A 215,302-nucleotide genomic window follows, 5' to 3' on the forward strand; every position below is an offset into this window, starting at 1 on the left:
GGCAACATGCACGAGCAATTTTTAATTTTATGATATTTATTTATAAGCCGTAAGCAGTCCAATGGAATGTATGGTAATACCTAGGTAACACTGAAAATGTTTAGAAAATGAAAAACGGCTTAATGAAGAAAGGTACCAATACTATTTTCGGTTCGTTTTGGTTTAGGTTGATTGGTCCTTATTTGGTTAAAATAAAACTTCCTAATAATTCGTTGAGAAGAGGTGAAGATGGAATGTGGAATGTGTTTATTTATATACAAAAATTATCCTACACTAGCCACTAGTGGTAACATGTGGTACCAAGATGCGAAAGGTGCGTAGACGATAAAATCGAGGCGCGGCAAAAAGTTGTCCTTTTCTGCGCGCAACCGTCGAAGGGTACGAACGCGCTTCGCTTCCGACCGCCGACCCGTGCGGACGTCTGCTCCAGTGCTCCCTCCGTGTGAGTCATCAGTGCTGTAGTGCCATCTCGCTCGCTCCGTGTGAGTCATCGCCGCTTGCCGCTGTACAGTGCGCACGCGCTGTCCGACCGCTGCCTTGCTGCCTGCTGCCCTCTTATTGGTCAGCCCGATCGCTGCCTTGCTGCCTGCCGCCCTCTCATTGGTCGCTTCGCGTCTTCGGTGTTTGGACATAGGGTTGAAGGCTGCATTTTATGAACGCGGGTTTACCTGCGGCCCTCAGATAGCCACCTAACGGTGCCAAACGGTTATCTGTCGGTTAACGCCTTGTGCGGGAGTGTTTATGTCCGGGGTGCATACACCGTGCCTTTTTCAAGGCGCGTAACAGCCCTTCCGCTTCCTCCAAGTCCTGTGCACGGCCGGGCCTCCTAGTAGGCACGTATTGGGGAGTAGGTACGCCAACTACTCTCTAGCAACCGGCTAAACACAGGTCCACTGTTGGACGGGTCCTGTCACATCCGTAGGGGCTCTTATACCCAATCTCCTACGGGCTGGTTAGGTCGGTGACAAACCACACCTCCGCTATCACCAGCGGAGACACACCACATTGTAGGGCAAAATCACTAGCTTAGGTACTCACCTCACTTAGGCAAACTAGGTACACACACCCGTCGTCAACCTGTTGGCTTCTCGCCTTCAGAATGGCGTCCGGGGATCCACCCCCTGACATAAGAAGAATTCTGCTCTTTCTCCAAGAGCGCTTCCCCGACGCATTGCGGGCTTTTAACGAGTCCGTAACCGCGGATTCACCGCGTTCGCCGTCGCCATCGCCGCGTAAGGCGAAGAAAAATGCCTCCGGGAAGGCATCTCGACCCGTTACCCGCTCTCGCTCGCGCTCGCGCTCACCACTCCCTGAAGTGGGAAGCGCCAGCGATGAGGAGACGGGACAAAATTCACATGTCGACCCAATCCGCTCCGGCGGTAACAGACGATGAAGCCGCATTAATCTCATCTTCCGAAAGCGACGGCTTTCAAACCGTCGGTCGGAAGAAAAAGCGTTCGGCCAACGGCGGTCCCCCCGCCAAAAGGCCCACTCAAGCCGCCAACCCTCCGAAGAGGGATCTTAGTTCCCTATTATCGGGAAAACCTGCGCCCCCCGCCCCCGCGGACCGCATCAAAACCCCCCCGCCCGTGTACGTTAGGGACAAGGGCGCCTGGCCGGCGCTATCAAAAATTCTCGACACTAAGTCGATAACTTACAAGGCCCGAACGTTAAGATAACCTTTGCGTTCAGGTCTTTTCATCTGATCACCACCGCTTTTTAACTTCATATCTTCGCTCTGAAGGTATCGGTGGCCACACCTTCCCCCTACCCGAGGAGCGCGTCCTAAGGGTAGTTATTAAGGGCATTCCCAAGGAGATAGACTCCGGGATTGTCCAATCGGACCTCATTGAGCAGGGATACCCCGTAAGGGATGTATTCCGCATGCTCAAGAGAACAACCAAAGAAGAGTACGACATGGTACTCGTTGTCCTCGATCCCACCCCGAGTGGGAAAAAGACATTTAGCCTGAGAGAGTGTTGCAAGCTCTCGGGGCTGAGGGTTGAAACCCCCCTCAAACATTCCTTCACACGACAGTGCTACCGCTGTCAACTCTACGGGCACGCGGCCCGTAACTGTTTCGCTAGGGCACGGTGCGTAAAGTGCCTAGGCGACCACGGCACGGCGGACTGCAAAAGAACGCTTCCGTGCGCTGAGCCGCCGGCGTGCGTGCTTTGCGGGCAACAGGGCCACCCAGCGAATTATCGCGGGTGCCCTCGTGCCCCCAAGGCGCATAAGCCGGCGTCTGGGCGCACCGCGGGGCGCGATGCGGTCCGTCGTGGCGCGGGAGCAAAGCCCACGTACGCGCCGGCCCCACCTCCTAAGAATAGTGCCTGGACCAAGCCCCCCGTTACGGAGGGCCCTCCCCAGCTCACGTCAGAGGCCTTCCCGCCTCTGCCAACAAAATCGGCAGCCGTAAAGCCTTCCCAGGCGCCGGCGCCGACCCCCGTCATAACGGAGAGGCCCACACGCAAGGTGAGCCCTCCGGCTAAAGCCCTCAGCCACACGGCGGAGGCCGCTGCGGAATCAGAAAAGGTCCGCGACGCCTTAAATCTCGCGTTTAGCATCGTAGACGCGTTAGACATAGACGCTCTTGTCGCCTTCTCCGAGGCTTTCAAATCCGCCAATAACGCGGAAGACAAGAAGCAACTTGTAATCGAGCACGTCCAGCTCCTTAAGTCCGTGCGACAATTTGCAGACTCCACCACACCGCAATAGCTACGACCACGTCTAGGATCAAGGCTCGATCACTGTCCGTAGTGACTTTCAATGCAAACGGTTTCAAGCCGCAGGCAGATTTGGTTCGAGATTTCCTCGTTCACCACTAAATAGATATTTTCCTAGTACAGGAATCTTTCCTCAAGCCCAGCGTTCGCGCTCCCAGATTCGCAAATTACAACGTAGTGCGAAACGACCGACCTACGGTGAAAGGCGGTACGCTCATTTACGAGCGCTTCACTGCTCGCCGTTAGACCCGCCCTCCCTTACCAACATAGAGTGCTCTGTGCTGCGCGTAGCCATGACCGGCCATCAGCCGATTATTATCGCGTCGGTGTACCTCCCTCCCGCCAAGGACATACTAGAGAGCGATCTCAGAACCCTGTTTGCGATGGGCCCCTCGGTCTTATTAGTCGGGGATCTCAATAGCAAACACGGGGACTGGAATAGTTCAAAACAAAACCCTAATGGGTTAGCCCTCAATAGGCTTATAGACGTGCTCAATTTCAACGTCATTGCCCCCATACAACCGACTCGCCGTGGCATAACAGGCAACGGCCTTCTCTCAACGGACGTCATAGACGTAGCGGTTTTACGTAACGTGGCACTACAGCCGCGAAGCGTAGAGACGTTACACGAGTTAGACTCGGATCACTTCCCGGTTCACTTTGAATTCGGCCCTCCTAACACTCGAGAGAAGAGGTTCAAGTCCATTGTCGACTGGCAGAAGTTAGACGAGGCCCTCAAGCCAAGCCCGCCGACACCTCTGCCCTCCCAAATGTCCCCGACAATTTAGTCTCGTCCGCTCACGCGTTAGACGCGATCTCCTCGGTCACTAATCACATTCAGACCAAGGTCGCCGAGTCGTCCCGGAAGGTCCCAGATGAGTTCGCTCAACGCTGGGAGCTTCTATTGACCGAGAAGAACGCGGCGACTCGCGCCTTCGCCAGTGCACCGACCGACGAAAACCGCAGAGCACTCCGCGCCTCGCAGCGCCGAGTGAAAGAGCGCATGCGGGAAATTAGAAACGAACGCTGGGACCGTCTTACCAGCGAATTGTCACCTTCGCACACGGCCTATTGGTCTCTCGCGCGTTCCCTTAAAACCGACACGGTGGCGTCCATGCCCCCTCTCAAGCGTCCAAATCTGCCTGACGCATTCGACGACGACGAAAAAGCCGAGTGCTTAGCCGTCAACCTAGTGGAGCAGTGCACCCCGTATCTCGATCATAGCGACCCGGCGCACGTCGAACACGTGAACCGCGAGGTCGAACGCATCGTAGCACTGCCCCTCCCTCCCGAGCCGCTCCCTCCTACGTCGATCGCCGAGGTCAAAACTCTAATAAAGAGTTCACTGCCTCGTAAATCTCCAGGTCTCGACGCCATCTCGAACAAGGTCCTCCGGTGCCTCCCGCCCCATCTGATATGCCTACTAGTGTCCATTTTCAATTGCCTCCTTGAAAACTGCACCTTCCCGGCGCAGTGGAAAGAGGCCATTGTCATTGGTATTCACAAACCAGGCAAACCCCGTAACAACCCCACCAGTTACCGCCCTATCAGCCTTCTCAATACGCTTAGCAAGCTTTACGAGAAGGTTCTTAAAAAGCGCCTCCTAGACTTTGCCCTAGATAAGGGGCTCATTCCCGATGAGCAGTTTGGCTTCAGGCCGGCCCACTCGTGCGTTCATCAAGTCCATCGAATCACGGAGCACATCCTCTCCGGGATGAATAACTCCCTGAAACCGAGAGCCACGGGTGCGCTCTTCTTCGACATAGCGAAAGCTTTCGACAAGGTCTGGCACAACGGCTTGGTTTACAAGCTCTACCACCTTAATGTGCCACTAAGACTCGTGCGTATCGTACACGACTTCTTGTCCGACCGCTCAATGCGCTATCGCGTAGAAGGAACGTTATCGTCTCCTCGCCCCATCATGGCCGGAGTCCCTCAGGGCTCGGTCCTCTCGCCCCTTCTGTTCACGCTGTATACCGGCGACATCCCTAGGGCTCCCAATGTGGAGCTAGCCCTCTATGCCGATGACACCGCTCTCTATACCACCCACAAAGATAGAGGTGTCATCGTGGACAGACACCAGACCGCTACCACGTCGTTAGGCGAATGGTTTCGGAAATGGGGCTTCCAAATAAATCCCGAGAAAAGCGTAGCAGTTCTCTTTGCCAGGGGCAACCCCGGTGCTAACGCTAGGGATAAATTTCACCTCAAGACAGAGGTAACCCTATACGGGCAAGCCATCCCTTGGCAAAAGTCCGTCAAATATCTAGGAGTCACGCTCGATAGCGGCATGTCTTTCCGTAAGCACATAGCCGCCGTTCGCAAGAAGGCCTATTTTGTCCTCTCTCGCCTCCATTTCCTCCTAAATAAAAGGAGTCAAATGTCTCTCAGACACAAGGTGACCCTGTACAAGGCCTGCATCCGTCCGTGCATGACATACGCTAGCGTAGTCTTTGCGCATTGTGCCCCTTCCTATATTCACCGGCTACAGGTGCTTCAGTCGCGATTCATGAGAATCGCGACCGGTGCGCCCTTCTATGTGAGAAACGTCGATCTCCACCACGACCTGGAGCTCCCTACCATAGCCCAATGGATGAAGTTGGCGTCCACACGCCACTTTGACAAGGCTAAACACCATCCCAATCCACTGGTGCGTAATAGCATCAACTATTACCCCTTCCCGACAAAAAAGGCTCGTAGGAGGCCCCGACACATACTAACGGATCCGGATGATCCAATTACCGTAGCAAACGATAAATTAAAAGCCGCCCGTGCGGCCAAAAATAATAAAAATAGCCAATCACAGATTAGGGTAAAAAACCGCCTTCACCGGGGAAGGCGAGGACCTTAACTTCGCACTTCGCTCACTCCAGTCCTAGAGCTTCCGTCCTGCCCTTCAGGCGATTGACCGCCCCGCGACGGCCCAAGCCGAGGTTCGAGTCTCACAGGAGACGCCCTTGCGCTAGCCGCGGGATAAAACGCCATTCTGGCCGAGCTACGCTCGCCAAAACAGCCCGAGCTGAGCTGTAAAGGCACTTAAGGCCAACAGCGAGAAAAAAAAAAAAAAAAAAAAGTACGAACGTGTTCTTCTCAGAACAGTTCGATATCGTGGTCTAACGATAACGCCAATTAACTGTTCTTTTCAGAACAAATTATTGTTTCATGACGATAACGTTTACAACTGTCCTTGTCAGGACACATCACTGTTTCATTACGACATGTACTGATCACCTACAGGATTCCCCCTCTAGCGAAGCGTACCGGCAGGCGTATAACGCGGCCTCGGCGAGTTGTTCTTGTAGGTATTGAGGTGTTCCCAGTGTCTTGTTGTTTCAGGTTGTTGTCATTTTGATGTTTCAGGCTGTTGTCATTTTGATGTTTCAGGCTATTTGATGGTTCATGTAGTTCGCTCGCACTTGATGTGATTTGCTTGTTGCAGGTACTCGTTGTTGTATCAGTAGGCACATCTTGCTCGGTGATAGTGTAGGCAGGTTTGAGTCTGTCGATAGAGATATTCATTTCGCGGTTAGGTAACTGCAGTGTGAATATCTTGCTGTCTCGTTTCAGCACGCGATAGGGTCCGTCGTAAGGTGCTTGTAATGGCTTCTTTACGGCGTCTATGCGTACAAATACGAATTCACATGTTTGCAGGTCGCGGTGTACGAATATGGGTTTTGTGTTGCTGTGTGGTTGACTCGGCATTGGTTGCAGGTTACGTATTGCGTCGCGCAGCTGATCGATGTAGCCAGAGTCCATGATGACGTCATTGTGGGTCGTTGATAAGAAATCACCGGGTAAGCGTATGTTGCATCCGTAGGTAAGTTGGGCGGCGCTTACGCCGGTGTCACTTCGCATAGCGGCGCGTAATCCGAGTAGGACGGTTGGTAGCTCGTTGATCCAGCTTCTTGCGGTCTGTAGTCTTGCTTTTAATGCGGCTTTAAGGACACGGTGCCATCGTTCGATGATACCGTTACACTGTGCGTGGTATGAAGTTGTACGCGTTTTTTCGATCCCTAGTAAGCGAGAAAGAGATGCAAATACTCTGCTTTCAAATTGGCGTCCTTGGTCCGTTGTTATTGTTACAGGACAACCGAAACGGGAAATCTAACCTTTTTATTGTTATTTCGCATAGTGGGTATGCTTCGGTCCATCTTGTTGCCCTGTCGATCATTGTCACGAGGTATCGATGTCCGCTGGCCGCGGTAGGTAGCGGACCAACGATATCGATGTAAACGTGTTCGAATCGTTCGGTTGGTGAAAAAATTGATAATCGACTTGATGTGTGGCGTTGTATTTTGGGGCGCTGACACTGTAGGCATACTTTTGCCCACTTGCCGACGTCTGCGTTCCTTGAGGGCCAGAAGTAACGTTGCGTAATTAATTTTCTCGTAGTCTTGATTCCAGGGTGGCTAACGTTATGTACTGCGTTGAATGCGGTACGTCGGTATTCTTCTGGTAGGTACGGACGTAACTGTGAGGTTGAAGTTTCGCAGTGTAATTTGATGTTTGAGACGGGCAGGTTGACTTTCTTGAAACATAAGTTGCTCTGTAAACTGAGTGCTTTAATGGTATCGCTGTCGCGTTCTTGAGCTTCTGCAAGTAGATTGTAGTCAATTGGCGATGGACAGGTGATTGCTTCGACACGTGATAATGCATCTGCGGCTGCATTTTGAGATCCACTGACGTGTCGTATATCAGTGGTAAATTCGCTGATATAAAGTAGCTGTCGGGTGCGTCTCGGTGATTCGCTGTTTGTATTTGTTTTTGTGTAAGCGAAGGTTAGCGGCTCGTGGTCGGTGAATATTATTATTTCTCGTCCCTCGAACATTTTGCGGAAATGTTTGACAGTCATGTAGATGGCGAGTAGCTCTCGATCGTAGGTACTGTAGCGAGTCTGTGCGTCGGTGAATTTCTTCGAGAAATAGCCGAGTGGTTGCCATGACATAAGTTGCTCTGTAAACTGAGTGCTTTAATGGTATCGCTGTCGCGTTCTTGAGCTTCTGCAAGTAGATTGTAGTCAATTGGCGATGGACAGGTGATTGCTTCGACACGTGATAATGCATCTGCGGCTGCATTTTGAGATCCACTGACGTGTCGTATATCAGTGGTAAATTCGCTGATATAAAGTAGCTGTCGGGTGCGTCTCCGTGATTCGCTGTTTGTATTTGTTTTTGTGTAAGCGAAGGTTAGCGGCTTGTGGTCGGTGAATATTATTATTTCTCGTCCCTCGAACATTTTGCGGAAATGTTTGACAGCCATGTAGATGGCGAGTAGCTCTCGATCGTAGGTACTGTAGCGAGTCTGTGCGTCGGTGAATTTCTTCGAGAAATAGCCGAGTGGTTGCCATGACTTGTTGATAAATTGATTGAGTGCGGCACCAGCTGTTTTATCGCTAGCGTCGCTGAATATAGCAAGTGTCGCCTGGTGAGACGGATGAGCAAGTAAAGCGGCGTTTTTTATGCTCTCTTTACATGCTTCATAGGCTTGCGTTGATTCAGTGTGGTCCAGTCGATCTTAGTTTTGTCACGCTTCTTGACGTTGTGCAGGTAGGTATTTAACGGCGCTTGTATGGTGGCGGCATTTTTGATATTGTTACGAAGACGGGTCGACTGCATGTTTCTAGATTTTTCCACTAGTTAGAGAACTTTTCAGCAGGCTGTAATATGATTTCTGACCGTTTCAGGAGAGGGTCAATCACATATTAGAAAATTGTAATTTTCATAATGTTACCCTAGTTTTCAGGAAGCTGAAACCTTTTTTCAGTCGGTTTCAGAACATGTGTAGTCGAGTGGTGCAGTTTTCAGGAGACCCGTTTTCAGGCGTTTTCAGGCCTAGTTATACCCCTTTGATGAAGGAATATTCTATAATTATAGAATATAGAAGAATATTATATCCCTTTGATGGAGGAAGAGAGAGAGAAGATCAGAACTTTCTCGAAACTAGACGAGCACTCTAGAACGCCGTACGACAAGGACGGAGCAACGTGCGAAAGAGACAAAGAGTTCGAACGTTCTAGAATTGTGCAATCGCTACTCAGTAGCAAGCCCGCCTAGAAAGTTCTCGAATATTGTTTAGAATTATTCCCAGGGATATATATAAGCGAGCCGAAACGCGACTAGCCTTTAGTTTTGAATGCGATAACAAGAGCGAAACACCGAAGCGATAAAGTGCGAATAAAGTGAATATAAGTGATAAAGTACTGTGTGAAGTGTGCATAAGTGAAGTAATTAGTGACTGTGTTTTTGCGTGCAATTAGTGCATCTCTGCAATTAATTTGTGCCCATAAATTCCTCATTGATTTTTCAAGAAATAAACCCTTGAAGAAATCTACGGCATTTTCTATCCGATCCCCTAGCTCGTAACAATATTTTCACGGTAAAAGTTTATCATACCGAGAAAACGTCGTAGTTCTTCTACGGTTTGTGGTTTTGGAAAGTCTGTAATAGCTTGTACCTTCTCTTGAGGTGGCTGTATTCCTTCCGCTGTGACTTGGTGACCGAGGAATTTCACAGTTGGCTGGCCGAAAACACATTTTGATGGGTTGATAGTGATGCCGTATTCTTCTAGTCGCTGTAATACGATGCGTAGATAATTTCGGTGCTCTTCCTCGTCGATTGATGCTATGAGTAGATCATCAACGAAAGGGAATACGAAGTCGAGTTCGCGCAGTACTTCGTGAATAAAGCGTTGGAAAGTCTGTCCGGCGTTCTTTAGACCAGGACACATGCGCGGGAACTCGAAAAGACCAAAAGGTGTGATGATGGCGGTTTTCTCCACATCTTGCTCGCTGACTGGCTGTTGTTGGTACGCGCGATTGAGGTCGAGTGTGGAGAAAATTTTCTTCCCTGCGAGTTGGTATGTGAAGTCACGTATGCGTGGTATGGGATAGCGATCGGGCTTGGTTATGGCGTTGAGTCTTCGGTAATCGCCACACACGCGTAGGTCTCCTTTCTTCTTTGGCACGACGTGAAGAGGTGATGCCCAAGGGCTTTTGCTTGGTCTGCATAACCCTTGATCGATCATGTTTTGGAATTCCTTCCTGACCATTTCGTAACGATGCGGTGCAATGGGGCGTGGCTTGCAGTGAAGGGGCGGTCCATTTGTTTCAATGAAGTGTTCGACGGAATGTTTGGGACTAAGCTTCATTGAAGTGATTCTGGTTGTGCCTGGGAAATCTGCTAGTATGCTGTGGTAATTTTGCTCAATGTCAATACTACGAACTGTAGGTATGTCTGCAGTACTGAGTTGAGCGTTTGTTACCAGCTTTGTTTTCCCGTCGATCAATCTTCGGTTTTTGACGTCGACAATGAGGTGGTGGTACTGCAAGAAATCTGCTCCCAGGATTGCCTTAGACACATCTGCTACGACGAATTTCCATGTGTATGGTCTTCGGAGGTTAAGATCAAGTTGGAGTGACTTCTCTCCGTATGTTGGGATGACCGTGTTGTTGGCGGCGTAGAGTTGAAATGGCAGTGGTTTTTCACGTGAGCCTTTAGTCTTTGGTAGCACGGAGATATTGGCTCCTGTGTCGACCAAAAAGGTAAGTTTCGTTACCCTGTCGGTAACGAAAAGGCGGTGTGATGATTCGGTAACGCCGGTTCCCGCGGCCAGCGTTACTTTTAGTTTTCCGACTGGTTTATGGGCTTACTTATGGAAACTGCATGGTGGTGTGCATTTCTTCGCGTCCATACCGTAGCGATGATGGTAATAGCAGTACGGCATTGGAGATTTTTTCCGGCTTCGATCTTCCATCTGCGACTCTCGTCGGTTTTCGTTTCGATTTGTTGATGCGTTCCGCGAGCGTGATTGCGAATGTCAATGGTTGCGAGAACGACTGTTGCGGTAGTTGTCGCGAGGTTGTGCTCGTAGCTCGGCGACTTCCAAAAACATCCTTCTTATTTCACCGATGAGGGTGTCGATGGTTGGTTGTTGTTCTGGAGGTGGCACACGGAGTTACAGTGAGATACCGGAGACTTCTTGGCTCGACGGATGTGATGAAACTTGACGCTCTGCACCGGAAATTTCTGTGTTCGACATCTTCAAATTTTTTGGTGTTCTTCTCGGGGTCACCACTTTAGGTTCGTTTTGGTTTATGTTGATTGGTCCTTATTTTGTTAAAATAAAACTTCCTAATAATTCGTTGTGAAGAGGTGAAGATGGAATGTGTTTATTTTTTAAAACTGTAGATTTATATACAAAAATTATCCTACACTAGCCACTAGTGGTAACATGTGGTACCAAGATGCGAAGGGTGCGTAGACGATAAAATCGAGGCGCGGCAAAAAGTTGTCCTTTTCTGCGCGCAACCGTCGAAGGGTACGAACGTTGCCGCCGTCTCTACAGGACTCCAGAGCCGAAGCGTCCCCTGCGTGACAGCAACGGCGCCATCACCTATGACGACACAGATCGGGCCGAAATATTCGCCGAACACCTCCAGCGTCATTTCTCGCCGAACCCCGCGACGTCCCCTACGCGCGTGGCAGAGGTGGTGAACGCTGTCGAGGCGTGGCTGACGTGCCCGATCTCTACCGACGAAGCCCAGATCTTCTTCTCGCCGTCACGACTGCGACCCAGGAAGGCGCCGGGACCGGACGGCATCACCCACGAGGCGCTGCGCCATCTGCCCATGAGGTGGATAGTCGCGCTATCGCGCCTCTTCATGGGTATCCTCCGGTATACGCACTTCCCCAGATCATGGAAAGAGGGCAAGGTGATCTTAATATCGAAGCCCGGGAAGGACTCTACCCGACCTGAGAGCTATCGACCCATCACCTTGCTCTCGACGCAGTCGAAACTGTTCGAGTGGCTGTTGCTGCAGAGGATCGAACAGTACCTGCAGCCGAGGCCCGAACAGTTCGGCTTCCGCGGCGAACACAGCACGACGCTGCAGCTGACGAAGGTGCTCTTCACTGCAGCCTCGGCCCTCAACAAAAAGGAGGGGGCCGCCGCCGTTATGCTGGACATGGCGAAGGCCTTTGACCGTGTCTGGCACTACGGCCTCGTGCTGAAGCTCATCGAGTCTCCACTGCCCCGCCGAATGGTCGCCGTGCTCCGCGCCTTTCTCACCGAGCGCACGTTTTTCGTTGCGACGGGAGAGGCTGCGTCGAGACCGCGACCCATCACGGCGGGCGTCCCGCAAGGCAGCGTGCTATCGCCCTTGCTCTACACCACGTACACCGACGGCGTTCCGTGCCCCGAGGGGTGCACACTCGCCCCCTACGCCGATGATACGGCGTACGTGGCGACATCGCTGGGGATCTCGCACGCTGCCCGAAAACTCTAACGCGCTCTGGACCTCCTGCCAGAGTGGCTGGACAAATGGAGACTCGCCGCCAACCCGGACAAGACACAGGCAATTGCCTTCGGCCGGGGTAGGTTGCCACCACCCCTACGCTTCCTGGATCGAGACGTGCCGTGGAAGACGCCGGTCACCTATTTAGGGGTCACCATAGACCGGAGTCTTACCATGAAGCACCACATCTCCAGGGCTGTAAGGAGAGCCAAGTGCGCGGCGCACACGCTTCGCCCACTGATCACAGGCAACCTACCTCTCCGCACCAAGCTCGCGCTACACAAGTTGTACGTGCGCCCTCACCTCACGTACGCGGCACCGGCGTGGTTCTCCTACGCCAGGGAGACCAACCGCCGAAGACTGCGCACCGTGCAAAACACCGTCTTACGGCGCGCAGTATAGGCACCACGCTACGTGAGGAACGCCACCATAGCGCGAGCCTTGCGGATGGAGTCGATCGACGAGTTCGTCGCACGGCTCGCGATGAGGATGTTTGATCGAGCGGACGCCTCTCAACATCCTCACCTCCAAAACATCGCGCCGTGGCACTCCAGGCCGCCCGACCGATACAAGTACCCGCGTGAGCTCTTCTCCGCGGGTCCCGACGACACCAGGGCAGCAGCCGCGGTTTCGACCGCTGGTCGCCTCGCGGGGCCACCGGGGGTCTCACCCGGCGGAGCTTGACCGCCGCGCTAGCTGCCCGATACCACCACTCATCGCGACACCAGGGTCAAGTCGAGACTACTCCTTGGCCCCCTCATCATCACCACCGGATTTGACACCCCGGACATGACCCCATCGGCTGCGCGCAGCGGGTAGAGACCGAGTCTCCCCGCGCGCCGCAGCCCTCACCAAGGGCTATATGCCCGCCCCCGTACCGCTGTATCAGCAGGGCGCGAACAAAGACACCACCTGAAGGGGGCATACGCCCGAACAGGACAAAACACCTCCCTCGCGAGGGAGGGTGTAGCATTAACCAAACGGAAGGGTATGAACGTGTTCTTCTCAGAACAGTTCGATATCGTGGTCTAACGATAACGCCAATTAACTGTTCTTTTCAGAACAAATTATTGTTTCATGACGATAACGTTTACAACTGTCCTTGTCAGGACACTGTTTCATTACGACATGTACTAATCACCTACACTATTATTACTTTTCAAAGTAATCCCGTTCCTCTCTATACATCGTCGCATTCTATGGTACCACTGAGGAAAGCAGTGGGCCCATTCTGCCTTAGGGGTCTCTTCTATAGCATTTTCGTACGTTTTTACCGCATTTTATCTTTAGTTCTTGGGTATGAGTCACAGGGCGCCAGGTCGGGACTGTATGGATGACTCATTATCTCGACACCTGCCATAGTGAAGGTGTTCGGTGTCTAGTCGTCGGTTAAAGTATGGGGAATTCATCTGGTACAAACCTTCCTGACGCCTAAATATTCGTGTAATATTCTATTATCTTTCTCTACAATGCGTCGCATAGCACTGATGTTATCTTTAGTAGTCGCTGTTAAAGGCCTTTAGTAGTCCAAGCTTAAACTCGTTAATCCAATTTTAAATATTGGCAATTATTAGCCTATCATAGCTTTGTTGTTGAGTAAGCCCACAATAAATCATTGACGAAAATTTTCTCGCGTTAGGTTAATTTTCGCGTTAGGTAATGTGTGATGTGTTTGTTACACATCACACATTACAGTTATAGATTTGCCGTCAATTCACAAATTCGTCAATGACAAATTAATGCATTAATGCTACATTAGGTTACCAAGGACTTCTAAAATTGAAATTTTCATTAGCAATGTTTCTAACTGGCCCGTTCTAAACACTTTCAGTGTTACCCACGTATTACCTCAATTTTTAGTGTAAAAAATATGCCGAGATGTATAAAAGTGCCTGTACTTAAATACAATACAAATGTGCAAATGTGGCTGGAGATTGCTAAATGGCCTTTATTTAATTATTCATTAGAAACACACGAAATAAATAATAATTAAACTCGTATATTATCATAAGGCTACAAATTTATCAAAATGAATGTGTCTTAAAATAATATCTAAAGGTCCATAAAATTTAAGTATAATACATAATAAAATTAATTTCTATAAAAATATAACTAGTTAATTACTTACAGTAAATAAACATTTATATAATTTTTGTAACATAATGATAATGAAATGGAATTTGATCTTTTAAATTACATTAAAATAATCATAACCAAAATCAGAATTAATAAGAAAGCAGTAGACCTAATTAAATATAGGCGATAAAGATTTATTACTTTGTATTAGTGTCCGTGGCACCAAGCAGTGTTATGTTAAAATTGTCAGAATGTTGAGAAGTATTTTCCTTGGGAGAATGAATATTTGCATTTTGTTGTTTGGACCTTGTCCTACTTGAAATGTTTAAACTATCACTTGTATTGAGTTAACTATTAAGAATAGGTTTTGTACTTGTAGATTTGATTAGTTTCCGTGGCCTTAAACTTTGCAGAGAAATATTAAAATTGTCAGAAAGTTGAGAAATATTTTCCTTTGGAGAATTAACATTTGCATTTTGTTGTTTTGACCTTGTTCTTCTTGAAATGATTAAACTATCACTAGTATTAAGTGAGTTATTTAGACTTGGTTTTGTCCTTGGAGATTTTTTATTTCCTTCTGTAATTAAATTACTTTGTTTTGTTCTACCATTTTTAGAGTAACTTTTTGAATGTTTTGTGTCATTTGTAATATTATCACATGCAGAGCAGTTTCTGTTAGAACGCTTTGATCTCCTACATTGATTTCTCTTCAATTCTGAAATTTTAGTGCCACCAGTTAGTTTCTTATTAAAAGCATTTTCTTTGACAGGACATAAAATTTCCTTCTTCTTTTTAGTTATTATACATTCTACTTTATTTTGTTCATTCTGTTTTTTATTTATATTTTCTTTATCATTTTGTGGAATTTCACTGCAGGCTTTTTTAATGTTCTCCTTCATTTTTTTTTCGTTGACATTTGAGACTTTTATTTTCATGTTCAATGTTTTCTTCTTAGCATTCCTTTTATTTATCAAATCTTGCACTTTAAAAATGTTTCCTACATTTTTTCTTATTTGATATTTTGTGTTATTAAGAGTTGATGAAGTGACATCTTTTAATTGACCTGCAAAAGTTCAGTGTTCAAATTTAATTCGTCATATGGCATTGCTTTGACCAACAAATTTAATTTACTAGACTGCTATATTCAATAAATATATGCAAAAGAAAGAAGTGATTTTTTTGTTTGTCTGCAGTATCTGGAAAACATAATTTTATTCTTAGTTTCAAAAAGACAGTACTTTTGGAATATACCTTTTATTTCGGGATTGAATATTTTGCAGGCAGGAACTGTTTCAGATTCTTTTTCACTTTCAATATCAGTATCCCAAAAAGTTTTCAAACATTTGGACCCTGTAAAAGAGATTTTATGTAGATATTGCAAAATAAATTTAAATTCTTTACACCTAATATAATTTTCAGTCTTTTGGCCTGCATTCATATGAAATTGTTTAACTTACTTTGAACCATATTTGTGGTTGCATGTTTGTTTACAATCACACTGCAATCTTTAAGTATAGAGCTGTCATTGTGCCATTGTTGCCAGCTGCTCTTTTGAATATTATCTTTTCTAGAATCTGTTTCAATAGCTGTGCTATTAAGTGTTTCATCTGTAAACGTATCACTGATATCACTGTTACATTTGTCATCACAAGCAGAGTTTGTTTTAATAATTTTACTAGATGTTGAATTAATATGTTCTGCAGGAATAATTTTTTTAATTAAACCCAATACATTGTCTTCCTCATCAGAAACATTTCTGTTCAGACAAGACTGTGTTGTCACAAGTTTTCTTGCTTTATTCTTTTCTTTATTACCAACATTAGCATGGGGACTTCCTTCAGCAACATTACTTCCTACTTTAACACTTAACAGATCAACATTTTGAATAAATAATTTTCTCTTTGAAAAACTAGATTTCATTGAAACTTCATTAATTTTTAAATCCTCCATTTGTTTTAATGATTTTTTTTTTACTTTCTGATTGGATCCACTTAAAGGTTGCATTCTAGATTTGGAAATCACAAATTCCTTTTTATTCACATGTTTTCCTGCAGCCTTTGTCATAATCATTACTGGTTTCTTAAATATGCCTTTTGTCAAATGTTCAAAGTGTGTTTTTGGGCTTGAAAGGGTTATTTCTTTTTCATTGTTGATTGATTGATCTTTTAGGGACCATTTTCTATTATCATTAGCTGAAAAAATACCATCATTTTCACTTTTGCAACAATTCTGTTCTTCTGTTTTTTTATGTCTCTCAATCAAATTATTCCTCTTAGCAGTTATGTTTTCTATAAATCTTTGTGATGGAAGTGGATATTCTTTAGTTGTTACATCTTTAAGTGTTCTTTCTTCATTGCCAACTAGAGTTGAGTCTGGTTTCATTACTTCCTCTAAATGGTTTTTGTGGGAATTCAATAACATGTTTTTTTTAACAGGATTTCTAAGATCTGTCAGCAGATGAATATTATTTTTTGTAGTATTCACTAAAGATTTATGAACTTGACTGATTTGTGGTCCTCTAAAGACTGTGGCAATTTTATTTGATTGTATTTCATCATCTTCATAGCTACTTATGGGAGAGTCACTAATTTCTCCACTAGAAGGAATTTTTCTTTGAATATTACTAATTCTGTTATAATTTGTGTTTAGTAACATAAACTTATTTCTATTTTTTTCATATCTTTTCCTTAATTGATGTTTTAGTTTTCGACAAACCACATCTTTAATCATTTGTAATTCATGTGTTTTAAATGATTCACACTTAAGGGCATTTGTTATGTCAATGGAACTCCTTACAATGTCTAAAACAAAAGGAAAGTCTTTAAATAACTTATTATACTGGATATATAATTATATATATCAGGTAATAAAAGAGCATGTTAACACTGTTAAAAGAAAATTAATTTATTCTTTAGATATAAAAATTTCAAGATAGATTTTAGTCAACATTAGGCCATAAGGCTTAGTCTAAAGTAGCTTTAGGCTAAAGTAGCTTTTATCCTAATGAAAAAGAACATAATATATAAAAGTAGTACTCACCCCCACTACGCAATGAAAGTGGAGATCTACTCCTGCAATCTAAAACAGACCTGTGTGAACTTGGATATTTGTTAGAACGAAATCTGTGGGCCTCAAAACCACATCTTAATGACATTGGAGATTGCTGTCTTTCACAATGATACAAACTCCTAGTATGTTGTGCGAGATCCTGTCTGAGGTGATTTAAATTGGAGTGAATATTGTTCATGGACATCATCATTTTTGAGTTACCACCATCACATATTTCCTAAAATGTTTTTTTTTAATAATACAATGTTTATTTAACGTCGTCACGAAACAATTAATTAAATAAGCATTAAATAAAAGTATAATATTTCCAATCACAACTTGTTTGCAATTGAACCAAAGTTTGAGCTGTGATTGCGCTGTGGCGTCAGTACTTTACAAGCGCTGATACATAAAATTACAATATATTACAAAAATAACATAAACAAACCCCAATTTCGGTGTGAAATGAAAGCATATTTTCTTCTTCAATGTCCACCATTCTATGTCTTTCATTTAATTCATTCATACTCTTTATTAAACAATTAAATTTCAAATTAATAAAACGTTAATATTTCACATTTGTTTGAACTTTAAATTCTAATTTCTCAATCATACGACACAGAATATAGATACATTTTCAATTATCCACAGACAAGAATTCTTCTTGCTCTTGTTTTTTGAAAGTTGATGCATATCTGCTGTCATGCGAATGGCCGTTAACTCAACACCACAGTGCACAGACTAACATACTACAAAAAATGTTTTACTCAATTTAAGACCTCTATAGGAGTAGTTATTACAATCAAATAGATTTCTAATTTTGTAGGAACTAGTATGTATTACTTAATTATTTGAGATTGTATTTTTATGTAGTTTTGAAAAGCTTTTTGATTGACTTTTTAAAAAAAACTAGATTGACGTTGCGCCGGCCAGCCTCTTCAATTTGTTTATCGTCATTAGTTCAGCCGTGAGAAATTAATTATACAATACTACATTATGATCTTTTATGTTAGGAATAAACTAATAAAAGACGAAACCTTATCTTCCAAGTCCTTTTTTTGTCAATGTAGTTAATAAATTAAACTAAAACCTACATACAGTTTGAAATATTGGAAAGTAATTACTTAAACAACATTAATTGCTTATTAATAAAATAGTAATAATTTGACAATAATTATTGCTCTAGTGTAAAGCGACGATTTGGATAAGTTTATAAATTGTTTGTCTATCAAAAGTTACTAATATGTTATATCAGTATCGTATAATCACTAATGTAATATAATTTCAGATGTCAATATAAGTTTAGTATGCTTTTACGCTATTAGCCGACACACATTTAGACGTGATCTCAGAGACAAAAGGGTTATTTTAAGTTTTGGTAACTTAGGTGCACGCCACCGAAGTCGCAGGCACTAGTTATTTACGGATTCAATAATAATCTACAAGTAGACACAAAAACTAATTAAACAATAAAAATAATACTAGATGTCCGTAAAACTATTTAAACATTTATTAAGAAAAAAATTATACGCACAACGAAATCTTATAGTTATAAAAATATCACAGAAATAAATTACAATATTATGACTTTAGATTCATTGGTTATAATAAGAAATGAGTTAAGTTTCTAATTTCACAACTGAAGAAAAATAGTAATTATGATAAACAAAACTCTTAAATAATTGAATAGTTAAAAAATTGCGAAGAGTATTTAGGTTTTTATATTGTTATAAAAAAATAAATAGTTAAATGATTTTAAATGCATTTACCCATAATTTTAACGAAAATATCATAAGAATTTAAGACATTAATGTCTTTAAAATAAGGGAACTTAAGTCCCTTTCAATTAATATTAAAAAGTTATGAATTTCAAATCAGGGTCAAAAATATTTGAAGACAACCTATTTCAAATATAGATAGCGATTAAAATACTTCGAATTGTACCTTTAGCACAAACTGCGATACTTTCGTATAAGTTGTTAAATTTATTTTATTTACATACAAGCGCACCCTATAGACGTTGTAGACACACATCTGATTGTAAATAATCTGAACTATTCATGAGTCCACCTTAAACACTCATCAGAATCGGTCCACCCATTTATTGCTTTATCGGGAAAGATTCGAACTTCTTGGTTAACAATGCCATTGTTAATGATAATATCGGCACGATACGCTAATAGAATCGAAATAAACACAAAAACCGATCAACTTGTAACTGTCAAATTCATTCAATCATACTTAACCACAGATAACATTAAGTTACCATTTTTATCAAATGAACGGCTAGACTGATAAATATTTCGTTGGCCACCTTTAATGCCACGGTCCCACAGAAACAGGATCAAAAATATCCTATTCTACCTCCTCACAAATATCCAAATCGGTTCAGCCCTTCTTGATTTATAAATAGTGTAACTATTACGCATTTCTTTTATATATACATATATAAAAAGACTTTACATTTTTTCAACTCTTTCAACTCAAATTTAAATGTAACCAGTAATAATAATTATTGTAGGTAGGCAACACCAAGATGGGGTTTTCCATACATTTAGTATGGAAATAAGAATACTACTTAAGTAAATATGTTTGCCCTCCTAATACTTTTAAATACGTCCACGGAGCATGCAAAGTTTTCACACATTTTCTACTATTCCTTAAACTTAGAAATTGTAAGTTTGTGCTAAGAGTACAGATCCTTATGTTGTAAATATACAAAAAGGCTATGTGATATGATATTGGCAAATTATACAGTGTTAAATAATGTAATGGTCAAACAATAAAAACATGAGTATATATTACCTATATACAAAGCGTCATAAAATAGCAAAATATATACAAATTGACTCGAATCACACTTTTGTGCCTTAACAGTTAACATTAAAGTGCAATATCGCGTAAATCAATTCAATTATAGTATAATTCAATAATACTACCATAATAATTAAACTAATAGATTTTTTTCGAAGCGTAACATTGCAGACGAAATATACATAATGTAATCGCCTATCCACTACACAAATTTAATTAAATAATTATATACATATTCCATAATTATTAAATGGCCTTATAAATCGTGAACTAAAGACTTCTTTACAAAGTTTAATATCTTTAGTCTTTGGTAATAATATTCTTTCTAGAATGGTAACATTTTATTTGTATGGCAAGCCAGAAATCATTGCAATCAATTCTTCGGAATCCGCTGATATACAACGCCTTCTTAAATTCAACATATACAAAAGGATGTATGGCAAGTTATTTACCCTTATATAATTATATATAAAATCGCAATGTGACCCCTATAAGTTTTACACTATATCACAGGACAACTGAGACGTTCGTGACACTAGGTAAAATATATATTATTTAAACATACCATGGTTATGAAAAAAAAAGTATTACGGTACGGTAAAGTTTTTTTCGTTCTGTAGATTATTCCGTATAAGCATAAAACTAAAGTATACAGCTTAAAAAACACTGAAACTTATCCTTTTGAGATCATACTTATAGCTGTCACATGATATTTTGGTACAATAAATTCATGTTGTATCTATTATTATTGCGGTACTTGCAGCTTTAAACGATCTTTTGCTCAGGACACGAGCTATGTGTGTCAAAATCTCAAATTATCCATAAACTTAGAAAAATTGTCCTGGGCGATTTGAATGTAAAAAAGCCAGTCAGTCAGGTCAGTCTCTAGGCTACACTCTTGTGTAGCCTAGAGACTGACCTGACCGTTCGACCAATCACAATCAAGCAAAACGAGATATAGACTTTCATTTTACATTCTAACCACCCAGATCAACGTTAAGTAATTAATTGTCTTGTTAAAAAGTTAATACTATAAATTTCATATATCTTCAAACGCGACAAAGTCACCAGGCCAATTCTCCCTTTTTGCGACTTTATCTGACCCAGTGCACGCGAAAAACGCGTCATTCTCAAACGGGTCGATCTCGCGTGTGAAAATATTGACGGAATCTGACTTTTTAATGTCTTTATGGGGGGGCGGTTTCGTTCTAAGAGGGGGTATGTCCCCTTCTTCCTCTTCAGCGATAGATGCAGTGCGAGGACGAATGTGGGGAACGTGGGGCAACGTAAAGTCGTCCTCAAACATGGAGCGAGGTGAGATCGAGTCGGAATCGAATCGGAAACGAGCAGCTGGTGAGTCACCGTCTCTGGCACGAGCCGAACTGCCGCTCATAGGGGACGCTGTTGCATCCTCTTCGAAGGCAAATCTAAAAAAATGTTTTAAAACTAAGAAACCTTTGTTTATATTATACTAGATAACCATGTGAACTTTGTCTCACCTACATATATTTGTATAAAAACTTTATACAATTGTTTTAGAACAGACCATAGAGATCGGACGGATATCATGTATCGGAAAATTCAATTGTCGTCTTTAATATTTTTTAACTTATTATTTATTTTCCCCCCTTCCCTGAACTTTTACAAATATTTCAAGATCATATTTAGCCAAATCGGTCCAGCCATTCTCGAGTTTTAACGAGACAAAGGAACACCAATTAATTTTTATATATAAATAGATACATGTTGGAGCAATAACGTTACTATCAGCTGCCATGAATTTTTAGATCAAATCACATTAGCAAATCGAATAAACCACGAGCATAAACGGTACTAAACTGATTTTACTTTGGCGTTGATAATCTATGACATATTATATGTCAATAACAATGGCAGCTGACAGTACAGCCATTGCTCCGACACATAGTCCGAGTACATATTATTTTCTCTAGTGACTTTAGCTAAATATTTATAAGACTTGTGTGTGTGTTTCTTAATATGTGTGTGTTGGATAATTAATGGTAATAAATCAAGTATAAAGGCTACTACTAGACAATTGTCAAATATCATAAAATCTCCTTGTATTTAAAGCGAATTTTCTAGAGTTTCTGGAGTTGTTTAATAATAATTTAATGTTAAATGAGCACGAACCTCGTTCCTTCCAAACTTGAATACGGCGCACGTTTCTTGACAACAACCGGTGATTCTTGATAGTCATTATCGAACGGCGAATGCTCCTTTTCTCGAGGCGAGAAATCATTGGAGAACCTATAGTTGGGGCGGACTCTGGCTTCTTCACGCCTCCTCCTCCGAGGATCGCGGGAATCTCGTATTGAGTCCCGATTTGAAGTCCCAGAGTCCCGTCCAGAATCTCTGGGGTCCCGGGATTCTCGACCCGATTCTCGTCCTGAATCTCGCGGGTCCCTTGAGTCGCGGCCAGAGTCCCGACCCGATTCTCGATGTTCTCGGGAGTCCCGTCCCGAATGCTCGCGTCCCGAGTCCCGCAGGTCTCTGTTAGAGTCGCGGTGGCTGCCAGGACGACGACCAGGCCAACCAAGGGTATACGTTGATGGCATTCTATGGCCAGAGAAAGAAATAGTGGAATAATATTCACTAAAAATAATAACGTGATTGAAATAAAAGTAGATTATCTTTTATTAAGAAAGAAAGAAAATTAAATAGAAGTGTTCTACATATTTAATTCATTTTGAAAAAAATATGTTGAATGCACTAATACAACTCACCTTCGTTCGCTAGAGTCTTCAGCTTGTCTTAACTCATGTCGACGCCTTGTTTCTCTCCAACCCAGAGATCCATAATGTCTTTCTGAAATAAGTTATATTACTAGTTATTACTCAATATGCCTAGCCATTGAATTTAGTTTACTTGCAAGAGTCAAATCGTACACATTTTTTCTTCTATCTTAAATCTTAATATAATTTAAACTTCATATATCTTAATCGTTACTTTAACAACTTTTAGCGTGACGAAGAATAGAAATCTTAACCAAATAATCTTTCTTTTATTTAAATAATTTAAGGAGCCACTAGGTTAAATTTTTAGATATATTGAATTGAAATGAAATTGAAGTTTATAAGTATTTATGGTAATATCATACCATCTCTTCTCCACCTCTGTTCTGGCCATCTATCTCTGGGCGACGATCTTCCTGATCCACAGCCGTCGCTGTAGCTGAAAGTTAAATTATAAAATAAAAAAATATTTCGTGGTCTTTATCCTTTTCATGTATTGCATCATCATTGATACGTTTATATAAAATACTTAGTGTCTTGCGACAAACAAGAGATTCTTTTGGACAAGATAAATTGCCTTACTTGCTCTACGCCCTTGACGTGCGATCTGGTAGTAAATGTAAATTTAGAATTAATATAACTTATTTTCTGACGTTCATAAGTGTACTTGTTTGCCTATATGAATAAATTTCTTTTGAATTTGTCTTATAAATATTGACGACGCAAAAAAGTTCGTATTGGACGCAATATTATTATTATTAAGTTTTGACAAGATGTCAGAACTTCAGTGTTGTGGACCTCTTAAATGGAAAATTTGAATTTTCTTACAAGAATGTTACCCCTTGGAATTTTAAAACTTTTCCGCAAGACTAAATATAGACTATAAATAAAAAAACTAAATATAGACTATATTTAGTTATAGATAATGGTTCCAATTGATGGATATAAATTATAATACTAACTCTTCATCATCATACGAGTGCCGTGTTTTCCTATGTCGCTCCATTTCCCTGTAATCTTTAGATCTTTCGCGGCTTCGTGAATCCCTGTAATCCCTTTCCCGGTATGGTCTATCTCTATCCCAATCATCGCGATCACGACTACGTCTATCTCTCTTTTCCCTACTGAGATCCCTTCGATCCCTCCCACTTCCCGAATCGCGTTGATCTCTACTCTCTCTTTTGTTTCTTATTTTCTCTTTCTCACGTCCACTGCCGGAGTCCAAGCATTCCCGCGAACCTGATGAGTTGTGGCTGTTAATTTGAACAAAATTAAAAATTATTTTTTATAATGAAATAAATTTTAGTTTTTCCTAATATTTTGCTTTACTAAAGAGTTTTTAAACACTACTGTAATGAGTCACTGTATTTATTTTATATAATTTTGGATAGACATACAACAGGTCTTTTTGGGAGCTCTGGAATTATATACATATAAAATTGACTGTGGCATATAAAGTTAAAAGTATAATAGAATACCGTGACTCTCTGTCGCGTCGTGTAGTGTGTCGAATTGACCTTTCCTCCTCCCAAGGGGATGCATCGCGGGAAGACGATGATGTTTGAACTGTTACATAAAAACATTTGCTTTCCAAAGGGAGTTCTATACTAATGCCAAGGGGAACGACTTCATTTATATTCTAGAACATTAGAACTACTTTCACAAGTAAATTTTTTTGTAAAAAAAAATACGCGCGTTACAACTTTTTTAACAGAATGACCATCTAATAGGCAAGAAGGTGATCAGCCTTCTGTACCTGACACATGCCGTGGACTTTTTAAATCTAAGGCAAACCGATACTATAAAGGTTTGATATTATTTAATCCGCCTAAATTTTATATAAAACTGACAGAGGCAGAATAGTAAAATATGACAAATTTACTTCAAATGGGGTCAAAATCAAAGACTAAAAGTCGTTCATCCTTTTAAAGTCTTAAAAGTTCGATATCTATTATAATTGTACAAGTATCGGCTGCACATAGTCAAATTGTTTTGAATTTACTACAGTGGTTCCGGGTCGGGAGTCAAGACCCTTATTTACCTTAAAAAAGATAAATAAAAAGACCAGAAATATGTATATAGGTTCCCAATAAAGTCCAGCAAATAAAATATCTCCGATAAATTTTATTGGCAGAAGGTCATTTAATACAAAAAAAGTCTGTTAAAGAGCTCCCAACGTCGGTAATGCGGTTATGTTGTACCTGTATGTCCCCTATGCGTCCTCCTTCTCCTCCGCGGCTCTGAATCCCTCGAGTCTGAAGACCAGCCCTCAGTCCAGGCCAGACGCCTCAGCCCACCGCTGCCCACACACCGCTCTGCGCATGCGACACACAAAACTAACATGTTAATTAATTTATCCATGGACATTTATCATTTTCAATATTGTCTTTTCGATTTTTTTATGTAAGAGGACGCAAACAGGCTTGCGGCTCATCTGATGTTAAGTGATACCACCGCCCATAGACACTCACATTGCCAGAAGGCTCGCAAGTGCGTTGCCGTTTTTTTAAGAATTAGCACGCTCTTTGCTTGAAGGATAGTCGAATTAGTTCAGAAAATCCTCAGTTTAAATATTAAGATCATTAATATTAAAAGTAGGTGAAAAGCTTAAGTACCTTTAGTATCAGGTGAAGATCCGCTAGCTACATCGCTGATAGAACCAGCAGAAAGCCTTTGAGGAGGCTGCAAACTAACCGGTAGAATTTCTATCGGCGTCTCACTTTTTTCAATTTTCTTCTCCTCTTCCCTTTCTTTTACTGCTGGACTCTTCCTAAAAGCATCTTCAACATGCGTAAACGATAACGAACTGTTGTCAATACAGTCGAAGAAATCAGAATTGTCGAAGCCATCTGATTTTTCATCAGACTTCTTTCGTTCTTTAGGAACTTCGGGTGGAATAGATTCGAAGTCATCGTGTGGCTCTGTTATTGTTATTTCCCGTAAAGCAGCATATTTATCGGTCTCGTCCAGTTTGTCTTCTCGCGGTGATACGCTACGTCTCGACTTTTCTAACTGTAAATTCATCATAACACTCTTAATATCTTCTATTTTAGCGTCAACTGCTTTCGGACTGACTGAATTTCTGAACATATTGAACGTATCGAGCGTCAACTCGTCTAATGATTTAAGAGGACTTTTGTCTTCAGTCTTTAGTAATTCTTGAATGTGTGTGAGTTCTTTGTCGTCTTCCTTGGTTGGGGGCTCTTTTGGATCAAGTATTGATTTGGCTTTTAATTCTTGCTCCTGTATTTCTCTAAACGCCGCATATCTGTCGTATGAAGTATTTGCCTTTTGGTCAAAGTCATCGAAGTTAGCAACAAATGTGTCTGCGGAGTCGGCCGGAGCAAAGTTGTCTTCGAACTGTGGTTTGAAGTCATTTGCAAGAGAGGGTAAGGGACTAGACTTTTCAGACATTCTTGCACTAGAGAGTATCGGTGTTAGATTTTCTTTCTCTTTGGCTTGTGATGGCTCAACGTGTATATGCTGTAAATGTTTAGTAATCAATAATAATAAAGAATATCAAACATAAGCAATTAATTGCTAGTAAGTCGGTTTTATTTACCGATTTAGAAAATTCAAACTATTGGACTGATTCTCGTATAATTTTGAAACTTCTGTGCAACAAATTAGTCAAAACAGTAATAACTTACCGCCCTTTCGACATCAGCCGCTAAATAAGAACGCAAGTACTCAGTCAATTGTGGCAACGTCATTGAAGATAGCGTCGTCGCCGGCACACGCAATCTGCAAAACAAAACATGTTTTAAATTAAATAAGGTCCTTTCAAAAACATTAGTCTAAAAATTATCAGGCTATAGTATTGTCTTTTTTTAACATAGCTTTTACACATTAAGAAGACACTTTTTAACGGCACTTTATTTACATAATTTAAAATTTTCCGACATTTCGCGTGCTTTACAGTGTGTAAATAAATAATTATAAGTTTATAATAATAATACATAGCTTCAATCCGTTTAAAAAGTGTTTTCTTAATTATCAGGCTATTTTTACTAAATCAACCAGCAAAGCTTGCAAAAACTAGAATTTTATTGTATTCAAATGCTTTGAACTAAAAATGATTTTACATAAGAGTGTTCACAATACATAATGCCTTTCACGCATGTGTCCCGAGTCCACAGTTTGAAAGGCAATGAGGTTGAGGTACCTTAAGAATGCAGAAACTTATTATTCAACCCATAAATAATTAAAAAGTTATACAATCGGTAAGATTACCTAATGGCCAATTCGTCCATAGTCAGCGTAAGTAATTGACAGAGTGTGATATCAAATCGCTTAGCGGCGGGCAAAGGCGGCGGCGCAGGCGCAAGATATTCGTCCTCGCTACTGTTGGTCGTTAGTGACGACATACGCGGTTTCATACTGCGGTCCGCCTGCAAAAAATTATATTAAAAACATAGTAATAAAGTTTTATAGACAGACTTCTTTTTTGTGTTTTAAAATCTGTAAATTTCAGAAAGGTTAATAATTTTTGTTTATAAACTCACCACAGGCTCTTTCTTCCGAACCGGTTTCGGTAAGGGCGGCCCGGTTTCCATATTTTCCACATCCGGCTCATACTCGTGCGGCGGTCTGGGCGGGGGCAAACCCGGATCTAAAACCTTCTTAGGGGGTAAGGGTGGAGGAGGTGACGCATTATCAGGCATCTTAGAACTGGGCTGTGGACGCTGGCGGATAGTAGTTGTGTCTGTCATCTGTTATAAACAAGTACACATTATGAATAAATGCTTTATAGTAAATGAGTCTCCGATGCCACCGCCTCAAAGGTATGGAGGAGAAGCTTATTTGTCCGTTGATGACTTAAATCTAAACAATGACTCGCGAGCCCTCTGGCATTGAGAGTGTCCATGGGCGGCGGTATCACTTAACATCAGGTGAGCCTCCTGCCCGTTTGCCCCCTATTTTATATAAAAAAAAAATCTTTTAATTAAATAGTTTATGGAATTAAAAAGAATAATTGCATAGAAGTCGTGTAGTTTTTTGTTCACATTATTTATTCCACATAATTATTCTATCTTAACAGTTACCACTAATTCAATAGAACGAATATTACGAAATATTACGCACACCGATTATTCTACATAAAAAAACATATATTTATATACCTAAATCTTGTAACTAACAATATAGCAAGCAACTCTTTGTGAACTCAGCCAGTGTACAAACAAATAGGTCTGCCTCAATAGAAATTTTGTTTATTATTTGTGTTACTCGCGTGAGTGGCGCTTCGTTAACCAAGTTGGAATGTGCGCGCGGTACCATAAGTAACTACTCTTTATTAATAATTAATTAATTAATTCAACAATTTATTGTTTTAGTCAAGACACAAATGTATATAGGGCCAAATAGACCGTCGTGTATTTGCTCCTACGAAGCCACGTGTTTTAGGTGTTAATGCCAACCAGCTCTGTAATCGAAAAATCTCACCTGTCTCTGTAGTCTCGGCGATTTAGGAACTGGTTCGGGAGGTAAGGACACTTGTAGCGGACCATTGAACACATTCCTTTCGTTTCGGTTTTCCAGGCCGATCTCCTTATCTAGAGGAGCTTTGCTCAATTTGCTCTTCGAGTCCTCGGCTCTCAAAAAACTCGACTTTGGAAACTCTTGCATACTCGTAAAGGGGTCTTCCTTGAACGTATCCGAGAACGGGTCGGTATTATCGAAAGGATCGGTTTCCTCGAACGGATCGCTCGAGAAGAAGCCCGTGTAACCCGTACTCTGATTGTTTTTCACTATCGACACCGTTCCGCCCGAGTGACGCGTGAGGGACGTCATGGTGGTAGTGGGACCGTAGGTGTCCGAGGGTTCTGTCACCGGTAATATATCGTTTAGTATGGAAGTCGTCGGGACGAGGTCTTTGAGTACTTTCTTTGGTGGGTTTTTGAGCTCCTGAAAGAAGAGTTTTTTGTCAACGTAAGGTTTACTCCGGCCGGTGCCGAGAGGGTCTAGTTCGGTGAATACGTCGTAGGGCGCCGGGCGGCTGCCGGCGACCGAGCCAACCTGCAACACCCATCACGATTCTATTGCGCTTCATTAGTACGGCGACGGCCACAATACATTTGTTCGCCTAGGACATGCAGCTACCGATACGGCTAAGTACAGGATGGCCGGAAAATCACTTTATGGCATGTTACGAAAATGTAAGCCTTTCCTAACGAAATTAATACGAAACTTGTATTTTCAAGTATTATGGCCAACCTGTACCTAGAGCACAAAGACAAATAAAATAAAAAGCTCCAGGGATAAAAACAGTGCAAGGTGTGCAGGTGTCTTCAATTTCGAGACGTTATTCACAAGCGTTGATTAATATACGCAAAACTTAAATAATTATATATTTACAATCGGATTTTGCAGACATTAAATTATGCCAGGTCCATACGCTTGTCAAACTCTGACCAGGCAAAGTTGGCACTTGTCTGATATTTTAAAGTAATTAAAGTTCATGCATTTGATTTAGAATTGTTTTGGTTTCGTAAAAAATTCTATGGTTCATGACAAGCGTGAAGACGGTACGTAAAATATTTTAAGTACATGAAGCATGCTCTTTTGAACTGTGATTACTATCGTCATAAATAATTTTATCCAAATAAGTCATATATTTAATACTCAAACAATATATATCCATAAAATTGCCTATGAAAATTTAAGTTTCTTTTTGTAGTAACTATCAAAATTTTCAAAGATATTTTACTATATAAGTAATTAATTGACAACTGTATAAATCTTAAATAACTTACCAATGGTTCAGGGACATTATCGACTAGCGAGGATTTTTCGAAGTCTGATCCAAAAGAGGCCACTTGTCCCCCAAGGCCTTGCACCGAAGGTCCCGAGAGTGCCACGGAGGACCCCGGTGTGCCCATGGAAGGCACCGGAGTTCCCATGGATGGCCCCGAAGCTCCCAAAGACGGGCTCTGTCCGGAAGGGGCGTCAAAAGACAAAGGTGGTTTGCTTGGACTTGCAGAACTTCTTCCAGGTGTGGTGCGACCCCGACCAGCGCCTGGTGGAGGCGGAAGTAATCCTTTCTGGAAATTTTAAGGTAAGGCACTGAATTAGATCAAGTTTAATTTGATGACTGGAGGATGGATTTAAATGGCGGTCAAATGATGTCTCATAAGAAACATTAACGACTCGTAGCAATTACGAATGGTATATTGGTTAGAGGAAACTGGCTTGAATGATATGAGGGCTTGCGAGATCTATGAATAACAGTATCGCATTGACAACTTCCTTCTAAAAATGTTTGTATCTGTTTTTATCACTACTTTAATACTAAACGAAATCGTGTGTATTTTATGACTGGATAAGCTGTTTTATGTCATAAGACATGTAATGTCATCTAGATTTGTAAAGGAACGCAATTTTGGTAACCACAGATAATGTTTGCGGACAAATACAAATAACCCAAAAAATACCTGTGGAGGTGTTATAAAAGAGTCTCCGAATGGATCACTAGATGGTGTCAGACCCTCCACTTGTGAGAGACCTCTTCGCAGAGAGCATAATTCCTGTTCCAAGTCAACCAATTCTGCCACACCCCCCTCCGCGCCCTCCACTGCCTTAGCTGGACTTTCGCCTGTCGAAGTCTGTAAACAGAATTCACATACTAATTACATAATAATTAGTGCAACAGTCTCAGACAACATCTACAAGAAAGTATATTCATTTGATGATATTGATTTTATACTGTAAACACTTTAAATTGCATACTGGAAAGTTAATCATAAAAATGGTAGTTAATGTACAGAGCAGGTAGAAAGTAACTTTATTTTCTACTTATTATGTACTACAAAAAATCTAATTGTCTCGTTTGATTGTAATTGGTACACCGCTTAGACACATCTAGTACTCGAAACTAAAGTTTTATAAATGCATTCTCTATTTTAATTTATGATAAATACCAAACTAAAAACTCACATCGCATTGCGCGCACGGGTTGCGTATACGCACGTAATTTTTCAAACAACACGGGATTTTTTGTATGAAGCGCGATAAAGCCGTTCTCTCACGCATCATCACAATACTGAATTGCGAGAATTCTATGAACAATATATTGTTTACGGCTGCTCATTGCTTCTCAATGCGGTATGTATAAACAACATTGTTCGCCGTATTAACCTATTTATTTTTATATGTTTCCAAATTATTTCCAGTTAACGATTCCAATTTATTATAATTTGCGTAATGTAGATTTATTATAAACTATTTATAATCGACGTCATGCATACATTCCTATATCTATATATGTGTGTGTATATATATATATTTAATATTCTGTACACTATACAGAATATTTAATGGTATACAGAAATATTGATTGTGGCAGAATTCAGCAAAGAACAACATTCAGTATGACATGACCTAAACATCATTGGAGTTACTTTTATTTTTATTAGTTGTTAGTTATTTTTATTCTTATGGGTATGTGATATAATAATAATAGTTCATTTGTTTCCAACACACAAATATACAATATTTGTAATATTCTTAACATAATAATAATTTAAAATTTATAAAAAGATAATTAAAACAAATTCAAAAAGTTTTAATCCCTGTGGCAGTGTACTTTTGCGCTGGCAGTATTGCGATACTCATTCTTTAAGCGAAAAACACCAGCTCTGGGGTCACTGGTATTATCTACCAATTGTGAAATTATACTATTTTTTATGGTTTCAATTCTCGTAATATAATGCCTACTTTTAAGTATTTCTTTGACGACATCTTATTCACGTAAATATAAAGTACCTTGGACTTATTCTCGAAAAGGTTTATTTGCTTTAACAAACTGCTGGGGTGTGTTTGTTTGTTGTCTTCAAGATGTTGTTTGGCCATCTCGATTTCTTTTTTCTTCAACTCGAACACAACTTGAAATAGGTCCCTCATTGCTATAACTACCTGTAAAGAAATTGAGTAAATGTAAGAAATATATATTATATTATTTGACAATATTAATAGATCTACATGTTAACAGACTTTTTGATAGTCTATAGTAATAATAATTTCAGTCATTATTATGAATGTTGGAGCAATGGCGTTAGTGTCAGCTTCTATTGTCATTACAATTTAAAAACGTCAAAGTCAAATTAGTTCAAAACCGTTATTTGGTTTATTTGATTTTCCAATATACAAATTAATAGACTTTTTGATACAGTATAGTAATAATAATTTAAGTCATTATTATGAATGTCGGAGCAATGGCGTAAGTGGCGTTTAATAAATAATTTTGAAATCTTATGATAATACGCAATAGGCTCCTGAAGTAAGTTGTTTACTTTAAATATAAAATATCTTTACAAAAACATTTAAAATAGATATTATACAAGATAATCAGTTAGTTTTTCGAAACGACCGTTTTAATTGGCAAAGTATTCACTCAATTGAGTGCATCCTTTTCGTGAACACGATGCGATCATTCCTGCAGTACTTAGCATTGATACTTATCTCGTATTTTTGGATATGCTAAGCGTAATTGAAACTAGCAGTAAATGTAATTTTAGATGGATTTTATAGTGTAACCGATAAAACAACTTATTTTACACAAGGAAACCAGGAACAATCCTATCACGTTATTTAAAAAAAACCGACAACGTATTAGCGAGCTTGTTTAAAAAAATATATTCCGTAAGAATGTTTACATTTTTTTTTATTACGAGGATACTAATCTAACCAATACATTATTAGTCGATTAAAATTCATATAATTTGTAAAAACTATTGTTATATTTACCAAGTACAGCTTGCCAGGGGCACAGGTATATTTTACTTATAATGCATTAACATATATATACATATAACATATAAATGATGAATAAAATTATTATTATTTTTTATTTTAACTAACCTGACTAGCAGCTTTATCAGTCTTAATACCAAAGAAACGATGACCGGTGTCTGGTGAGCCGTATATGTAACCAAATGCGCGGGAGTCGGTCATATCTTGCGCGATAAACGAGATCTTGTGAACTGGATGGTGGTAAAGAGAATCCTGTAAAAATCATACACTCCATTATATTGGCTTCTACTTTAGCCAATACTAAAATATATCTAGTTAAATTATATGAACTACGATTCCTGGTTCAGCGGGATACTATTTTCAATCTTTTATTACTAAAACTACATAATGCTTAATTAATAATATGCTATGCTTATAAAGCGGAAGAGTGTGCCTGGGCCTGGCTATACTAAGACGATTTAGATGATAGATACGCTTATAAAATCAAGAAAGCCTGAGTGAGAAAAATTGTCTTCCTCCATATCTTATTTAGCGTAACTTCCAAACTTTTCGAAGTAGTTGCAATTCCTTATAATATCCTTGTTAACCGTGGTGAAAGCCCAAGCCGGTGGTAACTAAGACATTGACAGATGACAAATGCAGATGATAAACTTTTTGCTTTTTATAATGGTTTTATTAAACTAATGTACTCAATTTACATATTAAGAATAAATCACATGTTCAACTAAATCCTACCTAATATATGTGTTACATGTCTCATTTTGGTTTTAGTACTCTTTCTTCCAATTCGTGTTTACGCTATAATAAGATATACATACATTAGCTAAAACGGCGATTAGAATACATTTTATAATTTAATTTACAAAATCCCTAACGCTCGGCATACATTGCTACATACAGGATTTGGACAACCGGTTGACAGCCCCGGGGCCTCCACAAATACACTAGAGATATCAAAAAAAATGTTTCAATTCCGACTAGTAAACCATAGTAAACAATTTTTTTATTTTTATATGTTTATTAAATACTAAAATAATCTACTTGGTTTCACAATATAATTGATTGAAACCGTCGACTGAAAAATATGGTTAATTTTGTTTGGAAAATAATTTGGGGCCAGAGGGCCAACAGACTTCTAAATCCAGTCCTGACTACATAAAGAAACATACAAGATGTAATGTAACTAGAAACTATAGGCAAACAAACTAGAAGAGATAATAAAAAAAAGAAAATCGATATCAATGGTTGAGATGATGATGATGAGATGGCTATATACATCCAGACCTAGCTCGTTTATTAGACTGCTCAATCTGGACATCGCTGAGCAAAACGTTCTGAAGAACCTCACAAATGGAATTAAGTATTGTATTAAAACAACTGTATTTTAGAAACGTTATTACGTCACTTCATTCGTTATTGTTCTGTGCATAAAATAATACAACATAAATCATTATGGTAAGTGAAATAATTGTCTTATCAACGTCTAATAGCACAGTTTAAGGACCTATCCGGTCGCCAAACTCAAAAAAAGTACATCGTTTCTTTCCATTTTTTGTCATCGTTTCTTGAAGTATGGCGAATGGAAAAAAATATACGGTGGAGTTGAGTTTATGTATCCATTTTGAAAGATACACGATTTAAATAACTTCGCTCGATAGAAAAAAAAACAAAACATAGCCAATTATATGAAGAAAATGTATATAGAACATGATTTTGAAATTTACACGATATCTTTTATCGCGAGCCAAGTAATCCGTTTCAGAAAAAAATATTGATAAAATTACATTAATTTAATGTATTACACAACTAATTGTTAGTACTTCGTGATACATCGAGATGTGCGTGCGAAGGATATTTAGGTTCATCTGCATAACAATGCGTTATTTAGCATTTGCTTGGTTTTATCTATACTTCAAGACTTTAAGACAATCAATAAGACCTCAACAAACTTATATAACCTTTTTAGGTCTGGCCCTCAGATTTCTGTTTCATGATCATTTGTAAATCTATTAGTAGGTGAACAGCTTCCTATTCGTAACACACGCTTGTACACTTTTTAGTTCTGGCATGGCAAGGCAAACTGGTTTCCTGACAATGTATTCCGTCACCATTTACTGTTCCAGCGAATATTAAATGCGCACATAGACAGAAAGACCATTGGTGATCGATATTCGTTATACACATTTTTTTGTCTCATTACTCGTTATCTTAAATTCCTTCAGTACCATGATCGGAACCCCTTCACAGGTAATAACCTCCTCCAGCTTATCTATCCATGGCTTTCTTTCTCCATTCCTGCTAACGATTCTATATCTTCTATCCACCTTTTGTCAGAGAGCCCAATTCTCCTTCTGCCCTTTGGTCCCTTCCATGTCGTTACGAAGACGGGTTGACTGAAATGTTTCTATTAGATTTTTCTACAAGTTAGAGACGTTTTCAGCAAGCTGAAATGTGATTTATGGCCGTTTCATGAGAGGCTCTATCACATGTCAGAAAATTTTAATTTCCTTAATGTTACCCCCGTTTTTAGGAGGCTGAAAGGACAGGCAGTTTCAGAACATGTGTAGTCGAGTGTTACAATTGTCAAGAAACCAGTTTTCACGCGTTTTCAGGACTAGAACCCTTTTGATGTAGGAATATTCTAGACCGAATTTTCTAAGTGTGGTAAAACGACGGAATGATACGGGAGAGAGAGAGGGAAGGTCGGAACCTTCTCGAAGCCAGACTAAACGGTCTAGAATGCCGTACGACAAGGACGGAGCAATGTACGAAAGAGATAAAGAGTACGTACGTTCTAGAATTGTAGAATCGCTAGTCAGTACCAACCCTGCCTAGAGAGTTCTCGAACATCGTCCAGGAATATACCCAAGTAAATATAAGCACGCCGAAATGCGACCAATTAACTCAGTTTCGAGAGCGATTCTGAGAAATTAACACCGAAGAGATAAAGTGCGAATACTGAAGACATGTGATAAAGTACTGTGTGAACTGCGCGTAATTAACGTCATTAGCGACTGTATTCTGTGTATCATAACTAGTGTATTGATGCGCGTAATTTACGTCTTTTTAGTGTAAACAAATTTCTCGTTGATTTATTAAAAAATAAATCCTTGAAGAGATCTACGGCGTTTTCTCGTAACAATCATAGCATCTTGCTATGTACCATATGCCCTGCCTTTTGCCACTTATGCTTCTTCGCATATGTCAGGAAGTTAGCACTTAAGCAAGTGCTGATTGGTGTCATTATATGGATTCAGAGAGTCAAACTCTCGATATGTAAACTCACAAGACGCATAAAAAAATATCCTACCCGAATTGATTTTCGATTCTACAGACCTTACTACATATTTTTGCATGATTCGGATGTTCCAAAAACTAACAGACACACTCTCAAATACAAAGTCAAATACGCACACACCCATTAACATACTCACATATTCACATTTACTTAACTGTATAAACGACTTTTAATGTACTAAGACTACTTTTTTTAGTGTTTTAAACATATATAACGTACCACAGAATTTATATCGAGTTACCCACAACATAGTCCCCAGTATAGGAGCGACAGATCAATTTTGTCACAACCATATTTCTGTCATGAATAAAGAAGATCAGATGTCATAGATTCATGATCCCGGACACTGTTGTACAGGTCAAGTGAACACAGTTTTTTTATGAGTGCTGCGATGATATAAATGGTTTATTCCGGTGCTAAACAAAATTATATAAATTTCAGTTAATTATTGCGCCAATCAAGGAGATCAGTTCCATAGAGGAGGACTTGATACGTCGGTATCACCTCGACGTCCGTCGTTCCACAAGTGAGCGTTTTCTAAGGCAGTTTTTGCCACGCATCACCACTATGTGGAACCAGCTGCCCACTGAAGTATTTCCGTACCAATTTAACTTAGGGTCCTTCAAGAAAAGAGCGTACCAATTCTTGAAAGGTAATGCACTTGCGAGCCTTCTGGCAATGTGATTTTTCATGGGCGGCGGTATCGGTGACATCAGATGAGCCTCTTGCCCGTTTGCCTGCTATTACTTAAAAAAAACCTACTTACCCCGGTCTTATCATCCCGCAACCGCAGTCCATCAATCGCTACATGCACCTGTATCCTCTGTTTGTGTTCGCCAGCAGCTCGTATTGCCATCTTGAGATCAGCAAGTGCCTCTTGACACATTCTGTCACCACGAGCCTCAGGTACCTCCAATACGCCTATTAATTTGGCGCGAAAAGGCACACCCTCCCCGAGAAATCGACCCGGCTCGTTCTTGTCTGTGAGAGGAGCATAAAAAACTATAGGTTATATTATATGAATGTCCTCATACTATAACATTCGATTGTTAATAGAAACGTGCATAGATAAAGAGAGCAATGCTAAGGAATAAGGTGGTCCTAGATTATATGAAGAATTTAGGATAGTTCTAGTGTTTATTCCTAAAAGGCCGGCAACCTCTGGCTCGGAGTGTCCATGGGCGGCGGTATCAGTTAAAAAGTGAGCCTCCTGGCCGTTTGCCCCTGTTATATAAAATCTTTACTTTTAATGTAATATTGTCGTGTGTATGAAATCGTTATGTCCCGAAAAAAGTATTTCGAAGTTTCTCGCGAAATAAAAATTTAGTCTATTAAATCTTCTATACATAATTAAAAGTTTTAAATAATAGGAAGCGACAAAGAACCATTTTGTTTTCTTTGGCACAAAAACGCGATAACAAGATTCTACTACTTGGCGACGAAATCGTTTCCATAACATTACATTTGTCTATAGTCTAGACAATTTAATACCCGAAAATGCTGTTATGGAAATAAGTAACTTCCTTTCATATCAAAATATATAATTTAAGAAACATTTTTATTGAGAGTTATGTATCAGTAATTATAATGTCTTTAAACTGACAACATTCGAAACATTGTTTTTTAAAAATGTTTCAGATTTTAGACCAACACTAAAATAAATTTTGACATTAGAATTTAGCGATAAATGCATTTATTATAAAATATATATCTGATTCATCAGTATAGATATAGATAAATTCGAGTAACAATTTCTATAAAGTTATAAGAACGTGTGATTCTACTTCGGTCCCTATGAGTATCGGAGCACTTGAATTAAATTTCCTGTTTTAAATTTAGGCCCACCTACTCAAATTACTTTGACACTATTATTCAACTTGTATACTGTTGTCACATGAACTTTTTGAGTCAGATAATTAATAAATTGGTTTCTTTAACGCGATGAAAACAGAGCTTGAGTATTTCGAAGGTGAAATTGTTTTAAGACGGAAATTAGACAGGACCTTTGTAATTATTATTCATTCATTCAAGCTTTCAGTGTAACAGATAAAAAATAATATTTAATAATATGCCCGTAGACAATAGATGTTGAGTTGATAAACATAGTCATTCTTATAAGATTAAAGTGGAAATTGAGATAACACGAAACAAACAAGCAAAAACGTTAAATATTTACAGTGCATTAAATATATTTTTATACTATTTCATATTCAAATTATAAATAAGATTATTTTCATATTATGTAACCAGTAGGTACACACAGAGCAGTGTCGGGCTTGAGCGCGAGGCTCTCAAAGCCCAGGTCAGGCTTTCCTAGTGGGAGTGCCATGCTGTTGCTTTCGGGCTTCAGCCAATCGGGCAGGCACGACCGGGGCAGTACCACTGTCTCACAGAAAACCGGCGTGAAGTGATGCAATAGGTTCATCTTATTGTACTCGCGTTTCGTGCGGTGAGTGAGACTCCCGGAGCCCATCAATTCCCCCCTCCCCCAGAGTATGAAGATGCAGTTTAAACAGAGATTACCCCAGGGGGGTACCACACGTTTCCGCTGTGGAGAATCCCCCTCTGAGCGTCCATCATCGGAACAATCAGTATTCGGTGGTGGATGCACAGGCTGCCCTTCGTATTCTGGGGTGGGCAAAAACTGCTCAAAAAACTATAAGTTTCGATCTCGGGGCAAACGGAAGAATTTACCGAAGGCATCCCCTTCCACGCTCTCAGTGGACTTTACCAATGTTAGGGGGCTCAACTCTAATCTTAACGCGGTTCACTTTCACCTCGAAACTGCGAAGCCGGCCTTATTCTTCCTTACTGAGACTCAGATATCCTTCCCGGCTGATACTTCCTACCTCTCCTACCCGGGGTACAAATTGGAACATTCATTTGTGCCGCGGGCGGGAGTTTGCGTGTACGTCAGAGAGGATATCTGTTCTCGTCGCCTCGGGTCGCTTGAAGGAAGGGACCTATCTAGCCTCTGGCTGCGCGTAGACTGCGATGACCATCCGCGATTCTACGCATGCCTGTATAGGTCCCATAGCGGAAATACCGAAACTGAGCGACTCATTGAGCACATCCAAATGGCTACAGATTCCCTGCTCGAAGGGGTTCCTACCGCTGAAATCGTGATACTTGGCGATTTTAACGCTCACCATGCCGATTGGCTCGGTTCGGAAACCACCGATCACGCGGGAAGATCCTTTCACGACTTTGCTTTAGCTTACAACCTGTCACAAATGGTCCCTGCGATTACGCGAATACCAGATGTGGATGGTCATAAACCCTCTTTGTTGGACCTTCTGCTGACCTCACATCCGGAGACCTATCAAGTCTCTGTTGACCCGCCATTGGGTTCATCGGATCATTGTGTGGTCCGGAGTACTGTGCCTACTACGCGCCCTCCTCGGCCCCGTTTTTCGGGTTGTCGTCGTATTTGGCACTATCGGTCAGCAGATTGGGATGGGATGCGGTCTTTCTTTGCGTCCTACCCTTGGGGGCCTATGTGCTTTTCGTCGGAAGCTCCAGATTCCGTCGCTGCCTCTGTCGCCGAAGTGGTTCTGCAGGGCATGGAACTTTTTATTCCATTCTCTGCGGTGCCGATCGGTGGCAGGTCACAGCCCTGGTTTAAGCGTTCTTGCAAGGCGGCATCGCGTCGAAAGCGAGAATGCTTTAATGCATGGGCGGAGGCGGCGATATCTCGTGATGCCAATACCAGCGAACATAAAAAAGCATATAACTCAGCCTCCAGGTCCTTCAAACGGGAAATCGCTAAGGCAAAGTCAGAGCACATCGCCAGATTTGGCGAGAGATTGGCCCAACTCCCTTCTGGGACCCGAGCCTTCTGGTCTCTCGCCAAAGCTGTACAAGGGAATTTTTGTCAGCCATCGATACCACCGCTGCACAGAGAGGATGACTCGCTCGCCCACACTGCGAAGGAGAAGGCCGACCTCTTGGGCTGTCTCTTTGCGTCCAACTCGACTTTGGATGACCGGGGGAGATCACCACCGGCGATTTCGCGGTGTGATAACTCAATGCCGGAAATCACATTCCAGCAACGTGCTGTTCGCAGAGCACTATCTTCCTTGGACATTCATAAGTCGAGCGGGTCGGATGGTATCCCTCCAATTGTGCTGCGTACATGTGCTCCTGAGTTGGCTCCGGTCCTGACGCGCCTTTTCCGGTACCTGTACTCGCTCGGCACTGTCCCGAAGTGCTGGAAGACCGCTTCGATACATCCGATCCCTAAAAAAGGCGATCGCACTGATCCATCCAACTATCGCCCAATCGCAATAACCTCCTTGTTCTCCAAAATAATGGAATCCATTATTAATGGCCAGCTCTTGAGTTATCTAGAGGGCCACCAGCTGATTACCGACTATCAGTACGGCTTTCGTCGTGGTCGTTCAGCTGGTGACCTTCTAGTATACCTTACTCATAGATGGGCAGAGGCAATTGAGTCCAAGGGGGAGGCACTAGCGGTTAGTTTGGACATAGCGAAAGCCTTCGATCGGGTGTGGCACAAAGCACTGCTCTCGAAGCTGGCTGGCAGGCTGGTACCTACGGGCTTCCTGAGAAATTATGCGACTGGATCTCCAGCTTTCTAGCCGATCGGAGCATCAAGGTCGTCGTCGACGGAGCATGTTCCGACCTTAAACCCGTGAATGCTGGGGTCCCACAAGGCTGTGTTCTGTCCCCGACCCTGTTTCTTCTGCATATCAATGACATGTTGCAACTTAGCAACATTCATTGCTATGCGGACGACAGCACTGGGGATACTCTTTACACTGGCCGGGCAGGTATTTCTCGGGCAGTTGTCGATGAGTACCGGAACAAACTTGTGTCTGAAGTCGAAACTCTTTTACGTGGAGTCTCGGACTGGGGTAGACTAAACCTAGTCCAATTTAACCCCAAGAAGACACAAGTTTGCGCGTTTTCCGCGAAAAAAATACCCTTTGTCGCTACTCCTCTTTTCGAAAACACTCTTCTTGAAGCCACAGCCAGCATCGGAATACTTGGCGTTGACATATCGAACGACGTTCAGTTTCGCGGTCATTTGGAGGGAAAGGCTAAATTAGCCTCCAAAAAGCTTGGTGTGCTCAGCAAGGCGAGACGGTACTTCACTCCGGGCCACCGCTTGCAACTCTATAAAGCGCAAATACGGCCCCACATGGAATACTGTTCTCACCTCTGGGCGGGGGCTCCCCAGTACCAGCTCCTTCCACTTGACCGTATCCAACGAAGAGCGGTTCGAATCGTCGATGACCAATCCCTCTCCGAGCGGCTCGATCCTTTGGCGTTGCGTAGAGATGTGGGGTCACTCTGCATCTTCTACCGCATTTACCATGGAGAGTGTTCAGAGGAGTTGTTCGGATTAATACCTGCAGCTGAGTTTCAGCATCGGACGTCGAGGCAAAATACAAAATTCCACCCGTATCACCTCGACGTCCGACGTTCCACGACTGAGCGTTTCTCAAGGCAATTTTTGCCGCGCACCACCGCTATGTGGAACCAGCTGCCCACTGAAGTATTTCCGAACCAATTCGACTTAGGGTCCTTCAAGAAAAGAGCGTACAAATTCTTAAAAGGCCGGCAACGCACTCGCGAGCCCTCTGGCATTGAGAGTGTCCATGGGCGGCGGTATCACTTAACATCAGGTGAGCCTCCTGCCCGTTTGCCCCCTATTTTATAAAAAAAAAAAAAAAAAAAAAAGGTCGAGCGTTCAAACCATGGCTGTGTACCAATAGACTGTGTGCACATTTAAGGTTGTTTTTTTCTAAATATTATAATACAATTTTCTTATGGTTGTAGCTGTACAACTTCCAACTTGATACATGAAAAATACTTGCAAATGTAATTTTATAACATTTAGTGTAATTCTTGTATTTTTTATTATAAGCGTAACATAACCCCGTCGCCATAAGTTAAGTATTAGTAAATGAAACCGGACCCATGGTTATTTATTGCCCTTACCACATTTTCAGTAGTATGCAATGAAACCTTAGAAATGTACATAATTAAACTTACGACGCAAGTTTAATGTCTTCATTAGTATAATGTATAGTGCCTGTTACTTAACACGAGGGTAAACTTGGAGCTGGTTCTATAAATAATTATTATCAACGCCTTGCGAGTGTGTTTTTAAACCTTGTGGGGACAAATAGATCTAGCAAACAAACGGACAATTTAAAAACGCTTCAAATGCGATTTTATTTAGTATCTTAAAAATAAATCCTCGCATCAAACTTCCCATTTTGATTCCTTTAACCTAACACAGAACGTGTTGCGACTAGCAACAGTGAAGTCATGGGTAGAGGTTTAAATCCAGCGTCCCGATTATTTTCTAAGCAAACCGGCATGTCTAACAGCCATTATAGAATAGACGGAAAAATGTCTGTCAAAAGATTTTAGAATCACCGTTATTAAAATTAATAACGAGAAACGGTGATAAAAAATGTAGATTTTTGACATATTCATGTTTTTTAACAGAACTTTGGATATAAAACTAAAATATGAGAAAAGCATGTTGTTTTAGGAAGGCCTCCAAAAATATAGTTTATGTAGGAGTTTGGATGTTGCTTCGTTTTGAGTCCTTGTGTGATGTGACTGACCAAGGAAGGACAAATTGATAAATATAATAAATTAATCATAAAAGCAAGACAATAATTAACGCTTTCAGGGTTTTTATGTCATAAAAAATAATTAATTTATAAAATGAAATTATTACGCAGATAGAGTTAAACTTTAACTTCCAATAAACTGTATAAATTTCTTACGGTTGAATAACTCGGTACTAAAGAGGCGCTAATCTAATTATGTTTATTTAAGATATGTATTCTAATTTAAAAGACAAAACAGTAACTGAAGTAGCAATAATAATATATTTGCGTTGTTCTTTGCCTAATATTGACATTATCAGATAAAGAGAATACTCTCTGTTCAAACATTACAAACCATATCGCTTCATCACTATTTATAAAGTATTAACTGAAGGGAAAAGGAAAAGACTAACTACTATAAGCGTGAAGTGCAAAATGTTCGCGATACTCACCGAATTGGCGTAAGAGGTGCTGGAAATGACACACCTGCATTATTCCGAAATTCTAAAGTAAGTTAGGTAGCTTGCTGCTGCTCTGCACCGCTGGGCCCAAACACACCCTCTGTTCAAAACCAGGGTTCACTAATTATGATATGGGTCTAGCAAACAGCACGAGTGACTTGACACGGTTAGTATGGTGAATGTCATAATCGAACCATGCAGTCGACATTAATAAATACGCAAAATATAAAAATCACAAAGCCGGGGATGCTTTAATGTACACAGCTCTATCTAAACACCGCAATCTTTAAAACCGGAAAAGCATTAACACAGCAAAGACTCACATTTGCAAGGGCTGGTTTTCTTACGGAGGGTTTGCATTGGAAAGTCAGTTGGTAACTTGTGATTAAACATCAGGATCCTTAGCCACCCTTGGGACCCACTGAAATGCAAGTACACTTGCGATCACTGCACGGCGTATGCATAAGCAACATTGACTGAAGACACTTAATGCAATACGCGAGCACTATATTGATTTTTGCGGTGCCATCGCGGCCGGCGGTACTTGTATCTTCCTACAAGTCACACAAATGATGTAGATTACGTTCCGTAACTACATTTAGACCGCGGTGAGAGAGATAAATACTATTACACGACTAAAAGGGCATTTATGTTCGTAATAGTAATGCGAGAACAATTTAGGTGTTCCGCACATGGACGGTGTCGGCACGCACATTGGCGCGCAACTCCATGTCGGTGAGAGGGGTGCGCGCACACAAGCGCAATACAACCCCTGATCAATATTCGCCCCCGATTACAATCGTACAATTTTATGTTACTCAATGAATATGTGATAAAATAAAAGTTCGTAGTTTTGTAATGTTTAGGGATTTTTACTTAAGAGATGAGTTTGATTATTACGAAATTATCATTGTTTATATACACTAATTAGTTTTTGAAAGTTTTCGTAATTTAAAAAAAATACTGGTGCGATTTCAAGGCGTTGTTTTGCTTATTATTGTAAAATTGATTTATTTTAATTATAATGGTTATTATATAACTCAAATAGCTCACACATAGGTCACATAATATTTAATAATTACCACCATAAATAGTGTATATAATTAATGAATAAATATGGATAACGCTATCTGATACAAGTATCATAGCTATAATGAAAGGTTTTCGTGTATTACTGGATTATCTACATTACTAATGTTCTTGGTTCCATATTTCTAGTGATACGTCACTGGGCTGTATAGCCTCAATGTAGTTTTCTTAATCTTGGTCAATTTTAAATACCAAGTTGATTGACATTTCAGTTAACTAAGTGGTACATTCATGATTTCTCGTGTATATCTTGTAGTGTATATATCTAACTAAAGATTACCTATTATGATATCCAAAATAAATATTGTACAAAAGTAGTGTACTCATTTTATTTTTTTAAGATGAAGAACAAGAATATATATCCTATATGAACAACATACATACAATACATACAAATGCCTTTTAATAAAATGTAAATTTGGATTATAAAGTAGATACAATTACTTGATGTTGAAAAAAAATTAAATAGTGGTGGATAAATTTGTTTAAAAATTATTTTTCATTTTAATTTAGGAAATTATAATTAGGAAAAATTTGCAAGGGTATAATTATAACATTTTAAGATTTAGATTTTTCAAGACTAGTAAAAGTCTTGCTTTTACATTACAATAGTAACACACAATTCCAAAAAATATTTACAATAAGCTACATGTATGTTTTATGGTAAAATAAAGAATTACAGGTTCTTTTTTAAAACAGCATATGAGTATTAAAATAATATGTTTAGGTATAAAAATAATGTTTTTATCCTACCAAATATAACAGCAAGGTTATTAGACACAAGCACCTAAATTGTTTGTTACACAATTAACAGTTTGCATGCAAAGTAAACATTCAAGGTAGCAAAAGGAATTAAAATTATACAACACTTTTTTAACTTAAAGCATGTTTAAAACAAAATGATTAAAAATTAAAGTATGTACTTACACATAATCGTAGTCATGATGACAAAATGCAGAACTACTGTTAGCCGGCTTTAGGTTAAATTTAGAGATCAAACTTTAAATTCATTTTTACATGATAATTTAAACATAATATTATTAAATTCACCCAACAATCTTGATACAATACTCATAATATTTCGTTTGCAACTATATATTACTACATCATCTCGTTAGTTTTCGTATTGAAACATTGAATAAAAATATAAATAACAAAATTCAAGATCTACAAGTAACAACAAAAATATATTCCTATATAACGTGAGTGAATCTTTCAGACTATTAAACCAAGTGACAAGTCTATACTCTATATTGACATTTGATTCTGACAAATAAAATCAAATCATGCTTTCGAACTGTGTTCAGTGATGCCAACCTAGGCGTTTTCTCCTTAAATTAGGAGGCATCTGGAAGATTTAAAATCTTTAGAGGGGGATCATTCTGTAAGAGTTGACGTCACTGAACACAGTCTAATAGTATGATTTGATTTGTTTGTAAGAATCAACTGAGTTCGCATATTAATTAGAATTTGGCCTTTATGAACAGAGTCTATGTGGAAAGAAATAGTAGTAGAAAGTAGAGGTTATGCGAACTATATTATAAGTATGTTTACTGTCGAACTATGACGTAACGGTGTGGTCAACATAACATAAAGTAATTTGGTTGGAAACTGTTGCTACCTCCAATCCCACGACGGTTTTCTTTCCGCACTTTATCTACAAATGCATAACTCATAATGAATATTAATTCTGGCCCAATTATTGAGCTATAAAATAATTAATATTCTTTCTTCTTAAAGGGGCAAGATTTTCCATTAAAATTACCATTTCTAGCACGACATTTACTCTTATGCGATAACTTATGAGATCTTTCCCCAACATTGCTAATACCGTCTTTCTTACTTTTATGATGATGACCATCATCGGAACGAACATTATCATTTTTTTCCTGAGAATTATGGTTGTTATTGCCATGATGATCTTGGATATTATGACTTTTGTCATTATTACTGTGATTATCTTTACTATTGGCTACAGAGTTGTCTTTTTCTTGACTTGATTTATCGTGTTCTCTATTGGATTTATCTTTTGATCCGTCATCGTAGAACTCGTCATATCCCAATATAATTGGAGGAAGTACAATAAGACTAGCTTCACGTTGTTGGGCAACTTGATTATTCGCCTAAATTAAATTTAAAGTCTTTAATGATAGTAAATAAAATAAAAAAATCGGTAGACTTGTTGTGTTGTGACTTACCAAACCATAAAGTATTTTCGATGAAAATAAAAAACATACTATTTCTCTTAGATAAAACATTTACAATATAAAGAAATATTCCATAACATAAACAGTGGAAACTGAATAAAAAAACTCTTGGTTTTATACACAATCCGTAGTGATTTAAAAAGGCAATGATTAAGTGATGCAATAGGTTCACGGTTGGCGTGTTATCGGTTTTTCTATATAAAGAATAGGCCTTGGAGATAGTGATGTACCAGTAGATACAAAGTGCTTTTGGTTGAAAACTTGTACACTACTTTGCTTATCTCTTACTCATGCCATAAAAATAAAATTCGATTACTTTTTACTATAAAATTTATATTTTAACTCATTTTAAAACGAAAAAGGACATTTACATTTCTTTATTTTACATTTTTTGTTGTGCTTTGCTTAAACTTCATCAGCCGCGAAATCTTCGTTATCTGGATGGCGGGTGGTAGGTGTATTGGAGTTTGGTGTGTTTTCGATAGCGTCCGTGGAAAGCTCAACTCCTGCTTCCCGAAGCAGTGACATCAGGAGAGCTAAGGATGCTGCCAACTAAAAAAAAAATCTAAGCTTATGAGCTGAGGCCGGTGCCTCGGTATACAGCGTCTTTTATTAGTTTTTACATGGTAATGAAATTTAACCCTTTGCTAAAGGATATTAAAGAATCAAATATTTTCGAATTTACACACAAAAATTTATTATTTTTGCACGCTATTCTTAATGGGCTGATAGATACTCCCTATTTCCTATCATTTATTTCTTTAAGAATTCGTCCGTATGCGACAAGATATTCACAATTGTTCCATGTGCCTCGTTCGAACACGAATTATATCTGGGTAATTCTTGGCGAATTGGCGTTTCGGGTTTTAGCTAACTACAATACAATTTATGAAGATGTTACCAAAGGGGCGTGAGGAATTATTTTAGCGGATTGACTTTATTTGGCAGTAGTACCAATTTATTTAAAGTTTATTTTCAGTTTTCTTTTTTTTATCAATTATGTTCTTAGTTTACATATGTTTTCTGTTTCGTATATTTTATTAAACAATGTGATCTGGTTTGACTTTGTATATTGTCTAAGTGTTTTCTTTTTTAATATGTATATTTAATATGTGTAGCTGAAAGATTACTTATAATAATTATTCTAAAGTTTGTAACAACGCAAGTATCGCTGTGACAGTATATACCTGAGCTGAACGAACTATGATATGATGATTTCGATTCAACTCAGAGACTTAGTAGTTAACGCAGGTGAAGTTTCTCACAGTTCTAGGTATTTCCGGAGGAAAATATGTAAAAATTGCACATGAAATGATGCAGAAATATGCCTACATCACGTTCTATGGGACGGCATTTTTCATACCTGTAGATTATTTTCTCGTCTTAATAATTGAGCCGTTAAAACTGCTTCTTGGGCAGCTTCAGTACATCGACCCGCCCGAGCGTGTCTTGCAGCGTAATTTATCCTAATGAGGGCATCTTCAGGGTCAAGGGATACTGCTTTGGAATAGGCAGCATCTGCTCTTGGATCTCCAAGACGCTCTAACGTTATAGCAATAAGGAGAACCTATAAACATTATTTTATTATTATTATTTGAACTTCACCAATTAACACTATTGTGGTAAAATATTCAAGCAAAATCAGATTACACGACTACGATAACACAATATAGTCTCCAAGATCTCCAAGAATTTGTTAGTGCAGAAATATATACAATAAAGGAAATATTTTTCGACGAAAGTAAAACGTCTTAAAGGTAAAATAATTTCGAGGCTTATTAAAACTAATTAATAATATTGATTACAGTGTATGGTTGTGATGGTTGAAAAGCAGCAGCGGCAGCAAGTCTATTAAATGCCGACGCTGGTCGCTTGCATATCAGAAGCACTAGTCCAAGATCGTGAGCAGCTCGAGCACTAAGCGGAGCTGCCCAAACTGCCCGTTGAAGGCACGTTAATGCCTGGAATTAGTATATTAGGTACAATTATCAATTAAATAAAGTTATTATATGGGAAGTAAAACATGAGAGGAATTAAAGACGCGCTGCGCTGACTATCCGTTTGACTAATCACAATCAGACAAAACGCGCCAACCGTACGGTTTGAATACCATTCTTCCCTGACAGCACAGAAACGTCTTTATTTAATTCAAACATATACACAAACCGCAATATATTTCTTTTTGGACAACAATGCTAGTCCCAGATCGGTGTGAGCTGCCACACATGTAGGATGAGCAGTTAGGGCAGCTTTTAATCTTGCTAAGGACGCATCGACATCCCTATGTTGCAACATCATAGCAGCCAATGCAAGAGCGGCTGCGTGCTGCGTTGGCTGTTGAGATAGTGCTTCACCAAGTAATTGAAACGCTCGTCGTGGATCCCCACAACGGAGTCGCAATGCTCCAGCTGCAGCGAGCGTATCAGCTCCGCATGCGTTTAACCTTCAAGATAGACGTGGAAAATAGTTCATTTGTTTATTGGTCACCTAATAGAAACGTAAAGGTAATCAACTATAACTTTTATTAAAAAAAATACAAATACAACATTTTAAATGAAAGATTTACAGATTAAATTGTTCAAGAAAAATAGATAAAAACATAAATTCACTGATAAAACCTAAGTGAATCACAGAAGACGTCCCGTAACTATTCACTAATAGTTCCCTTCATGTTCTAATTTTAAAATCTTAATATAAAAAATCAAATATATAATTGGAGGACAAAGATTAAGTGGGTAATTGTTAAATAAAAAATAGCCTAAACAAGACGAAACTGTCTCGTCGTATTTAACTTTTTCATGATCTTACGCTAATACGTCATCGTAGACAGTTAACGCATCATCTTCATCGCCATTTTCTTTAAGCAGCTTAGCCAGAAGAGCACCAGCTCGTTCTCCCCCTCCAGCCTGCACAGAGGCCTTCGCCCATTCTATACCATGACTTACGTCGTCGAGATTTTCTGCACACATCGCTGTAAAATATTATTTGTGCGATTTAGATAAATAATTAGTACCTATTCATAAAGAGTAATAAAAGTCCCCACATTTTCAGATTTCGTCGATCTTCGATTTCTGATGTAATAGGGATAAAAAAACTATAATTGCGAGTTAAGTTCGGTGGTGGTTGTTAGAGGAATGTTTAAAAAATGAAACAAGTGGTTTTTCTTTATATAACAGGGGGCAAACGGGCAAGAGGCTCACCTGATGTTAAGTGATACCGCCGCCCATGGACGCTCTGGCCTTTTAAGAATTGGTACGCTCTTTTCTTGAAGGAAGTTGTGGAAGCTAAGTGTTACGCTACGAACATAAGTGACGTTTACTTATTTTAGTGCTCCTTATAATTTATGGATGTTTAGAATCATATACAATTTACCCAGTGTATATTAATAACGTCATAGTGCAGTTCCCAAATTCAGCTAAGGACCAAGGTATGACGGTGGGTACTAAACTAGATGGAAGGTACATGTTAAAAAGAAGCGCGAAGAGTTGGATCTACGTTACAGTAAATTGTACTACATAGTTGCTCGGAAGGCATTTGACGTTATCAGTTCAAAATAAATTATGAATCGATAAAGTCCGGATGCTTGTATCAACTTATGATTGCCAGCTGGGGATGTACCAGTAAGAGCTACTTTACGATTTCAAAACAAAGTCCTCAGGGGAATAGTCATACTCCCAGGTACATTCGCAATGACGACCGACGAAGAAAAAATGCTGGAGCCCACGAACAAAGGCTCCACCAACACATGAATATCGATTTAACTTCTTGACACCACGGGCATGGTGCGAATATTGAAAAGGAAAAAACATAGTATTGTCTTTTGTTAACATAGCTTTTACACATAAGGTTACATAACTCGCGTGTGTATATTTTTTGTTAATACTTTATAAGACACGTAAAATGGATCAGATATGGAAAAACAATACAAAATAATCAAAATAGACAAAACGACATTCGGGTACGCCATTAAACTAAGCTGCGTGCAAAATTTAAGAAAAGAATATTATTACCTAAACCAGAATAAATTTCGGGGTCTGGATGTTTTGATAATTTATCAGCTTCCAAGAATGCATCACGAGCAAGCTGGTAGCGTCCTTGTCGATAACTGCAACAAAATATTTCACACTTATTTCTGAAACGTAGGTATTTAGGAGGAAGCTAAATAATCAAGTCTTTTGTAGGTATATAATTTTAAAAAAATATGTGTGCAATTCACATGCGGTTGAAGTGAAAGCTTCAAAAACTTTGGTTTCAAGATAATGAGACAAATGTAATTTTAATTTTAATATCAATTATTAATGTAGATAAAAACAATGATTGAAAAGTTTTATAATTAATAATATATTGTAGGTGATTAGTACGTGTCGTAATGAAACAGTGATGTGTCCTGACAAGGACAGTTGTAAACGTTATCGTCATGAAACAATAATTTGTTCTGAAAAGAACAGTTAATTGCGTTATCGTAAGACCACGATATCGAACTGTTCTGAGAAGAACACGTTCGTACGCTTCGACGGTTGCGCGCAGAAAAGGTCAACTTTTTGCCGCGCCTCGATTTTATCGTCTACGCACCCTTCGCATCTTGGTACCACATGTTACCAGTAGTAGCCAGTGTAGGATAACTTTTGTATATAAATCTACAGTATTTAAAGATTAAACACATTCCACATTACATCTTCACCTCTTCTCAACGAATTATTAGGAAGTTTTATTTTAACCAAATAAGGACCAATCAACTTAAACCCAAACGAACCTAAAGTAGTGACCCCGAGAAGAACACCAAGAAAATTGAAGATGACGAACACAGAAAATTCCGGTGCAGAGCGTCAAGTTTCATCACAACCGTCGAGCCAAGAAGTCTCCGGTATTTCACTGTCGCTCCGTGTGCCACCATTCTGGCGCGACCAGCCGCTCCTCTGGTTCTGCAGTTTCGAAGCAGCAACCGCCGATCTAAAACGAAGCCAGGCCCAACTCGCCCAGATGCTCATCGCACAGCTTGAAAAGCAAGATATCCAAAACATCGCTGATCTCATTTGCTCGCCGCCGGAAGCAGATTACTACAACGCCATTAAAGACCGTTTAATATCACTATACGAAGAATCTAACAGCGCACAAACGAAGAAGCTACTGTCGCAAGTTGAGCTTGGAGACCAGAAACCCAGTCAGCTGATGAGGCAAATGAAGCAGCTTAATAAGGTCAAATTTCCCGAGAGCACCATCAAAATGATGTGGCTCGAGCATCTGCCGCCACACATTCGTTCCGTGCTAGCCGTCAGCGAAGCGTTTAAAATCAAAACGACGCTTGACGACCTGACCTTGCTCGTGGGCAAGATGATGGAAGTCCACACGCCGTCGCAACACATCGCTGCCGTCGCAACGCCTTACGTACCTGTAGCATCGCCACCAACTCCAGAACAACCAACCATCGACACCCTTATCTGTGAAATAAGAAGGTTGTTTTTGGAAGTCGCTGAGCTACGAGCACAACCTCGCGACAACTACCGCAACAGTCGTTTTCGCCACCATTCACATTCACAATCACGCTCGCGGAACGCATCAACAAAGCGCAACGAAAACCGACGAGAGTCACAGATGGAAGATCGAAGCCGGAAAAAATCTCCAATGCCGTACTGCTATTACCATCATCGCTATGGTATGGACGCGAAGAAATGCACACCACCATGCCCATGTTTCAAGCCCATAAACCAGTCGGAAAACTAAAAGTAACGCTGGCCGCGGCGGGAACCGGCGTTACCGAATCATCACACCGCCTTTTCGTTACCGACAGGGTAACGAAACTTACATTTTTGGTCGACACAGGAGCCAATATCTCCGTGCTACCAAAGACAAAAGGCTCACGCGAAAAACCACTGCCATTTCAACTCTACGCCGCCAACAACACGGTCACTCCAACTCGATCTTAACCTCCGAAGACCATATCGAACTGTTCTCAGAAGAACACGTTCGTACGCTTCGACGGTTGCGCGCAGAAAAGGTCAACTTTTTGCCGCGCCTCGATTTTATCGTCTACGCACCCTTCGCATCTTGGTACCACATGTTACCACTAGTGGCCAGTGTAGGATAACTTTTGTATATAGATCTACAGTTTTTAAAAATTAAACACATTCCACATTCCATCTTCACCTCTTCTCAACGAATTATTAGGAAGTTTTATTTTAACCAAATAAGGACCAATCAACTTAAACCCAAACGAACCTAAAATATAATTCAACTTTTTACCATCTAAATGTAGTATTAGAGGTTTCTTTAAAAATATTTTTTATTTTTATTTTTAAGTTTAATATCAAACTTTACTTTTTATAAAAACTAAAATAATTAAAGTTTGAAAGTCGATGAAACATAAAAGCGACAGTGAAAAGAGACAGACAGATAAATTCATAAGATTTAACGTGGGAGAAATGATATAGAAAGCGTTTTACTGTGTAACTTTAAATTAGTGAGTATTTGATCATTTTCTGAATTAAAAAAAAACATACATAAGAGATGAATTTAATTCAATTATAGAATTAGATGAAATTGATCGATTTTATTTGCATATCACATAATTATAAAAACTTTTTGAAGTGAAAAACTTCTTATTACACTAATTTAAAGTAAAAACTATTAGAATTTATGCGGCTGTCTCTTTTTCGTTTCATCGAATTCAAATCAAACTCAAACTCAAAATAACTTTATTCATATAGGTAAACAAGTACACTTATGAACGCCAGAAAAGAAGTTAAATTAATTGCAATTTTTTTTTTTGAATGGAATATCGCTGTTGGCCTTAAGGGCCTTTACAGCTCAGCTCGGGCTGCTTTGGCGAGCGTAGCTCGGCCAGAATGGCGCTTTGTCCCGCGGCTAGCGCAAGGGCGTCTCCTGTGAGACTCGAACCTCGGCTTGGGCCGTCGCGGGGCGGTCAATCGCCTGAAGGGCAGGACGGAAGCTCACTGGAGTGAGCGAAGTGCGAAGTAAAGGTCCTCGCCTTCCTCGGTGAAGGTTCCTTCTACGCGATAGCGCATTGAGCGGTGGGACAAGAAGTCGTGTACGATACGCACGAGTCTTAGTGGCACATTAAGGTGGTAGAGCTTGTAAACCAAACCGTTGTGCCAGACCTTGTCGAAAGCTTTCGCTATGTCGAAGAAGAGCGCACCCGTGGCTCTCAGTTTCAGGGAGCTATTCATCCCGGAGAGGATGTGCTCCGTGATTCGATGGACTTGATGAACGCACGAGTGGGCCGGCCTGAAGCCAAACTGCTGATCGGGAATGAGCCCCTTATCTAGGGCAAAGTCTAGGAGGCGCTTTTTAAGTACCTTCTCGTAAAGCTTGCTAAGCGTATTGAGAAGGCTGATAGGGCGGTAACTGGTGGGGTTGTTACGGGGTTTGCCTGGTTTGTGAATACCAATGACAATGGCCTCTTTCCACTGCGCCGGGAAGGTGCAATTTTCAAGGAGGCAATTGAAAATGGACATGTACATGGACGGAATGGACACCGGAGGACCTGGCGTCGAGACCTGGAGATTTACGAGGCAGTGAACTCTTTATTAGAGTTTTGACCTCGGCGATCGACGTAGGAGGGAGCGGCTCGGGAGGGAGGGGCAGTGCTACGATGCGTTCGACCTCGCGGTTCACGTGTTCGACGTGCGCCGGGTCGCTATGATCGAGATACGGGGTGCACTGCTCCACTAGGTTGACGGCTAAGCACTCGGCTTTTTCGTCGTCGTCGAATGCGTCAGGCAGATTTGGACGCTTGAGAGGGGGCATGGACGCCACCGTGTCGGTTTTAAGGGAACGCGCGAGAGACCATCGGCCGTGTGCGAAGGTGACAATTCGCTGGTAAGACGGTCCCAGCGTTCGTTTCTAATTTCCCGCTCGCTCTCTCCGCGCCTCGCAGCGCCGAGTGCTCTGCGGTTTTCGTCGGTCGGTGCTCTGGCGAAGGCGCGAGTCGCCGCGTTCTTCTCGGTCAATAGACGCCTCGCGTCCGGGGGAAGCTCCCAACGTTGAGCGAACTCATCTGGGACCTTCCGGGACGACTCGGCGACCTTGGTCTGAATGTGATTAGTGACCGAGGAGATCGCGTCTAACGCGTGAGCGGACGAGACTAAATTGTCGGGGACATTTGGGAGGGCAGAGGTGTCGGCGGGCTTGAGGGCCTCGTCTAACTTCTGCCAGTCGACAATGGACTTGAACCTCTTCTCTCGAGTGTTAGGAGGGCCGAATTCAAAGTGAACCGGGAAGTGATCCGAGTCTAACTCGTGTAACGTCTCTACGCTTCGCGGCTGTAGCGCCACGTTACGTAGAACCGCTACGTCTATGACGTCCGTTGAGAGAAGGCCGTTGCCTGTTATGCCACGGCGAGTCGGTTGTATGGGGGCAATGACGTTGAAATTGAGCACGTCTATAAGCCTATTGAGGGCTAACCCATTAGGGTTTTGTTTTGAACGATGAAAATCGATGGTGGTCGGATGAAAAGACCTGAACGCAAAGGTTATCCCTTAGCGTTCGGGCCTTGTAATTTATCGACTTTGTGTCGAGAATTTTTGATAGGGCCGACCAGGCGCCCTTGTCCCTAACGTATACGGGCGGGGGGGTTTTAATGCGGTCCGCGGGGCGGGGGACGCAGGTTTTCCCGATAAGAGGGAACTAAGATCCCTCTTCGGAGGGATCGTGGCTTGGGTGGGCCTTTTAGCGGGAGGACCGCCGTTGGCCGAAAGCTTTTTCTTCTTCCGACCGACGGTTTGAAAGCCGTCGCTCTCGGAAGATGAGTTTATTGCGGCTTCGTCGGCCGCTACCGCCGGGGTGGATTGGGTCGACATGACCGAAGAGGGGCGTGAATTTTGACCCGTCTCCTCAACGCTGACGCTTCCCACTTCAGGGAGTGGTGAGCGCGAGCGCGAGCGAGAGCGGGTATCGGGTCGCGATGCGATGCGATTGCAGCCTTTAACCCGATGTCCAAACACCGAGGACGCGAAGCGACCAATGAGAGGGCGGCAGGCAGCAAGGCAGCGATCGGACTGACCAATGAGAGGGCAGCAGGCAGCAAGGCAGCGGTCGGACAGCGCGTGCGCACTGTACAGCGGCAAGCGGCGATGACTCACACGCGAGCGAGCGAGAGAGCACTAGAGCACTGATGACTCACACGGAGAGAGCACTGAACAGACGTCCGCACGGGTCGGCGGTCGGAAGTGAAGTGTTTTTTTCATTAATTGCAAATTTACATGTACAGATACCGGCAAACTTCTTGGGCATTAAACAAGGTAGTGGGGGAAAGTTTGCGCAGCGCGGGACAAGCATCTACTGATTTACCAATCACGCGATCGACACGTCACACTTTCACGATCATGTTATGATTCGTCAAATTTATAAGAAGCTTTATTGATTAATATACATTTAACGAGGGCTTTGAATTTATTTAGTGATAATTCTCTAATTTCGCTTGGGATTATTTTGTAAAAACAAATACAATTTCCATATAAGGAGTGGTTTATGTTCTGGAGCCTGGTTGGTCGTACGCTTAAATTAGTTCTGTTTCGAGTATTATACTGGTGGATGCCACCATTTGTTTTAAAATCGGTTTTATTTTTTGTACATACCTACAATAATTGCAGTATTTAAGGTAATAAATTCTTGCATTTTAAGAATTTGATTGCGATATCATCTCATATATTTGCTTTTTGATTATTAAAAAAATTCTACAAAATTACGATAATTTAGAGATAATCATTCAATTCAATTCATAAAGTATGCAATTTTTCATCAATGTTTTCTTATGACGTTATCACGTAAAATTAACGTCCGTTAACCGACTTTACACACAACCATTTCTTATTTATTTTACTTACAGACAGTTCCCAACTTCTTTTAAAGCTTCAAGGTCTTGAGGTTGTATCTTTATAGAAGTGTGAAATTTATCCAGAGCTTCTTGAAGTCGGCCCGTTTGGGAAAATATTAAAGCCTGCCATAAAAAATGCCTTAATCAAATAACTGACGTCTCAAAAGGTCACAGTGGGGCATGTCACATTTCTGTCTGTTCGTATCGGTTTTAAATAGCGATCTCTCGTATAAATGAAATATATACCTACTTGTTACAGTATGTGCATTTTAATCAGAAAAAAGTACGTGCTTGAATGTATTTCTAGAAAAAGTCTGATTTTGACACGAGAAAGGCGACAAAGGCGTGAAAAGTAAGAAATTATCTAGACACAAAATATAAATACCATAGATAATTAAATAGAATTGTTAATATTATAAATATATATATATATATGGTGCATTCATATATTATAATAATAATACAGTAATTATCTGCTATTCAGCAAGAATGGTTGACAAATATTTAGTAATGGTTAAACTATTTAGAAGATTTACCTTTACATAATGTGCAAATCTATGTGAATTAAATGCATATTTTTGCAAGTGGTCAGCCAGTTCCAAGCATTTATCGTATTCTCCTCTGACATACCGTGTATGCAAAAGCCAATTACGGGAACCCCGATTACAATCTAAAACTTTTTTTAATAGAAATTAAAATTAGAAAAAAAGTGATATTGAATCGTTCGAAAAGTATACTAAAACCCGATATTAGTTGCAATAAAACACTGGAACTCAAAAATTATGTATTTTTACACCATGACTAGACATATGTATATATGTTACTACTTAATACCTACCTTCATTAGTAAGAAAGTTTTCAGTAAATTTGTGTTTTTTCATGTTTATCAATTATATCGTAGCTATAACAGGCTTTATCACTAATATTTTAAACTGAAAATGTTACCATGGTTACCTTAATCTTAAACAAAATGATTTCTGAACTTCTTCTAAAGGTCACTTGTTAGTTTTATTACAGGAAATTAAAATTAGATGGTTATAATATATGTATAATTTAAAACTAAAAAAAAACTAAAGTTTTCAACAAAGAAGACCTTTAAGATCCTCTAATATTATTATTAGTGTTTCTAGTCTGTGCTCTGACTTGCCCCCCAGGGCACCAATGGTTGCGAATCCTAATATTATATTAGTATATTTCCTGTTTCTTGACGTTGTATAACGTTGGGTGTGATCGATATCAAACTTCATACAACAATAATGCAGTAATTATAATATGGTATATAAAACGTTTAAAACTTTGTTTGTGTATTATGTGCACACTTACAATGCAAATAGCTGCGTGAGAGTTTATTTACAAGCATGAGTTTTTCGTTTTATTTGTTTTCTTTCGCATTTTTAATTCAAGTTCTTGTTGTTTGTTGTGCTATGTGTCAAATAGTTTTATAATAATCAAAATTAAATATTGTATGTACTTAGTTGTTTTCTTTCCGAATTCCTTTTTAAAATTCTTCCCACAAGCTATACTTCATATAAAAAGTTTACCTGTCTATGAGAATAGTTTTTTTTGTATCACTTATATTTACTACAATTGTCATACATTTTAGATGGAAAATTTTGTAAATAATGCCGTAGATTTAGTGCTATGTATGATGTGGTAAACTTTAATAAATAAATAGATTTAAATTCATTAGTTCTCTCAATGAAATGTATATTGTAGTCTTTGGTAGAGCTATTTGGTCTGTGGGATGGGATTGCAGAGCGATGATATCGTCAAAATTGTGTTAACACTTAAACATTAAAAACAACCTGAGTTCAGGACTGAATTTTAAAACTATTTACTTAACTTAAAAAAAACATTCCGTAATTAAGGGGCAGCAATAATTAATAAAAATGGAAGATATGGCACGTTTAGCAGTTGTAGAGCAAAGTGTTAAAGATGTCAATAAATTTCGAAAAATCTTATACGAACTACTTCAAAATATTAATCATATTTTAGATGATCCTTATAACAGTAGGCATATACAATCAGAAGTAGAAAATATTCGTGTCATTGAAGAGTTATACGATTATCTTTTATATATTGGTTTCCGATGGGTAAGTTTTATAAAATAATCAAGTAAATGTACCGATCTTTTTCTTAATTTTTTATTTGTTATTACTATTAAAAGCCAATTTGAAAGAGTGTTATGGATATTTTAATAGATTGACTTATATGGTTTTCTCAATTACAGGAACAAAATAAATTTATCTACCCTATAGATAAAGCCATTGATAAACTGAGGATAGCTAAGTCAGCAATTGAAAGAAAACTGAGTTTGTGTACTGACTCAAAAACTTTATCAAAAATTGAAAAAGTTCCTATAAAAAAATATAAATTGACACCTATTAATGTTCTGGTATATACTTTGAATTAAATTTCATTAATGTCTTTCATATTAGCTTGCTAAGCGTAGATGTCCTATATAAAATATTTTTCACATGCTATGAATGCAGTGGTACCTCAACATACAAGTTTAATTTGTTCCGTAATGCTTGCTTGTATGTCAAATTTCTTGTATCTCAATGCAATTTTACCTATTGAAATTAATTGAAATACCATTATTCCATTCCAGCAGCACCCCAAACAACACTAGTTGTTTCGGATTTCATTCTTTAGTTCAATAGACATCATCTTCAGACCCATGGTTATAAAAATTATTGTGTTGTTTTGTAAATATATAAAAAGCAAAAAATGTGAACACAACTTATCAAAAATAGACTGATGTCTAGTCTGTGGTAAGAGAAATAGGGGTTCTACTGTATTTATAATGAGGAAAAATGTGAATTCCTTTTTTATTAAAAAATAGTTATTTCATGAGTGTGTACTACCTATTAGAATAAAATAAATATATACTCATATAGTTAAACTTAACAAATTATTCATGACTGGGGACATTAAATAACTTGAGGTTTCTTACTGGTTCGATGTGGGCGAAAACTATAACAAAAGTGTTACTTACAGATGACAACCAATAATCTATTACTAACAATACAGATATTATTCAATAGGGTTTTGGACTATGAGGATGAAGAATTACAACAAGCTGCAAGGAATGAGATACCAATGATTACATTAAAATTAAGAGCATTGAAAAGAATGAGAGAAGTTCAGAAAAAAATTAAGACAGGTTTTTAAATTTTTTAAATTAGACATTTAAATATCTCTTAAAAATTTACCTGGTGACCACTAGGCCACTAAATATATACTACATATATTGTTACATATAAAACATAGTATTACAATATAACAAACATACATGAAAACCTTAAACTTGGAAGTACAGAACAAAATGTGATAATATTTTCCATTTTAAGGAAAACAGGTTTGAAAGCTGAGGGTCCTACTTCCTCACCTTTTTTACAGGAAAATAATATCTATTTGCCTGTAAAAAAATGTGTGTGTGTGTCAGCTACGACGCACGATTGGAGTTTACTTCTTACGAACGATAATTATGATATATATCGAATAGAAAAAAAGGGTAAATGAATGCATCTGCTAAAATGATAAGAGAAACAAACATATATCTGTAATTATTCAGATTATTTATATTACTTCAATAAAGCGTATTACATAAAGTATGTTAAAAAACAATATAAATAATAATAATAACAATAATAATTGTGTTCAATTTATACAAATCCAATTTTATTTATTTATTTATTTACACATCGTTACACTACAAAATAAAAATAAAAATTAACATAATTAAAATTATTTTAGAGAGAGAATGAGATGGAATCATTCTTTTACACGTTCAATCCTACAGATATATATGTTTGTCTCTTTCTACGTAACGCCTCAACTTTTCGTGTTACACTTGATTTTACTCCTCATAAAATTTCCGTACCGGGCCTTATAACTCAAATCGTTTCTTAAGGAGTAAACTCCAAAAAGGTGAGGTGTCCTACTACTAAGCAAGTATGAGACCCATCATTCTGCATCTCTTTATATGATAACTTTTGTTTGAAACAATTATAGTTTGTCTGAAATTGAACCAAAAGGTTCAAGTAGTATTTATGTACAGGTAACCCTATTAGTAGATAAATTGCAGGTGATACCAAAGAAGAAGATTTATCATATGACATCGCTTTGTTAATGGAGCTAATGGGATGGTTCAAACACAAATACTTTTCATGGGTCGATGCACCACAATGTGAGACATGTGGAGGACCTACAAAATTTTATCACAGCACTACTTTGAGAACTGCGACAGAGACATGCAATGCTGAGGTAAAAAAAAAGGTCTCACTTTTAAACATAGTGCTAATTTTATTGAAAATATTTTTCAATAAATAAGATTACTTCATACCGACATGAAACAATTATTTATTAAAAGATAATTATACTCCTATGTTTGTTAATCACTAAGCCGCGGAGTTATTCAAAGTATGTATAATATTTTAGGTTTACAGTTGCGCGCATTGTGGAAATTATACAAAATTTCCGCGATATAATGATATACGCGCGTTAATGCGTACGCGCCGCGGTAGGTGCGGCGAATGGGCGAATTGTTTTGCTATGTTTTGCCGAGCACTTGGTTATGACACACGCTATATCTATGATTCTACTGATCACGTCTGGTGTGAGGTATGTTAAATATCGAATATTCTTTGTAAAAAAATAATTGTAAGAATTGAAAAGAAAGTCGTTTTTCAACGTTGCTAAGTCTATTATTGTAATTAATTTTATGATATAAATCTTTATACCTATGAATATTACTAGAGAAACTTTCCTTCTTCGCTCCCACTTAAACCCTTTGAAAATACTATCTGACTACATTGTATGAGTTGGATACTTTTTTACTTTTAAGGTATATGATTTTGTTTCAAACAACTGGTTGCATGTTGATCCTTGCGAGGGCGCATTGGACACTCCGCTGATGTATGACCATGGGTGGGGCAAAAAGCTCACTTATGTTATAGCCGTTTCCTGTAACGATGTCCAGGACGTCACTTGGCGTTATACAACTAAACATAAGGAGGTATGGGAAACTAAAAAAATAAAAAATTGTTACATCTTTTTATGGTACACTAAAACGTCAATAATTCGTTTAAAGGTCATTCAAATAAGCCCATAATTAAAAAAAAAACATCTATTGTATGTTAAAGGTTCTTTTGCGTCGAAATCAATGCACAGAACAAGAATTAATATCAACGTTGCTTACTCTACGTGAACATAGACTAGCTCAGGTTTCACCTGCAAGGCGGAAGTGGCTAACCGCTCGTACTATACATGAACTTGCACAGATGATGTTGGAGAGGTGATAAAATTACTTTTTTTTTTTTATTCATAGACATAGACATTACATTTATTACTAACGAAACACACACAGAAACACAAAATAATATAATTAAAAAAAGAATGTTAAATAAAAGTTAAGGAACAAGATACATTTTAAGTGTAACGTATGTGTGTATGTTCGGCTCGGCATTATGCTGTGGAGCAGACGTGTTCCACAGTGCTGATCATTCTGCCAGAGACCACAACAGTTAGTTTGCGCCTGAGACGCAAAAATGAAAGAGAATGTAATAATAGTAGAAAAAATAATTATAGTAAAAGTTTACATTAAGTAAAGAAGTTTTATATAAAGCATGTACAAATAAGAATAAAATTGTTAAGTGTAAAAACTACATTTCGTGTGATTTCAGTTTAAATCAAATTATCACCGAAGTTATAAGGAAAAAAAAACAAATAATGATGTTGTGATTGTATGCCTTTTTAAAAAAAATGAATTTAAGGATAGTGAAAACAAGTTACCTTAAAATAATATCTTGAAATTATTGTTTTTCGTTCGACCCATGCTTGTAGTCTACGAAAATGTTTATTGAATGATACTAATAACTTTTTTAGAAAACCAAGTGATTACGAATCCCGAGGACGAATATCCGGCTCTAAAGAATGGAAAACCCAACGCGGTGAAATAGGTTCCCAATTTGGGCATGGCTTTGAATTTGACGAGCCAGGGGAAGTCAGTATACAATATTACTGTAGCCCGGATAAGTACCAGATTAGTAGGTCTGGAAAAGAGCTAACAACGTTAGATGGATGGGCCTCAGGGGTGTATGAAGGAGAACATGTTTTCAGAAATGTGGAAAAAGATTGGCGGCAAGTGTATATAGCGAGAGAAGGTTATATTTTATTTATAAATTATCATTATTTTATCAAAAAATCCATAATTAAAAACCTTTTATCTGTCAGTCACGTGACAAAAGGATCACTTAATCGACGATGACGTAGAATTCTTGTAAATAAGTTTCTCCTGACTAATGCTAATACTGTTTTGGAGTTTAATTTTGTTGAAGACTTTTTGATCGAAATAATACTGATTGAAACATGTAAAACTTAACGATTGCTTACTTTTTACAAGCATGGTCCGTCATAGGGACTGGTCTTGCCTAGAAAAGCGTTTTAGCCGATTCTTGAAATTATGAACATTTAATTTAAATAATATCCTTAACAATTTGTAAAGTCTATAGCCAATTATAAATAATCGGAAATGGTATTTTACATTTGGTTAAATACTCCATTTTGTTTTCAGAAGGAGAAATGTCTGGAACGGTATCTTGGAAATTATCCGTTAAAGATGGTTTAATATTTACGTCACTTACTGTCCGAGTCATTTCCGCTATTTTCGAAAATGGCAACATCGAATGGCAGGTGCAATTTGATGACAACAATCCAACCGTTGTTGATTTCAATGGTTATTATTTTGTCTAATTTTTATATGCAACTGGCATTTCTGTTATATGTTGTAATATTTTTAGTATAAGTTTTAAGTTCTTTCTTAAGTGTATTATTCAATAAATTGTAGCTTTATGAATAGTCATTTTTTACCTTATAGGCAAAGCTTGTAGACTCTTATTACAGTTTTTTATTAATAATATTATAATAAGTTATTTTTCAGAAACAACTTCAAAATTGAGCAACCAATTTAAAAAGGTTATAATAACAGCACACCTTAGTGGCGGACAAGGGGATGTATCCTGGCAACATTCACAACTCTTCAGACAATCACTGGACTCAAAATCTCCTACCTTTGAAGTAAATGCAAACATAGAATCAAATTGAAATTAAACAATTCTGCTGCAGAACATATAATTTTTTTTGTATAATAATCAATATGTTGCTTAATAGTAAGGTAGATAAAATTTAGCTCCATACCATGTTTACATATTTTAATAAGAAGAATTTACGTTGTGAAAACAATAAAAGCCTATTGTACTATACATTTTTAACGTTCTAGTTTTACTTATAATACGTATTACTTAGATTGCCTTTAACGTGAATATGTGATTAAAATTCCATACAACATTTATGACTGTTATAGAAAACTTCATTACAAAAAATCATTAGATAAAGTACCTTTACACTGGTAGTGGTAAAACGTCGATTCATCAATGTGGTTAAGTAATTACTACCCTTATAATACCGTTTTAGGGAACAGTAAGACTTTCTACCTGTATTCCTAAAATATTTTTCGGAGTTGGTCACCCTTCAGTTATAGTAATTTATGTACCTAGTCTAACAGAGAGCATGGTGCTTAAAAGCAGTGCCATAAGACTTGACGTCTGACAGTTTGTATTTTGGAATTTCAAATTTGTAAAATAAACGTTAAAACAAAATCCACGCTAACTGAAAAATCAAAATATTGTGAATTGTGATAAATGCTACAATATGTCCGACATTGAAGAAGAGAATATGGTGACATTTCGTACTGGAATTGGGGTTTGTAGAGCATTTCTTATTTTTGCAGTAGTAAAATTATTACTTCTTAGCATAGTGCTTTAATTTGAACCAAATATAATATTTTGTAGTTTGTTTTGTAAACATATACTATTATTACATTTTAGGAAATATCTGTAGGTGGATTTAGCAGACACTCAAAAAATATGTCAATGAACAATGTTGACATCAATTCCAATCCCTACAAGCTGGATCTTCCACAACACGATGTCCGGAGCATGTATCGTGAACGAGCAATATCTCCATTTTCTTTAAGAAGTGATTTTGGACCTCCTAGGTTTCATCCTGGACAATATGCGAGTTCTCATAGATCTGTTATTAATGGCAGGAGTAGATCTCCAATGTCAATCCGTAGTGTGGGTTAGTAAAACATAACATAATTTTACACTTTTAAAATGTGATTAATTAATTGTTTAAATACCAGGCACCTACTATTTAAGAAATATTTTTTTTATTTCAGATTCAACAAGAAGTGTTATTGACATAACAAATGCTCTTAAGTTTGAATCTTTTAATACGCATGAATTACAGGTTATTAAAGAAATAGTTTGCCGTAAATTAAAACTTAAACTTAGAAGAAGGTATGAAAAAAATAGACATAAATCTATGGTATTGAAAAGTAACAGAAGTAATATGCTAAAACGCATTAGAAGTTTAAAATGTTCAGATAGAGATAGTAGTGAATCGCCTATAAGCAGCAATGAAGATGATGAACACGGGTTACATAAAAATATGACAGTTCTTACAAGACCACATATGAGTCAAGTAGACAAATCTTTACTGATGAATTCAATCAATAATGAAGATAAATACACAAACCATACTATTGCTCTTAAAAAAAATGTATTTTCAATTAAGCAAAAAGCGTCCAACAAGTTTTCTGAAGTAGCCAAGCCAGACTCCACTCAAACATGCAATGAAGGGCGAACTTTAAAGGATTATTTTCCAAGTGAATATATGTTTCCCTCTCAAAGGTTCAAGAATACCACAAAAAGTGAAAATAATTCTAATGATATACCAAGATTAGTAGTAAGTCAAGAAAGTCTTAGCAGTGAAAATGAAGATATATTTTCTGACAGTGAAAATAGGAAACGATCTTTTGATCATCAATTCAGTAACAATGCAAAGAGAATAAAACTTGCAAGTAATGTTACAAATTCTGAACTAATTTATTTAAAAGATACATTTAAAAAACCTTTAGTACCTAAACTTAAAGACAATAGTAATGCAAAAGAAATTCTTATTTCTAAGGCAGTACCACCTTCAAAACTGTTTAATAACATAAATGAAGATATACAAAATGAAAGTGAGGAATCAAAATTAGCTGAAGTGTCTATGAAATCTAGTTTTTCAAAGCGAAAGTTATTCACACAAAAAGTAGATTTTTTAAACTCTAAAGCATTATCTGATACTGCTGGAGCAAGTCCCCAAACTAAAGTTGACAATAAAGAACGGAATAAAACTAGAAAATTAGTAACAACACAGTCTTGTCTAAATAGAAATGTATCTGACGAGGAAGACAATGTTTTGGATTTAATTCACAAAATAGTACCTGCTGAACAAATATATGCAACATCTAGTAAAACAAATACTGTCCCAGATGACAAATATGATAGTGATGTTAGTGGTACATTCACTGATGAAACACTCAATGGCACAGTTTTTGAACAAACCAACATTGACATGGATAAAAATACTAAATTGGTGAGCTCATCGAAAGCAAAACATTGTAGAGTCACAAGACAGAATGTTCTTCCCCAGAATTCAGGATCTTCTAAGACTGTGTTTCAAAGTAAGTACTGCTTTATGCTTAAAATAAACTTATTTTATTTATATCATATTAATGGAGGTGTTTTTATTCTCCAATTAAAGATATTTATAGTAATTTACCATTGTCTTAACTATCAAAAAAAAAAACTTATTACATAATAACAATTCATGATTTTTATTTTGTCAGGCTAAAGAAATGAAAGAGTTTTCAATTGATTAACAGACTTTCTGCCTGTATGATAATTAAATTATTTTTGTTTTGGGTGACTCACGAACCAGATTGAGGAATATAATTATTCTGCCACTATCTAAGAATGAAAATTTTGCTCTAATGATGTAAACTTAACTGTAATTTGATACTTTGCCTAGACATTATCAAACACAGTTTGCCAGGTAGTGTTTCAGCTCTAAATTTTTGTATAATTTCAAATTTCAGGATCAAATTATATGAAAACCTTCTGGGAAACTGATATAGAAAGTGAAATGGAATCTGAAAATATACCTATCTGGAAAATATCACGACCCACTCGGAATAAAGGTAACTTTAAGTTAACAATTTTAAGAGCAACCACAGAGAGACCACATTTCTATAACATGTACTAGTGGATCGGCGTGGCGAAATGAAATAATATTTATAATAGCCTTTGGGTCTAAGGCAAGCCGGTTTCTTCGCGATGTTTTCCTTCACCGTTCGAGCTAATGTTAAATGCGCACGTAGAAAGAAAATCCATTGGTGCACAGCCGGGGATCGAACCTACGACCTCAGGGATGAGAGTCGCACGCTGAAGCCACTAGGCCAACACTGCTCTAAGGCACTACTACAAAAGGCATTGCTTGACCAAAAATATTAATTAAAAAGTAGTCTATCAGCCGAGTATCCATTCGGTTATCCGGTTTTAGCACTTAGGCATGCATTAAAATTATTTATTTACTCAGAATTGGTATTTTAAGTTAAATATATATTTTCCTTTGATAAAAATAATTTAGATCGTTTATAATTTAAAAAATTATTTCCAAATGACTCACATTGTAAAATAAGTGTTTCATCAAATATCTCTATGAATATATATACTCTATATATATACTCTATGAATAGTTCACGGCTGGATTCATTTCTCCATATTGATGGGGATTAATCCAAATCAGTTATTAAACTAGCATATTTAAAAAAAATATGGCTTGTAGTCTTATTCATAAAAAATTTAAAAATAATTAAATAATGTGTATATAACGAAGGCTGTCTCTTACAGATAACTTGAAAGATGTCACCTTATCAACTTTAAATACAACCCACCAAGTAGGTAAAAATAGAGCTAAAATATTAACTGTGCAAGATTTAAAAAACAAAATCGCCAATTCTAAAAAAAGATTGAATACTGCCACCGAAATTGAGCAGCTATATGACCAAGAACAAACTATAAAAAAACTGATTCCGAAAGTTGTAATTGAAAACATTAATAATCTAAGTCAGTTTGAACCTGACAAGCCTGGCAAAGAAAAGAAGAAAACTATTGCTTCAAGTAATAAAAATAAGAATCCGAATACTCAAGAAGTTTCAAACATTCAACAAAGTAAGAGGATAAGAAGGCCTACAAAAAAATATTATGAATGTGAAGATGCGACAACTAAAGCAAAAAAGAGTAAAACAAACGAAGGTAGCAAAAACTCAAAAGTTAATTCAAAAGCCTCGGTTACAAAGAGCTCACTCGATACTAGCGATTTAAATATTTCAAGTAGGACGAAACCCAAACGAAATAAAAGTGACGAAAGAAGAACATCAAAAGAAAATAGTATTCAACGTAGTGACGATATTCTCAATATTTCAATAAAAAGTTTAAGACCAAGAAAAAATAAAAACTGCACGTTTTGATATAGTTACTAAACTAAGCTATGCTATTGAAATCAACGCCGAGTTGTTAGATGAAATGCTCAATCTCAATACTCAATCGACGATATATGCTTCTTGCAAGGAGATTTGTAATCCCCGCATTTTTTAATTGTTCGAAGATAAGTATAAAAATAGAAATGCCAAACTATAGAATATGCCCAGGCCTCATTGTATGGCATTAAACTAAATAATACATAATGTTTTAGTTGAAGTAGTTTATTTATTACTATCTTTTTTATTGATCTTCTTGAAATTATGAAGCTAAATTAAAATAATAATTCAAGATAGGCCTTCTATAAGCGCCTAATACATCTTAAGTGAATTTTGTTCACACATAACAAGTATTTTTCTGTAGTACGCATTTGTGAATTGCACTGTAAAAATTAATTGAATTTTTGTTGAAAAAAGTAATGTTTCTTCTTTCTTTTTCTACGTTTTGTATTTTTCTCATTTAGTTTCATCGCGGAGAGTAGGTAATTAGTAGAGTATTAGATATATATAATATTTGGTAAAAATAATATATAAATTGCGAGTTTTTTTAATTTTACCTTTGGTCTACTTAATACCTGGACGACACCTATGTTTAATTAAAATAGTTAAGGGGTCTTAATATGAGTCCTGATTATTTATAATAGCTTCTAATTGTTGATTATTATAATTAAATATCTGTTTCCACTTAAAAAACGCAATGTTTCAGAAGTCTACCAAAGTTTGATAAAGTTTTTAAGGCCATCTGCGAATAATATATGTATGAAAACGACTTTTGCTCAAATGACGCAGTTTTTTATGTACACATGTACGTTTTCGTCTAACCTTATTTTTTTAGGAGACGCTTCAACTTAGGAAACAAACTTTCGCCTTTGGTAAAAGATGTACAGTAGATCCCAGTGTGGGATCCTAATGCACTTTCTCATTTATACATGGCATGTCATGGGCAGTTAGTTTTGTCCATTTCACATACTTATGGTTATAGTTACTTTGAAGTAATAAATACTGCTTGTATATTAATTTTATTCCCAAATTTCTTAACCCTTCATTAGAGTAGTTACAATATTCGCTTTCTTACGGGGTACTTGGATCTTATATTTTCTTGCAGAGTAGTATTTAATTATCATGATTTAATAAGGTCTTCCATATGTAGTAATTGACTTTTAGATAACGTACCTTACGGAGCATAATCCTGAGTATTTATAAACCAGTGTGTAGATAATGACCTCAATTGACCATCAATGGATTATCTAGGTAGACTGCTTTTATATAGATATGTTATCTTGTAGCAAAATTCAATTTATCTTACAAATAAAACAGATGTTATTTAAATGAAGTAATTTTATTTTAAAGGATTTCACAATGTCAAGTCCCAGTTGGCATACAGTAATACAAATTAATATTTTAAAAAGTTGTCATATGCAAAAAAAATCGCCAACAAGTCGTTTGGTACTTTATGTTATAAACATCACAACAAAATTATTTAGACGATTAAATTATAATTTTATCGTTAATCTTGGTGCAAACTTCAGACGTCTATATGATAAATAAGGCCCTAACTTTATAAACTAATTTCGATTATTAATTCCATCACAACGTTCTATTAATACGTTTATCTCAATTCTAATTATTCAGATCTAGATCAATTACTTTTTTTCATTAACCAATATCCAAATAAATTTACTTAATAAAATAGTTGCATTTAATTTCCGTTCTTATTTTAATGGGTAAACATATATAATTGTTTAATAAACATAGTTCTGTAGTATAAGCTTCCCATATAAGTTTATTTGAACAGGCAACCAATTAATAAATCCCAATAAAATACATATTAATTTATGAAGTTACCAAGTACATTCAGCCGAACCAATGTAACAATTAACATTAAATCTCTTCCATATCATAACAACCTATTAAATGCACGTTTTTACAGCCAGTGGCCCAAAAATGAATACCAGTCATCTGCACCATATCAGATCCTTTAGCAGCAGGTGGTTACTTTTAGTTCAAAATGAAGGTAGTGATAAAAAAAAACTCATTGCACTTACCAAATTGTCTTAATTATGACGAGTATTACGTTCGTCGTGTTATATGCAAAACTAGTAATTATGACACAACTTGTTCAGGTCTAAATTTGTCGAGCACACCTTATTAGTATTATGTAGGAAATGAGGGTACATGACAATTGCATTCAAAAATTAAATAGTAAATATGATTTAAAAAATAATTTCACTTCTCCATGATGAGTATTTACAAAGTTGTTTAAATACTGTAGACAATTTTCTATACCACAGCATCGGCATTAGATATCCGATTGTCACTTTATACGCGAAAGCTAAGACCTAGAGGGTGACGTCATTAAACCGAAAAGTCATTAAAAAATAGAGGCTCAATAAAATCCGCACTTAGTTACCACAGCCATAACAGTATTATAGATTATTGAATTTTCAACTATTTGTATTGAGTAGTAATATAAGGAATTGTGAATAGGAACTTTATTAGCCATTTTGGGCCACTGCTTTACCATTATTCTAATATAATATATTTCCTTGTGAGATGTTACATTTATATTATGTAATAATTAAAAACCAGTTAAAAGGAATAATTTATGTTAAGTCTTCAGTCCTAATTCTCACGTAGTACTGTTATCATGAAACGGTTATATATAATTAAAATTATACGAATATAATTAAACTGACGCCTAAATACGGTTCAAGAAACTGTAGTACTTAGATTAAGCTTCAAGGTCAAAAAAATTGGTAATGGTTTAGTTGACAGTTATTTTAATCAAACTATTTTGTTATTTACTATGCTTGATGATTCAGAATGGAAATTGCGCTAAGTATGACTCCTTTATGTCAATTAATTCTTTGTCTCTGGCAACTGGTAACATATAAAAACTAAATTTTCGCTGTTTAACTAAACATTTGTTCATTGTGAAATTGTGCTTAAGTTATTATGCAGAGGCTGATTGAGTTTAGTTAAAACAGAAATAAATCTAAGTTTCATGAATTAGGTTCTTAATTATTTAAATCCTTTACACATACATAAATGTAACACATCGATTCGCAAAGTCCTAAGGGTTACGACTTATTGGCTGTGAAATACTAAGCACAGAGTGCTGTCGATAGTGAAGCTATTAAATTTTGATATATTTAATGTACAGTGAGCACGGATGAACTCCTCCATCAATACTCATCCTCCTCTGGTGGGTGAGGGTTGTCACCATCCAAGTCCTCTGGTGGTGCAAATCCGTCCTGAAATATTTTGATAGATCAAATGCAAAATAATAAAATGTAAACTCTATACAGTGACGCCGAAGGAACTTCATATTTTCAAGCATTATAAATTGTTGTTATTCTATGTAAAGAAGCAATTGTATGGACAACAATGCAAACCGATAAAATGTAAGTTTACACAGTATATACTGGCATATGCAATGCTAAATTTGATGATCTCAAAAGGAAAATGTTGTAGTTGGTTGTTATTGTAAAATGCACTAAAGCTTGTCAATTGACAAGCTCCCATGAGAACTGCATAAAAAATTACAGGTGAAATTGATACCGCCATTGGTTGGTTTTAAAGTTGAACAATTAATAATGGAGGAGTGAGGAATTACCTTACTAAATATACATAATAGAAACATAAAAATAATCCAGTAACTCTGTAGAGGTTTGTAACCCTATGTGGGTCCTGGCTTTAGATTGCATCTGTTTCTTTGAAAATTTTTTTTCATAGACATATAGATGTTAAGTAAGTTTGAGACATGTTGGTTTCCATACAAGCAATTGTTAGGAAGTCACAGTAGTGTACAGCCCGGGTTTAAACCATTGATCTCAGGGATGTGAGTTGCATGTTGAAGGCACTAGATTAACACTGCTGGATATAGATACATATCTACAGTATTTTTTTAATCTATCAGTATTCATAATTCATTTTGGTGTAAATTATTAAAAAAAAACTTTTTATAATAATACTATTGAAAGAACACATTACAAAGGTGTTGCTAAAGTGTTTTTCACTTTTTGCCTCTATGTATCTCTTGCTGATCCGTAACAGTGCTTTGAGAGATTAAATTTGACTACATTTACTGGTTATGCTTACCTCAGTTGCATATAAAATATCCAAAATTTGCTTTACGAGATCAACATTTGGTTGTCCTGCCATTTCTTGACAAATTAATTCAACTTCCCTCAGCTTACCAAAGTAAAAATCTCTCTCTTTCTCAAGACCTTCCAATGATGCTTTCAACTCATTTACCTGGGAATATAAAAATAATCTTTTTGCCTTTTGGGAGTTTATTTTAACAGCATAAAACATTTATGAAATATGAAATGCGCTAAGACTACATACTGAAATATTTTCATTTACAAAAACCGCACATTTATTTTTGTATAAAATGTGATTTAATTACCTGAAGATTCAGTTCTTCAATAACCCTGGAGTCCCCCTTTGCATTTTGATTTAGCCTTAAATTGGATGGAGGCGATCGGATTGCAGTGTTGTTTGCTTTCACAACTGATGGAAATTTCTTGACTTTATTAACATTGAAAACAAAGTTTATTATAAAATAAGCTCAATACTTTAAAAAAAATTAGTCAGTGTTAGAGTAAAAAGCTACTAAATGAATACAAATCATATTAAAATATTATTTTCAGCTAATAAATAATATTATTGCAAGGTAAAATTATATATTGATTATAATAACTACAGTTACAAATAAACAATGTATAGGTTAAAGAGGATGTAGGAAAACAGAAATAAGGTAAATGAACTCATGACAATAAATAATAGTTTAACATAAATCAAACATACAACAAAACAAGGAATAGGTTTTTCATAACCGTATATGATATAAGTAAAATATTGATAAAATAAATAGATAAAAATCAATCCAAAAATATACTGTTATCAGCAATATGAAAAAATCAAAGTATAAAGAAAAGCAATAGTACTGGATTGGGGTCTAGCGGCGACTTTAGCAATGGGCGCAGCCGGCTTCTTTACAGACGGCATCTGTCGGGGCGCCGCGCCCGCCGATCCGTGCCCCATTGGCAGCCCTTCACGCTGCGCCATCGCGTCATATGGTGAGCCACTGTAGTTGGCATCATAAAATTTCTTGAACCATTGCAAGAACTCAAAGTTATCTTGGAATCGACCCTTCACCAGTCTGTCAATGGGTACTATCTACAAAATAAAAATTCTAAGTAAAAGGAATTGGACTTGAAATGTTGGGGACTTTGGTGGTCATGGATATGCATATGAAAAACCTAGATGCATTTATATTGACCAATGTTAAGAAGAATAATGTGGAGTTCAAAATGCATCTAAGCGAATAGTTGAAGAGAGCTATTGATGCGTACTGCCCGATTGGTGCGGAGGAGCCACTCTGCGAGTGCGCGGTGGTGGCGCAGCACTACAGAGTGGAAGGCCACTATCACATGCTCCTGACCCAATCGTTATCCCGCCACGAGCTTCAAACGCATCATATTCTCTTCCATCATAATTAGCATCAAAAAACTTTTTAAACCACTGTAAAAACTCAAAATTGTCTTGAAATCTCCCCTTAATCAGCTTATCCACTGGGATTACCTATAACATTTTATAATTTGCAGCTTATAAAATAACATATTCCTGGTGTCACAATTTTGACTCATGTTTCAATTCTCACCATTAAGAAATATTATTTATATTTTACTAATAATTTTAAATACAATTAAAACATTTTTTTTTTTCATTCAATATCAGTATTACCTGTAATAGATTTGTATCATCTATTAAAATGAACAGAAATATTAATATTTACCTTGTCAACAGACATTTTTTTGAAAGCTGCTTGCAATATTTTAAAGTTCTGTATATATTCATGTTCTAAGTTAGTCTTAAACTTAATGCGTTTCATAGGTACACTGCCAGGAAATAACATATCCATAAATTGGCAATATGCAGCCCCAGTACAAAGTTCCTCGATTTTGCAAAAATTCGACTGCAGAGCATCATTCACCCACGCCAACATATCATGACGCGATAAATTTTCCGATGTTACATTGGTTGAGTACACATTTACTGCCATGGTGCTAGTTACTTCTTTTCTAAAATCGCAAGAAACCATACTGTATCTATTTAACTAAAGATTATCTATGCCCGATGTTCTTAAACACCGGCTGCTTGCTTACAAAAAAGAAAGTCGGTCTATAAATAGGTCGTGTTAATTTTAAGGGCTGGATGACATTATATAAAACCATTTTATAAAATGTTTTAACTATACATAATATCTACACATAGAAAATGAGTGGCAAGGAGTTAATTTATTTTTTACAGAGTCATTTTATCTAACGGCGGATGTAATGACAGTAGGCGACTCATCAAAATTTCACTACTTTAACAAAAATTATTGATGCTTTTCTAATTCATAGTCAATATAACGCTTACCTGTATTGGTTTTATTTCGACAATGTTGTTCTAATAAGTATCATCAACAATTTTAGCAATTTATTAAAAACGTTTATCTTCTGCAATGTTTTAACCAAAAAGCTTTTTAATCCCGTTCTATGTCGCGTTCGCTACAGTAAGTACACAGACTAAAGACTTTCGAATAAAGATTAAATGTATTTTATGACTCCACAGTCTCAAGACATTACTTATACACTCCCATAAACGTAAATGATAGTCGATGTGGATTATGAAGTGTCCAAATATTAATTAAAGATTCACACGTCATGTGTATTATTTTAAATAACTATATTACAATATATTTAAACTATTTTAGGTGGCAGCTTTAATAAAATTATAAATATCAACAAAACATTTTCTATTTGAACTTTTGACATTGACATAAACCTAACGTGAAGAATGACATTAAGTCATTACTAGATATTGACATTTATTGTTTGTCATTGTGATTTGCGCTTTATGACCGCGGCAAAATTACTGATTAGGTATCTATATTTTATTTAATAAATATTTACATAAACAATGACGGCAAACTGTAATCTTGAAATGAATTATTTTAAGCCACAGGCCAAACGCAAGCGAGTGTGTCTCAGCTATCACGCGTATTTAAATGTTACGTCTATTACGCGAAATTATTCAGCAAAATGTCTTTTTAATTTTTGAAATTAATTTATCATCATTTAAATTATTTATTTCTGTGGTACTGTGATCCAGTTAATAAAAAGAAAATTTGTTATATTTTCAAAATGGTTCAAGAAAATGAAAATGTATCGGAAAGTAATCCAAATATAAATGATTTAAATGAAGTCACCAGCAAGCCTTATAGAGTGACAATGGAATTTCCTCTTTTTTTTACAATATTGTCTGTATCACTCTCTGGTAAGTCTTATATCTAAAATTAATTGCCTTTTGAGAAGTTTTTGTACCTCAATTAAGACAAAAATATTAATACAAAATGTAATTGACATGATTTATTTTATTTCTAATTGACACTTAAGTTCTGGTGTAGCCAAAACTAAACTATGAAATTGTTTTAGGTGCAGCAATAAGCAATATATTATTATATCGAACTTGTTTGCACTCATGTAGTCATAATGAAACTGTGTGTCAAGTATTTTTATCCCCGGTAAAGAACAATGGATCTCAGGAATTAGAGGAAGAAGTACAGAAGTATGCAGCCTTTGTATCTATGGTTAGAACAATAATAGAGTCCCTAGCTCCAGCTCTATTATCATTGTTCCTTGGGGTATGGTCTGACACATATGGGAGAAAACCATTAGTTGTTTGGCCTTTACTAGGTAGGTTTTTTACATTTGTTAATATTAAACCTGATTAAAAATTTATTAAAAATTATATAATATATAGTATGGTAAAATTAGTAAAAAGGAGAATGTTAAATATATGACATATATATATATATATATATATAATATATACTATATAATAATTGGTTTCTGTGGTGCTGATTACTGCATTATAATTCAAATGATTTTCAATGTATACATACATACAAATAATATAGCTTTATAATTTTCATAGTGTTGTTGTATTCTGTGCGATTTATATTGTTAACTTCATACTAAAAACAAACACACAACAAATTTTAACTTGCTAACAGGACCGCTGCCAACACGCAGCTATTCTGTTAGTAAGTCCACAATAGAAATCACGCAGAACTTGTAGCAACAAGGAATCAGAATTCAAAAACGATTGTCTTAATCTTCATAGAATAGGTTTATATTGTCTCATTCCATTTAATACTGTACTATGAGTTTAAATAAAACCACAAATTATATGATGTTTCATTGCTTTTCAATAATATTAGTCAGCGTGAGATTCCCTTTGATTCTATATAACTTAAAACTGGTTTCAGGTATGTCAATTAGTAGCGGATTAACTGTCATATACAGTATGATGGACAATCTCGGGCCATGGTGGTTTATAGCCACAGTTATTCCTATGTCACTATCTGGAGGATTCACATCGTTATTCACTGGCGCATTTTGCTATTTGAGCGATGTCACATCCAAAGAAAATCGATCACTTAGGTAATTAAGTTAGTACTAAAAAAATTTTTTTAATAATTTTGGAGTTGCGATTCTAATAAATATGAAGTGTTAAATTAATCTATCGCACTTGTAGTACATAGAACCTTCACACTGCGTAAATTTTATGTAGGTATTAGTTAATATAGTGTATACAACTTTTTTAGGATGACAATAGTAGAGGCATCGGTTTCCGCAGGCAGTGTTATTGGTTCCCTAGCGAGCTCATACTTACTAAGGGCAGTGGGAAATGTGTATTTACTATTAATTACGGCCTTCCTCTGCGCAATCGCCTATGTATTCACGAATTGCTGCCTCGACGAATCATTGCCGGGGGCTCAAAAGGTATAATTAAGACCGTATCTGGGATGCAACAGGGATAGATTTATAAAAAAATTATAGCAAATTAAGTCATATTGCTTTAGACACAAAGCACGGATATGTATGACGTATTGGGTTATACACACGAGAGTCATAATAATAAGATAATTTTTCGTTATAAAAAATGTTAATCGCATGATCTTGGTTCAGAACTACGTAGTAATTGCTATTTCTAGGCTATAAAATAATAAAGTGCCTAACACTGAATCACCTAGGTTGTCCCGATTAAAAAAAATAATCCTTTTCAGGGTGGCATTAAATCTATATTGGACTTTAAGTTAATAAAGGAAATGATAACTGAATGTTTTAAAAAGCGTCAAAATTACACCAGAGCACAAATATTGCTGCTCACTGTTGCAAATAGTTTGTCTATCTTTATAATGTATGGAACTATGAGCTTGGGCTATTTGTACACGCGACAGAAATTGCACTGGGCTATACAACAGTATACAATATATTCGGCGGCGCATACGACTATTGCCTTCTTTGGATCCTTCTTCGGTGTTGTTTTCATACAAAAGATATTCAAAGTTTCGGACTTGGCGTTTTCGATGATCGCTTTTATATCGTCAGCGGCTGAATATATTATCAAAGCTTTTGCATTCACGACGTGGCATATGTATTTAGGTAAGTGATTTTGTTTTTTAAACATAAAAACAATTCGAAAAAAGGTTGTTTTTAAGTTGAAGTGATAAAAATAAAAGCGAAAAATCTTAAACAAAATTATATGTTGATATTTAAAAAAATAATCCGATCTGATAAAACATTGTCTTTTGTTAAAATAGCTTTTACACATTAAGAAAAATATATGTTTAATTAATATAATTATATGTTTTAATAATAATAATACATAGCTTTAATCCGTTCAAAAAGTGTTTTTCTTAAAATTGTCTTTTGTTATTTTAAAAAAGACTGCGCTCGTCTTTCACAAAAATAGTTGTATGTAATATATTAAGCGATAATCGTAATATTAAGGTTTATCTATCGTATTATTTAAATTTTGTAGCTAACCACATCGAAATTCCCTTAAGTATATTTATTTCGTCTAATGATATTTTCCGAGGTCAGTCTAACACAATTCTATAAAACCAGTTTCCTCTCGGTTGAATCGAAAACGCGAATAATCTGTGGCATTTATAAATTGTAAATTATTTTATTGTACTTAGATTTCTTTTTTAAATTGTAGTTTGTCTGTGTCTGTTTTTCATGTCTAATCTTTATCAACTTTATAAGCGAATAAGTTCTCAATTCTAATAAGACTAAAGTCCTGGGAATTTTAGTTTTCTAGTCTACGTTATCAAAGTCGATGTTTTTAGCAATTTTCTCTTTACTCTCCCAGATAGTTTTGGTCCTCTCCCCTTAGAAACCTAGTGGGGAGAGGACGAAAATCTAGGACGAACGTTCAGTCAATAATATTCGCAATGCTATCTATATATTTGGATACAGTTCTTGTAAGTCGCGATCTTAGATACAATAAAAACTAATCCATTCTGATAAACAAAAAAGAAGGGTTTAAATTTGTTTAGTGCAACTCCTCGTCCAATCCAATAACTTTCCGTTATTTGGCGTATATGGTTTGGAAGTACCACTGCCCACACACGCCACGTTGTTTTCAGATAATGTATTATATGCATCAGTCTAGAAAAAACATTACATCTTGTAGTTTCCTTTCTAATCAAGTGTTGCTCTTGGCAATCTATTGTTTTTAATATGCAGCAATCAATCCATTAAAAGTAAAACTTTTAATGCGCCTTTCTATTCTCATGTGTTTGTAACACTTGAAACAAGTGATTTCAGTTGTTATATCCATCAGCACAGAGTATAATAACCAATATCGCTGAATTGTTTCATTGTTTGCAAGTTTTTTTGTGAAATGTGAATTAGAAAAATCGACCTGTATCAATCTTCGCATTGTTAATGTGAGTTTGAGAGAGTAAATGGAATAATAATTGGCCAGTGAATTATTATTCCATTTATAATTTTGCTAATGCGAGTGAGTGGCATAGGGGCTGGATCCAATATATTCGGGACGTATTAACGTCATCTAGATTTGTATTTGTTGTACATCATTAATGAAGTAGTCCTGATAACATAGCATCTTAACAGTAGTAAACTTGTTTACTCACTTTGGAAAACTTCATCCACAATCCTATCAACAGCTATCTGATTTGACTTATCAGACAGATGCTCCACTACCGTTGCATTCGTTCCAGATGTAAATGCCAAATTAGGATTTCATTATTTATATTCATAGATATGTATTTGTTTTTTGAAGCTCCAACAACGATTTTTAGCCCGAATTTGCCGACAATTAGAATATAAAAGTTGTAAAGCAAAAGTTGCAGTTAATTTTTTGCATTCGAATTAGGGTAGTAAATTTACGTTAAATTATAAACGAAGTTGTTTACAAATAGTCAAAGACGGATATACCCATAGACATTTGACGACAAATTCTAGGAAACTCTTGCTATGCAAACTGGGTTTTATTAGGGAAAGTAGGCCTTCCTCTAAGAGTAAAGTATTTCCAATAATTTATTTACGAAATAATTCTTCAAAAAACCTGCTAAAACCGTTATTTATTACGTAGGTCTTCGTCAATAGTTTGGCCTTACCAAATTGTTCTGAAAGCAAATGAGCGAACTTTTAAGAGGGTCTAGAAAATTTAAAGAATTCAACGTGGTGAGTGATGATCTGATGATTACGAACTACTTTTAAACAAAATGATTTTCCAGAGATTGTACCAACTCTTAAAAGGCTGTTTGCCTCGTGTTCTGTTCAGGTCAGTTTTCCGAGTTTACTTTTCTGAAATGCTTTAAAATTTTTATGTATTGCACAATAATTAATATATTTTGGATTACTTATAAAAAGCGACCTTGTTACAAATACACTCAGTTTTGATTCTATTTTAAGAACCATTCGTATTGGTTTCCTTAAAGTCAAGGATTTTTTTTTATTTATTAATTATTATTTAAGATGACAAAAAAACAAATTAAGAGAACAAATGTTTTTGAATTAAAATTATATAATTTATTTATCAATCCGAAACGAACAAATACATCGCATAGGTCTGTTCCAAAGAGGTCCCTGAGGTCGTGCATTCTTCTGTCTGTTCACCAATGGATTTTTTTTATCTACATGCGTAATTAATGCTCTTGGTCTTGAAATGTCGGTTTCTTTGGTCCCAAAAATCTATATGTTGTACGATATGTGAGAGACTAAGAAGAACACGTTGAAGCATATAACGTAGCGCCAGTATTATGATTATTCGAATCCTATGTCCTTACAAAATATCTATAATTTCTCGTAAATTATCTTGATTGATCTATTTTTACATAGACAGATAGATAACATAATATAGCCTTTTATATCTGAATACCGACTTAGGTACTCAGATAAACATAGAACATTTTAGTAAACTAAGTATTAGAAGGTTGAAAAATAATATAATTATTAGTTAGATAAATAATTTATTTATTTTAACACTTTGTTACATTACAATATAAATATGGAACATAATTAAATGAAAAGAAGGGCCTTATCGCTTTCTAGCGATCTCTTCCAGGTAACCACTGTGTGTAAAGAAAGAAAATGTATTAAATTACAATAAAGAAGAAACTAAACAGGAACAAAAAAAATATCCAACATTACTTCGATGGCTTGGCTTAATACTGTTAATAGAGACATGTTTTTAAGTACAGTCAAAACCGTTTACGACGACATCATTTAGAACAACATACCAGTTATATTGACCAAAATCAAAGGTCCCGGCTGAATTATATTGCATTAGGTTTATGTACTTAATATCAACATCATCGGCTGTTACGACTATCAGGTTTTACGACCAAATATGAGTATTCCCTTCGATGTCAATATAACAGGATTTGACTGTATTACCATTTACTATGAAATTGTTGGCAGATTTATTGGCAATAGACACCGCAGAATTCGTTTTGTAATCGCAAATGCAATGACCGTGTATCAACTTGGATTAAGATTATTATTTGTATATTTATACGTTAATTATTACTTAATTAGTAAAGTTCTGAAAAAGATTAATATTCTTGCTGTATGTGATGATTTCGGTAGGGAAGTCTCTAAAGCAATCAAGAGATAGATTTGGATATTTTACTCCCTGGAACCAATTCCTCGCAAAATAACATTTGCAAAGGCATTTTTTGTATCTCAAGCTGAGCTTAAAAGTTGTGCTAACTCGCGTCAAGCCTTGAGGTTCTTCGGCTACGCTTAAAGCATTATCCTTTAACGGCCTAAGTACTCCTAAGGCTGACATTCTGATGGCCGCAAGTTTCCTTCTATTTTTATTACTTTCTGACAAATCTTTTTCGTTAAATATGTTCATCATCAACTTAATATGTTTATCAATTAATACTTTAATTAATTTGATCTTGGCCGATTCAACTGGCTTTTGTGAAACTATTAAAAGTGCAAACGAGACAAGTACTTCTTACAGAACTTTAGAAATCAACTTTCTTTTTGTTTCAGCTGCCGGAATATCATTGTTCCGGGATTTATCATCGCCACTTATCCGTTCTATGATTACGAAGATACTGCCAGCCCAGGATATAGCTAAGGTGTTTGCGTTGATGTGCGCTATAGAGGGAGTGGCACCGCTGATATCACCAGCTGTGTATAATTCTTTATACGCATATACTATATCAACCTTCCCTGGAGCCTTTTATATATTGTGCACTGCTATTACTGGAATCTGTGTGACATTTTTGGGGTAAGTTTTTGTATGAATTGTGAATAGAGCAGTGTTGGCCTAGTGGTTTCAGCGTGCGACGCTCATCCCTGAGGTCCCCGAGGATCCCCGGCTGTGCACCAATGGATTTTGTTTCTATATGCGCATTTCACATTCGCTCGAACGGTGATGGAAAACATCGTGAGGAAACCGACTTGCCTTAGACCCAAAAAGTTGACGGCGTGCATAAGGCACAGAAGGCTACACCTACTTGCTAAAATAAATTAACAAATGATCATGAAACAGATACATAAATCTGATGCACAGACCTAAAAAGGTTGTAGCGACATTGATTTATTTTTTGTATGAATTATTATTTGGCTACGAAGGTCCCCGGCGTAGTATAATGTGGTAATAATAAAATTCGCACTGTCATATATTTCGTCACACAGCAAACAAATTAATTAATTAAATATAATTTTTATTTCGAAAAATATGTATATTCGAATAATATATACAGAACATAAGTACAAAGTTAATACAAATTTTAATAAACAACGCAATTTTACATAAAACCATGCTGACAGAATCATTCTAGATATAGTTTAAAATAAAATAATTTGTTAATGTTTGAAATCATTTAAATTAGACAAATTCAACTCACAACTGACCTTTCGTTCCTTTCAAACCGGAGAACTTAGATATTGCGAAACCTTTAGGCTATTTCAACACAGCGCAGTATATTACTCTATCTATATTTGTATTATAAAGTAGAATAATTTGTTTGTTTTAATGCGCAAATCTCCGGAACAACTAAGTCTTTTTTGTTGGATAGGGTAAATATCCATTTATTACAACCTCTTGGCTAGGCTGTTGATGGAACGGCTAAGCTTAAGCTGGCTGCGACAGATATAAAATAATTTCTACACCGAAAATAAAAATTAGATTTTCGCTCTGCAGAGACATCTCTAACGGGAACTTATTTCATTATTTAGATATTGATCGCGATCAGCAACTCTATATTTGTTTAAAGCAAAGATCCTGCTAACATTGCTTTTAAGCTCTTTGGAATTATGTACGTACGTTATCGTACGCGGTCCATAAAGTCGGTTGGCGAGCACGGGTTTAAAATTTCCGACATTATCATTCGATGATGTCTATTTTCATCTCGTCCTTTGTTTTATTTTTAACTGAGGTTGGCAACATTTCTTTTGAATTTGTGTATTTATAGATGGCAATCAGATTTTTAAGGTTGCCATGTTATTGCATTTCCTGTGTCATTACGTATTAAATTATTTGACCCCACTTTAAAAGGGCATTAATTATTACCCGGATATAGTAAAGGGCCGTTAGCAGAACTTAACTACTAGTTAAGTGAGCAATTTTTAAACCCTAAGGTCGTACTTTCTAAACACCGGGTTTGCACCATCTTTTTGTTAGTAATTGACAGACATCGACAAAGAATAATAATTATAAAAACTTTATTCATGACAAATAGGTTGTTACAAAATTCATCTATCGAGTCCTCATAGTCCCTGTGGTGTGGGTAACTAGACAACAATTATTCCGTACACGGTACAAGTTTATGGCGTTTGGAGTTAGTTTTAGTGGTACAACTAATCAAAGTAAATACAAGTCTTATAAGACATTAAGTATACGTGAGTGTGTGAATGTGTATGCGCATGTATTTGAGAGTGTAGGTGAGTTGTTAAAAGCTTGCGCTGTGTCTGTATTAGTTTTTGGAACCAGTCATGCCAATATAAAAAACCAAAGAAATATGGTATAGATTTCGCTACGATATTAGTATGTAATAGTAAGGGTATAGTTTGTTTATTCTAGAATACGAGTCAGAACTAAACACAATTATAAGTTATTCGTAAAGTAATTGTCAAATTTTTAATGTATTTCCGCTGTTCCGCTACTGTGAATTGTTATAATATCAGTTTTGACATATTATTCATGCATAATTGTGCAGACAGCATGACTAAGAATATATCTACCCATAATCATCACATATATAATAACTAGCTGACCCAGAAAACGTTAATTTGCCATGTAGATTAATTCTGGGATTTTTTATTTTTATTATAGTAAATATGTATAATATAATAAAAAAATTCATCATTTCATTCATGATAGAGTGGTAAAAGTTAAGGGGTTGTATGTATTTTTGTATGCTGTATCATCAAAAAATAAAAACAAATATAGTGTATAACATATTTTAAAAAATTAAGGGGGTGAAAATTAGATGTGAGATTCGCAGACCTAACCGATATGCACACAAACTTTCATAAAAATCGGTCGAGCCATTTCAGAGGAGTTTAATTACAAACGCCGTGACACGAGAATTTTATACATTGGATTCCGTTTAAACTGTTGTAAGCACGTTACATAATACTTCTAGAGATGTTCAATGAAATAAAATAACTAACTATGTAAGGCCTCTGCCATTTCTAGTGATTAAATCAGAAGTAAGAATTCTTCAAGAACAATGTACGTAATACGATAAGCTTACTGGAATGGTCATAACTGTGACTAATCTAACCTTTTAAACCAGTTTTCTGTGTAGTTACGTATTCATATAATGCCAAGATATCACAAATATATAGTTTAAATTCTTTTGACTTTCTTGATAGTGGCTTGAACGTGCGTTTATCATCCATGTGGACGTAGGTTTGAATCAATGTAGTACTGGACTTTTCTGCGTATGTGCGTTTAACAATCGCTGAAGGCGGTGAAGGAGAATCGAAGTGTGTCAGGCACGCAGGCTGATCGTCAGAAAGACTAACAGTAGCGCCACTCATTATTTACTAAATAATTCCATATATGTTGTTGTTGCATACATATTTTTCAAGTGAAATTTTTTCATCGGCGTTGGAATAAAGTTACCGTCACATTTTTCGGTTACGCGTCACATCTTACAGTTACGCGCCATCTTTTTCTTGTCCCTTCTACGGTTGATTCGAAAAGATTCGAAGCCATATTTCGAATAGTAATAATTATATTACAATTAATGATTCTGTAATAATCTTAGTAGTAATAAGGTAAAATGAAATAATTGTATTATTTGTATTCATGTCTATGATAATAAAAGCCTTTTGTTGAACTTTATCTAATTTAACTTTATTTAAGCAATTTCTGTAAAGTTGCATATAGTAGATCATTTTTCGAAAAATAAGGTTATAAAGAAGTTTCACTGCTTACGTGTGTATACTAGTACACGCAAACATTTTTATTTAATAAAACTAGTCTTTGAGATAAGCCCGATCAAGTAAAAAGTCTTCTTCATCAGCTTTAGTAGACGGTAAATTAATTGACGACTCACAGTTGCTATTAATAAAATTAAAAGGGTACATAGTTAACTGTTAGTAATGAAAAGTGAAGCGCAGTTGTAACAATGAATATTCGAACGATTTGTGAAGTACTGATTCAAGGTAACATAGGACTGACTGATATTGCCCATTGATCTATCAATTTATAACGTTATTGAACGTGTAAAAATATTATAAAACAATTGTCTGATTTATCTTAAAGCGGACATAGGTCATTGATAATATAATCATAATTATTTTGTACGTACATATTTTAGACTTTTAAATAGTTTTGTGATCTTATTTGTTCAATATATTATTGTCAGTAATATGTACCAGCATTTTCAAAATGCAAGTGGTGGTAACTAGTAGTAGTAAGCAGATTCATTATTTATCCAAGGACTTTAGGTAACAAGTATGCCGTTGAATCTCCAGTAGAACGCGAGAGTAACCCCGGAGCCTCTCTAACGCAGCCTTGTAGGAATTACATGACGTGGTTTTAGTAGGTATTGCTCACCCATTCTCTGAATAGTAGAGATTCTGGTGTGGGTCGCGTCCTATAGACTTCTGAAACTTTCGAGCGTATACGCAAATGTATTTTCATCTTGAATAAAAAAAATGCAGGCTTCTGGCCAATTTCTTTACTTTTTTTCTGTTCCTTCAGATCGGGAACTGATACCGAAAGCACACTGAGTGTCTGTCCGCTTTATGCTCGTTACTCTTAATATTGGTCATACGACCTCTAATAGTTGAATTAACTAACAATTTGTATACATTTTTGTTTCAGAATCGTGCAATACTTACGGTGGAAGTCGACGAATATAACGTATCAAAACTTGACAAACGAGTAATTTTAATTGACCTAAAATTACTTGATTTAATTTAAATTTTGATTAAAGCGAAATTATGGTAATACAATTTTTACTAATATGATGAAATCGATTTTTGTTTATAACGTAAAAAATATATATTTCGACAACGCATATATATTTAAATAAGATCTCAATTTATGTAATGTTTGTAACGTTAGGTTCGCCTTTAACCGTATTACAGTTAGTATAGTTTTCATGTTAACAATGAGTACAGTTAATTCATATAAATCGTGTTTAGTTTCGGTTGTAAATACGTATTAAAAACTACTTGCGATGTTAGATATTGCATCAAACAGTAAATGCGACAAATATCACAAATCAATAGAAATGTACGATTTAAATTTTGTTATTCACTTTGGCAGCTATAGTAGCGACTTTAAATGCGTAATTAACACTAATTAATGCGATTTTATTAGCACAAGGTCTGACTTATAGCATTTGCGTATTTTCTACGAGAATTTTATTAATGAAGACACATTGGTGTCTGATACAACCGATGTTGTCCGATGATAAAACTGTCATGTAGTAACATCGCATAGTGACGTATAATCCCAACCTGAGCCGTTACTCTGAAAGTTCCAATAGGGATACAAATGATACGACGTCATCGCTATGGATATTGAGAGAACTACTTGCGGCGGGATCGGTAAAGCGGTTGCTGTTGTGCTTCATTTGAAGAGTATAATTATATTCTGATGTTAAGTTACACCGCCACATGGATACTCACATTGGCAGAAGGCTCGCAGTGCGTTGGCGTTTAAGAATTGGTATGCTCTTTTCTTGAAGGACCCTAAGTCGATTTCGTTCGGAAATATTTCAGTGGGCAGCTGGTTCCACATAGTGGTGGAGCGCGGTAAAAAACGCTCTGATGTGGAACGACGAACGTAAAGGTGATACGGGTGAAAATTCGTATTCTGGCTCGACGTCCGATGATGACACATTAATTGTAAATTTACCTAAGTACTTAACATTGTTCTTTGTCCCAATATGTCAATTGTTAATTTATATATAAAATGTAAAGCAGTTTAAAAGTTTTTGGTGGAATGAACTTTGTGTGGTTTCAGGTTATTTAGAATTTTATATTTACGTTACGATAGCGTAACATTGCAAGGTCAATGTCCGATTAATTAATGTTTTAAGCAAAATGTCTCAAAGTTACCAATGTTCTAGTTATGATGTTTAACATATATTTTAGTACGAATGATTGTAATTTGAAATGCCTTAAAACGTATAAAATAAAATAATAAAATTGGTTTCAAGATATTTGTCAAGAAACATGGAAATTTTATGAAATTCGTAACACGTGCTTCGTAAGAAAAAAAACATATAATAAAGCGTACTCAAATATCCAATTTCAACCATATCACATATAACTTTGTATAACCTCCTCACTTGAAGTTGGATAAAAACAGTAAATGAGTTTTAATATATATATATTTTATGGCCGTATAGTTTTACAGAAAAATGTTCAATAATTTTTACCTAGACTAGATTTTGTATAAGAATATCGGTGCTCTTATTATTTGTGATTTTTTACTAATAAATGATTATTTTATCTATTCGCTTTTTATTTCATACGATTGCCTATTTAGCTTAGTGGATTGGGCGTTCGATTTAGCCCTGACATGGCGATTTTTCCTTAATTGAAAGCCAACGGTAGCTTGCGTTGCAGGCCTATGGCTTTTATTAATATACCTAATATTTGCATATTTTTTACGTTTATTTTTACATCGCATCCTTTGCGACCTATAAACAGCATCAAATACTTATAAATCATATTATACTTTACTTATCAGTGAACCGATAAATAAAAATACAACGCAAAATATGTAGCTAAGCGCAAAGCTCGAACATGGCTGGACCAAAGACAAATAATTTATTTTTATTTATACCTTGAACTCTGAAAGTTTTTATGGAGAGAAAAAAAAAATGTACTTAGGTTTTATTCCGGAAAACAGAAGTCTCTATGGTGTAGCTTCAGGGATTGAAGACCGGTTCAAATTTAGGTTCGGGTTCTCAATAAGGGTTCCAATATATCGGTTCTGTAGTGTGCAGTTAAGATGTTTTTAAAGTGGGTATATTCTCTCTGAGCTATTGTTAAGTATTGTGAATTTTATCACCATAGAATTCTGCAGTAGCAGTGACAATATAGAAAAACTAAAAGTATGTATTGAAGAGTTTTAAAGTTTATAATAATTATGTTTTTAATAGGTTGGTACTGTTCAGATTGTTGTTTACAATTTTGTGAATAACACATAATATTTCCTCTTAACTGCGAATAGCGAAAGAATAAAATATTATATGTTTGTGTTGTATAAAACAAGGCTGATACAGAAAGTATACTTTTTATAATATATTTTCCACTCAGTAGTAGTAAAATTATAATAAGAAAATTAAACTATATCAACCAAAAAGTAGTTTGTTTTTACATTGTTAAAGGTACATAATTACAGTAGTTACATAGAGTACATAGAGGCTATGGTGGAACGTCTAAATTGGACCTTAAAGAAGGTTTCTGATTGGGGCGATGCGAAACTAGTCCAATTTAACACAAATAAAACCCAGGTCTGCCCTGTAATGTGTTGCAAAAAGGGTGCTTTTGGATTTAGTTCAACCATCCGGGGTGCTTCTTTAAAAATTGCTGACTATCATGAGTTGCTTGGCGTTACCTTGTTGGGTGATCTCAACTTTGGGAGTTTTTTTTAACTCTTAGGCCCAGGTGGCAGGCAAAATTTGGTAAGTTGGCAAATGTGTCGAGTACTACAGTCATCTTCGGGCCGGTTCTGCCATATGTCACCCGTCACCGGTGCCTTGGATGCTATTGAGAGGGAATTATAGACCACGATTCACTCGTTTTTTATTAGCTCTTGATTCTTAACCATCACTGTTCAGTTGCCTGTCTTTCAGTCTACCATAGATTGCACTCCTTCATCCCCTTTCAATCGCTTATCTAGAAGCACGGGGTTTCACCCCTTCGTTGTCGACAGCTCCATGTGCCGCACTGCACGATTTCGTTGGTCATTCCTTGTAGAAACAGCAAAGGAGTGGAACACCTTGACCACTTCCATCTTCCCTACTCAGTATGATATGGGTTCATTTAAGCGGTGGTAGAACAGGCATCTTCTGGGTAGAATTGTAAATTGTAAAATGATCTCTCATAACTGGTTAAGAAGGAAGCGAGGAAGGGTTTATATGATCGTACATTAAAATGCCGGCTGAGCACCGTTCGCTTTTTCCGTGTGCATAACACTTGCTCGTGATCTTCAATCATCCTGTGGGAACTGGAAGGTCTGTGACATCGACATGTACCAGGCACAGAAGGCTGATTATCAATATAATATATAAACTTCTCGTGTACTTTGAAAAAGCTATTTATTTTTTCGTGATTTGCCATTAAACCATTAATTTTCAACAAAACACATCACGTAACATTTTTTACACATTTTTAGTAAGGATATTAGTACTGTAATCTTTATGTGGCCAACCAACGTTTTAGAAAGTTCTGATAATGTATATTAGGTAAACTTAATATGTATCATTCATTTAGTTTATACCTAATGTTTGAGAGAATCTCAAACCTAATGGCTAATTAAAGACCCGCGCTACCTAACCGGCCTTGATATTTCGAACCCTTTTTAATGTCAGAATAATGAAATCAGTTTTAATCGAAATAAAATCACGAACTTGTATAATTACGTAGCACGGCACGGGACACATTTAGGACAGATTCGACAAGAACGAACGTTTAATATCGTGAAGTGGTTCCCTATACTTTAACAGTTATGACTGTAAAACAATACCCAAACTTATTTAAAACATCTACCAAGGGATAACTAAGGAAAACTAGCACTTCCCATTGGTTACAGAACTCTACGGAATAATGATTTCAAGGTGTTAAAGGCTATATTATATGTCAGGGGACTTTTAGATTAGTTTTGAGATACTAAAATAGAATATGACATAATAAATAATTATATTGCTTTTAATTATATTTAGATACATATTTGCATTCTAGTTTAATACGACTGATTGTGGTTTTTTTAATTCATCCATCATATTGATTGTGTTTTTTTAATTCATCCATCTGTTTGGTAATACCAAATAGCAAATAAAAGACTTGGTCATAATTCTAAGAATATTATAAATCTAGAAAAAAACCTGTTTGTCTTTATGCTTAATTAATTTATGATTGAATCGTGTGGATATCACCGAATAACTTCTTATGAAGTCAAAGTCAAAAATAATTTATTCATATAGGTAACACGATGTACACTTATGAACGTATATGAACGTATACGAATATTTTTTAGGCAAATGGAACATTTGGTCGCCTTTGATTTTCAAAGATACAGACGCTGCGGTTGCAATCTCGTTATCCTTGTTAATCGTACGAGATATCGTCATCTTAAGTTTCGGGATTGGTCTCGAAAAATAGCACGTGATTGCATTCCCTACCTACCAGTAAAGATAGAGATACGTTTCATAATATCAAAAAATGAAACTTGTTTTTGAAAGAAATGCTAGCCCGGAAGATGTAGAAAGGCTTAGTTTAAACGGCTTAAATAAATCTGTTCTAAGCGTTACGTTAAGATCCGGAAGGTTTTTCTTTTCTAAACCTCTTTACCTAACTAATGACCTATCTTAATACATCTTAGTTCACCAAGGTAAATGCAAATTCCAAGTCAGTTTTATTGTTATCTGTACGTAATCTCGAACGAACGTATTTTTCTAAGTAATACATAAATCGTTTAAAATGTTTTTCTTGTTTAACCGGTAGTGTATTATATTCGTAATAATAATAATAATCGTTAAAAAGGTATGTTTAAATATTGTTTGTTATTACATTTTGGATTTCGGAATTTTTATTCAATTAATAAAGTTATCTCCACTTAATGGTCGATATTGTTTTTTAAAATATACGAATCCGTATCAGTTTAAAATTTATAACTTCCGTCGGAGGATATAAAAACAAAAATATATCGTGAACAGTCCTTTTATTATGTTTAAGTGTTTATCCTTTTTTATCGGACGAACCAACGCATTAAACCTGCCAAAAGAGTACATAATTATTGTCATTTATGATGCGGGTATAATTAATTGTTTTGTATTGGATGTTTGGTATTTACGATTAACACCGATGTTGAAAAATCAGTGTTTGATTCGTACCCGCCATATGTCACAAACTATGTGTTAGCAAAGTATAAATTGTAATTTAAAATCGTTACAATAATTGTTACTTAAACTAGACATGTTGGTTGAATATAATGAATGAACATTATTAAATTTAAATAAACGTACTAAAAGGCATATCATAAAAACGATATAGTCTTATTGCACTTTTTTCTACTATTTCGTCTCTTTCTGTGAAATAGTTTTTATGCTGTGATGTAATGATACAAATGAGTACTTAAAGTATAATTGGACTGTACCCCGAGTGCGCATTTGTCAGAGATGCACTACTCGTAATTACGCGTGCATAGCACTTAATCATATTGCGGTAAAGACTGACATATTCAGTTTAAAATGTAAGAATTTGCCAGTTGCAGTAAACCATTATTTCTTATGAAAAGGTTAAATTATTATTATTCTTTTTCACCGAGTTGTAAAGTGTAAATTGCTGTAATGGTAGAAAATAAGGTTAAAACAAAATGCATGAAATGAAAGCGGCTGGATATCCCCGACAAGGTCAAGGCCTCAATAATGATAATGACGGCGTAACTTCACATTTTACGTGGTAGCAGGATGTTCGTGCATGTACTTGTGGCAGGAAAAAACCTTAAAATTAACGTTGCACATTGCAAATGTTATGGTACTATTCGATCTTCACAATTTGATTAGCTTTAACATACAAATTAATGTGCAATGGTTTAGGTTGCACTTAAAAACCGATATCGTGAATTGCGTTGTTTGATTTTGATTAACAGCGTTGTGCGAAGACCTACAATAAAGCTACTCAATCATTCGTTGCGTCTTTGAACACGTTTTATTATCGCAACCTGAGGCGTTTTTTTTAATTTTGCAGAGTACGATCGCAAATAACCCGCATGAGCCTGCTACACAGTTCCTAGTACAGCGCCATTAATGAATCATTGACGGATTTAAAAATGAATTCGTCACGAAATTATCACGTAATCTATAGCCCCATCTAACGGATAATATTCTCTGCGATAATAACTGCCAACCTACTTGTATTTTAATACAATCATACTCGACCAATGATTGTTAAATTACTCACAGGCCGCATCTGTATAGATTAGACTGTAACAATATAACACTGTCCGCAATTCAATTTTATTTATATAAGTGATTTACAATGTGTTAGGTTTCGGCGATGTTTGTATGTGATTCATGTTACTTGTAATTTGTAGTACGAAAAAACAAAAATGTCAAGTGAATATGGAGCATTAGATGTGAATGTGAATTTGCCGAAGAGAGCAGTAAGTAACACTATAGAGTTGCCACTGTTTTTGAATATGGTCGCAGTATCATTAAGCGGTAAGATTCTTTGTTTAGTTTACTCTTTGTTTCAGGACACATCTGTTGCCTTTTGTTATTGTTCTATGTTTGCTAGTGTGCGTTTTATGGTCATGTGTGCGCGCGCACTTGCGTGTTAAAACAAAACTTATAAGCAACAAAAACATAATCAGTTTTGTCATTGAAAAAACCTTTATTTGAATGCTTATAAATATGTTCTCTCAGGTACGGGCAGGTACAGGATACGGGCGTTATAAAAATGGTTGTAAAACCGTATTTTTTAATTCAAATTTGAAATGATTATACATATTTCAAAGCAATAAGTTAGAATTGTAAAACACAACGAATTTGTATAAAATATATTACATTCTTTTATCTTAAATAAATAAAGAACTGCAGATAAACAGCCGCTGAAGACAAATGGCTAAAGTTACACAAATTCCTTTCTTATTATTAAAGCCTTATTAATTAATCCATACAATTGTTTAGTTTATACCTTAATATACCTGAGTATTCGTTGTCATTCTATATTGTATTTATACTTACTTACTGAACTCGTTATTCTTTCAGGTGCTGCATTAGGAAATGTAATTTTATATCGATCGTGCGTCCACGCGCTGAATTTTCCGGAAGAGGAATGCCGGCCATTTCTTTCACCGGTAAAAAATAATGAGACCAATCATTTAGAGGCCGATGTTCAAAGATATGCCACATTTGTATCAACTGTTAAAATGGTGTTGGAAGCCGTTGTACCGGCCTTCCTCTCGTTCTTCCTTGGTGCGTGGTCGGACACGTATGGCAGGAAGCCTCTTATGGTCTGGTCACTATTAGGTCTGAATATATTTATTTCTAGAGTAGTGTTATTGGCTTCAGCGTGCGTCTCTCATCCTAGAGGTCGTCGGTTTGATCTCCGACTATGCACCAATGCACTTTCTGTCTATTTGCGCATTTAATAGTCGCTCTTACGGTGAAGGATAACATCGTGAGGAAAGTGGCTTGCCCTAGACCCATAAAGTTGAAGGCGTGTGTCAATCCCAAGAAGCTACTTGCCTATTAGATTGAAAAATGATCATGAGATCATGAGATACAGATATCTGAGGTCCAAACCTAAAATAGTTGTAGCGTTACTGGCTTTTTCTTATCCAAAGAAAAGGTACATACTAAAAACAAGATTTTAGTATGTAGAACAGCTGCCTTGTTTCTTATTTGATCTAAATTTTTTGCCAAAAATTTATGAGTGTTAGAGTCTTAGAGTCATGTTCGTCAATCATCAGTGAAGTTGAAATGGAAAATGGTACAGTGGTGTGTTTCGTCTTTAGAAGCTTTTCCGAGTAACATACGTTTTTGCTGAGTCTCCGTGAAAACCGTGTCCGATAATTGCTAACATTTGGTTTACGCCTCTTGAAAACTTAAATATATCGGGTATATAAGTAACTTAACTAATCTTAGGTTACATAACTCACGCCATAATTATTTTTATTATTCTTATATATAGTATTTACAATTCTATAATCTTAACCTACCTTTTTGTTTTAATTATTATAACTATAATAATTAAAACAAAAAATTATTAAATAAAAACCGTACAACAAATTTATTATTAATTTATTCTTATTAGTTTTTAACATGTAGGCATTTCAATCGACTTCAAACACTATAGAATTCTATAGAGTCGGCCTGAATTTTTGTAAGTTTCTCACTTATATTTTTGTAAATATTATGTACTCAAAATGCATAATATTTATTTTACTGTTCGGATTCTGTCAAAATCGATTTTTAATAACCCATTTTCAAGATACCACAAATGGACCAAGTTTGAACCTTGGGTTACAATATGTCACGGTTGAATGAAACACTTTTTTGTGAGTTATTTATCAAAATATTAAAAAAAAAGTCTATTTCGTATTATTAAAAGTAAAAATACACCAATTCCACTCGATCTAGTCGACCTTGAATTTCTTAAATTGTCTGGCTTAGATATCTCTCTTTATAGGTTCGCGATGCTCAAAAAAAACCCTTTTTCTACATAATTACTTTATGGTCAATTAAATGAGTACATCAGTTACTCTGCGATACAGTAATAGTGGTATATACCTGTCTATTAATTATTCGTCAAAGTAGGCGATCAGACTCTGTGAAAAAAAACATAAATCTACCGATGTCGTAGATTTATGGTTTTAAGCCATAATTTCCTTCATGGTAACAGATTACAAAAAGTGTTCATTGTAGGTATTTAAGCCAGGCCGCAGCGCTGAATTTACAAATTAAAATAATTTTATTTGATAGTGAATAAATACTTTTATATTTTTAGGTTCAGCAATAACGAGTATGCTACTTGTTATATTTGGCTTGATGGATAACCTCGGTCCTTGGTGGTATATTGCGACAGTAATACCATTTTCTTTGACCGGTGGTTATGTGGTTCTTTTCACGGGTGCGTATTGTTACGTCAGTGATACCAGTACCAGGGAGAACACATCTTTAAGGTGACACCGAAATTAAATTTAAATTGCGTATTCTCACAATTTTGTAATTACATATTTATTTCGAAAGGGTCCCAGCGATGTTGCTGCGAACTCATTTCGACATCTTTCAGTAATTATATGTATTTTAAACGAAATTCTCCGAGTTAGGGCAATAATGGGCTATTAACAAACTAATAACTTTTATTTTAGAATGACAATGGTGGACGCGACTGCATCATCGGGCAGCGTGATTGGTTCCCTTTTAAGTTCTTATTTGATACTATCTATTGGAAACGTGTACCTTCTACTTTTGACGTCTACTTTGAACGTATTCTCATACGCATTTACTAACATCTATATAAAGGAGTCCTTAAATGGTGCCTTACAGGTATTGTTAACATTAGTATATAACCAACTAGCAGCCTGACCAGCTTTCAAACGGCCTTATCAAACTCAAACACCATTAAACCTATATTTTAAATATTTTAGAATTAAATATACCATTTGTTGGTGTTATCTATTTAGTTATAGTTCTCTTATCTATGTATAATAATATAGACAAGGAATGGTTTAAATGGTTCCAGTAGTTTTTGAAGTTTTTCCCTACAAACATACAACAAACAATTATTTCCTCTGTATAATATTAGTATAGAACGGAGATAACTGTTCTTCAAACATTAGGGCAGTTATATACCATACCATATTGAATATCTGTTTCATATTTCAGGGCGGATCGTGGAGAGTGTTTGACCTGCTATTAGTTAAGGACATGTTTAGAGAATGCTTTAAACGTCGTCCTGATCACAAGAGAACGCAAATTATTTTAATTTCAATAACGAAATTCCTCCTAATAATCGTGTTGTATGGTACAAGCTCTTTAGAATATTTATTTACAAGAACCCAATTGCATTGGTCATTACAAGACTTTACTAAATACTCAGCTCTAAGTACGTCGTTATCTTTCGTCGGAGGATTCTTCGGGATAATGGTTGTTCAGAAAATTTTAGGAATAGGAGATATTTCCTTCGCTATATTTGCGATTCTTAGCACTATAGCGGAATATGTCTTAAAGATTTGTGCTATATCGTGGTGGTATATGTATTTGGGTGTGTATTCATTATTAATATATTATATTGTTAATTTTTTTTGACTTAAATAGTCTTTTTTATGGGAATACAGTAGACGTACGTACATGTGTACCGTCGTCTACCACATTTTAGCAGAACGTTTAGTTTTTTTTTAATTTAATAGCAGTAATGCAGAACACAATTTAATTGATCTAAATTTAATATAATTATTGATACCTATTTTATGTTTTAGGTGCTCTAATATCCTTATTTAAAGGACTGTCAAGCGCATTAACACGTTCTTACATAAGTAAAATCCTGCCATCAGAAGATGTAGCAAAAATATTCGCACTGGTGTGTGGATTTGAAGGTTTCGCACCACTTTTAGCGCCATTGATCTATAACTCTTTATATGCAGCGACTCTGGCAACACTGCCCGGCGCCATTTATATACTAAGCAGTATATTTTCGTTGGTCTGTGTCGTAATGTTGGGGTAAGTTTTTGAAAGATGTAGGGTTTAAGTTAGATATCGTACATTCCATTAATCATGAACTGTTTAGGAATCAATTTAGCAATAAGTATTTCTGTAGTAACAAATTTACCAACGATATGTCTCGTATTAAAAAGAACAGATTTAATTTGTTAACAGTTAACGTGTTGCTACTAGAATTTTACAATTATTTTTTTCAGTGCATGTTTCAGTCTATGGAGCCTTTATTAACTTTTCATTAAAGAATAAAAATTGTTATAAATACACGTGTTTTAATCTCGTAAACGTGTATTTGTATTCTTGCAGAAATTTAAAACAATATTGGATCTTGCTTTAAATAGTTATTTCTTAATATTTCAGATTCGTACAATACTATTACTGGAGAGGATCGGGAGCGAATTATCAACGTATTAATTCTGGTATGATACATAAACTACAAAATCTAGCGACGCATCGGCGACTATTTAGTCGCGGGTGCGTTGTAGCCTAGTTGGCTTCCTACCTTTAGTTAAAAATAAATAAATAATAAATACAAGTTTTAAAATTATCCAGGAGCTAATATTATTCTAGTATCTGTGCCGAAAGTCCTTTCTTATTATGTTGATAATTAGTATGAAGAAATTGTTTAATTAATAAATAATAAAAAGATGCGTAGAAAATAAGACATATTAGTTCGAAAACTGGTATGCCGGTTCTCTTTTCGAACAGTTTCTTACTTGTCCAGTTGATACGCATTTTTTGAACGCAACATGTTTTTTTTTTCAAAACGATACATTTTTGTTTCAGATTAAATGCTGAAGATGACATCATAACGGTTTTGATAAATGAACAACAAATAAAGTACTTCGCATAATTAGGATAGGTAGGATAAGGATAAATGCAATTATGTGTATATATCAATTAACAATATGATGAGTGTTCATGTTAGTACAAAATGTGTCTTTATAATCAGAAACTGTGAAGTAAATAAAGACATTAATAGTTTTAGGCTTGTATATGTATTTAGAAATAAAACAATCTATTATTTGTACTTTTATTAAGTTCCAATCAGAAAAGTTTTAGAACAATTACTTACACTTACTGTATATCTTAATGTACAGAATCTTTGTACCTATCTTTCTATGGGAATTATGACTTTACTCGGGTTGAATAGCCATGGGGAAGTTAACCCTGTTTTTGGTAGTATTTGTCAAAATACACCTTCGGTGCTCGACTATTCTACTTAAAATAATCATCACAGTCTAATGTAAACCTATGATTTGTTACATTTGTACAAATGTTAGAATTAACAGGCATTCCCTGAGATTCACGTAAATGTAATGAAAGTAATAACATAAGAAGTTTCACTTAGTTTTTCATAAACATCTATTTGAAAAAAAAAATTAACAATAACTCACTAGGGTTACTAAAGGCCACTCATATGTAAACAGCTCCGAATTATAACAATTTGGATAAATATATTTTTTTCAATAAAAATAACAAAATTATTTATGTACACAACTGCCATTACTTTTATATAACTAACTATGAGTGGTCTTTGAGTATTAAATCTTTCAAACTCTAAATTTTGAGCATCAAGCTCGTGTATAAACATCAAATGAGCAACATAACATCACATAAAGTTACTGTAATGTAGTAAGAAAAACTTAAATATTGTAAAGAAATTATAAGTACAACAAAAAGGTTCAAAAGAATTACACCATTAGGTTGGTGAACTTAACAATAGCTTAAACTAACAATACTTGTCACAATTTGTTGCAGTCTTTAATAGAAAGTTCCGCTTAATGCACTTATTTTAGTGACCAGTTGATCTTGGATGAAAACACTGAGAATTCAAAATTGCTAAATACTACTGTAATGTTATTTCAGTTTTACGAAAAAAAGAACACTTGAAAATTTCACTGGGCTAACAAGAGACACCAGTTTTTTTACGTTAATCGGTGTACTCAAGCACCAATGACACAATCACTAATTACCATTCTTCTTCTGGCTCCTGGCCAGGTTCAGTTGAAACAGCATTGTTGAAGTTCTGAAAATATAAATAATGTTAACTATTTATTATGCAGATAACACAATGTAAATTTATGATTACATTTGTATAACTTACGAATAAAGATATGTAAGATAATTAAATGTTAATTTTAGACTTTATTTATCATTTACGAAACAATTGTCTTTGTTCTTTCATTCTAATTATAATAAAGTGTAAAATTTCATTTTTTTTAGTTCCTTATAGGTATATATATACTTATAAAGGGTGATGACTGTCTTTTTTGCTGTATGTATATATAGATATTATAATTAAATTTGATATTTTGATTATTATATAAGCCCCTAATTTATTATGGGAATTAAGTTAATAGTGAAATGTAAAAAATACTAATCATGCTGCAAATTATATGACACAACCGGTAAAATTAAAATAAGTTTAAACTAAAGGATTTTGTAGTTATTCATATGTACCTCCTCCCGATCAACTGTCCTCTGTCGTTGGCAAAGGAAAGTAAGATAAGTATTACAAATATGTTTACAATTATTTCTAAATGATCCAAAATAACAAAATAAACACTTACTCTGATATCACTGCCACCATACTTGTTACTCCTGTATGTGCCAGTGCCGCGTCCTTGAAGGAAATCTGGCACCATTTGGTCCGCCTGACGAAGAATTTTGGCTAAATCAGCAGCCAGAGCCGAGTCCTGTAAAACAATGTTAATGTATACAACTTAAATATAAAATGTTTCTTAAACCTATGAAGTATCTTATTTAAATTGTTTTTATGTTTAAGGTAATCTTGGTGTTTATTGAGATAAAATGAATAAGTAATACCTGTTCAGAGTCATAGAAGGAGACAGCCTTCCCTCGATTTCCAACTCGTCCAGTTCGGCCGATACGGTGAACATACTCGTCAATACTCTTAGGCAGGTCATAGTTAACAACTATATCAACGTTCTTTATATCTGAAAAAAGAAAAATAATTTATTTAAATATGTTAATCAGAATAGGTAAGTGCCGCCGCAGGGTTATTCATTTGTACAGTGGGTCTTTTTAAATGTCATTGCTATTTTAACTATATTTTTAATTTACAAAGAAAAACATTGGTAAATTATAGTATTTAAATAATTGAAGCTTGATACTTGAAATAAATAAATTAGACATTTTAGAAATATGGTTCCTTGGAAATATTATTAGAGCATACCTAGTCCCCTAGCCGCGACAGCAGTAGCAACAAGTATGACGTGCCGCCCACTCTTGAAGTTATGAAGAGCTTCTTCTCTTTCGCGTTGAAGACGGTCTCCATGAATAGAAGTAGTTAGCATCTGCTGCTCAGATAACAACGAAGCTATGAAGTCTGCGTTACGTTTGGTCTCCACGAATACTAACACGCGTTTGTTAACTGAAAAAAAAAATGTTTTTTTTTTAAATTAGAGTGCTGAATATCTATCGATGGCCGGTTAAAACTACAACACGGTTTCTACATTCTAAGAAATAATTGACTTATACCAAGATGAGAAAATAATATAATTAAGATGGAGAACTTATGATTCTAAAATCCTAACATAAACAGTTATAAGTATGGCTGTATATATACTAAGATAACCTCTGAAACTACTCAAGGAACAAACAAAAATATTTAAGTATGAAAATGCCACGGTGTCAAAGGCGTTACGTGTACTTAATAATATAGTAATATTAGTAATGGATTTTATACTTCTTAATTAACTTATAGAATCAGTGTTGAGCATCGTACAATACGCATTATGTTATATACATACAAATTTATATACATATGCAGAATAAAAATGATATAACACAATTTTGTTTTCATACCATTGTCTGAAACAAGTTCTTGCAATTTAGTCTTTTTCTCATATTTGGAGACCTCATAGAAGATTTGTTCGACATCCGAGCTGGCCCCGCCCACAATACCGACCGCCACGAATAGATAGTTGTTGAGGAAACGGCCGGCCAAATGCTGGATATCTTCAGGGAACGTTGCCGAAAACATCAGAGTTTGACGGTCAGTCTGAAAAAGATATCACTATTTTTAATACATTTGATAATATCTTAATAATAATAAGTACGTATTGTTTTTCAAAGGCGGCCAAAATCTTATAGAAACCAATTAAATGGTATATAAGGTTACAAATGTAACAATTTGGAAATATTTCTTTTTACATTTAGTCAAGAAACCTTATCAGAAAAACAAAATATACACATAATACAAGAATAAAAAAAGTAAATATTACGATTAATGTAGTAACAGTTTTAGAAGAAACATAATTGTTCAGAATAAATAAATATGCTTAATTACTTGCATTCATATTAGATTTGGTATACAAATTTCCATGTTTTTACACATAATAATTGATAATGAATCACTTACGCCTTGCACCATAGTGGGATGCTGCATCATTTTCTCGATAGAAGGTATAAAACCCATGTCAAGCATTCGGTCGGCCTCATCCAGCACAATGAAGCGTATACTCTCGAACGAGATGCGATTTCGGTCTACAAAATCGTGTAATCGTCCCGGAGTGGCTACCAGAATATGACAACCTCTCTGCAAGGTAAAATTTTTCAAGGTTATACTTTTAGAAAACCCTTTGTACCACCAATTTATTTATTTATAGCCTTATATCAGAAATACAAAATATATAAATTATAGATATTGTTTGTCTTAATCTATGATAACCGATTCTATATGCCTACAGGCAAAAGCCTCCCCCATTGGCCTAAATTTTTCCAGGTCCTAGTCTTTCCAGCTATTTCAATTATTTCATCGGCGCACCTTTAAAGGTAGGAGGTAGGCAACCTGTTTCTTTCATGGACTCTTGGTTGCCATAGTGTTACAATTTTACTCCATTTGTCTGTTACTCGAGCGTATTTAAAAGAAAGCCGGAATATTGTTTGTTTCACTTGCATTTGTGAAGTAAATGATATCGATATTGTAGTAGATAGTACATATTTATAATGAGTTTAAGCTGTTAGATACTGACTATAACAACAATATGAAGTAGTTTACAAAAGTACCCAAATGGTAAAAATTACTGTTTTGGCATTGACTGACGAATCATAATGTAAATAATTTTTGATATGCAATAACACAGAAAAAAATCACAATGTGATTGACTAAAGTTCAATAAGATGATTTCAAGTTTCAACTTTGAATCTCTTATTTCCTAATTATTAAAGTAAGAGTTAATAAGTTAATTATTAATAACAAACATATTCTTAAATTAATTAATTTTAAAATACTTACCGAGATTTGGTCGCTCTGATGGCGTACAGCGGTGCCGCCGTACGCAGTAGCCACTTTCAGTACGGTCCCGAACGCAAACTTTCTCGCCTCGTTAAATATTTGTAAGGTCAACTCTCGTGTGGGCGAAACTATGATCACCTGCAAAATTACATAAAAGTCATATTTTTACTTCTGTGCACACATGTGACTCAATAGGGATAAGGTCAAAATATTCAATAGCTTTTTAATTTGTTCCCTAAATGCTTATAACATATTTATACAAATGACTAGTGTGTGTAATTTCATGAAATTAAACGAAAAATGTTTTATTATTTATAGTTATATATTTTTTTACTCAAGCACGAGTTATATCCACATAACGAGTAGTAAATAATTTTATTTTTCTAATGTTACTTAATCATTGTATAAAAAAGAAATAATAACAAACCTGTGGCTGAGCGCAACCATGTTCTCCTACAATTAGTTCCCGACTGTCTTGTAGCAATGTGTTGATGATGGGGACGAGAAACGCCGCCTGAAAGACATACCATATGAGTTACTTTTTCCATTATCAATAATAGTCCTGTGATAGGTATTTTTATCCCATAACCTTTGTTACATAATGCTTACTAATTTGCGTAAAACATATATCATTTGAGAGAAAAAAATAATTTTTATTTATGAAATTAAATTAAAAATAAAGTATATAATTTTTATTCCGCGAGATATGTAACCTAACATTAGTTAAGTAAGTGGTAGTAGTAATTAAGCGTAAACAAAATGTAAACAATCATCGCACACTTGAAGCCAATATGAGCCCTTTACTTTTTACAACACTCATAAATTGTAATTTAATACAATCGTTTCCGATAATGTCCAATAACATAAGTGTCGCTTAGATTTACGAACTTTTCAATATGTTATAATGATTCCAGTAGTTTATTTAACTTTTGACAGGTCACGCACATGAAGTTTCACAATAATATTCTGTAGAATGTACTACAGAGAATACCGTACTTCATAGACGGTCACCGCCCACTTAGTGATGTGCCATTCGTAAGGAATGGCCATAGACTATAAAAATCGTACCTAGTGATGGAATCAAAGTTTTTCGCTGTTTATAAATCTAAAATAATGGTTTAAACTTACAGAAGTTGGTTCAGTTGAAGCCTTTATACTACAGGGTGCCTTTGACTTCATTCTCAATCATTTGAGGGTAAATAAAACATGAACTAATGAACACATCCACATGAATTTTAAGGGTAATATAATACTACAAAACTGAAATAATTAAAACAACTAAAATAGGTACTGTGCTCACAATTTATTTTTTAAACATCGTCTGATTCTTCTCCATCTGAACTCGAATCATCATCGCTCGAGTTCTCAGTGACATTAATGACTAATTCCCGTATAGTTGCGTAGAAAGCAACAGCATGGCACTTCCTAGTGGGAGTGCCATGCTGTTGCTTTCGGGCTTCAGCCAATCGGGCAGGCACGACCGGGGCAGTACCACTGTCTCACAGAAAACCGGCGTGAAGTGATGCAATAGGTTCATCTTATTGTACTCGCGTTTCGTGCGGTGAGTGAGACTCCCGGAGCCCATCAATTCCCCCCTCCCCCAGAATATGAAGATGCAGTTTAAACAGAGATTACCCCAGGGGGGTACCACACGTTTCCGCTGTGGAGAATCCCCCTCTGAGCGTCCATCATCGGAACAATCAGTATTCGGTGGTGGATGCACGGGCTGCCCTTCGTATTCTGGGGTGGGCAAAAACTGCTCAAAAAACTATAAGTTTCGATCTCGGGGCAAACGGAAGAATTTACCGAAGGCATCCCCTTCCACGCTCTCAGTGGACTTTACCAATGTTAGGGGGCTCAACTCTAATCTTAACGCGCTTCACTTTCACCTCGAAACTGCGAAGCCGGCCTTATTCTTCCTTACTGAGACTCAAATATCCTTCCCGGCTGATACTTCCTACCTCTCCTACCCGGGGTACAAATTGGAACATTCATTTGTGCCGCGGGCGGGAGTTTGCGTGTACGTCAGAGAGGATATCTGTTCTCGTCGCCTCGGGTCGCTTGAAGGAAGGGACCTATCTAGCCTCTGGCTGCGCGTAGACTGCGATGACCATCCGCGATTCTACGCATGCCTGTATAGGTCCCATAGCGGAAATACCGAAACTGAGCGACTCATTGAGCACATCCAAATGGCTACAGATTCCCTGCTCGAAGGGGTTCCTACCGCTGAAATCGTGATACTTGGCGATTTTAACGCTCACCATGCCGATTGGCTCAGTTCGGAAACCACCGATCACGCGGGAAGATCCTTTCACGACTTTGCTTTAGCTTACGACCTGTCACAAATGGTCCCTGCGATTACGCGAATACCAGATGTGGATGGTCATAAACCCTCTTTGTTGGACCTTCTGCTGACCTCACATCCGGAGACCTATCAAGTCTCTGTTGACCCGCCATTGGGTTCATCGGATCATTGTGTGGTCCGGAGTACTGTGCCTACTACGCGCCCTCCTCGGCCCTGTTTTTCGGGTTGTCGTCGTATTTGGCACTATCGGTCAGCAGATTGGGATGGGATGCGGTCTTTCTTTGCGTCCTACCCTTGGGGGCCTATGTGCTTTTTGTCGGAAGCTCCAGATTCCGTCGCTGCCTCTGTCGCCGAAGTGGTTCTGCAGGGCATGGAACTTTTTATTCCATTCTCTGCGGTGCCGATCGGTGGCAGGTCACAGCCCTGGTTTAAGCGTTCTTGCAAGGCGGCATCGCGTCGAAAGCGAGAATGCTTTAATGCATGGGCGGAGGCGGCGATATCTCGTGATGCCAATACCAGCGAACATAAAAAAGCATATAACTCAGCCTCCAGGTCCTTCAAACGGGAAATCGCTAAGGCAAAGTCAGAGCACATCGCCAGATTTGGCGAGAGATTGGCCCAACTCCCTTCTGGGACCCGAGCCTTCTGGTCTCTCGCCAAAGCTGTACAAGGGAATTTTTGTCAGCCATCGATACCACCGCTGCACAGAGAGGATGACTCGCTCGCCCACACTGCGAAGGAGAAGGCCGACCTCTTGGGCTGTCTCTTTGCGTCCAACTCGACTTTGGATGACCGGGGGAGATGTCCACCGGCGATTTCGCGGTGTGATAACTCAATGCCGGAAATCACATTCCAGCAACGTGCTGTTCGCAGAGCACTATCTTCCTTGGACATTCATAAGTCGAGCGGGCCGGATGGTATCCCTCCAATTGTGCTGCGTACATGTGCTCCTGAGTTGGCTCCGGTCCTGACGCGCCTTTTCCGGTACCTGTACTCGCTCGGCACTGTCCCGAAGTGCTGGAAGACCGCTTCGATACATCCGATCCCTAAAAAAGGCGATCGCACTGATCCATCCAACTATCGCCCAATCGCAATAACCTCCTTGTTCTCCAAAATAATGGAATCCATTATTAATGGCCAGCTCTTGAGTTATCTAGAGGGCCACCAGCTGATTAGCGATTATCAGTACGGCTTTCGTCGTGGTCGTTCAGCTGGTGACCTTCTAGTATACCTTACTCATAGATGGGCAGAGGCAATTGAGTCCAAGGGGGAGGCACTAGCGGTTAGTTTGGACATAGCGAAAGCCTTCGATCGGGTGTGGCACAAAGCACTGCTCTCGAAGCTACCAGCCTACGGGCTTCCTGAGAAATTATGCGACTGGATCTCCAGCTTTCTAGCCGATCGGAGCATCAAGGTCGTCGTCGACGGAGCATGTTCCGACCTTAAACCCGTGAATGCTGGGGTCCCACAAAGCTGTGTTCTGTCCCCGACCCTGTTTCTTCTGCATATCAATGACATGTTGCAACTTAGCAACATTCATTGCTATGCGGACGACAGCACTGGGGATACTCTTTACACTGGCCGGGCAGGTATTTCTCGGGCAGTTGTCGATGAGTACCGGAACAAACTTGTGTCTGAAGTCGAAACTCTTTTACGTGGAGTCTCGGACTGGGGTAGACTAAACCTAGTCCAATTTAACCCCAAGAAGACACAAGTTTGCGCGTTTTCCGCGAAAAAAATACCCTTTTTCGCTACTCCTCTTTTCGAAAACACCCTTCTTGAAGCCACAGCCAGCATCGGAATACTTGGCGTTGACATATCGAACGACGTTCAGTTTCGCGGTCATTTGGAGGGAAAGGCTAAATTAGCCTCCAAAAAGCTTGGTGTGCTCAGCAAGGCGAGACGGTACTTCACTCCGGGCCACCGCTTGCAACTCTATAAAGCGCAAATACGGCCCCACATGGAATACTGTTCTCACCTCTGGGCGGGGGCTCCCCAGTACCAGCTCCTTCCACTTGACCGTATCCAACGAAGAGCGGTTCGAATCGTCGATGACCAATCCCTCTCCGAGCGGCTCGATCCTTTGGCGTTGCGTAGAGATGTGGGGTCACTCTGCATCTTCTACCGCATTTACCATGGAGAGTGTTCAGAGGAGTTGTTCGGATTAATACCTGCAGCTGAGTTTCAGCATCGGACGTCGAGGCAAAATACAAAATTCCACCCGTATCACCTCGACGTCCGACGTTCCACGACTGAGCGTTTCTCAAGGCAATTTTTGCCGCGCACCACCGCTATGTGGAACCAGCTGCCCACTGAAGTATTTCCGAACCAATTCGACTTAGGGTCCTTCAAGAAAAGAGCGTACAAATTCTTAAAAGGCCGGCAACGCACTCGCGAGCCCTCTGGCATTGAGAGTGTCCATGGGCGGCGGTATCACTTAACATCAGGTGAGCCTCCTGCCCGTTTGCCCCCTATTTTATAAAAAAAAAAAAAAAAGTTATATTGTCAAATGCAACATCTCGATCCCAATCCGACATTATCAGATTTTTTGTTTTCTCCACTACACTCGCCCAGTTTTCAGGCGTCACACTTTCGCACGCTTTTATTAAAAAATCCAGCATTTTTGTTGCGGTGAAAGGGGGACTTGTGTTGTTCCTCGCAGCATGTCCTTTAACTTGTGCCCAGATGAGTTCTACTGCATTACATTGGCAGTGATATGGGGGAATTCTGACAACGGTATGCCCATGCTCTGCAGCCATTTCGTCTATTACGTATCGTTTTGGCTGCTTCTTTCTTTTTAATATTTTTAGTAACTCTACTTTTAGTAGTGACTCGTCCACCTCTTCGCCATTGTCACGGAGCCAGTTTATTATTTCGTGTTTTCTGTTAGCCTGCGTTGTCATTTTATTAATTTGACGAGAGTGATAAGGTGCATTGTCAATAAATATTATTGATGGCTCTTCGAGTGATGTAAGCATTTCTCTGAACCACTTTTGGTACACTTCTGAATTCATCTCCTCGTGGTAGTCTTCTGTTTTCTGGGATTTGAAAGCTAAAAGAGCATCTGGCACAAATCCTTTTACGGTTCCTGCATGGCAAATAATGAGTCGTTCGCCTTTTCCTATTGGCACTGCGGAAGTGGAGCCAGCAGTGTCGTCAGTCCAAGTTTTTGTCACCGTATGATTCGCATTGAGCCAAGTTTCATCAGTAAAAACAACATTCGACCAGTCTTCAATTTTTTTCGCTTTTCTTAAAAAGCCGCATCGATTCAAAGCAATATCATTGCGTTCCATTAAAATTTTTCTTTTGTCACATTGTTTGTATAAGAATCCAATCTTTTTCAATAGCTTTGCCAAAGAAGATTTTTGACCACGGAACAAACCACTGTTTCGTAAAGACTGTACTAGTTTTTTCAAAGTTGTAATCTCTTTTCTGTGGTAATAGTCGTAAATATGACGACGAATAGCATCAGCGTCAAAACTGTCAACTGCTGTCACTTTAAAAGGCTGACGTTTTTTCTTAGGTGTAGACGGCTTGTTCTGTTCCAAGCCACTGCTGCCGAAGGCTTCTTTTCTTATTTTTGCCACTGTTGGAGCAATAATACCCAATGCTGCTGCAACGCGGTCTCGAACTTGAGTCACTGGTAAAAGAGGTCCGCCATTACGACTCTCCTTTTCAAAGTAACCACGGAGTCGCAACACAAACTCTCTCAAACTCCTTTAAGCACCTTTCCTTTTGGCATTTTTACAGTAATGAAGGGAGGAATGAAAAGCTCAACTCAACCAAACTTAGGAATTCACAAGTAAATCAATACTAAGGAATATAAATACTATAAGCGAACGAAAAATGCAGTGATTAACACGGGCGTCTTGTTGCGATGACAACAAATCGGCGTGCGAAACTGCATGTAGCAAGCAAGATTTGAACTAAAACTTCAACTTTTATGATTATGGTAAGTATTCTTTTTTCTATGGTTGTTATCGTAATCGGCCAATCTCAATATCAATATTAGTTTATTTAATTTACTTGAATTACTATTAAATTTTAAAAATAACTTTTTTGTGAGAAAAAAATAATTAAATAAGTTTCAATATCAATCAATATCCAAAATAAATATTTTTGCGAAACGTCAAAGACTGACGGTGAGTAGGTATTATGTTTTCTATGATTCACTTATGTTTACCAAAGATGGCGACAGCGGTTTGTTTGTGTTTGTCTTGTCAGTGCCACAGGTCAGGGAATTTAACGAAATTCTCCATAATTCGAATTTTGCGGATATATGTTGTCGACTCAAAACCAATATTTTTTTATGCTTTGTTATTCATATAAGGTTTCAATCGAGTCTACCGTACCCCTGGACGAAATTATTAATATAGAATCCACATCATACATAATAAATAAAAGAGCCCAAAAATAAATCGATAAAATCGATTTCAAAAAGAATCGAATCAGTAAAACTATAGGGTATAACTATTTTCACTAGTACTCGAACTGTCAAAAGTTAAATAAACGAATGAAATCATGATAAGTTAGTTTTTTCCAGCGTTCAATCCAGCGTCGCAACCCTACCCTTAATGTTATCTTAGTAAAAAGCTCATATTTTAATCAATTAAAGCCAGTTGTTATCCAGTTCCAAACAAAGTGTTTTATTTAACATACATCTGAACATATCCATGCAACAACCGAAACCGAACTTAACTCGCGTTTTATTAAAAATACTATAAAATAAAATTATCTGTTAACAATGAAAATATAATAACACGTGTTTATTTTAAACAGTTTTATTGAAAATGTAGTCGCGTAAAACAAAGACACAAACAAAATATTACATTACAGATGTTACTTACTGTTTTTCCTGATCCCGTTTGTGCGCATCCCATCAAGTCCCGGCCATTCATGATGATTGGTATGGCGTGTTTCTGTATCGGCGTGGGCTTTTTATAGCCAGATTTTAATACATTGTCCACAACAAATTTCCTAAGGTTAGCTCTTTCGAAGCTATCGATTGCTTGGGGCGGATTCTCGCCGGTAACCTGAAAAAAAATATATTAAATTAAAATAATTGATACTAAGACTTTTTATCAGAACAAATATATAATTTATTGATAATCAAAAGCTACATAATGTATATTAACTATATTTTAGTTTATAAATTAAATTAGTGCTTTTTTTTAAATAGAATATGGGAAATATGTTATTGCATAAAAAATCATCAATCAAATCATATTATGGAACCGTCAAAATGTTAAGTTTTTCAAAAATTTAACATACCTTTACAACAATATGATCGAATTTGTCAAAATTTATTCCTGAACTAATCGAACTGCCGAACATTTCGTCTACATTCTCTGTGGGGTCTGGTGGTATGTAGGTTACAGGCTCAGGCTTCTTGACTTCTCCATCACCTTCAGTTGGAGAATCACCTCCGCCCATCCGTCCACCGCCGCGATTTCCACCTCTGCCCCTGCCACGCCCACGACCTCTTTCACCTCTCTCCCCTCTGTCTTCTCTATCACTGTTGTAATTGCCTGCTGAATGAATATTATAAGTTAAAGTATCGAAAACCACCAAAACGAAATGTGGCAATAAATAGTGAAAGTTGAGTACATTTGCCATGTGCATAAGACGATAAAACATATCAGCACTCAGAAGCCCCTTGAACTCTGTTAGCCTTTGTTAGACAAGGAATACATATAATCATTTATAAGCGATACAAATATGATAAAAGCGAAAATTCAACTTCGCGCCAAATCTTTAGCTGTGAGATTAATTGTTTTAATTTATATAATAATTACTTATTGAAAAAAACGACTTTAAAGCATTGAACATTATAGACTGTAAGGGCCGATTTCATACGGTTTCGTATTTTACACAAATAGTCACATTGTGATAATTCTAATACGTCAAAGGGGCCTCCCACTTACTTCAAGAGCGATAAATAAAATATTTATCAATAAGTTTGAAAGTTATCACACACTTAACATATAACCCTTATCTGAATTTTCTCACGGATCACTTAAAAAATAACTTTTAAAAACACGTCCTTAAACATGACCCTGTATAGTTTGTATTTCTTTAATGGTTGAGTTGAAAAACTCTAGCGTCGAAATACAAACCCTAAACAATGATTCAAGTGCAGGGCTGACTTCTATAAGTGTTTACATGTGAGTAAATAAATCTCAAACATATAGTTTTTTGTCTTTGGAATTTTTAATATTAATATTTGTTTTTAATTAATGATATCCCTTAACAATTATAAGAAAAAACAAATTTACTAGGACTTTTTTATGAGAGCTTCTAGCTCTCATAAAAAGCTTAAAGTTTAATAACTCAGATATTACAAATATTACTTTTTTATATATAAACCAACCAATGGTAAAACAAAAAACATTCGTTTTTGTTTTAGGTTAAAGTACAAAATTTTAAAATGTCATTGTGAGGCGTGAAGGAAATACATTTTAGACGTCAGTTGTGTATGTCTAAACTCACAATGCATTTATGATTTTTATTACAGGTCATAGAGTATTATATTATGGCAATTAAGTAGAAAATTAAAATAATTACCGTCGCCATTTTCATAGTCGCCTCGATCTCTGTTCCCGCCTCGTCCGCCACGCCCCCCGCGTCCTCCCCGCCCGCCGCGTCCACGCCGATCACCAAAGCCATTACTGTCTTTGGTAAAATCTAGTGAAACGAAATTAAAATGTTTACTTTAGAGTAGTACCTTTGATTATTATTATTAATGTTTACTTTATATATATAAAATCCTGCCAAAGAAAGTAAGTGCTGTACAAAAAAGTTAGTTAAAAGACATACATGTGGAAAATTGATTTACTTTTTAAGATGAAATAAGACTCACATCCTCCGTCTTGTTCATCTATAAAAGTTGTGAAGCCCCTGCCCATGGCCGACACACTATGGCCTTCATCCACATCATTGTAGTGGTCATATGCTGGTACAACTGGAGCTACCACCTAAAGCAAAAACATCTTATTTACCGATAACTCATTGGTAGTAATGCATCATCACAAAGTCTGAATAATCTGTAGGTATGATTTGATATTATAGATGAACATAGTCTTAATAAAATATTTACCAGTAACTTACATTTAATATGGTCATGTAATCAAGTCAGGTCAAAAATCTGAATAATAACTTATGTTTTTCCTATTGTATTTCAAGTGTGAATATGTTACTTTTCATAGTTTCAATAATTTGAGGCGATACAGGCAAAAAAATATTTTGAAACTTGTGGTAGGATTCTAGTATTCATTGGTTTTAATAACAAATCTTGAAACATTTAAATCTTAAAATTGGAATCCATATCAAGATATGGAGTGGAGCACAAGTGCTATTTTAGTAATAGTACATACATTTTTGAAATCATATGGTAGTTAGTTTATTTATCAACATTAATATCACAATCTTTCTACACTATTAAAATAACATAAATTTGAAACGAAATTATATTAAAATATTAATGTAACAATGGTTTTGCATAAAATAATAAAACTTTGTGCAAAGGTGAAGGTACCCCTCATACTGATAGCATACCTAATATTTGTAAGTTTAAGCATATTTCAAGTTATAATTACTCACCATATCACAAGAATCATCCCATTCATCATCCATTATCTGTAATGGAAATAATTCCAATAAGTAAATATGATTTAGAGTGTACTCATATCACTGTTCGAATTATATTTATTATACAAGTAAATGATGTATAACAAAACTTAAATAGAAAGTCGAAGATATAAAGATTAGTTATAAAATAAGATAATAATAATATTAATTAAACGGAGCTTTAACTTGTTGAAAAGATATCAAACAATGTCACTGAAATAATCGCTGGTAGACATAATTAATTAATAATAACTTGAAAAACTGATAAAAGTTCGAAAGACCCGGCTTCTAATACACGTGCAGTTCTGACATAACTATCTCTCAATTATCCGAAAACCATGTATAATCTTATTGTAATACTTACATTGAGGGTTTCAAAAATGTAACTACAAATACTAGGTTTAATAAAAAACAATATGTTGTACTAGCGTGCAATATTTGAAAAATAATGGCGACAGAAAAAAATTGATGTTCACAAATCGCAACTCGGAAGACAAAGGTAGTGTTACCATAAATTCTCTTTCACACTTTCCAATAATTGTGTTATGATAATAATCCACAATCTTACAAAATTTAAAAAAAATATTTTACTGTACTATGCCGTAAAATAGATACAGTATTTGAAGGATAATAATTTAATTATTACCTAATTAGTAAACAAAACCGTTAAAAAATCTTATCAATATTTGGAGCCTCTGCATTATTTTGTAAAAATAATCGTCAACTACATTTACTTTGGATAATAAAGTACCCGAATTTATGCAAAATACCATTATGTATACCAACAATAGAACAAATTACTTGTTATGTGAAATTTTTAAGTAGAGTCGAATTGGTCGGAACCGTTATTATTTTATAATTAATTAATGGCCGTTTTAGGTGAATCGTTTACCCAATATCGGGTAAATATATTGATATGATCTCCTTCATACTTCGTTGTGACATTACAAATTTGTAAGACACAGATATACAAAGTGTGGAAAATATCACGGTGGCACAGAGGACCTTTGTATATATTGCAGATCTCCGTAATCCGTAGTCTGTGTATTGGTGGCAGTGGCAAGTGGTGACCTTACTTGGTTTATAAATAAACATTTTAGTTATTTCATTGATTTATACATTACGTGCATAACTTGTTATGCTTATTACCAAGATGATTATCATTTGGACGAGATATTATAATATCATAGATATGGTGTACACATTTTTAATTTGAGCCTTATCAGTGGTGGCGTCTAAATTTTTTGTTGTTCAAGTTAACAAAATAAACCATGGCTTCACACGAGACAGTCAAAGTTGCCGTAGTTGTCGATCCCGTGCCTAATATAGTGCCATGTTCAAATACTCTAACAGCTGAGGAACTTTGTATACTATTGTGCAAGAAATATGGAATACCTCCATTAACTCGTACCCTATTTGCATTACGGATTAAAGGCACGGACTATTTCCTCAAAGATAACAGCAAAGTTCTCTCCGGTTCAAGAGATTACGAACTTAGAATTAGGTTCAAGGTAGTGTGACATTGCTTAGATTATATTATGTACTTTAAAAACCTTTTCGGTTATTTTATTTGAAGAGTATTTTGAATTTATGTATATAATCTATATTCTCATAATTGATGAAAATAATAAAATAAATGTAATCAGTATTTTTCTTTTTTAAGGTTCCCCAACTGAGCCTTCTGATAACTATTGATATGACAACATATGATTATTATTTCCAACAAGCAAGAAATGATGTTAATGAGAATAAAATACCAGAGATTAAATATCCTGAACATAAACGGGAACTTCTTGGACTAGGTATAGCAGATATGTAAGTTGCAATGTTTAATTTATCATATATTTAAATAATTGTAAAAAGATAAACTTAGATTTAAAGATAAGTTAACTAATGTCAAAATTATAACTATATTTGCCATTTAATATTAGTTTGAATTAACAGGTTTAACAATTCTTCAAATTTAGAATAGTATGTATCATACCCACAACAATAAACAATGATTTATTAGAAAGTAGATAAAAAAATACAAGCTTATATAAAACAATATACTGTACAATACATAACATATACTGTTTTTTTTTTTATAAAATTTCAAAGTGATATTTCTTTATTTTACTTCTAATTCAGGATGCGGGTCATATTAGAAGACAACCTACAATTAAACGAAGTTGTTAGAAATTATAAGAAGTACATACCTAAAGTTGTTGTAAAGAGTCATGGGCCATTCCTAAAGAAGCATGCATATGATTGCTTACCGAAGTTGTGCTCTGCTGGTCATAGTGTGAAGTTAGTATATTATTTAATATAGATAATTGTTTGAGGAGAACATAGATGATAATACCAATTGATTACATGTAATTTGATAAAGATTGAGTCAAATGCCATGCCATAATACAGTCATCTCTTGTTACTTATATTATTTTATTCTAAACCATTAAAATTATGTTTCTGGGGAATAGTTTTAATTTCTCCTAGTTATAAGTTACCACCAAAGTATGAATTTATCTATCAAATACTATAGATATCAGTCATCCAGTCATCCTATTATACATACAAACACCTTTTGGGACTAATGTGGTTAAACTTTTTCAGCTATGTGAAAAATTTATATCTACAACAGTTATATGGACTAGCACCAAACTATTTAGCAGAGGAATATAAAGATGTAGTATGGCAAAATGGAGCAGAAAGCACACCTGTAAAAGTTGTGGTTGCCCCATTTCATCCACATCAACCTGGAATTCGGATCTACAATACACTGAAGCGAGATGTATGTAGCTGCCAGCTAACATAACAGAATAATATTTATGGTGCTTCTTATTTGCCTGCTTAAATTACAGGCAATTCTGCTCAGGAGGTTCTACACTTCATATAAACTCTTCGAAAAAAAAAACTGACACCTAATTAAAATAAGTAAAAAAAAACTTATCTTTATTACCGAACTCTTCTTATTGTTCAGCTGTGTACGTCGGTTTTAAAATGCTAATTAATTTACACGACTATAAGTATACAGACTATTAAATGTCTTTTAACTGAAATCGAACCTTGAACTTAAATTTCCTTAGGTTTTATTGTTGCAAAAGAGTTTATTTCTTATATAAATATTATGTATTAAAGAGCAGTGTTGACCTAGTGGCTTCAGCGTGCGACTCTCATACCTGAGGTTTGATCCCCGGCTGTGCACGAATGAACTTTCTATCTATGTGCGCTCGGACGACGAAGAACAACATTGTGAAGAAATCCGCTTGACTGTGTACGGCGTGTCAGACACAGGAGGCTGATCAGCAGCTTGCCCATTATATTAATAAATGATCATGATACATAAATTTATTGATTTTAGTTTGTATTTAATTATATTAAGTATTGTTAATGTTCGTTAAATTAAATGTTTATAGTATCCAGAAATTTGTCCAGTTTTTTATGTTCCTTTTTATATGAGATTAATACTAGTCCTGTTAACGAGCTTATTATTTTGACGATTTTATGTGAATTTCATTTGAATTAAAATTGCAGTGGTTCCACGCATGCGCGATTGAAGAGTTGATATATCTGACGAGAAATGGTGACTATAGCTTGGAAGTGTCTCGACGAGGAACACCACTTTTCCTTAAGTTCAAGTCTGAAGAACAATTATCTTCGTTTATATCGATCTGTGATGGGTACTATAGGTAAGTACAATTTCTTACATCTATTTTATTAATTATATTTCATGCTGTTTCAAGTATTTCTGGTACATAGATAATTCTGATATTGCACAACCTCGAACGAGATGTGCATTCTGAACCATTCTGCTAGTGCTGCATATACTGCTATAGTAATCTATATAGAGATAACAAAACTGGTATTAACCAGTTTTGTTTTTCTTATTACTTTAGAACCAAACTTTTTAAATTTATCTTTTTCTATTTATCTTTTTTTAAATTATTATTACAGTCAAAACCGTTTACGACGAATTTGTTTAGAATAACATACCGATTATATTGACCAAAATCAAAGGTCACGGCTGAATTCCATGTATTAGGTACCTAATAACAAAGTCATCGGCTGTTACGATTATCGGTTTTTACGACCAAATATGACTAGTCCCTTCGATGTCATTATAACAGATTTTAACTGAACTTTATGTCTTGAATGTTTTATAGAGATTTCATATAATTTATTGTATTTAAGACTGTACACATATCTTGAAATGAAATGTATCTAATTGTAAATCTAAATCATTCTCGAATCCACATGAACTCACTCAAAATATGTCCAGCCGTTTAGAAGTTTAATTAGAAACACAGAAGATTTATATTTATAAAGATTAGGACAGAAATGTGTAAAATAGTAATTTATGTTTAACTTAAAAATGTTGTGTAAGTTTTAAAGTGCCTCAATAATTTGATTTTAACCTTGTTGTAGGTTAATGGTGAAATGGACTTTTAATCTCTCAAAAGATGACGAAACACCATCTCTGAAGGAGTTGCATAGGATAAAGTGCCATGGACCTGTTGGGTAAGAAAATTCATTCCTAATAGAATCGAAATGTTAGACATGCAAAAGACTGCGTCTTTTTTCTCTAGCGTATGTTTGTTCGCCGGGAATCGAACCTAGGACTTCTGACCGCAACAAACTATTCTTCTTAAAGGCCGGCAACGCTCTCGTAGGTATTCAGTTGCAGAAGTTATCGATAGGTTTAGAATTGAGATAGAAGTTAGGATAGTCCATGTTCAGTGTCATTTGTCTTTTCGTTATTTTTACTCGTGATTTATACATACAGTTGCGCTGAAACCCTTATAAAACAAAATATTTTAACACTAAGGATAATATTCACGACCAAGACGATCGAATCTTTCCCGAAAAAACCGTAATGCAATAATAATAATAATGCAAATAGGTGGACCGATTTTATGAGTGTTTAAGTGGATTTGAAAATAGTTCACAATATTTACAATTAGATGTTTTTCGTTTGTTTTTTTAAGTTTGAAATTTTGTATTTTAGATCTGTGTTCAAGACACCGTCTGTCGGGTCCGCTATTTTCTTTATAAAGGGTGGGCATGATTCAGAAACGAGACATAGCGCTGTGTCTCTCTATCTATGTCAAAAGCGTATTTGACATTTGGAAGTCATAGTTCGCGCTACCGAATCCTAGCGCTAAGTATATCTCCAATAACTTTTTGCTGTACAGGAGTCTTAATTCGTGCTCAGAACCGGTTCTGAATCCTTATCCGTAGCACGAGCTATCAGTCATACTTAACCATTAATAAGATTACGTTTAACTGTCTAGACTGATATTTTGATTGATACATTTTTCGTATATCTATTTGTTGCGTTTTGTTGTTGTCGTTTTTCTATTTCCCACGGAAACAGGATAAAAAGTCAATGTCCCGGTTCTAAGCTACCTCCCCCACCAATTTTCAGTCAAATCGGATCAGCCGTTCTTGAGCTATAAATAGTGTAACTAACACGACACCTAACCAATGGGCTTATCATTTTATTTGTTACAGAGGTGCATTTTCGTATCGGAAATTAGAGGAGAAGCGAAGTAAGAAATACGGTTGTTTTATACTTCGACAATGTCAGGATGACTACAATATATATTATCTGGATGTCTGTACAAAAAATAGGTAATTATCTGGATAGTTTTTGTTTTTCATTAATTGAGTTTTTCAGGAATAAAGCGACTTTGTATTGAAATAGTTTCCAAAACTCCAATAGATCCTGGGTATTCAAGTCATTATATAGTCTGGATATTAATACCAGAAAACTCACATTATTAATATTTCAGTGTATAATTCTAATTCCTAGTATTTGAATTTCAAAGTTGCCATACTAAAGGACTATTAAAAAAAATCTTTATATAATAAATTATGGGACTGCCCAGTTTGTGTACTTTTCTAAACGTTGAGCTATTTTTTTCTATGTGGTATGATAGCCACGCTTGGTGTTTATTTTAATCTACCCCCTTAAAAACCCCCTGGACATTTGATTCCTAGATTTGGAGGGAAACCTCAAGTTGGCATCACTGAACACAGAATGTTTACTATTTTACGCGAATTGGGCTACGACGCTGCGTAAGTGGGTTGTTATCAAACAGCTTTCTGGCTAATCGGAGTTTCTCTTTAAATAATTATATGTATATAACCCTTTTTTTAATTCCCGTATCACTCAGATGTATTCTATGTCCAGAGTATGCCCATTTAAAATGCACGAGTATACTTTTGATTATTTATTAAATTCTAAAGTATTTATTATCTGTATTTTTGATGGAATACATGCAGCAAGACAGATTATTACGCACATGCAAACTTTTTTTGTATACAAAAAAGGTTTTATAAATTTTTAAAGTGTGCTGTTCTGTGCCCCATCAAACAACATCAAGCCAAAATCGGGTGGTACTGTGGTAAAACTCAGAAATATAATAAAAAATTCTATGTCAAGTATTGATTTTTTAAATTGCCTTTAATCGTAAATAAAGTTGTTCAATTTTACGCACCCCATCATATTCTTTGATCCAACTCCGACCTTGTTGAAAAAAAAATACTATGCATTGTTGGCAAATAGCATATAAAGTGGCATATTTAGCCTAAAAATCAAAGAAACTTCAAATATAAACTAAAATATTCTGGAGTTAATCACTATCTCCCTATGACATCGCTTGACGTTGATTTATGAGAGACCTGTATTAGAAGACCAGACAATTAAAAAGCTGTTTTCATTACCTTTCAGCACAACAGAAACATATTTGCTTGACTTCAAAGGCGACGGCTACGTGTTTAATCAGGAAAAATATTTTAGTATCGAAAGGCTGATCAGTTGCCATCAGAACCCTGAAGGAAGGATATTTCTCAACGAATGTATACCACCTTCGGAATATGGTATTTAATTTATTATGTAAAGACGAGTTGCTTTGTTTGAACATAAAAAGTATCTGTCAAAACTGATGAATTTATCTATTTTAAGTGTATTTTTTTAATGTTATAAAAATGTGTTAAGTATTCACTTTCGTATACAGAGGTTTGTTTATGATCGTGAATTCGAGACTCGGAAAAACAATAGTCGCAAATTAAGAATCACTCAAAAATGCCTCATTTAAGGATTATTAGAAGTTATTTAAAAAAATATTTTTCAGATAAGTCACAATTACTGCTGTGTGGAGAGCCTGTTAAGAAAGGAGTGAGGATCGATCAAGCCGAGTTACAAGATATTCTAAAGGATAACAAAAGTCCTAGATGCTTGCCAAACAAGGATATTTTATTATATACAGGTTTGTGTTAAACTTTATATTAAAAAAGCCATGTGAATAATAATAGTCGAAATAGTATTGTCTTTTGTTAACATAGTTTTTACACATTGAAAGAAAACACTTTTTTTACCGGATTGAAGCTATGTATGTATATTATAAACTTATAATTATTTTTCACGGTGACTGAAGACAAAAGGTGTTGAATGTCAAAAGTATCACAGCTGTAGAGAATGTTGTGTGAATTTAAAATTATGTAAAATAATTATAAGTGTATAACATAGCTTCAATCCCGTAAAAAATTGTTTTCTGTCAACAGTTGAAATGTTGAGCAAAATTTTACAATGTCAAAAAAAAACGAAAAATGATTTCTGTATTTATTTTAAATATCATTTAAAGAAATGGTTGTTCTAAGTATCGGAATGTCTATTCCAACATACACATACACACACAACAAACATAAGCAATAAATAGTAGAATAAAAAATCCACAGGCTACACCTGGTCTTGGCCTTCTGTGCCTAAAACAGGTCGACTTTTTCGGTCGAAGGCACATTTCTTCACAATGTTATTCTTTACTATACGAGTGTTAAATGCGAACATAGAAAGAATGGAATGGACGACCTCAAATTTGTTAATAATGATAAATAAAAAAATAATAATTTCAGGATCCGAGAAAGTTGGCTCCGAAAATATAACCGCTACATACAAAGCTCTCTGGAGACTCGACGAAACGAAAAAACTACAAGTCGCCTTCAAAACATTGCAAAGAGATAGAGCCAATGATTATTTGAAGGTAAATTCAGTAATGCAATAGGTTGAAATTTTATTTCGGTTAAAAAAAGCAGCAGTTTTGAAGTGATACTTTGTAATTGTCATAAACTAACGCTCTTTTGGTAGTTTCTTTTTTTAAAACAAGAATGTGTTCTAATTTATACCCTGTACCAAGTAATAAACATCTGTTCGGTAAGAGCACCACCTCATCTCGAGTCAGCAGTATAACACAAGGCCACTTGTAGAACAATTATCGTACGTAGAAATTCTTTCCATCGCGCGGGATGGGACGTGTTAATAAGTCTAGTGGCTTTACAATCCTGTGTTGCCGAAACTATTTCTGATTAATGTTATTAAATATTATTTACAGGATTTTGTCGAGTTGGCAAGTAAATGGGCGTGTGTACAGTCGAGCTCAATAGTTCGATTGTACGGTGTCACCTTGAGCTCTCCCACAGCGCTAGTTCTCGAGTACCTGCCCTTTGGACCTTTTGACGTCTATTTAAGGTATATACTGGATAACTTGGTTTCCACTAAAAGATGCTGTAAAATATAACCATAGGTTGTCATAATTACATACAAGCCCATTTTCCATGAGGTAGGAGGCATAAGATTACATCATGAGATTTGCTATTGTGCTGCCGGCTTGTAAGGTGGGACGTTCTTCTCTTGAAGGCCTCTAAGTCGTAACGGTTCGGAATTACCTGTAATGGCAGGTAGTTAAAATGGTGGTGTGGAGAAAGAAGTCCAGAGGTCATGGGAGGAATTTTACGGGCCGAAACCAGAAGTCTGATTTAGAAAGGACTGAAACCTTACATCCTGACGAACGTAAAATGGTTCGTCTGTAGAGTATACGTTCACGTATACTACTTTCACTATGGCGTATTTTTTTTGTGGAAAAAAACTAAATAAAACTGTTTAAGACTATAATAAGACAGTACCATTAAAAGGAACCCAAGTGGAACGTTTGATAAACTTAATGTTATATAATTAAAAAAAAAAAATATATATATATATATATATATATATATATATACACAAATTAGTAAAGTTTTTTACTAAAGCTCACGTAAACGAAGCCAGCTTTATGAAACGATATAATATAACAAATATCATTGCTATGCATGTAGCTGTGCTGATCATGAGACGTTATTAAACATCTAAAAAGTTTCTACGAAAACTTTTGTTTTCTCCAATTTTCCCTACGAAAATTTTATATTCATATAGTTAGTTATATAGATTTCGGTAATAACAACGTTTAAGGGAGACCACCCTTTCGTCGGTATATCCGAACGTCGTTACACACAAAGTTGAAGTGATACAGACACATTCTGTGTTGAAACACATTTGTTACCCATAATATCACTTTATAACTGAACGATAAATTTAACAGCCAAACGTATTTTTATTATTGTAAATATTTAGCTTTTAGGTTTCGAACTTGCTCTTAGCAATAACATCTTTTTTTTCTATCGTCTATTATTATATAAGGGAGTGTTAAACTATTACGTCACGCAATTTTTGGAGATTTTTGACCCCCCCATGAAACGCCGCTGTAACGTTTACTGTATCCAATAGTAAAACGTTTCGTGACCACCCCCAGTGACTCTTTATACCTAAAACTTATTTATGTGATGTAAAGTACTGGAAAGTGGTAAATAATATTAACAATAACGCGAAATTCAATCCCCGCCCCGCATCGTAACGGTTTACAAGAGGACCCACCCCACAAATTTGTTACGTACTACTTTAACGATCGCTAAATCAATGGTTAATTACAGGGAAAACGAAGAAAGAGTTAAGCCGCTCCATCTCAAGAAGGTAGCGGCCGGACTGGCGAGGGCTCTATGGGATTTATCGGAAGCTGGAGTCGTCCATGGTGATATAAGATGCAGACGATTGTTGCTTGCATCTCATCAGGCTGACAGGATGCTTGTGAAGCTGTCTGGACCAACGCTGAGGCAGTATACGCCACAAGAGTTAGTATTTTATAAAATGTAATTTACTCACATGCAAGAAAGGAGTCGGCTGTTTTTTGACTAAGTTCACAGAAATGTTAAAAAGAATAACGAACGCGAACCCCGGCAAGAAAGGCTGCTTTTCTAGGAAAAACAAATGATCACGAAACAGATCCCGAAATTAGAGACCCAGACTTGACCAAAAAGATTGTAGTACAGCCATTGCATTATATTTTTGACTGACTACAGAAGCAGGAGATTATCTATTTGACCTATTGTTGGAACTGGAAAATACACTGAAAACTCCATGTAACGTCCCTCGATTAAACGACGAACTTCCTAAAGCGTCGAAATCAATTGGCTTTGGTTGGTTTGACTTGTCTCTACATAGTTTTACACCTACTCTCAATAACGACAACACTTGAGTAATAAAATACTTTTTAAGTTGCTAAAATGAGTAAAAACTACGCAGCTGTGTACATTCTTTTATCGCTGTATTATCCTAGTCCGTAATAAACTCGACTCGGCATCATACATACGAACTTTCTAAGAAATTCGTTCTTTTGTTTACAAATTGGGATTGTTTGCACGTGTAGACTGTTGTTGACCGTGACTAATAAGTAGGAGTCATGGATTATCTATACGTTTTTCTTCTCTGTATATAACGTCATAGTCCCTTAAGTGTCGTTATATACAGTTTACACTGTATTTGAATATTATCTGTTTAGGCTTTCATGTGTGCTATTCTTAAATGTATTTTATTATGTACGTTCACAAATATCGCAGAAATGTCTTCGTCAAAACCGGTTCAGTAGTTTTACAGTTACGGATACGCGTTCTTGGACGGTACATGTATAATGTAATACAGGCATTTTAAGTAGATTAATTTCAGTTCCGTTCAGTATTTCTTTCCATCTATAAGATGGCATGACACTTTACCCAAGTTATTTTTCTTAACACTTTTAGACAGTAATATGACTTTTAAACCCTAAATTTAAAATGGCGTGTTTACTCATATAGTGCTGAGTTTGAAAATGGTGATTTTAGTGTACATTGGATTCCTGTGGACTTCTTTGTTGATATGGCCCTGGCAAAGAGGTCGGTTGTAGGCGATATTTGGGCCTTTGCGACCACTCTTTGGGAAGTGTTTTCATATGGACAATCGCCAACTCACACTAACCCTGTTTTAACTTCAAGGGTGAGTTGTTTTCAAATAACTATTATAATAAGGAAATGTGGTAAAAATATTAGCCTGTTACGGCAGAATTTGGGCTTGTATTCTAAGTGGGAAAACCTGATTTGATTGACTCCTGCGCACCTAATGAGTCCAGCCAACTTATTCCCGGGTTTTATAAATTCTTGGGCCCGTATTTTAGTGTTTGAAGTCCACTCACTAGTGTTTTAAAAACATAAATCTTTGTTGGTTGTGCTAAAGGATAAATCTTTTAAGAAAAAAGCGTATCAAAATTAAAAGCCGGCAAAGCACTCGCGACCACTGTGGCATTGAGTGTGTCCATAAACGGTGGTATCAGGTGAGCCAGCCTCCTGCCCGTTTGCGTCCTGTTTTATAAAAATTGCCAAAACATTGAGATATTTTGAAAAATAACTTTATACAGTAGCTCGTACGATAAAGGAAAATATGGTGAGCGGCCCTACATAAAATAGACGACAGCGTACGTGCGGTACAGAAGGCTGATCACCTACTTGTCTATTACAAAAACACATGACCGCGAAATCTGAGCCCGAAATCATGTGTAGTCCTAACATTTTTTTATGACTAAGGAGACTTAACATTGAAATAAATCTTCTTTAAAATATATATAAAAGCAAATTTATTTCATTATGTTGAATATTTTATATCAGCAATGGGACGCTTGTGATCTTTTACCACAGGAATTCTATAGTTTTATTATATATCAGATTCGCTCAAACATAGTAATTATGTAAAATTATGAAGTTGCAAAACTGTGACGAAATAAATAAACGTTATTACTTTTTTTATAATAAAGCTTTATTTTCCTTTGTATTTACGGATGTAGTATACAACCGGAAACATGAATTTTGGACGCTGTAAATATACGGCCTAATTATTGGACTACACTTGGCATTTGTTACCATGGTTACCATTCTTATTATACAAACTATGATCCGCACTGCATAATAATTCAGTTTGAGTTCACTTTGCACTTGTTGCCGAAACTACGTCGAAAAGTTCGTGCAACAGAGTTTTAATAAAAGAAATTTCCTTAAGATTTAGACGTTTACTGAATTTTAGAGTTACGAAATGGGCGATCGGTTACTCCGTCCGGCGAAGTGTCCCAGCGAAGTGTGGGCATTGATGAGGCAATGTTGGCAAAGTGAGCCTCTGAGGCCCCAAGAGATCATGCGAGATATGAATCATATGCTGCACAGAGGTAAATGAATTGATTTACAGCGTATTAGTTAAAAGATGCTTTATCTGTAAAACGTGAAATGGAAAGTGTTATTTTGTAATTTTGTTTCTTTGTCTAATAGTAAACTTCATTGGAAGTTAAAAGGGATTTTGATATACAATATTTTAACTAAAATATAAATACGAAAAATATACAGAAATCTGGAGCCCAGACCTAAAAGGTTGTAGCGTTTTTTTATCATATTTGATTAAAACCACGCTTTTATTAAAACTAACGTGAGAGTCGTCAATTACTCGCATTAAATATTAGTTTTTGATCATATCCCAGACATACATAGTGTACACAGCACTGGTCTCAAATGATACGAAGTAGGAAGGAATGGCTTAATTTCAAAACATTTTAAAAATAATCTTAAGGAAAATTGCAAGCTATCATTAATCTGAATGAAAATAACAACAAAAACCTGAACTAAAAATTTAAAATTGATCACACGAAAGCGAATTATTAATGTTCGTACCCTTTTTAGTTCCGGCTTCGGCCACGAAGCGCTGCACAAGTTTTCCATGTAAAAATTCGTATTACTTTACCTTTTTGAATATATTGTAACATTTTTTGCAGAATACGTACCTATACACGAATATGAAGAACCAAAGATATCACTCGACCATCTAGAACATCACGATACGGTTTCAAGTAAGTTAACCGACCATAGACAAACGCACATGGTGTTGTATTTTAATAAATTAAAATATAAATCTTTTTGTAGTTAACATTTTTTTTAAAAATAAAATAGGGGGCAAACGGGCAGGAGGCTCACCTGATGTTAAGTGATACCGCCGCCCATGGACACTCTCAATGCCAGAGGGCTCGCGAGTGCGTTGCCGGCCTTTTAAGAAGTTGTACGCTCTTTTCTTGAAGGACCCTAAGTATACTAAAATACTTCAGTGGGCAGCTGGTTCCACATAGCGGTGGTGCGCGGCAAAAATTGCCTTGAAAAACGCTCAGTCGTGGAACGGCGGACGTCGAGGTGATACGGGTGGAATTTTGTATTCTGCCTCGACGTCCGATGATGAAACAACTCCTCTGAACACTCTCCATGGTAAATGTGGTAGAAGATGCAGAGTGACCCCACATCTCTACGCAACGCCAAAGGATCGAGCCGCTCGGAGAGGGATTGGTCATCGACGATTCGAACCGCTCTTCGTTGGATACGGTCAAGTGGAAGGAGCTGGTACTGGGGAGCCCCCGCCCAGATGTGAGAACAGTATTCCATGTGGGGCCGTATTTGCGCTTTATAGAGTTGCAAGCGGTGGCCCGGAGTGAAGTACCGTCTCGCCTTGCTGAGCACACCAAGCTTTTTGGAGGCTAATTTAGCCTTTCCCTCCAAATGACCGCGAAACTGAACGTTGTTCGATATGTCAATGCCAAGTATTCCGATGCTGGCTGTGGCTTCAAGAAGAGTGTTTTCGAAAAGAGGAGTAGCGACAAAGGGTATTTTTTTCGCGGAAAACGCGCAAACTTGTGTCTTCTTGGGGTTAAATTGGACTAGGTTTAGTCTACCCCAGTCCGAGACTCCACGTAGTAGAGTTTCGACTTCAGACACAAGTTTGTTCCGGTACTCATCGACAACTGCCCGAGAAATACCTGCCCGGCCAGTGTAAAGAGTATCCCCAGTGCTGTCGTCCGCATAGCAATGAATGTTGCTAAGTTGCAACATGTCATTGATATGCAGAAGAAACAGGGTCGGGGATAGAACACAGCCTTGTGGGACCCCAGCATTCACGGGTTTAAGGTCGGATCATGCTCCGTCGACGACGACCTTGATGCTTCGATCGGCCAGAAAGCTGGAGATCCAGTCGCATAATTTCTCGGGAAGCCCGTAGGCTGGAAGCTTCGAGAGCAGTGCTTTGTGCCACACCCGATCGAAGGCTTTCGCTATGTCCAAACTAGCCGCTAGCGCCTCCCCCTTGGACTCAATTGCCTCTGCCCATCTATGTGTAAGGTATACTAGAAGGTCACTAGCCGAACGACCACGACGAAAGCCGTACTGATAATCGCTAATCAGCTCTAGATACCTCAAGAGCTGGCCATTAATAATGGATTCCATTATTTTGGAGAATAAGGAGGTTATAGCTATTGGACGATAGTTGGACGGATCAGAGCGATCGCCTTTTTTAGGGATCGGATGTATCGAAGCGGTCTTCCAGCACTTCGGGACAGTGCCGCAGTGCGAGTACAGGTACCGGAATAGGCGCGTCAGGACCGGAGCCAACTCAGGAGCACAAGTACGCAGCACAATTGGAGGGATACCATCCGGCCCGCTCGACTTATGAATGTCTAAGGAAGATAGTGCCTTGCGAACAGCACGTTGCCGGAATGTGATTTCCGGCATTGAATAATCACACCGCGAAATCGTCGGTGGCGATCCCCCTCGGTCATCCAAAGTCGAGTTGGACGCGAAGAGACAGCCCAAGAGGTCGGCCTTCTCCTTCGCAGTGTGGGCGAGCGAGTCATCCTCCCTGTGCAGCGGTGGAATGGTGGCTGACAAAAATTCCCTTGTACAGCTTTGGCGAGAGACCAGAAGGCTCGAGTCCCCGAAGGGAGTTGGGCCAATCTCTCGCCAAATCTGGCGATGTGCTCTGACTTTGCTTTAGCGGTTTCCCGTTTGAAGGACCTGCAGGCTGAGTTATATGCTTTTTTATGTTCGCTGGTACTGGCATCACGAGATATCGCCGCTTCCGCCCATGCATTAAAGCATTCTCGTTTTCGACGCGATGCTGCCTTGCAAGAACGCTTAAACCAGGGCTGTGATTTGCCACCGATCGGTGCCGCAGAAAATGGAATAAAGAGTTCCATGCCCTGCAGAACCACTTCGGCGACAGAGGCAGCGACGGAATCTGGAGCTTCCGACGAAAAGCACATAGGCCCCCAAGGGTAGGACGCAAAGAAAGACCGCATCCCATCGCAATCTGCTGACCGATAGTGCCAAATACGGCACCACCCCGAAAAACGGGGCCGAGGAGGGCGCGTAGTAGGCACAGTACTCCGGACCACACAATGATCCGATGAACCCATTGGCGGGTCAACAGAGACTTGATAGGTCTCCGGATGTGAGGTCAGCAGAAGGTCCAACAAAGAGGGTTTATGACCATCCACATCTGGTATTCGCGTAATCGCAGGGACCATTTGTGACAGGTCGTAAGCTAAAGCAAAGTCGTGAAAGGATCTTCCCGCGTGATCGGTGGTTTCCGAGCCGAGCCAATCGGCATGGTGAGCGTTAAAATCGCCAAGTATCACGATTTCAGCGGTAGGAACCCCTTCGAGCAGGGAATCTGTAGCCATTTGGATGTGCTCAATGAGTCGGTCAGTTTCGGTATTTCCGCTATGGGACCTATACAGGCATGCGTAGAATCGCGGATGGTCATCGCAGTGTACGCGCAGCCAGAGGCTAGATAGGTCCCTTCCTTCAAGCGACGAGAACAGATATCCTCTCTGACCCCAGAATACAAAGGGCAGCCTGTGCATCCACCACCGAATACTGATTGTTCCGATGATGGACGCTCAGAGGGGGATTCTCTGTTTAAACTGCATCTTCATATTCTGGGGGGGGGGGGAATTGATGGGCTCCGGGAGTCTCACACACCGCACGAAACGCGAGTACAATAAGATGAACCTATTGCATCACTTCACGCCGGTTTTCTGTGAGACAGTGGTACTGCCCCGGTCGTGCCTGCCCGTTTGGCTGAAGCCCGAAAGCAACAGCATGGCACTCCCACTAGGAAGGGGGTTGACTGACTGCACTGGTGAAATAACCTCTGTCACAGGTGACAGAGGTTATTTCACCAGTGGGCGATGGGGTCGTCACGTCCCGACGCCTGTCACATTGTGTGCATATTTAAAATAATAATATCGTTCAAATATTAGAGTGTTTAAACAAAATCAAATGAAATATTTATGAACGCCTAAAACTAATTAACAACTAATTAACTTTAAATACCCAAACACACATACCCTCACAGAGATACACACAAATTATATGTGGGTGTTTTTACCCCCCACCTCCATGGATTTCCTAAATTTTTAATGATTTGCTATGTCCAGCCATCTTTAGTCCGCCGTCATCGTAATTTTGTGTGTCTGACACAACGCCGATCTCTCGATCATGTCCCAGGGTCACCGGGCTGTGTCAAAAATATATAATCCTACTGTAAAAGATTCCAATTTAAATCTCACTTTTACCAATCTCGTGTATGATAAAATTAAGAGATTGCTTTGAAATCTTTAATCTATAAAGATTAATTTTGTTTACAGGTGACAGATTTATTCCTAGTGAGTTGAGCGATGCGGGCAGCAATAAGTCCTTGTTGTCTGTGGAAAGTAGTGTCAATTCTATTAATGGAATGTCCGATCACTACGATAATATGGTAAGGATTAAGGAAAAAATATTTTAGAGTGACGCCCCGGGATTTTTAAACTCTTGATAAAATGATTCTACATTTAAATTTAGACAGATTTAGTCATAGAGATTTAAATAAATATATAGGTACATAATTTATGCATGGTAACATTTTCAAGGATCTTTTTAAAATGATTAAAATAATTTAAAACAACAGATATCAGATTTTTTAACAACTCTTGTCTCTTTACTACTAAAAAATAAAATAAAAATTACAGTTCGGAGACAACAAAAGCGCGAACTCATTTGAGCATAACTTAAACGCGATGGCGTACGCGTTACGCAACGAGACGTTATCGTGCGGGCGTAGTAGCCGTAGCAGTGTGCTCGGTTTGGGACTTGGGTTAGAGACCGCGGACGAGTTTGCCTGCTCGGCTCCACGGCTTATGGAGTCCATTGTATCTCAGGGAAAGACCTACCTCGTGACTATTACTAAGAAAATCGGCAGTGTAAGTATAGACATTCTTTATTTGGATAATAGACAATAAACTGTGTTTATACAGATAAGAAATTGACGACCAAGTTCAATTTATCTACTATTAATGGTTATAGTATAATAATTGATTTTGTTATTTTCCGCATGGACGAGAATATATCACCCGGTATTTAGACCCGGTAGCGATTGCAATAAAGATTTTTTTTGGATTCTCTGTATGATTATTATCATTTCGTTAAAATAAGCGATCGTTCATTTATGACATATCTTGGGAATTATTTGTTGTTCTTTATTTGTTATAAGTTGAAACCGTTGTTAGGTTAAAAACCGTTAGGTAAAAAGTCATGTATGTACACTAATGGAACTTTATTTACTAATAATATATTAGCTATATCCATAAAATATTTATTGAATAAAATGTTGTAGGGAAATTATGGGCACGTCTTCAAGGGGTGGATGGAGCGCGATAATCAAGAATCTCAAAGGATGGAAGTGGCCGTTAAAAAGCTAACAAGACAAGAGTCTGAGAGAAATGGTAGTTTGTATGAAGATTTCAAAAATGAGTTGGAAATCATGAAGGTAAGAATAACTTATTATTCCCCAGGTAAACACAAAAGATTTAATATGAATATGAGACATGAACTTAATTTGTCACATGACCCATTCCATAGATAAAACTTGTTTATGTAATTTTTTTTATTATCTGTTACTTTCTAACATTACAACTTGTTTATTTAATGTTAAAAATTTATCAGAAATTTAATCAAAGAAAATTACTTGATGGCTATCATTTTGCATGACTTTATATTAAGATTTAAATTTATTGTATGTCTTTATATTGTCTTTAGTCTAGACTGGTACTATACAATTTATCCAGAACAAAAACACGCCATTCACCGTCCGTCCCTATCTAATTCTAAATAAATCTAATTAACGAATAATAATAAAAAATTGAAAAAAGCCTTTTAAATCTTACAGCTTATAAATAAGAAGTTAGATTAAGTTAATTTACTTACATACAATTATCATCTGCTCCTTTGCATTAAAAAAAAGCTTCAACGGATATAAATTCGAACTTTATAAAATTTCGTGTGCAGAAGCAGAAAACTGTTATAAAAATAAATTTTAACTATAGTCAGAACCGTTTACGACGACATTTTTAGAACAACATACCGGTTATATTGACCAAAATCAAAGGTCCCGACGGAATTCTATACGTATGTATAAGGTACTTAATAACAACGTCATCGGCTGTTGCGACTATCGGTTTTTACGACGAAATATGAATAGTCTCTTCGTTGTCGTTATAACAGATTTTAAATGTATTTATTGTTTCAGTCCCTACAACACATAAATATAGTGGAAATTCTCGGATATTCGTGGGACCATGGGTCGGATGTTCTCATAGTGATGGAGTATCTTGAAGAGGGTTCACTCAACTACTACCTCAAGTTCCAAGGCGATAAATTGCGGCTCTCGCATCTGCTCAAGTATTGCAAGGATATTGCTACTGTAAGTAAATTTATACGAGTAATCGTATAATCTGTAATTGACTTTTATGTTATCTGTGGATTTATGAAAATTTAAAAAAGGTGTTGTAACTTTATACATCATCTTCAATCTCTATCCTTCTGTCTAATATAAATATTGATGTATATAGAATTTTAGCCTTTTTCATAACAATATAAAATTATAATCATTTATGTACTTATTATATACCTAATTTATCGGATCCTTTTCCAAATTCCGATCCAATTTACAATCCAATAAAATAAATCTAATAACGCACTTCCTAACTTTTTTGCATGGCTGACGCACAAACTGTGCAGGCCAAGAAAGGAATTAAAAAAAAAACAAAAGACTTTATACATCAATAAATAATTGTGTATTGTTCTGTTAAAAAGTAAGAAATCTTCTAAACTAGAACAATTATTAATCTGGTAAGATATTATACAAGCTATTCACAGATTTAAGGATGAGCAACATTTACAGCACAGTTTACTACACATTTTGTGACAAAATTTATTATATTCAGCATTATTTCAATAAGAGATGAGAGAGAGATGGCGCTAGGCATCATAAGCTCCGACATAAACTATAAAAAAATGAAATTTATTTTCTTAAACTATTTAGTTTCAAGATAAGTTTTAATTTATGGTCAATTACGTGTATCAATAGGTAGCATTTTCTGTTTAAGGGAATGGATCACGTGTCTGCAAAAAACGTGGTACATCGGGACCTAGCCACTCGAAACATTCTCGTTGTAAACAAGTACCACGTCAAGATCTCAGATTTTGGCCTTGCGAGGATTATTCCCAAGGAGGAGAATGCTTATAGGATAAAGACTGAGCGATTGTTGCCCATAAATTGGTATGTATTGTATTTTTAAAATGCCTGCATTTCCCCCATTATGATAAAAATAATAACATCTTTTAAACGATATTTATTACAAGTAAATAAAAAATATTTTTTGGTCTCTCGCTGTAATGAATAAGTACTTTCTTGAATTCGGTGCAATTTGATTATCTTTTATGATAATGGGGCTAGTAGACATATAAGGATAGCAAAAATATTATTATTTTCTTAAATTATTTGTGTTGCATTTAATTAAGGCGTGTTTTACAATAAATTAATTCTTAATACACTTTCGTCGCTTAAATATTCATAATTAAGACTAGTAAAAATCACAGAAATAGTGTTGTCTAGGTAAAATAGTCAAAGGATAGGAGGGAAATTTAGTAGTGTTGCCGCTTAACGAGAAATTAAGAATTCAGTTGCCAGATTCTAATAATAATTTGTTTTAAAGGTACGCGCCAGAGTCGGCCGTCGAGCCGTGGCACTTTTCAACGAAAAGTGACGTATGGTCATACGGAGTAACCGCGTGGGAGATACTGACACGTGCACGTCTTGAGGTCCCCAAATTTGATGTGGAACGACCGCGGGAGAGGGCGTCTTGGTATGTAAAAATAACATAAAAACAATTTATATTTGACATAGGATAGTCATGCTTAGCGTTTTCTCGACGTTAAATCTAACCCTTAGTGACCATTCCTTGACCAAATGTAAAAGTTAATCTTTTCTACTTTGTCTGCTTTAGAACCTGTAACTAAGTTATATTTTAGTTAAGCAATAAATCTTTTTGCAGTTTCCAAATACCAGATGGGTGCCCGTCAGAAATATTTCGTCACTTGATGAAGGATTGCTGGGCGCTTGATCCCAACATGAGACCAAAATTTATTGACCTCGTACATATGTGCAAGCGATTTATGGACGAATACAAATGAAGGAACTGATTAGGCTTAGTTGGCTTAAAATCGCGGACAAATTCGCTTCTAGCGAACGTTTATTGTGACGTAACTCCATACGTACAATTAAGGTATACGTAACTGTACGGGTCTATTATTAGACTATTGACAACATTCCTATAAGGCATAGCTTTGCTTTTGAGAATAGCTTTTAAAACGTGCGCCGAGAAATACAATTGTCTCTTTTGCGCATCGATCGTTGTGTCTTGCTCGCGCATTAGTAAAGATTACGACTGAGGACGACTTCGAATAGTAATACAATTTGTAATTTTCACAATTAATTATTATATATGGAATTATATTAAATAAGTAACAGAATGTTCTGCAATTATTGGCAACAAGAAATCTAAAGTTTTCGCTATATCGCTATATATTTCGCTATATATTTGTATTGAGGACATTCATTTGATATAATTTTTTTATGTTCTTGTAGCGACAACCGAAACATAGATTTGGAAATTTATGTTTTCCTACAAGAATTTATGAAATATTTTTTTAATATGAAACTGGAATTTTATGAAATGGTTGTTTTGTTCCTCGATGTATTGAAGTTGTAAATATTTTAACTACAAATACCTCTTTACAATTATTAAAGATTATAGTTTTTAGGGGCCCCGCACATGATATTTTAAGTAAATTTTTTTTGCATTCGAAGAACGAAAAATGTTGCCTGTTTCAGTAATAACAGTTTTCTTCTGGCTAGAACTTTCAAAAACGGTTCAGTACTTCCCGATATATTTACTTAACTTTCTATTTTTTTTTACCTTTCTTATAGTATTTAAAAACATTAGCTATTGAACATTTTGCATAGAGTTATACTTTTTTAACTTTAAAATTACAATTCTATCCGGTCTTAATAGTGGTTTTCTTGATAAAAGCAACAAATGTGTCAAAATCTATCAAGTTTAGTTAAAAAAAATTGCGTAGTTAAATGATTAAGTGATGTCGATTTTTATATACATGCAAATATGATTTTTGTGAATTGTGAAGATTTAAAAAAAATAAACAACCGAAGTGGCACAGACGGAAATCTCTAAAAGTAAAATGATAATAATTCAATGTTTCCACACTTATAGGTTAATGTATCATGTTTGCGGTGACCGTTGACTTTACTTGCCGATCAAAGGAAGTTTTAATAAAATTTTAAGCAGTTTTTAGTATTAAGGAAATCGGAGGTTTAAGTGCTAGTCTAATGTTAAGTGGTACCTAACGGAATTACGAGAATCATATAGCTTTTATGTAAATAGTTTCAATGTACGATGTAAGTTTGAAACCAAAGATAATTTTTATTCTTATTGATATTATAATTTTTTAAATCGCAATTATAAATCTAAATGATTTTATTTTACACGATTCGTACAAATATTTTTTTTTTAATATGAAAAGTTATTAATCGAATGTGATAAGGTATAGGGAGAGACTGATGTGGCGTGGTGCTTTGTAATCGAATGGCCTTAATTTATATAGTTATAAATCAGTTTATATATCGTTTCAGTTTTAAAATGTTTAATTGAAGATAGCTGTGAATGTAGCAGAAAGTATCTCAGAAGACCCTAGATAGTCCCAGAGTAATGATCGAGAACTCTCTTATGCTAAGCAAGTTAGTTTATTAAACTTATGTTTAGACCGTCAACAGAAGCCTGAGTCCGCTCAACTGTAAACCTAATTAACTGGTCCTTCCAAAAAGGAATGCGAATTTGGTCAAAAGTAGGATGCAGGAAACTCCTTGCCTTTTTCTGACAACAGCAATTGATATGGCATTATAATATCAGTATATTGTACCATGTAATATGAAGAATTAACTAAATAAAAAATAATCTGTCAAAAATGTAGGCAGTTTACTGTTTTGTCCCTAACTTGGTAAGGCTAAGAGAAATATTGAGCACTCCTGTATGTCATGTATTTCCTAAGTAACATGGAAAGACACAATTCTGGAAGGGAAAAATTCACTTTTGTAAAACGAATCGTCTAGTACTTGATTTTGATTGGCCAACAGCATCAGCCAATCGGAGGCTATCACCATCCGTCGTTATGTTCAGATGTAAAAAGTGAGAATAAATGATTCTACGCTCCGGTGGATTCTCATTAACAGCATCTAGTCGTTGATACGTGACATCATACGTCATGTACGTTCTTTTGATCAATCACGATAGAACGCAACGTTTTGTTACGTTGTACATTCTCATACACTCTTTTTATCGTGTTCTACCTTACTTAACCGTATTATTTTTGTTCTTCTATCTTCTAGGCTATGTTGTCCATTATTTGTATTAGATAGATACCTATTGTAATTCTGTTACATTCACAAGTTTATATAAAACAATATTTCATCTAACAATTGTTTTTTTAAGTCGAATTTAGGTACTCCTAAAATCAATAATTACTTGGTAGAGACACGAATTGATAAATAAGGAAAGTGGAAAGGCTGTGCCGCCAGTAGATAGTTCTTCTGCCTCATTGTTTTTGTGACATTCATCACGCAATTCGGCACAAGCTCACTTCACCTTATTTCTCTATTCCGTGGAATATAACAACGTATACTGATGCTGTTTTTATTTAAAAAATTGAAGATTTATGAAATATATGAATATATTTATTATATGAATACTTATTGTGTGATAGATGTATATGCTACAACGAATTAGCTGGATTTTACTACCATAGTTACCAAGTAATATTAGTTAGACTCAAGGATTGCGATTTCTGCATCACTTTCATATAATATAAAGATTCGGGTCTGACGCAATGTCTCGATAGTCTATAGTGCCACATAATTCGTTAAAGTACTGCTTTATGCAAGTGTTACTCACACGTCAGCTTAGCGCAAATGACATAGTCGTGACACTGTCAATTATATGTCAATTTGTAGTTGCTAACGAATTTTAATCATTGTATAGTATATTATACAAATTATAGGAATACATTTTATTATAGACGGCGTTTCGAGCAATATAAAATATTTAATTGACTTTTTTATTATCAGAATTTATGTAAATATGTATTTATTTAAGGGTTTGTTTAAGTGTATTTTGTATTGTCCGAAATTATCTGACGTTTTTTGCCATGAATTTATAAATATTAAATAGTTGGGAAGCATATTATAGCATTTTATTTAATATAACTCCAGCCATAAAATATAATGTATGAAATAAATGCATTATCTTATGTATTTAATAAATATTATTTAATATCTACTAAATACACAACGTATGAAATCCCCAACTTATCAATGGAGAAATTTTGACGTTATTTTTTCTTTTAAGGTACACGATTGGCATTTTTTGGTAGCTGATAACTGCTGGTATGCTGCTTTTGGCCTTTTTAGCTATGACTCTTTGTATATATAAAAAGTAAAATCTTATTGACATTCGCACAGATGTAATAAATTCTGACATTCGCAATGAAACAGATGGGAAGAATTGATTCCGGCGTTCGTTGTATGTACATATAATAATATGTATAATTAACGCATAGGAACGGATAGTTATCCAATTATGGTAATAATTAATTGGTAGTTTATTAGACTACAGGTCACGAAGACGCGTAGGTGCCCGGGCTGGAAAATAAAGATAAAGTTGGCTACGATTCCTCCAACCCATACCCTATACTGATTGGTAAAAGAGCCACCATATACCATTTTTATTGGGACAAGCACTTATAGGCAATCATAACATAGCTCGTTTATCAGAATGCTCATTCTGGACATCGGTGAGCGTTGGCCAAACGCGTTCTTCGGACAAATGGCATGATGGGATGCCGTTGGCCCATTCGCGTTCTTCGGAAAGGAGGGACGGGATGCCCCCTGGCAGATCCCCAGATCTAGAGGGTACACGAAATTTACTTTCTGTTAAGTCAACATTTCCTATTAAAATATAACACTAAGGCAGTTAGTTCGGTATCATCCTTCGATGCGGACACACATTACATAACTTCACCCTAGATGAGGCAGAGGGCGTCCACAGTGAAAAATAAATCACTAGCGCATTTTTAGGGTTGCCTCAGATTCCTGTATCTGTTTCATGATCATTTGTAAATGTAATTGACAAGTAGGTGATCAGCCTCCTGTGCCTGCCACATGCTATCGAATTTTTCGGTCTAAGGTAAGCTGGTTTCCTCGCAATGTTTTCCTCCACTGTTATAGCGTTCTGTCTATTTTGAGAATCCTAGTTGTTAATTAAAGTTCAGTTACATCCTGAACATATTTTTCTTTTGTTAAAAACCCAATCACTAGGAAAATCCTAAAAGTATAATGCTAAAAACAATCGGTCTTTCTAATAAAGATTTATGAACATAAAAGCCTGTTATAAAAAGTGTTTTGTTTGTATGAATACTTGTACAATGCTTTAACGACGTAGAGGCCTAGTTTAACGGGCGTATAAGACAAAAATAGCGTCATTTGATTTCATTTCGCGTTTGACAGTTCAGTTCAAAGAAAAAATTATGTACTAGGTATTTGTGTTTGTTGAAAAATGAATTTGCCTGCAATAATCCGTGAACAGGAAGAGGTATCTGCAGGGATCCATAAGTGAATTTCGAGGCGTGATAAGGGCTATCGATTGCACACCTGTTAGAATTAAAAAAAATGGTGGTGACAGTGTCCAATTCTACATAAACAGGAAAGGCTTTGTATCCCTGAATGTACAATGTATGTGTGATGCAACACTGCTTATTCTGAATGTCGTGGCACAGTGGAGAAGCAGAACTCACGACAGCCGTATCTTCAGAGAAAGTCAACTTAGACAAAGAATGAAAAGTAGAGAGTTCGGCTCAGGGACGGCTTCTTGGCGATTCAGGCTTCATGCATTGACTCCGTATTTCTTCACACAATTTTCACACCAAAGAGGAGGCATACAATCATTCCCATATAACCACAAGGAATACAATGAATTCATGGCTTCTCAGTGTCATTTGAAAATGGCATATATATATATATATTTATAGGAGCACCTAGCAATCCTCCACAATATTGCTATTGATATGAAAGAAGACCTGGATGTTATGTATGATGACACTGAGAATGCTCCAGAAGAACCAAGGCCAACCCAGACCCAGGAAATCAGGCTGGACAAACTGGTAGAGCTGCTTTTATTGAAACATATTTTTAAGGCTGTTATTTACATACATGCGGATAGATAAGGATGTGAAATAAATAAAAAGTTATATTTCATTTAAAACAGGGGTTTTATTTTTTACATAAATATTTAATTATTATTTTAATTCCAGTTCTAATAATTTAAGCCTTAGTAGACGGTCCTGTCTAGATCATTCGTGAATTGCCACCATAAGTTTTGTTTTTGGCAATGCGGTGTTCACTCATTATTTTTTGGCATCTACTTTGCTCATTTGCCACTGTTGTTTAAGCTCCATTAATTTCCGTAGAACTTATTGAACCTGAAAACATTTTTTTTAATATAACAGTAACAAAAAATAAGGATCAGGATTATTTATTTATTTTATTTATTAACACTACGTTACATTACAATATAATAAAATTTAACATAATTAAATTAAAAGGAGGGCAACTGGCGGCCTTATCGCTTTCGAGCGATCTCTTCCAGGCAACCACGGTGAGTAAAGAAATAAAAATGTATTAAATTACATAAGATAGATAAGAAGTGCAAAAATACATGTTATACACAGTTATTAAGACAAAACTAAACAGGAAAAAAAAAAAAAACTAATCTAAAAAGATGATACATTAAAAGTAAAAATACACATAAATCACGATAATTTAAGATAAGTCTCACGTCAGTTAGTAGTTAGTAAGAAAGTTAGGGTTAGGGTCGAAGAGGTGTTTATGCCATGTACAAGCTCTATTCACTTCATAACTATCACCTTGTTATAACACATGAATAGTGATTTTTTATTAGTTAGACTGAATATGTATAGTTACGATAAATAGGCCTCTTATGAAAACATAAGAGGTAGATATGTACTATGGTATAGAATATACCTATATATAGGTAGGTAAAGCATATAATCTATGCTAACAACGTTACTGAGATAATTTGACCCTCGGGAGATGAATTACTAGTTGGAATCACAACACACAATCCTATCACGTTTTGATGCGTTCCTTAACTAGGATTGCTATACCTACTTTTATTAGGTACTAAAGCTATGAAATCATCCTATAGCCACATTGTCTTTAAAGAAATCAGTGGCGCTACAACATTTTTAGGTCGGAGCCTCTTTCTGATTTCTGTTTCTGTTTCATGATCATTTTTTTGTCAATCTAATAGGCATGATCAGCCTCCTGTGCCTGTGCCTGATACACGCCGTCGACTTTTTGGGTCTAAGGTAAGCCGGTTTCCTCATAATGTGTTTCTTCGCACATAGAATGAAAGTCCATTGGTGCACAGTTGGTAATCAAACCTACGACCTCAGGGATGAGAGTTGCACGCTTAGCCACTAGGTCAACACAGCTTGCAAGATTGTATTAAAGGAAGCTTAAACAATATATAAAACTGGTGAGATATTACAAAAATTACTATACGTAGTAATATGTTAATAAGTAAGAGACATCACTGGAGTCGTTTGTCTTTATTATTCTTTTGTAAATATTGTCTAAAGATGTCAGGAATTTCTGATTCTCTGATGTTATATATAGTAATAATCGTCGCCTCTATGTCCTATATAGAAGTAAGTACAAAGGATGGGAACAGTATGAGTTGTAAAGCAAGTGCAAACTAACTGACTTGACTGTGCAATAAATATAGCCAGCTTCAGATAAAGAGGTGTGGAGGTATATTTTCCATATAAAATGCACAATTCTTTAAGTCGAAACCAATTCATGAAAACTCAGTAACTGATAACATATATTTAACAATAAAAATAAATTGACTATTTATAAAAAAAGAGTTTTATCGATTACCTTTTTGCTGCCTCTTTCTGCCCCAGACTTTGATGACGTCCTTGCCGCAAACGGAAGCAAGCAAGTGTGATTTTCGCATAGTACCAAAGACGATAAAACGTTATACACAATTAAGTCTATACAACCGGTAAAGTTTAATAAGAACATGCTATTGTAAAGTTTGGCAACCGCCTCCGAAGTTAAGGGAGATCTTATTAGATCGAACACTAAGGTGGTTTAACTTGGTACCGCTCGTAGTTTAACTTTACCGATTACCTCCAAATTACAATTGGTAAAAGTATTTCCTGTTTTATGTATGTCACGCATCGAATAATAAAACTATAATTAACTAAATAATAAAATCTATCGTGTTAACGTCGTTTTAATAATAAAACATAATTTATCGTTTGTAATTGTTTCTTAAATGTTGTTAATACACTACATCGATAAAGGTAGAACTGCATCTTGAGAGAATTTACCGGCTTTTTATTTTTTATTACACAGAGCTCCGAGCCCAATTACCGCGGTTAGTCTATCAGAAGACGCTTAGCTAGTCGGGCTAGTCGCGGGAATAAACCCATTCCGGCCGACCTTCGCTCGCCAAAACAGCCCGACTTAAGCTGTAAAGACCCTTAAGGCCAACGGCTAACGCCGAGATTCCATTGAAAATAGTTTCGGCGGTCCATAAACGTAACGGTTCCGATACCGATATAGGGAAACCTCTAAGTTACGTTTCCCGCAAATCTAAGTTATCTGTTCTATTTATATTAATAATGTTTGCAGAATATTAAAAGCTTATTCAAACATTTTATCTTTTCAACCTAGTAATACACAATGGATCTCGTTTGTCGATCTACATGTTTATTTTCAATTTTGTAAGAATGTTTGAGAAATGATATCAAACGAATTCTGAAATAATACCATATGTTTCATAACTTCATTTCAGGCAACAAATTAGTATAAGAAAAATTGAAGTTTTACTAAAAACCCAGTTCTATAATTCGGTCTGGAAAGCTATAAAAAGTAAACTCCAATATATATAAATATATGCTTAAGAAGATTTTGTTTTAATAGCCACCCGTGCGCACGGGCAACCGTGACCTTAAATTTTTCGAAAGTCTTTAAATTTTTCAGGTTAATATAGAACCTACGACACTCACTTTTAATATAAGTATCTTCACTGAGACATCATTACCATCTAGCCGAACTTAATACTAATAAGAAATTTAAGTCTAATCTAATTTACTAACAAGGTTATTTTATGTAAGAAACTGTCAAAGAACACTACTTAGTCTCTATTAAAGGGAAGACACTCTGTTTTTGTGTTCTATTTTTCACTTCCCATTGTTTAGCACTTAAGACTAACGCACACTAACACAACTAAGGTTTTGTCCTATTCAATCTTCTCACTAGGCCCGTGGTGTCAAGAAGTTGAATAGCCTCGACATTCACGGGATAGTGGAGCCTTTATTCCTGGGCTCCAGCAATCTTTTTGATTGTAGTGGCGACGTCCTCTGCATTACGGTCCCGACGGAGGTCGTTATTGTGAATGTACCAGGGAGCATTGACTATTCCCCTGAACACTTTGTTTTGGAATCGGAGCTGGCAACCATAACCATACAGGCAACAGAACTTTTTTGTTGATTAATAAATTATGGCTTTCTATGAAAAAATAAAAATCACTTCAGCAGATCCAAAGATCCCTACCACCTCACAAATTTTATATCTCTATAATAATTAATTATAGATTGTACTAAAATTAACAGCATATTTTCCAAGTAAAAGATAAATATTATCTATTAAAAATTACAAAAGTGCCAAATTGGTATAATTATTCGATATTGGGCAGGTGAGGTATAAAGTATGGAACGCAATAAATTATAGACAGATTGATAGAGAGCACTGCGCCCGCCAGTCACAAATATTGACAAAAGGCCTGTTCCAACCCACCTGCCTTCACGTTAATTAATAATAGTGACTTAAAATGTTTACCCTCGAAATGTCAAGTGATTCATTAATGGCCAGTGTTTACGACTTTCATACTTGCTTTTCAAAGAATGCCAAGGCATCAAAGGCGGATCAGTGCAGCACGTACAAAGATATATGTATATGCATTATGCAATACAGATTATACTGCAATTTTTATATTCGCTACGCTCATTATCTATGAGGCTAGAACATCGGAAAGCCTTTTCATTTTCCGCTAATAGAATAAGTAAAAATAGCATTTCGGAGCAAAGTAAGCATACGAAGTTCCTTTTTTTAAATTTATTGAATTAAAAACAAACTAAAGTCCGTTCGCCGATCCGAACAAAAGCCTTCTCCACATTATGTCTTTACTCGCCCCAATCTTGACCAATTCATTCATTATGACAAGAGGCCCGAGCCAGGGCATCACTTTATCACAATTTTTTGCTTGATACTGTTTAGATAAATGATTTAACTGTGACGAGAACCCTGGACTCGCTCTTAAATAGATAATAAATATATACGTTATTCCCACTGCCCTATATTAATAACTCTTGTATCATAGAATATTTAATAAAAACCTAGGGAATTAAGTTCATATTAGCAAACTCATATAATATTTAAATTCTAATAATCATTTGAATTCCCGCTCACGCAGGAAAATGTTTCTCTGTCTTGCAAAACTAATTATTGTGTTATCTGATATCATTATAAACATTCTCTTCAACTAGCGCTATCAACTTTCAACAATCCAGGCGAAGTATGTAACTTACCTGTTCTCAAACCTTAAAAGAATTCTCGCTAGACAGAAAATTTGCGCTGAGGTCATCGCCGAAAAGCCAAAACTTTGACACTAAAGTCAAATCGTACTTTAAAATATGTATAACCGCTATAATCGTTGTATTGCTCTCGAAGGCTATATAAAATAAAACCAAATTCTTAAAAAAAATGTTCTTTTTTCTAGCCGACGAACGTTTCAGCCCATCATATATAATGTTCAAACATATTAATATGAACATCAAAATTTACCTGTCATAATAAGTCATCAATGTCTTGGGAGAATAATAAATATATTAAATTTATACAGCGTCAAAAAGTCGCGCTACGTTAAAAAAATAATGAATTCGTGTTCACACGTATTTGTTAATATATGTTTGCATTTTTGTAAAATCGTTTTAGTTTATTAATAGTAAAAATATACAGGCGTAAAGCTATATTTATCTATCTAGTTGAAAACGTGTAGGATTTAAGCATGAATGACGATGCCTGTGAATAATTTATGAAGCATCATACCGTCAAGTTAAACACAGAATACTGAGAATAATCTGTATCCAGCATCACAACGTTCTGGAGACTCTTGATCCCGATTTAAACTGACAAAGTTTTGTAATATTGTCCATTTGACAGTTGGGAAAATATGGCCGGCTAAAGCGTTATTAAAATTCCAAATCTATAATAAAATCTTATTATGTTACTTGTGTTTATATTTATCACGGTGACAAGTTATTTTCAGTAACAAAAAATGGAATTTACCTCTGTGTAGCAGCTCAATTATCCTGAACAAAGCGAATCAGATATTTATTAGGAAAAATGTTGTGTGCTCAGTTACGTTTTTGTAGCCTTTTGATGCTTTTATTATTTATTAAAGCAATAAATTTAGAACTTTAAACTAAAACCTACAAGAGGATTACTACTAGAATCAAAATATCTTATTCAGCAAGTCTTAAATAATGTTTTAGTAAAATTCTTTAATGGAGAAATAATGTTTATTATTTACTAATCAAAAATCCATACACACTTCGGGCTAAGCCAATGCGATAGTAATATAAATTATTTATAATGTATATTACACTTTTTACGTAAGTCCACATTCCAAAGATTTTCAGTTATTTTGATCTATGCTCTCAGTAATATATGTATTATAAAATAATGTCGTTTTTTTTCAAATATTAGAATTATCCGTGGGTACCGTAGACATGCTGCTACAGAGCTACACGCAGATCTCCGAACTGCTTAGTATGTGGTGAGGAAATATTAAGAAATAGTATTCTATTAAAGCACTTCACTTCTTAATTATGTATGTAAAAATTTTTATCGTCTTTGAGTTACACGAGTACTACACATTTTAGTCTCTCGCTGACTACGATTCTAGAAAAGCTCTTACAAGTTATATATAAATAATGCATACATAAGTGGTATCCATTGGCAAAAATACAGTCCTTTAAAATTTGATGCATCTGGCATCAATAGAAGCACGCACTCTTTCCATGGGAAAATTCTTCACTGCCAATCGTACGGATTGTGTAAGGGACTCTAAATTATGATAGCGTTTAGAGAAAGCCATACTCTCTAAAATTGACCATAAATCATGATCCAGGGGATTAAGATCTAGACTAGACGACGGCCAGTCTTTAGCACTGATAAAGTCCGCAACGTACGTTTCCAACCAAGACCGACCTTTATGACCCGGCACCGAGTCTTGCTGGTAGGACTACTCTTGTTTATTAAACATGGTGTTGTTAAGGGCCTTCACTACATTCTCGAGAATTGTATCTTGATACAGTTGTGGTGATGTTTAGATAACTTTTTCATTAAAGTATGGCTCAGTCAGTCCTTCATAGCTAATCCCCATCACCACCAAACCATCACTGAAGTCGGATAGTGCCCGCGTTGCACTCTGTCGACTAACTCGAAAGATTCCTTGGAGCTTTGCGGTTATATTTTTTGTGATGTGAATATGTGACCTCCCTTTGCGTAACGTTTCTATAGTTGTTTCGGTTCTACCACTCTATTCTTTTTTTAAATGTCAGTTAATAAATGACTTGTACGTCTCTTATAGGCTACAAGTCCTAAGTCATCTTTTAAAATATGCGACATGGTTCTAGGTGTTAACTTCATCTTTTGATTTCGAACAGGATTTCTTCGAATTCTTTCCCCTACTTCTTCGAATTCTATCTCCTGTGGCTTGCCTATTTTGTACGAACACTACGTGGGCGGACAGATCTTTGTCTGTCACAAACAGAGGTCTACAGTGACATATAATATACAGTGTATATATAATATTACATAATAAATGCCAAGCGTGTGGAGAGTTTTAAAAATTAATTTGGCTCCATACCTACTTTGTGTAATGCAATCACAGCGATTCGGTTATTTTTATCACCCCATTCCATTTTAATATCGCAAAATATTGTACAATGTATTGGCGCCAAAATGAGAAAACTCAATGAACAATCATATAAAAATGACAGATTCTAAATTCAAATCAAAATGTTACTGTATACATTTAATTGTAACAGTATTTATGGCCAGACTAAGTATTAGGTCCCTACATATGAAATTGGCCTTTTGTCGTACTGGCCATTTTGACCTCAAATACCTCCTCTTTGGTTAGGAATTTCAAATTCAAAATTGTACAGCTATTTACTCATGTATTTGTACTTCAATGACCGTCATTCATTTGTTTTTTTCTCCTGTTTTTTTCTTTTTGCGTCACTCATTTTACAAAATGGAAAACTTAAAGTATCGCATTATTTAAGAGTACGAGTTCCGCCGTGGCACTAGTGCTGCGGAAACGACTCGAAGGGTGAATGATGTGTATGGCGGTCATGTTGCAAAAGAAAACACAGTTCGTTTTTGGTTCCAACGTTTTCGTTCTGGAAATTTCGACCTGCAGAACAAGCCTCGTGGACGGCCTGAGACCCAAGTTGATAATGAAGTATAGGCTATTGTGGAAGTGGATCCATTGCAAACCACGTCCGAGTTAGCTGCAGGCTGCGGTGTTAGTGATAAAACTGTTTTAATTCACTTGAAGCAAATTGGGAAGATTAAAAAGCTTGAAAGGTGGGTACCTCACGAATTGACTGAAGCAAACCGGCAAACGCGCGTCGACTGCTGCGTTACATTACTGAACCGGCAAAATAATGAAGGTATTTTAAACCGAATCATTACCTGTGACGAAAAATGGATTCTTTACGATAATCGGAAGCGCTCAGCGCAATGGTTGGATCCTAAACAGCCAGCCAAATCCTGCCCCAAGCGAAAATTAACCCCAAAAAAGTTACGTTACTTGTAAGCGTTTGGTGGACTAGTGCCGGTATTGTTCATTGCAGTTTTCTCAAATCTGGTCAGACTATTACGGCTGATGTCTATTGTCAGCTATTGCAAACCATGATGGAAAAGCTAGCGGCTAAACAACCTGGGCTGGTCAATCGCTCCACGCCACTGCTACTTCACGACAACGCTAGACCACACACTGCACAACAGACGGCTACCAAATTGGAAGAAAGAGGAAAGAAGAGCTTCAATTGGAATGTCTAAGACATCCTCCGTACTCCCCGGACCTTGCTCCAACAGATTACCATTTTTTTCGAAATTTGGACAACTTCTTGCAAGGGAAAAAATTTAACTCTGATGGGGCAATCCAAATTGCCTTCACATATTTTATTGATTCCTGTCCGACTGTTTTTTTTAGTAAAGGGATTAATGAACTACCTATGAGATGGCAAAAGTGCATAGAAAACAATGGTTCATACTTTGATTAATTAAATATATTATATTTAAAAATATTCGACTTTTTGTTCCTCCCATACAAAACGCCAATTTCATATGTAAGGACCTAATATTAGTAATAAAAATAAATTTATCTATTTTGATTTAAATAAGTTTATAAGGCACCAAAGAGATCTTCCATGTCTTAAATATTTAAATTGTTATCTCATATGTATTTGAGTTATTAGAGATAATATTTTGTAAATGTTAATTTTTATAGACGTCAAAAGAGTGGCAATGGCAAATCTAATGTTATTGATTGTGTTAAAAGTTGAAACTATTGAGAGGGAGTACAAACGAACAATTTACAAACATAATCAAGCTTTCCGTAATCTTGGAATCAGTGAGGTTAGAATGGGCTTCAATTGCGGTACAAATTACACCCAACATCCTAAGCTAAAGACAGGACACATCCGTAATTTTCTTTTACAGCCTTTGTAACTTACGACGTAAAGAAACAAAGTACTTTTAGAAAATGATGCTTTTTATTTCTATTGACATGGTCACCGTACAGATTAATAATAAATGCTATATTATTTATGACAAGATAGTGCCCAAATCAGTTAACGACTAGGTTTTGAAAGCATAAAAGAATATATATGCTGAATAAAAATGACATTATTTTCGTTAATAGAAGCTTTTTGTAATTTCCAATTTAATCTATGATGTAATTTAAATTGTTTTCCGTACGGTTAACTAATTATGAAAATCGTTTGCAAATCTATAAAATAATATTTAATATTATTTAGTTTTTGATATTTTAAAACATTTACTATGCAATTATTTCTTATATTAGTATATGGCGTCGTAAATGCGATTTGTCTACTACAATTAGAATGGTAATTGGTTTGGTGTTGCGAGATGCGTCCCGTCATATTCCATTTCACAAATTAACGATATGTCAGCGACCGAAGCGATCTGTCTAGAAAATAATGAGTTAAATTATGTGAGGATCATGTAAAGAATCACAATTTCTCTACAGAATAAATATAGTACAGATATGATGGTGTTTCCGGTGACAAAATTGTGAAGCGGTGTTATTTTACTTACATTTTATTTGTTGACCACCACTTCGTTCAAGTGGAAACTACATCTAACCCACTGTATGAATAAAGTTACTTTCAGCTTTAGTTTGAGTAAACCGAAATTTCCGTGATAGAAAATGGCATTTGCCTCAGTTCTGTGCCAAATTTCAACTAGATTCGTGAAAACATTCTGGCGTAATTGAGTCATAAATATCCATTGTATGACAATCCTTTGTAGTTTTTGTGTTTAGCGTTAACGATAGAGAAATATACACACCACTGTCTTCGTTCCAAACTTAATTTCTGCTAAATATATGAAATATATTTGTATTTATTTATTGATGTATGAGCTTCTTAAGACCACTCAGAGATCAACAAGAACAATCTAGTGGTGACTAGTAGAGTCGAGGTCACGAGACCCGGAAACTGATCTCCTATTCGCTGGATCAACTAAGTTAAGGTCCACACAGGCCCTAGCTATTACTTAAGCTGTAAGGTTTCCCGAAGACAGGGGGAAATGGAGTAAGCCCACACAACCTTCAGTTATAAAGTGACTATAAAAAATCGATTTATTGATATATTCATCTCATTGTTGCAATAAAGTACTATTTATTTATATTCTATATTAGTTTTTATTATATATTCTTTACACGTAGCCCGTTATACACATGACAGATGGTCAAAAACAATAACCGAAGGGACTGATCCAAAAGGAGAAAGGAACAAGGGCAGATCAACAGATCGATGGGTCGACGGGATCCATGTAAATGTAATGAAAATGTTATTTATATCTATTTTTGTTAAATGTTTGTTAATAACATGTGTATGAATAAAGACTATTATTATATATACTTTATTTATGCTTCTATTTATGTTTTTGGTCTAATTTCCTTAACAGATTATAATATAATAAAGGAGCTCAAACGGGGCCTAGAAAAGCCGATCAGATTAAGACCTACGTATTTCCTGCTTTACGCCACTTTGTCCTTTTCACTATTTCTCCATCTCTTATTCCACTGACGATAAAGATTGAACTCCCTCGTATATCCTATCCCATGACGGTAATATATTAAAATGAGTGTAGATAATACAATTAATTACTCACAGAAATTAGGGACAGGAAAGTTAACTCATGGGTGAAACCAAAGGCGTAAAGGAAAGTGGAGCCGTTTTAAGGACAATAATAAGGACAATGACAGTTGTGACATCATTCTGGATTTGTTCCACTACGTATCAGTTTTTATGCTAATACTAGATGACCCATGGAAATTCTTACCGCTCAACAACCAACGTCAATGAATGTCGTGTTATAAACTGAGTTTGATTTATGATTTTTTAGAAGTGATACAATAAATACAAAACAAATATTATGTTCATTACTTTTGGGAGCAGTGTTGGGCTCTACGTGCAACCCTCATCGCTGAGGTCGTAGGTCAATCTCCGGCTGTGCACTTATCAATGGACTTTCGTTCTATGTGCGTATTTAAAATTCGCTCGAACGGTGCCACGGTTAGACGCAATAAGTCGACGGCGTGTGTCAGGCACTGGAGGCTGATCACCTACTTATTCAGACATTACATAAGTACACTTAGGAACGTCAAAAAAAAAAGAAATATACGTTAAATGCTTCTAATTTTACATGTTCTGTCAGTTCTCAAATCAAGGGCGTAGAACGTAAGAGAAGAACTGGCAATAAACTCTCCACCACTCTTTTTAATAGCCAGTTTTAATCGCATTTTTTTTTGTTTTTAACAACGTTTGTAAGGAGCTGCAACCATTACACCATGCTCCACATGACATCTTAAGTAATAAATAATGATAAAATTAAGTAAAAACAAAGATTTGTCCCAGATTGTCAAAGATCCTCATCAGATACATATGAAACATATGAAATTGGCGTATTTCGTACTGGCCACTTTAATCACGATGTTCTCCTCTTTGTTTAGGAATTTTAAATTCAAATTTGTACACCTATTTACTCATGTATTTGTGCTTCGATGACCGTCATTTATTTGTTTTTTTCTTCTGTTTTTTTCTGTTTGTGTCACTCATTTTACAAAATGGAAAACTTAAAGTATCGCATTATTTACAAGTACAAGTTCCGCCGTGGCACTAGTGCTGCGGAAACGACTCGAAGGGTGAATGATGTGTATGGCGGTCATGTTGCAAAATAAAACACAGTTCGTTTTTGGTTCCAACGTTTTCGTTCTGAAAATTTCGACCTGCAGAACAAGCCCCGTGGACGGCCTGAGACCCAAGTTGATAATGAAGTATAGAAGGCTATTGTGGAAGCGGATCCATCGCAAACCACGTCCGAGTTAGCTGCAAGCTGCGGTGTTAGTGATAAAACTGTTTTAATTAACTTGAAGCAAATTAGGAAGATTAAAAAGCTTGAAAGGTACCTCACGAACTGACTGAAGCAAACTGGCAAACGCGCCGCAACTGCTGCGTTACATTACTGAACGGGCACAATAATGAAGGTATTTTTAACCGAATCATTACCTGTGATGAAAAGTGGATTCTTTACGATAATCGGAAGCGCTCAGCGCTCGCTGGCGATCGCTCGCGATCCTGGCCAGCCAGCCAAATCCTGCCCCAAGCGAAAATTAACCCCAAAAAAGTTACTTGTAAGCGTTTGTTGGAATAGTGCCGGTATTGTTAATTGCAGTTTTCTCAAATCTGGCCAGATTATTGAGCTGATGTCTATTGTCAGCAATTGCAAACCATGATGGAAAAGCTAGCGGCTAAAGAACCTAGGCTGGTCAATCGCTCCACGCCACTGCTACTTCACGACAACGCTAGACCACGCACTGCACAACAGACGGCTACCAAATTAGAAGAGTTTCAATTGGAATGTCTAAGACATCCTCCGTACTCCCCGGACCTTGCTCCAACAGATTACCATTTTTTGTTCATACTTTGATTAATTAAATATATTATATTTAAAAATATTCAACTTTTTGTTCCTCCCATACAAAACGCCAATTTCATTTGTAAGGACGTGATACATAGTCGAGATCACACTGGAGCGTCAAAACTGATTTGTTTTTTTTTACTTTTGGAGGCAATTACACAAAATAAATAAGCACGCATAAATATTGTGACCACCCATGTATATGTCTTTTTTCTTTACTGACTTTATTCTATATTTTTTAAATCTCAAATACGTCACTAATGTTATGGACACATCTTGTCGATTCGAAACCTTTATTTGAATACGTTCTTTGATTTGAGACGAGAGTTTACCGTATGAACATTAAATATTTGATATTTACGAAAGCCATTACTAATTTGTTCTATATATTCAGATGTAAATCGTGGCTAGTATATAATACGACCTTTCCCGGCTTAGAACGGGGTTTAACCCCACGACAGAATTATACGTACGTACAGCTTCATCACGACTCCGTTTTGTTTTACAAAATGGAAATCAAATTCATAATGATCAAAGAAACGTCTACAAATATACTTGTCGGTACATGAGGGGGGGGGGGGTCGTTAAGATGTCAACTCGAGTCACTTTAGAACGATCTTGACCTAAAATGCTTTCTATCTTTTTATTGTACTGACCTTTTTATGGCATGTGTTTCACAGCTGATTACACATTTCAGTTAGATGTATTGCAGAAACAAAAATTGTGGCGGTTACCATGTCTCTTAACGTATAAGTTTTATAGAAATAACCTGTCATCATTAAGATCCTTTAACAGTGCTTAATGGGTCTTAATGTATTCAAATATTCTACCAGCTTTTGCCGTTTTCAGCAAGGATCTAAACAAGAACAATGCTGTTTTGTCGGCATGCCATTCGAAAAAAAACTTACAGATTCACTTCTACACCCTCTAAGGCTTAAATGGAAATGGGCAGGTTATGTATCTAGAGCGCGGGATAGAAAATGGACACTTGAAACAACAAAATGAACTGGACCTACTGGAAAGAGACATATAGGACAGAAGAAAAGATGGACAGGTGACGTAATAGAACTGGCGGGGAATACTGGATGAATGTTGCTCAAGACAAAGAGAAATGGGAAAATATGTAGAAGCCTTTTAGCTTAGAAAGGGCCATACAAATACTAGAACACTAACACAATTGATACGTATACTTAGAATTCTAACAATTATTGTATGGATTAATAAATAATAATAAAAGCTTTAATAATAATATTAAAGCTCCGCTCCTTAAACGAACGTAAAAGATTCAATAACGCCGAATCCTTGTTTATATCGAGTGAAAAACAAGATGCCTTACGTTTATCAGCTGTGTAGAATTGTATTTTGTTATATAAGGGGACTATTTTTAAATGCATAAATGCCTGAATGAATGTTTTTTCTTTTAGTTTAAACTCACAACTCGATTTTTCGAACATATTAAGCATGTGATGCGTTAATGTCCCGAAATCTTTATTGTTGTTTATTCTGAACACTGATACCTGACGTGTGGTTACATATGCATACACATTACACTCACACATTCACTCACATGACTGAATGAATAATGAATAAACTCATTATTTTCTAGTCCTACGTTATTAGGTTTACCAGCCATTTTTTTTTATTTCAGCTAATTTCAGAGGTACGTAAGGAATGATTTCTATTCCAGGCATGATTTTATTTTTATTTCCATAAATAAAATGAATGGAATGGAAAGTTATAGAAGGATAAAAAAATAATTTTCAATTCAGCGTCACGTATATATGTCGCGTTTAGAATATTTAAACAAGATATATTCTTAGACAGAGCAAAAATTAGGCAACGAAAATACAATATGAAATATTGGTAGCGGCGACTTCGTAAGGAAGCAGTTCGGTCCCTGTTTCCAGGATAAATATCTTTATGCTTAAACATATATTTCAGTAACTAACATTAATCGTACTTCCATATTGTTGGGAGATACTTTAAAATTTTACTATGTTATAAGACATCAACAAACCAATCCTATGCGTCCGTAAAAATGTAATAAAATGTGTTTACCTTCTTACCCAAAGTCTGGAAAAGCACGCTAACTTTAAAATAGTTAAGAACCGAATTAAAAACAAGATTTAGGACCCTAATGATACCTATAAAAGAAATTGGTATTATAAAGAAACTTAAGTAAAACAAAAGAAAATGATGAACAATGTTTTATAAAAACCTCCTTTTACATTTTGCAAGTAATTTTATACAGGTTAGTCGATGATAAAGCTTCAGGGACCTATCATCTAAACGAAAGTAATTTATAGTAAAACACTTCTATGAGCGATCCCTGCATTTTATGATCCGATAAAGTTGGACACCAACCGCTCCTGGAAACAAAAGTGATGTTTTCCTTAGCAACCGTAAGATATTCAATATTCAGATGTTATTTATGATTAAGTTTAATATTCGCTGACAGTGTTTACCTCGGCCTTATAACAGGAAACAAATTGTTTACTTGAACCCATGAGACAATGTTGTGTACTGTTTTTGTCCCTCCACGTATTTTAATGGCTATAGATATTGTTTAAAATACTTTAGCAAATATAATTTTTGCTCGTATCAGTAGAAATAAATATAGCCCAATTCGTCATCTATTGTTAAAAAATAACAAAGAAACGGAACGCACTATCGTTTAGTTTTACATCCCTTTGTCCCCTTCTTGGATTCATTTCTGACCGCGCCTTCAACGCGCTCCCAATGAATAAACTTCTAAACCTATGCTCAAACAAATTTTAAATTGGTTATTGTGTTAATGAAGCGTCGAAATTCACACCAAAGTTTTAAGCAACAGCCCCATTATTAAATGTTTTGAAGTAAGCATGTGAGTAAAGCAGCAGCAGGGGCGGCCACAGAGTAGGCGGAAAATAATAAACGGCTTAAATATAAGAATCTTTCCTCCGATTAGATTTTGTTCCGTTTGGAGTAGAGACTCTAGAGCCGTGGTGTTCAAGTGCACAGGTGCTAATTAAAGATTTGAGTTGGCGCCTGTTAGATAGTAGCAGTGACCCCAGAGCTGGTGCTTTCCTCGCTCAACGAACAAGTATCGCAATACAGTGAGGAAATGCTGCCAGCGTTAAAGGTCTGTCACTGCCACAGGTACCAAACTTTTCAATATTTTTATTATTACTATTTAGGATAAGAAAATTGTAAATACTGTATATTCGATAGCAACTAGATTAAGTTTTCTTATTAGGTCACATTTTTAAGGTTAATAAATTTGATTAAATACATTTTTAATAGTTTCGTTAGTTAGATAGTTAATAGTTTAGTTTAGTTTAATACACCAATGGACCATTTCGTATTAATTTGTGCAGCTTACGTAACTACTTATTACTAAGTAGAACTATTATATAATCTTCAATTCTTATACAACATAAAGATTTATTCAAGTAAAGCTTCAAGTAGGTTCGCACTTTCTTTCTAAAACTTGTTTTAAAAAGCTTCGGCGCGTGTCGGATATTGAAAATTATCAGAGAAATTGAAAATCATTTCAAAAGCTCACCTGTTCAACTTTCATAAAAGATTGTATTTTACGGATAAGCTATAAACATTTATATTAATTGAATAAAGCTCACTCAGTAATTTCAGTCAACCTCATTTTTTTAAATTTCTTATTCATTAAAGACTTTTATATGTATCAGAAGTTCAGTTGGAATATATCTTAGTTATATAAGCTTCATGTATGTTTTCATTATATAATTTAGAAACGGGCTCCAGGTATGAAAAAATCTAAAACACATGGCCTTCTAGAAGTAATAACTGTCATAAAATATAATAACTAGATTTTTAGTAAGGTGTATGGAATAAGGTAAAAATTCAGGTCCCCCACATAGTTTTAATTAACGAGTAGTCTAATCGGCATTTACATACATAAATGTTATATATTAAAACTATGTCAAAAATTTAAAGCTAATATTATTTGATGTTTGATAGCTTTTTTATTACTACATACATTAGAGATAGAGATAGCTTTTTTATTTTTATTTACTTTTATCAAACCACATAAAACGGTGGTACTTAGATTGAATATGTAAATTTTAATTCTATTATAGCTTTTAAAGGCGGAGTAGCGAATGGTAATGGAATACAGTAGGGATAGCATCAAAGGGAATATGTCATTTAGAAAATAGCGGAAGTCATCTGGCCGAGAAATACGCAATACAGAGGACAATGCCAAGTGCTACGGGAGGCCTATGCCGAAACCCGATTTAATTAGTTTTTAATTTGTGTACAAGTAACTATAAATAAAGGCTTAATCATAATAGATAGGTATTACCGAACAAGAACTTTAGTTCTTCAAAATTTTTTCGCATAAAGCTGTTACTATTACATTAGGTAAGATAATACAATGTTGTCTAAAGATCAAAGGCTGGCAAAACACTCGCGAGCCCTCTGGCATTGAGAGTGTCCTCCTGCCCCTGTTCTATATAAAGAAAAACAAAGTCAAAACATCCCTGTACTATTCTTCTGTTAAATTTAATATGATTTTGACGTACGGCAGTAACACATAACTTATAATTCTCTAAACACTTTACAATAAATAACTCTGTGGTTCAATTAATATAATGTTACTCCACGCTCCTCTTCAATTAAATTCATTTGATAAAGTCGTGACGCGAATAGAAAAACAAAAACAGAATCATAGCTTTATAAAACTATCATGTTTATAATAATGTATCAAATTGATACATAGATTTAGAGTACAATGGTGCCTGTTTAACATGCGAATATACGTATAAAAAATTAGCACTTATGACGTATTGGTTTGAGTGGGTATTGTATTGGGATTGCTACACATGTGTACGAGTATATCACAACAAACTCAAGAACATTGTTAACTGATTTACACACGAAATTATCGGTTTAGCGATTGTCACTAAAAACAGAATTACAGGTATGAATTGTTGTAATGAAAAAAAATTGTTGAGTCCCGAGTCCCTTATTCATAAAATCTAAACCAGTCTAATTTGCATTAACGAAACTTTTGGCTTTATCTGTCAAAGGGCTGATACAGCTGTGATGAAAAGGCAGGTGAAGTAGTTACGGTGTAACTTATGAATAAGGGGTTATACATTTATGGGCTAAACATTAATTATATTAAATAAATAATTAACATAAATGTAAGCGTGATATACACGAAATCGTAAGGAGACCGACGATAATCTTCTGAATAAGTTAGGATTAAAGGTTAGAAAACCGAAAACATTTTGAATTTCTAGTATTTAGTAAATTCTATCACAAAAGGTAATAAATTTTTAATATATTCAAACGATATTATTTCTCGCTTCAGACTTTATAATTTTGTAAAATTTAGGTAAAATTAAGGTATATTTCGAATTCAATCAGTGTCCATAGAGTGACGTTGGTATCAGCCAGTAATATTTCAGTCGTGAACGCAATACCAGAGCAACGGGCCGCTTCTGAAGCTCGCTACGGCCGCTCATTTGCAAAACTCTGACAAAGTGCTAATGTATTTGCTATTTATGTTTAAGTGACTTGTGATCAACTTTCTAGTAACAATTTTACTTTGAAAAGGTATGTATGTTGTTAAGTTTAGTACTTTTATTATCATTAATTGTATGGTAAAAACATAAAAGTATATAATACACAATTATTATAGTTAGGTTATATGTTAAATGCAATTTTAATATTATAAATCTAAATATTTAATTACCAATATAGTTAAACGAATTTTCGTCGCTTAATTATAAATTTAAATACATATAGATCTTAAGAATAAATGTCGATCGAGACGTATTTATTAAATAAAAATTTACTTATTTCATACAACGATATACTATGTTGTTAATTTTTATGAGAGAAAAAGTCTTAGTGTTCGTTAGTCTTAAAGAAGTTATTCTTTTATAGGCGTTATGTTATAAATTAGAAATACGAGAGTTAACAATATTCACCTTTTATGTTGTGAATATCTTTATAAGGGTTCTGCCCCTCCCTGGGTTTTATGAAATACTATTATTACACAAATAGCTGTTTATTATAACGAATGTAATGGAGCACAGTTTTTGAATAATATTGTTAGTTTTGCTTTTTGCTTTGAGAAAATACGGATATTTTGCAATGACATATACATTACATGACATTGAGATACATATATTATATATATATACATAGCATTACTAGTTTTTTCACTCGTATTTCAAACTTCTACAAAACGAAATACTACTTTGCATCAACTTTCTCAACCTATAAATTGTTATTATTTCACTGGGAATCAAAAGAAACATCTGGTAACACAAGCAACTAAGCTACAAGGGCAGCATATTTATCGACGGTCTTATTCTTGGATGATGTTATTCTCAAACTTACCCGCTTGTAACTTTTTATTTCATTGTTAGACTCGCTCTCCAAAATAAAAATAGAAAAGGTACCATGTTTCATTGGCTCGAAATTCAAAGTCAACTTTCGCGACAGTACTTTAAAGTCATTTCAAATATTTGTCTTTGTTGTAGCATATACATATGTATAATATATGTGTAAGTAATATTTATAATAAGTTCATGCTCTACTACACGGTAATAGTATTGTTGAGTTGTTCACTCTACTTTTCACGATCTCCATGAAAAATAAGTGTAAAAAAGAAAGACGTTTTCTTATTTCATTATCACTGCTAGAGGCAAAGATTTTTAATTATTATTTAAAATCCGAATTTGATCAACAATTTTACTTTTACAGAACCTCCTTTTTTAAATATAGCCTGTGTGTTTTGACGGCCAGTAACGAGTTGATGTTCTTGACGGATCTTTTTGGTGATTGAACTATTTAAAAACAATATCCACATTCTAAATTCAAATATCTTTTAATCCCAAAGGATTAAATATCTGTTTTAATCCCGGTTTACAGAAAGCTAACTAGATCTTTTTGAATGAAAGTGATTAAAAAGTTAATTAGTATAGATTAACGTCGGATGGTTGCTTCTATCCCCATGTCTAAATATTAGGCACACCTTATTAGTACATAAAATGCCAATCTAAATCATAATAATAATCCAAGAGCGATACTCTTTTTGAGTCCTAGATTTCTTCATTTAAATCTTTGTTATTTTTTATTCATAAAATATATAAACCTTTTGTGTTTGATAACATTTTAGTTTCAGAGTTAGTTTGTTCGTCACCTTAGACTACATATTCACCCGCTTAACCACTAAGCTATCACTACTTTTCTTAGTAAATAGTTCTCATAATAGTTACAGAGATATTTCAAGTCTCAAACTCTGCAGTTCCAGTAAACTATTTCATCTTATATAAACTCAGTGTAATTTATGTTATTCCTTCACCGCTTCAAGATCCGTTTCATTGAAATTCAAAAGTGTATTTATTTTTTAATGTAATTATTTACCAACTTTCTCACTAAAACAATTAAGACAAATTAATGAGTTTATATTCTGTCTTTATACAAATGCTCAGTGTTTGTTAAATAGATTTTACTGACTCCTTTTTGTTTCCCTTTCATGGTTACAAGAGCAGTGTTGGCCTAGAGCAGTGACTTGTTTATGCTTATGTGTTGCTAATCACGGCAATGCACTTTGGACTTTCCGTGTGCGGGTTTAACACTCATGCCGTATGGTAAAGGTAACATAGTGGGGAAACTTGTATGCCTAGATCCAAAAATTTACTGCGTATTGGGCTCAAAATGCTGATGACTTACCTATCAAGAAAGGTAAGGTGGGTAGTGAAGCGACACTGGTGTCTTATCTCGGTTAGAAGGGAAATCTCTTTATTGGTTACGCGCCATCTTTCTCTTGTCCCTACCACGGTTGATTCGAGCCATTAATAACAAAAATATATGATAACGATAATAATGATAGTAATAATTCTATTATAATTAATGAAATTCTGTAATAATCTTACTAGTAATAAGATAAATTGAAATAATTGTATTCATGTGTATGATAATAATAGCCTTTTGTTAAACTTTATCTAATTTAACTATATATAAGCAATTTCTGTAAAGTTGCATATAATAGATAATATTTCAAAAAACAAGTTTCCCTTCTTACGGGTGTACACTAACTAGTACACACACACACATTTTTTTCCATTCTTGTAAAAAGTTAAACATAATTCATACATACATTTATATTAAACTGAATTGTACCTAAAGGTATGACTACTAGGTATCGCCACTTTAACAAACATAAAACTGTTATGTAACAACAATTTTTGAAGTAAAATGTGATATTGTGCAATATTGAATTTCTTTCAAGATGAGGTTGGCTCACGTTCAATGCAACTTCATATAAAAATCAATTCAAGGGTGATATAAACCTTGACGAAGTTATTAAAACGGGTGATAATTATAAATTTAAAAAAAGAACTTGACACGGGCGTAATTTTTGAATTATCTGTAACACACTTATACTGACTAAAAATCTCCCACAATGCTGCTGACAGAAAATATTGTTATTGTGCAAAAATAGTTTAATATATAAAATTTTAGGTAGTATATAAATTATATAAATGTTTTAGGTAGAAATCATAAAGTAAAATACAGCTAACATGTCAAAAGGAAGAGACTGGCTGCCCACAACACAGGGAATCTTAGTGTTGGGGCCAGTGCATTTTTCTATACTATATATAAAGTTTTTCTTTGTAATGAATTGTCTACTAATAATAGAATCAATCAACTTTATCTTATCATGCCACATTATATATATAAGCTTGATTTCTTTCGAAAAAAAAACTTTCAGCGGTGTGACGCCGGACATAGAAAGTTTCTTAGTCACCCTCTCATCAGCTATCATCTTCTATTAAGTTGACGTCATAAAAAGTCGTCGAAACCCATAAAATATCATTTAGTCATATTGTCAACACTATGTACACTTATGAACATCATTATAGTCATTTTTCAAATCAAAGGCGAATAACGTGAATAAATGATAATTAACTAAATTATTTTAATTCAATAAGTATGAAGAATATATTTTATGAGTTAACTGGGATGTTAAGGACAAAGGACCTTATTATATTAAAAACAATCTTTCCTATGGTTTCTCGATCGAATGTTTATGGCATTGGTATAAACCCCAGAATAACACCAGTAAATCATACCTATTGTCACTAACACTTTAGAGAGGTTGGTGGGCTATATGTAGGTTATAATAATAAATTAAATCCATTCGCTGGGGTTGTCATATTCGGCCGTTTTTTGTCTTTTATAGATATACTATTTTAATAGAATGCACTTTCATAGAATTGTTAGAATCTACGTAATTTGTGTCTTGTAGTACATATTTGAATTTAATTATAGGTTCTAAAACAACGTGAATGCACAAAATTATAAAGCAAATCTGACATCACAAAAATTACACACATACCCATCGAAAAATTTAAATAAGCAATAATTGTTGTAAAATATATCAATATTTTCATCAATGTTAGTAATCAAGTTGTAAGAGCGATATAGGCTATTCATTGGACCATTAAAAGTAGCAGGATAAGCGAGCCGTAGGTTCGTATAGAAGAATTTTAGTTCTAGTAACTCTAGGATGACAAAGAAAAGAACGCAAGTTTAGACGTTTGCAAAAAAAATCTTTGGGGATATTAAACTTTAAAAGGCATAGGGCCTTTTAAAGTACATTCCGCTTCCATTAATAATATAAAATTCTAATTAAATCTATTACTGTAACATATTTATAAATAAAAGCTCTCAAATATATTAGGTGTACTTAGATTATTCTTGAGACAAATTTTACCGCGTGAATTATGCTGTAGGGTATAATGAAGACGTGTTTATGTATAAATACCCATTTGTCCGGAAAAATTCGAGGGAGGATCTCGTCGGGAATGAATATTTTGTGACATATACAAACGCCAAGAAATAAAAGAGACTTTTCCAAGAAATAAGGTAATGTTTTTTTGGAATTACATTCTCATTATAAGATGAAAATAAAATAATCAAATATTTTGTATTCATAATAAATAAAATATTGACAATGTTAATATTAACTGTGAAATTATAATAACTGGAGTGAAATGTATCAGAAATTCAAAAAAATCTAATTGAACCGACATATCGCTGAGTACAATGTACCTTTTTTATATACTCATAATGTCTTGGATAGCTTTATCACCTTTAAAACAATTTAAGTATTTTTTTTATTTCTATCTCGAACTATCTCTAATTTATCGAGTGTAATCATACATTTAAAATGCCAGCCTCTGTGATTTAGAAGCTATGTACATGATTTTGCCGGTCCGCTCCATCCATAGGAACTAGGAAAGTTAAAATAAGAACCGATGAGAAGACTGGGAAGCTAATGAAGATACAAAAAAAAATACACTGGAATAATCTCGTAAAAAGCATCACTATTTTTTAAACCGAATGGCTTTTCTATTATTTGTATATTTATTATACTGTTTAAAACTCCGTGTGTATTTAACAAATAAAAATTCCTTTTTTATGAAAAGTTAACACTTCAAAATAAACATAAGAGATGTCTTTAGTCGTAGTAGCTGATGGTCAGCAAGGAAACATCTGGAGGGACAATCTGTTTCTACCGGTGTGTTCGCGCTAAATCAGTGTCAGTCAAAGAAAGATGATAGGTAGGTGGTGTCCCGGCGTAATGGCGCAAGAGAGTTAAATTTTTAATCGCCGTCACGTGCGTACTATATATATACCGTATAGCATTTACTTATTTTGATTCATCATTGAAGGATCCAGTGTTTGGAGTGAGATACGCCTCCGTTGATAGTACGTGCTAGTTTTAGTCTTATCGATTATTGGATTCCTTTTTTTATTATACTGACACGCGACATCCGAACCAGCGCATATTATTTAACCGAGGGAAGGGGGCATCCTGGATATAGCTTCCGGGTACCCAACCCCACACACGGTATCTGTCCAGCGCACCTCTTTTGTAACAGTGTATAGTTTTGAGGACGTTGAGTCATTCACTTGATCGGTCCATCTGGTTGGTGAACGGCCTCGTTATCTTTTGCCTTCTGTGTTACCACCATCAAGTAACCGCGATCAGTTTCTCCACATTCTTATCGCCTCTGTGCATTGTATTAAAAAAGAAACTCCTAAGACTGATTTTGTAATAAATCATTAAAAATATAATTATACATTTAATTAATTGAAAACACGAGTCGAGTACTATCGAGTAGCAATGTCGTTATTCGCAACACGATTTTCTATTGTCATGCTTCTGGCCGCAATGATGTGATATATCATTAGTGAATAAATGATCAACGTTTATTAACGTTTTCATCAACTTTATTAAACTTGAATGCTGTTATTCAGGATTCAACAGGATTATTTTCACATCTTAATCCGGCGAATCCTTGTTACGTCAAGTTAGCTTTGGCTTGAGACAATGGACCACATAGAGCTGGCGCCTTCTCGACACCATCTTTTTAATGAACTCTGGACCGTTCAGCAACAAATTGGTATTCGTAGATATTTCTTGATACTCTTTTCCTGTGTGGTCTCTTAAGGTGCTGGATCTAAAATCACTTAGTTTGCAACTGCAAACAATAAAACTGCTTCTAGAAGTAACTTTAAAGTATCTTACCTCAATTCGTTTGGATAAATATTATATACATCATTTTATCTATAAAAATAATAGATAGATAATAAAATATATTTTTATTGATTCGCAGAGCATTGAAGAGTTTAATTCTCACGTAAATTTTTTTTATACAAACACTTTTTTAAATTTTGACATGGCCTTATGAGTCGGACGAGCGTTAATACGAGGTGTCATGTATTCAAGTACTAATTCACAAAACTACCAGAAAATTTGGTAATACAAATTATAATTTTAGACTAAATCACACACAATTTGTGTTACACACTGTTCACATTTACCATTTTTAAATACCGATTTCAGCCATTGTCAGTAAATGAATGACAGCCCAGCATTAAAGGAATATAACAAATTAATATGCCTTGAAACAAGCCTTGGTAAACTGTCTCGTACAATTGTTTACGCAGGATTGGCTTAGAAAATATTCTATTGAGTTCGCTTCAAAGACTTTATTTGAATATCATTGTTATTGTTTCGTATTATTTTCGTAAGTAGATCGACAATGTAATTTTTTAGATTTTTGCTATGGTTTCATAAGTTCTCTTAATTGTTTCGCGTTTTTATATGTTTCAAAGAAAGTTAAAAATAAGTTAAACATTTTATGCAAGTAAATGATGTAAGGTAATGAGAGACTAGAAGTCATGAATGATTATGCGAGAGGTTTATACAAATGCAAGATGACACGATGCAAGGAACGAAAAAATACAGCGATATTGGTAATAATTGTTAACATTGAAGAAATTACTTTTCAAATTAAAGAGTCCATGGCTGGTAGATTAAGGAAATTAACATACTTTTTAAAATTTTGCGACAGATTACATAGGATACAATAATTAAAAGAATTTACATAGCACTTGTTCAGTCCGTATTGATATATTGCATAAAAATATGGGGTGCGGCCATTAAAACATTTTTTTTGAAATTGGAACGGGGACATAGGGCTTTATTAAAGGTCATGCTGTTCCGGCCATACAGATTCCCATCGGAAGAGCTTTATCATCCCAGCCAATTACTTTCCGTTAGGAAGCTGAGAGATGTCCTGAGTCTAATTTTAAAATCACACAGAGCGTAGACTTTATTCATTCACTCACTGACACACTCACACACTCACTTATGCACTCAAGCGTATTGATAACAGTTAAAAATCAATAACAAAAAAAATGTTACTAAATTATATATAAATCAAATATTTTAAGGAATGTATAATTAAGTTTGTTATAAAAGAGCTGGAAACCCTGACACAGGTATTTTTTACTTAAAATGGTTCCCACTTACACATTGTAATGCAATTATACTTAAAATGAATAAATAAATTATGTTAATGATGCTTGAATGGTAAAATGAAAACATTTTAAAGTTTAAACCAAAATGTGATTTTGAATATTGTGCTACGAGACAGTAGAGGAGCAGTGTTAGCCCAAAGCCTGTAGCCCGACTCTAAAACCTGAGGTCCTGCGTTCAAACCCGGGCTGTGGACATTGGTACTTGTTCATAAGACTATATAGTGTCAACGAAATTAAAAATGAGGGTGAGCTTTAATTATAGACCTACGTATATGCATAAAAATTACAGAAATATGAATCCTTAGCCAAGGGTTGTAGCGTTTAATCGTATAGTTAATAGTTAACTCTCACCGTACTCAATTGACACAAAACTCAGCTGTATGATATTTTGAAGTCACTTTTAAATAATAATATTTGTTATATTTGTAAATGTTCCTTTTACGATAATTGTAATATAACTACAACCAGATAGAAATATCGTCTTAAGTATTGTCAAATTACAAACCAAAAAACATTCGACAGCTCTTGATACTTTTGTTTTATCGTCGTATAATACTACGCATAGTATCAAATAACAAGGAATATTTTGTAGTTTCACGTCTCGTTTGAAAATGAACGTGTAACAAAATATTACAAACGACTGTTATACCGACACGATATTTGAATAAGAAACTCACTAGAATTCAATTGACAAATATTATCAGACAATTTTGAATTATTAAAGTATTAATATAATTGATTTATGAAAAAACGTTTGGATAACACGGTAAGCTGAAGCGATCATACGATGGTTGCAGATGCTTCAGCCTTGGGAAGTACACAATGGAGGCTCTCTGAACTATCCTCTTAGAACTTATTAAAGTCAAGTCACATTAGAAAAAAAACAAAAACCAACTTAGATAAAAATACACGCATTAAACATAGAAATATATAGTATGTAATGTTAAAATATCAAACAAAAAATGAAGCAAAGCAAGGAATTGACACAAACATCAGTAACAACAAATTAACATTGTGTTACCATTTAAAATATCCTAAATAAACTATAACTTGTTTTATTGTATATCATATCATTCCGCCATATAGCTGGCTAGAGGAAAACCTAACATGGACTGATACGCCAAGCGACATATACAATGGGATATACAAAAATGGTCCCGTGACCAAGCTTAGGCTAATGTCATTCCCATACAAATTCGTTCAGCGATAGTGGGTCACGCCTGTTACGTGATATTTCCTCATGCCAGCCGGCATACCTGGCGCAAAATATATAGCGTAACTTCCAGAAGCCTTTTTTTAACTGACAGGGGGCAAACGGGCACGAGGCTCATCTGATGTTAAGGACACTGTACGGCCAGAGGATTCGCGAGTGCGGCCGGCCTTTTAAGAATGGAATTTATGCGTAGTAAATGTGAAAAAAAATGCAAAACGTGACAATTTCTCTTTACCAAGACATGAAATGTAGATGTATCTATATATCTTGCTGAATCTTTTTAAAAATATTTTTAGTGGCAACAATAAAATTGTATTATGTAAGCTCTCGGGACGAAATCTTTCGCAATAACATCAAATATTCGCTCGTATTTGTGTAAAATTTAATACAAATTTTTAAACAAGAGATTTATCTGGTCTAAATTAGAACGCCACCAAGTTTAGAAATATATCGGATCCTGAACTAAATACGTGCACCATCAAAAAGTGCTTTCCAATGTTAAGATTGGACGTGACTCTGTACCTGCTAGTAATATTATATTTGAAAGCGCTTTTTTACGAATAGATAAGGATTTAAAAGGGTAAGGCAAAAAAATAAGTAAATAATAACACAAATAGTGTTTATTTCCGTTACTGCGGATAATTATTGTTTATCAATTCGACCAGTTATTCAAATACTAGGTATGAGAGAATGGGTATAGACAAATAGGAAAATATAAAAACGCAGTTTTATGAAAATCTCAATGTAAGATCTCTTTTTACGTAAGAAGATGCAGTGGTCGCATTATCATTAGAGCAGTGTTGGCCTAGTGGCTTCAGCGTGCGACGCTCATACCTGGGTTCGTAGATTCGATCTCAGGCTGTGCACCAATCGACATTCTTTCTATGTGCATTTAACATTAGCTCGAACGGTGAAGGAAAACATCGAGAGGAAACCGGCTTGCCTTAGACCTAAAAAAAGTCGACGGCGTGCGTCAGGCACAGAAGGCTGCCACCTCACCTACTTGCCTATTAGATGAACCAATGATCATGAAACAGATACAAAAATCTGAGGCCCAGACCTAAAAATGTTGTAGCGCCATTGATTATTATTATTATTAGGTATGAGAGGATGGGTATAGATATATAGGAAAATATAAAAACGCAGTTTTATTAAAATCTCAATGTAAGATCTCTTCTTACGTAAGAAGATGCTTTGGACGGGTTACATGAACATTTTGAATTACTTTTTTATGACCAATTTGGATTACACGAAAATATTCACATTTTTTAAATATATTTGCAACCCAAATGAATTAACTATATTCTTGCGTCTGTTTCAGTTTATTTTGTCCGAGGTAATTTTCCTTTAATAGTTAATATAAACAATAGCAAGGTTGCCTGGCCCTTTTCTGCCAAGTATAGGGTTACTTAGGGCAGAAAAGGGCGAAACGAAAAATAACTAACAATATTATATTGATTCAGAAACACTACTACATCCGTCTAAATCTTTTAACTTTCTTCTCTTTCTATCTAAATCTCTGGGAATAGATACAGATACCTTTAGTTTAAGTAGATAGTACCCGTGACTTCAGAGCTGGTTCTTTCCTGGCTCAACGAATAAGTAAATACAGAGAGGAAATGCTGCCAGCGTTAAAGGTACACTGCCACAGGGACCAAATTTTTTGAATTTATTTTTATTATTACTATGTAGGTTAAAAATATAGTAAATACCGTATATTTAATTGTGATGTTTAGGTTTTAATAAACGATTACTAGTCAATTGACAAAATAAATTAATATAGGTTTAAATATTATAGATATTTATATCAATAACTGAAAAGTGACTGTGTATTCATAAACACAAGATACGTTGAGGCTTGCTTGTATCAGATAATAACAACCAGTACATCTAGGATTATGTCGTAATATCCGTTTCAATCATTCCTTATTTGAACACAAACGTATCAAAACCTTTTCTTCTCAACAAAGAGAAAATTGATTATTGGATTTTTTTATTTCAAAGAACAATTTCTTTTTTTGTTACAAAGTATTTTCTGAAAATTCGAATGACATTTAATATTAATTTATATTTGTAAATTAGAATAAGTTTATATCCCGATAGTGAACGTTATATGAATACGAACATGAACTTTAGTGACATTTCATAAATAGCTTCATTCATGCAAAGTTTCATTAGAAATTTTCTATTTTGTAATTAAATGCCTTCATTAATTTCGTACACCAAACGGGTTTGAGACGAGGGTTAATCGTTGTTGAACTTTTGGAAAATTGATATTTACTCATTCAATAGTTTGGGTGTTGGTTTGTGGAATTTTAAATTAATTGTTTACCAGAAATGAACAAGTCAAAACCATATAACGAAATATAATTATACATTGATTGCTATCCCATTGTGTTCTCTGGTTGCTGATTCATGTAATCTGTCATAATATCAATAACGGCGATTTCAAGACTTCTTTATCCTTAATAATATTAAGTTGTAGGTTGTTCAATGTTTAATTTCAGTTTTCTTTCTTCAAACATATTAATGTACTTAATTGACTTTTACTTTTTCTATACGTGTACTTCGTTTCACAATGTAATCTATTTTGGCATACTGTAAGAATAAAAACAGTTCTATAGATTCAGAGAATATCCCTACCTTGACACCACAAACTTAACATTTTTATAATATTAGTATCTAACGATTATTAAACCGGCTGATTTCGAGTTGTTATATAGAAACTGTATATTTCCTCCCGCTCTAGTATCCGCTCCTACCCAAGTGCGATGCCTTATGAGAAATGGTATGGTCTTTTTTTAAGGGCCATAAGTCGAAATGTTTCTGAAATACTTTAGTAGGCAGCTGGTGAAGAAGCCCTCGGTTTTGGTACGACGCTCGTCAAGGTGATACATATGGCATTTTATCCCAAAATTATACCTGAAAAACTAGTTAATATACGATATTGAAACATAAAAAACCCATCAACGGATTGAAAATTTATAGACACAAGTGAAATTGATGATTCATAAATATAATTTATGATTTTCGTCATCGAATGATTGATGCGTTCTGAAACTTGAATTACGGATGGTTGACGCAGTTTCACGGGAATAATGATTAAATTGCTTATTCATAGGTTATTCAACATTAAACATAAACGTGTTAAATGAAGGTATCGACATCCCTTTTACCGATTTGCGAAAAACTCCAATTATATTTATTAATTTTTCCTGTTCTTCTGTGACGCAAGCGCTTGGATTTAACTAAAACAGTTTTAAAGTGCGTTTTTTAGAGTGAGATTCAAAAAGGAGAGTTTGAGCTAAGTATGCCTTCTGTACGTCTATTGGTATTTGGCATACGGGAGTCACAATTCGCTTCTTGTTTCTAAATCTCTTAATGTATTTATCGCCTACACATTACAGGTACATCTTTATCATAATATATTATAGAAATATAATCCTTATAGCTGTGCTTATTCGTGTCATTCTGACAAACTGTGTTCAAAATAAAAAGAAATTACAGTTTTAGTTATAGTGCCGAATATTTTTGTGAAACAGCATATCAAATTCTGAATCTTGGTTAGATACTTTGACCTTCCCTTGAATTTAATTTAGCAAAATCTCGAGTTCTTTATGTTTCATGCTTCCTATACTAATCAGTAAAATGTAAACTTTAACTTTGCCTTGGCTGAGTGCCCATAGATAAGATGTAAGTGACGCCCAGTTTTGTTGTTAAAAGCCTTTATATAATTTGGCTTCAGTTATTACATTACTTACGTAATATATAGTTGAGAGTACATAATATAGAACTCGTTTTCCTAATGTATTCGATAAGAAGGAGTCCACATTGAGACGATGTTTCCTGAACTTTCACAAATATTTCAAGGTCATAATTAGCGCTAGCCAGGCATTTTAGAGTTTTAGCGAGACAAACGAAAAGCAATTCATAGACAATAGATTATATATGACGGAATGAGAGCGTTATTGATTAAACACGACAAGTCATGACCATCGTTCATTTCCCTTTTGAATTCGTCAATTTAATGATCTAACAATATTGACATATCAAATAAACGCTAGTATTTACCATTTGAAACTGATTTGACTTTGACGTTGGTAATTTAAGGGCTATGTGCCTTGAAGTCTCTCCACCAGAACGTTGACCATGGAAATTATTTATATTACTATATATAACAAAATTAAATTATGCCTATTAAGGTATTTGTAAGTAACTCATAAAAATATTGATACATTGCAGACAGCAAAGGCAAAAACCTTACACTTCCAAAAATGCACTTTTATAATACTGTTAATACACACATAATACACTATTAATAAATTTTAATTGTTATATTGATATACTTTTTTTTAAATTTAACATTGTTATTTGTACAGTCCAGTGTTTTATAGCACTATAACGATCTATATTAGATCAGTCTGGTCGACGCTTGACTAAAAGCAAAGTACATTTGTAATCATTAAAATTATTATTCATAAACACTCCATTAGTGCATTCACTGTTTAAACTTAACACTAGTTTCAACAGTGATGCATTCACTGTTATATCTATTTTCGGAATGAGATTACTACTTTTGATAATTGGTTTATTATTAAAAAGTGCCCGCGACTATACTTTCAGAATTTGTTAGGCACTTATACAACTAAGAAAACATAAATTAATGAGCAGTCTTGGCACGTACGCTGACGCTTTTTTTGATTATTTCTCAAAACTGAAACTCAAAATAACTTTATTAATTTAGGTAACCAAGTACATTATGAACGTCAATGGAAAAGATGTTAAATTAATTATAAATTTACATTGGTAGTAAAAGCAAGTCAAGGGCGTAGAGCGGGCAAGAAGAACTGGAACGAAACTCTCCGTCACTCTTTTTAATCGCCAAGTTTTGTGTCATACAAATTGTTTGTAAGGCAGAGCAGCCATAAATATTTGAATTGGAGAAAATCACTACCAAGGATTAGGATTATTTAAATAATCGACAAATTTATAAAACGATTTATTGATTAATTTACGCTTAACGAGAGTATTGAATTTATTTGGTGATAATTATTTAATTTCGCTTGAGATTTTGTTGTAAAAACGAATACAATTTCCATATAAGGAATGGTTTATCTTCTGAAGCCTTAGTCGTACGCTAAGATTTGTTCTGTTTCGAGTATTATATAGGTGAAATTCACCATATGTTTTAAAATCGTTTATATTTTTTTGTACATACAACAAGGATATATTGAGCAGATAGCGTCATAATATTTAATTCCTTAAACTTATTACGTACCGACTCCATTCGTGAAAGTATTATGTTTAAGTCAACTCAAAACTTTGGTTTTTTAAAAGTGGTATAGATAGTAATGAGTAATTACGTATGGAATATATATCAATAGAGACTTTAATAATAAAATAATTTATACTTGGTTTCACCATAAGTTATTTATATGAAAGCTCGACTGAATTGACATTTTAAACATTATTAAAAAAATATAACTATTAATAATCATTTATTTGGAAAGTAATTTGGGGCCAGACTTAAATTTTTTATTATCCAGGTACTTGATTTTTTTTTAATAAAATATCTCTTCACTCAGACGTCATTAAACATATTGATGGCTGAGTGAGAGAGAGAGAGAGAGAGACTTAATACTAATAATTAATTAAAGTTAATTAATTTAAGTAGGTTAGCCTAATTTACTACGGATATTTAAAATAAGTGTCCAATAATGCTAATAGTAGAGCAGTGTTAGCCTAGTATTCAGCCTGTGACTTCGATACCTGAGGTTGTAGGTTCCAACCTAGGCTGTGCACCAATAGACTGTTTGTCTAAGAGCACATTTAATACTTGCTTGTACGCTAAGACCCAAAAAGACGATGGCGTGTGTCAGGCACAGAAGGCTGATCACACCTACCTCACCATTAGAAAAAGGAAAGCATCACAAAACAGATACAGAAATCTCAGGCCCAGACCTAAAGAGTTGTAGCGTCATCCAGAGAGATGCATGTTGGTAGAAGAAAAATATCATGGCTACGTAGCGGCAGGGAGTGGAAGGGCAATTGCGAAAAAGTTGCTGCATCTGGCACAGGCTTCACGAGACTGACGACCAAGTAATTCAGAGGCACCAAAAAATAAGAATTCTGTTCTTGTGTTCTATATACTTTTTCACTTACCATTGTTATACACTTAACACTATCGTGCACTGACACTAATTCACATTGAATTAAAATTTATTAATTATATGAAAAACCAAATTTCAATTCGTTATAATTAAGTACTTAGTGGTCAAATATCCTTTGTCATCGTTTAATAATTCTCTCTATAAATTCAATATTTTAAAAGATTGCATATTAATACCAAGCTTTTAATCAACATTTTCAATTATGAGAGTTATAACAAAAATAATTCAGTCATTTTTATTAAGTAAATTTAATGAGATTTTATTAAATATTTGATATAATGATCAGGGTGGGGGTTTCGATAACAAAGCAAGACTGATATACGAATAGGTGTTCAAGAAGTCTTACAAGACGTTAGGTATCTCTTAAAATAGCCATTTCTCAAACCACCCACGTTACATTCTACAACTACAACGGGTGTGTTCAAGCAAGCTCCTCTTTGTGTTGTTATAAAACGGAATGATTTGTATGTGTTGCACACACTCCAATATTACTGGACCTATTTGAAAAGTTCTTACAGCAATAGAATGTATACATCTTACCTAAGTAACATATGCTATATTTATTTCTTATTCTTCTACAGGTGCCACTTGCAACAAGTCGTGTCGATAACGAGATTTTCTACTTTCCGTATTATAACAGTCTGCATAAACTTTCGTGGGATCCCGAGTCGTAATATTTACCAAAGCATTAAAAATGTGTTAAAGTAAAACAGGGATTATATTATTAGTTAGTTAGTATTTTATAACTTGTTTCTTTCTTCGATCATGTTGTTGTTATGTGTGACCGTGTTGCGCGGCTATTAATAAATAAATTAATAAGTTTCCTATTTTAAAATTAGTTCTACGGCTCCGCGAAATAGTATCGTGTATTTTAAACACCTCCGAAAAACCGCTGCCGAACTGCTAACTTTTGGTTGTAAAATGTGTATGAATTACGGAACTTCACGTAGACGACCTCAAACCTTTTTCGTACGAAAATAGAACTCAAAACGCTGAACGTGTCAAATATAGCTTTTTGTCTTCAAGTGCGCTGAACTGGAGAGTATTATGATGTTTCTCGTTTAATCCAATAAAAAGTGTTTAAATGCTATGCAACAGTAAGAATGAACATGAACCTTTTGTATACGAAGTATATCTTCCATCGTGAAGATTTCTTCGTGTAGAAAATAGCTAGCTTTAGTTCGAATCAAATGAAACTAAGGTCTAACGTCTTTGAGTAAATCTAGTAGTGACTCTATATAAGTAACAATGTAGGTATGTATACGTGGGTAACATTGAAAATGTTAAGAACGGACCAGTTAAAAACATAGCTAATAAAACTTTTTTAAATTTCAATTTTAGAACTCTTTGGCAACCTAATGAAGTATATTGCATTAATTTGTCATTTGTTTTTGTGAATTGGCGGCAAATATAAAACTCTTGTTACACGTGAAAATGAACCTAATGCGAGAAAATTTTCGGTCAAAGATTTATTATGAGTTTCATTGTGGGCTTATTCAACGACAAAGTTATGAAAGGCTGCGATTAGCACTTCTTCCCCATCTCGTGCCACTATTTACAATTGGTTTAACGAGTTTAAGCGTGGATGTAGCAGTCTCACGACGACGACCAGGAACACCTTCGCATGGACTGGTAAATATTTGACTATAGCAGGTGTCGAGATAATGAGTCCGCCATACAGTCCTTACTTTCATTTATAGCCAAGAACTAAAGAAAAAATTCGAGGTATTCGCTTTAGGAGAACCGCCCTGCACCCTGTGGGCACCCTGCTTTTCTCAGTGGTTCCATCGAATGCGACGATATGTAGAGAGGAACGGAGATTACTTCGATAAACAATAAAAGTATTTGTAACATTCTACATTAGGCCGTTTTTCATTTTCTTTTAGTTACCTAGGTATATCCTTAATATCGATCTAATTCGTTTCGTACATTCACAGACCTGACTTCTAAATTTTTGAAGCTTTGGGTATACAGATACAAATCCATAATTACTGCTCCAATTACCATACAAGAATAGACTGAATATTTAATTTTGGTTTGATAGAACACATTGTGATTCTGTTTATTTAGTTTTTTACTTGACGAAGTATTGCTTCGACACTTAATATGACTATGATTTAATATATTAAAGTAATATAAAGTTATATAAAATATAAAAGTCTATCACTATCACTATAATAAATATTATTTATAATAAACTTAATGTAAAAGTCAGCTAAAACGCTATTGTTAAACCCCTTTCACTCGTTTTACGGAGACTACTTAGAATAGTTTTTATAGAGATTTAGAAAACTTGACACCATCATAATGGGTATAAGACCTTCTATTTCATATTAAATTAACAGAAAATTTTGTTACAGCTTGCCCCGCCGCATGACTCCGTCATAATGACGAACAACTCGCAAACTCTAGTCGACATATTCAATGAAATACTCGCTGCATCTGGGAACTCATCAGACATAACTATCAATCAGACAAAAATATTATCTGCACTAAAGGAACAAGCGTCTAAAGATAGTATCAAAGTGAATATTGGATCTGTGTTAGCCAAAGTCGTGAATGATGCTAAGTTTAACCTGCCGAAGAAGCCGGAGTCCTGCGGATACTGTGATGGTGACTTCAGAGATGTTGTGGAAGCTTACAATGGCATTCACGGATATGTCAGCTTAATAGTGAGTAATATTTATCAAGGTTAATTTCATAATTATATTACATACATATTTTTGGCTATCTTGCTAAACATAGATGGCACAATTTGCATACGAATTTAATATATCTGTCTTAAAATATCAGCATTTTCAACCTCTTAATTATGTACTAGCTTTTAGTCAGCTTAATAGTGAGTAATATTTATCAAGGTTAATTTCATAATTATATTACATACATATTTTTGGCTATCTTGCTAAACATAGATGGCACAATTTGCATACGAATTTAATATATCTGTCTTAAAATATCAGCATTTTCAACCTCTTAATTATGTACTAGCTTTTAGTCTTTTTATAATTACTTACAATTATTTGTTACTTTGTTGCATACGTTCTGAAGTAGCTGGTGCCATCTACATTCAGTTTATAGATTTTGTTAATATAATTATCTGGTGTATTTTAAAACTAATTATATAATACCAAGCAGTGTTGGCCTAGTGGCTTCAGCGTGCGACTCTCATCCCTGAGGTTGTAGGTTCGGTCCCCGGCTGTGCACCAATCGATTTTCTTTCTATGTGCGCATGTAACATTAGCTTGAACGGTGAAGGAAAACATCGTGAGGAAACCGACTTGCCAAAAAGTCACCTACTTGCCTATTCAATTCACAAATGATTATGAAACTGATGCAGATATCTGAGGCCCAGACCTAAAAGGTTGTAGCGCCATTGATTTATTTATTTTTAATTTCATAATTGTTAAATAAGTTACCTTTGCACTTATCAGCTCTAAGGCTTAGTCAAACATTGTAATGTTTGTTTGTAATAGACCAGAGGTCCGACCAGCGAACAATTTTTTTTTATGTGGCTTAATGTTTACTCGTCTTAAAAAGTGACAAACATTATTAGATTTTTTATCTATCAACCACTGTGGGTTCTCGGGGTTCCACAGAATAAGATTTAAGTTAAATTAAAAAAATGTTAATGTAAATGAGTTCATATACGTTTTAGATATGCAATATCATTCGTGGAAGTGATAAGTTATCTAATGAATGTTGAACTTAATTGTTTGCATAGTTTGATACTGATTTGTTATAATCTAGATAGTTAATCAGCCTTGGAACTTTCTAGTTTAGCTAACGTACTTTCAAAGTTCGTGGCTGTATGAAGTTGGAAATAAGAAGTATCCGAAGAACAATTTTTAAGCAAAAAATTTCTAGAAATTTAATTTAATATTTCTGCTACACTGCTTAAGGTACTTAATGTTTCGTCCTTGTCACTGAAAAATAAACGTGACTAAGTATTTATTTAAATAAATTAAGATTTCGATTCGCACCTCACATGGCGCAGATCTTGACTGGCTACAGGGCTTTTGGATACTATTTACACATACTCAAATTGAAAACAAGCCCCGTGTGTGACTGTGACAACAGAACCGACCGAATAGTGGTTCATTTACTTGTTGACTATGCGACAATTGAAAGGGTCACTGCGATCTGGAGCTCGAGGCTGGCATGAGGGTATCCCGGGATGGGCTATCCGACATGTTGCTTAAGCACTGATCGCGGCTGGAAAAATTCTGCGGCAAGATTGTCAAACATGTCACTGACATTAACACGAGAGGTAACGCGGGTAGCGCTGGGCAGTGGGCTCCGACTCGCCCATAAATATCATGACGATATTTTCGGAGTAGTTGTCGCCCGGGCTAGGCGGGAGACGCCAACCCTTTAGGTTAATAATGTTCCTTTTAAAAAAAGGGGAGACTTCGACACTCCCCTCCTGCTTATCTACCCGGTCACTTATCTGCCTGACTCCGTACCCGATAGGCAAGGATGTAGGACCCCTACATCCATGTTTATAAAAAGAAGTATTTATTTTGCAAGACTTTTTGAAGTTATACTTCTTTTGGCGCGCTAGGGAAAAAAACTGACACCCTGAAGTTAGCATAGTCAACATATTAAAATATAAAATATCAATTTTTTTTATATTTAAATAAACTTTATTAAACTAAAAATGCGTTATAAAAAAACTTTGAATGCATTAAATACCTTTTTCTATTTTTAGTGTGGTTTTATCTACAAACGAATAATGAGTATAACGCGAAAGTTATTTTTTTTTATTTTTTATTATGTTATGTCAAAGATGTATAACTTCTAACGCGTGTACATAAGTACACACACATGTTTTTAACGTATTATTGACTAAAAGTAATTACATGTCACAGCGTTCACTAACACTTCAACTTTAACATTTATTTTGCATCAAATTCATGCAGAGAAAGCTTTTAAAAATAAGAACGGGACATCTTGACTAAACGTAGGCATACATATTTAATTTCGCATACATAATTGCTAGTTATTCTCTTCTATAAGGGACGCAGCCATGGCGGCTTATATTTAATGAGACTATTCCCAAGAGATACTCGTATTTTAGTGCACAAGTGTGTCCAAAGGCTCTCTCTATCCCGTACTGTGTTGGAATGCATGTTAGCGAACGAGGGAGTCAGTGAAAAAATTAATGAAATGTTTAACTACATATTATATAGTAGGTATCAGAAGCTGATACTGTCAATTAAACTAAATCTTATAAAAGCTACACAACAAAGATGGTACCTATTTAAAATATTTACCGCCCACAATGTTTAAGCCGCCTTTGCAGTGACCCATTTGTTTTGTAGTTTCACAGGACTACTATTTCAGAATTTATCAATTCTAAATATAATTTCCATTCTATTTAGTACGAAAGTTTCTCGCAATATTGAAAAAAATATTTATTTTTGAAAATTTACACGTCTAAAGTGTTCCTACTTAATATTCCAAAGTAAGACCCTAGGACCTTAGTGCATTGTCATAACATAGAGGTAATATTATGGGACAGTTTGTAAATTAATTCTGATCTCGCGTATAATATACGTGTTATTGAGTAGCAACTGTAGGGGTTTGACTGTTCTGATGAGTAAATCCTCGATTAGTTTGACCACTGACTGGCGGTCACAGTTATTTGCACTATACATTTATATCCTTTTCACCTCTCAGTCGTTTTTTCGCTGTGACCGAGATTAGTTATGTTATTGGTGCATGAGCACGTCCTAACTCTAATATATAATAAAGTAGTGATTTGTGAAAACCCAATATGAATTAAAAAGTGATGAGATACCTAATATTTGTAGTAGCTTAAGAACCTAGTTGTTAAAACACCAATAAACTATAGCTATATTTTTATATAAATTAATTGTGAATTGATGTTTGTTTAACAGCAAATAGAATTTTCTTAGACTAAACTAAACCGTTAAGTGTTAACCGTTTAAGTGAGGCGCCGCAAAAAGGTGTAAAAACCTTCCCGGAAGTCTCAGAGAACCTTAATATTTTATTTGCTCCAAAAGTGAATTTTATTCTAAAGACGATTACGACACAAAATAATTTCTATACACAAAATAATCTTCGTACAAGCAGAATAAAGTAGATCGAATCATCCGTTATAATAAGTTATCCTATTATATTGTGTAAGATAATCTTACGAAGGAAATGACGGTAAAAGTTTACAGCAACCATTTTAATACGGATAGCTTAATTCTGGAGCTTCTAATTTCCAAATATCTGAACATCAATATTTGCATACCTGCCCACCGTGTATAATACGACATGACGGTACACTAAATCGTGTTTATAAATCTTTCTTATTGCCGCCATTACCGAACTTTATTGAGACAATAATGGAGAAATGTAATTTATAAAACAACTATAATTTTCACTATCTAATGACGTAAATTAATGATATGTTTTTTTTATCTCTTATTATTTATATAATAACTATCTAACAAGCATCTTTTTTTGTAATACCAGTGTAATATTACAAATATTTTTGTATATAAATAAAAACTAATTTAAAAACTGAATATTTGTAATTACCACTGTTTTATTTGACTATAGTATTGATTTGAAAAAACTTTCGCGTATATAACGCGAGGGGTTAACAAGTAACTTCAATAGTAATGCGATTTCAATCAGGAAATTCCTGTGACATCAACGTCACAGCTATTGAAATAACTATAATGAGTTAACTTTTGATTGAAATCACTATTGAAGTTACGTTGAGCAGTGTTGGGCTTTAGCGTGCGACTCTCATCCCCGAGGTCGTAGGTTTCATCTCCGGCTGTGCACCAATGGACTTTCTATGCATTTCCAATTCGGTCGAATGGTGAAGGAAAACATCTTGCGGAAATGGGCTTGCCCAAAAGTCGATGACGTGTGTCGCGCACAGGGGGCCGATCACCTAGTTGCCTATTATATTGACAAATGATCATGAAACAGATACAGAAATCTGAGGCCAAGACTTAAAAAGGTTGTACCGCCATTTATTTTATTGAAGTTACGTGGTAAGCATGCTAGAACCTGTTAAATTTTATGTAATAAATACGTATTTTGTGTTGAGTAATATTAAATTATAATAATTCTAACAAAGCTTTGTAAATTTTGTTTTATAAAGTGTTGTCGACGTATCATATTAATTTGCAACAAAAGAATACCTCACTGAAGATTGTTAATTGAATGGAAAGTTAAAATGAAACAAGTTTTAATTAACAAAGATTTATGTTACGAAATCTCTGAGTTCCTGTAAATATATAATTTTATTGTGAAGAAATATTAAACCTGAGTGTTTACTCGTACATTATTTTTTAACGTTCAAAAGACTGGTAAGTTGGACTGACAGTTGGAAAGACTGGACGTAAGTTATGTATCTCAAAAGTTTTAAATCGAAAGAAGAGACTACATAGGAACTGTTTTGTCTGTGTTTGTTAAACCTTCTATACGCACATTGTACGTAACATTTGGTATGGTCTTAGCCTCTTTTTCATACTTCCACGACTCATTTATTACCAAGTTTATTTGTTCTACGAGTTCCCAATATAACGTAGTACGTATGCTCATTGTACCACTACAACCATCAGAGGCAGAGTCGTAGCGCTAAGTGAGACTTCCCATTTGTCAATATTGTATTTTGATATACAGGAATATAAGGTCTTGCTAAGTTTCTGAGTATCACCTTAAATCTGTATGAGATTGCGCTCGTTAATCTTAAAGGCCATGGACCAATAGATGCTTTATTTATGCATTTAACGTTCGTAAGGTGAAGATAGTGTTTAGATAGTAGGTCAACACATGTCGGACCCTTGCTTCACCAACTATAAAAATACTAACAGTCGCAGAAATTTAAAGAAAACACTTTTGCAACGGATTGAAGCTATGTATTATAAACTTATAATTATTTTACATAATTTGAAATTTTTCTGACGTTTCGCGTGCTGTACAGCGTGCGTGGTAACGGTGAATAATTATTAGTTTATAATAATACATAGCTTCAATCCGTTGAAAAATAGTTTTCTTCAAATGTGTAAAAGTTATATTAATAAAAGACAATACTAGTTGCAGAAATGTGTCTCATAAATATACGGTTCATTGAGATACGATTTATACATAAATAATCATGAATATTTTATTTGCCAAGCAAGTATCAGATTGATTATTTGTAAAAAAACCGCACGATCAACCGTATAAAAAAATGATCTGATTGTTATATAACTATCATGATGCCATAATAATAAGAACAGTTAAGATTTTTTTAGTTGTCGTTAAAACTTAGGGTATACTCTCCGGCTAAAGGCATCATATCATTATATATACAAGAGGGGTTTCCTTTTTATGACTACCAACTTTACTCTCAATGTCAGGGATTTTAAAGATGAAATACTTGTACGCTCCATTGAAAACTGGTTTTATCCCAACGGATTGAGTTTTGAGTAATTGGATGTTTTTACTCTTAAAAATATTCATAAATTTATAAGACTGGAGCTTGATGGAAGCTTTTCATTACTGTTTTATATATAAGTAATAAAGTACATTAATGTAATAAGGACTGATCAGATATAAAGGTTTATTTATTAAAAGAAAACAATTTTTTACCGGATTAAAGCTATTTGTATTATTAGAAACTTATAATTATTTACATAAATTTAAATTTTTCTGACGTTTCGCGTGCTGTACAGCGTGCGTGGTAACGGTGACTTATAAGTTTATAATAATACAAGTAGCTTTAATTCGGTTAAAAAATTGTTTTCTTTCAATGTGTAAAAGCTATGTTAACCATACTATAGTTTATTTATTATCTTTCTTTTTCTTCGTAGTACTCATTACGTCGTGCCTCTCTAGAAAATTGCCTAACTGGTACGTCGACCTGCTGCCTCCACACCGCTCTATCCTCAGCTTGTCTCAGGGCGAGACCCATAATTGTCTTAATTTTGTCAGACCTACGGGAAGGGAGGTGATCGAGCCCGACTTCTCCTACAATCTCTCCTCCTCCTCGGCTCTCTCCTGGAATTATGTAGCTAAAACCCCGATAGTTGAGTGTGTGGTGGTTTTTAGTTGGTTGAGGACATATTTATTAAAATTAAGTAGAAAAAAATTACTCTTAAACGTCTAACTGAAATTTTGAGATATAACATAATATTTACAACAAAATATTCTATACATATTTTTGTATTTCTTAAACCTTAACAAAGGCACAGACCCATTTCTTTAGTTATATTTTATTTATCTATAAATAGTTGCCCTTAGGAATAAGTAGGTGAACAAGACATTAGTTTCATTAGATACAATTTTCACACCAGTGGTTACGTTTTTATTAAGTCCTGGAATTTATTTCAGTTGGGACATTTAGTATACTGTTATGGTCAAGCATATAGTTACATCGTATGACCTAATTATGTGGGTAACACTGAAAATGTTTAGAACTGGCTAGTTTGATACACTGCTAATGAAAACTTTTTTGAATTTCAAATTTAGAATTTTCAATTTCTCTTTGGTAACCTAATGTAGTATATTGCATACATTTGTCATTTTTTTTTAAATTGGTGGCAAATCTAAAACTCTTGTTACACGTGAAAAGAAATTAACCTATAACTTTCGTGGTGGTCTTACTCAACAACAAAGCTATGATAGGCTGCGATTAGCATTTCTTAATGAAACCCCATCTCGTGCCACTATTAACAATTTGTTTAACGAGTTTAAGCGTGAACGTAGCCATCTCAATGATGATCCGCGTGAGGGACGTCCTTTAACAGCGACTACTGACAATACCATCAGTGCTGTGCGACGCATGATGAAGGAAGATAAGAGAGTGACCTACGAGCAAATACGGGCAAGCCTAGGCATTGGTATGAGTCAAGTTCAAAAAATATTACACGAAGATTTAGGCGTCATGAAGATTTGTACCAGATGGATTCCCCATAATTTAATCGACAATCAGAAACACCTTCGCATGGGCTGGTGTCGGCAAATGTTAGATAAGTTCAACGGTGGTGACTCAAATGCTGTAACGTCACAGGTGACGAAAGCTGGATATATTGCTACAAATCCTAAACACAATCAGCTCAGTGGGTGTTTCCTTTAAAGGATCGGCCAACTAAGGTAAAAAAAGGAAGAAGTCAAGGAAAAAAGATAATTGCCTCATTCGTAGGATAGGTCATTAGCGACATTTGTGCTAGAAGGTGAAAGGACAGTTACTGCAGACTGGTATGTCAATCGCTGTCTTCCTGTTGTCTTGGAAAAAATTCGACAGAAGCGCCCTCAAAGCAGGATCCTCCTTCACCACGACAATACTTCAGCATAAGTTGCAAATTTGCCTACGGAATGTAAATGCGTTTTATAGTTATTTACTATGCAACTATTTTATTGCTGCATATTGCTCTCTTTTCATCACAGCGTAAACAGAATTCGGCAGGAGAGTTCTTTGACTTAAACCGTGTTATTCAGAGTAATGCATATAAAACAAGGTTATAAAAAACATTATCGAATAAAATTACTTGTAAACGATTTGTATCATTGTAATAATTTATCTAAAAATTCATAATTAAACATATTGTTTTTCATATATCTGTCACGTGACACAAAATGGTCACAGATTTTTCTAATATAGTCTTGGAGTTAATTTTCGTTGCTGACGAAATGTATACATGTAATTTAAGAATTGTGCACGTAAAAATTTTGAAGTCTACGTTTTCTCAGACATGATACATCATACGGCTGGTACCCGCCGCTATCTTGTAGTTTATAACAGGCAATATTTAATAGAATCAAAACAAAATGTTTAGGATCTATAGTTATATATAAACTGTAAAGATTTCAAGTCAAGCTCAAATAGCCCATTCGACTGATCTAACAGCACGGATACAATTCACACGAATACTTGTGTTACTAATTTTTAGTTCTAATTACGCCAAATGAGCGCTGAGGGCTGCGTGGCATCCAAAATATGTTACTCATCTATTAGGTAATCAATTTCACATATTATTCGTGATAAGGATACTGATAGCTTTTGTGGTTAAAGCACGTATTGAAATATACAAATTTACATATGACAATATATGTCCTAATTACAAACCTCAGCATATTGAGGAATTGTATAACTTTTATGAAACTCCAAAGTTGTAATGAAAACGTTGATCATATTTAATGATGAAATATGCTTTTTGTAATAAAAAATAATAAATAAATACGGTTCATTAAGAGACATCGCGAAGTCTTTTGGAGTTGTCCACGGTCTATATAAGGTAATTACTGCAGTTTAATAAGTCAGTGGATCCGTTGCCGACCTTTAAGAGAGGGTAACGCTACCTGCATGTCCATCCTCTTGGATCTAGGGAGACCTATACTGGGAGTCGATTTCACAATTCGCGAAAATACAGTAAAGCGATCAGTGGAACTGTCGTGACCGCTTAGTTATAAGAATTTTTATATTATCAAAGGTCTTACTTATTTCAGTTTGAAAAAAAACTTTCATTCATAATCAGCCGTGTCTCCCGCATTGTTTCTCAGGAATAAAAATTCAGCTAAAACACAGCGAAATGGCCGCAAATAAACTATGGTAAAATGTAAATACGATTATGTATATTCGTCAATAGATCCTTTCAATATAATTAGATATAATAGATTTACAACAATTTAATTTTGCTGCATTTCTCATAAAGTTCTGGCTCAACACAATGCCTACACTACAAACTAGATTAAAAAAGTATTTTCAAGATTAAAAACCGCGATAAACATTTCATTATAGGCTTTAATATAAACAGTTTAATCCCAGGATTTTCTTTGCGGAAAAGTCATCGTTGAATTAATTGCATATAACCAGTGAAAGAGATACTTCTGTTCTCTGCTGCTATTGCTGTTGTAGCAAAATCAAGAATCCTGAAAATTTAATGAAAGTTCTAAGTTTTCCAGATATAAAATTTTATTTTTTACAATATATTAACTCCATTACTAACTTATTGCCTAACATTGTGAGATATACATTTTACACTACAACAACGATGTTGTTTATTATTAAAAACAATTATCTATATTTGTCCTTTATCACTTTTAAAATGTTTTAACAATATAGTTTATATAATACGAGTATATTTTTTTTCCAATACACAAATATTGATAAACCAAGTACTTCTCTAATGTGTATTACAATTTGTATAACAAAAAAATATTGATGTTTTCTAATTGCGGTTGTGAATGCGGTAGATTTATGTATTATTAAATCATGCAATTTCCATACAACCATCGAAAGCTCTGCTACGGCGGCGTCTAGTCGCATTGGCGTCTGGCATAAGCAATTTTCAAGAATAATCTTGATATTTATAATAATTATGGATAGATATACATTTATTGTGGGTGCAACGACGTTTCCGGGGTTCAACTGACAGTGTATATTTTTTATATATATTGTAACTTATAAAGTATTTGAAAAACTGTTGTCATACATTTCCAAACTTGATTTAAATTTGACGTAATCTAATCTACAGAAGGCTAGGAACTCGTGTCTGAATCCTACCAAGTCTAGTCTAGTCCTTATTAAGATTTTTACATTCAATACTTTTTTCAGTAATTTAATTTAATTATAATCAATAATAAAATACGTTTCTTTATTAAGAAAGGGATGTATACAATATGGATATTAAGTACATAAATGAGTATATAATTGAATAGCATTATGTAATCAATTATAATTTAGTTGTATAAGGTGTTTGTGATAGCGCGTGGAAGCCTACGCAAAGTTTTCGTTGTTTATATCAGTTCCAAGAGGAAAATGTCGCGAGGGCGTAATTAAAATTAATGAGAATTGACAGAGAGTCAACAAAATTTTGCTTACGGCATTTTTTTAATGAAATCAATTTATCTCCGATGTTAACTAAATAACAATACTTTTGTTAGCCAATATTTATCAACGGCTTAATTTTTTATTATTATGACGTGTATTTTTTCTATTTACGCGTTATTTCTCCATCTTCGAACCACATTCTGTTACAGAATCAATATTATTCTTATATTTTCAGATTAAGATTAGCAGTATCAATATTTTTTTTAATTATCTCCAGGAATTAAGAAAATGTAATATATTAAAAGAACCCTTATAGTATTTACAAGGGTATTAAAAATATATTTTCTGTTTTTTTAAACCGTTACATATTACTACTTGATACATACTTTATTTTGTACTACGCACTGGCATCCGTGACCCGTAAACCTTTGAAAAATTATTTTTTTATACAAAAATTGTAATATGCTTTCGGCAACTTTTTTGTAGGCTCAAGCTATATAAAGCTCATCTTTCATTTTAAAAGCAGCGTTAGAAAGAAACGTTTTCGTTTGACTATTTTTTCTCTGACTTCCAAATCCGACTACCAAGAAAAGTATTTTAAATTGTTAGGTTTATGAATAACGTGGCTTTGTATTGGTAAAATAATTCTTAAAATTCAGTAGATACAGAGATTTATTACACTCTAAAACCTCATAAACTTTTCGTCTTATAATATTAGTATAGATAATGTGCCGCAAATCCAGTGAAATACCCAATAAATAGGCTCTTTTACGAATTTAAGTGAAAAATCCGTTGTATGTTTTCTAAAACGAAATTTTCTTTTAAAAGCACGTTTCATTTAACCTTGTTTTATCAAGCTTACCTAGAGCTTACTGTATTTATTTTAAAAACCGCTAATAAATATTAATTCACAAAGTTTTGGTTTCGTCTTATGGTAGCAGAGTGACTCATCTTTAAGGTCCGTCTCGTCTTTTTTTATAGAACCCTACAAACGGGCAGGAGGCTCACCTGATGTTAAGTGATACCGCCATGGGCACTCTCAATGCCAGAGGGCGAGTACGTTGCTGGCGTTTTAAAAGTTGGTACTCCATTTTCTTGAAGGATCCTAAGAGTTGGTTGGGAAATACATTAGTGGGAAGCTGGTTCCACATAGTAGTGGTGCGCGACTGTCGAGGAAATACGGGTGTAATTTCATATTATTCCTCGACGTCCGCTGATGAACCTCAGCTTGTATTCATCCGAACAACTCTCTATGGTAAATGCTGTAGAAGATGCAGAGAGACCCCACGCAATGCCAAAGCAGCAAGCCGCTCGGAGACTGAACTTGTCGTCGACGATACGAATTGCTTTTCGTTGATAACGGTCAACCAGAAGCTGGTACTGGGAAGCTCCCGCCCAGAGGTGAGAACATTACTCCATGTGTGGCAAAATTTGCGCTTTATAGAGTTATAAGCCCAGAGTAAAGTATCATCGAGCCTTGCTGAGCATACCAAGCTTCTTAGAGCCTAATTTAGCCTTTTCTTACAAATGACCGCGAATCGTCATTCAACATGTTAACACCCAGTATTCCGATGCTAGCTGAGGCTTTAAAGAGACTGTTTTAGAATTTCTAATCTTGTAAAGAAATGACAAAGCAAACGAAAGGTTGGAATTTTAAGGATAAGATTTTAATCAAAAGGTTTTATCGTTTGCTGGTAAATCCAAGCTTTGTACCAGTATTTACTTGAATCCCAAGCAATTATTATTAATAAGTGAAAACGACATGGATTAGCATTACACCTGGATGTAGACGTATTGACAACACTAACCAAATATTAGGTACAGTAAGACAAACAGTTTTGACAGTTCAGTCACGTATTCGTCAAGTTAACAGAGTTCTTAGCAACGAACTTAGCACTTACTTTCGTCGAGTATTCGATACGATTTATATAATACGATAACTAAATTTTAGACAACTCGAACTCCACAGTTTAAAATACGCCCAAAAGAACAGGTCACACACCACAAAAAAATCCACAAAACAATCTTTTTTATTAAGATATTCGATTTTACGTATTATTCCTGTATAAGGTGAACGAAAGATTTACCATGACAGAGAATCTTGGACCACGGCAGTGCGCCGGCCAAGTCGAGCAAAAAAGCGGCAAGGCTATTTTGACCCCCTTTAACTTCATTGTTTATAATATTAGAAAATTATTTAAAAAAATATTTACCTCATAAAAGATTTGTAATATTGATATAGTCAAAATAAAATGTTGTTAGGTTAGCTCAATACGTAATAAATTAAGAAATAAGGTCCCTATAAATGGACTGTTTATTCCAATGATGTATGTGTATGACATACATTAATTCAGTTTCTAATTAAGTAATTAAACATTCCTAGTTGGCAGTGATTAAAATAACGTATTGTGATATAATAGAACACGCAATTTAAATCAGAAATTCATGGAACAACGTGTTACAGATTATTGGTATTATTTTATCAATGGATAACAATGTTGTAGGATTTTGAAGTAGGATTATGTGAGCCAATAAGCCTGGTTAATTACATACTGAAGATATTGCTTTGCATTTATTACAATGTTGGTAAGTGTTAACGGGCTTACAATAAAGCCGGTTTATATACAATCAATTGTTTATAATATACAATTTACATGTTTTTTCTTATTACTCGTCAAATTTCCTTCTACCATTGATCGGAACTTCTTCTCGAATAAAGGCCTCCTCCAGCTCTTTTCAAACCTCTCTATCTATAGCTCTTTCTCCATTCCTTTATTGTGATCGTTTCTATAATCTTCTAACCAAATTTTCCTATGGCACCATCTACGTCTTGTCACGCCCATTGTAAGACGTCTATAACTTTTGTTTTTGTAGTATTGTTTTATATAATTATTAAGAACTTGACTAATACTCATGTGAATGAAAACATCGTAAGGAAACCGGCATGTCTTAAACAAAAGGTCACATACAAAAGGATCACCTACTTATCTATGAAATAAAAATGATCAAAAAATGCTAAGATCTATTTTGTGGCGTCATGGCATTCTTTCGATATGGAAATATTGTTTATATTCATTAATTATCGAATATATTATTTTTCTAGGTTTGTACAATTGGCGTGCTGGCAAATACAATGAACGTAGCAGTTCTTACCCGACGAGATATGGCCGCAGCGCCAATCAATCGTCTACTGAAGTGGCTGGCGGTTGCTGACGTTTTTGTGATGCTGGAATATGTCCCATTCTCCATATATAAATACCTGGTAATTAGAGCTTTTAGTTTTGTGTAATGTTAATAAGGGCGAATTGTGACTATTTCATTTTGATTATGAAACACTCTTTATATTTTTAACAATAATTTATTGGGACCTAGGAACCACACACACATACACTCAGTGTGCGTGTACTACGACGGAGTCGGAGGTAGTTTTCGTTGTGATTTCAGATGTACGATTATATAATAATAAAAATTATTATACATATTCCAACACACAAATATTAGGTCCTTACATATGAAATTGGCGTTTTGCATGGGAAAGTCGAATATTTTTAAATATAATATATTTAATTAATCAAAGTATGAACCATTGTTTTCTATGCAATTTTGCCATCTCATAGGTAGTTAATTGATCCCTTTACTAAAAAAAACAGTCGGACGGGAATCAATAAAATCTGTGAAGGTGATTTGGACTGCCCCATCAGAGTTAAATTTTTTCCCTTGCAAGAAGTTATCCAAATTTCGAAAAAAATGGCAATCTGTTGGAGCAAGGTCCGGGGAGTACGGAGGATGTCTTAGACATTCCAATTGAAGCTCTTCTAATTTGGTAGCCGTCTGTTGTGCAGTGTGTGGTCTAGCGTTGTCGTGAAGTAGCAGTGGCGTGGAGCGATTCACCAGACTAGGTGGTTTAGCCGATAGCTTTTCCATCATGGTTTGCAATTGCTGACAATAGACATCAGCCGTAATAGTCTGGCCCGATTTGAGAAAACTGCAATGAACAATACCGGCACTAGTCCACCAAACGCTTACAAGTAAGTTTTTTGGGGTTAATTTTCGCTTGGGGCAGGATTTGGCTGGCTGGCCAGGATCCAACCATTGCGCTGAGCGCTTCCGATTATCGTAAAGAATGCATTTTTCATCACAGGTATTGATTCGGTTTAAAATACCCTCATTATTGTGCCGGTTCAGTAATGTAACGCAGCAGTCGACGCGCGTTTGCCGGTTTGCTTCAGTCAATTCGTGAGGTACCCACCTTTCAAGCTTTTTAATCTTCCCAATTTGCTTCAATTAAAACAGTTTTATCACTAACACGGCAGCCTGCAGCTAACTCGGACGTGGTTTGCGATGGATCCGCTTCCACAATAGCCTTCAATACTTCATTATCAACTTGGGTCTCAGGTCGTCCACGGGCCTTGTTCTGCAGGTCGAAATTTCCAGAACGAAAACGTTGGAACCAAAAACGACTGTGTTTTCTTTTGCAACATGACCGCCATACACATCATTCACCCTTCGAGTCGTTTCCGCAGCACTAGTGCCACGGCGGAACTCGTACTCGTAAATAATGCGATACTTTAAGTTTTCCATTTTGTAAAATGAGTGACGCAAACAGAAAAAAAAACAGAAGAAAAAAACAAATGAATGACGGTCATCGAAGCACAACTACATGAGTAAATAGCTGTACAAATTTGAATTTTGAATTCCTTACCAAAGAGGAGAACATATACGTACGAAATACGCCAATTTCATATGTAAGGACCTAATATACAGTAATTATAATCTTCTTAACCTACATAGTAATAATAATAATTAAAACTGGATAAATAGAAAATTAAAACAAATTTAAAGTTTGGTCCCTGTGGCAGTGTACTTTTCCAGGCAGCAATTTTTTTGCTATATTGTGATTATTATATATTATTCGTCGAAGGAAAGGACCAGTTCTTGGGATACCGTTACTTTCTACCAGCCAATTTAAATATATAATTAACAATATACATTATTGTTTAAAAATTAGAATTCTCTTGTTTTTATCTTATTCTTGCTTGTTGTGTGTTTTTGTTAACTGAATTCATTTTGTGTAAAAAATTAGAACACGAAGTCACGCGTTACATAGCCGTAAATCGTATTTTTTTTTCAGCTTCTTCCGGAAACACTGGACTTTTCATATTCCTGGGCGATGTATCTGCTGTTCCATATGCATTTTGCGCAGATATTGCATACAGCCTCGATTTGCCTCACATTATCGTTAGCTATATGGAGATATATTGCGATAAAGTAAGTGCCGAGGCTACCATCAATAGACATTAAATTTTAATAATGACAAAACACCTATAATCTATAATTATTTAAAAGTAGATTAAACGTACCAAATAACCTTTCATGTGATATTTAATAATTATTTTTCATATAATCAATCAAATTCAAAAAAAAATATATTGAAAACAATTTAGCAATTGGACAAGAATAATAAACTTTACATAAACATAATTGATGTAAAAAAAACCCAACTAAAATGACTTATCTTTTTCTAGATACTCAGATCGGAGTCACATCCTATGCACCGAGAGGCGCTGCAGTATCGCAATACTGAGCAGTTTCATTCTGCCACCTATATTATGCATACCAACATTCATGGTAAGCCTTCAAATCTCCATTTCTTTGATCTAGGCCAGCTGAAGTGAGAAAGTTTTAATTAAAATAGCTGTAGTTGAGATGATAAAGTTCCTGTTTACTCAAGGGCTCTTGTTCTAAATTAATAACTGCTAACGTTGCATAGTTGTATAGAGATTTATGATTTATGTCCCTTTCAAGTTGAAATATATGGCGTATAGTAATGTCCAGCGTCTAAGCGTTTTAAAGGCTTTTAGCCGCGCAACACCTGTGTAAGGATCCTGCCTGTCGTAATATTTGAGAACCAATTCGAAAGCCTGTAACGCACTTCTGGAATTGTAAGTGTCTACGGGCAGCGGAATCACTTAACATCAGGTGACTCCTACTCGCTGGCCACCTGTTCTATTAAAAAAGTTTACTAATACGCTGACCAAGGTTTGGGGAACCAAAAAAATCATATTCAAATTACTTGAAACGGTCTGTCGTTTTAATTTAGAGGATTTTCATTAAATTATATAATTTTAACAAACCGCGTAACAAACATATGCGAAAAAACTATTTGAATTTTGTATTACATACATGAGTTTATTTTGAATAAATAACGACAGTTTTAAAAGTTGGAAGCAAATAGATTGCAATGTTTAATGTGCTTTATTTGAACTTTCTGGAGTCGTATTGAGAACCGAAATTATATAGGTGCCTTCCGAGTACTTGAGCAATCTCATTTTAAGATGGGCGACCGTGCAGTGAACCGAAAAGGCTCTTATTTTGTTTGTTTTTACTTTGTTTTTAGACAATATTGTGGATAAAAGACGACCTAGGGAATGAAAAGCGAAAGACGTAACGATATCGTTCCGTAACATTGTCATTGATCAACAGCATATTTAGTCTTATACGGGATGATATGCGACATGATTTGTTATGTTATTACTTACGTACGTTATACTAATTTAAACTCAAACTTTTATCTGGCGTAGTATGTTTTACTTTACCACCTTTGAGGCGTGATAATCATTTATCTGTGTCCTTGATGAAAGAAGATAGCAATTTGTGTACAGAATCAGAGATTGACATTGGTCAATCGGTGCGAATCTTAACTCTAAGATCGCTTAGGATTAAGAGTCGCACGAAAAATTACTGGACCTTACCAAAGGTGCTCTTGTTGTGATAAATACAGTCAAAACCGTTTACGACCACATCGTTTAGAACAATATACCGGTGATATTGACCAAAATCAAAAGTCCCAGCTGAATTCTATTATATTAGGTACTTAATAACAACGTCATCGGCTGTTACGACTATCGGTTTTTACGACCAAATATGAGTAGTCCTTTCGATGTCGTTTTAATATATTATTTCTCTATATTGGCGAGGTATGCAGAAATCATATTAATGACTCATTTGGAATAATTAAGCTTATAAATTACAATTGTATGGTCTTATCATTTACACAAAATGCTTGCCTGTTTTGAATACAATGTACATTCTTTGTTACAGGTATTTGACATTCATACACAAAATGTTAGTGACACTCGGGGACGCCCTGAATTAGCATATCACGTAGATTCGAACAACCAAGGTAGCCTTTACCAATTAAACTTCTGGGTCCACTCCGTGTTAATCAAACTGCTGCCATGTTCGATTCTAACAATTATAAGCCTTTGGCTTATTCGAGCATTGTATAGTGCTAATCAACATCAAAAGAATTTAAGAAACTACAGCTCATGTCCCGCCGCCGAGAAAATGGTAAAGCGGCAACATAAAGCTGACAAAAGGACTGATAGAACTACAAAGATGCTGCTCGCAGTCCTACTTCTCTTCCTAGTGACGGAGCTTCCGCAAGGGATTTTGGGGCTGATGAGCGGGTTGCTGGGGTCATGTTTCTTTAAACGTTGCTATGGACTGTTTGGGGAGTTAATGGATTTCCTGGCATTACTGAATGGAGCGATAAACTTCATCTTGTATTGCTCGATGTCACGTCAGTTCAGACAGACGTTTCGGCAGCTATTATTGCAAAAACACTTTGCTAGATTCCTTCCAGCCACCGCCTCGCATTCGGATTCGCATAACCAGAACACGTATGTATTAACTTATTATACTTACTTATTTTCGTACATGTATTGTAATTACGAATTTAAAGGAACAATATTATTTGGTTTTAATAACACGTTTGTTGCGTATTTATATAAAAATATATGTGTAATAAAAGTTAAGTCAATTAATAAAATACTAAAAGATTTTAAGTCATATCGTCGTTATACATTAAGTTATGAAACATAGTATGCATTCTATAAATCACATTTTAAAGAAAGTTAATTAGCTCTTTGAATAAAAACATCTTCATTAACCTTCAAATGATTCATAATTTCATTTTTGAATGAAGCAGAACTAATTAGGAACTTAAAGCGAAGTAATAAGAAAACAGTTACGTCGGTCATCTACAATTTGCAATTTATATAAGGTGATGACAATGCGTTTAATCACCACTGTTTACACATAATTTAATTTGAATGTAAAAAAACTGTTACAACAAAACTAATCTGTTTACAGTATATATATCAGGAATGTATTCCATAGCAACATTCACTTAATGATTACAATGTAACATTTCCTTCCCGTTAAAAACGGATCACAGCGCAGCGTCAACTCAATTTGTCAGATTCGTTAGCTGTGGTACTCTGTAGCTGTCAAACGCGATTCCAATTCCGTGTACATTTACAATTTCAGTTTTAATGTAGTAATTCCATATTTGCAACATTAACAAATAATATTACATTAGAAATAATAATATAACTCGATAATGTAGTATACAGTAGATATTTTCTAAATAAAATAGGGCATGGAGATCCCATGACGCTCTTTGGGAGAGTTTTTCAATTACACAGAAAATCATACACGTCAAACTTTTTGAGAATTCTATTGATTAGTGACGTCATATTTATTCGAATCCGTTTTGATATTGATTTTGACTTTGTTAGAGGATCTTCTAATGATAACTCAATGTTAATCATTGGGTATCTAAATCAATTTTACAGATACTTCTGTAGTTAATAATATGAATGTAATTCACTAAAATTGTGGTAATAAAACGTGTATGTATCAGTTAAAATTGTAATAAATATTACTTAAGAAAACAGTTTTTTTAATCTTATAGAGCAGGTTGAGTGTAGGTAGTTTTGAGATATTTTTTCTCTCAACAGGTACACAGTAAAGATAAAAAGGTAACTACAGCCGAGCAACACTAATATTGAGTAACTATGTGAGTAAATTTTACGTCCCATTTACCAACATAGACACATAATTCCAAAAATAAAATAAATTAAATATATTTTTACTATTTAAAAAATTGCATCAATGATGATATGGGGTGTTACAGACGATAGAACGATTAGTAATTGACAACTAATTGTTTACACGTGTGCTGCCCTTTGATATCCTTACAGGTAGTTAGAAGCTTGAGCTTGAAATGTTCACCAATAAGGAAAGTAAATGGTAGTATTGTTAGTAGTTATTATTTTCTCTTAGGAAAATAATAACTACTAACAAATGCAAGCTAAATAGTAAAAAAAATAGAATTTTTTAACCTAAATAATTGTTGTTATTTTTCATTATTATATTAATTAAATAAATATTTCCTTATTCAAATAGTAGAATGCATTGTTTCTCGAATACAACGGCGTGTCTATCTTGGTTTCTGGTCCAAATTATTTAGAAGCTTGCAAACTTGCCTAGTTGTTATCGTGTTACACAAAGTAGATAATATTATTACGTAGTTTCTCGAGTTTTATTAAGATTGAATTAGTATAGTACATTAGCACCGAGTTCTGCAACAACAACTGCAAAATATACGCAATATAAGGGTTAAAATCTTTTATATAAATACAAATTGATTATGCTATTATTAATATATATGTATTCTAGAAGTTATTAATAAGTATCTAAAAAATAATGCAATGATATAATATTTTTACAATTATTATTCGTCTTATGAGCTTGCCTAATACAATACATATACAATATTAGATAATAATAATATATGTATTTTTTTTTATAATTGGACGTTTAATTTCCAATTATGACAAAAAATGTATAATATACAGCTTAGATTTTTTTTACATTTTATAATTTTTTTTTATCTTGTTATCTAATATATCTTATATTCTACCTACCTTCAATACCGATTGAAATCCCTTCACGGGTAAATATCTCCTCCAGCTTTTTCCATAAATCCAAAAATTTCATAAAGCATTGTATGTATAATAATACTATAAAGTTAATTGTTTATTGAAGCTACCGTTAATTTCAGTATTTGTTCTCGTGTATGTGGTCTAATTTTAATGAGAAATAAACATCTTAAATCATAGGTTGTATATATAATATAGGTTGCATTTTATAGGAGGTGATTTGGGGGACCACTGAACTGATTTTAAACAAATGGAGGCATAAAAAATAGATAGATATCCGCTAGAAGCAAAATAGTTTCTTGTTTATGTTGTAATAATATCTACTTTAAGAATAGAGGTATAAGTCATTAAATCTAATTTATGAGAAGGGATCCAAATTGCGCAGCTCAAACAGCCATTTGTTTATGGTCCCTTTTTTTACATTATGAAATTTCTAACAAAGAAACTAGTAATAAGACGCCGAAAGTGGCCGAATAACAAACGTGTTTAAGATCGTTAGGGGAATATGGTACAGTATTACTTTTCTCGAAGCCTTCTGGACAGTTTTGATGTAATATGATGAATGCCGACTTTTTCTATGCTCTTCATTGAAAATGATTTATCAATACGATGAGAAGTTATGAGTAACTATGAAAAGATTTATGTTATGTTTTATTAACACCACAAATATGAACATATAAAGAAACCAGAAGATGTAAAGGGGGGAATGTAACTACTAAGAACAGTTTCTTCTAGACATTAGGAAATAAATCATAAAAAATTACCACTAATATCAAAACAAAGATATTTCCTGGCCTCCGAAACGAAAAGCTTCAAACGGTCCCTGTGACACTACCAATTTCCTGGCTTTCAGCTGCAGAAGGTCCTAATCCACTGTGTCAATCGGGGCTTAAGCAATAGAAGTAGCATAATTTATTTCTGGTAAAATCTACTAATCTAACAAGTCTGCACGGCTAGTCAGAGAATTCCACAATATTATATTATTCGTTAAAACTCAACACGCATTAAATGTATATGTGTTTCTATATATAATAAAGTTAACAGGCTCTGTTTTCAAAAATATGTTTTCCATTTTTAAAATTCACTTTTATTTTGTTTCAGTATCAAGACATCCGTGCCTTGAGGGCGGGCGGCACAAGGCAATGTTCCCGTAGTTTGTGAACATTACCTGTGAATTAGGATCAAATACTCGGACATGGTGAAATGTGAGATTATTTTAGAACATAATATAAGTTTTGTGCATTTATATTTCGTACATTTTAACATGTAAACGCTTTGAGATATAAACATTACAATTTCAAATTGTCGTTGGAACACGCTATTGTATAGCTGAAATGCCTTTATGGCATAATAAAATTTTAATACACCATATTGAGGGTACTATATAATTTTTTCAATGTGTAGATTAGAACTAGTATACGAAAAGCTACTAAAAGCTAGACTTTATGATACAATAAATTAAGTCGTGTATCTGGAATGTTTCGTTGTGTATAAGTTGACTAGTATATACACGTATATAGTGTAAATAAGCACGTAATCGTTTGACGATTTAACCTAAGTATATATTCAAGTGAAAAAAAGGGCAAATGTATACACACCATAATAAGCGTTATTGTTGTATACTTTTAAACGCGAAACAAAGACTTAATCATATGCCTAGAACAAACGAGAAGTCGCACGAAACTATCAGCCAATCTTCTTAATCGTTAACTATATTATTATAAGTTTAATAAGAATTTGTGACTTGACTATGATCTCGCAATAATGTGTAATAATTTATATTAATTTTATCTTTTTATTTATGACCTACCAATGCTTGCTAAAACCTACCTAAAATCCTTAGAAGACACTTTTGCTTATAGGTAGAACTTGCCGAAGCCATTAAGGCTCGTTATCGCCGGTAATAACTTTAGTAACAAGTCTGCGTCGGTACTCTGTAACTTTTGTAAGGTTATTGAATGCAATTTCGATATAGTTTTTCAAAATCTGTAGCGCGGATGTCGCCTTTCGAATGCGCGGTACAAACACTCAAAAATTAGGTCGGTATTACTATTGCAATTGATTGTTTCAGAATACTGGTAATATAATCAATTCGCGTTGACTACTTTAAATAAATCGTCTTAATCGTCAAAAGGCTTTTGTTATATAAAATAGACAGGTAATAATTAATACTTATATATTCCCCTAATTTTGACATTCACCTGTAATTGCTATGGCTAGGTGTAAAGAGAGACCAACATGATCTAGATTTTGCACTGAAGAATGTTACCGTGACCTTTATGACGAATCACTTAACTCTTAAGACCTGGGTCTCTCGACGTGTTTGTATGCAAAGTTCGATGTAGTTCTCTCAATATCTGTGGCTTTGACGTCGTAACCTTCGCGGATCGTTCGGCACAAAAACTCATTATTAAGATCGGAATCGGTATTGAAGGTTTCAGAACTAAGGAGCGTATATACTAAAAGCAGATATATCATCGGACATAAATCTATAGCACAAATAATACTTGAATTTAATGTATACGATAGAATTAGAAGCGGAGACCTGAACTTACAAATTTAAAAAAAATAATTTCTAAATGATTGAAGAATACTTGATAAAAATATAGAGAAGTTTCTGTTAACAGATACCTAAAGAATACACAAAAAAGGCAAGAAATCAGCATGAATTATAAATTATTCACACCTGTGGTGCATAAAATAACTTTATTAAAACCGGGTATACAAATACAATATTACAGTATATAGTTACGTATAAGTACGGCAAAACACTTAAAGCTTATGGTGACGTCGTCACACCGCCGAGCCATGTCAATTGAAAGGTTTGTGAATCATTCATAAATGTTGCTTTAATTTGTACGCATTATATGGTATTTAGTTTAATCTAAAATTCTATTTTATAAATTCAAACTCAAACTTGAATGTTGCGACATATTATTAAGAGCCAGTTAATTTATTTATGATTTTATTGTCTCCAACAAATTGTATATTGACGAATATCATAACTATAATTTCTACAAAGGCGTCACAGATTACATTAAGTTTAGAAATATGACATTGAAATTTGACAATTGTTAACTAACCACATATTATACAATCCTGTAGTTGCTTCTTACTTATATTAAATCTAGTCTTTGTATATTCATAATTCAGACTGCTGTATCAGAACTGTGAAAGTATTTTTTTACAACCAAGTTGAATTCGTTAAATCCGAGAATCAAGCGTTATCGGAAAAATATAAATGTACTTTGTTGTATTTGATATTAATTGTCAACGATGTTAGAAACTTAAGGTAATAGCATATATTATAATAATATGCTTTATGTGTTTTCTAATATAAATAATTTTATACGTAAAGGATTGGGGTGAAATTTGGCTTGATAATGGACTAGTCAACATTATTTATAAGTTTTATGTATATTTATTATTCAACGAATACGTAATTTATTGTATGTGTATAAATCAAATGTATTTCAATAAAGGTTTTTTAATCGGCTTTTGTGATATATTTAAGATTTAAAATAATTTAATTACACTTGACTACATTAATCTAAAACAATTCTCCATGTAGGCGATAGCAAACTAAAATCTATCTAGATAATATTAGTTTTATGAAAAGAAAATATATTTTTTTACAATCTACAAAAATTAGGTTAACGTGTAAGATAATTGGTGCATAATATAACTACTATTATGTTAATAACTCTCCAAATTAATAAAATTAAAAAAAAACCCGTCAACAAAAACCCACAAATCTCTACATAAATAAGCATATTTTAAATAACATATAATACAATATACATGAGGTGTTCATTTATTCTGTTTTCTGCATTCTATTTTGTACACGAAAAATGCTTCTAGTTTTAAAAATTTACAAGCTAAAACATTGTTTGATGTCAAAGTGAAATCAAAAAATAGCCACCCCGTTATGCTAATTCAACAGAAGCGTATTTTATTTCGTTACTTTTGATCATAACCCATTCGCTCTGAAACTGTAATAAATATTCATGAATCATAATCTCCTAGTTAAATACATTTGACTTAATTCTTCAGTCATGAACTATGTATAATGAAGTGCAATAAACTCATCATCTCATAAACAATTAAGCAAATATTTAGATGGATATTATTAACTCGTTTCACGTAGACACTATTATGTCTCGTTGTCATGGGTTCTACAGATGTCGGTCGTAGCATCTCCTTAAAAGTTTACCTGCTACGACGTAGAGAGCTTTTGCAACAAAGATTTTTATTCAACCATTGAAATAGAGATACGAAAGTTGATATTTTTATGACTGCAACCAAACTGCAAACTGCTTGCCGCTGTAGTCGAAGATATATTATGTCTGTTGTCTTGCCTTAGTGTTTATAACATGAATAATATAGTTTACGTAACATAACATTTGGTGAAATGTGAAGATGGCCTTACTTAAGGATGTTGCTATGGTAATATTCTTAAGAAGGAGGCACGATGACGGGGCCATCTGTATCGATTAATTTCTGATGGTATGTTGTAATCTTGTATGAAAATAAAAATGCATGTTTACAAATTTTTAACGAGTATATTTATTGTTTAAACGCAGGAATATTATATAAAATTTGCACTTTTGTTCCTGAAGCTATTAAGAAATAGTCCATGCAGTGCATTGTAATAACAATACAGTAGAACATTGCATTACCATTCTACAGTTGCCGTGCGACCGCAATCACGTAGAAATTGCCCTAACAGCGGGGTCAATTAAAGAAATTGTCCGAATGCACTTAGCAATTGTTTAGAGTTGGCGACGCGCCCACCGCCATTGACCTTCAGGCTTGATCGTTGTAAAACTTCCAACGCTTGCAACTTCGACTTTTGGATTATATCGAGGTAATCTCTGGTTGAAATTCTTTTATGTGGACGCCTCTTTGTTTCAAAATAGATGATGCGTGGGTTGTATAAATCAATAAGTTAAGATAATGAGTGTTTTTCTAATTATTCGCAAGAACTACAAATATAAAATAAATTTCTATAACTTTCAATTATTAAGCTTACCTCTATTTGAGTGCTTTCAGCAAGCGTGGTCAGCGAGACCCTGTCACGTCACGTATCAAAACTATTTGATATTATGATTACATAAAATTTTCTATTTAAAGAAATTAATGTTTTCACAGCCACACGACGATGGGACGGTTATACCTAGGTAACACTGCAAATGTTTAGAAAATGAAAAATCGCTTAATGTAGAAAGTTGCCAATACTTTTATTGTCTTTCGTCCCTCTCTAGACATCATCGCATTCGATGGAACCACTGAGAAAAGCAGTGGGCCTATTCTTCCTTAGAGGGTCTCTTCTATAGCTTTTGCGTACCGCTTTCACCGCATCTTCATTCATACCAGTCTGCAGTAACTATCATTCTATCTTCGAGCGCAACTGTCGCGAAATCACCTTGCCGACCAAAGAATGAGGCAATCATCTTCTTTCCTTCACTTCTTCGTTTCTTTACCTTAGTTACCTTACCTATGTTATCTTCAGTAGTCGCTGCGAAAGGACGCCCCTCACGCGGATCATCATTGAGATTGCTACGTCCACGCTGAAACTCGTTAAACCAATTGTAAATACTGGCACGAGATGGGGCTTCATTAAGAAATGCTAATCGCAGCCTACCATAGCTTTGTTGTTGAGTAAGCCCTTAACGAACCAATTAACAAAAATAAATGATAAATGCAATGCAATGCAATTTTCTATATTAGGTTACCAAAGAGTTCTAAAATTGAAATGCAAAAAAGTTTTCATTAGCAATGTTTCTAATTGGACAGTTCTAAACATTTTCAGTGTTACCCAGGTATCTATATAACTCAGTCCAGATATAAATTCTATTACAAATGAAAATGCATTTAATGAAGTAATGTAATATTATTAAAATGTATATTTATTAAATTCTCGACACAAAATATTCTATTTGAAATGACCACCTTTGGCTTTTATACAGGCCTTATCTGTGGATTTACACACTGCTTTCAAGGGAAATTTCACCACTGCTTACTCCAAAGATTTTTCAATGTCGCCGTGTCGTTTAGAGCAGGCCATATCCTCTATAACTGACTATAATTTGAAGTCAAAAGGGTTAAGGTCTGGGCTAGATGAGGGCCAGTCTTCAGCTCTTATAATGTCCGGGACGTTGGATTCGAGCCAGGCTTGGGTAGTTCGTGCCTTGTGATCTGGTGCAAAATCCTGCTGGAAAGTACACGGTATGTTTTAAAAAAGTGTGTTGCTGAGAGATTTCACAACATAATCCAAGACTGTATCTTGATACACTTTTCCTGAGGTTTTCACTCCTTTTTACAAAAATATAGACTCTTTGACAAGACACACCCCACCAAACCAGCACTGACGCATGACGCTGATCACGTTGTACCTTTCCAACCACTTGAGCACTGGACTTCATTAGAGATGTGTGCGTACTTTATCATTTTGTAGTGTTCAATCGAGAATTTTTTTTCAAAGGATATTTCTTCGTTTTTTATTCGGTCCAGTCTTTTTAATTGTAAATATTGATTCAGGGTATGTCCTGTATAACGACGAAAAGCACCGAGCTTCAGGTCTTGTTTTATAATACGTAACAGAGTCCTATCGGGAATGCGATACGATTTTTTGCTTTCTAATGGGTGCGTCAACGAATTCTGGCTTATACAGCCTTTGTAGTTCACTTCAGTTAACACCCCATTCCATATTGTAATTTGATAATGAAGACGAAAAAATATGTAAGATGTTTTTAAAATAATATACGTGTTCCAAATTCAAAATGAATTAAGAAGTGGAGCAAAAGAAAAGTTTTTATGTACAGACTAGTTACATTGTTTGTCCATGTCCCTTCAATTTTCCGTCAATTGATACAGCAGACACAGAAGACCCTACCTACTTAAAATACTGGAAAATCGAAAAGTTATTTTCCCTCATGCTCCATTGTCAATAAATATATTTTATTTGTTAAGTAAGTGAACCGAGTATAGCAAACTATCTATTGTTTCCGTAATAGTAATAGTGAAGTTGAAAACTTAAATAACTAGTACTAGATATATTTTATAAAAGGTCTTAATGATTGCCCCACAATAGCGCGATTGTGTATATCTAAGAATCTTAGAGTTACAAGAGATTTCTACCTTTGCAATAGATATGCAGTGATTTGTTTGCGAGCTGTGAATTTCCCCACAGACGAATAAATTAGTAGTGCAGCGTCTATGAGAATGCGTCTATGAATTTTTTGAAGTTTGATTGTATCTGTATATTGTATCTCTCTTATGACAATTAAAATTTCAACTTGCATAATAATCGCAAATGGGTCTAAATTCAAACATGACATTGGGAAAGCTTGTACCAGTTCTTGTCATTTAGTGTCAAGTCGTGGTCATTGTGGCATAATAATTTGATTTGATTACAAAGATTAAATATTTGTAGTTTTGTATTTTAAAAAACTTTTGCCATTTAAATACTACATTAGCCCTGAGTAACATTTTTATTCATATATTTATTATCAAATCGTAATTAAAATCGTAATCAAAAATTAAAAATCCAGACGTCACTCAACTAACGTTAGATTACATATAAATATATTTATACATAGTTAGTTAAGTGATATATATTAGTTATTGATGAATAGCGCAAAGGAAATGTTAACAATCATCTTTCACACTTACACAAAGAATAAATTCTTATATATATATATATCCGATACGAAAGGTCGCCATGACTTATATCCTGGCTACACGAAACAGATGCGTCACTTAGTTTTAAGAACCCATAAGTAAATCACAGTTTTTTTGTTAAATCAGCTTCGCAACCCCAGTATCCCTAATTTTATGTTATAAGCTGTTGTGTTTCAATTCCCTTAGATTCGACATTTATTTGAACATCCCTTGAACAACCGCCAACGACCTTAACTCGTTCTAAGCCGAATATGCCTCTAGTAGATAATATTTAGATTTATTTATTAGATTAGCAGGTTACCTATATTTTTAGATTCTTAAGTAATGTACAACCCTAAAGTAGGTTATAGGTGTTGGTAAACACTGCCCAAGAAACATAACACCAATTAAGGGTAAGAATAGAGGTTCATGTTCAGGAAAGGGGGTTTTGGTGGGAGATATTATTATTATTACCACTGAAGGATTAGGCTAAGCCTAGTGTATTTTGATAAATTTTCGCAATGTATTCTATGTGTCCGGAAAGCAGTGTGTTAAATGACTAATGCTTTCCCATAATTCACCGATTTATACGAGTAAAAATATTCCGCGAATCGTTACCATGAGCTGAAACTTAAGCGTATAGATAAATATTGTTATATTATTTATAAAAACACTAACTTAAAAATTATATTATAGAACACGTATGACGCAATCGACCTTGGAATTAAAAATATTTAATACAATTTAATAATTAACATAAATGATGACTTATAAAGACCTGTTTAGTTAAATATTGGTTATTTATTAAACGGTGAGATGGTGTCTTAGTAACCTATGATTTTTTTTAAACGGTTTGGATACAATAAAAACAAGTCACTTGTTCGTAGTCAAGGAAAGGATATCGTTTTTAGATTCGAAATTGGAATTTAAATTAAACTTGACAAAAGCTCACGAAAAAATAATTAAAATGGAAATTTCAATCTTAGATGGATCGGAATGGTTTAAGTGGCGATCAATGTACGTTGCTATCTAGTTTGAATTAAAAAGGAGTACGTAGGAAGGAAGGAAAGTCGTTTCTGAATTCAATGCCTGAGCTGCTTGTATGCAATGAAAGTGAAACAATTTCGTTTTCCGTAATACTCCTACAGGTCGTTATCAAATTTTACGTTGATTGACGCTTAAACAAAAATATCATTTCATGGATTAAACAAGTATTTCAGAACATAGCAAGACATAATCGTAAACAACCTTTAGGCACGCAAGTTATTAATACTGTAAATAATAGTAATATCCGACCATAGTCTATTTTAGATTTTGGTCAATAAAATTATAAAAAAAACATTATTTATTTATTCATTTCGTTATCATCACAAAAATTATGTTTAATAACAATCAATTACACTAAAAATATAGTCAGAGGTGGGATACATAATATTTACATATGTAAAGGTTCTAAAATTAACAAAAGGGAACAAACAATAACCATATTCCGCGATAGCTTAAACAAGTCAAGGCATAACTAGTCGTATGGCCGGGCTGCCCGATATAAAACTGAGTGTTTTGCTTAGTTATAATGTCAAATTCACTAATATGCGTGTACACGTAAGAAGTGAAAATTCTTTATGACCTTATTTTTAGAAAAAATATCTACTATATGCAACTTTACAGAAATTGGTTAAATAAAGTTAAATTAGATAAATTTTAGCAAAATGCTTTATTATCTATCATAGACATGAACACAAATAATACAATTATTTCATTTTACCTTATCACTACTAAGATTATTACAGAATTTCATTAATTGTAATAGAATTATTAGTATCATTGTTAAACGACATGCTATCCCTACTCCGCATTTCCAACGCCAATAAAGAAGTTTTACTTCAAAAGATATATAAATTTATAGGTAAGACATTATTAATTAATATAAGACATTATTTTTATTAATATTCATAAAAATACCATATCATATTTGCATTTATCTCAGTTATTCGGGTGACTAAAAAACCCGCAAAAAAGGGAATAATATATGTATAAAAGACCGTGGGAATTAATAATTATAAGAATAATATTTTTTATAATAGCAATACTGTTGTTGTACCTAAAACAATACTTAATTTATAATTTAATTTTAATCAAAGGATTCACTTCTTTGATCCTAATTTGCTTGACTTGTGTTTCAAAGACCTATAAATAGATTTTATAATGAAATCGTAAATTGTGTTACACAATTCTCTAATAAATAAATTACATAAGCTACTTCATTTGTTATACAGAAGCTCATTGAGACCAAAGCTTATAAGTGATGCCTTTTTTTTTCAGAATCTTTGTATAGTCATAGAGGAAATTTGCCTGCTGACTTACATCATCTGATGTTATTCCGGGACGGGATTTTGTCTGCTGACCTCAGTTGCTTTTTTTCCATTCGCGTGCTTGGACGCGACGGACGTGTGATACATAATCATGTATTCATTTGTTATGCAAATTAAATTCCCTTCTGACTGTCAAGAATAGTTTATAAAATAAGTAGTATTGACTAAATGAGTTTAAAATGTAAATCAAAAGACGAAACCTAGGCGCGTTTAGTTTGATACAACATACACACATTTTACCTCTGGTCTGTAGTATGTTTATAGAACATGTAGTGTTTAAGGAAAATCTCGTTATTTATTAACACCAAGGTTTTACCAAAGCGCATACATTCTTAAGTATATAGACTATACTTAATTGAAACTCGTGCTTTTATTTTGCGATTTAGGATTAGCTGGTTACATTCAATATGTCAGTTATTTTTCTTTCGATGCTTTGTTTGTATTTGAAATAAGTACGTTGATAATATTACAATTACTTTAAAAAAGCAACGCTCAAATAAACATCACATAGCAAATGTTAAGTCGTAAGAGTATTGCCGTGGTGGAATACTCGCAATGCGCGTTAGATTTTAGTAGATGAGAGAATCCATCTCTCTCATCTTCTTCAGGTCACTTTATTTCTAAAGGTTGTTAACACATTGGATTAGGTATTTAGCGTTAGTCTAAACAGATCCTCGGCGGATGTTATGCGAGTCCACTCCCATACTTTCCGCAACGACCTCTTCCTTCTACCAGCCTGTCTCTTGCCTTGAATTGTTCTCATTATTATTGAGCTGCAACAAGTCGTATTGTTAATGACGCAAAACGTGTCTGAGATATGCGACTTTCCGCATTTTGACAGTCTGCATAAACTTCCGTCTCTTCTCGATTCGTTGAACGACTCTTTCAATCGTCACTCTTTGGATCGAGCTGATGCGAAGCTTGCGACGGTAGCATTACATTACAAAAGCGCATTACATTAATTATTTGAAACATGCCGAGACATTATTCATGGATCACAATCACAATCCTAACTTGACTGTCTACGATATTCAATAGATTCTTTATTTTATTTCGTAGCCCTAATATCCATTAATAAATATACATATTAGGTATCTCATATAAAAATAACATATGTATATATATATAACGAAAATAACCCATTACTTGATAAATTAATATGATATGTTCATTTGCTCTAATTTGTACGCTCGTGTGAGTTCTGTTTAATGCTACAGATGAAAGATTACGGTCTCCTGAGTGGTGTTTTCAAACCTCATAATATTAATACAAGTCATAACTGTGTTCTAGTTATAATTTGTTTATTTTTAAAAAGTAATTTATATCTTAATCACTGCTTTGCAGATATTAAACGACAGATTCATACGTGGGTAACACTGAAAATGTTTAGAAGTCAGTTAGAAACATTGCTATTTTTTTTTTAAGAAAGAAATTTAGAACTCTTTTGTAACCTTTTGTAACTATTGTGTAATGTATTGTATTTGTTTGTATTTGTGGATTGGCGGCAAATCTAAAACTATTGTTACACGTGAAAATGAACCTATCGCGAGAATGGGCTTACTCAACAACAAAGCTATGATAGGCTGCCATTAGAATTTCTTAATGAAGCCCCATCTCGTACCAGTATTTATAATTGGTTTAACGAGTTTAAACGTAGACGTTCTTTAACAGCGACAGCACTGATGTTATCTTCTGTACGACGCTTGATGGAGAAAGATAAGAGAGTGACCTATAAACAGATACGGGCAAGCCTAGGCATTTGTATGAGTCAAGTTCAAAAAATATTACACGAACATTTAGGCGTCAGGAAGCTTTATGCCAGATGGATTACCCATCGTTGGTTAAAGACCACCAGAAACATCTTAGTATGGACTGGTGTCCCTAAATGTTTAGATAAGTTCAACGGCGGTGACTCAAATGCTGTATTTAACATCGTAAAGCTGGATATATTGCTACGAACCCGAAACCAAAAGACAATCAGCTCAGTGGGTGTTTCCTTTCGAGGATCGGCCAACTAAGGTAAAAAAGGAAGAAGTCAAGGAAAAAAGATGATTGCCTCATTCTTTGGTCGGAAAGGGCAATCGCGACAGTTGTGCTAGAAGATAGGAGGACAGTTACTGCAGACTGGTATATCTGGCTGTTTGATATTGTCTTCGCCTTCGAAGCAGGATCCTCCTTCACCACGTGAATGCTTCAGCGCACTACGGAAAACAGACTGTTGAATATTTGACTATGGCAGGTGTCGAAATAATGAGTCATCCGCCATACAGTCCTGACCCTGCGACTTTCATTTATTCCCAAGAACTAATTATAAAATTCGACGTATTCGCTTTACGAACCATGAAGATGCGGTGAAAGCGTACGAAAATGCCATAGAAGAGACCCCTAAGGAAGAATGCGCCCACTGCTTTTCTTAGTGGTTCTATCGAATGCGATGATGTGTAGAGAGGAACGGAGATTGTTTCGAAAAACAATAAAAGTATTTTCAACTTTCTACATTAAGCCATTTTTCATTTTCTAAACATATTCAATGTTACCTAGGTACTCTTGTATAAGTATATGTCAAAATTCAAAATGCAATATTATTTATTCATATAGGTAACACAATGTACACTTATGAACGTCAAAAAATAAATACATAAGAAATTCTTCTAATTTTACATTTACTGCCAGTTGTCAAATCAAGGGCGTAGAGCGGAAGAGAAGATCTGGTAATAAACTCTTCGCCAATCTTATTAATCACCACGTTTTTTGTGTTACACAATGTTTGTAAGGAGCTGCAACCATTACACCATGTTCTACATGTCGTCTAGGTAATTAATAATAATAAAATAAATCTGTTTTACTGTTTGCTGATGACACTTCGCTTTTATTTAAAGTGAAACGACGAAATCCATCACAAGTTATGTGATGGATTCTCAAGAGAATGTAAACAGTGCCATTTCCAGTGTAGTTCACTGGTTTAATACAAATAACCTTAAGCTAAACGAAAAGAAGACCAAAATGTATTAAATTTGTAACTACAAATGTAAAAAGTAGTAATTCTCAAATAATAATTAAAGATGAGGACATACACTTTGTTGATAATGCCGTGTTCTTAGGAATTACTTTAAATAGTAAACTCCAGTGGGGCCTACACATAGAAGGTCTTTCGAATAGGCTTCTGCAGCGTTCGCAGTAAAAAAGATACGCGATATTACATATGAGAATACAGCAAAGCTTGTTTATTTCAGGTATTTTCATAGCATCATGTCATATAGTGTTATTTTGTGGGGTAATAAGCTGACATTAAATCGATATTTGTAGTGCAAAAGTGGACTATAAGAGCGATGTGTGGGTTGTCCCCACGGGAGTCAGTCCGAAGGTAGTCTAGGGAATTACATATTTTGCCTTTGGCAAGTTAATACATTTATGAGAATATTTTGTATGTGCGGAAAAATATAGATACCTTTAAAAAGAATAGTAGTTTCCATTATTATAGTACTCGTAATAAAGACAAAATTAGTGCACCAACCACAAGGCTGCATAAAACGAGTAATTCTTTCCAAGTCAATTGTATACGTTTTATCAACAAAATAGTGAGATACAAATGTTGTCAGTAAATAAACTTAAATCGTACATTAAAGTAAAACAGCTTGCTAAGGCCTATTATAATATAAATGAATAGTTAAACGATCCTAGTGCTTGGATATGAATTGGTATAAAGAGGTAACGCTGCAACCATTACACCATGTTCTACATGGCATCAGTAGGAGGCATGGTGAAATAAGAGCACGTACTTACATTCTCGTGGGAACAACACACAAATACATAGTCTAAATAACTAACATCACCGCATATATTGCACCCGTTCACGGGTTTGACGCATGGCCAGCCACCGGCCCGGTTGGTGTTGACTTGTATCTATATCACTCGAAATATGTACTAAATAGCGCCCCATACCCCTATGCAGTCATTATCAAATGTCCGCTTGTGGCGGCGTCCATGCATTGGGTTGAATCTCTCTCTAAAGACATTTTTTAATGAATAAAGTGGATAGTAATCTCTACTGATTATGTTAATAAACAAAACTCTTGGTATGAGCCAAAAGTATGTTAGGTGAGTAATCTGCGAAAAGACAACAATTTTTTTATACTACTTCTATATCATTAAGTTCTAAGAAATAGAAATAGTCCTTACAGTTAAATTAAGCTTAACACTTTGTTCTTGTTGAGCAGAGCTTTCCAGCGTTTACGGAAACGTAAAAGAAAAATTGAAATTATCTGATTACAAGCCGTGCCTCAAGAGGCTCGACCGAGAGTGAAGTGCGACGTCGTCAAGTTTTACAAGTACCACGGTTCGTTTCCAAGACGCCATTCAGTATCAGGCAATGTTAAGAAGTAAGCTTGGAATTATTTTTTTGATCACGCCCAGGCATAATTAATTCTACCGTCGTTGTGCTATGAAAAGGCACTTGATAAGTTATTCTTATAATGAGGTTATTCAACGACATTATGAATTATAATGAAATTGGCTATAAAATTGATTTTAAAGATATTAGTAATATTATATAGTCTTCATTTAAATTTATATATTATACTAATATTTTAACATGTCAGAACCTTGTTTTTGCCGCGCACCTCCACTATGAGGAGCCAGCTGCCCAGTGAAGTATTTGCGAACCAATTCGACTTAGGGTCCTTCAATTCTTAAAAGGCCGCCAAAGCACTTGCGAGCCTTGTGGCAATGTGAGTATCCATTGGCACTTAACATCAGCGATCCTGCCCGTTTGCCCCTATTACATAAAAAAACTATACTAACTTTAAAAAAATGAACTTGTTGTGATGTTTGTAGGTACGACTTGCACAATTAAATGCTTAATATTTATGATATCAAAGTGTGCCTTTGTAGTAAGTTTTTACTTCTGACTTGAAGTAGAGTCGGGTTGTTATAAAACTTTAACGCAAGGGAAGTTGCTGTGAACATTTATTTTATACGAACTTTTTGTTTTATTTAAGTAAAGTTGAGAAAGAATTGAATAATTCTTCAATTCTTCACTTCACTTCCACGAGATATGTTTTTTGTTTAAAAATATATACAACATTTTTTTATAGCGAACAATGTTCTTGGTTGTACTTAACCCAGTTGCAAGACAATTAAATAAGATTTTTATTAACATTTTTGATACAATGAGCATTTTCCAATGTTATTATATCACTATCCTCGCCTTCCTGCTGTGCTGGCATCAATTGGGTTTCATTCTCAACTTAAGAGTTTTAGATTTTAAAATACATAGTCAATATGAAACTATTTATAACTAAAAATTAAAACTTTCTTGTGTATGTATTCTGAAGTAGTGAAGTATCCTGAGGTTCTAGGTTCAATGATTTTTTCAGACCATGTGAGCATTTAACACTCATCGTGTGGTAACTGCCAACCCTTAGAACTAAAAAGCCAGCCATGCCTAAGACATCGTGTCGACCACAGGAAGTTCTCCTAGCGTATTAGAAAAAGCAAATTGTTACGAAATAGATACAGAACTCTGCCAAGGATTGTAATGCCTCCATCACAAATTTTTGACCTTAATTTTATTAAAAATAAAGATATTTGTCTTTGTTACTTAGCAATTATAAAGGCAAAAGTCTATTTGAATAAAAATGGGGTTGGGTTCTAAATACCATAATGGTAAAATAATAATGACGACGTTAGTGTCGGTACAAAAAGTCGTATAAATTTTATATTTTTCTCGGACGTGTAGTTCTACGACAATTTTGTTTGGAATTTAAAAAAATCCGTACATTTTTTCGGACAATTTTATCGGTCAAATTATTATAGGTAACCGCCGACAGGAGTGGCTAAAAATATTAGTCTATTACACGCCTAACAACGAGTGAGCGTTTCGCGAATAGACCCTACCTACTTCCTTCGCTGGTTGCCTTACTAATAAAAAAATCTTTAGCATTTTATAAATCAAACTTTATTTTACATGAAAGTATCAAGAAATCAAGGTTCAAGAACTGTTTATGGAAGGTGTTTTTCAACGAACTGTTTCAGTTCTTCAGCGTGGGTATGCTCTGGGTCATATTTGTTCTTCAGCTTCTCCCAGTCCTCCTTATGTTCATCCATCATAGTCTTGATCATTTTGGCGACGAGAACTTTTTGCTTGTCCGAACAGTTTTGACAAGTATTGCCGACTGCGTCTGGAATCCATTCTGAAAAAAAACATAATTTTATTTTGTCATATAACAATCGTCTAGAATAGTGAAGTTATAAGATATTGTATGTGGAGATACTTGGTTTAATTCGGCTAGTTAAACAACACTGCTCTACTGGTGCTCATGGTTAAACTATATCCATAATGAAAGATAACATACATTTTCTGTACACTGTAAAACACACCTTACATTAGGGTGTACCATAATACCATATAAACAGTCACGTTATAGACTTATCCTCCTATTTATTAAAAGTTCATAAGTTTAATGGCACCGTTTTACTCATCTGTCTGTTTTAATCTCGTAATTTGACAGAAAAAGAGAAACTACTTTTGTTATAAAAGTGTAATTAGATTATGATTTTATATATTGCATTAATTCACAATAGTTCTATTACTTTAAAAATATAGTTACTTGGTGTTTGTGAGTCGCATTCTTCAAAAACGGCTTTATCAATTTTTTTCGGTATGTAATGCGGTAGGTACTAGTACTCAATACGTTTTAAAGTGATATACGGCTAGTTTAGATGTGAAGATAAATTATTATAGAAAATATATAGTAACATCGCGTATAGATATAAGAGGCACATACTGCTAATATCATTTCCTTCTGGTGTACACTTTCCCTCTCCAAGGAAACACAGTATATAAGATTTCATTAGTCTTGGGTTTTCCTTTAGCTGGTCTACGTCAAAGTCGTCATATCGGCTGCTGTATTTCTCATCTGGGCGGGCTGCTGCCACCGCGACTACCACCAAAAGAATTAACAGCTTCATCTGTAACTAAAATACAACTTTAGAACCACTAAAATTACTGTAACATTATACCTATGAACTTTGTTTTTACTTAATACAACTAACAAACTCAAAGTATAAAGGACATTTAAGATTATAAATCACATGTCCCGGTAAGTGTTTGTTCTTACCGTGATATACAGATATGTCTAAAATAAATGAAAAACATCCGATCTTTTTGCACCCTGATTCCAATGAGATTGATTATTATTTCGCGTCATCAGTAACAATCTTAATCAATAATATTTATCGTATATATAAAGAAACTAGAGAAATTACCACTACACCGGGCGATAATTAAAACATGGTTCAACAACATTGAACTACAATACACTGATTTTTATTTGGGTTCCTAAGTCTATGCAGATAAATGTTATCTTATATGTGAAAGGGATGGTATCAATCTGTCATTTAGTGAAGAAGTAAATTATTCCAATTCGTGTATTTAAATAAAAAAAAATTGTATACATTTCTTCTCCATACAAGCTGTGTAATATTTCAATAATCGTTAACTAAAATGTATGCAGGCGAAAACCTTGTATTATTACATAATATGGTATTAATACCTAAAATCTTAATGTTCTCTTTTGTACTTGTAATACGATATCGCTACGACGGCTTCACAAAGTCGCAACTTTAAGGCAATTATAGTACTCACGCAATTAAATTCTAACAATACCTGTTTGCGTTTGATCTGATTGTAGTCTGTGAAATATTATTCTTAGAACTTGTTTTGTTTTTGCACTACAACAATCAATACTAGTCATAGATCATTCTAAAGTTAAACAGTGCCTTTCTTTTTATCAATGCGTATAATAAATCAGTACTCAGAAAAATAAATAAGACTACAAAAGAGTATTGCAATTAATGTATTTTTGTGTTACGTTATTAAAGAGTTTTCTCAGACAGAAAAGCCTGCATTGGCAATCTCCAGAAGCCGTATTTAGCTTTGTGTCGTTGTCATTTGATTTTTACAAGATAATTTTAAATACGCAAAAATTCTGTTGTCAAAGCATAATCGATTTTTACTCGATTAATTATTTCGTTCTTCAGACTGTACTCAGTGTATGTAAGTGTTAAAAAAAAAGTTGTTATTTATATAAAAATACCAAATATGCAGCCAATACGTTAACAAAAAGTGAACAAATTTATTTTGCCAAAAGCACATTTTTTATTTTATACGGGCTAAAATCCTATGATAATTTGGAATAAAACACTTATCGAAACATTTAAGAAGCTGTCATTAGAAGCTCTCATGTTTTCCCATTATTAATAAGAACAATAACTTTCAACTAATAGGTAACAAGAACAAATTTCTCCAATTAGGAGAGCTTTTAAAAACAATTTAAATATAAGTTTTTGTAAAAAAGAGCTTTGAAGCTTATTAAAATTTTTGGAAAGTTTTAATCAAGCTATTTAAATAGAAGTTATATAAGAAGTAAATAGATTTTTTCTATACAACCTGTGCCTTTCAACAACATTAATCCAGTCGTGTATTATGCAGCCTTCCTCATTAAATGATATCACGATTTCGTTATTATACTTAAGTGAGACACTTTTCATAATATGATTTTTTTTTAAATCTCACGGGACAAAAAAATAGTAGTTTGATGGAAACGGTTGACAGTTTTACATTACTTAGACTTGAAGTGGTTTTGAATATGTACTTCAATCAATTTCAAATTGGCTATGTACTCGTATTATTTAGATAGGAACTTGATCAAAGTATCAATTAGAACGTTTCTGTTGATTTTATAGTTATGTAAATCTGACTAATTGACTCTGAATAATAGACGACTTCATAATTGATAAAGTTACTTATTTTTACATTTACCCAGGATATCAACAATATTAACTTTATATATTTTGAGACAATGAATTCTATTCTATGTGTTACATAAAAATTTTATTAATCAATTGGGTACGTGAACGTAATAAGTTTTAACCCTATAGGCTCAAATTGTATTCCGTTTGCAACTTAACTGCATGCATTATTATATCATATCATTACTATTGCTCTAATAATAAACCTAATAATATGAAACTGATTCTATAAATATTAAAATCTATTATATCTTAATAATAGCTGGAAGAAATTATCCAGAGAAATATGTTGATTGAATTTATTATAATGTTATCTATGGAAATGACTAATATAGGGAAGCACGATTAACTCGAAGCGAATGGATAAATTTTATAAAATAATATTTTGTAAGATTATATGTGGTACGTAATTGCTGAAACGCGTCATTATCCAGAGAAATATGTTGATTTAAATTATTTAAATGTTATTCCAGGGAAATGATTTTACATCAAGGAAATTAATTAGTAATTAAAAAACTCACAAATCATTATTACTTAGTCTTGCATGTTTTGTCTTTCACAATGAACAGGCAAACCTTCCCGCAAAAAATTAAATTTATGGACTTATTTAGTCAAGGGTAGAAATCGTTACGGAAAAGTTGTGATAAAAGCACAATTTTAATAAAACAAGATTATATTAGAATAAATACCTACTTGTTATAATTGCACACACTGCACTGATGTTATTCTTAGCAAAGATTCTTTGCATCTATATAATGTTAGCGCTATTCAGCCTTTTTATACTAATGATGTTTACCACACATTCACGAAAAACCTTTATTTTTCTCTTTGCTTACGTTGATCCGCTAATTAATTCCTTCTTTACGTATAAAAACTTTAAAATTTGTGTTGATACTTTTGTATTTTGAAGGACTTTCCGACAATTATGTTCTTGGTATCATCAACCGACCACGTACATTACCTGTCATAATTATGCGAGCATGATAATTACATAATCCGTCTGATATTAAGGTGCTAGATAAGATCTTTATTTAATTATCAACGTATTATAATGAAATAATAATGATTCTGGGAATGTCTATGTCTATGTTGTAACTGTTTGTTTACTTTGATTTTTGCAAGTGTAAAAAAACCTTGTAGGTCTGAGCCTCAGATTTTTATACATATGTTTCAAGTAGGGGTTCCAGTCTTCTGTACCTGACACACGCCGTCTACTTTTTGGGATTTTGACATTTTCCACCTCACCGAAGAAGATGTGTTGAACTGTACGAGAAGGAAGTATTTGAAGAGGCGGGAAGACTCAGATTTTAGCAGTAATTTGAAATATTAAGTATTATTTGTTGTTTCAAGTGGTGAATTTCAGTTTTTTTTAAAGTTTAAATTAAATATATTTTAGTCCATTAATGTACGTACTTACGTTTTTTTCTGTCATATATTGTTTATCTATGTAATCTGTTTTCCCTTTCTGTATTGTCTATAAGTATTCTGTTTTATAATATGTATGTTAGCTGTAAGATTACATATAATTAAATAAATGACATGCCGGTTTTCTCAAGATGTTTTCCTTCACCGTGCGAGCAAATGTTTAATGCGCCCATAGTCACAAAGTCCATTGGTCCACAGTCGGGGATCGAACCACGACCTAAGGAGTAGAAGTCGCGTGCTGAATTCACTAGACCAACGTTGCTTTGTTATTGGAATTTCGCATGATTGTGTGAAATGTTAGCGTTTTTAAATTATGGTTTTACTAAAATGTTAGTAGCTACATTTCCCTTTTTTATTTCATTAAAATCCGGTGTTATGATTTCAGCTTCTTGAAAATTTCTTGTATGGAAAGGACCAAGGGGATATACATGCGTTAGCAGGAAGTTACTGCAGAAAGAAAGCAATGAATAGAGAAGCCTTCAGGCTTCCTCCAGCAATTTTAACGCGCGGGTGAACCGCGAAGGGGTTCCATGATACTGAAGAAAGTAAGGATAAAGAATAACAAGAAAAAAATGAATATAACAAATTTCTTGTAGAAATTTATTAATAATACCCAGTTTATTACTGCATTTAATATTATTATTATTACAAGTATCTTGTAAAATAAGATACTGTTGTGTGTGGTGATTGAAATGAGTAGCAGAGCCTTTTTTGGCAGTTCTTCTAATTTAGAAGCAGAAATTGTCGTAGAATTTAGAAATTTCTACTTTGGGGTAAGGCGCGTCTCAGGGAGCCCTAACAGCATGGTGGCTATTATAGCGGGGGGACTGGATTGCCCTTACATGGATCATTGCTATGGTCTGCATAATTTTATGATTTAATATTCTTTAAAGCTAACCTACTCATATAAAATTTAGGACAAAGTTGTAACTAACACAATATTCACACGGACTTATTGCTTGATTGATTGATTGCCTTACAAAATAAATTATTATTAATTATATTTTTTTTATATAAACAAAGATCCAACAGCCTTTTTTGTCTGAATGTTGTTGCGATGTTTGTCTTATCTAACCTGATAAGCATATATTGAGCATAGAAAACCCCTTTTAAAAACACATCTGATTAATTCGTTAATTATTTTTATTACAGTATATCGTGGAAATAATTATTCTTGTCAGGAGGAAAATGTACAATTTGATTCGAATCTAAATCTTGCATCTATGAGTAATTTGTTTTTACATGGATTTTAAAATAAGTGTCTATACTATCTTTTACTTAACTTAACGTTTATTTTGTGATCTTTTGTGCGTTCTTATATATCCAATAATCAAAACCAGGATTATTGCCGTCATACATAAAATAAATCATTTTGCTTTCTTGCAAAAAGTGAAAACCCTGAAAAACAATTCATGTAAACATTCTGAGATATATGTAATTAACATAACTTTAACCACGTCAATTCCTAAATATAAAAAAAATAATAGAAAATATGGTTATATATCTGGACGCGACCTACGATCTACTTAAATTAAGTTGTAATTAAAATATATATGCATAATGCAATAATATGCATTAATAACCAGGAAAACTGAAACACAAATACAAAAAATTCAACTAAAAAACGAACAAAAAATATAAAATTTTAAATTATCTGAACCATTCTCGAATCCACATGAATACTCATCAGCCGTTTGGGAGGTTTCATTCCAGGCAAAGAAGATTTATATATATAATAAAAGGCATTAGATGTTTTAAGCTACGCATTGTATTGGAAAATTAAATTATTTATTGTTAGGTTTTTTTATATTGTTTTATTTTGCATACTTCTCACTGTTTAAACTTTTCCTGGACTTCCATAAAAATTTCAAGATCAAAATAAACCAAAACGGTTGAGCCATCGACTTTTTGAGAGACAAACGAACATCAATTCATTAATTTGTTTCGTAATGCAACACGGCAAAACATATTTTTTGTTTTGTTTATTATCACGGAATATTTCCAGTATAGCTTCATAGCTTCATTAACATGCGAATATTATCCATAATCAAAATAAATTTATTTAAATATATTCAATATATATGCAATTTAAAAACAATATTGAAATAGAATTGCTATAAATCCAATTTGCTGGACCTCTTTGATATTCATGACATGAAGGTTTCGGATCCTTATCTTGTGTAGTTTCAGTATAAGACTCTTAACATTATGAAAAGGGACTAACATAAGGCGATAATTGTAATTGTAGCTGATATGCTAAATCGTATGGCATAAGCCATTTTTGTTAATAATTCTCTAAAGAGTGTCCCGTGATCTTCACGAAAATAATATAATAATAGAACCTTGCGATACGTGGAGAGGTCACGCTAAGAATTATTGTAATTTAAACAGCAAAGCCAATAACCAAAATAATTCCAGGCAAAACTTCTTAAAGACTTCGTAATTGTAGAACTACAAATAAACGATATTTATCATTATTGTGGAAATTTAATTGATATGCTTGTTACTTGTGTGCCTTTCATAAGATGAGCGTTTATCCACAAATTATGGAATATTGAACAAAATATCTTATTACTCAGCGGTTTTGAGATTGATGATACGGAAGTGTACCATTAAAGCCACCCGTAACAAAAAATGTCTTTGTCAAAAGCGGTTTTTTTCCAATTAATTCCTGCCTCTTTTCCGCGCACACAAAATGCTTACACTCAACATGAATTTATCTTCTTACAAATCTTTATTACTCAAATTTATACTCAGTAGACATAATTACAAAGAACTACGAATGCTAAACCTCTTTTGTGCTTAATAAATAAATAATTATTAAAGGGAATGTTTAAAGGTACGTATAATTTATAGAACGGCGCTACTTTTTCTCATGTTTCCCGCTTCCCGCGTTTCATTACAAACTGTACAATCGTTCGTGAATTATTCATGAAGTAAACTTTTGTCGCATTGTGTTATGTACATCATAATATTAATTATATTTCTTCAAAGTATGAAATAGCGTTAGTCATGTTCCACAGGCCGACTCCACCACAACTGACATCATAGACACACCATGTTTTGTAAAAGAGTACACAGAACGTTTTGTAAAAGAGTACGCAATGACAAGTGTATTCTTTATTTTATGAGTCATAACTCTTACTCTCTAATGAAGTGACCTCAGTATGAAGAAGCAGGCCTACGTTGATTTAATGATCTTGGAGACTATTATTGGTAATCTTAAAGCTAAACTGGAATAGAAGTTTATAATTATATAGGACAATACTCAACTAGCTTAGTACAAGATTTACAGAGAAGTTTAAGCACGACTTAACTTAAGTTTAAACTGCAAATCATATAAAGTATCTGATTGGTTAACGACTTACTAAGAGAGCTAACTTACGGAAAACCTGTTGTAGCTGTACAGACATAGATAAAACAATATTTCTATGGTAAACTACGTTTTAAATAGCTTTTTAATTACTTGGCATCAAAGTCAAATTTTCCTCAAATAAAATGCGGATGTCAGCTGTTAATTTTCA

General features: G+C 35.2%; 12 protein-coding genes and 1 long non-coding RNA gene across 22 annotated transcripts; 7 read left to right on the top strand and 6 right to left on the bottom strand.

Moving 5' to 3' along the window:
* Positions 1-14,061: 14,061 nt before the first annotated feature.
* Positions 14,062-17,737, bottom strand: LOC123713652. The gene is made up of 5 exons (XM_045667428.1): positions 17,591-17,737; positions 17,134-17,380; positions 15,552-16,895; positions 15,346-15,444; positions 14,062-15,157 (listed from the first exon to the last, which is right to left on the bottom strand). Exons 1-5 carry the CDS (start codon positions 17,666-17,668, stop codon positions 14,442-14,444), a joined length of 2,484 nt encoding a protein of 827 aa, XP_045523384.1. The 5' UTR covers positions 17,669-17,737; the 3' UTR covers positions 14,062-14,441.
* A 573-nt stretch (positions 17,738-18,310) lies between these two features.
* Positions 18,311-46,384, bottom strand: LOC123713010 (protein disabled). Of its 4 annotated transcripts, XM_045666469.1 has the most exons (20): positions 46,099-46,384; positions 44,828-46,023; positions 42,803-42,911; positions 36,524-36,738; positions 32,568-32,711; positions 31,473-31,622; positions 30,143-30,313; positions 29,465-29,752; positions 28,155-28,727; positions 27,215-27,421; positions 26,943-27,100; positions 26,360-26,453; positions 25,325-26,192; positions 24,911-25,024; positions 24,188-24,275; positions 23,672-23,962; positions 23,075-23,148; positions 22,701-22,782; positions 22,108-22,533; positions 18,311-21,383 (listed from the first exon to the last, which is right to left on the bottom strand). In XM_045666469.1, exons 3-20 carry the CDS (start codon positions 42,840-42,842, stop codon positions 20,996-20,998), a joined length of 4,371 nt encoding a protein of 1,456 aa, XP_045522425.1. In that variant the 5' UTR covers positions 42,843-42,911; positions 44,828-46,023; positions 46,099-46,384; the 3' UTR covers positions 18,311-20,995. The 4 variants fall into 4 exon arrangements, with proteins under 4 accessions (XP_045522425.1, XP_045522426.1, XP_045522424.1 ...); XM_045666470.1 differs by lacking the exon at positions 42,803-42,911; XM_045666468.1 differs by lacking the exons at positions 42,803-42,911; positions 44,828-46,023; positions 46,099-46,384 and adding an exon at positions 43,135-43,522.
* A 128-nt stretch (positions 46,385-46,512) lies between these two features.
* On the bottom strand, positions 46,513-56,885 carry LOC123713679 (Bardet-Biedl syndrome 4 protein-like). The gene is made up of 9 exons (XM_045667482.1): positions 56,778-56,885; positions 56,476-56,615; positions 55,950-56,062; positions 50,118-50,212; positions 48,916-49,078; positions 48,274-48,550; positions 47,913-48,068; positions 47,471-47,674; positions 46,513-46,659 (listed from the first exon to the last, which is right to left on the bottom strand). The coding sequence occupies exons 1-9, from the start codon at positions 56,818-56,820 to the stop codon at positions 46,513-46,515; spliced, it is 1,338 nt and encodes a 445-aa protein (XP_045523438.1). The 5' UTR covers positions 56,821-56,885.
* Positions 46,607-48,272, top strand: LOC123713680. Its single transcript, XR_006754226.1, has 2 exons — positions 46,607-46,733; positions 47,915-48,272. It is a non-coding gene; the product is annotated as an uncharacterized LOC123713680 (long non-coding RNA).
* An 808-nt stretch (positions 56,886-57,693) lies between the features above and the next one.
* Positions 57,694-63,186, top strand: LOC123713582 (peptide-N(4)-(N-acetyl-beta-glucosaminyl)asparagine amidase). 2 transcript variants are annotated; one of them, XM_045667312.1, is made up of 10 exons: positions 57,694-58,032; positions 58,170-58,334; positions 58,940-59,105; positions 60,030-60,208; positions 60,383-60,565; positions 60,789-60,959; positions 61,087-61,238; positions 61,829-62,106; positions 62,517-62,678; positions 62,883-63,186. In XM_045667312.1, exons 1-10 carry the CDS (start codon positions 57,829-57,831, stop codon positions 63,044-63,046), a joined length of 1,824 nt encoding a protein of 607 aa, XP_045523268.1. In that variant the 5' UTR covers positions 57,694-57,828; the 3' UTR covers positions 63,047-63,186. The 2 variants fall into 2 exon arrangements, with proteins under 2 accessions (XP_045523268.1, XP_045523269.1); XM_045667313.1 differs by having other exon boundaries at positions 62,872-63,036.
* A 229-nt stretch (positions 63,187-63,415) lies between these two features.
* LOC123713617 lies at positions 63,416-67,534 on the top strand. The gene is made up of 5 exons (XM_045667369.1): positions 63,416-63,703; positions 63,829-64,081; positions 64,182-65,513; positions 65,928-66,029; positions 66,742-67,534. Exons 1-5 carry the CDS (start codon positions 63,653-63,655, stop codon positions 67,359-67,361), a joined length of 2,358 nt encoding a protein of 785 aa, XP_045523325.1. The 5' UTR covers positions 63,416-63,652; the 3' UTR covers positions 67,362-67,534.
* A 1,156-nt stretch (positions 67,535-68,690) lies between these two features.
* On the bottom strand, positions 68,691-73,965 carry LOC123712990 (microtubule-associated protein RP/EB family member 1). Of its 2 annotated transcripts, none has more exons than XM_045666436.1 (6): positions 73,800-73,965; positions 73,174-73,459; positions 72,731-72,959; positions 71,782-71,885; positions 71,472-71,627; positions 68,691-70,624 (listed from the first exon to the last, which is right to left on the bottom strand). In XM_045666436.1, exons 2-6 carry the CDS (start codon positions 73,438-73,440, stop codon positions 70,556-70,558), a joined length of 825 nt encoding a protein of 274 aa, XP_045522392.1. In that variant the 5' UTR covers positions 73,441-73,459; positions 73,800-73,965; the 3' UTR covers positions 68,691-70,555. The 2 variants fall into 2 exon arrangements, with proteins under 2 accessions (XP_045522392.1, XP_045522391.1); XM_045666435.1 differs by lacking the exon at positions 72,731-72,959 and adding an exon at positions 72,323-72,554 and having other exon boundaries at positions 73,800-73,961.
* A 315-nt stretch (positions 73,966-74,280) lies between these two features.
* On the top strand, positions 74,281-86,685 carry LOC123713253 (proton-coupled folate transporter-like). Of its 2 annotated transcripts, XM_045666839.1 has the most exons (7): positions 74,281-74,699; positions 74,858-75,118; positions 75,694-75,868; positions 76,033-76,210; positions 76,495-76,873; positions 80,747-80,987; positions 85,044-86,685. In XM_045666839.1, the coding sequence occupies exons 1-7, from the start codon at positions 74,567-74,569 to the stop codon at positions 85,105-85,107; spliced, it is 1,431 nt and encodes a 476-aa protein (XP_045522795.1). In that variant the 5' UTR covers positions 74,281-74,566; the 3' UTR covers positions 85,108-86,685. The 2 variants fall into 2 exon arrangements, with proteins under 2 accessions (XP_045522795.1, XP_045522797.1); XM_045666841.1 differs by lacking the exons at positions 76,033-76,210; positions 76,495-76,873; positions 85,044-86,685 and having other exon boundaries at positions 80,747-80,967.
* Positions 86,686-91,158: 4,473 nt separating this feature from the next.
* On the top strand, positions 91,159-96,481 carry LOC123712937 (proton-coupled folate transporter-like). Its single transcript, XM_045666336.1, has 8 exons — positions 91,159-91,623; positions 92,173-92,433; positions 93,914-94,088; positions 94,278-94,455; positions 94,795-95,173; positions 95,388-95,628; positions 95,986-96,044; positions 96,412-96,481. Exons 1-8 carry the CDS (start codon positions 91,512-91,514, stop codon positions 96,414-96,416), a joined length of 1,410 nt encoding a protein of 469 aa, XP_045522292.1. The 5' UTR covers positions 91,159-91,511; the 3' UTR covers positions 96,417-96,481.
* Positions 96,482-96,646: 165 nt separating this feature from the next.
* On the bottom strand, positions 96,647-111,311 carry LOC123712938 (ATP-dependent RNA helicase vasa). 4 transcript variants are annotated; one of them, XM_045666341.1, is made up of 14 exons: positions 111,184-111,311; positions 110,793-110,828; positions 110,053-110,167; positions 109,758-109,877; positions 108,465-108,721; positions 108,041-108,226; positions 101,316-101,402; positions 100,889-101,026; positions 100,013-100,189; positions 99,457-99,652; positions 98,825-99,022; positions 98,455-98,585; positions 98,199-98,324; positions 96,647-97,654 (listed from the first exon to the last, which is right to left on the bottom strand). In XM_045666341.1, exons 2-14 carry the CDS (start codon positions 110,823-110,825, stop codon positions 97,598-97,600), a joined length of 1,821 nt encoding a protein of 606 aa, XP_045522297.1. In that variant the 5' UTR covers positions 110,826-110,828; positions 111,184-111,311; the 3' UTR covers positions 96,647-97,597. The 4 variants fall into 4 exon arrangements, with proteins under 4 accessions (XP_045522297.1, XP_045522295.1, XP_045522294.1 ...); XM_045666339.1 differs by having other exon boundaries at positions 108,465-108,724; XM_045666338.1 differs by having other exon boundaries at positions 110,029-110,167.
* Positions 111,312-111,878: 567 nt separating this feature from the next.
* LOC123713020 (tyrosine-protein kinase hopscotch) lies at positions 111,879-134,459 on the top strand. Its single transcript, XM_045666491.1, has 22 exons — positions 111,879-112,330; positions 112,483-112,634; positions 112,950-113,108; positions 113,415-113,592; positions 114,336-114,490; positions 115,227-115,319; positions 116,313-116,432; positions 117,535-117,683; positions 117,938-118,072; positions 118,716-118,843; positions 119,192-119,328; positions 120,603-120,800; positions 121,827-121,977; positions 123,055-123,193; positions 123,791-123,865; positions 127,484-127,596; positions 127,847-128,077; positions 128,491-128,643; positions 129,403-129,576; positions 130,262-130,434; positions 130,871-131,020; positions 131,210-134,459. The coding sequence occupies exons 1-22, from the start codon at positions 112,091-112,093 to the stop codon at positions 131,346-131,348; spliced, it is 3,342 nt and encodes a 1,113-aa protein (XP_045522447.1). The 5' UTR covers positions 111,879-112,090; the 3' UTR covers positions 131,349-134,459.
* A 19,671-nt stretch (positions 134,460-154,130) lies between these two features.
* LOC123713156 (G-protein coupled receptor dmsr-1-like) lies at positions 154,131-194,934 on the top strand. The gene is made up of 7 exons (XM_045666697.1): positions 154,131-154,257; positions 171,297-171,608; positions 184,824-184,982; positions 186,852-186,988; positions 187,246-187,348; positions 188,822-189,402; positions 192,610-194,934. The coding sequence occupies exons 2-7, from the start codon at positions 171,324-171,326 to the stop codon at positions 192,629-192,631; spliced, it is 1,287 nt and encodes a 428-aa protein (XP_045522653.1). The 5' UTR covers positions 154,131-154,257; positions 171,297-171,323; the 3' UTR covers positions 192,632-194,934.
* A 12,553-nt stretch (positions 194,935-207,487) lies between these two features.
* Positions 207,488-211,167, bottom strand: LOC123713470 (ejaculatory bulb-specific protein 3-like). Its single transcript, XM_045667148.1, has 3 exons — positions 211,047-211,167; positions 208,328-208,517; positions 207,488-207,733 (listed from the first exon to the last, which is right to left on the bottom strand). Exons 2-3 carry the CDS (start codon positions 208,509-208,511, stop codon positions 207,543-207,545), a joined length of 375 nt encoding a protein of 124 aa, XP_045523104.1. The 5' UTR covers positions 208,512-208,517; positions 211,047-211,167; the 3' UTR covers positions 207,488-207,542.
* Positions 211,168-215,302: the final 4,135 nt, after the last annotated feature.

The sequence above is a fragment of the Pieris brassicae genome, chromosome 8, assembly GCF_905147105.1.
Source record: "Pieris brassicae chromosome 8, ilPieBrab1.1, whole genome shotgun sequence".
In the NCBI taxonomy this organism is placed as follows: domain Eukaryota; kingdom Metazoa; phylum Arthropoda; class Insecta; order Lepidoptera; family Pieridae; genus Pieris; species Pieris brassicae.

Bases quoted from the DNA above. Each gene is read 5' to 3' on its own strand.
- LOC123713679 (XM_045667482.1), bottom strand. From the start codon at position 56,820: ATGAAAAAACACAAATTTACTGAAAACTTTCTTACTAATGAAG. The intron at 49,079-50,117 runs GTAATAATATTC...AATATTTTACAG, and splicing joins CGAAATTTATTCTGGTTTAG to CGATGTGTGCAGAAAATCTC. The intron at 48,551-48,915 runs GTAAGATCATGA...TCTATCTTGAAG, and splicing joins GTCTACGATGACGTATTAGC to GTTAAACGCATGCGGAGCTG.
- LOC123713652 (XM_045667428.1), bottom strand. From the start codon at position 17,668: ATGAATGAATTAAATGAAAGACATAGAATGGTGGACATTGAAGAAGAA. The intron at 17,381-17,590 runs GTTTGTTTATGT...AAAACATTTTAG, and splicing joins CATTTCACACCGAAATTGGG to GAAATATGTGATGGTGGTAA. The intron at 15,445-15,551 runs GTAAGTTAAACA...TCTCTTTTACAG, and splicing joins AACCACAAATATGGTTCAAA to GGTCCAAATGTTTGAAAACT.
- LOC123713470 (XM_045667148.1), bottom strand. From the start codon at position 208,511: ATGAAGCTGTTAATTCTTTTGGTGGTAGTCGCGGTGGCAGCAGCCCGC. The intron at 207,734-208,327 runs GTATGTGCCTCT...GTTTTTTTTCAG, and splicing joins AGAAGGAAATGATATTAGCA to AATGGATTCCAGACGCAGTC.
- LOC123713253 (XM_045666839.1), top strand. From the start codon at position 74,567: ATGGTTCAAGAAAATGAAAATGTATCGGAAAGTAATCCAAATATAAAT. The intron at 74,700-74,857 runs GTAAGTCTTATA...AAATTGTTTTAG, and splicing joins ATTGTCTGTATCACTCTCTG to GTGCAGCAATAAGCAATATA. The intron at 76,874-80,746 runs GTAAGTGATTTT...TTTTTGTTTCAG, and splicing joins GACGTGGCATATGTATTTAG to CTGCCGGAATATCATTGTTC.
- LOC123712938 (XM_045666337.1), bottom strand. From the start codon at position 110,825: ATGGATGATGAATGGGATGATTCTTGTGATATG. The intron at 110,168-110,792 runs GTGAGTAATTAT...TTTTTGCTTTAG, and splicing joins GGGATGATTCTTGTGATATG to GTGGTAGCTCCAGTTGTACC. The intron at 101,027-101,315 runs GTTTGTTATTAT...GTAATTTTGCAG, and splicing joins ATGGTTGCGCTCAGCCACAG to GTGATCATAGTTTCGCCCAC.
- LOC123713020 (XM_045666491.1), top strand. From the start codon at position 112,091: ATGGCTTCACACGAGACAGTCAAAGTTGCCGTAGTTGTCGATCCCGTG. The intron at 127,597-127,846 runs GTAAGGATTAAG...TAAAAATTACAG, and splicing joins CCGATCACTACGATAATATG to TTCGGAGACAACAAAAGCGC. The intron at 131,021-131,209 runs GTATGTAAAAAT...ATCTTTTTGCAG, and splicing joins CCGCGGGAGAGGGCGTCTTG to TTTCCAAATACCAGATGGGT.
- LOC123713156 (XM_045666697.1), top strand. From the start codon at position 171,324: ATGACGAACAACTCGCAAACTCTAGTCGACATATTCAATGAAATACTC. The intron at 186,989-187,245 runs GTAAGTGCCGAG...ATCTTTTTCTAG, and splicing joins TGGAGATATATTGCGATAAA to ATACTCAGATCGGAGTCACA. The intron at 187,349-188,821 runs GTAAGCCTTCAA...TCTTTGTTACAG, and splicing joins TATGCATACCAACATTCATG to GTATTTGACATTCATACACA.
- LOC123713010 (XM_045666468.1), bottom strand. From the start codon at position 43,204: ATGTTTAATCACAAGTTACCAACTGACTTTCCAATGCAAACCCTCCGT. The intron at 26,454-26,942 runs GTAATCTTACCG...TTTGTTTTGCAG, and splicing joins ATGGACGAATTGGCCATTAG to ATTGCGTGTGCCGGCGACGA. The intron at 22,534-22,700 runs GTGAGTTGTATT...CTCTGGCCATAG, and splicing joins GAAGACTCTAGCGAACGAAG to AATGCCATCAACGTATACCC.
- LOC123712990 (XM_045666435.1), bottom strand. From the start codon at position 73,440: ATGGCAGTAAATGTGTACTCAACCAATGTAACATCGGAAAATTTATCG. The intron at 71,628-71,781 runs GTAATTAAATCA...TTATATTCCCAG, and splicing joins TTGAAGAACTGAATCTTCAG to GTAAATGAGTTGAAAGCATC. The intron at 70,625-71,471 runs GTAAGCATAACC...AAAATATTTCAG, and splicing joins ATATTTTATATGCAACTGAG to GACGGATTTGCACCACCAGA.
- LOC123712937 (XM_045666336.1), top strand. From the start codon at position 91,512: ATGTCAAGTGAATATGGAGCATTAGATGTGAATGTGAATTTGCCGAAG. The intron at 94,456-94,794 runs GTATTGTTAACA...TTCATATTTCAG, and splicing joins CCTTAAATGGTGCCTTACAG to GGCGGATCGTGGAGAGTGTT. The intron at 95,174-95,387 runs GTGTGTATTCAT...TTTATGTTTTAG, and splicing joins GTGGTGGTATATGTATTTGG to GTGCTCTAATATCCTTATTT.
- LOC123713617 (XM_045667369.1), top strand. From the start codon at position 63,653: ATGTCCGACATTGAAGAAGAGAATATGGTGACATTTCGTACTGGAATT. The intron at 63,704-63,828 runs GTTTGTAGAGCA...ATTACATTTTAG, and splicing joins CATTTCGTACTGGAATTGGG to GAAATATCTGTAGGTGGATT. The intron at 66,030-66,741 runs GTAACTTTAAGT...TGTCTCTTACAG, and splicing joins ACGACCCACTCGGAATAAAG to ATAACTTGAAAGATGTCACC.
- LOC123713582 (XM_045667312.1), top strand. From the start codon at position 57,829: ATGGAAGATATGGCACGTTTAGCAGTTGTAGAGCAAAGTGTTAAAGAT. The intron at 58,033-58,169 runs GTAAGTTTTATA...TCTCAATTACAG, and splicing joins TATATATTGGTTTCCGATGG to GAACAAAATAAATTTATCTA. The intron at 60,960-61,086 runs GTATGGGAAACT...TGTATGTTAAAG, and splicing joins ATACAACTAAACATAAGGAG to GTTCTTTTGCGTCGAAATCA.